The following is a 267,115-nucleotide window of genomic DNA, read 5'->3' as shown; positions in this document are numbered from 1 at the left end:
GCTCTGATCCAGAATCTTTGCAAGCAGTGTGGGAGCCTTGCCATTGACGTCAATGGGATTGGGGTCAGGCCCTGCCAGTCAACTTGGGTAGCTGCAAAAACCCACCCTACACTTCTACTTCTTATGGGGCACCCAGCGCCCACGTAGAAGCAGAGGATATACAGACAGACCCACCGTTCTGCATGTACCACACATGCATATGATCATATGTGAGCAGAGCTTTGTAAATAGTGCAGGGCAATGAATTTACTCAGCCAGCTTCACCTCCTTTTCTCTCTGCAAGTTCTCTAAGAACTGATGGCAGTTTTCTCAAATTTAGTCTTTATTTTGCTGTTTCTTCCAGTAAACTTGTTAACTAGAATATTTGTGATAGAAAAAAAGGGGGTAACAGTCACAGCAAAAATCATTTTAAAATGTACATACATATTAATTGATTTATTTTAGTATTTTTAGTATTTTAGATTTGGGCATAAATCACATATGATTCATTAATAAATAGAAGTTTGAAGTAGAAATGACTTAATGGGTCATATCTTAACTTGCACCAAGTTCTGCAATCAAAGCACATGCTTTGCTACATTTTGAGATATTCTAGATCTCTATAAACTTATCCAAATATCTTTACACATCACATATAATAATACCTAGCTCTTATATAGTGCTTTTCATCCATAGATCTCAAAATACTTTACAAAAGAGGTTGGTATCCTTATCCCTATTTTACAGATGGGAAAATGGAGGCATAGAGCGGTGACATGACTTGCCCAAGGTCATCCAGCAGGCCAATGGCCAAGCTACGAGTAGAACCAAGGTCTCCTGAGTTCCAGAATAGTGTACTGTCTGCTAGGCCAGACAGCAAGTGGCAGAGCAAATCCCCAGAGACAGGTGCAACAGTTTATATTGGATATTGTACAACCCCACATAAAAGCCAACTGCAAGCACAGTCTCTGTAGAAGGGCCTCCAGAGAAGAGGGAGCCATTGCTCCATCCTCCACTCCACCATAGCCCAAGGGGTGAGCAAGATACACCCTGTGTTAATCTATGGCATGCTTCATGCTGCAAAGCACCTACACAACAGGATAATAATATCACACAAATAAGAGATGGGAAAGACCCATTTGATCATAATGTGGTACCTCCACAGGTTCTGTTAAGCTAAATAGCAAAGTTTAGTGTACCACCCTGGACCTGCTCCTTCTCCCTCTGAAGTCAATAGGAGCTTTGCCATTGCCTTCGCTGGGAGCAGAATGTGACTTTGGCACCATGACTGATCAGTTGCATTTTTCCTTTAAATAAATGCAAAAGAGTACTTGTTGCAGTAGTGTCAGAATATGGTGATAGCTGGGGCATCACGATGCTGAAGAAACAAATGGCCCATTAAAGCATTCCTTGATTATACTGAAGAAAAGTAGGATTATGCCCAAAGTGGTGAGAAAACCTCATATTAACTTAACTATTGTTATTCAAATCAGCAGCCATGAAAGAAAGAAAAAACAAACAAACAAAGAAAAAAGTCCCTATAACACTTAAAACAAGAAGTTAGACCTCTAAATGGACATAAATCCCATTGGTTTCAATAGTGAATTTTCTGACATGTTCACTGAACATAATCTGACATGCACCAATTAATGCAGTCTAACACAATGAAACACATTTTATTCCAGCGGAAACGAATATGCCCACAGAAAACACCAAATTACCTCGCCTGGAAAGCTCTGGATTTAAGGAGCTTTTGCTGTATTTATATTTGCAGGAAATGTTTGAAGGTTTGTTTTATTTTTTATGGATGCAGCGGGAACATTCTTTAGAACATGAATAAAGAAGTCTCACGCTGCACTTTTGGGTCAGGCACCCTGGCATCAGAATGTAAAAACGCTACTTCAAAAACAACAGGAACAGGTTGGTATTATGCTGGTTTGAGTTAAATTCTCTGCTATCAGCTGGGAACAGTGTGGAAAAGGTTGGACTGCAGCTGTGTCTGCAAGAACCTCGCCTCTGTGTAATTTATTTCAGTTTCCTACTTTCTTTGTGTCAGCTCCTGTTTTTGAAAACTCCATGGGCGCAAATATTTTCAAACAAAATGATAACACAAAGGACCCATCCTGGAGAAATAGCAAAACATAGCGGGACTGAAATAATAAATAGCTTGCCACAGAAAGGATTCTTCTCCTACAGTTTTATCTTAATAAACTGAGACAGGACAGAAAGGCAACTGAGCATCAATCAGGCCTTTTTGTGCATCAGAAAACCATACTGAATCTCCAGAGGCTATTAAGAAGGGTAAAAAGACAACACGAGGGTGAGTATTCCTTGAGGGGAGATAGTTACACTTCCAGACCCTAATCCTGCAAACCCTTCCTGACTCAGGTAGTCCTCACTCTCACATGATTAGTCCAATTACCTACTACCTGAGACTTCAGTTTAGGAAGACACATAACGTTAAGCATGGGAGTATCTCATTGATGTTTCTGGGACTATTCACATGCTGAAAGTCAGACACATGCTTGTGTCTTGCTGAATTGGGTTCTGAGTGAATAAGGGTATGTAGGATTGGGCCCGTGTGACTTATTTATTCTAAGGACCAGCTCCTGCTCCCACTGTAGTCAACAGCAAAGCCCTCGTTGAGTTCAAAGGGGCCAGATCAGGTCTTTAGAAAGGCCCTTTAAAACCACCCAAGAATGAAGAATGTTTGAACTTCTCCGTGTCCAGGGTTTTCAGCTCCCAAAGATGACCCTCCTCCTGAACTCCTGCCTGGCAAAAAGTTCAGTGGGATTTCAGGAGGGGTGTCAATAGGATTTTTTTTCCTGATTGAGGAGTTAAGGATGTGACTTGAAGGATTCTTAATAGGAATATTGATTTCCTAAGGTCATGTGTCTTTTGAATTGTGAACTGGGTCATCCCTTTCCATAGTACAGCCTCTTCAGGAGCCTAAGGCAGAAGAAAATCAGATAGGGAGCCCCGCGTGGAGTTCCTCCCCGATTATTTGATCAGGAAATATGACTCTGAGCCCCTGGCTGTTGTCCTCCTCAGGCTTGCTTCTCTGGCCACAGCTGTCTCAGGGACTTCTCCGTTCCCTGCACCCCTTAAAGGGGGGTCCCTGTGCAAAGAGAGTGGCACAGACCAAGTGAGAAAGCCCAGGCTGTACTTCCATCCAGGGGAGCTCCATGGGTCTGGAAAGGGGATGTATGTGACCCCAACCCAGCACAGAGATGCCCCTTTCTCCCACATCCCTGCACAGATCATGACCTTAGGGAGAGCCCTCTGCAGGGTCCTAGGAAAGGAGGGATGATCCTATAAAGGCAATTGAACTCTCTCCCCTTCCAAACAGTAGGGTTGAGATCCTCCTTTGGAGGGTCTGTCTATAAACCTAGGTTCTCCTATGCCCTCTCCCCCTTCACCATAGTAATTGAGCTCCTAGGATTCCCTCCACATACAGATCTTGGGGGCACAATTGGCCCCATGATAGCATCTTTCTTGCCAAATAAATGTACACATGTTTTTTGATAGAAAGTTGCTATCATTCCCCGGCTGACAGGACCTAACCTACACAAGGCCTAACCCTGCTAGAATCATCATACAGAACCCATCCTAGATCAGGCCTTGTTACATCAGCACAGCTTGCTAGAAATATGTCATCATGGTTTCCCAGGCAGGGCCCAACTCGCTCCACGACAGGCTGAAAAGACCTCCTTTGCAACAAATAATAGAGAGAAGAAGGAGCTGCCTCTCCTGTAGTGTATTTACTCCTTCTGTTATCCTTACCCTTTGTTTTCTCCCCGATCAAGAAAGTTTTTAGTCATTATCATCCAGGATATCTCCAATCCACACCTATTTTTTGTTTTGATGTAATCTTCCCTTTTGATGTATTGTTATCCCCGAGTGCTGTGTCTATTGTTTTCTTGTACCTCCATTTTTCATGGCCTGATGTGTGCATGACTCTAGAAAGTGTGCTTGTTTGAGTTGATTTGCAGCAGTATTGCTAATCTCTTTTTTTCCCCTTTATTGCTTATCTCAGGAAGCTATATTTAGTGTGTCTGGAAATGATGCTATGCCCAGACTTTCCTGAAACTCTATAAATCTGATGCAGATGAGCTCAATTCAACAATCATGCCATGCCCAGATCTCTTATTGAAGCCAGTAGGAGGAATATTACCTGCTCAAGGACTTCAGGACCAGATAGAAAGGTAAGAGATATCATGGGAATGTGTGTCCTGGAATCCATATTTGTTGCAAAGGTCAGGAGTTCTTTTACTTCTTCATTATTTAATTGTTTATGTTAATCTATGATTACCATTGGAGTGGCAATTAAGGAGCAATTGTACAGGGTTGTTTCTGGATTGAATGCCATCAGAAGCCAAAAGAGACCCTGAGGCAAAGCCATCCATGGTGGGAACTCTGTTGGGAAAGTTTGCAGTGGCTCACATCTTACCACCTCCTCTCTGCCAGAGGGACCACAGGCAGCCCAAGTAGCCACAAAAATGGGCAGCACTGGACAGCCAGCGGTATGGCACATCCCCACTGTAGCCTCAGCAGATGGGGCTCTTCTGGCAGACCTTCCATTGGAACCAAAATCTGCTCTCCTCTCCTCTGCAGCCTAATGAATACATCTCAGAAAAGCGACGCCACAGTCAGGGCAGGGCTCAATGTTTCATGCTGTTTCTTTTCATATCTAATGACTAGACCCATTTAAAACAACACAAATTACAGTTGTGCTTTGACATCATCCCCTAACAACCCTGCGCAATCTGTGAAATTTGCCATAGCCAGTGCATGAAATCTGTCATTTTCCCTCCGATTCCCGGGAAGCCTTGGACATTATGGGGATGCTGCCGACAGTGCTACTTTGCATTTCCATTGCCCCTTCCATCCACAAACTGCTGAATGCTTCTGTAATATTCATCTCCTGAGCCTCACAGCATCCCTCTGAGGAAGGAAAGTGTGAGTACCCTCATTTCACAAAGGAGGAAACTAGCCCAGAGAGATTTAGGGCCCACATTTTCCAACATGGACTCAGATTTTGGATACCTGAATGTTTGGATGCCCAACTATATATACCAGAGGTTTGATGATCAGAGCTGCCGAACATCCACAGCTTTTGTTGACTTCAGCTGGAGCCATGGATGCACAGCGCCTCTGAAAATCATGCCCAAGGTCTGAAATCCCAGTTCCATTGACACTGATGGGCATTTTGCCATCAACGTCAGTGGGACTAAGATTTCACCCTCAGTATCTAAAGTTGGGCAGCCAATAGTGACCACGTTTGAAAACCCAGGCCCAAAGTCACACAGTGAATCTGGACAGATCTGGGAATATAAATTCCAGGAAAGCAGATCTTAGTTCTGTGCTGTAGCCACAAAATTATCCTTTGCCATCCCTTTGATGAGCCTTCCTTCATACCGTGAAACTGGAGTTTGCTAAGATTCCCTTTATCAGAATGATACCCACTAGCACAGCTACCACTGAGGTTCCCATTCCAAAGCTTTCCTCCCAGGGGTCTATATCTCAGTCAAACCGTTCCAATCCAGGCTATCACTTGGCATGCAAGGTCTCATCTTGGAAGCGGCCTTCTGGGGTTTTTGGAGATGTGGATTTTTGGCTGTGTCCTGGACTGACTGCCCAGGGTTCAGCCCAGCTGGAGCAACCACTGTTAGTCTCCATAACCCATTTAGGACCTGATTTTGCAAGATTGAATTACACTTTCTCTACTAGAGATGGTGCCACCAGATTGGTGTTAAGTGTGTCACAATTGGGATTAAGATAGCACAGCCACTCCCCATGCCCTCCCTCTTCTGTGAGCAAAGGACATTTTTTCTAGTGATGTTATAGGCCCCCTTCCTGCAAAGAGCTTCATGTGGGTGCACAGGTCCATCCATGCAGAACTCCTGGCAGGATCACCAGTTTTCTCTTTTATAAATGTAATTTCAATATCTTTTGGAAATAGATTCAGCTATTTATAAGTTACAGAAGGACTAAAGATACTAAAAACTGAAGCAGTGAAAATTTCCTGGTTGCATACACTTTATTCTTTTTATTCTCGTAAGCTAACATGGCCCTTGTTTTGTTTTCTTCCCCCCATTTTTCATGCTCTTTGTCCCTGGTGCTGCAAAGTGCTTAGCGCCCTCAACTCTTGCTGAAGTCAGTGGGAGTTGAAGATGCCCAGCACTAGGCAGGAAGCATTGAGTACTTTGCAAGATCATAACCTAACACTGGAAATCAATGAAAGGTGGTAGCCCAGCAGACTGGCATGGTGGGGCATGTGATCTTGCTAACTATGGAAAAACAGCATTTCAGGTAATTGAGTGGAGAGAGAAGTTCAGCAGCATGTGGTCTGACTTTTTTATATAATGGATTTTCTCACACTTTTTGCATCAAACATATTGCTGTGGCTACAGTGAAACCTAGGTAGGGAAATCATGGTTTTCACAGAGTTCCCCCTCACCTATGAGACAACAGAATCCTGCATTCTGCTTTAATTTCTCCCTATCCCCCTTCTCGCTCCCTATGCCCTTCCCAATCATCTTGCCGTACTCCCATATCTGAGCTCACTATAAGTGGGATATGCTGCCTAGCCCAGATCCTTGGTTATGGCTAGGGAGTGCACAATGCAACCCAAGAAGGGTGGTGAGGGATGGAGCACAAATGTGGCTTTAATCACCTTTGCACTCTCTCCTCCTTGAGCTGCTGTACACAGGTCCTATTTCCTTAAATAAGTTAGAGCAACCTGAAGGCTGCTCTAACTTGCTTCAAATGCAAATGGCCACAGGGGCTGATACAGGCGCCAGGGATTGCCAGATGCAAGGAAGTCCCGGCCACACTCACTTTCCATTGGCCATGCCCCCTACAATATCAGCCATGTGGGCTCTTTGCCATTGTAGGATCCTCTTACATGTCAGCCAGGCATGCCTGTATTAGGTCCAGTGTTCATGGGCAGTGCAGTGCAAATCAATTGTACCACAGGGGATCTGGGCCTATATGTGTAAAGAAATATCTAATGAATGACAAGGCTTATGTCTCTATGATTCTCCTCCCCTCTTTTTCTGCGAAGAATTAAAAATAACCTGTGTGTGTGTGTGTGTGTGTGTGTGTGTGTGAGAGAGAGAGAGAGAGAGACAGAGAGAGACAGAGAGTATAAAATGACTAATTTCTGTCTCTTAGAAAAGCAGCCAATGCATAGCACTTTTGATAAGGTCACACTGCAATTCCATGAACGATTTGAGCATTCAGGGTGACGGCACAGGTATGGATCTGCAGATTAAAGGCTCCATAAATCCACATTGACACTATCAATGTCAATGGCTCTCAAAGAGCTCTTGCAGCCTGTTGTGTAAAAGATTGGCATGGGGTGTAAAAGTGATAATCATGCTGGTCCAGTAGACTAAGGATTAAAAACAAAACATGCAGAATACATCACAGAGCCATGACCTATAGAGTTTTATGGGATTAATTTAAAAATAAAAGTACTGAGCTTTCAAGAATCACCAGACATGGGACAGCAGAGCCAGGCAGAGAAGATGTGGAGTGACAAAGTGTAGGTTCAGCCCTAAAAACTAAACTCAGGAATAGAGAGATTCCTGAAGGGAAAGATGTCAAAAAAATTCAGGAAGAGGTAAGGACTGGATTGGACTGGACTACGGTCCATGAAGTTGTGCCATTGGCTTCCGGGGGATGAAGATTGCACTCTAATACGTAGCATTTCTCCAGCACATTTTATCTGAGGACCTAAAACTAATTAGTGAAGATTCACAATCCATCTCTGGTACTCCATATGACTCCATCACCACAGTATCTGAGCACCTCCCAATCGTTAGTGTATTTCTCCTCACAAAACCCTGGAAGGTAGGAAGCAGTAGTTCCCCTATTTTACAGATGAGGGACTGGGGTATGGAGAGACTAAGGCCCAGATCCTCAAAGGTTTTTAGGCTCCTAACTTCCATTGATTTTAATCAAAGTTAGGAGCCTAAATACCTTTGAGAATCGGGGCCTCCATGATTTACCAAGGTTGCCAAGGAAGACTGCAGTGGAACAGGGAATGGACCCCAGTTCTCCTGAGCCCTAGACTAGCATTCTAACCACTGGACTATCCTTCCTCTCCACTCCTCGCAAAGCCCACAAGTGGCAGGTGAGTTAAGTATTAATTTACTGATGAGTAAGTGGAGGAATGGATGAGTTAGGTGATTTGCCAAGCTCCAGAGTAGATCAGGGCTATCTACTGCCCTCTATCTGCACCTCCAGCACCCAGAACTATCCAGGCATGAGATGAGGGTAGAATGGCAGCCTGAATTCAGAATTTCCTGGATTTTGTCAGTTTAAGTGACCGCATTCATGTTAGTTTAATATTTATACCACAGATCATAATTCTATTTGAACAGTGGTATTAAAGACCTCCATTATCCAATTATTTACTTTCCTAATACATATAATTTATATCCTGGAGGCTGAGAACTTTAAGTGACCCACTGGAACGCTTTTGGATGTGCATCTTAAAACAGGGTTCTATCGACTCACAGATTTGCATTCCAACATTCCACTAAAAACACTACAGGTGCCTTCAAAGGCATGGCCTTGGGCGGGTATGAGGGAGTGCCAAGGGAGGGATTAATTCAGGCAGGAAAGCAAGCTGTCCCAGCTGACATCTGAACATCTCAGCTCATGCAATATGAGAAGCTGGCATGACTGCAGACACATTTCCAGCTGCAATTTCACTAGACAGTGTGACCAAGTGGTAATTCAGTGCAGCTGCCAAGTTCCATGGAGTATTGATACTAAATGACTGTTCCAGGGTTTCATGGAACAGTTGCATTTCTCAAATGATGTGAAAACATCTCGGGCCAAAAGTATGAGAGAGTTCTCTAATTCTGAGCAGTCCTCTAGGGCCACCCTTTTTTGGTGGGAGATTCCCCTTTTTGTTTTATTTTTTTCTACCTGCAAAATGTTATGGATTTTTCTGTTCCATTTCAACAAAACGTGTGTGATATGGTGGAGAAAAGATCAAGGAAAATTTCCTTCTACAATGTATATTGTAGTGTAAAGAAGTGAATAAAACAGTGTATGCAATTATGTGTAGAATGAGGAGTATGTATCTCATGGCTCATGCGCATAGCTGTCCAGGAAATGTACAATTATGAACTGTACTGTGCAAACACACACAAAAATACACACAATTTTCTGGAGTGTCTTGTACTAATATTTTCCTTTTGAATACTCTCTAAAGTTAAGCAACAAGCCTTGACAGCCACTGCATATTATGGTAAATTAAGAAGCATGAGGTGGTGTCCTAGGCGCCAGACTGAAGGAGCAGTGTATTTTTTGACAGGCATTTATTTTTGAGTGATTGACGGCTCCTGAAATGTGCCAAATTGACAAGCACTGGACACTGAACTCTAAATATCCAGAAAGCAGGTTCACTATAGGCAGCAGCAGTACAAGCTTCCCTCTCCATTCCCCACCAGCAGGGTTCAACCCAGCTGGAGCAACCACTGCTAGTCTCCATAACCCATTTAGGACTTGGTTTTGCAATGTGTTCAGTATCTTTAAGGCGCAGGTGCTGAGCGGGATCAGCCCTTGGCCATTCTGATCACTTTGACTGGCATTGACATAAATGGTGATGTGTCTTGGTTGAGTGACCTTAAACCTTCAAGAAGTGCAAAAGTCTCACGACTTTCCCAGAGTGCTTTATTGCTATGAAATGGATAATAAAAGCTCTTATCAGCTCTGGTTGATGATATCATCACTTATGCACTTACTGGCTATTATAGACAAAATTATCAGAAGACTCCAACTGTGTGTAATAATAGCTACCTGTTACATAAAAGCTCATACTTGATTTATGTGAACATGTGATTTCTAATTTTGTAATATTAGAAGTGTGAATCTATCTTGCCTGAAGCTGAGAACTTTCACACCTAACTCATGTCTGAAATGGGAAAATATGCATGGCCTAACTTTCAGACCAATGGGACTATCCAAGTGCTAATCCCTCCTAAAATTTCTGCTGATCCTGTCAGAAGGTGTCACTGGAGAAAGATAATGGTCTGGATGTCCTAATAACTTGAAACAGTAGGATAAACACAAGCATTAAAAGATAACAGTCCTGGCTTGTGTTGTGAATGGAGACAGGAATATGACTAGTCAGGATAGTGAGCCTGAGTCATCAATGAATTTCCTGAAACTATTCAAACAGGTGTTCAAGAAGAGATTGATTACTCTCCTAGCCCCTGTATACAGTAGGTAAAACAGGACATGTAATTCCCCACTGGTGGTAGCAATGTGGAATTTGGAATGTAGATAGGGTTCATGTGTTTTAAATGCCAGAGCCTTGTCTACACTACAGCTTCTGCTGTTGTTATCACTGGTAGGCTGTACTAGTCGATAATTATGGGTCCATATTGTGCAAGTGTGGATACTAACACGGTTGCTACTCTGAAACCTTAGGTAGTGATTTTCAACAACCTGGCAGCATCTCTAAGCAAGTATTTGAGACTAGAGGGAGTGGCAAGGCAAGCTATATAGTACAATCAGAGAGAAGCAGTTATTCTGTTAAAGGCAAGTGAGATTTCTACTGTAACTTCAGTAACAACATGCTTTGTAATTTAATTATCTTACTATACAAAGTCTGTGCAAACATTAAATAATGTAATAATAATTAATAGATCTACTGAGGCTTCTTCATATGGAAGATAACATTTAACATATTTTACCTCTGTTATTTTCTCTCATGTAATGTAATTAACATTAAAAGCCTAAGGTCCCATTCCTGCAAAGACTTACACACATGAGTAATCCCTGTGAAATAATTGGGATCGCTGAAGTATATAAAGTTAACGATGTTATTAAGTCTTTGCAGGATCAGGGTCAAAAGTGCTTACTATCATTAGCTAGAGCATTAAGTGCCAATAACAAACTCAGCGCTGTTCAAAACACAGACAAAAACACTGTAATTATTGTATTTATTTTGGGACAAGTCACTGTGTAATGGTTTCTAAGGGAAAATGGTGCCTTCTTCCCAGAAGCAGGCCAGCCTGGTGTAAATGACCAGTTAGTTACCACTCATGGTGTAGGAAAGGAACTAAAGTTTTATTTCTAAGAAATCCTATTAGGAAATCATAGGGTGCAGAGAAGAGCAAAGAGCTCCAGGTCTCATCACATTTCCTACCAGTAGCACTTGGAGGCTATTGAAGACTACAGGGAGCTAAAAAAGTGCCAAGTTTTGTTATTATGATTTTATTATTATTGCTACATAAGTTATAATTAATGACAATGCAGAACTTGAATGCCAAGGGAAATTAAAGAGAGAAAAGACCTATCAAAACTAGTATGAAAAATCTTCCAGAGCAGTACATTTTCCTTCTATCTCCTTCTATCTTACAGTTTGTTCCTTGTCCTCACATTTTACTGTATTTGAAATTAGGCATGATGATAAAATTCTATGGCTAACAGTGTTTCATATTGGTAGTCCAACTAGTAGCCAGTCAACTAAGGAAAGGGGGAAGATATAATTTAGGACATGTTTTCTGAATCCTACGAGTTAATATTTTAAATGTTTTTGTACTACCACACTGCAGATATCTGTCTCCATTTCAGAGATGGCAATGGGGTTATGTACCTGTCCCAGATTCCAGGAACAGTGCAATTAAGACTTGCTAGGGAACTGCATTGATTCATTTGTATGCTGTGTAAGAGAGACTTTGCTGGCTTTGTCTCATTCCCACTGAATGTATGGGCCTGATCCTGTAACTCTCACTTCCACAAGTACTTATTCCTACTTCTGATTTATCTTGGTAGTGAAGACTTCTCTCATACTAGGAAGGGTTGCAATATTGCTACCATAGTGTGAATGTACGCATCCAGAGCTATTTATTGTTTCATGCAATTCATAAATCGTATCTTTGTGAAACAGCAGGGAATGCATTAACATGATCCAGGTTATTAGTGGCAATTTTGATCCATCCAGCCAGGGCTGCCACTGGAAGATTCTGCAGCCCAGACAGTGCGTGAATGTTCATGTTTGGTAAATTAACCAAGAATAGAGACAGTGTTAATATTGCAGTTCTGCATCATTCATGACATATGAAAAATGTTGCACAACAGTGCTCCCTCGAGGCTGCAAGCATAAAGTATTGAATATGCAACACAAGCCCTGTCAGACACACTGGAGAATCAATGCTGATACCAATCACTGGGCCCTATACCAATTTCAGAAATAGTATGATGAATACTCTAATTAGATTCTCATTTAGTGTGTATATAATGGGAACCTCATTTCACATTAGTTCACGTTACCAGAAAATAATGGCACTTATTAGAAGAGGCCACTTTGTCCTTCACTGGAAGAGCAAATTGTACAGGTGGAATTTACTTTATGTTTCATTGCACGCCTCCAATGTACACATATTCAGGGTCCATTATCTTCTCATTGATGTAAGGGAGGGGTTATGCATGTAGCCACCATTAATAGTCATGAGAGTTATTCTTGTTAATCTCCCATATAACCATGGCAGGACAATAGACCGCTTATTAAGTAAGTACCAAGGCTGGAACAGGCATTGCACTGAAAATGATCAGCATATTGTCTCTGTGGGTTTCAAATGTAAATGTTAAAGGACTGCTCTGAAGGGTCTAAAGTCACCGATTAAAAAGAAATTAGTGATTGTGTAAATGTGCTCTCAACATTTGGCTTTGACCCTTACAAATCAATGCCAGCTGCTTTTATCATATCATCAGCTATGTCATCACCTTTAGAGAGGATTTTGGGGTAGCCATTTATGGAAATCACCTTCACAGCTCAAGTCAAATAAATGGTGTAGCTTCAGACTATTCGCTACTGGACCAAACTCCCCCCCCAGGGGCCTGATCCTGCAATCCTGTCTCTTGTGAGTACTCCTATTCAGGCGGGGAGGAGTCCCACTGACTTCAGACACATGAGTGCCAGAACTGGGCCCATTAGCTTGGATAATACTCCAGTGGGGTCTGTCCCTGTGTCTCCCTGTCCCTCTCGGGGTGTCTCTTTGGGCATCTGTCTGTGTTTGTGTGTGTCCCTCTCGGATCCTGGGTCTGTCTGTCTGGGTCTTTCTCCCTCCTTTGTCTGCGTCCCCGTCTGCCTGTCTGTGCACGCCCCGCTCTGCCCGTCTCCCTCTGGGGTCCGCCCCCTCCCCATCTCTCGCCGGCCGGGCCCGAGGGGGTTAACCTTACCCCTTACCCAGAATGCTTTGCAAACCTGCAACGTAGCCGGGGCCGGCGGCGGCTGCGCGGTGAGGAGCCGGGGGAGAGCGAAAGCCGGGGCTGCCCGCTGCCGCAGGAGGTACAGAGCCGGCCCCGGGTGCAGGGACCCCCGGCCCCGGGAGGGGCGGCCGAGCTCCAGCCCCAGCCGGGGGACCCCGGCCCGCCCGCCTTGGGAGGTGCCCGGCCGCCCTCAGCCGCCCCCGGCCGCGGCCTCCCCTCAGACTCCCCTTCGCCCCGGCCGCCCTCGGGCCACCGGCCGCCCGTCCCTACCTCTCCCCGCCCTCGGGGCTCCTTGGCCCGGGCCCGCTTTCAACCCGATCCCGGCCCCCCTCGGCCCTGGCCGGCCTACCTCCCTCCTCCCACCCCCGGCCCCCCTCGGCCCTGGCCTCAACCCCGACCCCCGTAGCCGGCCCCCCTCGGCCCTGGCCTCAGCCCCCCCCGACCCCCCTCGGCCCTGGCCTCAGCCCCCCCCGACCCCCGTAGCCGGCCCCCCTCGGCCCTGGCCTCAACCCCGACCCCCGTAGCCGGCCCCCCTCGGCCCTGGCCTCAACCCCGACCCCCGTAGCCGGCCCCCCTCGGCCCTGGCCTCAGCCCCCCCCCCCGACCCCCGTAGCCGGCCCCCCTCGGCCCTGGCCTCAACCCCGACCCCCGTAGCCGGCCCCCCTCGGCCCTGGCCTCAGCCCCCCCCCCGACCCCCGTAGCCGGCCCCCCTCGGCCCTGGCCTCAACCCCCTGCCCCCCATCGTTTTCAGCCCTTCCCCCCCCCCCCCGTCCGGGAGGGTTCTGCGGGAAGCTCGCTGCAGCCCCCCCCCCCCCCCCCCTCGGACCCCTGGTCCGGGGACGCGGGGAGCCAGAGGCAAGCCCCGGGCTTGAGGTCCTGCCCCTGGGTGTCTCTAGCTGCGGCTGTGACAGCGCCTTGCCAGCCACTGTTACCGCTGCTGGGTCGTGTCCCTTCGCCGGGACAAGCCTTGCAGATGGTAGCCCCCTTCCATCCATCAGTGCAGAGCGGGCCCCAGATCAGCCACGTTCTGGGTAGAGTGCAGCCTTTCCCCAGTGGTATTGATGGCTTGTTCTTGTGCTTTAAAGGCAGAAAGGAAAAATCGTGTTGCTAAACAAAATACTGTTTCAAATGAGACTGTCCACTGTATCTGTTTTTAAGAGCACCGCTCTTCTGTCTCTCTCTCCCCCTTTCCCCCCCATAAATCTTCGAGAGGAGAAGCCTCCATCCTTATTAGGAATCTGGCCATGTTCTGAAACAGTCTTCAAGAAATGAGCCTGGATCCAGGGCCGGCTCCAGGCACCAGCCTACCAAGCATGTGCTTGGGGCAGCACCTGGAGGGGGGCGGCACTCAGGCCCAAGAGCGGGGCCACGACTGGGCTCACTGCCCTCCCGGCGGCGCTCCGGCTGGGAAGAGCGGGGCCGCCCTCCTCGCGGCGCTCTGGCCGGTCGGGGAGAGTGGGGCCGCGGCCGGGCTCTCCACCCTCCTCGCGGCGCTCTGGCCGGTTGGGGAGAGTGGGGCCGCGGCCGGGCTCTCCGCCCTCCTCGCGGCGCTCTGGCCGGTCGGGGAGAGTGGGGCCCCGGCCGGGCTCGCTGCCCTCCTCCCGGCGCTCTGGCCGGTCGGGGAGAGTGGGGCCCCGGCCGGGCTCGCCACCCTCCTCGCAGCGCTCCGGCTGGTCGGGGAGAGTGGGGCCCCGGCCGGGCTCGCCGCCCTCCCCCCGGCGCTCCGGCCGGTCGGGGAGAGCGGGGCCCCGGCCGGGCTCGCCGCCCTCCCCCCGGCGCTCCCTGCCAGGGGGCGGCGGGAGGCTTTTTTGCCTGGGGCGGCAAAAAAGCCAGAGCCGGCCCTGCCTGGATCTGAGAATCTCCGTTTACAGGCTTCACTGGGATGTGGATTAAGAATCTCTTCCACCTTCTCATCTTGAGCTTAGTTTCAGGTAAAATGGTTGTGCTGGTCAGTGTGGAAAAGCATCTAACTTGAAAAAATGGCTTGAGAATGTTTGTCCAACAATTAAACCATTTAAAAAAGTTATGCCCCGCAGACTGATACCACCATCTTACCTAAGAGATCTTTAATCCCAATTAAGTCTGTAAACTAAGATATCTGGAACCTATCCCATCACATGGTTTGCTTTTTATATAGTATCTGAGTTTCAACCCTGTGACTAGTCCACCCTGTCAGAGTTTTAAAGTCCTACTGTAGCTGTTTTAAACATTGAACATCATAATTGTACTTCTAAATAAGGTACTGCTACTACCACTTCATTTATTTGCTTGTAGGAAAACAAAAGAATGATTAATAGATGGTTTGGGTAAATAAGACAATAAGCATGATTCTTCAGTGCTGAGGCAGTCAGCATGGGTGACATCCTGGTTTGTGGAATCAATCATTGCTGTAGGAAATGCACAGAGTACATTTTTACTCTCCAGTGTGGAAGCAGATGACTTGAATATTCAAGACCAGGAAACAAAACATTCCAGGGTACTTAATATACTGATCCATTGAAAACTTGCTTGCTGTAGAATGTTAGCTGGCACATTTAGTCTAAAATTTCATAGTTTATTTGTATGTGTGTTTGTCTGAATTATGTATTTATGGTAAACTCTCTTTTCCATTCAGTATTTAATCTTTTCCTCCATAATATTGGAGGGAATACTTTAGAGTTACATTCCTCAAAGAAAACTTATTATCACAAGATAAATGTTACTTTTCTTTATAATTTGTTTTTTGCCTTTTCTGTGTTTATAATTCATAGAAAATCAGGAAAACAGTGTTTAGTGTACTGAAGAATAGAGGCAGTAGTGATTAGGTGACTGCACAGAGGTTCAGTAATTCAGTTATACTGTAATTTAAAGTGTTCTGTGTCCACAATGCACGTTCAAGGAGCACAACTTCCAAACAAAATTACAAATTCCAATTGTTCTTGCCAGTTCCTCAACTGAATTCCGGAAGATGACTAATATCTGTAAATGTGTGTGTAAAACTGTGAATTCTTAGTGTATTACTGTGGTTGTGGCTTAACTCATAGACTACAGCAGAACCCCGTTTATCTAATCTAATAGGGACCCGGGGCCAGATAAAATCATCAAAAATCCGGATAAACCGGAGAATGGGAAAGTGCAATGATGCAACGCCATCTAGCAGCCACAGGAGATATTGCCCCCTTCTGGACCTCTGTGCTCTGGTTGTCCGTACAAAGAGTTGGATAATGGAGGGTTGGATAAACAGGGTTCTACTGTATTTCTAGGTTGACTTTAATGACTATGTGATGCTTGGAACAGATGAACCCATAATTGAATCACATTCACATAGAAAATAAACATTGGGGGACTAGATGACTAGGGATTTAGAGGACTTCTAGTAAAGAATACTGGAGAGAGACATAGTCTGAGCACAAAACTGGGAGCCAGGGACTTCTGAATTCTAATCCTGGTTCAATACGTCTCTCGTTAGCCCTGGGTAATTCACTTAACCTCTCTCTGCCTCCCTTTCCCTGTCTGTTCAATGGGTATTCTTGTCTACTTCACAGAGGTGCTGTGAAGATTCATGACTTCCATAGCACTGTAAAGTTGCTGTGATCATGGGAGTCACAACTTTACAACTACCCCTGCAATGCTTTCTCTTGAGTAATGGAATCCCACTCTATAGCTAAGTCATCTGAATCAGGAACTTAAGTTTCTTCTGCACTTGGGTCCTCTGCATTTTGCCAGCTAGGTGGAGCATTGTCGGGAGGGGGAGAGCAGCTTTGCAGACTGACTTCGGTTTTTCAACCTCCCACATCAAGCAGTGCTGATGAGCACCATTGGTGGGGGTGGTAGGGATAGGAGAGCAGAAGCAAAGTGTGTTGAGCAGGGCAGTCAGATCTCTCCCTCCTTAACCAGTGCAAGTCTAGGCCAAAAGACTTGCTTCAGACTCTTCCTCCTCCACCAGAACCACAGAGCATCTTGGCCAGAGGAGGAGCCTAACTTCCGGAGTGGGGCATCTGTTTAGATCTCTGGCCAATAAGGCTAGAAGGTTTTCTGATTGGAGCAGACAGCCCCCATCTCTTTCCCCCACTATTCTGAATGAAAACCTGCTCTAGCATTTCTAGATGAGGGAGAAGTAATGATATGGGACATTCAAAGGAAGGCAGGCAAATAACACCAGAGAGAGACTACATCACATACCTATGCACCATTCTGCAAATTTGAAAAAACAACCCTTTAAAAGTGGAGGGAGAGTTGAAAGAGAATAGAAGAAAATTATGTAACTAAATATATTCCTCACCCTCATGATCTACCAACAAATTACCACTGTTAATTAGATTAATATCTTAAATTCAGAAATAAAACACCTAAAACATTTTAATCTCTTCTTCAAACTAGACCGGGAGTGTGTGTGTAATGGAAGGAGGGAGATTCCCCCCCTTCCCACCAATGACAAAAGAAAAAATGAAGCCCTGTACATCAGATCCATGGAAGCTTATTTGCTGCAGTTTCTGACTAGATTATGATCAAAGTATATATCAGTATATTTCCTTCTTCAATGGATGTGAGCAAGGTACATAAGGGAAGCTTTAGTTTCAGAATCCCATTGAAGAAATAGTGCAGTTAATCAGAAAAAAGATTAGTTATCATTCTTTTTTCATTATACAAGACACAAAAGCTGTTTGTCCTGATAAATGAACCAAAAACAACAACAAAAATCCAATAAATTTAAGTTTGAGACAGGGCAGCTGAAATATTGTGCTTCATCAAGCATTAATTACAATGTAACCTTATAACACTCTTATATTTTTAAACAGAAAAGCCTGTAGAGTTGGTAATCTTTCTTGGCTCAGTAAAGAATAACTAATGATGATCTGATTAATGATTAAAAAAGAACAAATGCTAGATGATGAGTATAAATTTAAAAACAGAAGATTGTCCTCCAAATGGCATGAAAATAAACACCGCTATACAAACGTTACATCCTTTACTGTATTATTTTCAATGGCCATGAATTAAAAGGAATGCCTAATATAGATTGAAATCCTGCCAAGATATAAATAACCTCTTCTTTCAATAGCGATAACGTGTAGCTGCAATCTTGTATTTATTTTTTCATGAATTACACTGAAATAGCTGGTATTTGGATACCAGCCCTTGGCCTTGCACAGCTTCGCTGTACCACTGCATATTAGTGCTATAATTCACAGGAAAGGTGGTCCAGGTTAGTGTCTACTGTAAACCTGAATGGCAGTGAGGACACAAATTAAAGATTTAAGGGATTTTTTTTACAGGGGGAAAACACAATGTAAAGGTTGGAAATTGGTGTGACTTTCTCCAGTTGTGGACATGTCTGTGTTTTGGAATGGCACTTAGCACTTACATAGTCGTTGACACTTTAAAGTGTTGTGAATATTAACTTCCTCAGTAAGTTGGTGAATTGAGTAAATTGTATTCTTCTCATTTTACAGAAGAAGAGAAAAGGATTTAGCTATTTGCTTAAAGGCACACACTGAGTGAGAGTAAAACATTTAATTAGAGCTGCCTCAGGCTTGTGCGTAGTCCACTAAACCACACTTCTCAAAAACAGTAATATGGAAGTGTCAGAGATGGCTGAGGCAATCCCCTTTCCTTTTCAAAGACCTTCAAATTTGAAAACAAGTCTTTGATTTTTTTTTTAATAGGTTCAGACATTGCTTTTTTCCTAGTCCCTCTTGTATTCTGAATGTAGTGCTCCGCATTGCTCCTAGGTCAGCCTGATATTTCTATGTCTATTTCTTAGTGAATTTTGAATGTTCAAATGATGTTTTTGGTAGGGAAAAGGTTGGGGTGTGAAGGACAAGGAAAAAAGAGGTGGTAGTGTTTAAAGTACAGCAAAATAAATACCCTACAGCCCTATTTATTATAAGCTTTGAATAATTTTCTCTTATCTAAATTGTAATGTTCTATTTCACCCTACATCCTAAGCAACTAAATTTTATGTATGTTGCAGTCTCACTTATGAGAATGTGTTTAATGTCTGTCAGTGCTTCAGATAAATGTACAACATATAAATCCAAGTTCCTTGCTGAATGTATATCCTAAAATCTGTAGTGTAACTTTGCTTCGTGCACTTTAGCAGCTGTTCCTTTTCATGCCACTTGCAAATTGTCAAGTCTATAGTACAGTATTGCAGACCTGATCAGAGCTTAAAGTATATTTCACATAAAATATACAATAGTCAAGATGTATTTCTTAAAAATCTAATTTTTAAAGGGAAACTGTCAACCTTTTTCAAAATTATTTTTTCATAAAAAGCAAGTTTCTTATAGAGCACCCTTTAAATAGCATGTACAGAATTTTTAAATTTACATTTTTTTAACGTTTCTGCTCCTTTGCTGGGACGCTGGTTAGGGTTTATAAGAGTCTTTAAGCAGGGGGAGTGGGTGGGTTTGAGAGCAACATAATCAAAAGTGTTTTGAGTTGCCTCTACTGCCGCCCACTACATTTTTATGTGTGTGCCTGCCTGCCTACCTATTACTGTGTACCTCTTCAGGTTTTGGATCTGCTGCTGTTAGCCATGTTCTTGTAGAGCTATGGAAGAGCAGGCACCTGAGCCCCCTGCAGTGATATCCCATTGATGCATTAAACCGCAACTGTAACTGACTATGCAAAGTGCCAAATGCACACAGTAAACTGAAAAATACATAGTTTTCCTTTAATCTGTTACATTAATCATAAGTGTTTCTTGTAACAAGGAACAAATAGACAATTGACTGTGCCTCTTCAAAAATTTTAGATTGTAAACTCTTTGCTGCAGGGATAGTCTTTGCATCTTGTACAAGTGTTGAGTATTTGATCAGCACTTAATATGTAATTTGTTTTAAAGTCTTTAAAATTGTTTTCCCCTCATTATAGAAACATGGCAAGTCCAAGAACAAGGAAAGTTCTTAAAGAAATCAGAGTGCAAGATGAGAACAATGTAAGAAAGTCTATATATATTTATGTATATTGTTTGAAGCATTTAATTAAGCAGCAACAAATACTTTTCAGCCTGTTTCAGACAATTGAATTTGTTCTCTGGAGATATTTTATTAATGGTATTAGCATAGCCAATAAATTTTATGGTACAGATGTGGATATGTATATGCTTTCATTAAATTGTATTACAATAATATTGATAAACTGTCAAGTATTGGGCATAATTCCTTTGGGTGGTTCTAGTGATTCAGTAAACCACTGGTGGTTTGTCAGCCAAACCCTCAGAGAATTTTGTTTTGGGACATTGTTGTATATTTTAAGAATAGGAACTTCCTATTTAAAGCATTTTATGTTTATACTCTAATTATCCAAACAAAATAATCTTGTCAGTGTGCTCCATATTTATGGTAATCCGCCTTTGAAGTCCTCCTATACACCCTAGGGATTTGTAATGATATTTGAAACTCTCAATCAGTTGCCCCCACATGACATGATGACAGACTATATTTAGAATCCCTGCTATAGAATAACAGAAGCTGCCCAGTACACAAGTATGTTTATTTTTTTTAAAAATGCCTGCCTGGATTGGTGCTAGAACCATGCTAGTTGCAATTATGTTTGTGACTGGCTGTCAGATGGTCAGATCACAGGACTGAATTGATGTTCCTAACCCTTTCTCCATGACATAGAACTAATTCCACCTAAGTTATTCTTTACCTGTTGGACTGTTTTCTCCCGCTCAAAACAATCTTAAAAAAGCATAAATTTTGATTGTGTACGTTTTGTTCTTTATGGACATGTGAAACAAAGTTATTTCATAATATATTTATATGGTGCCCTGAGGGTAGAGTGTTTAATTCTGTCTTTCTAGAGATAGAAACATCAGTTTAGCTTGTATTTCTATAGTCTGAGTCAGTTAACATGAATGGTTCTGCCTCTAAAACATTAAACCCTCAAGGCTGTTTCTAAATGACTACGTAATGGAACTTATGTACATGAGGAAGAAGTCTTTAAACACTAACGACTCCTAATTCTGAATTTATTTGCTGCAAGTAGCTTTTTTATGATTTTCTGTCTGTACTTTGAAAGTTTTACCCAGAGCAAATGATGACTGAGAGTTATGCACAATATTTTTTCTCTTATAGGTCTGTTTTGAGTGTGGTGCATTTAACCCCCAATGGGTGAGCGTGACTTATGGAATCTGGATCTGTCTGGAATGCTCAGGAAAACACAGAGGCTTGGGAGTTCACCTCAGGTCAGTCTTGGGAACAAACACAGACCAGATGATTTACAATTTTCTCTTCAGGGGAAAAAAATGGAAGTCATTGCAAGGAGTATTTTTTTGGATATAGCTATGGAGATGCAAGTTTGCCATGCTTCAGCAGAACAGAAAATCTAGAATTTTGCAAATCAGAATATGACGTATTGCTAATCCACTGTGGAATCTAGAAACCAAAAATGAGTTAGTAGTATAAGTACACACATGATTAAGTTAGGTTACCTCAGTATGTTACCTTGCCATGAACCAAATGTAATGTTATAGAGAGATATAGGAGATCTTTAGTCCTATCAGTTGTTCATGTTGTATCCTATTTTAAATCTATTCTTGTAGGCTAAAGAACTCTAGTGGTACCAGGTATTTTTAAAATTGAACTAAGACAATCGTAATACTAGTATAAAGCATGTATGTAGTGCTATAAATGTACCCAGTGCATTACAGAACATAGAATGTATGTTGTTTATAGAGGTTCCTGTTGAGTACACAAAGTGCTGTATATTCTTCTAAAATGAGCCAATGAACAAACAACCTCTCCCCCTTCCAACACACACGCATGTGTATGGTCCTGGGTCTAAATCTAACACAGAGAGGCAGAATACAGAACAATTATTCAGATAAGGGAGGGAAAGGAGAATTCAGGAATGCGAACACTAATACCAGGGGGACACTTAGAAGTGGTTTTTAAAGGATGATTTGAAGGTGAGTAGGGAGTCGAGAGTGTTCAGTGAATAAGAAGTGGAAATTATTCCAACTGCTACATGAAAGAAGGAATGAAGCACAGAGACTGAAGGAGATGTGAGGAGGGTAAGGACCAAGAGAGGATAGGAGGAAATGAGCATAGAGATGTAGATGGAACAAAGTTTTGTAGGGCCTTGATGAAGAAGAGATCTCCTTTACCTTTTCTTTGATGGAATATTTAAGCATTAACTGTAGGGGCCTATTTGTTTTTCATGTGGAATAATGAGCAGCAGCACTAATTTATGGCCCAAAGCAAAGCTGAGGGACACTAATCCCAGTCATAAATGCCCTTGGATGTGGTTATTTTAGATATAAGACAGGCAACTTGTTGAGTACCTGAAGTTCATTCTAAGTGCACTCCTGAGGGATGAGTGGTACTAAAGAGTAGCAAACAGTTTGGAAAATGTCTGGAAAATATTTTCTGTTAAGTGATTTTGATAGGCAATTCAGAATTTGGGTTGGGATACCTACATTTTGTTTCATTTGCACAGACTGTTTGTCTCTTTTTTAAGTGGAACTCACTGTTCAATTTTTTTTTTTTTTCAACAGGGAAAACTCATAAGGCTTTTTTGCTATAGTGCTTTTCCTCCCTGCAGGGTAGGAAGCAATCTCAGTAAAAGTGCAACTGCTAGCAGTGGCATTTCTAAAGGCTTAATTTTTGGTATAGCTGCCAATGAGATGTTTTAATTTTGTTTTATGGTATATTATAATAACGGGATTATAGCAATAAATAAAAAGTGAGGTGTTTCCTCTCTAATTCTGATTTCCAGCTTTGTGCGCTCTGTCACTATGGACAAGTGGAAGGACATTGAGTTGGAGAAGATGAAGGCTGGTGGCAATGGCAAATTTCGAGAATTTCTGGAGTCTCAGGAGGATTATGATCCCTGCTGGTCAATGCAGGAGAAATACAACAGCAAAGCTGCAGCTCTCTTTAGAGATAAGGTAAACACAGATGAATAATAACTTGTGCATCCTTAATGCTTCCCATTTGAAAATCTCAAAGCACTTGACAAGCACTTATTAAATCTTGCAACATCTTTGTAAAAACTTGTTGCAGTTCCTGAGAGAGGATAAGACTTGCAGTTCTGTAATCTGCAAAAAGCTTGTTCTCTAGAAATTTTCATTAATGTCCTTGTTTTTTGTTTGGCCATGGTTGCCAGATTATCAATGGTGTAATTTGTTGTAGCTCAGTTGAAGGTAATGGATCTATGCCAGTTTACACCAGCTGAGAGTCAGCTTGTTATTGCATCAGCCTATTTTACACAAAAGGGCCCAATTAATTGCCAGCACTTCTTTTTTGGTGGATGCAAAATGGCAGATTACTCTGCCAAGAGCAAGTGGGACCATAAAGAGCAGCAAAATCCATGCCTGCACTGGAAATGTCATTCCAAAAGGAGGCTTTGTGCAATTTCTCAAAATAAAACCCCTCAGAATTCAAATACGCACCTGGAAATTGCAGAGACTTGAACACACAGGGGTTGTGCATTTATGCTGGCCTGCACCACTAAGTTGAGAAACTGCGTTCTACATGGCTGGAGCTCTTACACAGTTTTGAAATTGGTTTGCCAACAGAGGTGCAGTTGTGCCACTTATGAATTGCTGGTCTGGGACACTGCAGCTAGAAGAGCAAACATCTCAATAGCTTAACATTGCCTAGTTTCTCATACTGTAGTTCTTAGATCTTTACTATTTGGGGGAGTTGGGATGGACAGGTCTCTAGCAGGACAGGGAAGAAGAGGGTAAATTGGGCCAGTTTGGAAACTAAGGTGAAGAGAACATGAGGGAGAACTTTGGAGGAAACAGCTGAGGGAAAGTCCAGGAAAAATTGTAGGAAAATCTCTGAATGGACAAAGCCCTGCTTTGGCTGCCTCTGCAGCTGCTCTCATTGGCTGGTTGGTTCCTCCCAGCAGTTTTTTCCCAAGACCATCTGAGAAGGAGTCACCACCTGAATGCTACTCTCCCCACAATGAAGGAGGTCTTCCTTGCACAGGTCTGGGGCTGGGAGGAGGAGCAGCATCAGCTAAACACCATTTTACTATCTGTCCCATGCAGTAGTCCCTACTTTGCCTGCTTCTGCAGCTGCTCCAACTGTCTGTTGACACACTATTGAAGGTTATTTCTACATTTTCATTTTACTTGAAAATTAGGACCTTACCATGTTCTTAACACTTTCTCCCCCTCTTTAGGTGGCTACTTTAGCTGAGGGCAAGGAATGGTCTCTTGAAACTTCTCCTGCCAGAAACTGGACTCCACCTCAGCCCAAGATGGCCCTGTCTTCAGCTCATCGGTATGTATTCTAGTTATCCAATTCTCATACAGTTTGATCTCGCTATCAAGCATGACAGTTGAATGTCAGCTGTTCTTATTCTGCTGACAGACTATTTGTCTCCACTGGCAGCACTCTTTGCTAGAGATGAGATGCCTAAGGTAGAAGTACTTTCATTTCCATAATCGGGTTAATGTTTTTTACCCTCCTATTTCTTTGGAAGCTGTGTCTGAGAAAACAGATGACAAAGAGATTTTGTAACTGGGGAACTATTATCTGCCTCAGATTTGTTTTCCTAGATATTTACTATTTTACTACTATTACCATGTTTCAGCTTCAGTCTTCCGGGTTGACATTTTAATGTCCAGCCATAACTCAGCAGCTAGTTTAGTGAAGTTGCTCTTCTCTGACTTTGGATAGGAAGTGATGGCATGTTTGTTTGATCACCCTGTCCTCCCCACTGAATCTTTTTCTTGTATATCTTTTAGCTAAGAATTTGGGCAAGCTTCAGGTACCTTGCCCTGTAGCAGTGGTATCTAAACTTTCTTCAGTGTGGACCACATCTTAATACAGATTGTATTTGTACTAGCTACAGTCCCTCCACTTGTGCTTGCATAATTTCCCAATTGGCTACTACAGTATTTCCTTACATTCAAAATAGGAAAGCCTTTAGTGTATTGTAGCTGTCCAGAATACAGCAAATATCTTGCCTATTTTTGCTTTTTCCTTCTGTCCTGTCCTTTCTCTTCCCTTTCTTCCCTGAATATACTTCACTGTGGCTGCATGAACCATCTCCCCTCTCAATCATGGGCAAACACCTGGTCCCCTCTTCCACCTTCACCCCTAATAGCCCTCTCCCTTTCATGGCTGTCAGCTCTATTCTAGCTGGTGGCTCCAGTCCCTGAAGGTATCTGTGTTTCTCTTTCTCTGATGTTTTTGGATCCCTGGTAGAAGCATAGCTTGCTTTCAGGTGCTTCTGGTTCTTCTTGGCAATAAAGAGCCAGGATTACCTGTACAAGGAACTAGAAACAAGGAGAACCAGCAACTTGTGATTAGCAAGATCTATAATAACCACCAAGTGCTAGCAAACTAAAAGTGGTCTAAAGACCATTGTTTGTGGACTTGTTTACAGCTTTCTTTCTCCATGAGTTAAGATACTCAGATGCTCTCACCTGATGGATGTAAAATTCTGATCTGTCTTTGGCACAGGCTTCTGTGATGAGCAAAGTCATTTGTTTCCTTATGCTTCATGTACTTTAACTTTCTAAAAATCTTTCATTTGATTAGATCTGCTGGACCATCCCAGAATGCAGCTGGTTCTTCCGACAAAGCTTTTGAAGACTGGTTAAACGATGATTTCAGCTCCTATCAAGGGTAAAGTTATTTGACTTGCAAGTAATGTTTATTAAATTAGACACTTCTATATCAACCATTGTGTGTCATAGCCCTTCAGAATACCCTAGACTAAGGCCTTATTATTTGTCAGTTTACATATGGCTCTGTTAATCCATTGGGCCATACCAGACTATGGTCACATCCTCACTGGGTGTAAAATAAGTGATAATACATGACAAAGGATTGGGTATAAAAGCATTAAAAGGGGCCTTTTCTTTCCTATGTATCAAGAGAAGATTTGATGTGCAGTGAAGCTGAGGCTTGTGAGTCAAATATAGACAGTAGCTTTATCACCATGGTGGCCTCCTGGTCTATGAAGCTTTCAGGTTCAATTGCCTAGAGCAAAGTGTGTGAAACTCAGGTATTTAATAACGCTACCACTAGGTTCTTCAGTTAATGCAGTGAGTTGTATGCAAAAAGAAACCACAGCTCTGAAGTAACTAACTGATCTATTATATCACAGAAGAAGATTTACTGAGATGATAAAATCTGCGAGGCTTTCTTGTCTGCAGTGCACATTCACTAGCTTTACATAATTGTGTAGTGGTGTTCTTACATGTTAGAAACAAGGTGCAAAAGTAGAGCTGTATGAGGGAGTCAAGCATGCAGTTTACCTGCACTGCTGATGCAAATTCTACCAATCCTTTACTTCCAGGTATATGGAAATCTTTAAAACAAAGAAACAAAAATTCAGTTGTATCTTATATTTGTATTTATACTTGTACTTATATTACAATATACTTGTATTTATATTTTCGGTCTGATAGTTTTAATGAAATCCATAATAATTACAATTGTTTTCTGATGGTGTGTGATTTAGTGGCCAAGAGAATCGCTATGTGGGATTTGGGAACACAGTCAACCCTCCGAAAAAGGATGACGACTTCCTCAATAATGCCATGTCTTCGCTATACTCGGTAAGGAGATTCTCTCTCTGAGCTTTCTGTCACTGTTAGCAGTATGTTCCTGTATTTGTAGCCCAGATTATGGAAATATGAATAGAGAGAAAATTAATAGCTGTAACTGGGAAATATGCAATGCATGTGTATCTGAGGAACATTGTTTATTTCTGTTGTTGACACTTGTGTGTCTTCTCAAAGCAATCGGATCAAAAGTCCTGACTCCGCCAACACATTAAGCCTAAAATGCTGGTCAAAAAACAGGTGGAGGCAGTCCTAACAGGATTCCAAACATGAACTTCTTAACGCTAAAAGAATTGACCTCTCTACTATTGGCAAGGAATGTGCAACTACAAGTAGCAAACTGTTTACCAGGTCCAAGAGATGTCCTAGTGATGGGCAATGGGAGTATAAATAGACAGTTTGGTGATACCTGATGTAAGGAAAAATGTGGGGAGATTTGGATTTTCCTTTAGGGATTGCTCATATTTGTAAGAGTATATAGTATCCTTATTTCCTTTCCCTCCAACACTCTCTTGTTGTCAGTCTCCACTCAGCCACAGAAGTATAGAAGTCAAATACCATTGCAAATGGTTACTTTCAGCATTAGGAACATGCAAAAGTCAGTTTGCTCAGACCTTATTTGGAACTCCTAGATGGGTTACGTCTTTAAGTGAAACCAACAAACCACCTTGCCCCATCCCCTGTGGCTGCTTTTTTGTGCTCCTAGTTTCTTCTCTGTGACCTGACGATCCCATCAGAGATAATTCTAGCAGGTCTGGAAGGTTTCCTTGGGTCTGCAGCTCTCATATTTGACACATGCCTAGGTGCTTTGCTTCTTAGAGTTTATTGCATGGTGTATGCAAGATTTAATTACAGCACCATGACCTAGTGTAGAGGCATTCAGACTTACTTTTCCATTCATCTGTACACCATCCTTCAAATACAGTTTTGTACCTTTCAAATATGGGGAAGGAATGGAGTAGAAGTTCCATATGGCACAAAACCCTAAAGAAGGGTGGGGGTCATGGGAAAAGGTGTTCACAGATGGGTGGAAAAATGTTTAGTATTCACGTTATATATCAAATTCTATAAATGGCACAATTCACAAGCACCTGTATTATGTATCTCTCGGGTTTTTTTATAGTAAAATACTGCCGTATCATCTAAATCAGTGGTTCTCAACCAGGGGTACACATACCCCTGGGCGTACGTAGAGGTCTTCCAGGGGGTACATCAACACATCTAGATATTTGCCTAGTTTTACAACAAGCTACATAAAAAGCACTAGGGAAGTCAGTACAAACTAAAATTTCATACAGACACTGACTTGTTTATACTGCTCTGTATACTATATACTGAAAAGTCAGTACAATATTTATATTCCAATTGATTTATAATTATATGGTAAAAATGAGAAAGTCAGCAATTTTTCAATAATAGTGTGCTGTGACACTTCTGTATTTTTATGTCTGATTTTTGTAAGCAAGGAGTTAAGTGAGGTGAAACTTGGGGGTACGCAAGACAAATCAGACTCCTGAAAGGGGTACAGTAGTCTGGAAAGGTTGAGAGCCACTGATCTAAATCTTTGTCAGACATTATTCAAATGTGATCTGATTGAAACTAGTGATTAAAATGCCCTCTTGTGACTAAACACACAAACTGCAGCTTAAACATAAACACCTTTTGCAAAGCGATTGAAGTTTTTAATTTGCATGAATTCTCATCCGATTGAGGAAAACAATTTTCCTTATAATATATGAGAGGAATGAACCTAAAAAAATCAAATACACATGTAAGGCTTCTCCCTCCCCCCACCCCCCTTATTATTCATTAGATGGATAATTTGCTGTATAGTTGATGCTGATTAGGCTGAGATCAGTTTAGGTTGTCTGTTTCCTGTGAGCCTACAAAGCAAGATGAGACTCCTAATGAAGGGATTTCACTGGAGTCTTTAAAGGGACTGTCGAGTATAGACCCTCCACCTTCTTTTATGGACTAGCTAAATTCACTGGAAAGCATGATGAGCAAAGCACCCTGACCTTTTCTGGTATTATTTTCAGCTTTTCTGCAGAGATGCTCACAAGTGTCCATGTACCACTGGAATATCCGTGCTTCAAAAGTGACATACCAACCATATGGGGCAGTTTCAGGGCGTATCTGATCCATGCAGCTGCTGTTAAGCAGTACTGAAGTAGTGCAGCTCCATAGCTTAACAAATTTACTTGCAGGTGACCTGCAAAGGAAAAAAAATCTGTCAGTGTCCCTTTATAATGTGTATAAAGAAGGCCTGAAAAGTATGCCAAAGCTTTTTTTCTGGTTGGTTGGTTGTTTTACATTAGAAATTCAAATCTTGTCGTCTTGTTTTTATTGAAAGATTCTGCATGACTGGGTAACTAATAGTATTATATCACAAATATCAAGGAACTGGAAACTGAACAATTGAGAGAGGAAGAAAGTTTAATGAGAATGTTTAAAACTGTTCCCTTTTTCTTGGTAGCTCCTTATTAAATGCCTGACAAAAAACTGGGAGGAAAAAATCTTTATTATAGATTCCACACTCTATTACTAAGGGCTGAGAAAACTTCTGATTGAGTTTCCTGAACTTGATGGAGATCTCCAGGAAAAAAACAGGCAAAACAAGGCTTGATATTCCTGATATTTATAAGGCCAAAAAAACAACCAGAAGTTGTTTTAGGCTTTCTTATAAACAAGAAAAAAATCAATAATGGATCTGCATCTGCTGCTTATGAGCCCCTTTAATCCTTTTTTTGTTTGTTTTGTTTGAATGCACTGGCTCTTGGCTCCCTTTTCAGCTTCTTCCAGGCTTATACCTAAGTTTCACTCTGCCCCTTGCCCTTTCCCCCAGATCTTAACTCTCACAAAACACAAACTAGTTTTGATGTGTCCTGTACTCATTCGGGCTCTACCAACGTTTTGTCTTCTCTTACTATCATTGTGAAAATGTTTGTATTTAGAGAGAAACGAAAGCTTTGTGAAGTTGTTTCTCCATTAGACTAACCCATGTTCAGGATTGTTCATGTTACAGTCATTATAATTAGGATTTGTAGTATAGGAATGCACAAGAGAACAAGGGAAATTCACCACAATGTTTTTTACAGTTCAGTGGAACTTCGCCACAAGCAAATCTGTCTCAATTAGTGGGCATCTCTTATGGCTACAGGACAGGATGTGCCACAGAATATATTGACTTTGTTTCACTATTACATGTTAAATTAAGCTTCCTCCTCCTCCTCTTTTTTTTTTTTTTTTTTTTTTTTTTTTTAAAGGGATGGAGCAGTTTTACAACTGGAGCGAGCAAGTTTGCCTCAGCAGCTAAAGAGGGTGTAAGTAAACAAGAAGCTATTTCAGTCTTATTGTTGCAGTGGTATAAGGATTCTGTTAGTTTGATTTGGCCTCTTGACAGGGATTTATCTTGAAATAAATAATAAATGCTCCATATTGTAAGCTGAACCCCTGACGTCTATGTGCTCCTCCTTCCTACCTCTACGTCTAGACCCCTGACGTCTATGTGCTCCTCCTACCTACACCTCTACTTCGATATAATGCGACCCGATATAACATGAATTCAGATATAGCGCGGTAAAGCAGCGCTCCGGGGGGGGGGGGGGGGGGGGCTGCGCACTCCAGCGGATCAAAGCAAGTTCGATATAACGCGGTTTCACCTATAATGCAGTAAAATTTTTGGGCTCCCGAGGACAGCGTTCTATCGGGGTAGAGGTGTATATATAATTTAAAAAAATGGAAATGTTTATGTACTAAGTATAAGCAAAGCTGTGCATGGTCTGTGGTACAGGTTTTTGTATGCAGATTTATATGCACAGTGCATAAGAAGCTATGCAGTTTTTTTAGTTCAGTTTCTAAAAACTACACTTGGTACTGCATCTACATTTACAATGATAGGGAACATTACGGAGGCATAATCATGTTCGCAAGTGTGCTTATGTTCCATTCCTTTCCCTTTTGAGCTCTAGCATACCTTTTTCCAGATGTTTGCATGCTGTTCTTTTGAACAGAATCTAAAAAGCTATATTCTACGGTGATTTTTGTTTTGCAGTGACCGGCTTTTGTTTTGTTCGTCTTTCAGAATTATGGTGATGAGCAGTATACCATATATATATATATAAATAAAATAGTATTGCAGTATTACATTCTGAAATTAAAGCAGATAGAATGAAGTAGAACAAGGAAGAATTATTAGAGTTTGAGGACTTGACAGACCAGTGGTTAAGACATTTTTAGCTCTCAAGGCATTTGATCCGTCCTTGGGAGTCTCTGCCTTCTTTGGTGTGCATAATTTTCACTAATGGTAATGATTAAATCATGAGCTGTGATCCCTTTGACCTTGCACTCAACAGCCTGAATCAAAGGGTAGGAGTCCTGGTTGTCCCACACCATATCAAGTACCAGCCATGTGACCACCACCTTATAAACATGTTCCAGCCTTGTCTCCCCTTTCCCACCACTACAAGATCAAAGGGCCTAAACCCTGTCCTCACCCTCTCCCCATCGTCTCATGGGATCTCCATCTTCCAGCAGAGTTTCTCAGCTTTCAGCCACATTAAGTTGGCCACTTAAGGGGAAATAGCTGCTGGAGGTAGGTGCCTGACTAAGAGCCTCTAGAATCAAGCTACATCCAAACTTTCAGACATCCCACCACAGAATTAAATGTAATTTTACTATCTAGTGCCAACAACTCTTGACAAACCACCCCACCCCACAATTTGTGCCATTCTCATCTGCTTTAGGACTCTCATTCCTATGGATTCATGAGAATTTCCAATTTTGGATATTGGTCCTACTTCCTATATTTTCCACGTATTTATTTTTGGATATGCATACACAGCTTTGGTGAGGCATTTCTGTAAATAATTGGAGCACTGCACATAGATATCAAGAGAAGAATAATTAACATTTATTTACCATTCTTTCATAGAATCATAGAATATCAGGGTTGGAAGGGACCTCAGGAGGTCATCTAGTCCAACCCCCTGCTCAAAGCAGGACCAATCCGCAGACAGATTTTTGCCCCAGATCCCTAAATGACCCCCTCAAGGATTGAACTCACAACCCTGGATTTAGCAGGCCAATGCTCAAACCACTGAGCTATCCCTCTCCTTGTTTAAAGGGGTTTTGTTTTCTGGGGCAATGGTGTGGATTAGCACTGAGTCAAGCCAAGTTAGTGTTTTCTGCGGTAATTTTGCACTGAGCTGTACATTGTTGATTTGGTCAGTTGCTTTGTGTTTCAGTTTTTTAGTTCAGTAGATTTACTCTGAGCTATAAAGTCAGACTGATTTACTTAGAAAGCACATCAGGGAAAGATGGCGGTGAGATGTCTAGAATTCTGAGTTCTGAGAGTGGAGTTTCTGGCAATACTAGGCTACTTTGTTTCCCCTGTCTTTATGCCCCCTTTTGGCAAATGGTTTTATATCTATGTCTTGGGGATTATATCAGTAGCTATTGACTTACAATTAGAGCTAGTCAATATTTCAATATTTTAAAATAAAAAATGAGGGGAGAAACTTTTTTGTGAAAATGTTTTTTGAAAAAAATCCCAGTTTTTGTTCGCTTCTATAGACAGTTGATACCTTCATAGAAGGATGGAAGGAGTGTACTTTCTTTAAAGCTAAACGTGTTCTAAGAAATAGAGCGTGAAATCCTGGACACCATTGAAGTCAATATCAAAACTCCCATTGGTTTCAGCTGGGACCAGGATTTCACTCACAATGTCTATTTATTAGGGAGAAAAAATCAAGTTGATCTAAACAAACTATTTTTTTTTTCTTCCCATTTTACAGGCTACCAAATTTGGATCTCAAGCAACTCAAAAGGTGATTAAAACAAGTAGCTCTGTCATTTACAGTAATTGGGCTTATTAGGAATATGTACCAATTCTCTTTATATCAGTAAAGATCTTATGAAAGGTCCTTATGAAACCATGGTGTGTATCCTCAGTGCTGCATATTTGCATCTGTATAATTATATGCTAGGATATTGTCTCTTAAAAACTACATATTAGGTTTTACTCCCACAGGGATTGTGACATTTTTACAGTACACATAAATAATGGGTGTAGTTTTATTTGCTATTGAAATTAAACAGTTTGTTGAATGAATGGTTTGATGCCATACAATATTGTTATGATTGTGTTTTTGAGAAACTTAAGGATGGTTTCTCCTTAAAATATATGCTTCTAATTTTTGTGTGTGATCTGTAAGTAGGTGTTTTAATAGAATGCATGTGCTCATTCCATTGCATGAATTGAAAACAACAGCACATTGAATAATATTGTTGAATTAAGATGCTTGTGTTTAAACAGGCAACAATTTCAAATATACACGTATTTTGTTTTTATACTAGGATTAAAGCGAGGACAGTCAGACCTGAATTGCCCACAGCTCTGACATAAACATGGTCTGGTTTTGTAGAACATTTTTGAAAATCCCAAGCTGGAAAGCAAAAATCTGGCTTTACTCCTTGAATTCCCCAAGGAATATGATTGATTAAGTGCCAAAATCTAAATGTTATGTTTTGGGTTGGAAGGGGATTATCTATAGTACATGAAAGAGTCTTGCTCTTGAACTGTGATTCACGTGTGTACAGCATTAGCCTGAGCTACATGGGACATTGTTCAAAACAGGGTTGGAAAATGCATGGGAAGGCTTGACGGTCAGCAGGGAGTTACAGCTGCTAGTATGTCACTGTCTCACATTATAAGCTAACATTATATGTTTTTGAAGGATTAACAAAGAAAACGTCACTCAGAAGTACTTCAACTTGAACCCTAGCTAAAAGCCATAAGATATTTATTGCTTGGCTTGAATGAGAAAAGTTTAGTGTTATGCAGGTCTTCCTCTACATATAATTTTCCATTTTGAAACCTATTCTTTATATACTGTTACATTTAGTGTGGGTGTACATCTTTATAATATAGAGAACTAAATGTAGAAGCTTATCAGATCTACTGACAAGCACTTTAGCAGATTTTTCTTCTTCAGCCATATTAATGATAGCTCAAATTTGCTAATTAACAACCTGATCTGTTGCTTTATAGCAAACATTTAGAATCTGGCTGACTCTGAACTGTGGCGGCCATGTATTTTGTAATTAAGTTTAGCCACTGGACATTAAACAGACTTCTGCTCATTATTACTCTTGTCAGTAGAGCCTGGAATTGGAAAAGGATCATGCGACTTAACTTGCCTGAAAAATGCTTCAATTTTTTTGCTAAAAGCTGCTTCTTCTACCTTCCTTGCTCTCTTTCTCTTGTGCTGTCTGGGTAAAGTTTTGGGGCTACAAGCAGCAGCCAGAGCCGGTAAAGCACTCACATATAATCACGTGCATGGGCGCTTTTTGTCACTGTTCGTGCTGAATATGTGTGTTTGCTCTTGAGCTGTCTTTTTTTATTTCCTCTTTTTAAGTCAGTCTTTTTTTTTTAATAGTGTCGTCTGCATCATTCTGTAATGTCTCTTCAAGCCTATTTAAAATAGGTTAAATTAGTAAAAAAGAGCCAGTTCTGCCCTCTGGTATGTTAGAGAACATTCTGTACTGCAAGCCATGCTACTTGCACAGTTTTCCCTTCTGCATGTGGAATTCAGGAATGATGTATATACAGAATAGCTTTGGAGTGCCATTTGAAGCCAGAATTTAGTAAGAAAGCCCCCACAGAAGGAATATAGTGTTTGTTGTACTGGATCACACCATAGGATTATCAGGTTTGATATCCTGTCTTTCACAGTGGCCAATACCCAATGTTTCAAAAGAAGACAAAACCGTGTCACCCACTGCCCCTTTCTATATCCATCTGCAAAATTGTGCAGCCCTGTTACTGTACAAAAGTGTCCTCCCTGATATCTGCAGTGATCCATTACTCCCTTAAGCATCATATTTGATATTCTTTGATCACTAACCGTAGTTAATTATACCTTTTAATGACAATAAATTGGACAATGTCTGAGTTAATAGGCATAAAATAGGCTGCTTCTAATTCTGTGGGGATTTTTGTGTTTTGGGTTTTTGCAAATACTTGTTTATAAAGAGAATAAATGGCAGCAGCTTAGCACATAAGCAGCTCTTCAAGAACTAATCAGTGTAGTGTACTTGTCACCCAATGGTTGGTTAAAGATTGTTTTATTATGGACAGTGAGAAAAGGAGTAATTTTAACCGTTATGAAAAATTCCAAGTGACTCTGTCCTTTTAATATTGTCCTGCCAAACTCATTTGTGACTTCCTCACTCTTACAGTATGGATTCGCATGCTGTAAACCTCCTCTCTACAGTACAGCAGCCTTATGCATCTATCCTAGATATAATTATAGTTTTCCTCCTAGAATGTCTGCACATCTCAGCAGAGAGAGAAGCTTAAGCCATAAAATAGTTTAATCATCCTTTCACGTGGGTATGACTGTGGTGTATTGCCTAGAAACAGGGAATTGGTTATTAATAGATGACATTGCCTGCATCACAGGAAGAGAGTATTTCATTGTGAAAGAATTAATATTCTTTCCTGATGAAAAGGCCTGTGTCTGCTGATAATCCCATTAACAAGAACATGTAAGGAAGGGTACATTTCTCAGTTTTTCAAAATATTTGCTAAAGCTCATGGCTTAGGAAGAGGCCTGCCTTCTGGGCTGTTGCTGGTTGAAAGGTTGTGCCAGTTCAAGGACAGACCTTTCTTGGGCTGTGGGAACTTTCAGCAGCTTTTATTGCCTTTTATCTGTGTTTTCTTTTTCTTGTAGCACTTTCTGTAGTGTTGCATTGTGTGTGCTTTTAGCTCACTATGTTGCTTGTATGAGGCAAAGCTTAAGGCTTTTCTGTCCTATGTTCTTTGAGTCTCCTGCAGGCTAGTTTCTTGGCAGTGAATGTTGGCTGTATTTTATGAAGGAAAATATAACTGACTTTACTTTTGTTTTGCTTTTAAATAGGCATCAGAGTTAGGTCAGACTTTAAATGAAAATGTTCTCAAACCTGCACAGGAAAAGGTAACTTTGGAAATGAGTAAATTACTTACAGAATATTTTCGTATTACCGAGGAAGTCATTTTGTTTTTTCCTGCCACAAGGAGTTAGGTTGTTGACAGCATGTTCAGTTATTTTACATATCCTCGCCCAATAGCAGAGGGAAAATGCCAAATAATTCAATATTAATATTACAAAATAAATGTTCAAGTGGCAAAATTGTTCTCATTTTGACGGGCTTCATGTCAAAATCAATCCTGAGAGATCCCCATTTTCTCTTGCTTGGTTCTCCTTCTCATGAGATGCCCTGTTACAGCCATCTTCCTTCATGTGATGGAAGAGTGGCTGGGACTCCATTCAGAGTCCCTCATGGCACCTCTTAATTGGCTAGAGAGGTCAGTGATAAGCAAATATTTTGATTAGTAATATTACCTTAGTGAGTGTTTAATTTCATAGAAGTCACACTTCTGACTGATAGTACTGTTTCCTTTCAAATAGCATCTTGAAGGCATATACATAAGGGTTAACATAATCTGATCAGTAATGTGGTTTCTAACTGGTTGCAGACAGTTCTTAAAAGAAATATGTTCTTTATTTTTTTTTTTTTTTTTTTTTTTTTTAGATCCTTGTCTTAATCAGCTAATCTCAAGGATTATCTGTATTCATAAAACAGAATATACTCAATCTTTATCCTATTTAGTCATTTTACTAGGAAAAGATTAACTGTTAGTGTCACTTCTGAAATTATTGTTATATTGTTTACCAGAATTTAGAATATTTTTAAAGCATCAAAAGCAGGAGTAAAAGCCTGTCTCCTCACATGTATAGTTATTTACACTTTAGCTGTAGATACATGAATGAATGCTATGTGTGCTTTCCAGGTAATCCAGCTGGCAAAAAAAGAAAGCTAAGCAGCCATTCTGAGTGAGTGGTGCTGGCTAATTTTACCTATTTTAATCATAGAGTCTCCATAATTTGCCAAATATTGCCTTCCCTGTTAATGTGTAACACAGTTTTTATATCTTTTTCCCAGGTGACGTGCATTTAATTTATCCTGTACGCCTACAGATTTTAGATCAGTCCCAAAATTTGTATAATTAGGCCTTCATGTATGAGAATGTGATGATCTACTTACCTAAACATACTTATTTTTACTGTTGTGGTAAATACATTAATTTTTGTTTCATGGGGGAACATAGTACCAGCACTGTAGAATATGGATTCATGTCTGATTTGAAAAAATTAGCCTATCACCCAAGTAAATCAGTCCTCTTGTATCACACACTCATTACATTGTCCTTTTTTATATGGAGTTTTCCACTCTCTAATGTGATCCTGAATCATTTCCAGAATAGAATCTTTTTACAGAAATGAATCTTCTTATCAAGATTTTTGTTTTGGTAGAGATAGTAAATTCTGTATAGATGCAAATAGGGTAATTTATAATACAAAGTATACTGCAGCCAGTACGTTTTCTTAGGGTGCTTTTCCTGTAGCTGACTTCCATGTGTTGGAAGACTGCTGTAGTGAAGGATGTTGCACACTAGCTAAGGTAAATAATGGCAAACTGCCCTTGGGCAATGCTTTGTTAGTTTATTCTAAATAAAATTATCTTCTACATAATTGACAGCAGCCAGTGACAGTCTGGCCCATGTGTAACTATATCGGGTCACTTGTACACTTTTGTATTGAGATGATTGTTTTACACCAGCTGAGAAACTAAATTCCAGTGGGCTCCAAATGACCAGGAGGCAAGGATATCAAGACTTTTGTAAGGTTTCCAGTAGATTTGTGTAAATGATAAAAACCTATTTTCTTGGAACCCATTCTTATAGGTGCCTTGTTTTCAGTCTCTCCAGAATACCATTTTATGCAGTAAAACATATTCTTTATAAATGGCCATGCAGTAAGTTTTTTTTTTTTTTTTTTTTTTTTTAAATCTGTGTGGGGTGTTTTTCCCACCCCCACTCTTCCCCCAGTTCTCAAGTTTCGTGTAATAGTGCCAATCCAAAGCCCAAATAAGTCAATGGAAAGAGTCCCACTAACTGTAAAGAGCTGAGGATCAGCCCATTAGTAGCAGCAGACTTCATATTTTATTTTCTTAACCTTATTGTCTATTGAGTCAAATATACTTTAGCTTGTTTTTAACTTTTGTCTCTAGCTGTTATCACAAGCTGTCCTGTTTTAAGCTGTAGACACCATTTTGTTTCATGACTAACTACTGACATTTTGATTCATTTAGGTGAAAGAGGGGAAAATGCTTGATGAGTTCTCCATGGGGGTATCTCATCTGGCCACCAAGGTACGAAGGGGCCTGCCTACCCATTAGGAGGCCAAATACTAAGCCAGTCTCCATATTCTTTCATGTGCACAGGTCACACAAACACAAGTGATAAGTGTCTTATAAAACAAAATCCCTAAGATGTGTTAGTTTCTGCTTTTTGCTATTTATATGTACTCAATACAAGTAATCTGAGAAAGGGATATTTTAAACACAAGATTGCTTATGCCATTGACATAATAAAATAGCTTGATACACAGACAGATTGTGAGTGTAAATAGCTACAGGTACATTAACCAGATCTTAGTAGCATCTGAATGATGCTTACACTGACATCAAAATGTAGACTTGTAATAGAATCAGTGACCCAAATGTTTGACAGTAAATGTGTGCTAAAGAATATGGAGACAGCTTAAATAAAATATGTACACTTATTAACCTTGTTAATGTGTGTACCTTTTTCCCATTATGCTGACATTGCTTGGTAACGTGGTAAGTGCTCCCTACTACTGCTAGTTTCAGGACACTTGCAACATTTTATAACATGCTATTTCAGTCATTTGCACAGCATTGCCTAGTGCTGTTGATGTCCTAACTGTTGTGGGCAGTTAAAGTCAGTACTGGAAGTCACAGTGCCAGGAGTTTTTCCTGTTTAAAAGGATGGGAATGATGGAATGCTTCAACAAAAAAGTGAATTAATGTCTTGTCCATTTTGCTCAAAGCCTGGCAATTTGCCCCATCATACATAGAGCCCCAACTGGTGTATTTGGATCTCAGAATGGTGCTCATTATTGATGCCATTTCATGGGTTGTGCTTATGATCTCAGCATAACAGAAGGAAAATGTGTTTTGGAATTCCTCCAACAGTAACATTCAAGAAATTAACTTTTGGCCTGTCCACGTGAGCACTGAAATGAAATTGCTTTTGGAAACCGTTGGTGAAACCACTTAAGTATATTTACACTATTGCTGTGTGAATAAAGTCAGACCCTGCAGCAGATCCGGAACTTAGTTAAACATTGTTGTTTTTGGATTAACTCTGGATTTACATCAGGGTAATTGAGATCAGAATGTGGCTCATAGTTTATGGTAATTTGATGAATCACATTCAAAATTACTTAGCATCCAAGCACTATTCTATAGCTATATTTGGTTTAAAACTTGCTTAGCATGGACACAAGCCTTGTTAAACAGTATTCTATTTCATAATGGTTTAAAAGTTCTAGACAGGGCTTCATAATCTAAAGATATCAAGTTAGGTCTGTTCCAGTATTTTCTCGCTTGTGAAGATCTTTATGTAGCTCTAGCCATGTACCTAGTTTCTTATACCTGTTTATTAATGTATGTTACTAAATTTCCATCAAGTCCCTGACTTTTATTCTTGCCGACTTACAAAATCTACAGTGAAACTGATTGGCGAGTGTATGGCTAGCTCCCCAACTAATGACCAGAACGGCTATAGATGCATGCTTAACTGGTGCTTCGCCACTTTTCTGGGGGCACTCCCTTTATGCACAAAAGTGGGCATACCAAGTTGGAGTCTGGGGCTAAAAACACAGGGTCTGAGTCCGTTGCCCAGTACTTTATGCTGCCATTCACACTAGTGCAAAGTGGATGGAAAATATTACCATTCTGAACTGGTAATGTTTTGCATTTTCACAATGACATCACAAAATCCAGCACAATGGAGAATCAGGTGACCCTTCCTGCTCCGAGCAATCCCAACATTTTCATCAGAAAATTCAAAGGTAAAAGTCAAAAGCTGTCACTACCAACAATCAGGTGAAAAAAATAAGCCCTGGTTGCCTGTCCAATTTTTTTGTTAATTGCTCACTTGTTAAGCACTGTCCAGTCAATGTTTTTCTTTCATGGACCTTGCAAAATCATAATGAAAGCTTAATAGCCTAGACATAACAATGACTTGCTATGATGATGACAAAAGAGAGCCTATTTTAATTGCCATATTGGCCTCCTGAGTGGGTGAGTCGAACTTTGTGAGGCTGCTTTAAATATGTCTTCATATGCACAGGGGTGTGTTCTGGGGTGGTGCATTATGGATTTTGGTTAGCAGTCTTTATTAGAACAAATGTGTGAGTTCAGTCCAAATATGTGGTAATTCATTAAGTGTGAAATAACCTTGTTCTTTTTTTCCAGGTTCAGGGGGTTGGCAGTAAGGGATGGCGGGACGTCACCACTTTCTTTTCCAGCAAATCAGATGATCTTTCTGAAAGGTACTCTCTTTTTTGTTTGTTTTTTTCTTCTCTCTAAAATACATGGATTCATAAAGTATGTCAAGATATACCCTGTGTTTTCCCTATAATATAAAAGTAGCAGGGAAAACTTTTCCTCAGCAATACTAGTGTCTTTAATTTTAGTAGGAAGAAACATTTTTCTTTCATCAAATCTTCACTAGTTTTCAAAAGTAATAAATACCATTTAATATAATAAACAGGTAATACGGGGCACACAAATACGATTTAATTTAATTTAGCTGGTCATCAGCCCTGAGTATTGCATTGAGACCAAAATAGCTCTGAATGTAACTTTTATTAATTCATACCAATTCAGATGGAATACATCATCTTTTATATTTTCAAGGTGATTACCCAAACCAGCAAAATCTGGAAATTAAAACCCAAGGCAGACTCCGTTCTAAATATATTCATTCAAGTTCTTCTGCCTTGCTCATTTTTGTCATCTCCAAATTGCTTTGGGCAAAGGATCCTGGCACTATTGTTTCATCTGTTCTTGTTGGTTAATGTCTCAGCTGTAAAATTAAATGCAGAAATATCATTTTTTCCCTGCAGAAATACCTAATTTATAAGGTGATGACAGACAAGCTTAGTAGGAGCTGGGGGTGAAGGTTTCCGCTTAAGCAGATTTATTAATTCAGTAATGTGAGATGAGTGGTACAAAAGTTGATATTTTCCCCCACCTCTGATCTTTTTGCTTTAAAGACCACCTGAGGGAGACAGCTATCAGAACAGCGGAGGAGAGGGCTACCAGAACAATGCTGTAGATCAAAGTTTCTGGGAAACCTTTGGCAACTCAGACCCACCCAAGGCTCATAAATCCCCAAGCAGTGACAGTTGGACCTACGTGGACAATTCCACAGAGAAGAAGAGCTCTGATAGCTGGGACGTCTGGGGTTCGGGGACGGTCTCCAACAACAAGAACAGTAACAGCGACAGCTGGGAAAACTGGGAGACCAACTGGGAAAATGCTGGAGGGGAGAGCAAGACCAAAAAATCCCCCAAGAAAATGACAAAAGTGTCTTCAGCAGCTGATGATGGGTGGGATAACCAGAACTGGTAGGCCTCTGTAACCCTGCTTCGCATGGCGAAGGAAGGAGTCCATGCTCTCTGATGAAAGAAGTTTCACACACAGCTGGATTAACATGGTTGTCCTTATTGACCTGTTACCTTGTGCTTCCCCTTCATTCTCCTTTCTTCTGTTCCAGTTTAGAAAAACAAATAGTGTCTCAGTCTCATCATGACCATATGAAGATATGGCTCTCCCATCGTAAAGGATAGTAATAGATATATTCTCCTCACCATAGCGCTATTGGAGCTGGGTATACTAACTTCTTAAAATGAGAATTCAGAGGAACAAATCAGTGCAAGCATGTTTTCATGGCACAATATTGCATGTGTAGTTTCTTAGAATTGCCCCTCCAGTATTCCTAACTTCTAATGAAGTTCTAGAGAACATCTGGGGTGGGGTGATGCAGGGAAAGGAGGGGATATATCTTCAACAGATAGCCAGCAATTGAACGTGTGAACTGCAGTTGAATAAGTACCAGTTTAAATGCCTCTCTCTACTGCTGGGACTGCATTAAATCTGGCAGTTAAAAATGGCCGTTAAAACACTTTTTATTGAAGCTGTATTTTTAAACTTTGCAAGGTTTGAGAACTTTTTTTTAAACCTTTTTTTTCTTATAGAGAGAAATCCTAGATGAGAAAAAAAACTAGAGCTAGATAATTATTAGTATGTAACTCACCATTTTGTCAGCCTGACCATATAGGAGTGTTCATAAGGGCACCACTTCTTGCCCTTTGATTTAGGGATATACACAGTGCAGATTTTCTGCAGGTGTATCATGCAGAGTTACGGTATTTTTTCCTTTAACTATTAAGAAGTGTCTTCCTCTCTTTAGCTTTCTTCCTTCCAGATTCCTAAGTTCACCTGCTATGTTTTTGTTAAAATGAAACCTTTCTCCTCTTCTGCTTGAGCTTTTATCAGCATGTGTTGACCACAACAGCAATGAAACTTTGGAAAAATCCAGCGACAGTAAGCAAAATGGGAGAAGAGAGGGAAAATAAAACATTGTTAAAGATAGAGACAAGCTAATTTTGATGAATAGATGAATAGAACTCTGGATTTAACAGTGAAACTTAAATTCAGCAGATTGATTAATCTTCTCTTCAATTGTCAAATAGAAACAATTTTATAATTGTTTAAACCACCTTTTCCTCCACAATTTCCCTAATACCTTTAGAGTCTCTTTGAATTTTTTTTTTTTTTTTTTTTTAGTCAGGTCTGAGCTTTGATTTTTATTTTTTTTAACCTTCTTTTCATGATTTATAAACCCATAATCTTTGAATATGGAAAACTAAAATAGAGGAATTCAGATATTTCCTTTAACGAAGGTGTCTTATGTTAAGTATCTGTCTGCTGTGGATGGGGTGTAACTCTATTTTTTTATTGTTACTGTGGTGTAATGTCGTAAATATACAATATAACTGAATATTGTAGTTAGAAGTCACTTGAAAACTTCAAATCATGGTGCCATTGGATAATACTTCAGATACCAGTGTGGAATTCTGTACCGTGGACATTATTTGTGAACCTTTTGAGAGTAAGAATATCTTTGTATTGACAAGCTGACCAAATGATAGCTGATGCTGATCGTTTGATAAGTTTTCTGTCTCAGCTATTGCTCAGTTTCTGTCATTCACCATGGAGAAGGTTCAAATTTAACCAGTGGATATTGTCCATAAATTAACTGTCTTCAGCAGCCAAAAATAATGATGATAATCATGAATTACCCAAAAGTATTAATGGTTTCTTGATTTATAGTCTAAGTAGTAATATCTGTATTTATATTGTGGAGAAATTTTGACCTTGCAGGATTGTTTATTGTATTTCTATCACTATAGTCTTTCTAATTATCCGCTGAATATTTTTCTGATCTGTTTTATCCCCTCTTCCATGCTGCTCCCCTATCCTTTATCTCAATGGTTTTCTCTTGATTTAGTACCTTTCAGTAACCTTTTGGTGATCTGTTGAGACCCACACCTAACCAGAGTACTTTACGCAATGCTAATAATTATCCAGAGTTTGCTTGTGCCAGACTAATGCAAGGCTTTGTGTGTCACACTAAGGAATCCTAGTTGCTGAATGACCCTTTTTAAAATGGCAGCAGCACAGCAAGATATAAGACTCCGATGCTTCTTGTGGTAGTGGCACCATTTTCAAGAACATTTACAGCCAGAATCCATACGAGTGTTTTTACTGGAATTTCTGCTCTTCGGTTTCAGAGATATTGTTGTCATGGCTTGACTGCATGTTAAACATGTAACAATTCTTGTATTTTATGCATACACTTCTGTTACTTGTTCTTCCTTTCACTTGTCTACTGCCCAGTTTGAAACTAATGCATGTACTTTGAAGGCCATGCTGTGTAATTTGTACGTGAAGTGGTATTGCCCAGTCCTTGACTCGCAATTATCTTTTGTGAAGTGTTGCAGTAGTAGTGACAGCAAAATGCACCTGATTAGCTGGGTTGCCTGACTTCTGAAGTTGTGTGTCTAAAGTGATGTGAAGCTGATTCAGCTTCCTGTGTTCTATTTTATTACTGTCTTTTTTCACCAGCCTCCTGAAATAGCTTTCTGTAATAGGTTGAGCGATCTATTTAAAAATAATTTGATGTGCATATACTATTGTCCCTATTCTCCCCACTTTTGTGGTTTGCCTAATAGGGAATTGTTTACATCACACTTGCAGCTAAGATTGGCTCAACATAGTTTTTAGGCCTATACTTGAACATAGTGAAAATCAGAGCCCTGACTGAGCAGAACTTTGTAACAGTGGTGTTCTTCCAGTCCAGGAGACAGTGAAGGAATAGCTTCCTCCTTTGCACTGTTGTGGGGAGTCCTGACGTACCCTTACGCTTCCAGAGAGATCTTGTAGGGTGGTTAAAAAGTAGGATTGTGGTGGAAGATACAGATGGAACAGTAAAACTGGGCCTGTTGCTCAATCCAAGTGCATGCATTTCCCATTCATTTTAGGACCGCTGAATCAAAAATGAATTTTTTGTTCATTGAAATCCAGATGGTGTAGCATGTCTTTGAGTAGAGGTGAGAGGAGGGTGAAACTAGGGCATTTCCTCTGGCCAGTTTTTGTTCTCTTTGTTTTTAGTTTATTAGCAGCCATTTGAAAGCTCTTCAGTCAGGGGAGGGCGGTATCAAAGCCCAGTTCTTAGTGGAAATGTTTTCTTCTCCTAAAAAACACCCTCACAGCTGGCACCGTTGTATGCTTGAGACATACCAATAACCGAATGGTGGAGCCTCAGCTGCATAGATGTGGCCCAGCCCTGAGTTTGAGACACATTCTCAGGGTATGCAAGCCTGTAGTGCCACAGTATGCTGTGCCTGTTTTGTGGATAAGCAGGACTTCTGTTTCCAGAACTCTGTCTTGCACCTTTCACTAGCATGAAAAAAATTTTTTTTTTTTTTTTTTTTTTTTTAAATGTAGGGGAGATGGACACTAGAGAAATGGTGATTGGGGAAGTTTTCTATTTGATAGTGCATCACCCAGGCTAGCCTTTCCAGTGTTTCAGTCTCCATTTCATTTAAACTGACGGATCTCATCAATGGCATATTTACAGCACAGAACTTCTAGGGCGTTCAAACTCAGTGCTGTTTGCAAAGGAACAAAACATCTTAGTTCTTGAGTGTTCCCAAACCAGATCTTCTGCTTCTAGCATTTAGGATTTTGAAATGTTTGAAATGTTGCTTTCATTTTGTCTGAAAGCCTGTCACTGGTTACTAAATTTCAAGAAATCTTTGGCCAACTCTCCTTAATTCTTGATCTGTACGATAATGCTGCTGCTTTTCCCCCACTCCAAACATTGTAACATTCCACAGGTAAATAATGTATTTCAGTGTAATAATCTGTGCAATAATTTAACAAGTGTGAGTGAAACCTCCTTTGTATTTTGATCCAGGAAATAAGATTTAAAGATGCAGTGCCCCTTCTTGAGGTCAAAATAGCAATCAACGAAAGTATGTCAGTATCCCTGTTGCCTTTGTAAGTGATCTAATTTTAAAATCCCTGCCCAAGGAGGGTTTGTGCAATCTAGAGCTGAAATAAAAGTAAAGAAATGGAATCTAATGCCCATTACTAGAGTGTTGGATTGTAATGGCCTAGAATGACCTCTTCTAGAGCCATTTTTGTGCCAGTAGAAGTTTGGTAAATGCGGGGGGTACTGTATCTTTAATTTTCCTTATGTGTTATGTGAAGTTCACAGGAATGGCAATTTCAGTGAACAATATTCCTTGTTCTATGGAGTGGTACTGGACTTGAGCTGCAGTGTCCTCTTTTAAAAGAGCATTACAATAAAGCAAAGAGAAATGGAATAGAGCGGTGTCAATCTCCTGAAGGGACTACACTTAATTTAAAAGCCTAGGAAATACCATCCCCTCTGTGTGGGCCTCTCTTTTTGTCTTCAATACAGTGAAACCTGATTTCAATGATCACTTAAGGGATATACAAAATAGGTTGTTTAATAGAGGTGGCCTTGCTAACAAAAGTGAAGCGGATTGTTACTCAAATAAATGGATAGTGTGGGGTAATCTAAAGATAGGATAGCATCCTAAGAAGGATAGTGTCTTTTACTGAAAATGGGCTGGTGCGAAGGAACAGCATAGTGGCATACCGCATCCCTGACATGGAATCCTAGGGCAGCTAAGTGGTGTCATTCATGTCCTTGTGTAGTTGGGATCACACACGTTCTTGACTGGAGGTTAGTGACTGTGACATGAGCTCACCTGGGCAGTGGCTGGGTTTAAAGGTGATTGTGAAGGAGGGAGGAAATTGGGGAGGGGGGCGGGTTGTCAAGGGGGAGGGGAGCAGCTATCCTATAAAGATTCATGTTTAACCGTAAATTTGATGAAAGACCTCCAACCCTAAATCCTCCTTTTTAAAGTTTATTTGTTTTAGAAACAGTTTTGGACAACATTTTACATGTGGTCTCAGGCCTTTATTTAAAGGTGAACTATTAAGTAGAAATGAACAGTGAGTTAAGCACAGATTTATGTGCTCCGCGATCTCAGTAACCAGGCCACAGGAGCATCTGCCATAGAAATAAGAACATTTTTTAAAAATAGAACGTTCGCTTCTATGAAATCCACTATTTGGTTAATGCAAGATTTCAGAGCCTCATGGATGTGGCGAATACCTGAACTGGGTTTGACTTACATTATGTGAATCTAGCTCTTCGAGAGAGTTCATAAACGGTCTGAGACTGACCCCTAAAAATTTACAGATCTTGAACTGTTACCTCTTTGATCGATCAGGACTGAATCCTTCTTGCCTTGTTCACACAAGTAGTTGTATTGACCCAGGGGGCTGTGTCTACACGAGAGAAGCGAACTTGGTAATTGAACTTGTGCTAGACTGCCAGACTAAGTATCACCTGTGCACTGGGTCCATTCGAATCAGTCTATTTGATTTAAGGTTTGTCCCCTGGCACCACTTGAGTACAGCTACACAGTTGCCTACCAAATTACATTTGTGTAGACAAGGCCTTAGCTAGGATTACTCTGAGTAAAGTGAGCAGGGAATCTGTTTGACCGTCAGCCTTGAAGGCCAACCACTCAGCAGCATACAAAAGCACCATGGAAAGGCTTAACAGGTTGCACCGTGTATTTGGAATGTCAAAGCAGCTTACATACAGAGCAAGAGCTGAGCAGGGAGCACAGGAGTTTGCAGCCTACAGAAGCCTGTGGAAGATGGCTTTGGGGGAGGCCGATGCTGTCAACCCTACAGTGAAGGAAATGATGGTTGCTGACAATCAGCTATATTTTGGGCTTTGTCCCTTTTCTGAAGTGTCGTTCAAATACTATGATACCTGTTGAATGAGCAAGTTCACTGTCCAGTGGTATTACTGTTGAACAGCCAGCGGCCATTCACAACAGAGGTGGATGGAATAGCACCACCTAGTGGTTCACCACCCATTTGATTTTAAGGATTTCAAAAGAATCTGTTTGTGCATTCTGAGGCGTTCGACAGTAGGCAGCTGGGCATGCTGAATAAATGGCAGATTGCCTGGGATAGTGTGACTGCAATCTGAGAGAATGCCACAAGCCATTGACTGTACATTTGGGGTTCTTTGCTCACATGCTATAACTGCATTAATGATACTGGATTAAAATGAGCGTTGGCCTCTGAGAGGTGCTTGCCAGTGATCCATGAACTGACTGGCCTCCATTGCTTTTCCCAAACTGCACAGGTTAAGTAGTACACAGATACCAGAGTGCTTAGGGCAGTGTAAGAAGCTAGACAGGATTAAGTGGGCTTGTCTTTGAAGCAAGTCTGCTGGGATGTAGCCATAATGGAAGGACTTGTTAAAACTCCAGAGGAGCAAATAAATGGGGTCTGATCAGTTTCTGTTTGGAGGGAGTAAAATTCAAAGCTTAGCTATGATTATCATTGATGCTTTCAAACCTTTAAAAGAGGTAACTTGCAAGGAGCTCCGGAGACGCTTGCTAATCTGCTGTGGTGCCACCTGTCGGGTGTCTAATGGGCCATCGCAGCGTAGCAGTACCGGAACCTCATCAAGACATTGGAGCCGTGGGAAAGGAAACATTCTCTTCTAAGCAGTTTGCTGATACGGAGTCTAGGAGGGATAGCTCAGTGGTTTGGCCTGCTCAATGTGAGTTCAATCCTTGAGGGGGCTACTTAGGGATCTGGGGCAAAATCAGTACTTGGTCCTGCTAGTGAAGGCAGGGGGCTGGACTCGATGACCTTTCAAGGTCCCTTCCAGTTCTAGGAGATGGGATATCTCCATAAAAAAAAAAAAATGCTCCTTGTATGTTTTTGGGATCCTCCCCTCTGGGCTCTGAATTTCACTAAGACCATGCCAGAGTGGGCTGGCATATAAACTAGCTGAAAAACAGTGCGCGTGAAGTGAAGATCAAAGAGCGCCTGTGCTAGACTCCACTTGGAGACTTGAAGTGTGGTGAGCTATTGGGAAGTGATGGACTGATTCTCCCAGACTGGTGATTACGGACTGAGCTCCTGCTGTATCTCACTGAGCTTCCTATTCCCTGCTCAGATGAGCAAACACAATGCTATCAGCCTTCCACAGTTTGTAAATCTGCCTTTGTCTTTCCCTTCAAGCTCTGCCGAGCAGCGTTCTGAGAGGTTCTGAGGCTGTTGTATCACACAATAGATAAGTCACCTTCTGCCAGGAAATGCAGAAAGGCTTAGGCTTGTCTTTGTGAAATGTATTCTGTCCACATCTGATTTCAAGTGTTAATGGCTAATGTTTATAATTCTCCATCATATTGCTCAGGTTTTCACTTTACTGCCCTATATACTGAAGGCTAGATGTTTTAAAGAAATGTTCTAACCTGCAATGTATGTCCCACTGTCTGTCTGTCCGAGTTGTACCTGGGACAAGGAAGTCCTGGTTAAGGTCAGGCTCAGAATCAGGTCTTCATTCTCCTAGAAATCTTCCAGCATTTGTGACTGCATATAAAAACTGACAGTTCTAAAGTGAGTGGCTGCTACTTAAAACTGTGTATCTTTACAATACACATTTTAATTGACATTAGCAATTAGTCATCACACCAATACTACAAACGTGTAATAAACTGTATCGAACTCACAGTTCTAGTCCTGGGTGGGATTTTCATAAGCACTCATCATTAACCTAATTCTGCTCCTATTGAAGTCAATATGAGTTTGACCAGTGGTTTCAGCGGGAGCAGAGTTATGCTAGCGCACACATGAATAATATGGTGTCTGTGATATCTCATACATGCATCATTATCCAACTCTGCTTACGGCAGGTCTAGATAATGTGGTGGTTAAAATACTGTTAGTTACATGGGGCCTTGTCTACCCTAGCACTGTAACTAACCAGTGTTACCACTGGTGGGCCAGAACTACTGACTGCAAAGGGAGGAACGTTTTGGCAAAAAACCAGCATAAATAAGGCCACATATACCAGATTGCCATCCATGATACCAGTGACAGCGCAAACTGGAACATCCTCCGTGAACAAGGGGGTATGAAAATGACTTGAAAGAGGATGAAGAATCTTGAAAGTAAAAACTCCCCATTGTTGCGCATTCATCTAATCTGTAGTCTCTGTCTAACTTTGCTTTCATCACACTGCAGACCCTGTTGTTTGTATTGTAGTAGCACCTAGAGGTTGAAATCAAGAGGCCCTGTTGTGTTGAGCGCTCTATAAACCTGTAAATAAAACTTGGGAGCTCCTACTCTAGGATAATGACACGGTCAGGTCCTTGTGCCTGATCAACAGCAGGCCCAGTTTTCTTTATGGCCTCCAGAGGGGGTTATTTTACTACCTGTTTCAATTAAACAAACCCAGTTTAAAGGCTGTAGAGACTAGAAATTAGACACAGTGCTAGCAGCCTTGTTCATCTCCTTACTCCCCATCTTCTCACCACACCCTCTGTTCCCTGCACCTCTTCTCTGCGTCCGACTTTTACCCTAACGTTACGCTTGGACATTGCGAGGTTCTTCCTTTGTTGTTGCTTCTGTAGCAGACACAGCGAGGGGCTGTGCCTGTGATTTTTGGGACTTCCTTTCCTCTGGTTGAGCTGCTGCATCTTACTGGATGAAGCCAGGTTAAAGTGCTGGGTTTAGTCTGATTCCATCCAGGAGAGTTAACCCTCATCTCGTCAACCTGGTCCTCAGCCTTTAGACTAACACAAACGCTTTTCTTTGTGATGGGAAGGTAGTGGGGGTCAGAAAGAGAGGAGGGTGGTGTTCCTAGGGCTTGTTGTATTGTTTCTTCGCAACACCCAATGCCTGATCCAGTGCTGTTAATCAGAGGCTCTGTTCATGTCTGCTCCAGCAATTGCTCACAAAGCAAATGTTTTAAAGTAGGTCTGGCTAGGATCACACGGAACACAGCAGAAGGAGCTGTTCCTGGCAAGTTAAGTGCAATGTTAATTATAACATAATTAGTGTGTTCTCACTGCACTGTGGAAGAGTGGGGGTTGAGTACAGAAGCTGAGGGATTATTCCTTACGCGACTAAAGTGTGTGAGGCCTTCCATCCCCTGGGGAAGACTTTGGTTCCAGAATCAGCTACTGCCAGTTTATGAAATATTCCAATGATTGAGAGGCACAGTAAGCTATTAGATAGGGCACAGGACTGGGAATCAGGAGCCTTGAATTGTTTTCCTGACTCTGCGATTCACCAGCTGAGACACCTTGGGCAAATCACTTGACCTCTCTGGGTCTCTTTCCCATGCAACCCTTTGGCCTGCCTATTTAGTTTGTCAGCTTTTCTGAGCAGCGACCGTCTGGGCGCTTGTACAGGGCCTCGCATAACAGAGCCCTGATCTTGGGCTGCCAGGCACAACTGTAATACACATAATATATAATACTCAAGGAGGAGCTTGTGGTTTTCTCCCCATCCTTCCATTTATGCCACGGTTGTCTATCTTTGCATATGCAGCACGTTTCATAATAATCATAGATGGGGCAATCTTCCTCTTTTGCAGTTAGCCCCTTTCCTGTAGAAGCAGTATAACTAATCTGTGCCATACGCACCGCAGGGAGACTGTATATTTCCAAAGAGGGATGGGAGAAACGGCCCAGAGGTTATATGGTGCTCTGTGGGAGCAGTGGGTTTTTTATCTTTCTCATTAGGGAAGCAGGAGTGGAGTGTGCTGCAGAGATAGCATGCTAAGGCCTGTGGGTGAGGGGCCTTTCATCCTTCTTTGCTCAGTGATCTCTCTAACATCTGTCCCCCTTATGCCTGGGTCAAGCCAAGTCATTTTCATAAACACCAAATTCACTCTCTAGTGTTACACGCTTAAGGATGAGACTGTGCTTTCTAAGAGAACTTTATTATCTCTGGAGTTCTGACCTTTCTTAGGCAGTGTTCTGCAGGCTCCGTCTTCCCTGCTCTGGACCTACAGGCAGGATTCATAAAACAAATATGTGCATTTGCTTATCAAGTGCCCCGCCTTTTTTTTTAAAGGGGAAGTTCCCATTTCCTCCTAAACAAATATTTAAAAATTGCTAGAAAATACATAAGTCTGCAATGTAAAACCGTTGCTACAACAACCTTTATTCCAGGGTCCTCAGACAGGCAAATATGGACATTTTAAAATAAATGTTATGCTAGATTCCACACTGCTTTTCTCATCCGCACCCTTTTCTGTTTTTGCTGGAATAGCAGTAGCTGAATGCAATGTGTTTCCTGGGCATAGCTCACTAAGCATGACTTAAAAGGAGGAGATAAGAGCACAGAGCAAAGTGGTATTGAAATCCAGTTAGAGGTGTGACAGGTAATTCTGATATTGACATGATAGGGGTAGGAGCACTTCCTGTCCCTCTGGAGTGTCTCCATAGGGAACCAGATCCATTTAGACTAACATGACACTACAGCCTTGGTTTGGGGTTTTTTTTAAACCTGGGGACTATTGGAGGGAGAAGGCTTGGAATAACCTCCCTCCCCAACACACACACCAAGAATGGTGAGGAAAAGGGGAACGGAGAAGGCATCGCTCTTAGATGGTTTGTCTTACACAAGTTTGTTGATTTCCAGTGTTGCGCACTCTCATGATTCTTATCACAAGTCTCGTGATATTTGCTTTGTTTCAAACTCTAGCTTCTGGAGTCATGTGATGAGAGAATCTCAGCTTTCATTTGAAAAAATAAGCAAATTTCTAGCCCTAATGTTTCTGGAGGCAAAACTTAAAAACATGTCCCCTAAAGACTCAAAACCCAGAAAGCAAAGAAAAGCCCCCTCTCTCTACAAATCTATCTTTTGTAAATTGTTCTTATGATTTCAAGGGGCTTGATTCATGATACTTATATGCTCAGGGTTGGCAGTACTCAATTTCTATTGGAAAAAGCAGTATATAGTGAGCTAGTTTCCTCTGGTTATACCAGTGTTGCACCATTGACCTCACTAGGGTCCCATATCTATGCTATTTTCTGGAATGAAAGGGAGAACGATCAAGGATGTGAAAGTTCCAGTCTTAGATTTGTAACTGGTTAATGAGAAGTTGTTGAATAGCATGCTCATTTTCTGCCAGCACTATGTAATCACACTCCCTAGCCTTGGATACATCTGATGTTCTCTCTCTATAGGCTCCCAAGATAGAAACAAAGGGTGGACCAAATTCTCTAGAGCATATGGGCACTTTTAGAACACTTCCCCAGTGCAAAGCTGTCCTAAATCTGGCTTAGCTGGCCCCAGGAGCGTTCCCTCTGGCAAGGGGTGTTCTTAAGTGGAGTGGCCCCAGTGTTGGAGCACCTTTGAACCACTCAGCTGCAGGGAGCAGTCCTCCAACCTTGCTGAGGATTTTGGCCTCCGATGTGTACTACCCTCCATCTTTTGTTTGTTGTTCTGCAGTTGCAATGCAGAAAGCAGTGAACTAACCTGCAACCGGCCCCAGCGCTGGCTCGTAGCTACGTAGCAGAGTATCAACCTGAACAGAGGCACACTCACTCTCTCACGCACTTGATGGAAACAGTCCCTAAAATCAGTTTACAGCCAATATTAGCATGTAGAATCCCTACGTTTTTGCTGATTTGAATAAATATCAGTGGAAAAATGAGACACACATGGAGGTTAAGTCCATTAATGGCTATTAGCCAGGATGGGTAAGGAATATGGAGATATACCTATCTCATAGAGCTGGAAGGGACCTTGAAAGGTCATTGAGTCCAGCCCCCTGCCTTCACTAGCAGGACCAAGTACAGATTTTTGCCCCAGATCCCTAAGTGGCCCCCTCAAGGATTGAACTCACAACCCTGGGTTTAACAGGCTAATGCTCAAACCACTGAGCTATCCCTCCCCCCATGGTATCCCTAGCCTCTGTTTGTCAGAGGGTGGTGATGGACGGCAGGAGAGAGGTCACTTGATCATTACCTATTAGGTTCATTCCCTCTGGGGCACCTGGCATTGGCCACTGTCGGTAGACAGGATACTGGGTTGGATGGACCTTTGGTCTGACCCAGTACGGTCATTCTTATGTTCTTATGAGAATGAGGTATCTTTTATTGGACCAACTTCTGTCTCTTTCACCAACAGAAGTAATCTTTTATTGGTCTTATCTCACCTATCTTGTCTCTAGTAGCCTGGGACCCACCCGGCTGCAACAACAGTAATGAACAATCATTTCTGGCATCAGGCAAGTGCCATTGCATGTACTAGTTGGGAGCATGGAAATAATTGAATACCCAGATGCAGCCAGCCTCTTTTATACTTCTGCCTGCAGGCCCTGAGCTGCAATGTGGAGAACAAAGTTTGGACAAATAATAATGCAAACTTTGCCATCATTGACAAGGATGACTTTGCCGGTCCGCAGCATCCTCTGCATTGTGTCTGAAGTGCCGTCACATAAATAAAATGCGTAGCAAACCTTTTTTTCCCATTTTGATGACTCACACATTTATCATTTATAAACAAGCTCATCCAATTCCTTTGTGTGTCCCTCATCCCCACTCAAAAATAGAACCGGGGGTGCTGGAAGCTTCTGCGTGATGTAACAATGTTCAGAATAATGAGCTGCAAAATAAGACATCCAGTTTTACCCATGGGCTCCTCTGTCTCTTCTGTATTTCTAATGAGTTGATTTGGTTACTAATCCTCTGAAATGGAAAAATTCAGATATGCTAAATCCTCTGGAGAGGAAACCTAGATGAAATGACTCTGCGGTGGTGTATGCATATTCATCGTATCCAAGGACTGCACAATGATAAGTTGTATAGTATGTTTCATCTGATAGCTAATTAAAAATCTGTGTGTGTGTATGGGGGGGAGGTGTATATCTAAGGTTCATGTTACTCACCCCTAAAATGCAGCTAGCTCTGGAGTGGAGCTTAACAGATGCTTAGCAGTGCCTTCCACAGTATGCAACACTTCAGAGTGTGGACTAAAGATGATGAAACTGCAGTGGGCTTCCTTGAGGTAAAAAGAATGTCGTTCTGTGTCTTTAGGGCACATTTGGTTATGGTGTTAACACCCTTATTTTTATGAAAAAGGTGATGGGCTCCAATGGGCTATATTTTGCAGAAGGCCAGGTGGACATGTAACAATGTGTGTACCTCACTGGGTAGACAGTTACTGTGATTGAACATGCAGATTGGGGATTTGTTTGTGCAGATCAGGCAGGCAACTGCACCTGGGACTAAACTTCTGACTTTGTTGATCGCTTGGTCCTTAATGACCAAAAGTGTGAGGAACTCCGCTTTACTCCTCATCAGGAAGATAGCACTTCCCAAAAGATAGTGGCTCTTACCAGGGTCATCTTGAGGGCAGGAGTGGGTAGGATACCTGTATTGGGTGTAGCAGCACCTCCAACAGGCAGCTTAGGGTGAGCTTCCTAGGCATCAGGGCACCCTTGTGTAGAGCTGCTGTGTAATGGTGCCCCCTGTGGTCCCAGCAGGAACTGCATGGTTAGGGACTGATTGGTGAAGAGAGAGTATCAGTAATTCCTTGTTTTTTGTGGGTTAAGTGACTATGTTAATGTTTAGTTTAGATGCATGTGGCACTTTACACAAGGCTATTTGGAGACGCAATAAACCTTTCCTCTTGTATAATCTTTTTAAAATCTGTTGGCAAGTGTTGCAGTACCTTAAATGGTTACCATAGCAGCAAAACATTCTCTCTCTGCCTTAAAGCTTTGCTCTAAATATTTTCCATCTTTAATTTTGTTTGTTCTGGAAGAAGTTCAAAATCTGATGGGTAAAATATCAGCAATACCCCAATGGCATAAACTCTGGAGGGAAGAATAATGCACCTAAGAGGAAAAGCAAGTGGGATCGTAGGGCTGCTCTACACTACCCAAGTAGGAGGGCATGGTTACAATATGGATCATAGCTGTATTGTAAATGAGAGCTAACTGTGTCCGGGTGTAACCTGGTTACAGGGTGATGGGGACTGTAACTTCTAACCGGGGGGCGAGCCGGTCCCCTGGCTTGGCTAGCATTGTGATGGTGTGCACAGAGCTTAGGCCATGCTTGGGAGTGCCTGAGGTCAGAACCATAAAGCAAGCTGCCCTGTGGTTTCCACTGGCAGCAGCAGTGCAAGGTGCACTTTGCTCGCGGGGAGGGTGGGGAGTCAATTAGCGATCAGTAATTGTTTAGTGAAATAAAAACCAAAGCCACTGGGTAGGGCCAATGATTTGGCACAGGATGATGGAGCTGGATCAGATGCCCGTAAAATAGAAGTCACTGGACCATGAGAGCTGACCCTCCTGATGAGCTTTGTCTTTAGGCTGAGCACAAGGAAAGGTGAGTTTAATGTAATGAGGCACTGGCTTAAAGTGGGGGCTAGATCTGAGCTGTCCCAAGTTGTCAGCACCCAATGTTCTGTTAACCAGAGCTGCAGCTCCATTCGTTGTAACAGTAAACCCAGTCCTTCCCTGAGCACACTAAATCAGAGTCCCTCACCAGCCCTAAATACACACAGGTGACTTGAAACGTCATGCTAGTGCCAGCAACAATAGAAGTGCAAAGATGCCCCTACTAAAGGTATCCTAAGGCACTGGTGAAGAACCTGCCCAAGTGCACAAGGTTTTAGCCATCCGGGTTTAGGATGCAGCATGGTCATTGGGACACAGGTTAGGCCAGGTGTGTGTGTGTGTAAAAATATAAATATATAAAGGGCCTTTCTGATGCAAACAGTCCATTTGCCTGGCCAGACTGCACCCACTGTTTGACTTGGATGGGAGCAGTGTAACCACTCTAGATTTATTCAGCCAACTGGATACACTTCTACTGCTCCTTCATTAGCATAAAGGAAATCCTCATGTCCTATTGGTCAGACAAAGAGCAGCATAGGACCCGGTTGTGTAGTAAAAAGTTTCATTTACCTTGAGGCTACTGTCCCTTCTTCCATGGCTCCCTGATTGCAAGGTAGGAGAATCCCCACCACCTCCTTGGTTGCTCCCTCTGCTCAGTGTAGCTAAGGGAAAGTGGCTTTAGGTGAACCAGCCAGGAGCAGATGAACTAAATTTAAATTCTGCCCAGCCCCTGTGTGCTGCTGGGCCAGGCTCCTGAGCAGGGCCGGCTCTAGGATTTTTGCCGCCCAAAGCAAAAACAATTTTGGCCGCCCCCCCCCCCCCTTTTTAAATTACCCCACCCCCGGCCCTGCCTCCTCCCCACAGGCTCTCAAGCCTAGGAGGGAGGGAGGGAGGGGGAGCAGCGGCACGCGAAACACCTGTTTCGCGCGCCGCGGCCGCTCGGGATCTCCCCCTCCCTCCCAGGTTTGAGAGCCTGGGAGGGAGGGTGAGTAGCGGCGCGCGAGCGGCAGCAGCAGCGGAGGTGAGCTAGGGCGGCCGGGGCACATTTTTAGGGGCGGCATTCTGGCGCCGGCCATGCCGCCCCTAAAAATGTGCCGCCCCAAGCACCAGCTTGTTTTGCTGGTGCCTAGAGCCGGCCCTGCTCCTGAGGCTCCAAATGCCGTTGTCAACCAAGGAAGAACTTCTCTGGTGCAAGTGTGATGGACACCAGCCTGGCTGATGCGCCAAGGGCTGAGCTAGGCACTTCTAGAGCTGGCAGCATGATTCTCTTCAGCTTGAGCTAAATCCCAAGCCTCTATAATGGGTGGGTGGGGGGAGGGGGCTGTAGCAGACCCATATCCGCTGTGGCTTGGGTAGAGAAGGGGATCAATAGCACGCAATGAGCAGAGAATTACAGCGATATGGTGTAGGAAGGCCATAGGCTGCCTTGGTTCAGGTGTTGTGCTGGGGGAAGGAGAGGGATCCCATATTGTATATAGTCCTGGGGATTCTCAGCGGCTGTGGGCACAGAGCAGCCCAGGGCTGGTTGGCGGGTGGGGGTAGAAAACCATGTCAATGAGAGCAGTTCTGTTTTATGGCAGGAGCCCCAGGGGGATTAGCCCAGAATAAGGAGGGCCAAAAGGTGGGGAAAAGTCACCTTGTAGGGTCTGCGTGGGCTGTGGCTGCGTGTACAGCACCAGCTGACAGTGGATGAAAATTGCAGTTACACTGCCACTGCAAGGCCAGCCCAGCCTAAAGAGGGGATCAGAGAAGCTCTGTGTGCTGGCCCCGCCACTCTCATTGGCTGGGAATCATGGCCAATAGGAGCTGTGGGGGCGGTGCCTGCGGGCTCAGGCAGGGGGCAGAGCTCCCTGACCCCTCTGCCTAGAGGCCGCTGGGACATGCCGGCTGCTTCCAGGAGCAGCACAGAGCCAGGGCAAGCAGGGAGCCTGCCTTAGCCTCACTGCGCCGCCGACTGGGAGCCACCTAAGATAAGTACTGCCCGGCAGGCGCCTGTACTCCGAACCCCCTCCTGCACCCAACCCCCTGCCCCAGGTCAGAACCCCCTCTTGCACCCAAACTCTATCCCAGAGCTTGCATCCTGCACCCCAACCCCCTGTTCCAGCCCTGAGACCGCTCCCGGAGCCCACACCCCCTCCTGCACCTCAACCCTTTACCCCAGCCCTGAGCCCCCTCCTGCACCCAAACTCCCTTCCAGAGCCCACACCCTTCCTGCACTCCAACCCCCTCATCCCCAGCCCCACCCCAGAGCCCTCACCCCCTCCCAAACCCAACCCCCTGCCCCAGCCCAGTGAAAGTGAGTGAGGGTGGGGGAGAGCGAGCTATGGAGGGAGGGGGCCAGGGCCTCATAAGGGGCGGGGCAGGGGTATGGCCTTGAGGAAGGGTGTTCGGTTTTGTGAAATTAGAAAGTTGGCAACCCAACTCTGCAGATCAGGGCTCAAGTGCTCATCTCTCTCTCAAAGGTCTGAATCCATCCCTGGTGTAGTTCCATTAGCGTCAATGATACAAAATCCCCAGTGGGTTTGCACTGTCTTCAGTCTCTCAGCTGCCTCTATGGACTGGATGAAGCCATTGGTTGTTAAGCAATTGGGTATACAAGGGAATAAAGGAGCTCGGTGTTGTTATCCTCCTCACGTTCTGCTAATGTTTTAGGCCACTGGGAAAAGAAAACAACCTGTTTATTGCAACGTTAATTTTAAATAAATGAGTGGAGACTCTGGGAGATAAAGGAAGAAAGTTCTGATGGCTCTGGTGGACTCTCGTTCTCTTTGAACCTCTCAGCAGGCATACAATGCATTGTGGTCATCAAATTGGATTATTAAGATACACAATTGGCTGTGCGATACGACAGCAAAACTGCGGTAGTCAGTTGTAACAAAGGGATGCGGGTTGTCAGTTGATGCGGGTAGTCAGTTGTAACAAAGGGAGAGGAGATAGAATTGTGTTGAAGCCACACTTGGAATGCTGCATTCCTGGGCACCTCAGTGTCGGAAGGGAGATGTTCGGTGAAGAACCACTACCACAACTGACGGTCTAGGGGGATTAATATGGGGGGAAAGGTTAACATAAATAGGGATAATAGCATGACTATTGCTAGAGCTAGTGGGGGAATGTGACAACTATCTACAGATGTCTGAAGAGTGTGAATGCCAAGCAAGAAGCAGCATTAACGGGTGGCATGAGGAGGAGCTGAGCAGAAGTTATGCAAACTAAATGAAGAATCTAGGCTAAAATATATCCCTGGGGTAACTCTACTCAAATCAGTATAGTTATACCAAGGATTAATTTGGCCTGATATCACCCAGGAATCTCCTGAGCAGGAGATCTGTGAACTGCGGAACAGTCTCCAAAGGGAAGTGGTGGAAACTGCATGGCTGAGGACATCTTAGATTAGACTACACAGAACACCAGAGAAGAGTTTGACGGGAACAAGCCCAAGAGGATGAACTAGGGCCCAGATCTTCAAAGGTATTTAGGCACTCAGCTCCCATTGAAATCAATGGCAGTTAGGCTCCTAAGCACCTTGAGCATCTAGGCCTAGAGGATCCAATAGGACTTTTCTCTTTCTAACTTCTTGGGTCTTATGACCTCGTCATGTATGATCAACCATCCCTGCTGGCTATCCCACTCCTGAAGCCTCCTATACTTTGCTTGCTTGGTCTGTCATCAAGAAATCAATTAAATATATGTGTTTATTATTTATTAATAAATCAATAGCTTGTGTTTATGAATGACTGGGAAGTTCTTTCTTGGCTCATCTCAATAATTTAAGAACCCCCACAGAAAGCTATCAAAGACAGCATAAACCAACTGGCCGTGCCCAAGGGTGAATGGACTACCGCTGCTTAGCCGAGCTTTCACCAAGCTCAATTCTTGCAGTGAAGAAGAATTGAAGTTAGCATTAAGGTCACCGTCTATCTTGATAAATAGTGGGACCTAGTCTAAGTAAGAGTGGCTCCTTTGGTCAGATTTTCTCCCTTCCTCCTGGTCAAATTCTTCTAGAAATCAAATGTAATCATGATTTTGAGATCTGGCACATGAGGGGGATGGACCTGGTGGTCATCTGGTCCAGAATTATCATACAAATGTGATGGGCCTGAGCTGCAAACTTCAGTCTGTAGCAGAACAGCGCAAGGGGTGAGGTTGAGTTTAATGACCTAGTTCAGACAGATGGCTGTATTCTCCGTCAAAGAAGAACACTCAATCATCAATGTCACAGAGCTAGTGCTCTGGTGGGGATATTAGCTACCCAGTTCCTGTATGGTGAACTGCTGCCTAAGCTGATCTAATTAAATCTGGCATCTGGTTTATTACTACTTCAGCTTTATTAGGCTTCTAATTGAAGCAAAAAGTCTCCCTAGTTGACGTGGCTCACTCCCTGTCCTATCCTCCCCACATTTTCTTTTGCAAGATTTTTTCCTCTGTATCAGTCTCTTGGTTTTTGCTTGTTTCTGCCAGCGAATATTTTTCACTCCTGATTGAGATGAAGGGAATATAATTGCATGTACATCCAATGTCAACAACAACTTTAATTAACTACTTCCTGGTTCTTCTTCTGCTGACCTTTGCAGACTGAATAGCATTGCTTCTGTGTCTGCGCAAACTTTGGGAAAAGATGTTGGTAATGATGGGAAAGGCCAGCAGCAGCTGAGGTGGTATCCCTCCCTGTGAGTAGATGTTAAAGGGCAAAAACAGGTGGCACAGCATAGGCAAATATCATGGCATGGGCAGTGACCGAGCCATGTGGGCTTACTTTTCTTGCCAATTAGACCCCAATCTAACACATGCTTAACTTTAGTAGGACTTCTCATGTGCACAAAATTAAGCATACAATTAGGGTCTAAACATAGACCCTGGATACAGGGTCTATGTTTAGATCTTCTATGATCATCTCTATGTAACCATGATGCTATTGACACATGGTTCTGTCATTTCTGGCTATATTCCTGTACACCTTCCAATAAAAATACAAACTGCTGAATCAACAATGAAACCACATGGTTACCATAAAATCCTGTGCTCAGTGGTCCGTGAGGTGTCTATTGCTCTGTCATTTCAGTGGTTCAGAGTTCAGGTCCTTCACTCTCAGGCTGGCTGGCGCTGGAATCACTAGGGGAGACCAGATGCCCAGCGACCAGGTCAAAGGAGCACCTCAGGTTCCCTTCTAACTTGCCGGAGGAATGGCAGTGACAAGTTCCAGGGGGGCTGTTGTGATCTAAGAACTGGAGTAAGTTGGGGTAGACATTGCTGGCTGGAGGCTTTGTGTCTCTACTGGAGTCACGCGGCAGATCAGCTTCCAGGCTACAGACAAAACCCCTGTTATGGGAGGTGCCAGATGTACATAGAGCCAGGTGCACACAGTTACAAAGGCAGAGATGCCTTGTCAGGCTGCCTCTGACCAGAGCGTCAGTGACACAGCATGCTGACTTCTAAGCCTATACCCAAATTACCACAGTGCCTCAGAAATCACTGTGACAATCTAAACAGACCCAGCCCTCCTGGATGGGGGGGCTAGAGGTTAGTGAAATATAAGGCCTTTAATGGTATATTTACATAGAAATGTTCATGCCCAAGGATCCCCAAAGTGCTTCATAAATTGTAAATACAGCACAGAAATACAGCAACCTCTGGTGTGCAGCATGCCAGTGAGGGAGGCTCAGGTGTGGGAGAGGAAATACTGGCCAAAGCCACAAGGATTAATTACGAGATCTTTCATATCCCCAGAGAACAAACTGGGCCTCCTGCAGAGCAGACAGATCTCATCCTCTTTACTTCAGGAGAAAAAAATTCAAAGACAAAAAGCAAAATTTTTTGAGCAGTTCCGAACGCTGTGTCAACGGTCCTTCACTTTCTGCAGTGCGCCTCGGGCTTGGAGCGCATGCGGCTTGGCATAGTCTAAAATTGCTGGAGACCTTTGCAATACCTACAGCAGGTCTAACAGAGAATGGGCCAAGCATGTGGTCTCTGAGGGTTGTCTGGACTGAAATCATGGAGAAATTCCAGCTCAGGTAGACTTACGTGAAGTAGTTTGAATCTAGCAGTGTTTCAGCAGGGCTAGCTCATGCTGAAGTGCACGCTGCCACGGTTTCATTGTTCCAGGGCCGGAGCTAGATTAAAGCTAGCTTGGGAACATCTACTCGAGCTGTAGTTGCACCCCGTGACTGCAGTACAGATGTGCCCAGAGCATCTTCGGCCTCGTCTTCAGTAGGAAAAAAGGGGGTGTTCTTGCCTCATGTTAGCTCATGTGAGGTAACAAATGTGAGGTAAAATCACAGGCTGTTTAACATGAGTGAGCAGGTCGTGGTAAACCCTAGACTGCCACCGGAGTCTTTGCCTCCACCTCAGGCATATGAAAACTACACCCTGCCTTGACTTCACTGGGAATGTACCTCACGTTCGTTACCAAGTGCAAGCTACCATCAAACAAGAACACACCTTGTTTCGTAGTCAAGGGGCACCCTTTCAGGCGGATCTTTCCCTGTGCTGTTTGCGTGGCTTGCCTGTGTGTGTTAATACACAGCTCCAGGTTCTGCCCCACTAAGCCTTTGGAAAGCAGCTTCAGTATTTCATGTGAGAGTCAACTGACTTCATCCCCCGCTGGCGGCAGAGTGCAAAGGCCCTGCTGGCATCTGGAGTTATTAGAGTTCACATTCCTTTTTAATTCTCAGGCTGGGGCCTCTAATTGTCATGGTGTGTATGCTGGGCACAAAGTACCCACTGCATGGTGCCAAGTCCCTGGGACCTGAGGGCTTGTTCTGGCAGGGGAAGCCTGTGTGTGTATGTAAGGGCCTTCCACCACTCCTGTGTAGCCCCTAGGGAATGCAGGTCCCTGTGGCTTTCAGGAGCTGCTTCTCTGGAAGCCTACAGGTGGATGACTCCACCCCGAGTCTCTGCTCTAGCAGTGGTGAGGATCCTCCTGGGCACCAACCCTGATGGAAGAGGGAAGACCAGGTCGAAGGTGACCCCTAGCTATCACAAGGTGTTTGTTGTCGCTAACTCCAAACTGCTTAACCCTGTGAATTACCCTTGTGCAGGACCCACCTCTGATTTTGCTCAGCTTGTTCCAGCTCCTTAATGAGCAGTTTCCCCCTGATTTCAGGGGAGAGACACACTCCACAGCCTATTGAAAACCACACCTTCTTCCTCAACCTTAGAGTTGTTTATTAAAGCAGCTTCAGGCCAAGGGCAGCAGCAGTGCTAGGGCTCTGAGCCTCTTGGAGCAGCCAGCTGGCTTTCCCCAGGTACAACACACGGGTTCTTTCATCCCAAGGCAGTTTGCAGGGAGAAAGGGAGGAACCCAAAGTAAGGATCAGATTGCAGCAGGCTCCACCTCCAAATGACATGCTCCAGGAGAAAAACCTTAGGTACCTGCACCTACCTGTTACACAGCCAGGATTGAGCATAGTCAAGGGGGAGAGGGGAGGAAATCATCCTTTGGAAACAGCCCCCTGAGTGCTCCTGAATTTCCTGCCTCCCATCTTCTCCTGGAGACGCTGCAAACAGCCTATACCAGGTGCCTTAGCTCTGCTAAGGAGGAGTGGAGCTGGGCAGTGCTAATCAGTTGACTCTGGCAGTCACACATACTGTAAACAGAAAGGCAGGAAAGTAAATGGGACGTCAGCTGTAGCTGTCAAAGAGCTCCCTGAATGGTCCTCTGGAGCTGGGAGGCAGCTGTTTGCACACACATGCTCGCACGCCAAGCACCGCTAAGCTCTTCCGACCTCTGATGTGTGCCTGAGCCAGGATGGAGAGTATTAGCAACAGCCTGAAGAATAAAGCAACCGAGAGACATCACAGGGCAGAGGTGATGATTGCAGGAGAGCAGCTGAGGTAAGGGGAACTCAGATTTTTTTTTTGGGGGGGGGAGCTTTTGCTGTCACTCAACTCTGGCCTGATGTGCCTATGTAAATGAGCGGTTGTAATTATTAATCAGACGGCGAATGCAGTTTGCAGGGGGGTTGGGAGGGAGAAGAGAGAAACAAGGATGAAAAGAAGCTGAAATAAGAGGCTAAAAGAGCTATTAGTGGGCTTGTGGCTACAAACTGTCTAGCGTGCCCCCGTCCCCCAGCTCTTGTGTGTTCAAAGCACTGTTTCTGTGCAGAGCTTTTCTTCCCTCTGGGGTTTCCAAGTGACCAAAATCTCTCTCTTCTAAGGTATTTCCTGATTTGTCTTTTATAAAAATCAGTTTCTTTTTAGTAATCACCCCTGGATTTTTAGCATGGGCTTTGCTCTCCTCTCTTCCCAAACTTCCTAAGTGAAGGGAAAAACTTCCCTCATTAAATAAAACAACCAGTTCCTAGGACATGGGCACCTGGGAAGGAAACAGACTTCAGCTTCCTCTTCATTGTTTAGTCGTTGTTTGTTTTTCAAACATTAGCCCTTGTTTTGCTCAATACTCCTTGGAGAGAAGGACACCTTGTCAGCCTTGGAGTCTGAGTTGTGGCATTGAGCTGCTGACACAAGGTCTCTGGTCTTCCATACATGTTTCTAGCTGATCATTTTAGTTGCTGCATCTCTGATCTGGGCTGGGAAAGTTTTAGTGAGTTTTGAGAATGGCACTGTTGAAAATGTTACCCGAAGTTCCAGTTTCAAAAATGATTTAGGTGGCAAAGTGCCCAAGTCTCTTTTGAAAACAGGGTGTAGGTGTCACCCTGCAAAGAGTAACTGGGCTGGTGACAGCCAGGGTAAGACCTTCTGCTTGTGGGCTGGTTACTGGTGTTAGGGATCTGAGCCATAGCTGCAGAGCACAAAGTCCTTCCTGGTTACAAGGCAGAACCCCTTACTGGTCTGTGTGGTCTCCAAAACATCACCATAGGCTCCTCAGTCGCTTTACCCACTGTGTTGAACTGCCCCAATTCTGACACCACATTCAGGGTGATTTATTGTTATCTCTTCTTCAATGTATCTGATCAAACTCTTTAGGAATGAGCCAATGCTTTCCTTCCCTGCCTGCAAATGAAGGGGATAATCACTTCACAGGCACCTGTTTTGTTTTTAAATGGAAAAATCCCTGTTCATCTCTCTCCCTCCAGGAGCACAGGCTGTTTATTAAGCTCCAAGATTTTTATTTGGGAGGAGAATAGAGAACTTGCTTCCTTAAGCAATGTGAAACCTCCAGAACTCCTGTCACTAGCTAATTTTAGGATCTGTTAGTTGGGTCAGGAAGGGAGGCACCCTACTCCAGTGGGTCCTTGGAGTGTCGGCCTTATCCTTGTTATTTATTTGTATTATGCTAAGAGCCTACAATGCCCAGCATGGCATCAGGGCCCGTTGTGCCAGGCACTAGATCCTCAATAACAAACAAACAAAAAAGACAACACGTGCCCCAAAGAGCTTGCAATCAAAGTACACCTCTACCTCGATATAACGCGACCCAATATAACACAAATTTGGATATAACGCGGTAAAGCAGCACTCTGGGGGGGGGCGGGGGGCTGCACGCTCCGGTGGATCAAAGCAAGTTCAATATAACGCAGCTTCACCTATAACGCGGTAAGATTTTTTGGCTCCCGAGGACAGCGTTATATCGAGGTAGAGGTGTATATGAAGAAAGACAATGAGGGTCAACCACTTCTCCTGGTTATTGTACGTCCCACATAGCTCACCTTGCCTTGTCGCTAGATACCACCTTCTTAGCCCTGGGAGTTGCCAAGGCCTCTCTGTAGCTGGAAGAATTGCTGTTTGATGGCCCCTTCCCTCCCTAAGCCAAAGCTTGCTGCCTTTGCAATACTTTGAGTCCAAGCGGTGAGGGACCAAGTCTTGGAAACTGAACCCAGGTCTGCTGTAGTGGGAAGCGAAACAGCAGCTGGACTTTTTACTGAATTGCATAATTTAAATTGCTCCCCACAGAAATGTGACCTTTAAGGAATGGCCCATCCCCTGGGCAGTACAGGATTGTTCTCGACAGGATATTTTTCTAGCGCTTTGCCCAGCCTTGTTGTAAACATCCCAAGTAATGGGATGTTTTAAACAAGCACCATGTCCTGTGCCACTTGAGGGTCAAAAACATTGGGCTCAAATATTCAGGGAGGGACTAAAACCATCATTATGGGTGTCAAACTTGCAATCATATCTGTGCAGGTAGAAGGGGGCATCTGCCGGGATCTACTTGCAGGATCAGTATCTAATTTACCCTGGGAATTCAGTCTGGTGACATCTGGGTCCTCTACAGGGATGTTCATGATATGGGCCATGAATTTACTGCACCTTGTGACTAACCTCCCATGAGCAGAGCTCCTACTCTATTATGCTAAATGGCCCATCAGATCTTTCTGGCTCTTAGCAGCAAGGAAGAGAACTTGGGTCAAATGTGTGACAACCCGTACTATCAAGCCACCCATCTTGTACCACTCTTTGCTCAGGAAGCTCCCTCACTGTTGCCAGCCTGAACTCGCTCATTGAACAAGCCTATAGAATAGAAAGGATGCCAAGAAATCTAGAGCTTTGCTGTTGTGAGTGGGTCCCAAGGAGCTCTTTAGGGTGTGCTCATTACAGCATCAGCTCATCCTGAACAAGATGTGTCTGGGTTGGCTTGGTGTGTGTGAGGTGAGCGTGATTGATGGCGGCTGTTTCTGTGAGGGGAATAATGCGTATGGGGAATTGGGCTGGAGAGCAGGTGGGATGGAACATGTATAAAACAAAGCCACCAGGTGCTGGTGTAAGAGTGAAAGGGAATGAGCTAGGTAGGGGAGCTGAGAGAGATTAGTTTACCCTAGGCGACGTTTTCACCTGCTGTTTGGGATGCAAACATTACATCAGGTCAGAGAAGGTGAGCCCTGCTCCCAGCGGGGGAGCAATGAAGACCAGGCTTCGTTGCACCTTTGACCTGCTCTTTGCAACAGGCTTGAGTTTCTTGTTGCCTGGATAACAGCAAATGGATTTAATACAGTTCAGCAGCTGTGACCTGTCAAATTTACTCTACCCCAGGGGTGGCCAACCTGTGGCTCCGGAGCTACATGCGGCTCTTCAGAAGTTAATATGCGGCTCCTTGTATAGGCACCGACTCCGGGGCTGGAGCTACAGGCGCCAACTTTCCAATGTGCAGGGGAGTGCTCACTGCTCAACCCCTGGCTCTACCACAGGCCCTGACCCCATTCCATCCCTTCCTGCCCCCTCCCCTGAGCCTGCTATGCCCTCGCTCCTCCCCCCCAGAGCCTCCTGCACGCCATGAAACAGCTGATCGGGAAGTGCAGAGAGGGAGGGGGAGGCGCTGATCAGCAGGGTTGCCGGTGGGTGGGAGGTGCTGGGAGCAGGGGTGGGTGGGAGCTGATGGGGGAGCTGCTGATGTATTACTGTGGCTCTTTGGCAATGTACATTGGTAAATTCTGGCTCCTTCTCAGGCTCAGGTTGGCCACCCCTGCTCTGCCCTATTGCGTCTATGGACAAATGGAACTGACTGCGGATAACAAGATTCCAAAGCGTGCTCAGTGCTCGTCTCGGTGGAAGGGAAGGTGCTGCAGGTGTGGTACACAGTCAGGAGCTAATACTCTTGCTGCTGCAGTCTTGTTTTTGGGATGCTCTTGAAGAATCCAGAAGCTACTTCTCTTTTTTTCTACTTTCCTCTCATTGAGAACCCCAACTGAGACGCCTGGGGGGGTGCAAGTGGGGCAATTTGCCCCGGGCCCCGCAGGGGCCCCCACGAGAGTTTTTCGGGGCCCCTGGAGCGGGGTCCTTCACTCGCTCCGGGGGCCCCGAAAAACTCTCGCGGGGCCCGGGCCCCCAGAGCTTCTTCCGCTCCGGGTCTTCGGCGGCAGTTCGGCGGCGGGGGGTCCTTCCGCTCCAGGACCCGCCGCTGAAGTGCCCTGAAGACCCGCGGCGGGGGGTCCTTCCACCCCGGGACCCGCCGCTGAAGTGCCGGGTCTTCAGCGGCAATTCGGCGGCGGGGGCCCCCTGCCGCCAAAGACCCCAGGCCCCCTGAATCCTCTGGGTGGCCCTGCTGCTTTGTGCAGCATGGCAGAAAAGAAGGGGGCAGGATGGGGGAGAGTGAGAGAGAGTGTGTATGACTGGTGAGTGAAGAGTCCTCCTTTTGGGGTGAGGAGGGAGAAGGACTCCACTGTGGATCAGCTGACTTCTCCCCCTTTTTTTCTTACTCCCCCCACCCTGCCAGCAGCTGGTCTGTAATAGTCCAGTTGAGACCAGAAGTGAGCAAAATCAAAGCGGCCAATGCTGAGGTATGTGACTCTGGCTTAGCATTTTGCACCCAGGGGCCAATCGTGAGTTCCAAACTTGGCATGTGTGTCGCACTCTTTATTACAAGCAACTTCTCCTTCCAACCCTCTGTCAGGCAGGTGGCTATAGATGGGGAAACTGAGGCAGAAAGACTGAGTGACTTGCCTGAGGCCATAGCAGAGGGAACTGGAGCAGAGCTCTGTAGTCTGCTCGCCCACTGAACCCCAGTTATTCCTCCATAAGTGGTGGAAGAGACTACTGTACTTTTAAGAATGAGCTGGGTTCTGACTGGCTGATGTTTTTCTTCTGTGAACTTTGATAACTAAATAAGATTAATCAGTCCTATTCTATTTTTATATACACTCCCCCTCCTCCCTTGACTCCACATGCCCCTGGGCCCTAGTTCTGGGTTTGGCTGTGCAAATCTTTGCTCTACCTTCAGGATTGTTTGGCTTCTGACAAGCTCACAGTTGCTCTCAGTTTGGATTGGCTGTTGAGATGAGCCGGTTTGGTGTCAAAACAGCTTTCCCAGCCAGAAATAGCTGCTTGAGAGATAGATAAACAAACTCCACCAGGACTCCTGCTTTTTTCTAGTCCTCTGGAATCCTATGCTCCCCTGTGGTGTGCAGCAAGGCATAAAGAGTGGAGTGACCCTCAGACCAGCAGAAGGAGGCAGTCAGAGTGGTGTGGTCCCCTTGTAATGTGTTCTTGGTACTTAGTTGGCAGTTCTTAGCGATCTCCTTCTTCTTGACTAAGTGAAGTCCTGTCTCTGATTAAAGCGACCAAGAGTCTCTGACGAAGTGGGTAGTCATCCACGAAAAGCTTACGCTCCAATACGTCTGTTAGTCTATAAGGTGCCACAGGACTCTTTGTCGCTTTTTACAGATCCAGACTAACACGGCTACCCCTCGGATACTTGTCTCTGATTAGTAACTCAGCAGCACGTTTTACAAGGCTGGGTTTATTTTACATCCCTTGTGTCTCTTCTCATTCTTCCTTTTTATATGTGCATGCAAATTCCATTGACTTATTGGGCATTGTGTGTATATATCGGAGAGCAAAAATCAGCCTATGGGGTGCTCTATAGAAGAGGCCAGTTAACCATGTCTACACTGCCACTTATGTCAGCAAAACTTATGTCGCTCAGGGTGTGAAAAAACACACCCCTGAGCGACCTAAGTTTCGGCAGCATAAGGGGTAGTGTGCACCGCGCTATGTCGGTGGGAGAAGCTTCTCCTGCCGCATAGCTCCTGCCGATGTTGTTATTTTGGCGGTTTTATTCTGTTGAAGGGAGAGCTCTCTCCCATCGGTGTAGAGCAGCTACAGGAGCGATCTTACAGTGGCACAGCCGCATCAGTACAGCTGTGCACTATAAGCTCGCTGGTGTAGACATGGCTTTAGTCATTACCGACTGTATGCAACAAATAGCTTGTCTACGCACGGAGTTATCCTGGAATCGCTATTGTGCTTTCAATTCACACCCTACCTTAACCCAAATTAACTTTCCTGTGTAGACAAGCCCTTCTCTATTATATACTTGGGCTGGACTGAGCACTCGTGGACTAAAAAGCTGTTCATGGATTTACTTCTTGGTAAACCAAGAGGGTACGAAGTGAAGATTCACTCCCACGAAGAACAAAGCCACAATGCAAATGGGTGCACAGATTGGCCAAGATTTTCAAAAGGGAATAAGGATTTATTTGGGTGCTGAACTTGACACCTTAAACAAAGTGCTGGGCACTTCCAAAAATAAGGCCCATTTAAGGTGTTTATTTGGGCATGCCAAAATGGAGGTACCAAAAATCGCTAGTCCCTGTTGAAAATCGCAGCCCTTCAAGAGGCATGGTGGATTCTCCATCACTTGAAAGCTTTAAATCAAGCTTGGATGTCTTTTTCTAGAAGACACACTGTACTTCAATCACAAACTTATTGGTGTTTTTTTTTGCAGGAATCACTGGGTGAAATTCTCTGGTCTGTGTTATGCAGGAGGTTGGATTAGATGATCATGATGGTCCCATCTGGCCTTGAAAATCAGAGTATTGGGGTTTCCTTACTACAGAAAGTTTATGACTGGAAATCAGGCCTGATCTTGCCTGGATTTCTTCTTGAAACTCAGCCCTCAGTCTCCCGTGCCTAAATTAAAAGTAGGAGGGGGGGGAAAAAACTTGGTGTCACTTAAGCAGAGCTAACCTGGCTGGTCCAATTATGTAACCCTCTCCCCTCCCCTCAAGAATGTACTCATGCTCATACAAACTGGGAGTACAGCACAATTTGTTTTTGTTGCTTTATGGCTCAAAGCTGTATCTCTAGAAACCAGTTTATATATGCACTGCTGTGGCTGCCCTCCCCTTCTACTGAGCATGTGAGGGTATTTGACTAGAAGGACTGCAGTAGAAAGGAAATCACCTTGCACAAGAATCTTGTCCCTTTTTTTCATGGCCACTCTTCTGCATTTAATTGCTGTGGGAGTGTGAACTAGAGCTAACTACCACATGAGTGACCCACTCTGGAGTTTTACTAAACATTTCAAATGCCAATTTTTTGCTCCAAAGTAGAGACTTTGCTTCTATGCTGGAGTCTGACTTGGGGAGGTTCACTGGTTTGTGGATCCACACTTTGTTCTCCTCTGAAAGTAATGATCAACAGGGGAGTTGCCCAGATTGATCCTCTTAGGGTACGTCTACACTCCCCGCCGGATCGGCAGATAGCGATCGATCTATCGGGGATCGATTTATCGCATGTAGTGTAGACGCGATAAATTGATCCCCGATCGCTCTCCCTTCGACTGGTGAACTCCAGCTCGGCAAGAGGCGGAAGCAAAGTCGACGGGGGCGCCGCGGCCGTCGATCCCGCGCCGCGAGAACGCAAAGTAAGTGATTCTAAGTTGATCTAAGATACGTCGACTTCAGCGACGCTATTCTCGTAGCTGAAGTTGTGTATCTTAGATCGATCCCCCGCCCCCCCCCCCCAGTGTAGACCAGGCCTTAGAAGAGGATTTCTCTCCAGTTCAATATAAGACATCATTGTAAGCTGAGAATGAGAACAACAGAGCATTTATACCAGTCCTCAGTGCAGGGCCGGCTCCAGGGCTTTGGCCGCCCCAAGCAGCCAAAAAAAAAAAAAAAAAAAAAAAGCCGCAATCGGGATCTGCGGCGGCAATTTGGTGGAAGGTCCTTCGCTCCGAGCGGGAGTGAGGGACCATCCGCCGAATTGCCGCCGAATAGCTGGACCTGCCGCCCCTCTCCGGAGTGGCCGCCCCAAGCACCTGCTTGACAAGCTGGTGCCTGGAGCGGGCCCTGCCTCAGTGACTGGGAACTCTGCTTTGAAAGATTGACTGTGTCATGGGAGCCTCACTCCAACAGTCAAGGGCAGAACGTGGCCTATGGTCTGTAAAGCCTTTTTGGATGGAAGACGCTATGTAAACGTAAGATATTCTAGTGGTTCCGTTTATATTAAGGCTATGTCTTACAGCAAAAACAAAGGGTATTTTTATTGAGAGAACTGACACAAGATAGTTATCTCAATATAAAACCCTAGTGGAGGCAAGACAAGTAGTCTTTATCTCCATGTAGCTAGTCAAGGTAAACAATGGGTGAGTGGTACAGCGTTAACCTTGACTAGCTACATCAAGGTAAGATTTACCAGTGCCTTGTCGCCATATAGAGTTCATACATTTCAAGGTCAGAAGGGACATGTGGATGTATAATATGCCCCCTTTTTATTTTAATAATGAAGACAAAGCCTATGATTCAGCTGCAAGACCAGGTGAATACCATTCCCCCTGCAAACAAGCAGGTGCTCAACTCAGCATAGTCTGGCATTATTAATCTCTCACTGGGACTGGAAGTGACCCAATGCAAGAACTGCAAAAACCTTTTGGTGTAGCATGTAAAATATAGGGTTAAAGAGTAAATTTGGAAGGAGAGAAACTATCATGTTTGTAACATTTTTGGAGTTATTTAGGGACTCAATACAGATTTCAGTTTCATTAGAGATGTACAGTAGGTTATTTTAAATGAGTTGAGAAATAGTAGTCCAATTCCTAGTGGACAGTCTCCCCAGAAACCACAGGGATAAAGGTTATAGTTGTTTAGTAGTTATCAACAGGTTCAGATGATGGCCAACATCTTCAAAAGCAACTGGTGATATTTAGACGCCTCAATTTTTGAGGAGCCCATCTGGAAACAGTGTTAGGGGCCCAACTTTCTGAAAATCAGGTCCTTTCAAGTTGGGCACCCAAATATTGAGGTTTTTCCAAATTACTAGTCAATCTTGAAAACTTTGAGCTATATGGACATGAAGATGAAATACAACATTATACGTGTTTTCTCCAGACATTCTTTGAATAGAGCTAGTTACAATTGATGGTTCAACAACTTTATTTTCCTATCAATAAATGGCCTTTCTTTAAGTTGAAAACTTTTATGGAAAATGTCCTTGTTCAAACTTTTTCCAGGTTTTCTATGAAAAAACTAAAAACCTTCAAATCTTTTTTTTTTTTAAACTTGCAAGTTTCTATGCAAATCTCGAGCAAAAAAACGGAGACGTTCATTTCTTTCAAAAATGTTCACAGATTATATATAGTGTTTTCTGAGCCACTCTAGCTGTGAGGGGCACTAGAAGAATAGTGTGGAGAAGCTGGAACGGCCATTGCCCGTACTGAATCTGTGGATGGAGGACTTCTCTCTAGGGCTCTGATCCTGCAATCAGATTTGTAGGCATGGACTCTTGTGCGTGCATGGAGTCCCAGTTACTCACCCTATTGCATTACTGGGGTATTGTTCTGTCAATCTGAAACCTTTGAGCACTAAATTCATTAAAAGGGGTGAAAAATTAAGAGTACAGAAAGAAAACCAGCATCAAAGGAAAGCTGGATTCAAGTATCGGAGCCTCTCTCATCAGGAGAGGATAATTGAGAACTGTCTGAGCCCCCAAACCTATGACAGTGGATTATCTGTTCTGTGTTTAAAGAATTACCATCGTTTAGTGAGCTCTTGTATGTTAAACAAAACAAAAATCCCCATGAATAAACGTACAGAACACTTGATGTCCACCCCCGCTCTCCCTCCTTGAGGTGCTGTGGATTTGCTTTGAACAAGGTCACAGGGCATGAATAATGGTGTCCCTCTAGTGACCTTGACAAAGAAACATCATGATTGCCCAACCAACCCATCTAAAACAAATGCACAGGCAGCAACAGCCAAAAAGGAAAGTGTTTCATAACTGTTGACTTTTGTGTTCTAGCAGCCAGTTTCTCCTTGTATTATTCTGGGGGCTTTTGTTTGTGTTTTTGGCAGAACACGAATGGTTTTTGGCATGTAGAAGAAAAAGTCTAAATGTCATATAACACACCCTTATTTAGCAATCTTTATCTGGAAGCAAGATAACTATAAGTCAATCTGAGTTTCAGCTAGATTTGCTTTTCTCAAGATAATATGCTTACTCTTCATGTACGTGTCAAATGATTTCTTCAAAGGGCCTGTTGGTATATACTCGGTGTTACCTCTTTCCATACAAAAAGAGCAAAATGTGTATAATCTCCTTTTTAGACTAAGGAAAACAACAAAAAGAACACAAGTAATGTGTACATGAGAGCGTGTTGTGTGTCTTCTGTTACATGCTGCAGTCATTCTGAGAGCAGTATGGTGGACTTGATAGCAATTAATAGGTACAGCACACTGAAAACATAGATCATCACAGTTTCAGAGCTACGTGCAGTACAGCATAGTTAGAACCTTAGTCATTATACATGAGAGATGGGTCTGAGGCTCAGTGTTCAAACTCAATGCTGAATTCCCCCAAAGTTTGGAAGCATTCACTTCTGGGGTAACAGTTAGAGCTGGTCAAAAATTTTGAACCAAATTACTTAGTCAAAAATGCTTTAAAAATTGTGACACTGTTAACTCTTCAATTTGTTTTATCTAAATTTAATATCTCTTATATAAACCATTGTTCAAATGTTTTATTTACCAGAAACCGGGGGGATTGTTTTAAACAATATTTGTATAACAGTTTTTGCAGAATTCTAAAAAGTGAAAAATGAATACTGCAAAACCAGAAACAATTTTTCCAACTAATTTCAGTTTGACGTCATCCTTGTGTGGCTTTGGGTTCTACATGTTTTCACATCCAAGACAATATATAAGGGTTATACAGACTTCTTCAGAGTCATGATAACAATAGAGTATTCTTGGTTTCATTCTTATCAATAAGAAACATTCCTATAAAGTAGTAGTTCTCTTGTTGTGTACTAAGGAGATAACATTTTGGTTACCTCTTTATGGAGCGGGTGGGCTGGGCAGGGGGGGACTTTAAAATTGGCATACAATGCTGATAGCATTTTGACAGGATGCTTCCCCCCGGCCCCTCCAAACCCCTAAAATAAAAGGCAATTCTCAATGTTGCATGGCAGATTATTCTCTTGAGAGAAAATTTGGGACTTAAAATGTTTGCTCTCTTCTTGCTTGGACAAAACTTCCAAGTGAAAACAGAATAAAAAGCTGAACAAGAACATACGGGTTTAATCCTTGTTGGCTGGTCATCGGAAAGCAGGATATCTCAGTCCATACAATACAGGCCTGAACTCTACCTGAACTTCTTGAGTGGGAAATCCCTTGGGTTACTGGGCTGCTTTCCTTGCCTCTCTGTGGTGCACTAGGGGGCCCTGTGCATGCTCACAGAATTAAAAAAAAAAATGCAGGATTCATGGGCTGAAACTGTGCCTATGCCCTCATGTAGTGGTACTAACTCTGGGGATGCTTCTAATGTAAGGCTGAGCAAACCAGTTTGGAAAAAAACCCATCTCAAAGCTTTCCTTGGTCCTCAAGTGGAACACACATTCTCTCAGCATGGCACGGCTCCCTCCTCGCACTGTCTCCTTTTCTCTGGTGCCTTTGCTGATCCAGCGGTGGGTCTTAGACAGCTGTGGGCCCCAGATGCTGCTGATGTCCAGGTTTGCCTTACACAAAGACTCCAGTTTTCATGTTGAATTTGGTGGCATCGGGTCAGAGCTTTTGGGATTCAGACTGAGGCTTTGTTTTGTGGGGAGGATGCAGTTGGGCCAGTTATTGGTTGTGGAACTGGAAAGTACCTAACACTCAGGGCTTGTCTACACTTACCGGGGGATCCACGAGTGGCGATCATTGCATCGGCGGTCGATTTACCGGGTCTAGTGAAGACCCGCTAAATCGACTGGCGATCACTCTCCCGTTGACTCCTGTACTCCACCGGATCAAGAAGAGTAGGGGGAGTCGACGGGAGAGAATCTCCCATTGACATCGCGTAGTGTGGACTCCGCGGTAAGTAGATCTAAGCTACGTCGATTTGAGTTACGCTATTCATGTAACTCTTACGTAGCTTAGATCGAATTTCCCCTGTAGTATAGACAAGGCCTCAAACCAGCATCCATTGCATTCACTGTGGATGGGGCCCTTTCATGAGGTGGAGAAAACTGGAGAGGCCTACAGGAAAGTCCAAAGGCAGGGAGGAGTAGCTAATGGGAGGAGCAACCCTGGAAAGCTTTCGAGCCTCAGAGTTTCACTAAGTTTCAATTTTCTGACCTTGTTGATCTTAACACCTGCTACTGCTGAGCTACGATGAGCAGCTGACAGACGTGGCACAGACACAGGACTAGAGTTTTTACCAGACCTTCCCGCCGATAACTATGGACCACATTATTGAATGCAGCCACCTAAAGAGCATCACAACTTCTGCACGTTCACATTGGTTACATTCACAAATCCCACTCTGGGGCCGGCATGTGCTGCACTGGCGCTGGCAAGTCAGATGATTTTGCATGCACAGGAGCATTTACAGGTGCAATTTTTGCTGGCTAGACACAAGTCCCTTAATATGCAAAATGCCAAGAGGGCAGACAGGTCTCCATTCTCATTCTGAATTGGCAGTCTTAACTGCAGTCATCAATTATTAAACCCTCCTTTGTCCAATAATTCACGATCTGCAGACTTTTGAGGTTCTATTGTTCCCTTAATCCTTTAACATAAATACTGTATGGAACTGGGAGGTTCCAGGGCATAGTATGTGGTGATGTGGGAATTGTTTGTGTGCTTCTTACAATTTGTTAGACAAAGCATTTTCTTGTATAGAAAATGATCTATGGGACACCTAATAGAATTTATGTAAAGCTCTGTTGTGGGCAGGGGAAAAACTCACCTGAAGGCATTAAACAAAGAAATGCTCCATGATTTATGTCCTTGCAGAATATATTGGCCCTGGGCAAGAGTGTCTTATAATGAATGTTTTGAAACTATAAACATCTTGGTGTTAAACAAATGATGATATCAGACAGCTCCTGTTCAGGTAGGATTCATGCCCTGTGCATTTTCCAGCGTTAAGATTTTGGAAACAGTAATGACTGAGGCAGAATGCTTGCCAAGTTTGATACCTTTGGTTTTGTCCTTGCCACTTGGTTTTGGCTTGAATACAAGATCTGTTTGATTGGTGACCCTGTTCAGCTGTGAAGGTCATTACAAAATTCAAAGCCTTAATCATATGAATAACCCTTACTCACGCAAATATTTCCACTGAAGTAACAAACTCATTGTGACGTTGAGGTTTTGCAGGGATGGGCCCCAGGAGCTGCATGTGTCCCAGTTGTATTCCCCCTCTCCCCGACTATCTAAACCAGACTAGATTGGACATTGTCAGTTCTAAAAGATATTCATTATTTTCTTTTAATTTTTTTAGACCAGACTCTTTGTTGATGGAAGTATCTCATACAGAATCTAACTTTCTAATATTGGTATCCCATGCATATAAGACATTCATTCCAGACTGGACACACTGGTAAATGTGTGCTGTTTAAGTTTTTTGTGTAGGAATTCATAACTGCCTGAAGTGATTTGCCTTGTATTAGTCCTTGTCAAATACATACAGCAAAAGCAAGTGTTGCTTTTTGACATTCCCATCCCAACCCAACGTGACCTGCTACTGTTTGATGCTTAGTGCTGAATACTATAGCTGACCTTTAGGACTTGCTTTCCTGGTGATGATGAGCAGAGCTGGGGCAAGCATGAGTGATCGTTTTCTTCTTGCTTTTCTTCACAAACCTCACTCAGCCGCCGTATATTTTCTAAATAATGTTAAAATAACCCCCAGAATGCTGTTCAGGACTAAGACTAGTGTGGATGATGGTAAAATTTAACAATGCAGTATGTGTGATGGCGGTGGGGAATAATCAACCTCTAAGTTTTGGAGCAGTTATGGTCTGTCATCAATGAAATCATTCCCCCGTGTTTTAAGACAGAAAAAAATAGCATCTGGTAATGTCTTCTCTTACATTGCATACCTACGAGCATATTTGTTTACTGTGAAGTATTCGGGAAAGATCAGCTGATTTTAGGCAAAATAAGAACTAGTTCAAACCAAATCCAGGGTGAATGGATTTTTGAGGGTCACAACTTTCACTTTACTTTTCCCTCTGTGTTCTGGTCAGGACTATCAGTGGAAGGTACCAGCAAACTCACCAGACAGCAACCTTATGAGAACTAAGACAACCTTGCAATTCAAAGAGGTGCAGTTAAGCATCCAGACTCTTGCCTAAACTATCATCATCTCCAAGCCTATGGTGGCACAGCCACCACTGGCATGTAATCTAAAATGTCTCTGAAATTACACACATACACTTCATAGTGTTCTCTCATCCTAGGCTTCGACTTCATGATGGAAAGCTCATTAAGGACAGGCGCCACCACCTTCGAACGTATCCCAACTGCTTTGTTGCAAAGGAGCTTACAGACTGGTTGATTGACCACAAGGAAGCACCAGACCGAGAGACGGGTATCCGCCTAATGCAGAAGCTAATGGACCATTACATCATCCATCATGGTTTGTAAACTCTAGTTACCCTTTAACTTGCCCAAGAGAGAAAATTCACAGTGTCTGGACTAGTCATTCCCCTGTCTGTTCCCACTTATCAGACCAACTTACTTATTTAGGATCCACTTCTGCAACCCTTTCTCATGCAAGTACTTCCGCTGAAGCCAATGGGATGACCCCCCGGAGTTTGAGATGTGCAGAACTGGGATCCTGTTTAATAGCACTACTTCTCAGGTTGCACGATGCTCCCAGTCTCTTGCACTGCATCCACTCCAGAAGAGAGACTGTGGCTGCACAAGAATGAAATAACTCTTGGAGGTGTGTCTCATGGGAAAAGGTGGAACAATAATGCAACTGGTTCTAGCTCAGTCACCCTGTCCTGGACGCTACTCTGCTGTTCAGCAGCTGCCGAAATACTGTGGTGTAGATTTTTACGGAATTGAATCCCTGCAATATGGTTGTATTATGCAAATACTCAAATGGCTGAAACTTCATGATAGAAGAAATAAAAAATGTAGTAAAATTCATTTTTACTGCCCCAGCCTAGTGTCCCTTGACTTTCCAGCTCCTGTATCTTCATCTGAAAAATGGGCATAATAATAATACTTTAATTCTTGGGGGCAGAGATTTGTATTAAAGCCCCAGTTTCACATGTGTATAAGTCAGGGGTTGGCAACGTTCGGCACGCGGCTTGCCAGGGTAAGGACCCTGGCGGGCCGAGCCAGTTTTATTTACCTGCTGACGCGGCAGGTTCGGCCGATTGCGGCCCCCACTGGCCGCGGTTCGCCGTCCCGGGCCAATGGGGGCGGCGAGAAGCCGCAGCCAGCACATCGCTCACCCGCGCCGCTTCTCGCCACCCCCATTGGCCCGGGACGGCGAACCGCGGCCAGTGGAGGCCGCGATCGGCCGAACCTGCCACGTCAGCAGGTAAATAAAACTGGCCCGGCCCGCCAGGGTGCTTACCCTGGCGAGCCGCGTGCCGAACGTTGCCGACCCCTGGTATAAGTGCTTGCAGGATTAGGGTCTGATTTCTTAGGGTCCATTTCTGGGAGTTATAGAATCTTTTTTGTATATTCTCTCCTCATGACTGGTAGCTATTATGAGCCATGTTTAAACATGGCTGTTGCTATCTATGTTCTAGCGCAGTTAACCTGGTTGGCGTTAACAGATTTATTTCCTTTTCTTTTCGAGAGAACTGGACTGCCCTGCCATGCTGTAGACCACTGGGGCTGGAGACTGGTTTTCAGATGGTTCTTAGACAAATCCTTGTCTTCCCTGGTGAAGGAAATAGTTCTAGAACTTGTCTGGCAACCGCTAGGTTGTAACTGTAGTAATAACAGCTAGCTTTTATGTCGTGCTTTACATCAGTCAGTCCTGACATACTTTACAAAGGAGGTCAGAATCACTATCCTTATTTTACAGATGGGGAAACTGAGGCACAGAGGGACGAGATGTACCCAAGGTCACCCAGCATCAGAGTTGGGAATAGAACGCAGGTATCCTGAGTCCCAGGCCAGTGCACTGTTCACTCAGCCACACTACTTCATATGCTGCAGCTAGGGTGAGGCTGTTTGTTGCTTGTGTTGACTGAAGTGCAGGAGAGAGATTCATTTAGGGTGAAACTCAACCCTGCATAGAGAATTAGTACAAGACAGATGCACTTCATAAGACCTGTCTGAGGGCTTGTGGTGAGACTTTCATGGTGCATAAGCAAGCCCTGGGCTGGCTCTTCACATGGGGTTGGATTTCACCCTTGGTGTGCGGGCATGAAAGATGTTTGTGGGCGCTTGCTGGTAGTGCGAAGAGTGGCTGTCTCGCATTTAACTTTCAATTTACTAGAGATGAGCCTGGGCCAAAATCCCACATCAGATCCACCCCACTCCCTGAAACTTGGGGATGTTTGGAACCAGATATCCATGCGCTGATGTTCCTGCTTTGGTGATCTGGTGGGAGACAATCCTCTGGATTAAAAACATCTAGCTCTTTAACACGCAATCGAAAACTCCCATGATGTTATCAAGAAACTAAAAATCCTCTTCCCGGAGATAAAATCTCATGAGGGTTAATAACAAACTGCACCCTGCTTCCCAAAACTAAAGCCTCAGCACCTCTGGCAAAGCGGCATCTGCACATGCTCCCATTGCAGGGTTATCTACTAGCCCTGTCCCCAACGCCATCCTGCCAGTGCTAGATGAAAATACTAGCTCCATTTAGACTAGAGAGGGGAATGCAATCAACTTGGTTTGTGAGGGGAGGAGGAGGGGACGGGGAGGTGGGCAAGACAGCTCAGTTTATTTTTAAGCGGCAAAAAAAAATTAGCTTGCTCTCTCCCTCCCTGGAACAACAAAAGGCCAGAAGGGCCCATGCAGTCCTCTTGCATAATGCAGAATTTCACCCATTGATTCATGCATCAAGCCCAATAACTGGTGGTTGAACTGGAGCGTGTCATCCAGACCCTCGGTCATGACTGGTAGAATCCAAGTGTGGAGAATCTACCACGTCCATTGGTCTTAAAGCCAAACCCTAGTTATACACACCCTTGTGACTGAGTGTGGAATATACATCCACATTTTGCAGCTATTTGCTGGTTTTTATAATGGGCCAAGCCAAAACCCCATCGTTGAATCAGACCCAAGCTTTGGGGCATCTGAGGTCCTCATGCTTGATGCTAGAACCATCTTTACGGAGAGACTCACACTACTTTCTCTGTGCTTATTTCAATGAGTAGTCCTCTCTCTTTAATAGCACACAGAATGTAGGTTTTGCTGCCAGATCTTTTGCCTTCTTTTGCCTTTCTGCACTGCTGCTTAACTTGGCAGGATGTAATGTCTGTCCTTAGTGTCCAATGCATGGACCCAGGCCATATAACCGCAGGGCACTTGAGGGAATGGAAAACGTTTCTGTGATTGACCAGCCGAGTGAACTTGTTGAGTGATGCGCCCGCTCTGCGATACACTTAACAAAGGTGAAATCTGCAACGGAGAGCAAATGGTCAGGGGAGGAGCAAGGGCGACTTGTGCTGAATGAGCCTGAATGTTCAGCTTTTAGCCGACGGTTTGGCAGAATATACTTCAGGCCTGTTTCCCCTGCAGGAGCTACACAAGGCCGGCTTGTGTATGTCACACAGAGCCTGACGCTGGCTGAAACCAAAATAAACACAGACTCCGAGGGTGCCTTCTTCCGGCAGTCTGGGACAGCGTGTACAAGCAAAACCTTGGGCTGTGGTGAGGGGAGCTCCAGGGTCTGTGGGGCAGAGAGTCCATGAGGCAAAGGATTGCCTGGTTCTTTCTCCAAGCATCCTGCCTCTCTAGTCTGGTTGTCGGCCACAAGGAGGGAAAGGAGTCTAAAAAGATGATTTTTAAGAGCTGTGTCCAGTGTGTCCTCCAAAGAATTCAGTGTTTTCTCGTCTTGTGGGGGAGGTGTTGGCTAGTTTGGCCTGAACACTCTCCCAACCCCTCTTCCTCTAGTCTTCACTTCACACTCAGCCTTTTCTGAGGCTTGTAGAAGTTGTGGTGACTCACTCCAGCTTGTGTTTGCTCACCTTTCTTGGTTCTTGTCAGAAGCAAAAGGCCCCAAATTTCTCTCTCTCTCTGTATGAGGTTGCTTGTGGCATATTTCTGGGCTGACTAGCAGCAGGAAATGCTAGATGTTATGCGAGACCTTATTCACGGGTCACTATTTGTTCCTTCCCCACACCCCACCCAGAGGTGTGCATCCACCCTCTGAACAAGGGACACCGCTCTCTCTTTCAGGCGTGCAGGATTTTAACCTCTGGTTTTGGAAGGAGGGTTGTAAAATGACCATGCAGATTTCCTCTTGGCTGAAAAATTACAAAAAAGTGTCTGTAAATTGAGGGTTAGTCTGGAACATTTTTCCCCACAGAAAGTTTTAGGTGAAATGCCAAAAAAACAAAAATGTGCCCCATTTGTTTTCATCAACATTTTACGTTTTCTGCTAAAAATTTTCAGTGAAAAAACAAAATCTTCTGTGGAAAGGAAAAGCATTTCTTTTTGTGGAAAAACCTGTTGCCCAAACCCCCAATTTCCCTCCAAACGATCAAGAGAGAACATGTTTGACTTAATTGAGGGTGCAGTATACCGTGTGTATGCACAGGTAGAGTGGGTGTAGTTAATGTCTGTGGAAAAATGTACCTGTCCTGTGTTCTTCTCCAGCTCTGCCCCAGAAGTAGCTGCATGTTAGTGATGTTGTGACTATAGCTAACACCTTTGGGGCCCTTCAGGATGGAAGGCCCTGTGGAAATGTAGATTCTTTACTGAAATATCAATCAAAGGTGAATTTAAATAGCTGTTGCTTGTAACACCCGGGCACTTAGTGCAAAGTGGCAAATCCGTTGTGCTAAATGACTGGGGCAGGCCCCATGTTAAGTTAGTCTTTCAGACTTAAGAAGAATTTCTCACCCTATGACATCTGGAGTGACTGGGCAGATCCAAATGGGGGAGGGTATAAAATGAAGGCTGAAAATCCAGATTTTAGGGGCCAGATTTTCAAGAAGAGCCTTCATCCATCGCTCTTGATATTAGCAGGGGAAGGGAGAGAGGATAATATGTCATTGTTTTCCGTGGGCGCTACTGCTCTCTGATGAAGAATCTGCCCACTTCATTTAGGTGCCTAAACAGGAGCTGAGCTCTCAGCCCCTAAATCCTTAACAACCCGAGCTGTGGTAACACTGGAGTTTGCATTTACGCTCTCCTTATCGGAGCTGAGGAGGTGGAAGGCAGGTGCAGCTTTCGTTGACTTCAACCCCTCTTTGGCAGTGGAGTTTAGAAACAACCCCCTTGACCACCGCAACGCAAACTCTCTATCTGTTGTCATTGGCTGCCTGATGCGAGATTAATGCCTTGTACATTAAGATGCCATGAATAAAAATGCCCTCTGTTGCTGCGCTTTATCACAGCAGCATAAAGTAGCAGCAATTAGTTCAGGGTTAACCATTAACACTTAAATCTGATTATTTTCCATCTTTCCAGCTATTTTTTTTTTTCCACCACCAGGTTGACAGTTTCAAAGAAACCCATTATTTGATTAAAGCCTTTGGAACGCTGGGCAGGAGTGAAGCTTTTGGTCACCAAAGACGTCATCCTTCCATGTTTCTGTTAATCACCTGGTTAATGCATGAGGCTGACTATTTTATTTCCTGATTTGGGATCATTTCTTGTTCTTAGTCCTCTAGTAAGAGGGCTCTCTGCTCACCTCCATGTGGAGAGAACTGCCAGGAATCTGGCTAGTTAAAATTCATTCCCCCTCCCCTCGCCGAGTCCCAACATCCTTGAGAGGGGCAAGAATAATACCACGAAATGCATTGCCTGGGCTATTGCTTACTTGTGAGATAGGAGCTAACTAGGGACTATAGCATACACTGGACCCAGGATTGGAAATTGGGTATTATCCGCCAGGCCTTCAAGCTGCAAAAGTGCGTCTTCTTTCCATGGGCTCCAGCCTGTAAGGCGCTGAGCATATTAACTTCCATTAATCCTTCTCCTTCCCATGAAACTGATTGTAACACCATGGGACCCATTAACACCGCTAGTCAAAAAATGGGCAAAACCCCCTTAGTCCTCCTCCTGCCTGACACATCTTGTGTTTGTGGCAGTGCAGTTTGTCATCATGAAGGCAATTCAGGGAGCATGTTTTTTAACTTAAGTCCAACCATAACACTTAGCACTAGAGCCAGTCAACCAAAGGCGGGGCATAGTTCTACCAAACATTCCTAAGGAAATGAACATTTTGTTTTTTACTCCAAACTTTCTGTGAAATTTTTTGTCTGAAACTTCGAAAGGCAACTTTTTAAAATCTCTGATTAGTTCTTCCTCCCCTGCCACCCCCCCAAATTCATTAGGGAAAAAAATCTTCCTCCTCCTTGCGGGGAGGCGGGATGTTTTTGTGTTTCTTGTTTTTTTTTATTAATAGGTTATTTCTTCACACTAAAACAAAACTTTTTTTTACAACAGGGAAAAACCTTTTTGACACAAACAACCCCTCCCAAACTTTTGACCTGCTCTACTTACCACTTAGTGCAAGCTCACCATGGATCTCAAAGCACTTTCCCTAAATGGGTATTATCCCTATTTTACAGGTAGGGGAAACTGACGAAGAGAGGTGCTGTGACTTATTCACGTTCAAACAGTAAGTCAGTGGGAGAGCTGAACTCAGATCTCCCAGGTCCTTAGAACAGTGGTCTGTCTCTGTGACCATATTGTCTTTCAGTGGCATCTCACATATTTGCACATTACCGTCTGCACACACCTACCATCCGGGCATGTACAAATGAGGAATGCACAAATACCCAAGGTGTGCCTGCAAATGAGGTGTGGTCCCTTAAATTAGGTAGCTGTATCTGCATACACGTAACTTTAAAGATCTGATGTCAGACCTGATAGATTGCCACGTGAATGAATCGGGAAGAGTGGATGCAGATTGATTGTGTGGAAAAATCTCTTTTACAGCTGCATTTAGATATCAAAGCATCTGCAATAGGGGAAGAGGAATGTAAATATTCTGAGGCAATTTAATGGGTTTTTGGCTGTTACATCTCCCCCAACCCCCACCCTCTCCAAGCTTCTCTAAATGTGGCAGTGGCTTTTTAACGCACCAGACTAGGAGAGGGTTGCATTTCTTTTTTTAAGCTTATAGGTGAACTGCAACATGGAGACTTAAAAAAAAAATTCTGTCCTTTTCCATTCAGTCATCTAATGAGAGCTCTAAGTGTAGCTATTCAGGATCAGAACTTACTCCAGTTCCTTCAAGCAAAGTTCGGTGCATGTGACTGGCTGCCTGGTTTCTATACAGCTCATTGTAGTAATCATAAAGTTGGAGGTCTGGAAACTGGGCCACGGTGTCCTAAATGACTGAAAACTGGCTTTTTGCTCAGTTCTGAGCTCAGCTCTAGTGTATGCATTATGGGGTAGTATTTAAACCTGCAGTCCTGACGCTGTCTGCTTTGATTTTCTTTCCAGTTTGTGATGAACACTCGGACTACAAGGACGCCAAGTTGCTCTACCGTTTCCGCAAGGACGACGGGACCTTCCCTCTCAACAAGGATGTAAAGGTGTTCCTGAGGGGGCAGAGCCTTTATGAGACGTACGTGAGTCCTTCCCTGAAAGGTCTATCACCGCGCAGTCTGCTGGCTGCCTTCGCAGCTGCAGCTCCAGAGCCAGGGAGCTGAACCGTTGCCAATGTTTCTCTTGCTCCATAGCATCAACTGGTAGCTCCAGCTCTGACTCCTTGCTGCCTTTCTCACTGCAGCAAAGCAGCAGGACCATCTGGACTGGAGTTCAGAGATGGCTGTGAACTGGAATGCAGGATCAGAACTCTTTGCCGCTCTGGGGGAAGTTCACATTCAGATCCAGATCTGGACTTCTCGACTTGGAGCCATTGATAGTGAATACAGGATTCTGGCCTATGGTTAAAGTGCTAGCCTAGGATCTGGGAGGTCTGGGTTTGAGGTCCTGCTTTGCCACAGACTTCCTGTGTGACCTTGGGCAAATCAGTTAGACTCTCTCTGCATCACTTCCCCCGTACAAGGGGATAACAGCACTGTCCTGCCTCACAGGGGTGTTGTGAGAATAACTGCATTAAAGATTGTGAGATCCTAAGATACTGTGATAATGTGGGTGACCAGACAGCAAGTGTGAACAATGGGGGTGGGGGGTAATAGGAGCCTATATAAGAAAAAGACCCCAAAATCAGGACTGTCCCTATAAAATCGGGACAGCTGGTCACCCTAATGGTAATGTGGGTGCTCCGATATGTAGCTTAGATTCCATGGACGGCTTCCTTTCATTGAGTGGCGGGGCGGGGGGGGGGGGAGAGGGAGACACAGAAACACACACACAAAGATGGGTTCTCTCTGTGTGTGGAGATTTCGCTAATTACTCCTCCAGGTCAAAAACCAGCTTCTTCTCTGGGTCTGACTGGGGAAATTGGTTGGAGAATCTGGATCTCCGCATTCCAGTAAGCCTCTTAATAGGACTGGAAGGCAGAACACAAGTAGCTGGTCAGCGTTGTTGCCCTCTTTTGTGGGTGTGGGGAAGCAGAGCTCTGGTAAGGTGGGAATGATTAAAAGGGGATGGGTGTTTCTGGGCTGTTAGATCCGGATGGCCCAGCCAATGCACCAACAGGGGACCACACTGGGAGTCTGGGGCAAACCTAGGAACTGATTCCAAATCTCCTGAGTCCCCATCACATGTCTTAACCACAGCGCTCCCCCTTCTTTCCATTATCATCAATTATCCAGTATGTTCTAGTAGTCCCAGCATAGGGCCGGGAACCTGGCGTTCCAGACGTTGAGCCTACTACTCGTTCATGCTGACCTTAAGCCAATCACTTAATCTCTGTGTTTTTATTTTTCTCCCATCTGTTAAATGGGAATGGAAAATACCGACCTTGCAGGGGCTGTCTTATATGATCAATGCTTTTACAGTGCTTCAAAAAGTAAAGAAAAGCTATATGCAGGCTAACTATTCTGCCTGAAATGAAACCCTGGACAGGCTTGGTTTGGAATTGAGGAGCTAAATTCCAGAAGTTGTGTATAATCTCATCACTCTAATTATTCTCTTCTGAGCGAAACACTGGCCTTACACCAGCAGGGATCCTCACCATCCTTCCTGCATTGGACTTGGATGCTGTTGCTGGCATCTCCCGTCATGTGAAGCATTCCTTGGCTTCTTGGTAGAGCAGATTGAAAAATGTTAGTAGTTTGTCTGGGAAAACTTTGAAAAATTTTAACTTTTTTCCAACTTTCCATTTTTTTTTTGTTTTATGCATTTTGCAAAACAACTATAATGTTTTTGGATTTTGAAAACCTATCACCCCTCAACCTTTTTGGCTTCTTGGTCCCCACTCCACCCCTTTTCTAGTGGCAAAATTTGGAGGCAGGGGAGAGGGGAGAAATAAATAGATTTTATTTTTGTCATTTAAAAAAAAAATCACAACTGACACCAATTCTCATTTAGGGAGGGAAGCAATTTTCTATCTCAATGACTGTTTTTTTGTTTTTGTTTTGTTTTTGCAACCCCCTCTAGTTCTAAATCTCGGAAATGGTCTCTTTCTAGAATCAGATCCAGTCCTGTGTTTAAACTCGTTTCACCACAAGGGGTAGGTCAGTGTTCCAGCGGTGCAGTATGGCACCGCAACTCTGCTGCTGTAGCACTGTCACGTAGCTGCTTCCTGCATCGACGGAAGCGGTTTTTCCATGGAGGTAGTGAATCCATCTCGCCGAGGGGCTGCAGCTAGGTTGATGGAAGAATTCTCCCGTCAAACTTGCCACGTTCACACCAGGGATTACACAGGCACTTGAACTGTGCCCCCGCCTCCCCCAAACCCACCTTCACGCTGTCCCTTCCTGCAAGGCGCCACTCCTGCACTGCCTCTTCCTCCCCAAGATCCCGCCCCTGCTTGCTCCTCTCCGCCCCCTCCTCCCCTTGTCGCTCAGACTTACGGCCGGAAAAAGTGGAAGGGCCATGGGCCCTCTGGGCCCTCCTGTTCCGGTGCCCCCCTGGCCAGGCCTAAATCACTTCTGTACCTGGTTGTTTCAAGCACTCGCTCATCTTAATGCTCTATTGCGGCTAAGCACCTAGCAGTCAGAATCTCAAACTGCAGCTAAAGTGAGAACCCACCATTGGGGAAACTTGTGCAGAACTCCGCATGTGCTGTCTGTCCTCTGTTGGGCCCATGTTCTGATTTCAATCTGTCAGAAATTAGCAGATTAAGGCTATACTTCTGTTGTTGTGCATTTTGCTAAACAAAATAGCATAAGGCCTGGTCTATGCTAGAAAAATCCACACCCCTGAGTGGTGTAGTTAAGCCAATCTAACCCACTGTAGACAGCATGAGGTGGACGGAGAATTCTTCCATCAACCTAGCTACCGCCAGTCTGGGAGGTGATTTGTCTATGCTGACAGGAGAAATCCCCCCCCCCCCTTTTCGGCGTGTCTACACTGAAGTGCTATAGTGGCACAGCTGTAGCATTTCAATTGTAGACAAGCCCTAAGAAATGCCTTCTGAAGGTATCCAGCTGTTTGCATATGTGGGGTTAGGGCACCCTCTTGTGGACACATCAGTTTTAAACTTCCGGAATTCAGGAAGCCGCGGCTTTAACTGCATTTAAGCTATGTCCTTTCTAGCAGTTTAGCTTTTCAGGGGGTTACAGGAACCTTTTGTTACTTTTTGGCTCTCATGCTCTGTCTTGCTTTGAGTTGATCTTGAATTGGCTGAGCTGAAACCACACTCTTTTGCCTGGATTTGATTCAAATTCACGTGAAAGGAGCATGTTTTGCATGGGTTCACCTGAAACAAGCAAAACTCCCACGCTGCCTTTCTAACTTGGCTTTGGGTTCTGTTACAATTACCTGCACAGCTCATTACAGCTAATCTTTTTGGAATTAGCTGGTGTTTTCCATTGTGCGTTAAACCTGTCTCCTCAGCTGTGTTTTGAATGAGACCTAGAATTTAGGTTCTGATCATGTGGGTTAAACATCTCATTTAAAAGTGCTTTTTCTCACCATACTTTATGGGGCTTTTGCCATTTCCCTTGGGAGCCCAATGGCTATCTCTATCTGAGAAAGCTGCACTAGTTTTAAATAAAGGAGCGGTTTTAAACTGATGTGGTTAAGCCACCACAATAGGCTGTGTAGATATTTATTTTGCCTTAGCTTAAACTGATTCCTGGAGTGTCTATATAAGGGTTTGAACTGGCTTAATTCAGTTTAAAATTGCCCCTTTAGTTAAACCAGTGCAGATTTCTTGGGCAAACAAAGTACACTCATTGGAGGCTTACCTTACTGTTCAGCCTACAATGTTCCTTTTCTTAATTTTGTCTCGCCACACTTAGCTGTTCCCCCTAAGCAGTTCTCCTTTCATGGTGTCCACACCTTCGAAATCCTTAGGTAATTATTACTGCTCCATCACTGTGTAGCCAAGGTATGCTTTGTTCTTTGGTCCTTCCTCATACGGCAGCACTTTCAGCCCCTGTAGCCTTATAAACCAGAGCTCAGTGAGGAGTGAGTATTTATTTATGGTGGAATTGTAAGTAGAAGCTTGGACAGACTCCTCTGTTTACCTCTCATGTCTCCATACTGGGCGAGAGTCTTTCTTTCCTTGAGGACTTCTTTTTCTCACCCATTCCAGCATGCCCACCTCCTTTAAACCCCAATCAAATCCATGAAACATCCTAGACAGTCTTTGTGGTTCTTACTGGCTTTGATGTTACCATGGGATTCATCTTCTGGGTCCTCCACATACAGCATTCTGACATGGGAACAACGTCATTCCAAAAACTGCCCTGAGCTAATGGCCCGAGAGGGGGAAAGTCTGACACTTGGAGTTACATAATCAAGCATATTATGGTGTAGCAACATGTATTGGGTCCCCCCACTGTTTATTTTCTCTCTGCTCATGACAGGTGGGACAACCAATGCTTCAGCTGGTTTTAGTTCCTGCCAAGCTGCTTGTGTAGTTATAGGGCTAAAGAAAAGATCACTCTTCTCGGTCCATCCCGCTCCTTACCCCTTGGCACGTCTCTTCTCTGTGCCAGGCTGATCAATGTAGAAGACTCCATACTGAAGGCGAGAGAGGAGAATTCTGTGAAGTACCAGAGGACATTCCTGGGCTGTGAAATGATTGACTGGCTCATCCAGGAAGGGGAGACAGCAAACAGAAAGGAAGCTGTGGAGCTGGGCCGAGCCCTGCTGGAACATGGGATCATTCAGCATGGTAAGCCGAAGTGCCTGGAGATGGGGAAGGAAGGTGAAGGACGGGGCTAGCTATCATTGCTTTGCTTGGAACAAACCCTCATTTATAACAAGTAACAAATGCTGGTCATGTGCCGAGTGCTAGTTTCTATTCGGAGATAGCAATGGGTCCATTTAGTTCTAATTTTGGAATAGGGGCCCGGGCAGTCTGGGGTCACCCTTGAATGTTTGAGACGGAATCTGAGTCACTTTTTCTGGCATCTCTTCAAAGTGTCATTCCCAAGCCACAGAATTGGGATTCACATCTGGATTTCAAGACACTTGAAGCCTGCTTGTGCACACGCTCTGTGAGATCAGAGCTGAGATTCCTCGCCAACATTATAAATGAAGAAATAAGGCAGTTGAAGTGGAGGGGCTCGTTCAATATCTGGCCCATTTCTAAGGCCATATATTTCGGAGGGCTCGTCTACCTGGCGAGTTACTGCGGAGCAGGTGAAAATGCAGCACCCCAGCTTGCAGAGACAAGCTCTGAATTTGCTTGTACAGAGAGACAATGGCTCTGTGACAGTGCTGCCCCATTCCTCTGGGAAAGGGTGTTAACTCTTTCACTGCTCTGAGGCTGTAAACAGCATTGATAGAGCAGCACCACTTCTCTCCCACCTCCTCCTCCTCCTCCTCCTCAAACCAACGGGGAAAAAAATCTCATTCTTGCCAATGAGGAAATGCCTCATTGGTTATCAACTTAACGTCCTGTCAGTTATTTCTGTACCACCAATAAACCCAACGCTAGCTGGTAATAACCCCAGCCTTACTGGACTGTGGGATTTTCACTGGAATGTTTTTTACTTGACACGATCAACATTACTTTGGTGTGCTCCTGCAGTGCAAAGCATTGTGGGAGGTGTAGTCCCACACTCTGCCATGCCTGGCTGTTGGAGAGGCGGGGGGTTGGGAGGGGAAGGGATGAGACTGCATCCCATGGCTGGGTTTGATAATGGAATAGCTTCCTCCCCCACCAGACCCTTGTGATACTGAAAAGGGGAATAAGAACACACCCTGTCTTGAAAATCCTGAGCATTAAAAAAAATCCTGAATCAGGCTCCCCAAAAGACCGAGGCTTTAAAAATAATGATTGTTGGGCTCCTCCTATTTGCCTTCTGGTTTCTGAGCTTTAGGTTTGGTTTTAGCTTTTATGGGGTCGTGTTTTCAAGCTTTTCTCTGCAACCCTGAGGGTTAGAAATTCACATTTTGTTTTTTAATGAAGGCTGAGAGTCTCCCCTCCTCACATGACTCCAGGAGCTGGGGATTTAAGAAAAGAAAAACACCAAATATTGTGACACTCACTAGAACTGGTAACACTGCAAATGGTGCATTGGTAACACTGCAGCAGGTCTCCTCCTCCAGCCCTGCTGCTGAATGGCGAAGAGGTAGCTCCCCTTTGCTATGAGACCCCTGACGGCCGCCCTACCCGTTCCTGTTCTCTTCCCAGTCTCCAGCAAGCACCACTTCTTTGACAGTAACCTGCTCTACCAGTTCTGGATCAACTTCCGCCGGAGGCGACGGCTCACGGAGCTGCTCAACGAGAACTCGCCCCGGGCTTTGTCAGAGAGTCCTGACAGCCCCTTCTGCCTCCGCAAGCTCAACCCGGAGCAAGGCAACTCCAGCTTCCTCTCAGGTAATCAGGGATGCTGGGGCAGGGGTGAGATTGGAGGGGGTGCTGCTTATACTGAGATTGTGTATGGGGCAGGTTGCATTGCTGCTGGTTTTGAATGCCCCTCCTAAGGAACTGGTGTCGGGCAATGTCCTGGGACTGGCAGCTGGCAGCTCCTTGCTCTGTTCCCCATGTTCTCCCCTCACACCCTCAGGAAAACAACTCAAGTCTCTCTGCTCCTTGGTTTTCCCCTTCCCAATAGAACAGCTAAAGTCTCCTCTGTGAGTGACCACTTGTTTCCCGGATCATCAGTGCACCCTCCTGAGTAGTGCAGGCCCCAAACATCACCTGAGGGGGGCTGCTGTTAAAGCACCTCTGATCCAGCAATCTCTTGTGCACATCCTTTTGATTTAAAGGACCCGACAGGCCTCCTACCCATAGCAGAAGGGAATCTTGCACTGCTTCCAGTTCAGCTTTTAGATTTAAAAAAAAAGAGAGAGAGAAAAATCTGGGGTCCTATGGCTTGGGGTTGATGTCAGCTATGCTGAGTTGCAGGAGTCAAGTGAGAAGCAGGAAACAAGGAGAGCAACATGAGAAGCAGGAAAATGGATCTAACACCTGGGCATGAGACCTGGCTGGTATCCAAGCTCCTGCTGTCACTTCTGCCAGCAACCTGCAGGGATTGGTTCTTGGCCCCATGCTATTTAACATTTTTACAAGTGGCCTGAAAGGACACAGAAAATCAGCGCTGATGAAGTTTGCAGAGGAGACACGAAGTGAGGGAGTTCTAAATTATGAAGAGGACCAGGGACGGATTCAGAGAGATCTGGATTGCTTGGAAAACTGGGTTCAAGCAAACAATATGCACTTGAATATGGCTAAATGTATATATCTAGGACCAAAAACTGTAGGCCGTACTTACAGGATGCGGGACTCTATCCTGGGAAGCAGTGACTCTGAAAAAGATTTGGGGTTCATGGTAGTGGACAACCAGCTGAACACGAGCTCCCAGTGTGACACTATGGCCAAAACAGCTAATGCGATCCTGGGATGTGTATATAGGGGAATCTCAAGTAAACGCAGAGATACTCCTACTCTTTACCTCTGTATCTGGCATTGGTGCGACCACTGCTGGAATACTGTTTCCAGTTCTGGTGCCCTCAACTCAAGAAGGATGTTGATAAGTTGTAGAGTGTTCTGAAAAGAGCCACAAGAATGAGTAAAGGATTAGAAAACATGCTTGTAGTGATAGACTCAAGGAGCTCAACCTATTTAGCTTAAAGAGAAGGTTAAGGGGTGATGATCACAGTCCATAAGTGTCAACGTGGGGAACAAATATTTAATAATGGGCTCTCCAATCTAGCAGAGAAAGGTATAACACGATCCAATGGCTGGAAGTTGCATGTAGACAAACTCAGACCGGATATAAGATGGACATTTGTAATGGTGGGTGTAATTAACCACTGGAATAAATGACCAAGGGTTGTGGTGGATTCTCCATCACTGACAATTTTTAAATGAAGATTGGATGGTTTTCTGAAATATATGTACAAGGGATTATCTTGGGGCAGTTCTCTGGCCTGTGTTATCCAGGAGGCCAGTCTAGATGATCACAGTGGTCCCTTCTGGGACCCTTGGAATCTATGAGCCCTCACACCCACAGGCCTTGCTAGGTAAAGACTAGTGAAGGGAGATCCTCTGAAGGTTTAGAGTTTCCTAAATCACTCAGACCTCCTGAGTCTGCAAAAGTGGGCTGGGTAATTTGTAAGGACTGAATTCCTTGGCTGAGGGCATGTGGACCTGAGTGCATTGAGGGGGAGGAGAACTGCTTCTCTGACTGTCAAACCTGGGCTGAAAAAGCAGGCCAAACTCTAGCCAAACCAGTCTGCTCACCCCTAGCCAAGATCTCGGAGGAGTTGTATCTGTGTCTTTCAGTCCAGCCCAACAAGGAGATCAAAATAGTCTCAGCAGTTCGGAGGAGCAGCGTCACCTCTCTTGCCGGAAGTTCCAACCCCTATTTCACTCCTACGCCCAGCCTGGGATTCCTGCCAGCAGCTGAATGCAACCCCAAATCAGGTGAGGTCTCACATTTCAGTGTCACTTACCTAATGATCAGAAGGGCTGAAGAGATGACATTAGACTTGAGACTAGTGATAAGGCTAATTTCAACAGGCCTAAAAGGAAAGGGCAGAATTGCATGAACAATGCTAAGGAAGTTCATCTTGCATGCAGTACCTCAATTCCTGTTCTAGTGCAGGGGGCAGATGGCAGTGTGATCTTGGCTTGGCACCAGAAAGGCCTTAACTTTGCCTTTCCATAATTAAGGTTGAAGCTAGCTTCTTGCTGTATGCCACATTTTTATACACCGCCTCTTATTGCAGTGAAACCATTTTTTTCTGGAAATGTTGTATGCCTCCTCTCCTCTCAGGGCAGATGCTTTCTGTTTAAAAACAAACACTATTATATCAGAAAGGTTTTAAAGTTTTGATCCCTTGAGCATGTTTACTTGTACACCACTTTTGAGAACAGTTTTCTGAGGCGGGCTGTCTTTTTGAAGGGGTTCATTACATCTCCAAAACAGCATGCTTAGAAGCTGCAAATTTGTGGTGGTGTTTTGGTCTTTCTAAGGAGAAGGGCCCTTTAATGCTGGGCTCTGTAAATACGTGTGTATATTAGAGCACATTGCAACATGATTAATTTCTACACACTTTTTTTTAAGAAAACAAATTGTTTTGTGTTGATCAAAGTATTTCAGGTTCTCCTTGGAAAACAGAATCTTAATTTCCATTTTCAAAAACTTAAAACTTTTTTTTCTTGTTTTAAACTGCCCTCCCCCACTCTTTTGTTGTGGGAAGTAGAGGGACGTTTCAGTGGAAACTTTCCCTGCCAGTTCTAATACTTGTATAGAAGCGATACAGATAAGGAAGATGTCTTTGAATTTGTCCCAGACCTGCTCTGTTCTCGTAGAATGCTTTTTGCACAGAAAAGCTTTGAATGGTTTGTGCGTCCATTCTCCAGGCTGGTACTTCCCAGTCTTCCTTGTTATGCATTATATTGTATTTAACCTTTACACACGTGATTATAATCGGATCTGTCACCTTTGGCTCTAGTGCTAAAGAAGCCTGTCACCAATGAGGAGCTCCTGTCCCCCGGGGCTCCATACATCAAGAAGACACTAACCGTAAGTGACCAGTCAGAACGCTGTAACATTCGCAGTAATGCTAAACCCTCCCTGGCTGCTCTGTTAGCTTTCTAGGTGCTCTCGTTTTTCACTCTTGTGTGTTTCAACCGTGACTGACTCTCACATCATCAGGACCCTATTTCTTTGCTCGACTCACATGAGATTTGTGAGCTGGTGCCTTGGGATATTCTTGTGTTTTGAACGGGCAGTGCCTGTCTCCAGGTTGCTGCCACTTGCTGACGTTTTGTATATGTATCAGGGTGGAGAAAGGAGAAAAGTCCTTTTAAGGAGAAAACTCCATTGTACAACAGCAGCCTCGCTTGTCAAAGACATTAAGACATTAATTTTCCTTTCCTGTCACAGGTTGATTGCCTTTCCATGCCACTCTGTGTGCACCTGGTTCCTATGATCTACTTACAGATAGCTGAAGGCATCTCTAAGTCTGTTAAGATACTCTGTGGGTTCAAAAGGGAATAGGAAACCATTCTGAACACTAGGAATGTTCAGGCGTCAAGCTCCTGGTTCGGACTCCAGGATGACTTAGGAAACTGTAGTTGTTGTAATATTATTTGTATTACTTTTGAACCTAGTGGCTTCAACAGATCAAGGCCCCATTGTGCAAGGCACTGTATGCGCACATAGTGAGAGACAATCCCTGCCCTGAAGATCTATCTATCTATCTATCTTTTTTCCCCTCTAAATGATAATTTGCATACATCTCCCACTCTTCCTTCTTCGCTGCCTTGCACAGGAATGGAATAGAATGCATCTCCAATCCATGAGCCAGATCCTTCAGTCCAGCTCCACTGGACACTGAGAGATTCACTTTATACCAGGGGAATCTCCAAGTAGCCAGTTAAAAATGTTTTATGGCCCACTTGCCCCACCAGAATGGCACAAGGGGGCTGTAGGGGAGCAGTGGATCTGGCCTAAAGTGAGTGCCAAAAAATGGACTTCCTGTTTGGCCTCTTTCTGAGTGCTGTGTTTAAGGACATGCCATTCGTTTTCAATACCAGCCTCGCCCTGACTTTCAACTCTGTCAAGCTGGGCCTTTCAGCTGCTGCTTTGGTCCTTTTGCACGGCTCACTTCCTCTCCTTAGCTGTGCTGCTGCTGTTGCTGTTTTGTAACATGTGATGCCCTTTGTGGGTTCCTTTGTATGTGCTGACCATTACAGCATGCTTCTCAGACAAGCTGGGATTGGGGTGGCGAAAGTGGGGGAAAAGGATGTTTTTGTTCAGCATGTGACTTCCCTTGCCAGCAAAAGTGCAAGCGTTGTGCATGGTGCAGCAGTGTCTCTTGGTATGTTCTTTGCATGTGACTTGCTTTAAATCTTGCATTGTCTATGCGTGATCCTTGTACTCTTGACAGCATGGAATACTAGTTAGAAAGTAACTTTGGAGACAATCTCAGGTAAACCTTGTGGGTTTGAGTCTCATTTGGTGTATGGCCCAGAAATATATTGTTGCTCCTCTGATGAGTGGCAGAAGATGTCAGGGGTCCTAGCAGGTTGGTTTCCTGTTAGAGGGGGAATCAGCAACACAGAGCCTGGATATATTCTTACTGTAACTTGTTTTATTTACACTATATACACTTGTCCTTGAACAGAAGTGGTCACAAATGCCTTCATCACCAGGTTCAAGAGTTATTCTTTCTCTTTGGCTCAATGAATATTTAAGTATTTATACTCAGTGGAACAGCTTCAAGAGGAGAGACTGGAGCAACCCACCACAGAACAACCTGTGGTTAGGAAGTTCACTTGGGAGGGAGAATACTGAGTTCAAGATCTGCTGCAGAATGGGGAGTCAAACCTGGGTCTTCTACATCCCAATCAAGTGCCCTAACCAGAGATGTATGCACACGTTTTCTGAAGCTGGCTGGCCCACTCAAGAGTTTATCTCACTGTAGAATATATGGGGCATTCACTAGTTGCAGTGATAATGGGGCAAGGCTAAACACTGACCACTTCAGTTCAGCAGAACTCCTTTGCGTGGTCATCTACATGCAGGCAAGAAAATCTCTGTGAGGCCCTTACAGTCCTTCTGTTCTGCTTGCAGATTGTGGGGGATGCTGTGGGCTGGGGGTTTGTGGTCCGTGGAGGGAGACCCTGCCATATCCAGGCTGTGGACCCAGGAGGACCGGCTGCTGCAGCAGGCATGAAGGTACTGTATAATCTGGATCTTCCTTGTGTAGCATGTGATACCACTTGTACGCCGATCAAACGTGTTGGGCCAAATTCATCCCCGGCATTAATCCACTGGCTGCAGTGGGGGTGAATTCAGTCATCGCTCAGTACTATGGTTCAAAGCTGTAGCAGTCCCTGCGACGCTTGGAGTGAGGATTGCAAAGCATGCGCCTCCTTGCCAGCAATGGGACCTCTGCCTGTTCAGGTGGCTGGGGCCTGGCTCTTTTCAAGGGCTTATGAAGACCCGGCTGTGGCTGCTCTGATCTAAACCTCGGCATGGGGGGAGAGCCAGTGTAAAGGGAAACATTGCATGGCCCATTACATTGCATTACCTCTACAGACCGGTGTCAACAAAGACCTGTGTCACATACTACGCTGTGAGAGCTTGACACTGACTCTGGGCTTGTAGGTCGCCTGATGAGTTTATTTCGGAGAAGAATTTTGAATGCTATGGCTATTGTGCTCTGTTCAGGAGAGACCTAGAACAACACAGCAGAGATGCTGCAGGACACAATTGTGCTTTGTCACTGCCGTGTGAGGGAGGTTTGCACAGGGCCTGCCCTTGGCTGGATCTGCCTCTAGTCAATGTCGTCATCTTCAATTTCATCAGCATCCTATTTGTAATGATTCTCCCCATATGTGGCTTGTCAACAGGGCTCAAACCCAGGACCTGCAACACAGACCTCTACTACTTCAACTAAAGGAGTAATTCATTAGCTGATAGCATTAATAGGCTGTTATCCTCTAGCACACCAGCTGCCGAGGGAGATGTGACACACACACTGCCAGCGTGTTAGGTATTCACTAGAAAACTACCTGTTCTTTCCCTTCTGTAACTGGGATTTCAACATTTATCTTTGTCCTCAGTCAGGATGAAAAGTCAAAATATTGACACCATCCATGGGATGGGAAGTTCAGAAAAACTTCTATTTGGAAATGTTTTTGTTGTTGTGGTTTGGTTTTACACAGAACTGCACCCACCTGAGCTGCTGCAATGCTTCATGAGATTTGTAGTTCAGATGCCTCATGCCCTCGTTCTCTGCTATGGGCCAGACTCCCCAGATGGACTACAACTCCCATGATGCATTGTGACAGTTCAACTGGGGAGGGGGGGAATTGTGGTACATCATGGAGGATTTAGTCCAGCCTGGAATCCAGCCCTCAGACAAGGATGGGGGCATGTGATGCCTGAACTAAAACTCCCATGAGGCATTGCAGCAACTCAGACAGACACAAGCTAATGTTGAATTGACCCAAACCAAAACATTTTGATTCAGGTCAAGAAATCAGAATGTTTAGATTTGGGTCAACCTGAAAATTGTTTCAATTTTCTTGATGAAAAATTTTCAATTTTGTCAAAAAATATTCAACTTTTTCCTGTGGGACTTTGATTTTGTGGAGACGTTTTCTGTCAATAAAACAAAACAAAAAACAAATATCCAAAAAAACTTTTCAGTGGAAAATTCCCAATCAGCTCTAATTGATAATATACTGCATATAAATTATTTAATGCAGGGAAAGAGCAGCACACTGCTGTGAAACACTCCTGGGGTAATAAGTGTGTTCTGTCTTACAACTTTCTTTTTTGGTAGGTGGAATTCTTTTTCTTTGCATGTGAAAGCTGCAGAATGACTCTGCAGTGATAAATCATTCCCTTTGGGGACAGGGAGAAGAGTTTGCCGCCATTCATCTTGTAATCGCTCTGCTGAATCCAGCTCATATGCAATGGGCTGAGCTTCTGAAAACCATTTTAGACCAACAAACCAAGAATAAATGGGCTGTGTGCTCTGGTTGAAGATCAATTTCTAAGAGTAAAGGAAAGAGGAAATTCATAAACCCCCCAGCAGTCGAGGAGCAATTTTTGTACAGGTCTTGTTTATCCTTCAAGTCACTTGCTGGGATATTTGAAGTAATAAGATTCTTCAGAGACAGAAACAGTTAGACTTGCTCATATGCTTCAGGCAGGATTGGAAGGGAACAGGTGCAGGTGAATTTGTTCCATTTGCTCAAGAGCTCATTTCATCTGACCCTTTCCTCTATTCTCATTATTTTAAAAAATTAGCAAATATTAATATTAAGTCTCACTGTCAGCTTTTTACATGTACATCACCTGCTCATAAAGGGGGCTTTGCATTCACCATTTGCTCCCAATATAAATCCCTTGGGTTACCATTAAGAATCTAGTCACTATTAGTGCAATTTATAAAGTGTATACAATGCTTTCCGGTTGAAGGATTTGGTAAGAGATCTCTTCATCACAAAGTCTCACTCTTCTGAGCAGGTGCAGTTGCCGTTCAGTCACATCACTATAAAACATTCCTCTCTCTCCACTGCAGGTGTGTCAGTTTGTTTTCTCTGTGAACGGAATGTACGTTCTGCATTTGGACTATCCGACCATCAGCAGCCTCATCATGACGGGACCGCGAACGCTTGTTCTGGAGGTCATGGAAGCCATTGAATAAGTGAAGAATCCTCTCCTCATCACTGATCCAAGAGGCGGGATGCTTCAGCTACTAAAGGGTGGAGTGATCAGTTACATGAGTCTGCTAAAATTAGGGGACGGACCAAACCTGGTCTCTCCTCCTAAGAGACTAGGCCTGAAATGTAGCCTGACATTTTGACTTGTCTTAAGTAATTGGAATCTGATGGGGAAGGTCTCTTTGGCTCAGACAGGACTGAGGTATTCGTGGCTCAGTGCCTAATCCTGAGAGATGATGAGCACCCACAACTCCTTTTAGGTTATGTCTACCCTACCCACCGGATCGGCGGGTAGTGATCGATCTACCGGGGATCAATGTATCGCGTCTCGTCTAGACGCGATACATCGATCCCCGAACGCTCTGCCGTTGACTCCGGAACTCCACCAGGGTGAGAGGCGGAAGCGGAGTCGACGGGGGAACAGCGGCCGTCGATCCCGCGCCGTGAGGACGTGAAGTAAGTCAATCTAAGTCAATCGAAGATACGTTGACTTCAGCTACGCTATTCTCGTAGCGGAAGTTGCATATTTTAGATCGATTTCCCCCCCCCTAGTGTAGACCAGGCCTTAGAGTCAATGGAGGTGCTCGGTCACACTCAGGATTGGGTCCTTAGCACACATGGTCCTTTCACCTACAAGGACCTGAGGTCAAGTCGCAAGTTAAGTAAGAATTGAACTGAGTTTGTTTGATCTCCAGGAACCGGTAAGTGAGGAGAAGCTTGTTGTTTTTGTTTAAAAAACCTACCATTCTGTGTGATGACCCTGAGCAGAATATCTGAGCTCAGGAGACTGCCCGGCACCAAGAGTCAACTAAAAACGCCTTATCTGAAAGCTGTACACATTCCAGTTGATGCAGTACATGGCGCTGGTGACCACATCAAGAAATAAAGGAAAGAATGCCCCAGTGAGTTACGTTTCCTTATAAACAGGAAAGAGACCCCTTTTCCAGATGGAAGTTGACATACTCAAGGGAAATAACTTTTATTTTTGAAGCATCTAAGAGGTTTCCAACATTTAAATGTTTGAAAATGTCTTTTTAAACTATATTTTTAAAACTACTGTAGCTGAAAGTGTCTTTTTTTAAATAAAATCTGTTTAGATGCTGATTTGTCAGTGTTTTCATATTTGATTAGAGAGTTCCTCTTCCATCACTTTCTTCAATGCACAACACGCCTCCCTCTAACGGTGTAATGTCTCATAAAACTGATATTCTATAGACTTGTAATACAAATAATTAAAAAAATAAATAAACCAAAGAAATATTGGTCTGTAACTGTTGTGCCAGTTGGACACAGGCTTGTTTTCCAACAGGTGTCAGAGTCTTAAAATCCTATAGGAGGCAGAGATCTAAACCAACTTCTGGAGATCATTTTTTACAGTGAAATTGGTGCAGTATGGAGGATGGGTAGAGTCCAACTAATTTTTTTTACCTTGGCTCAGTTGTTAAGCCCAAAATCTAAGAAGACTCCACATTAGGACTGATAGAAAAATGGAATTTCCATCTGATGGGTAATTCTAATATTGCTACATTTTGTTTTCATCCTGACTTCAGATGTGATATCAATATGTGCAGGGTTTTTTTCAGAATGAGAAGTTCCAGAAAATGTCAATTTGGAAATAGAAAAATGCTTTGATCTTAATATCTACATCCATCAGAGATGCTGCAATGCCCCATTCTCCCATAGGGTCCTTGCTCTCCATACTACATCTCCCATCATACATCATGGTCTCTCCCCATGACTGAGTTTCCATGGGGCCTGAAGGGCCTCCTTCCTGTGGAATATTTCTGTTTTGATAAATCGATTTTGCAATGGGAAAACTTCTAATTTTGAATTTTGTCTTCATGTGGAGTAGGGCTGATACAGTTAACAATATGGGATTGTATTTGTATTTAGGGAGAGGAAGGAAGAGCCCTATGGATGTTCTAACAGAACTGTCAACTTAAAAATCACACTTCTCTGAATGTTTTACAGAACATTACTAGAACTGAAGTCTATTTAAGAGAGTATAATTGCAGGAGATCAGATTAGGTGTTCATAACGATTAGGATTGCCAACCCTCCAAGATTGTCCTAGAATCTCCGGAATTAAAGATTAATCTTTAATTAAAGATTATGTCATGTAATTTAAACCTCCAGGAATACATCCAACCAAAATTGGCAACCCTAATAATGATCCCGTCTGGCCTATCTATGCAATTTTCTCGATTTCAGTTTGCTTTGGGCATTTGAAACCACTTGGTGTGTAACTAGTTGGGGCCTGGTCCAGAGTCTCTTGAAGCCATTGGGAGTCTTTGTTTATTTTGGTGGGCTTTGACTCAGACTCTTAGTTGTATGGGTTGGCCTGCCACACAGCACCAGAAAAGAGAAGATTGGAGCGGCACAATTTCTTCTTCACAGAAGCCATGTTGGTTTATCTTTTTCAGATCTGGTTGTGTTACAACATGGAATCATAGAATCGTAGGACTGGAAGGGACCTCGAGAGATCGCCTAGTCCCCTGCACTCATGGCAGGACTAAATATTATCTAGACCGTTCCTGACAGGTGTTCGTCTAACCTGCTCTTAAATATCTCCAATGATGGAGGTTCCACAACTTCCCTCGGCAATGTATGTCGATTTCTGTTCATGTGCTAGCCATTGAAAGGGACACAACCACACTATTAGCAATGGTGATGCAAATCCTAGTGGAGATTATACATGCGCAGCCCACTATGGAGTGAATTAGATACAGCATGTTATTAATCATAACAAGAATCTGGTCTTCAGTTGACCGTGCATCATGCTGACAATTTGTCCCTAGGATTGCTTGAAGTGAAGAGAAATTAGTGATGTGTTAAAACTCCGTTCCAGGGTCCATCAGTGGCAGGGCATTTGTGCCAGAGAAATCTGATTCTAAGCATTAGGGATAGAAACCTGGCTTTATAGAAGTCAATGGAATTTTTGCAATTTTATTTCATTGAGGACAAGATTTCACCCTGTTGGATTGAGAGTCACTTACTCAGCAGCTGGGTCTAACGAATATTTATTAAGGCAAAACACTCAGAGTAGTGATCAGTTACTCACAAGCGGGAAGCTTATCAGGACGATCTAATCACAGTCAATGAGACAATAAAGCTTCAACCTCCCTTTGTTACACAAACTTATTTATAACTTTTTGTTATCTTATACATATGTATTAGTCTCTCATTTCCACATTAAATCTCCTCCTCTGTCAGTACAGGTTTAGTGTGAGTTCAAACCGGTCTTTTCTAGCTTATTAGTTACTTTATCTTTTCTTGTCCTCTCAAACATGATTGCTTAGCAATTTCTTACATGTGCACAACACTCAGCAGGATTACTCTGCAGTTTCTTACACATACACTCTTCTACTTATGCTTACGCTGTTAAATGTTATCAGAACCGACTCTTCAAATCTACAACAGGCTTCTGTCAGTCCTAAATATGCCTTCGCTCCCAACACTTGTGAGTTAATTCATTACTGGAGCTGGCTGGGAAATGGAATTTCTGTCCTGGGAGGGTTGGGGGAGGGAACATTTCTTGGACTCTTTTCATCCCGGAATGGGACAAAAAAGCCAAAAACTCAGTTTTTTTTCCAGACCTGAAATTCTGCAATATTTTATTTTGGGAACACTGAAAGATTCCTGCTGCATCTCTGACATGAAATATGCCCAGTCAGCTAGCCAGGCAACTAGAGAGTCCAGAAAGCTTGTCTATCAGTCAGGTGAGCAGCCCAGTAACTCACTTCATTTGGGGCCTAAATTGGAGCTCACCTTCTGAAAATCTGAGCCTGATTGTAGATGCTGAGGACGTGTAAAAATCTGTTCCCAAGTGTGCATCATAAATGGACATGGCTGTAGAAATGGCTGCTCTATTGATTTACTGCGGCCCCTTGCATTGCCTCTGCTGTTGATGAAACACAGCTATTCATTCCCCTATCATTGGTGCAGCTAGCATAGGGATTTGTTGTGATACCGTTCAGCAAATCACTATAATATCGGACAGCAAGATATTGTAGTGGAGGATACACAGAGGTCCTTGCAGGCACTAGAGGGAAACTGGGCAATCTTTCAATCCATTTATCAAGATGCTGGCAGTTCCCATTTCCAGCCAGGTGAAATAAACCGCGTGCAAAGAAAGCTGATTGGTACCCAGAGCATCTTAATAGATACACGCGTTTAAACTCCAGTTTGACTTGGATGCATAAGTAGTGTGTCAACTCTGGGATCTACTCCAAACTGTAGGGTTCTCGCTAAGTGTAGGAAAGGCCAGTAAAGGTCCAAGTTGTCAGGTTCCCATGCAGTGATCTTAAGGCAAGTAGAGAGGGATACCATACTAACCTTTCTTTGGATCCAGAACTGAGCGCAGAGGCCCAAAACCAGTAATGAAGTTTTGATGTGGATCAAGATTTTTTCCCAAAGTTCAGATGAGGGTGGGACACAGTGTTCCATTTCACACATACTTTTAGTTTTAGGATAAACAGTAGCAACTATAGGCAGCTATTAAAATCCATGGGAGTTCCAAGAAAAGTAAATTGCTTTAGTTAAAGGGAGAAGTGGGTGGATTACAGTGAAGGAATTATGAAACACACTTTGTTTTCTTTCGATAAGTTTGAAGCTGTTTGTTTCAGTTTTTGCATGAACTATATTATATTATAACAATTTGTGTAATATTAAAAGTATAAAATAAAGCACTTTTATGTATTTTAAATATTTCTGAAATGAAACTTTTCAGAAATTTCATTGTGTGGAAAACTTTTGCCTTTTCATTCTGATTCAGGATGAAAGAAAATTCCAAAATGTTGGAATTTCCCATGCAATGGAAATTCCAAGTTTTTCACCAGCTCTAATTGTGACACAATAGGATAGTGCCGCTGTTAATCACTGGAGATCTCTTTTAAAATCTAATCTAAAATTATAACACAGTAAGGATGTCACTGTCATCTGATGTATTCTGGGCAGTGGGTCCAAACTCCAGACCTTTCATTGAACCTCGATAGTGCTGCTGGTGGGAGAAGAGGATTCTTTCAGAATAATCTCTGGTTGCAAACCTGACTCTATAACTTTGGCAATGGGTCAGATACAAAAGCTGACAGTATTTCACTAACACTACTGTTTTCACAGGATTTTGGCCGAGAACAGTGTAAATCTTGCGAGCGCTGCTAATGTTGTGAAACTTCCACAATTTGGGGCCAAAATTACACCCAGCAGTTAATAAGACTTCAGCAGCCTCAAACTCTGTTCCCACAATTCAGGTCCCAGGCTTGCAAAACTTACAGGTGTGCTTAACTTCGCTCAAGGACATGCAGGATCAGGGCCTCTGAAACGTTCAGGCAACTTAATCAGATGTGGAAATGTCCAGCTTGAAGCAAACTCTAATTCTGAGTTAGTAAAATGCAAGGGAATTCCACCTTGCCTTCCTTGCTGCACTCCCAAGAAATTCATAGATCTCCTCCTTGCTGGATGGTTAGTATTTGAGCCCTCCCAAAATGCTTAACAAAATCAAGCTTGGTTTGCAGAAAAATAAAATAATCTCTTTTACAAACCAGGTTTGATTAGCCATATGTAGCAGTCCAAATCTGAAGTGTTGTTCTGTGCTTGGTGCGTAAAAAGGGTGGGGAGAAATCAATAGTGCATTCTCTCTCTCTCTCTCTCTCTCTCTCTCTCTCTTTCCCTCTGTCAGCAGTCGAGAAATCTTTCAACTATTCTGAGAGGCGGGCGAAGTGCTGGCTTCCTTTGTCAGAGATCAAGAATGTAGTCGGATTCTTCGCACCTCCCCAGCCAACTTCAGGGAAAATAAATTGAAAAGCAAAGGTTTGTGACAGATCCTTGTTGGTTTCGAAGCTGTTTTGATTTTTCTGTGCTAGGCTACAGGGGGCTGTATTGTTTTGTAGAGTGTGCTTTTTTGCCTGTACTCTTTCCTTTCTCTTGACAGAATAAAGAACTTTTATAGACCTGCAAACTTTGTGAAACTCCCACCTAGTGCATTGACCTAGCCAAAGTTTGACGGTTTTGTACAGTTCTCAATTCCATAGCGACTGTAGGTCCTGAAAGCTTAGAACTTTGATCTCTTTAAGGTGAAGTAACTTTTAGACTCGCGTTATCCTGTGATGAAGTGTAAATTCCCCCAGAACTGACAGGAATGTCTTTCTTATAATCATTTGATGCTCTGTAAATAGCGAATGATTCCATTAGAGAGTGGTGGACATTAGAAAAGGAACCCAGTTTTGATCTTTAGTGAATTTTTTGTGGCACACAACCTGAGGGAATTTCTTATGAGGAGTGAAGTAGTTAGAAGGGTTTGTTAGCTCACAACTAATCCTGGTTGTCTGGATTGTTTTTCCCCAGCTGTTTCTGTGTTTATATGCCTGTACCAAACTGATACTAAGCTTATCTATGGTTTGGGGAATTTTCACGCTGTAAGGGAACCTAGTACCTTAGCATTCCTTTGAGGTTTTTCTCTCCTAATCTTTCTGCAGCTTCCAAGTCCCTTTAGAATCCTATTAACAGCATCTTTAAATTCTCTTCAATTTACCTGTTGAACATGGTGAAGGTAAATATAGGAGCAAAATCAAAGGTGCTAAGTGCCTTGCAGGGGGTGTGAGAAAATATTGGTTTAGAGGAGTCCTGTCCCTTTGCTCGTTTTATACAGCACAACATGCAGCCCCAACTACATAATCAAAAGTGTGGCAGGTGCTGGAAAAGCATCCCACAAAATGTTTTTGATTCAGTGACTAGGCATTTTTCACCAAAAAACCCACACTTTTTGTTTTTTTCAAGTCTGATTTTGCAAATGTTCCAGTCCTGAGATAGCAAGTCACCCCATGATGCTAAGCAGGTATCTCTTCCTGGGATCTGGAGCAGGTGACTGACTCTGGAAGGTGTTTGGGAAGCTTAGAACTAACTGAGTTTACCAGCTCCAGGTGTGTCAATCTCTGAAGGGAAATTCCACTCGGCCAATGATGCTGGCTTTACCTGTCATCTTCTCCTATGAGTATCTTTGTGGTTTTTCTCATGCAGCCTCTTGTGAATGGAAAATCCTCTCTGAACTAGGTCATAACACTGCACCTTCAGCAGAGCCACTTGAAAAGCATGCCAATTTTGTAGAAAACCTAATTTTCTTTGGTTGAAAATAAAATTTTTGAAAAACTTCTATTGCAAACTTGGAAAATGTCATCCGGCGCTAACCTTCAAATCCCACCCCAAAATGCACTTGATACTGATGGGAAATTGCAAATTGACAACGGCTGGGGGAGAAGGTTGCTAATATAAATGAATTCAATATTTTTAACGATCAGGAACCAGCTAAGCTAGACAATGTAAATTCATGCTCTTCTTGCTGGCTCTTCTTGCTCCTGGCTTCATCCCTTCCTATTGTTGATGTTAGCTTGTTGCATCTTTTTAAACTAGACCATCTATGATTTTGTGGCAGGGACACTTTCCTGATGCATTTGTGCAGCAGCTAGCACTCTGAGCCTGATTGGAGCTTTTGAGTGCTACTCCTATATTATAATAATGACAATAGTATTATTATTAGACCCACTTTGAAAGGTGGCATGTTCCCACACACAGGAAATCCTAGTGATGGGAAATAGGTATCATGTGCTCTATGTACGGTCCATGAATTCCTTCCCGGAGTAAATAATGGGAGAAAGGAATCCACATGCCGGAGGCTCTGTGCTGTCAGAAGGGATGATGTCATATTGGTCCTGTCAGTATCTTGCACTCACCTCTGCATGGCTGAATGCTTACCCCATTAATGGCAGAAATAAACAGGTGGAATAACATGGGAGGAGGTTTGCTGTTCAGCAGTTAACCCTTAGGGTCTGAAATCTCACTCACCTGCTGTTGGGGGAGGGATAACTGCCTAACTTTCATCCACACTTTCCAGCTGTGGCTCTCCAAGCACTTTACCCAGAAGCTCAGTATTGTTGTTTTCACTTTACAGGTGGGGAAACTGAGGCACAGAGGTGACGTGACCCACCCAAGGTAACCCAGCAGGCCTGTAGCAGAACCCAGGTCTCCTGAGTCCTAATCTAGTGCTCTATGCACTAAGCCATAAGGACGCAGGTGTACTTCTTACCCTTGGGTTATTTTCTGAGTCAACACTTGATAAACACGATAAATATATTACTCCCCCCACTGAAGCTTAAAGGTACAATCCTCTGTCTGAATCAGAATATTGCAATGGGCTTGATCCAACACCCATTAATGTAAACGGGATTCTTTATATTGAAAAGCATTATATACGAGCCAGGTGTTATTAATTACTTTGCTTTCTTTACCTAATGGACTTTGGATCCAGCTTAATCTTTGCTGAAGTGGAGAAACCCATGTACAATTCAATAGTATTCCTCGAGATGGCATTCTCTTTGCCGCTGATCTTCCTAGCAGAGCTATGGGAAAGATTGCTGGCATAATAAATAAAGAGCAATTAAAAAAAATAGTATTCCTAATTTTAATTCAGGGCCTTTTTTGCAAGTCCCGAATTGTTGGCTTTGCATCAGGCATTCATAAAAAGGTGGGCTTTGCATTTTTTGATATGAAGGTTGATCTTTACCTCAACACAGTTTCAAAATGTGGATATTTTTCCACGAAAATATCTATATAAAATGGAAATGAGAAGCAAGATGCTGAAGCTTTCAGATTTTGAAGGCAAATTGCAATTGTTTCACACAGCCGAGTGCCTTGCAATGAACACAGTCACTGCAGGGGTGTAAGTTAACTACCATATGTTGCAACTTGCATGTCTTTCCATTGCAGCATTTTACAGTTCCTGGATTAAAAGTGTAGGAAATTCTGGCTCACCTACCATTTTTTCCTTTTAACTAATGAGGAGCTGACACAATTGGTGGGAAATAGAAATTTGTCAGAGGCCACTTTGTAACTGTCCATCATCTTGTACTAAATTGAAATTTTGCTGTAGAGTGAATGGTAGAACTAGTGTATACAACCTGTCTATGCCAAAAGTAATAAGACTGAACAGCGTGGCTGTAGAAGTGGCAGATGCTGATTATATGTTGGACTATGTGAAATGAGGCCAATAGAATAAACTTTAAACATAGGGACCATGAGACATTGGGCCTGGTGTTCCATCACTTGAATTGTTTTTTCCCAGTTGGACCTAATTCACAGCCTGTTGAAGTTGATGGGAGTGCTTCCATTGACCTCAATGAGCTTTGGAGGGGGTCCTTTGTCCTGATTCACACCAGTGTCAGAGAGGAGAATCAGACTCTTGGTTCATAAACAGTGCTCTCACTTACACTGCTGTAGATTCAAAGCCGCTCTTTAGAACGCCAAATAGAATTTCCCCCTTGGTCTATAGTTGGAACAGTTTGTCCAGGGATACCTCAGGTTCTTGCAAATCTCTTTATGTTGTGTGAAGGAGCAATGAGTCAAGGCCATTATGTCTCATGACTGTGGCAATGGAAGCGGGACTTGTCACTATCTGATGAGAGCAGTTGAAATGGACTGGGTAAATAACCCACCAAATGTTTCCATAAGAGAAAAATCCCTCCGTTCTGCATGAAGATGCATTCCTCTTATGTTAGAGAAGGGCCTGAAGTAGGAAACCCAGATCCATATTTTGAACCCCTGTCCCAAATTCCAGGGCTGTCTGGCTTCAGGGTATTGGCATTATAAGGAAGGAACCAGTCAGAAAATTCAGGTCTGGATTCATATTAAACAACAGGTTTGGATCTGGGGGTTTGGCTTAGACCTTTCACTTCAGATGGTCCAGTTTAGAGTTCAGATTGACAACTGTTTGCCCAACATGTGAGACCATTATCAAAGTGAATTAAGGACTCGCTCTCAAGATTGGCAGGCACAAAGTTGGCATCTCCCCAGCTCTTTTAAATAAAACAAACAAACCACACACCCCTTCCCCTGTATTTTAGCCAGATGCATGTAATACCTTCAGAGGGAAATTGACTGGTGGTATGAAGGGCCAGTGTTCGGATCTCCCTTGCTGTTACAGCTGGTGGTAAAAAAAAAGTTTTGTTTTTCATGAAAAGCTGAGAGGGAAACTGGAAAAAAAAATCATTTTCACTTAAATATCTTGTGGATTTTTTCAGGTTTTCATTGAAAAACTGAAAAAAATAATTGTTCATTGCCTGAAGCCCTGCAAAATATTGAGGAAAATTGGAAATGTTGTCAAAAAGCCTTTGTGTGTTGGTGGTTTTAATTTTCTTTTACAAAACAAGTTTCGGTGCAAAGTTTAACAGGTTCTACTGGCTGAACAGGGGCTGTGTGGGGTACTGCAAGGGACCCTGCACCAGCCCTACAGGATATGGGTGCACTGCGGCTGGGACCTGGCTCAGAAGCCAGCACCAAGGGCTTAGTGCAGGACACTGCGGGACCATGGATCTGGGTTTATGCAGGTCTAGTGGCCTCTGCTCCTGTGCAGCTGGCCTAGAGGAGATGCAGTGGCTATTCCAGCCTATCCAGTAGCAGTGTTATTGGGGCAGCCCAAGAAGCAAAAAGTTTGTTTTTCTATAGGACCTACATAAATGACAATTGGTTTTACTTTAATATTTCTCAGGAATAAAACTGTGGGTTTAAAATGTTTAAAAATGGTTAACTGGGGATGAGATCTGGATTTTATCCCCCAGAGGCCTGTAACATTTTGAAGGCCCTATCCTGCAAGGTGCTGAGTGCCCTTAACTCCCATTGAACAAGGAAAACAAAGGATCAGGGTCTTAGACAGTGCAAATATATGGCCTAAAGCACTGTTGTTATAATGGTCCTTTGATTGCACTTCTCCCTTCCTTTGTGCTGCCCAGAGAACCTGACAAGCTCATGATCTCCTGCTGCCTTCCCTGTGCAGCCATGCATCACGCTGTTGCCCTTCTACCTAATGAGAGCTTTGGCGAGAGAGAGAGTCAACAAATTGCTTTGAAAACCCACAAAACACCTTCGGGGAGGGGGGGGGGGAAGAAGAAGAGAGGAATCAAAAGAAAGTCCTCGCTGGCACCGGGGCAGAAAGCGATACATAAAGAGACGCTTGCTGTCAGGCACTGATTGTTCGGAAAGCTGAAGGAGCCGGGATGAGATTGCCTGGCAGTGCAGGAAGGCAAATGGAGGCATGCAAACCGCTCACCGAGCAAGTCCTGCAGTGACATGACTGGAACTGATAGCCTCCCCCGGGAGGAGGTGCTTTGCTCTACCTTTGTCATCCATCTTGTGAAGCAGAAGGCATTGCTGAGAAAGGGCTGATTGCACTGTATAGGAATTGGGTACCAAGCGCTATATACTAGCGGGATTGCTCATATCGCTCTGCAGCCAGCCTCTTCCATACTGCTGGTGTTGTTTTGATGTGGGAGCGAATAGTCTGTGTGTATAGGTGTGCAGGTTCCCCACGATGTTCTGAGGCACGAGCAGCAGGGGGATTCAGCATCTGTGAAATTGTAGGCTGCTTGTATAGCGACGTCTGGCTTTTTGAATTGCTGGTTCCCTAAGCCCCCAAAGCACGATAATTGCTCATTCAGCAATGGCAGAGTCAGGCAGCACCCAGAGCCCATCCCAGGTCTTGAGTTTGTGGAGCAGGCATCTCTGAACTACGAACCATAAAGCACTCAGACCAAGGATCTGCCGACATTAGGGAAAGACTCCCACTGACTGGGTTTTGGCTCATAAGCCATAGCACGGGCGCAGGAGCTTGCACTGCAGGTCTGTCCGTCTGTCTGCATCACGAATGGTGTAGGATTGAAGCCCTGGGTCCATGCAGACCTGGATGTGGATCTGAATTTTGTCGCTGTCACTGTTTTAGTTGTACAAGATTCTCAATCCCGTTCCCGGAGTTTTGCTTTGAGTTTAGGGTTTGAACACGCATTGAAACCAGGCAACACCTTCAACTTTGAATCCAAATATTCCTCTTCTTTTCAACCCTGCTCAGGAGACAAGTCAAAACAAAAAACTATCCAAATGTGTCCCTGGTGTAACATCAGTGAAGTTCTGCCAAGAATTAACTTAGCCTTCATCTCTGGCCTGCCGGCGCTACAAGCACAATCAGGTGTGTGATTATAAAGCTGCGTCCCTTCTGCTCCATCCTCACAACAATCGCAATGTCAAACAATCTGTGCTTTGAAGAGTGTTCATTGAATAATGCTTCTCTTGTGGGCATAAAGTGTGGACTTCCCCACCCCTTATATTGTAGTCCAGAAACCCGAGAGAGGTGCTGGGTTATTCTGATGTAGCCGTGTTTTGACTTTTGCTGTGATGATTGGGAAAAAATATATATATTTTTTTTATTTTCAAAAACCCAGGCAATTCTGAATTCAAAATTGGCAATTTTGCTGATGATACATACACTGCAGCAGACTAGAACTGCTTTTCCATACCTGTATGGGCTTCACAGTGCTGAGAGAGGATAAAAAAAATGTTTAAATCAAGCAGATATAAAGAAACACGGGGCCAAAGTCTGCTCTGTAAGCTGTGTTGAAACTAGTGGTGGTCCTGGAGGCTGAATGGCTCATCGTAGACGGCATCAGTGCAAACTTCATTACACTGCCCGTCAGTGAGCCCCTCAGTCCAGTCTTAGGGCGACCACTGCTCGGCGTGAGAGGGGAGCATTCACTCTTCTGCCTATTTATCAACCAGGGAGCCAAATTAGTCCATGCAGTAAGTGCGGTTTTGTTTGTTATGTGGTTAGACATAAAGTGCCTTTTCCTCTCCATATAGGACCAGGACGTCATGCTGAGTCACAGGTCCTTCTTGTTTGCCTGCATAACCTTGGCGAGTCATGTCATAGGACACGTGCATGGTCAAGGTAAGCAGGGGCTCTCTGATCACTTTTAAAATAGGCATTTTTTAAATGTTACGGGAGTGGCTGTCACCTGAGCTAAGTTAACAGATCTAGTTGGTCCAAGGCCCTGTACTCAACTTCATCACGTTTCTTGGTTTGTTTGTAACCCGATAACTTTTGAACACTGTACCTGATCAAAGTGTGTTTGTGTGTGTGTGTGTGTGTGTGTGTTTGTGTGTGTGTTGGGAAGGGTTTCAATCTGGGGTTCAGTTTTGATCCTTTATACAGAGAGACCCAAATGATGGAATTTGGAACCGGAGTCAAATCCAATTCAAGCCATTTCTGTTTTAGATACCTGGAAGTACTGACCCAGAATCCCAAAATGTAGCCCCAGAAAGACATTGTTTGATAGGAGAGGCCCCAAATCTGAAAGGCAGACACAGTGATGGGGAGGGTTGAAAGGGAATGTTCTTCGTCTATCCACACTGGAGAAGGGAACCCTGTCCTAACCCCCTGGTTTTGTTTTAAGAATGGGACTAAAACTGGTATAAACCGTCAGCAGCCAAAACGCTGACCATGTCCAAATTACATTGGCAGTTTGCAAGGTTTCCTCATCAGTGCAGAATCCATCCTGTTATTTCAATGCCAGCTAAATTGCTCTTTACAGTGACATCCATAACCGAGTGTCTTATTACCAGAGCTCTCCCCGGTTTCCTGCAAACAAAGGTCAGCATTAAAAAAAAATGTCAAGGAGGTGTCTTGCTTTGTGGCATCTCCCGTCTCTCTGTGCTGGGGAGAGAGGGAGGGATACTTCAGTTCCTAAATATAGTCCAGTAAGTCCCTTATATAAGCATTTAACAAAGGCTCCCACACAGAGACTTATTATGATTTTGCCTCTTTGACCTTGCACCGCCTCTGGCTATGCAATCCCAGCATCTCCTGCCTTCTGGTAACAGGCACTAAATGGCTAAGGGTCTGCATTGTCTGAAGGCACTTGAGTGCCAGATGGATTCAGGTGATGTACCCAGGTGTCCCACTTTAGAGCCAGGCTGGTTCCCAAGATGCAGCCATTAATAAAGGACCCTTCATATTTTCAATGCTATTGAGTTGTTTAGGCCTGAGCTGTCGCAGTACCACAAGAAAGGTTAGCGGAACTAGTCTGAACACAACTCGGATAACTACGCAGCGGCACAGAGCACATGTGCTCCTAACGTGGATCTCTATGCCACCTGGCTGGCTGGCGGTAGTGCTGGATAGATGATCAGGCGGGTAACTGGAGGAAGGTAATTCATGTGGTGAGGGGGAGTTTTAACGTGCTGTTATGGCCAGAAAAGTGGTTTTAAAAAGTTATGGATCCACTTCCTTTGCTGATGAAAATAATCACTTCTGCTGGTAGCACTGGAGAGCCAGTCCAGCTACTGGAGGGAGAGCTGGAGTCTATTCTGGTCTGTAGAATTGCTCATGAAGTTCCCGTAGCATAATTATTACTTGGGATTGAGGAATGAGCAGGGAAAAGCTTACGTTGACTTTTAACAGCTGAAGCTGGGTTTGCAGGCCTGGTGGTTACGCAAACCCTCTTCTTTATTTTTACTTGTAAAGCGAACAGTTTTGAAGAAGAAAACACAGAGAGACAACGATGAAACCAATTTCCCACCAAACAGGAGTCCAGGGCAAACTAAGAGTAAATATACCTCAGAGAAAACAGGCAACGTTATCAAACATAACAGAAGATTTAAGTTGAGGACTGGGATAATAGCTATATAGCAGATCAAATGGAAGCATGCTAGACAGACCTATCTAAAGAGTCATAAGAGAGGTCATGAGTTAGCTTCATTGTCTTCATCTTTATTTTGGTCAAATGTCCCTGTCGTCTCTGACAGACTCTGTTAATATTTATGCTCCTGGACATAAGCAATAAAAGTTTAGGGATGCTGATGTTCAAGGCAATGAGTGTGTTATCCTAGTAGCTCTTATCAGTGACTGTGAGACATAAACCCAACTATTAGAAAGACCTGCTAAGCCTATGAATCCTGCATCGATAGTTACTGCCCCAGCTCAGTTCTGGTTTTCCTTCTTTCTTTGTGTCAGATCAACAGCAGGGCAGCCTTAGACAGATCACGCCTAACCTAGCATTGCTCAGGTCGCCTCTGCCCCCATTTATAGTGAAACTTCCATAACAGCTGGTGGATTACATTGGTGTTATCTACAGTCCAAGTTCTGGTCCCTGCATAATTGCCAGAGTAAAGAAGTTGCATGTAGGAAAACGACACAGGCTAGGTCTACACTGCAGCTGGGCGCAGCCTCCCAGCCCAGATGGAGAGATCTGTGTTATAGGGCTCAAGCTAGCATGCTAAAAATAGCTGCGTTGGACCAGTGGTGTCATGATAAAAAAGCAGTGGGTAAATTAACTCTCTTGGTGTTCCACACAGGGCAGCGGCAGGGTGGACACTCGGGTGGAGAGGTGCCCTTAGTTTGAATTGGGTTTAAGCTAGAATGACATCGGGGGTGAAAAGCAGAAGTGGTGTGAAAATGCATTTGTGGCGTTCATTTTCACACGCAGAGCGATCACACCCCGCCAGCACTTGCTTCTCATGGGAGAGCAGGGGTGAGTAAAGGCGGTATTCCCCAAGTGAGACGTGAAGGGCGTTTACCCGTAACTACACTATTGGTGGGGATGTTGTGGCTTGGGCCACAGCTCTGGCTTTCAAGCCCAGGGGGTCGGGTGGGCTTGAGATCCCGAGCTTCAGCTCACATCGTGATGTCCCCTGTGCTGTTTTTAGCAAGCTAGGTCAAGCCCTGTGAGCAAGGCCGGCTCCAGGCACCAGCATTCCAAGCAGGTGCTTGGGGCGGCAATCTGCAAGGGGCGGCAGTCCATGTATTTTTGCCGCCCCAAGCAGCGCGCCGAATTGCTGCTGCGGACGGCGGGGGCAGTCCATGTGCCGTTAGGGCGGCACGCAAGTTTCCGCGGCGGCAGCCATTCGGCGGCAGCTTCTATGTTCAGCTGCCCGTGGCGGCAATTTGGCGGCTTCTGTCTTCCGTCTGAAGACAGAAGCTGCCGCCGAACTGCCGCCGCCGCGGAAACGCGCGTGTCGCCCTAATGGCACACGGACTGCCCCCGCGCTGCTTGGTGCGGCAAAAACAGTAGAGCCGGCCCTGCCTGCGAGCATGAGTCTGGTTACCCGGGCAGGGAGGCTCACTTCCAGCTGTAGAATAGACATACCCACAAGAGCCAGTGCTAGTCCATTGCTGGGTCTAAGCAGGAATATTTTGGGGGCCCCCCCACACAACACATACTCATAATTAATAGGTTGCCCCCTTGAGCTGCTCGGGGCCCTAAGCAATTGCTTAGTCTGCTTGTGCCTAGCACCGGCTCTGATACTCACAATGGTCTGTTATGAAGTCACCTTCTAGGGATTTAGGTGGCAGTGGGATTAGACCAGTGGATCTAAGTAGCTGCAGCCCACCCTTGAACCTGTCCTCCTGTCCCCTCTCCACAAGGCTGTGGGAGACTGCCGTGAACTGTGCTCTGTGACATGCAGGGAGCATGAAGGTCTCCTGTGTAGCCTCTTTGCACCTTGCCCCTTTCAGCAGCAGGTCCATGCTGGTTCTGCTGTGTTCAGAACCTTCTGGGTAAGTGGTTAGTTCTTGGGTTTCTTGGAAGGTGGCGGTCTGTCTGGATTTGAAAGAACATATATCCATGCTGTGTACCTAACAATCCTCCAAGGCTTCCATTTAGAGCCTGGCCATAACTCCAGGTCAATTGGAGAGCAAGGTTACAATATCAAAGAGTGCATGAAGAACCCAGGGCAGACAGACAGTGGGGCTTTCAGGGAGCTGGAACTCATTTGCATCCAGAATATAACAGCTCTTTAGAGAGTCTTGTCCTCATATTCATCTGCGGGCATTCTGGCCTTTTAAACTTTTGGGATCCTAGAGCTAGGGCTCAAAAGTTGGATGGCACGTGTCCATCAGAAGACAGCTCCCTGTTTCATCACTCTATGAATCTGTCATTGTTCCATTCTCTTTCCCCATTTCTGCTTAGACTTGACTCTAGGTCTGGTCCTTCCAACACTCTCTGCCCCTGCTCTTTAAAAGACAGGGCGCGGGGGAAGGAAAAAAGACTTTTCATTTGCTCCGTTTTGTTTTTGCCTGGGCGGTATGTGAATCTGAGCCTTGTTTTCCAAAAATAGTTGTCTGCTAGTTGAGACGTTTTCAGTAAATGTCTGGATCAAAAGGTTAAGGTGCAGATGTTGGGCTGAAACAAGTAGGCCCTCATTGCCTAAACCATTGCTAGCTGCTGCTTTGTGTCTTGGGTTGTGACTACCCAGTAAAAGATGACAAGGCATTTGAGTGGAAGACATGTTGGATCCGAGTGGGCACTCATGATAGTGCCATTCAATGGGAGGGCTTTTCCCTACAAGCACAGTTGGTCAGTTCTGAACATTGAACCTCTGGGTGTTTATAAGTTCGCTATCATTAAACACAAAGTAGGGGAGAGGAAAATGGTTCCTAAACGGTTTCTAAGGAATAGTCAAACTCCTCAACTTTGATGGTTTGTCCAGGCTGTGTTTTGCTCCTCAAAAATGTTGTTCATTGTTGATTTTATCTTTTAGGGCCTATATTTTTTAGGGGGTCTCTCTGTCTTTGCACATTTCACAAACGCAGTTATGTATATGTATTTGCAAAACAGTGAATGGTCACTGCAGCTGCTAATTCTATGCACAATTCAGTATTTGTGCATTCACTTACCAGTTTTCCATGTGCAAATGCTGCTTTTTAAACTGTGCAACTGCATTCCTAATTTTTGCATTACGTTACGACAATTGCATGTGCAACTCTGGTAACCATGCATGCAAATAACTATAATTGGCCATTTGCAGTCTTAGTTACCAGTTTGCCTTTGCAATCATGGTGATTACAAATGAAATGAGCAATTGTTTCCACGTTTTTGTGCACATTTTTGAAAATGCAGTCGGAGGACACGCTCCCATGTTGAATTTCATGGGTGCAATTAGGGAAACCTACTGGAAAAGTGGCTTTTAATTTGTATGTGATATTCAGGTGGAGGGCCTATAAATCTGCCTGGTTTACAGCCTGCATCCAATCAAGTAGAGGTATTTTGTAGCTATAGTTCAGCTAAGCGTCATCATCATTTAAAAGAGTAACATGAGTTTAGGGATCTAGTTGGAAGATAGGGAATCTCTCTGAAATGGAGATTTAAAGGGAATGGGTGTCAGGAATCGGGGCCTGCATCAGAGTCAGGCTGTGGCAACTTAACGAGCACAGCCTAGCAGCAGCAGTTTAGTGGCTGCTCAAAGCATTTGTCTGTGGCTGAAATAGCACCTCCTTGTTCCTGTCTGGAACCCAGCCCCACCCCTGCCTGGCCTCACTCCGGGTAACCTGGTTCTAACCCTCGGCTCTGATTCTTGGCCTCTGACTTTCTCTGTGACCAGTGGCTCTGGCTCTGGGCTCCACTCCTGGCTACCGACTCCTGTTCTAACCACTAGGCCTGACTCCTGCTCCAACCACTAGGCATGACTGCCCACGGCCCAGTCATGAGACTGTGGGCATGTGCCCAACATATTATAAGTCTTGCTTCTTTCTCCCTGCCTGCAGTTAATTTTCTTCGGCATTTGCTGATTGTTTGCTGCCTCCCTGCAGCAGCAGGAGGTTTTGGGGCTTTTACAAGCTGGAGCCTGCTGCCTTCAGAATTATAGTCCTGTCAGGGGTTGTTACTTACCCTTGATCAGGTTGTGTATTTTTTTAACATCTGGCCTCGGAACTGCCTGGGAAACTCTCTCTGCAGAATTGTGAAACACAGAATCTCTGGGATTGTCGTACTCCTTGGCAGCTCACGTCTTACGGGCGCGTCATTTGATACCTTTCGCCTTGTTGATATCATCCTGCTTGATGCAGTCCTAATTCCGAGATGTTTGGTGGTACGCTATGGGGAAGCCTGCACCTTGAGCCAGGGGCGTAATTCGCAGCTCGAGGAGATGCACCCACGCTAGCTCTGATCAAGCGATGAGTAGAATCTCATCCGAGACGCTAGGTGCACGCTCAGGGCCGTTAACCAGGGTGGTGGGCGGGGCTACGCTCCTTGCTCAAAGTGCAGATGTTACACTATGGTGTTGCAGGCCAGCTAGTGCAAAAGCCCTGGATCCACTTTGGTCTCCATTGCCTATGATCTAGCAGGTGCTGAGATGCCCACGCGACTATCTTGCCCTCCTTGACTCTTGCGTTGCTCTGCTTATGGGTAACAACGAATGGAGGGTGTCTTGCTCAGTAAATTGCTGGTTATGGTAAACTCCTTAAAGTCACGGCTGGTCTGAGCCATGACAACAGACGGATCCTCTGTTAGATGAGAGGAAGGAAAACTAGCTACGTGGAACTTGCTCCTCCAAAATCATGGGGACTCACGGATCCATCTGAAAAGCAGACAGGTGGCGAGTATGTGTGGACTGTGGACTGCTTGCCACAGGGGCCTCTGGACCTAACACAAGTGATGTTTCTGCTTTTCCTCCAGGGCCAAACCGGTTGAAACTAACCGTCCTCTCAGAAGACAGGCTACAGATGAAATGGAAAGAAACAGAAGGGAACACCAACGGGTATAAGGTTCAAGTGAAGCCCATGGCAGGTACGTCCTGCTGGGATCTGGATTTGACTCTGCCAGGGATACAGGTTGCAGGAGCCGGCTGAGCCCAACTTTCAGCTAGCACACATCTAGGGGCAGAGGGACGTGGGTTTGACTGTCAATAAGCTCATTGTTAGCACTGCTGTCCTGCGCTGCCGAGTGGGGTGAGTGCTGCTTTCTGTGATGGTCTGAATACTCTTCATCCATCAGTGATACTAGAACCTCCTTGTGCCCTTCACAACCTCCTCCCAGGGCTGCTGAAGCAGCAGCATCTCTGGCTGGGATTTTCAAAGCAACCTAAAGGAGCCCGGCACCAACGTCCACTCAAAGCTCAGGAAAGTTAAGCTCCTAACTCCCTTAGGCACCACTGGGAATCTCGTACTTTAAGGGTACTGCTTTTTCAGCAGGATCTTCAAAGCTCTATGGGGTATCTGTGTTTTATCTTGTGCTTCCAGGTGGGGGAACTTCTGACCTACTTTCTGTCCACATTTACAGTCTGTGCATTTCATCAGGGGATGGTTTAGAGCATCATTTGCACACAGTCCCTTGGCTTGTCCACGCAGTCTGATTTCCTGGAATGCTTTGTGTTTCTAGATAGTCATGTCAAAGCAATGGGGGAGCAGCTCTTTACCAGTGTCCTGCATACTAATTCCAGTTCCTGAGGTCTTGAATCAGCTTCTGCATATAAATACAGTCCCTGAGTGACTGGCAAGATTTAGTGTCCCGTGCCAGAAGATCCCCAGAACCCCTTGAAATGACAGCACAAACATACATTACGTACTGATTTTGTCCTCCCTGGAAAGGGGAGGTGCCCACTTTGACACCACCTTGTCTGCCATGCATGGTGCCTTACATTTTTGTAGTATTCTGATTTGCAGGGCACCTCTCTCTGCAGCCCTGAAGGTTTTACAGGAATTAAATCCACTAAAATAATAGTAAAATCTCACACAAGGGCACACACAGCTCAAATTCAGACTATAAACTCCCTCCTCCAACAGAAAAAAATCCATCAAATTCTGATGCCCCTTTTGGTAGGGGTTTTGCCGGCGGGGGGGGGGGGGGGGGGGGGGCGTTTGTAGAATTCCCAGGCTCCAGAAGACCAAGCTGGGGAGCAGATTCCAGAGCTGAGGACGCTTCCTGGGCAATATCCATCCATCTACTGCTCTCTTACGCCGAGGGATTTTAGTCAAGCACTTCTGCTGATCGCAGTGCTGCGGTGCTGTCCCTGGCTGTGTCACTGAAGGGCCGTGCAGCGAGGCAGAGGAGGGTAGCTATCAGCAAGGAATGCCTGCATGCACACCGGTTGTTGGATGGGCTTTCACCAACCTTGCTTCTAGCTCTGCGGGCACCTGTTTGCTCAGCTGGAGTTGAATGTTTCTCACTTTCCCATCCCCAGTTACAACCAGGGCTGCAGCGTGCACGGGGGATTGTCAGAATTCCAGTGATCCAGGCAATTCCCTTCTCACAGACATTCACCGCTACATGCCTAAGGCTTTCCCTAATGCTCAGATTTAAAGAGTAATTTCTGGACCTTAAAGAAGGCATCCGTTCAGAAGCTTAGGGGTCAGAAACCTGTCAGTCACAGTAGTTTCAGACACGTGGACCTGTCAACTCAGTCACAGACTAGCAGTCCAGGGAGCAGTTGTCTCTTTCTCTCAGTGTCTCCCTTCCTCTTGGTTTTGTGACCACAAACTCCACTCAGTCAGCCTCACCAGAGATGTCTCATTATAGCTGAAGCGAGCATGGGTTTGTGTCAGAGCGAGGATACTCCTTCCTTTCCCCTAGGCTTATTTGAATTGCCATTGTAACTCTAGCGCCCTCGTAGCCAAGATGGAGTCTGCTCTGCAGGCAGCACTGGCCAAGAGATGGCGCGCGCAGGAATGCGGCAGGAAAAAATCCCTTCCACCCCAGGGGCACCTGTTCCAAACCCCCCAGAGTGAACACACCCACCCACAGGAAAAGTACAATGGATATAAGAAAGGGAAATATTTATTTACAGAGGGATGAGAGGAGAAAAGCAACAAGGGGAAATGTAGGGGGAGCAGTAGAACAGGGTTGCATCCAAACCAAGGCCCCACAGGCCCAGTGGTAGCACAGTCTGGAAGGGCAGACACTGAGCAATGTGTCTGCACACAGAGTTCAGGAGTCCTGAGCAAAGTTCCAGTCCAGTGGTGAGTCTTGGGTGCTCCTGGTCGTCTTCGGCGCCTGTGAACTTTCCCCAACAAACCCCTCTGGTGCCCGCTTCTGCCGCCCTCTGCAAAGCCACACGGAGCGACCACCTCCCCACTTAACTAGCTAACAGCCTCGCTCCTTCTTCCCAATACAGAGTCACTAGCCCCATACTCACAGCCCCATGCAGTTCTGGGCAGCAGTGATACTGGGTCCAGCTCCGGCCTGTCCTTCTCAGGCGATTCCTCCCTGGCACAGTGCTCCTCCTGGCTCCTGTCCTGGGGTGTCCCCAATCGGCCCTGTCCTTCCCAGGCTTCAGGCAGGTTCTCTGCTGCTTCACTTTGTGAGGGCCTGGGGGCTGCAGCCCTTCTTTCTCTCTGCAACTCCAGAGCCACCCTCTGGACTTTCCCTCCTTACTCTCACTTCTCCCCCTCCCCCCTTGGGAAAAAGCTTTAAAGGGGCCATGCTCTCTAAACCCCAAGGGGTTACACCATATGAGATCTTTCCAGGAGCTTCAGACCTTTCATTCCCCATCGGGCAGGGGTGAGGTACTGCCGTGATCATGGATGGTAGATGAAACCTTACTCCAGGGCCACAATGGGAGAATGATGGGCACAGGCAGCACTGTCACCCTATCAGATAGTCAGTGGCGCCAATCAGACTTTCTGCCCACAGAAAACATGTTACCACTCCCCTCCCATCCCTCATCTCCTCTCGCCCCCTTACATGCATTTGGCTGCGGCTTTGGAGAGTTAATCCATAGATGCTGTCCCCTCTGTTCTGCGGCTTCTTGCCACGTTGGTTCAGTAGGGGCATGTCCACAGAAAGGTGGCAGCTGCCCAGAGGCAAAGGTCCAGCTGAAATGTCCTGCATCACTAGCTGGCAGAGGCAATATTCCTCCAGCGGTTCTAACCGAGCGATATTACAGTGATGGGATGCAGTTCTACAGCGTAGCAAGTTGTATTGCTTTAAGTCACAAATTCCTGCAGCAAGAGGAAGAATGACTGGGTCTGCAAACTAACCCCAGGGGAAATGCCGCCTCAGAGACGAAGCCCTTAGCAATGTCACTGCTCAGCTCCTGTCTTAAACTGACGGGTGGTGGCGACCTCGGCCTTCGGTCACCTGTGACGCTGCTCTGTGCAACCAGCGTTTCTACGTGCCGCCACCAAACAACTGACAGCTCCAGTAGCAATAGCGCTGCTGGCAGCTGCTGCCAGACATATGACAGTAATAGACCTGCCGTGGACTGTTGGATCTGTCAGTGCCCTGTGGCCTCCCCTTTCTATTCAACTTCTCTGTTTCTCCATCCATCCATCCATCCATCGCTGGACAGCAGCGTCACAAGCTAGCACAGCAGAGAGCCAGAGAGATTTTCCCACTGGCTCTTTTCCAGCATGTTTGATGGTTTGAAATTAAGCAAAACATTTTCCCCCATCCCTACCAATGGCATCTGTGCTTGTGTAGCCACTAAGCATGTGTCAGGGGGTTTGTGAGATCTGGTCACAGGATCTATGAAACCTAGGCTAGCCCTGCTGATAGAAGGCGTCCCTTCCAGAAATGGCCTCTGTGGATAGAGCAACTGAATCAGCCAGAGAGAAATGGGGTTTGCTCAGATAGCTGGGGTGAAAGTGACAGAGAGAGAGGAGGGATGACCCACTGGTTAGGGTACCACCAATTGGTCAGAAGTTCAAGGTTCAGTTCCCTGCTTTGCCACCGACTCCTTGTGCGACCGTGGCCAAGTCACTTAGGCATAAACTTTCAAAAGTGGCACCTAGTTTTGAGTGTCCAAATTTTAGGCTTAATGGTTCTGACTTCCAGAGGTGCCAGACACCAACGGCTCCCAAGGAAACCAAGGACAGGGGTGGGTGCTCAAGAGAGATGGGCAGAAAATGGTTTTCTTGTACCAGGAAAATGTTTGGTTTTTTTCTTTTCCCAAAATATTTTCCCATCGTGAATCAGGAAGAACAATCGAAATCTCAAATTTTCATGAACCAAAATAAAATAAATCAGTTTGGATCAATTGAAACATTTTGCTTAGATAATTCTGAAACATTTTGTTTCAATGTGAACTATTTTTTTATTTTATGATTTTTACTATAATTAACTCCGATTTCAAAATGAAAAGTCACTTCCAACAAGGACACCGGAATATTTTGTTTAGAAAATATCAGACCAGGACATTCTAACAATTTTTGAAACTTTTTGGGCAGAGACAGTTTTAGTTTCAACAAACTAATATTTTTTTTTGGATGGGAAATCAGCTAACTGAAAAATTCCTGACCGGCTGTGGTGCTCAGCACCTCTGGAGAGGCCGTCCCCCAAAGTGTACAAAACTGGACACTCAAAATTAGAAGTCAATTGTGCACATTTGGGCCTAATTTCTCTGGGCCTCATTCCCCGAGCTATAAAATGGAGATAATAGCACTGCGCGACCTGCCGGGGGCATTGCAAGGACGTATGTATACACTAAAATTGAGAGGTGCTCATACACTGCAGTAAAGGGGGCTGTGTAAGTACCTTGGATTGGTAGATGGGTGCTGCCTGGCCTACATTCCATTAGACGGAAGGAATTTGCAAGAGCTCCGCTGGCCGGTGTCCTGCAGTTGAGACCCCTGTCAAGGCTCATAAGACTCCCATATTCTGCATCGAGCCTGTTTTCAAAGGTGTCTGTTTTGTGTCTCTCCCCTCGCAAACCCCATTCCAGGTGACCCGGAACAGGAAGTCATGCTGAAAACCAAAACGCCTAAGGCAACAGTGGGGGGGCTGAGCCCCACGAAGGAATACACCCTGCAAATCTACGTGCTCAATGGCTCCCAAGAAGCCCTGTTTGCTAAAAGGAAATTTGTGAGTAAGTATGATGCACGGTATGTGCTGTCCCCATTGGCATGGCTTACAGTGCCCGGACAAGCGGGTTTCCTCCGAGTTAGTCCTCTAAAGATATGTCTGTGCTGCAGTCACAGGATGTGACTGCAGCTTGTGGATGCACCCAAGCTAGCTTTAATGGAGCAAGGAAGTTGCAGCCGCCCGTATTTCAGCGGCGGTTGTACAAGCCCTCCCAGAGCACTGGGTAATTACACGCGGGACTAGCCCATATTGAAGCATGTGGTGCTGCAACTTCCCTGTCCCTGATCAGAGCTAGCTCGGGTATGTCTCCTCCAGCTGCAGTCACACCCTGTGGGGGCAGTGTCCACATCCCGTGAGTGGCGTTGGACATCGACATGGCCTTGCGAACTGTCTTTTTGTGAAAAGCAACAGAGGGTCCTGTGGCACCTTTAAGACTAACAGAAGTATTGGGAGCATAAGCTTTCGTGGGTAAGAACCTCACTTCTTCAGATGCAAGTCAGTGAGGTTCTTACCCACGAAAGCTTATGCTCCCAATACTTCTGTTAGTCTTAAAGGTGCCACAGGACCCTCTGTTGCTTTTTACAGATTCAGACTAACACGGCTACCCCTCTGATACTGTCTTGTTGTGGTGATTGTGGTCGGAGTGGTGGTAGAGGGCACAGGGAGAGCCTGAGAGCTGCAGTTCGTGGGGCCGATCTCAGTGGCACCAGGTTTACGCCGACTCCCTTTACTTCTCCACCTTCTCCTTTGCTGCTGCTGCTCCTCTTGCAGTTCAGGAGCTGAAAAACGTCTCGCAGGCTAGAAATACCCGAAGGAACACAGCGACCTCCCCAGGAAACAGCATCACCCCTTTGAGAAATACAGCAACCGAGCACATTCCAGCGGCTAAGACAACGTCACCGGCTCCGAGTGAAGCCTCAACACAGACAGGTATGTGCAGGGTCGGTTCACAGGCCAACAGCCACAGAGAGCCAGGAGAAGGCAGGGTAGCAGATAGGGGAAGGAAGGGGAATGGGGCAGGGACTATCTTACTGTTCTGTGTTTGTACAGCTCCTAGCACAATGGAGCCCTGGTCTGTGGCTGGAGGTCCTAGATGCTGCCACAATCCAAATAATAAATGATAATCTGGCCATCAGAAGGGAATATTTCCCAGCAACCTTCCTAGAGGATGCCTTTCAGTTCTGGGTCAAGGACAGGACTCCTCGTCCGAGAATCCAGGAGGATTCCTCAGGGTCCTGTGGAAGTGTAAGGATGAGACCTCCCTTTGCTTCACCTCTGGGTTCTCCCTCTGAGAATGCAGAGCCCTATTTTTCCTGAGCCTTTGATCATTTAAAAAACACCCTGACAATGGGCCAAATTCAGCCCTGGAGTAAATCTTACTTCTGGTACACAGTAGTCGGCATATTGCATATGCTTCCCCTCCAGCTAGACAAAGCTTGTCCGTGCACACCTGGGGCTCGCAGGAATTCAACTCCAAGGGATGCATTCACATCTGGTAACTGAGCACCAGCCCCTTTAAAAAAAAATCCATGGCTGGTTATATGTAGACATCACAGCCCTAGTTCATAACACTTGGCACGGCCATATAGGAGTCCATGATCTACTGCGGTGACAGAATTTAAGATTTTGGTTCCAAAAACCTAGGTCCCTACCTCTTCACCGATAAGAGAAACTCCATTAGAAGCAGCAGGGTTAGGGCTTATAGCCCCTGTGAGCCAGCCACTGGGGGTCTGACACGCTTGTGCCAGTCTGCCACTCCATCCAGTAGAACTCAGTGGTGAGATACACACACACTTAGCCAGTGTGTTCCAGTACGTTCAGCTTGTTCCTCTGAATGGGAGGTGCATGATGTGCTAAGGAGAATGGTCTGTTTCTCTTTTGTGATGCTGTGGAGTGCAGCAAAAGACAGACCTGAAAAGAGAAGACAGAAGGCAACAGTATCCAAGGGCTCCAGTGAAACCCTCGGAAGGAAACCAAACACCAAGTTCAGTGTGACAGAAACACTGACCATGCTGAAAACAACTCTGCGCAGCCCCACAAAATCTGAGCGAGGAGATCTAGGCCAAGGAAAACACACAAAGGAAACTTTAAAGAGAGGTGAGTCTTGTTTCTAACACAACTTCTACCCCTCCAGAATGCGCCCAGGAAAGTTATTCAGCTTAAAAATATTCACCATCCTACCCAAAGAGGAGCAATTGCCTCTGAACAATCCAAGCAAAGGGAGAAGGGTATTCCCAGTAGACTTAAAAAGCAACAGAGGGTCCTGTGGCACCTTTAAGACTAACAGAAGTATTGGGAGCATAAGCTTTCGTGGGTAAGAACCTCACTTCTTCAGATGCAAGTGAGGTTCTTACCCACGAAAGCTTATGCTCCCAATACTTCTGTTAGTCTTAAAGGTGCCACAGGACCCTCTGTTGCTTTTTACAGATTCTGACTAACACGGCTACCCCTCTGATACTTGACACCAGTAGACTTAGGTATTTTTATGGCATCTCCACATTCATGAATCTTGTCAAGAATACGGGTGTTTGTTCAGTTTGCTGTTATGTGTGGGGTCACGATTTGGAGAACTGCCAAGTATTGATGGAAATGCTCGCAGCTCTGCAAAGTGTCACAGACCTTAGTGCAAAAATTCCTACTGGGAAGTGCACTGACTCATTAACTGCTCTTCTCCATTCATTATTCTCTAGTGTGGAAGTTTCAGGCATCCACTCAAGAAGTAAAAACAACACCGTGTGACCTGTTCATGCACTGCAAATAATGAATAGTTAATAGTCAAACTGAAAAGCCTTGCAGACTGAAAGATTTTCATCCAAATTATTCAGCAGATCTGTCTTTCCTTCTTATAATGGAGAGGAAGGATGCTCCAGTGGTTAGGGCACTAGACAAGAACTTGGAGGACCTGGCTTGAAGTCTCTGCTCTTCCACAAACTTCCTGTATGGTCTTGGACAAGTTTAGTTTCTCTATAAAATGGGGATAATACCCCTGTGAGGTGGGACAGTGCTGTTGTGAGGATTAATGCACTAAAGGTTGTGAGGCACTCAGATACCATAGCAATAGGGGTCATATAAGTACCTTAGAGATAGATGACATTTCCTATGATTGCAGCCTGGTAGCAGAGACTCGGGAATAACTAATACATTCACAGATATCTGGATCATATGCAAAGGATTTTCAAATGGGGGGTGGGAGGGAATGGCTAGTTTTACAAGAAATAGCACCAATAGTGCACAGTGTGTCCATCAGCAAACTCTAGTTTTCTCCAGTCCTTTTGTCCTGTCTCCTGGGGCCTTCTCTTCCTTAGGACAAAAGGTGTATTCTTAACTTGAGGTAAAATTCTAGTGAATGCAGGCCGCTTGTTTTCACAGGAGTTACCAGGTTGAGTTAAAGGCTCCTTTTAGTCTGTGATTTGACCTGCTAACTCGTGTGAAAAGTACAAAGCCTTGTCTTCACGAGGGTTTCACCTTGTGTTGGTTAGCTCGGATTAAGAACACACCTTTTGTCCTAACGGAGAGACCGCCTAAGTGACACTGGATTTGCTCCCTCAGTCTCATCAATGGGGAATGGCAATTGAGTGGCCAGGAGGAATCAATCCAGGGGATCACAAATGGAAACCAGATTGTCCTGCGTGCCTGAGTCTGGTCCGTCCGCAGAGACCAGTGGAATCCCTGGCCATCACTTGGTAATTCTGTGAGATGCGGCAGGAATGCATTCTGCTGCTGTCCAGCCTGTTCTCTCTTGCCTGGTACCCTCTGGTGTTCACCCAAAAAAAAGTAAAACGTCCATCTGAAAAAAAAAATCAGGGGAAAAGTGCAACTTATCAGTGACGTGCCTTATCTTATTCCCTGCTAGCTGCAGGCATGGGCTAGGGAGGGAGGTGTACAGATACACGGTGCCAACAGTTTAGGAAGAGATTAGATTGAATATAGAGAAAGCATCTGAATAATTATAGCCTGTAGGGGATTTCCTGCTGGAATGGAACTAAATAATCACCTGAGATTCCATAAAATTTAGTGTGATATAAAGGAAAGAGCTGGATTAGAGCTGAATGTAATGGATCTGACAGTTTACATAGAGCGGTGCTTAGGCGAGGCATATTTCCTAAAAGGTTTAACTTCTTTACCCCAAGAACATACCCCTTCACTCCTGTACACCTGTGTGCTGATGCTATAAGCAAGCTTGTACTCAGCCAAGTGACCAGGCAAAGGTGATGCCTTGTTGTTGATCTCTCTCTCCTTGGAAGCAAGAAAATTGGTTGTGATTCTGGCCTTGGCACATCGTTTTATCTCTTTGTGCCTCAGTTTGCCAATCTGTGAAATGGAAATAATACTTGTAAAGCTCTTTGAGATCAAAGCGTTCCAGAGGCACAAATGATTGTGTCTTAGAGTTGTACCTGCTTGGTTGATTATTTAATGGCAAAACTCAGTTAAGGAGGAGAGAGTGGGATTCTATTCTGCCTTGCTGATCAATCATCTACATTATAATGGCAGATTACTGTACATTATCTGCAGTCTTGTACAGAAAGCATAAGCTTGATTGTCCAGACATAGGCTGAGTTTGCAGCACTGATAGGTAGTACTATCACGGACTAATGCTCTAAGCTAATCACTGCAATTTATGGGGATCACAGACTATTGGTCCATCCAACCACAAAATGGGGTCTATTGGCTCCTGGTTCTAATGAAGTTATGAAAGTTTCAGCTTTGACGTTTCACAAACCTGATTCTTGCCCTTAAAGCCAAGGGGATGTGTTTTGATTCGTGGTGCTGGGGCTCTCTTGTCACAGCTCCTGCAGCCTCCGACTGATCTCAATCACTGTCTCTCCTAGGTCCTCCGTTTCGATGCGACACATCTGCCACAACTGATATCGTCCTGCTGGTGGATGGGTCTTGGAGTATTGGACGCAGCAACTTCAAGCTTATCAGGGAGTTTCTGAGCACCTTGGTTTCACCATTCAGTATTGCCCGGGATAAGATAAGGATAGGTAAGAGAGCTTCTTGTCTCCAGGCCTCCAGCTACAGAATCAGGATAAAACCCAGCACATCTCCTCTCCTGGGAATAAGAACGAGGAGTACTTGTGGCCCCTTAGAGACTAACACATTTATTTGGGCATAAGCTTTCGTGGGCTAAAACCCACTTCATCAGATGCATGGAATGGAAAATACAGTAGGAAGATATATCTAAACAGAGAACATGAAAAGATGGGGGTTGCCAAACCAACGCTAATGAGATAAATCAATTAAGGTGGGATATTATCAGCAGGAGGGAAAAAAAACTTTTGTAGTGGTAATCAGGATGGCCCATTTCAAACAGTTGACAAGAAGGTGTGAGTAACAGTAGGGGGGGAAATTAGCATGGGGAAATAATTTAAAACTATAATAGCCTGCCTTCATTGATTTGTCTCGTTAGCGTTGGTATGGCAACCCCCATCTTTTCATGTTCTCTGTATATACACCTCTACCTCGATATAACGCTGTCCTTGGGCGCCAAAAAATCTTACCGTGTTATCGGTGAAACCGCGCTATATCGAACTTGCTTTGATCCACCGGAGTACGCAGCCCCGCCCCCCCGGAGCACTGCTTTACTGCATTATATCCAAATTCGTGTTATATCGGGTTGCATTATATCAGGGTAGAGGTGTATATATATTCCTACTGTATTTTTCACTCCATGCATCTGATGAAGTGGGTTTTAGCCCACAAAAGCTTATGCCCAAATAAATGTGTTAGTCTCTAAGGTGCCACAAGGACTCCTCATTGTTTTTGCTGATACAGACTAACGCGGCTACCACTCTGAAACCTGTCTCCTGGGAATGTCTCCTACACTTGGAGAGGATGTGCTTGTTGACCATTCTACGAGCCTAAATGATCTGCTAATGGCTCTGTTTTTCGCAAAGCTGAACAAATGCACTTTTAAGCAGCGAAGCTAGACGGATAATGAACATAGCCCTTTGAGTGCCATGTCATACGTGCAGTCCTTGGAAGGATAAGGAGGGCATTAGGTCCCATCCAACTCTATCTTGTTTAAGTGCCCCTCCGGGCAGCTGTAGGATTTGCATTTTTGCACTTTGTTCTCGGCCAACCTCTTTCACGTGGCTGCACGTTGGATTGTATGCTTGTGTATTGACAGCAATTCTTGTCTGACCTCTAGTGGTTGTAACAGACAACTACAGTGTGTGCTGTGGCCCACATTTTGAGGAGCACTTCAGACATTCAGTGCCTCGTGCAGTGGCAATACAATGAATAAATAGTAACAAGAGGCTGGGGAAGAGAAGCTGAAAGGCCGCTTTAGAAAAGTTGGGCCAGTGTAACTAAAGGGAGAAAGGTGACGCAGGTACGGAGTGGGAGGTGAAAGGGAAGAGCAGAAGGGAACTGTGGGACGGAATAGGAACCTGGCAACTGCCTTAATTACAATAATACCTAGCTTTTACATAGCACTTCAGATCTCAAAGCGCATTGCAGGGGAGTTAAGAACCATTATCCCCCTTTCAGAGGTAGAGAAATTGTCGTAGAGAGGTGACTTTGCCCACAGAAGGCCAGCGGTGGAACTGGAAGTAGATCCCAGATCTGTTTGGCGCACTATCCGGTAGCCAACGCTGCCTGTCTATGGCAATCCTGGGAAAAAGCAGCTTTCATCTTGCTGCTTAACCCCTTGGTTGCACTCTGTTGACTGCTCTTGCCTTCCCCAGGTTTGTCCCAGTACAGCAGTGATCCACGGACAGAGTGGAACCTGAACACCTATGTCACAAGGGACGAGGTGTTAGAGGCGGTGAGGAACCTGCGATATAAAGGCGGCAACACTTTCACAGGTAACACAAGCTTTATCTTCAGCTTCCCCACTCTCTGTCTCTGGCTGGGCTGCATGTAGAACCTCTCTATGATCATTAGCCAAGAGCTTAGCATCCTCCACATTAAGGGAGGAATATTCTGGCCGGATGTGTCTGAATTGGATACAGGACCAAAGCAGCGTTAGTTACGAGAATACAGTGCAGTTGCTGTACATGGTGCAGATATCTCTGACCTAAGCTATTGGTAATGAAGGAGAAGGTGCCTTTGCGTCTCTCGCATGTGCAAGTGCACCCCCCCCACACACACGCTATGATAGCACCAATGCCCCAGCAAAAAGGAAAGGCATGACTGTTACTTCTTTGACTGCATCTGAGCATCTGAAGTTGGGGAGGAGGGAGCAGCTCCCCCCTTCAGTCTCCCCAAATCCAACATGCGGCCTCAGCAGTACTCCCTTGGGAGACTGGTGCAGTCATCTGTATAGCACTCTCCGCCTCCATGGGTCCAGGGAGATGAAGTCCAGAGATAATCTGGGAAACTTGGACTCCTGTACAGGATCTGGTAGGGCTTAAGAGCAGGATGAAGAATGAACTTCGCAAAGGGAAAATCATCTTCTTACTGTAAAGATTACAAGAAATGGTCTGGTTGATTATGGTTAAATTTGGGGGAAATCTATATATTCTACCCACATTCATTGTGTGATTGAAACATTATGTCACCATCTTGACCACTTGGCTTATATTTTATCCCTTTTCCCCTACGCTTTGTCTGTCTGTCTGTCTGTCCTTTTAGGCCCCGATTCAGCAGAGCACTGCCGCACTTGAAACAGTGGGAGCTAAGTGCATGCTTATGTGCTTTTGCTAAATTGGGGCTGTATCTTGTATGATCTTCAAGGCAGGAAATTTGCCTTCATTTATGTTTGGAAAACACCTAGTGCATTGTTGGCTTTGCTTAGGATATTAGTGTTTCGTTATATTCATGATCAGGTAAGAGGTCCATAAGTGACTTGGTAAAGTTCAGTGTGGTTTGGTTTTGGATTGTTTACGCTGCTGATACATCTGCGGCCTGATTTTATCAAATGTCTGTGTGGAACGTCAAGCCTAGTTTCCATGCACAACTACTTTGATTGTGAGCAAAAATGGGATAAACATGCATGTAAATCAGGTACACAGTTTTGCACATGCATTTTTTTAAAGGGACACTATCAAGGTTTATCTGCCCACAGTTTGCCTCACCTTTGTTCTCTTATTTGTTTGCAAAATCTCCACCATTCTTTACATGTGTGTGGAGTTCTACTTGAAACTGAAACTTCAGCAATCCCTTGAAACAAAGCAACTAACATCGCCCGCCTGTGAGCAACCCCACAGTCGCAGAGCAGCATTTAGGTCTGCAACGAAGTGAGGAAAAACTTTGGCATGCCAGAAATGTCAGTTCTAACCCATTACCCGCCGAAGGTTTATTTATAAAGCAAGTCATTGTAACCTTGTTTAAAAGACCTTTTTACAACAGTCTCTTTCAGATTGCAATGCAGGAGATCATCACCCACAGCACAGGAGCTGTGTTTGTATCCCTCATGTGGAATTGGTATACCCAGTTTTGACTAAGGAGCTGAGAAAGGTGTTTGTACTTCCCCAAGGCATGTGCATCTCTGCAATCTTGTTTTCAGGGATCTAATTCCATTCTTCTTTCTTCCCAAGGCCTCGCTTTGTCCCATGTCCTAGAACAAAATCTGAAACCTGAAGCTGGCGCCAGGTCGGACGCAGTCAAGCTGGTGATTCTCTTGACTGACGGAAAATCACAGGATGATGCCAACCGATCTGCCCAGACCTTGAAAAATATGGGCATAGAGATATTTGCCATTGGTAAGATTACAGCTTTTAATAACACCAGGTGGGGTTGGCCTAACTCTGTTCCCTTTGAAATCAATGGTAAATGCTATTGGACTTTAATCGGAGCAGTTTTAGGCCAACACTGAGGACTTTGGAAAATCTTACCCATAAAGTTTGGCCTGTTGGTTGTTTATCATTTTACCATGATCAGATGGGCCATTTTTAATGCATCATTCAGACATGACAGATAGATAGAATCTTCAAGGAGTAGCCAATGGTGGGATGTTGTGTTTTTGTTTTTAAAAACTAGTTTAGTTTTAATTAAAAGTTTTCTCACCACCTACACATCAAAATCTCTAACAGCCTCAGATTTGTATAATGGGAGACCAATGATTACTAAACTGTTTACCTCAAAATGGAATTAAACAAACCTATTAGAGCTGGACATGAAATGGTTTTCCTGTCCCGCAAAACATTTTGAGATGTCAAAAAATGTTCCCACTCGGAATTGGGACAAAAAAGTCAATCTCAAATTTTCATGAATGTTGGTTTCAGGTTGATAGAAACATTTTAAATTATTAAAATTAGCTTACATTTTAAAACAAAATTGCTTCAAAGTGGAAAATTAGAATTTTTCTTTTTGAGGATATCCAAGCAAAATGTTTCGACAATTTCAAAACTTTTTTTTTTTTCCAAAAAAAAAAAAAAAAAGTTGAGTTGAAAATTTGCTGAACTGATCCTGTCCTGCGAACAGTTTTGGTTTAGATGAATTGGCCATTTCCAAAGAGAACCATTTGGTTAAATTCCCAACCTATTGTATCTGGCAATCTGCCTCCAATTACATTCATTTGATTAACATTCTGTATTTCTAATAGTCTTATCTGCTCTTTGCCATCTGGCAGCAATAAGGAGGCATAAAATGACTGGGAGAGGAGCTGTCAATTATAATTGAATTTATCTAGTAAAGGTTAATGCAAGAGGAATAAAATTAAACAATAAAATATTACCCCCCACCCCCCCCCCGCACTAGAAGTGGTTTATGGTGAGTACAACATAGAGAATTCATTGAATACCACTGTATGGCTATATCTTTTGCAATGTACTTTACTTAATATACTGAATGAAGACATTGACTGTAATAGAGTCTACAGCATAATACTTTAAAACCTGTGCATTTGAATGTATTGCCTGCTTTGACACTCCCCCTTGTTGTTTTGCTTAGAAATGTTTTCAGTGTTTGTGTATTTTGACTCTAGACGGTCAGAACTTGAGTTACAGTCTCTAAAGAGGAAAGCGATTTACATCGCCTGCCCAGATAATTATTGCTGCAGTGCCTAGGAGCTGTAGTCATGGAGCAGGATCCCGCTATGCTAGGAGCTTTACAAATGCAGAACAAAACCACAGTCCTGGGTTAGACAAGGAAACACTACCCGGCCCAAGAATAATATGGCAAGAAATTATGGAGGTGGATCCCAACTCGAGACGGGCCCAAGCCACGACAGCCAAAGCTGGATCTTTCCCAAAGTATGGGGATGCTTTAATCCAAGGTTTTGGTTTGGATCCATTTCTAATCCCACCTCAAGCTGGGAAAGATGAGCATATTTGTTAAATACAAGATACCTTTTGGTGCTGGTTACTTTTTGCCTGTTACACAAAGAAAATCTCAAGAGAAACATCTTCCCAGAGGATTGCATGCTAATGGCCAGATCCCCATCTGATGTAGATGGCGTAGCTTCATTGATTTAACTGGAATTTCACTGATTTACACCAGGATCTCCCTCTACATCTCTAATGTGCAAGGGTAAGGCATGGCATTCTACAGGCATAAGGCATTGGGCCTGATTCTGCACCTTGTATAGGCATTTATATCTGTGAAAAGCAAGTGAGAAGAAGTAAGACACTATCCAAATTGGGACCTGCTTTACCTATTGGTGAGTGACTACACCAGATGCAGAGCAATGGAAATTCAGACCCTTTGTGCACAGATGATATGCAGGGCTGGATTTGTGGAAAGAATAACAAGGATTTGTGATGGAGCTTTATGTTCTAGTGAACAGCAGTTTCTCTGGGGGGGAAGCTGGCACCTCGTAAATATCAAAGTGTTATTCATTCATTCATTGATTTCTACATATGTTCTGATTTGTCTTTTAGTGGAATATTTTCAGCCTCTGTGGTAGCCAGGCCTGCAGTAACAGGGTAGAGGGGAACTATTAGGAGGATTCGCAAGTGTCGCTCTGGACCACAAAAGACCCCCTGACTCCACTGTGTTTAAACACAATCCAGATGTGCTCCTTAAAGGCCAGATTGTGCTTATAGCTACAGGCAAGACTCCAGGGCACTGCAGAGTAGCACCACCCCATGGGGCAGACTAGGAGGCATTTTTAGCCAAGAGACTGAAGTTGTGCTTGGCTCTTGCACAGGGGCATTAAATAGGGGAAAGACCTTTTTCTGGCCCTGAGTCTTGTTCATCTCCTGGGAGTTTTCTTAGCTGACTGGCTCTTTGCTCTCTCTCTTTTTAGGGGTGAAAAATGCAGATGAGGCAGAGCTGAGACAGGTGGCGTCAGAGCCCCTGGAGCTCACCGTGTATAACGTGCTGGATTTCCCCTTGCTCGGCTCGCTGGTCAGCAGGCTCACCCGGGGCTTGTGCACCAGGATCAAAGAGAAGCGCAAGAGTGAAAACTCAGGTGAGTTAAAGCCTGCAGTCTCTGTTCAGTCCTCCCAGCTAGCATGGCTTCCCCATCTCCCCCGGCAGTCCATGCCAAACGCACCCGCTACACTCCCCTTCCTCACCCGCCCATTTTATCCCCTCTTCAAATCCTTCCACTTGCTCCCCACCTGCTGTCAGCTTATTGTCACCACCTCCAGAGCTCTGTCTACCTCTACCCTTCCCGCGTATCCTCTCTTTCAGCTGTCTCCACTGCTCTGCCAGTGCTCCTCGCCTTGCCCACCTGTTTGCCAACCTCTCACACGGTCACCATCTTCCACACGATCCCCTATGCATGGTACAGCCTCCCTTGGTTCGTCTGCAAGGCCCCTACCCTCTCCATGCTGAAGTCCCTCTCGAAGACCCGCTTCTGCCAGGCTGCCTACAATGAGCTGATGTATGTATAAATGTGTGTGGTTTCCCTTCCCCTACCCTCCATCCTTAGATTGTGAGCAGCTTGGGCAGAGACTTTTGGGGGCAGGGAAAGCAGTTGGAAAGTATGTAGTGGGTGGTACTGTGCATAAATAACAATAGGTGAATACACCGGTGTAGGGAAGAGGGGGACTTACCTGTCCAATTTATCCACTTCAATGCACGTAAACAACAAATGCATTCTCAACCTGGGTCTCTCCCAAACGTACCCTGTGCAGCTGCATCTCGGCCTGTTGGGTTCATCATTGAGATGTCCAAAGCAAAGGATTAATTTGTGAGCACTGTGGGCTTTTTGTTGGGTGGGGAGAGATTGCAAAATTATTGAGTATAAACCTTTTTCCACCTGTAGTTCAAGCCATATGCCCCCAAGGGCCAGCTAAATACAAATAAGTGTGGTTTTTCTAGCTAAAGAGATGCTAGAACTAGACTGAAGGACTCCCCCCTCCGCACCCCCAACCCAATGTTAGGCTGAGTGCCCAGTACCAATACTATATCCGTGTGTAGGTTTCCCCCCCCCCCTTCAATTTTTAATCTCTGCTTATTTTTTCACACATTTTCCTAAAATAGAATGGGAGAGTTCAACTTTCAAATGCACCTTTATTCAAGTGGGTTTGGAATTTGGCAAAATAAATGGACTCTTCCCTTTTAGTCTGTATCTGGTCCGATGTAATTGGACCATTTTTTCTCAGGCATGCGATAGCCCAGAGAAAATGGGCTGTTTTTTAAAAAACAAACAGACCTTTTCTGGTTCAATTTGACTGTCTTTGGAACTGGCAAATGCTGGGCCGTCTGTTGAATTGATAGCAGTGACTCAAATTCAAATGTAAAATATATTCTCAGCCTTCAACAAAATACACAGTTTGTTCTCAATGGGATTTTTATATTTCCCCTTGGACCAACTTTTAAATGTTCATGGTAGGCTGGAATGCTTCCTTAGTGTTTAGGGAAGAAGGCTGTCACTGGATTAGGACATGTCACTTGATAAAAAGAAGTAAAAAGTGCATTCGGCATGTTAAGATAATATAAGAAGGTATCACAGTTTTTTGAACTCATAGGCAGTCCTGTGAAAGCTGTCTCAGCCAGCACTGGTCCCCATCTGAGTCCCACCAACCTTATGATATCAGAGGTGACTTCCAGAAGCATGAACCTTTCCTGGACTCCTCCGCTGAGACCACCAAAGAAATATAGGATTGTATATTACCCATCCAGGGGAGGAACCCCCAAAGAGGTAGGAGATCCTGTATTTGGATGTGTGTGGTGGCAGGAAACTAGAGCAGTCTTGGACTAGACTTGAGTAGACTTTTCAGGGACACAAAGAGCAGTCAGGCACCCGACTCTCATTGGACGTCAATGGGAGTTGGATGCCTAATGTGTGTTGGTTTTTAATCTGATGTGTGTGTCAACCTTTGCAGCACGCTACATGGAAATGGCAAGAACTTGACTTTTGGGTCATGCTTATGCTGATTTTGTCTCCTCTTGTCTCTTTTCTCTTCTCTCCCTTGCCTCATCCTCATCACCTCATTTATAGGCTGTCTAAGCTCTTCAGGGCAGGGACCTTCCCTTCATTCTTATTTGTAAAGTATCTTGCATACTGTCGGAAACATAGAAGTAATAATAAGGTGCCCTGGCTGAAACTTTCAGGGCCTTGCTATTGGTAGTTCTTCCTCAGTTGCAATTGTATAACCCCATTGACTTGAGTGGGGTTGGGCAGCCTTTGGCTCAGTAAATATATACCTCCACCCAGAGGCTTTCATCTGAGCAGACAGCCCTGGTTTGTGATTCCCTGCATGGCTGCCACGCTCTTTGGCATGTTCCTACTGTTACTATGATTTGCTGTGGTTGCAAAGTACTCTAGGGAAATAGATTCTGAGTCTCTCAGCTGCCATCCCCACTCTTCAGTCTATATTTGCTTAAATTCTCCTTTCCTGGCATGCTGCCATTGCTATCTCGGTAGAGTTTATTTCCCCCCTCCCCCCAGCTACAAGAGGGTTGGTGCAACTAACCTAAATAACAGAGCTGGTTCCTATCTGCAGCATGGGGCAGTGATGTCACCAGCAGAGATGCTCCCACGTCACACTGAGCATGAACCAGTGACTCATGGTGGATGCTGTGGATCAGAAAAATAAACTAAAAAGCTTTATTTATTGAAGGCCTCTTATTCCTTTATTGGGGGCAGGCAGGAAGGCGTCTAGAGTGACGCTAGCTAGTATGAAGTTACAAGGGCTTTCAGCCTTCGTGTTCAAGGCACAGCACGGTCACTAGGTATAGTTGTGGCTGGTGCTGGTTTGTTTGATTGCTTCCTCTGCTACACAACTCCTGATGCCACAACTTCTTACAGCCTTTCTCTGTGTTTTTCAGGTAGTTTTAGATGGATCTGCCTCCTCCACCCAGCTTGTCAATTTGACCTCGCACACAGAATACCTGGTTTCAGTGTTTCCTATTTATGAAAATGCCGTTGGAGATGGGCTGAGGGGCATCACTTGGACATGTAGGTCATGAGTAGAGAGCACTAGTCTAGCCTTCACTGCATCCCTCTCTGCTTTGTACAGCTTCTCTCTTCCCATGTCCCAAGCATCTTTCACTCCCTTCCTTCGGCCCAGTTCTCTCTGTGCTGATTTCCTCATCGCCTCAGCACTTCCCCACCTCCCAAGTGGTTGCCCCATGTATAGGGTATGTCTGAATAAGCTCTTTAAGCAGGCTATGGATATAGGTGATACCCTATTTTTTAAAAAAAGTGTGTGTGGGAATCTTGATGCTTCAGGCAAAATCCCCTTTGACTTCAGTAAGTGTTTTTGCATGACTGAGGTAAATCAGGACTTCTGGAGATAATGTTTGACCGTAAACAAAATGAACGTTCTTCAGGGGAGAAAATTAGCTATTTAGTATTCTGGCAGGAAGAAACAATGTTACCCAGATAGACTGGACTCAGCCTCAAGCTTTTTGTTGTGGTTGTGTTGTTTTTATAATTAAGCTCTGTACATTTACTCAGCCATTCCTGGATCACATTCTCAGGATTGAATTAGAAGATGCTAATAGAATGACATCCCATCCCAGGAGTTTTGTGCCTGGAAGCATGGTACACATGCTCATATACCCTCCTACACATGCTTCCCTTAAGGATTTTTTTTTTTGGCTTGTTCACCCACTGCTGCTCTTCTTTTAAAATGTTGGAGATCCTTGCTGTTCCCTTGTGATGCAATAATTGAAAAAGGGAGATTTTTGTGCTAGGATTTTCCCCAGAACGTCCCCCGAAGGGTCAAGAAAGAGCCAATTTAAAAATAGATATTGCAAATGCATTCATGCCGTTAAACACTGAGACTGACTGGGGCTGATTGGTGTGAGCCAGGGGGAAGAACTCTGGGTCGGCTGCTGAAACTTGCAAAGGCAGAGACAAGCCTCATGAGGTAGATGTTTTACAGGTACTGCTATTAGGGAGCAAGCTGTGCCTTTAGATTGCCCTGCTGTGACTATATCAATTTCTAGAAAGGCTTTTGATCCCGTTGCTTCTGATTTTTCCCCTCTGTTCCAAATGGTAATTAATTTGTATTGTGGAAGTGTCTAGGAGACCAGGACCCCATTGTGCTAGGTAGTGTGTTCACACTCTTACTTGGCCCAAAGATCTTACAAGCTAAGTGTAAGGCAAGAGCCAAGAGGTAGATACAGATAGGGGAGCACAATGAGACAAGATTGGTTGGTATGATAGGCAGTCGTCTCAGCTGCCTAACTGCTGTCAAATTTGTTCAAAGGTTTCCAAGTCTTCATACCTTCTCTGCATGTTGTTTCTTTTTTATTGCTAATATTTGCCAAACAATATCTATCTTGAAGGAAAGTTTGGAGTTAAATGACCACGTGACAAGGAAAGATTGTGATGGGAGTGATACATTTCTGATTTTTTTTTTGCCCCAGATCCCTAAGTGGCCCCCTCAAGGATTGAACTCACAACACTGGGTTTAGCAGGCCAATGCTCAAACCACTGAGCTATCCCTCCCCCCATGTGGATGTCTTTGTTCCACATGTCAAAGATATGCCCCGCCAACAGGAACAGCCAATAAGGCCTTCTGACTGGATTCTGATGATTCTCTGTTATAGAAGCATCATATACACATCTCCTAAAATAGCTTTAACCTAACTGTTTTGCTCTGATGTACAGTTTCTATAACCTTGAATCTTTGTGTGTGTGTGTGTGTGCGGGTGACGGGAGGGGTTAAGGATAGAAATGATCAACTGCCTTGTGAATCTTTTTGTTACGTTTTCCTTCATCTGAGTAGCTTTGTCACCACCCCTTTCCCTGAGAGTGTCTGAAGTGAGCCATAACCATCTAAGACTGAGCTGGCAGCCGGCAAGTGGAGCTACTCAGTACCTGGTGCTCTGTTCAGCGGCCCCCAATGGAGCGGAGGATGATACCAAAGAGGTATAGCTGAAGATAGTTATAATTATTCCTTTTGCCGCACTGGATATAGTCAGACATACGGGGCCCAAACTTAAATCCCAGGTCTGCATGAGAATTACTCAACTGACTTTCATTTAAATCTCTTGTAAGTCAAAGTGGATCTGAATCAATGCAGGCTTTGGGAAGGTTCAGATCTGCAAACTTCCTGGCTACCCGCTATTACTATAAAGGTCTGAGTGGAAGCCCTGGGTCTAAACATGGAATTCAAGAAAGTTTGGATCTGGATCCAAACTTTTGTGGAGTGAGCCCATATTTAGACATAACAATCCGTGTCTTTTATACAGCACTTTTCATCAGTAGATCTCAAAGTGGCTTACAAAGGAGGTCAGGATTATTATCTCCATTTTACAGATGGGGAAAACTGAGGGAAAAAGACTTGCTCAAGGTCACCCAGCAGGCCAGTGGCAGACTGAGGAGTTGAGCCCAGGTCACTTAAGTCCCAGTCCAGTGCCCTATTGACTTGCTATACAAAAATGAAACAAATGTTTTGGGTTTCAAAATGTAGATTTGGCAGGTTAGTTTTTATTTACTTAAATATGACTCACTCTTATGGCTTTGTATAAACCTTAAATAATACCATACAGTAGAAATGAGGAGAAAAGGAGCTCTCAGCTCATCTAATCCAACATGCATTTTTAATGAACGATCTCAAACATGTACAAAATGATGTGCTTGGAGCCTGATATCTTGTCAAAAAAAATCTATGGCTTCCTTGCTCGGTGTTGAGAAGAAGCGTGGTCTAGTAGGTGGAGCTTGAGGCTGGAAGCCAGGCCTTCCAAGGCTCTGCCACTTATTCTCTGGGTGGACTTGGGCAAGTTGTGTAACTGTTGTGTAACTGCTCTGCCTTGGTTTCCCTACCTAATAAAATGGGGATAGTAACGCTTGCAACTCAGGGTTGCTCTGAAGATTCAGTAGTTCGGGCTTCTACTGCACTTTTGCTCTCAGTATTTCAGTATAGAAATGGTATCTTTAAGATTTGATATTGGGATGGTTGAACAGGGGTAACTTTTTTTTATATATGTTCCTGGGCAGTCCCACAATTATCCCACCTGCCTCGCACAGAAATTAAAGCACTAAAGCTATGGGCCACCCACGAAGGAGTTAATTAACTTGGTGTGTCCAGCAAATGCTTCCCACTCCATCAAATTTTAGTCTTTCCATTAAAACCTCCTAGAATGTTTCTCAGATTACGAGGCAGGTATTGATTTTTTGCAATAAGCGGCATTGTAAAACAAGCTGTCCTGCGCATGTTAAGTGGGTGCAGTTCTGCTCTGGAAGCAGTAGATGGTGCCAATCCTGCTGTAATGAACAAGTATAAAAATGGGAAAGCCAAGGAAAAGGTTTGTTTTGTGGGTTTTTTTGTTTGTTTTGTGGGGTTTTTTTGGGGGGGGGGGGTTCTTCTTCTGAAAGCGTAGCTCTTCAAGTCTCTCTCAGGAAATGGGATATCATGTTCTTTGCATAGACGCAAATTCATAACCACTCTGCACATCCCTGCCATCTCTAGTGTAAAGCATTTTACATCACAAATGTAGAATGGTGAAACTGTGAGAACTCTCTTCTTTGCAGTCATTTGTTGAGTCCTGTCTTCAGTCATTCTTCCCCAATGGGTATCCTGCTTGGGCCTTGGCAGGCTGAGAACTTTGCGTTCTCCCATGGAATCTTAGAGACAGTTCATTTGAACAACTGGATCCTGTGAGAATCCATCTCTTCCCCTAATCTTTGTGCTGTGATGTTTTTCTGTGCTGAATATCTGTGAATGAAAGAGATGGTGATCTGTCTGTTATGATACCTTCTCCATGCTCACAAAGGATCAGATTTTTATTTTTAATTTGTATTTTTTTACTGCAGTGTGTATTGTCCCTGCATGCAATCTGGGCTACTAGAGCTGACCGAAAAATGTCCATCTATTTATTTTTTTCAATATCCTTTTTGTTTTTGTTTTTTAAAAAATCATTAAAAAAAATGAAATTTTTGCCTAAAATATTTTAGGTTTTTGTCAAAAAAAACCCCAAACCCATTTTCAGTAAACTGATTTTTTTTTGGCCTTTGGAGGAAAACCTGAATAGCTTTAATGAAAATGAAAACTAATTTTTATTTTCAATTAAGTATTTCTCAGGAAAAATAATCATTGCTTTCCCCACTGTAGTTCTACCACCCCTAACCTAAGCAAGCTGGATTAGCATTCATTTCTATTTAGCAGAATTGTACACCCAGAAGCAAGGGCAGAGTGTGGTGAACGGGGGGGAGGCGTGATGTATAGTAGGGCTGGGCAGAAAATGGTTTTACCATTCCACAAGTACTTTTGAGATTTCAAAAATGTTTCCCATCCCAAATTGGGACAAAAAGTCAAAATCTCAAAATTTTTGCAACCCGACAGACTGGGAAAAAAAAATCCAGTTTGTCTCAACCATAGGGGTTAGAAGGGACCAAAAGGGTCATCTAGTCTACCCCCCTGCCAGGATGCAGGATTTGTTGCGCCTCAACCATCCGAGACCGGCTAGCCAGCCTCTTTTTGAGAACATTCTTTGGAAACCAGTCAAAACATTTTGATTTGATTTTGACCCTTTTCTCTGTTAACCATTTTTTAAGTATAAATTAAGTTAAATTTGAAATGAGTCACTTTGAACCAAGAAACTGAAGGGTTTTTTTGTTTAGAAAATATCAGAATAGGATATTTCAACTTTTTTTTTTAAGTTGGAAAACTAGTCGAAACCAACCTTTTTTTGTGAACTGTTTTGGTTTTAACAAATTGGTATTTTTTGGGTGGAAAAAATATTCCGGTGAAAAATTCCCAGCCAGCTGTAGAGTTTGCATACACTGTGCATGATGTCTGTTGGGTTGGGTGGTGGAGAAGCATTGACCACGACACAGCTACGTGGCTGGTGAAGAGTGTTACAAGTACTATTTAATGATATGTCTTACAGCTGGAGCTGGGTGTATCACTCTGAGCTGGAGAAGACCTACTCACTCCAGCTTTCATTGAGCTAGCATGCTAGAAATAGTGTGGCCATGGTAACACGGGCAGAGGAAAGCCGTGGCATGTTAGCCATCCTGAGTACAAATCTGCCCTACCCCTGTGGATATGTACTTAAAGCAGCTAGCCAGGCTGCATTCTATTCATAGTAGCTAGCTCAAGGACAGCCAGTGCAAATTTGTCTTCTTGAGCTGGGAATCACACCCCCAGCTTGAAGTGCAGACGTACCCAAAGAGACAGCCAAGCTGTGGCCTTAGACTCCTGTCTCTGCAACCCTGCTTTGCTCTTGGTTTGTTAGAGGATGCTACGGGGAGCCAACCATGGCAGAGCCTCACCCCAGAATACCTCTCTGAGCGTCACTCTTTATCCTGTGGTAGGTGAAAGTGGAACAGCCTGAGGTTCTGCTGGATGGGCTGTCTCCCAGCACTGAGTACTCTGTAGCGGTGTATGCCATGGACGGGGAAGAGGCGAGTGATCCAGCCGGCATCCAGGAAACCACCTGTAAGTTTTACTTCCTTCTCTGCCTCAGCTGACCCTTAGGCAGGAGCATAAGTGGTTTAATGAATGGTGCACAATTGGCAAGAGAGACTTATTAACTGAGATGCTTCGCGTATTTTTCACATAGCTTGTAAACAGGCTCCCTCTTCCCTGGCTAATGCTAAATGTAGGTGGTTCTCTGAGGCTACCTCTAGTTGTATGATAAGCTTTCTCATGAACAACTCCAGTCTGGGGTACAGGGCTGTGAAAGTGAGTGGTTCTGTCCAGGCAAACTGTGACTGAATCTCCTTGAAATTCAGAATGGGGAAGTCAGATCTGGATCCAAACTGCTCCCAATTTTGGGGTGTTCAGAACTGAAGTTACCTATCTGCGTCTATCTTTATCCACCTGGGTTCTCGTACCGCACCCACCGCCATGGCATCTGAGCACCTATCCCAGCAGGTTTGACCCACTGTAGGAATAGGACCAGGGACAAAATTAGGATCAGGATCTAGACTGGAAGCTCCTGAGAGTTTTGAGCTCTTTGGGGAGTAGGTGGCTTGATTTGACCCTTTCTCTACCCATAAACCAGTCATTCTCCCAGGGCATCATATAGACCTGTGTAACAATGAAATCAGAAACTCTTTCATCTCGCAGTGGGAAAAGTCCAGTAGTTAAGAGGCAGGTAGCAGCAGGAGGCAACCAGTGACTTTACAAGTATAGCCTTAAAAATCTTCACCACATCCTTTTGCTAATTATTGTTGCAGTGGCACTGAGCCCTCCTAGACACCTGAGTTTCTCTGAGGTCAGCCATGGGTCTGTCAAGGTCAGCTGGGCTGCGGCTTCGCGTGCTGTGAGAGCTCACCGTGTGACCTACAACTCAAGCAGAGGGAACAATGCCGGGGAGGCAAGTCCTTGCTTAGGGGACACGGGAATGTGCTAAAACCGGGAGAACGGCGGCAGAGTGCGAATGCGGTGTTAACTCCAATGACTCGGCTGTGGAGTTACTCCGGGTGTACATTTGTGTAACCGAGAACAGAATGTAGCCCTGTCGGACTTGATTAGTCAGTTGGTTTATACCTGTGCAAGGGTATAAAGACAGGGTAATAGGGAAACAGCCCTGCCCTAGCCGTAGTGCTATCCTATCTATCCTTTTAGCACAGCGGGAACATACAGGCAGGCGCTTCCATAGGCCCTTCTGAATTTCCTCACATGGTCCAAACCCTTCATATGGAGTCACGCATCCTAGGTGTGGCTCTAATAAAACCCTCCCCATCTTTCCTTTTGCATAAGAGGCACCATCACCGTGTGCTGTCAAGAACTCTGCTGTCTCCTGACAGAGGCTGCTCACATACCTGCAGCGTTTTAACAATGATGGTGCCTCGAAACGGGAGGGTTTGGGGGCAACTATCCCGAATTCCAAGTCCCTCTTTGCCCTTGCTCCGTGCTACAATCCTGACCCTGGTGTTTCTGTTTCACTGCAGGTTGAAGTTCCCAGCAGTGCATCATCCACTGTGCTGAGACCTCTGTCCTCTCTCACCCAGTACTTCATTAATGTCAGCTCCGTTTATAATGAAGGCGAATCCTTTCCGCTTACAGGCAATGTTACCACATGTAAGTAGGGCAGAGGCAGAGTATGAGGGTCAATAGGTGTTTGGTTCAAGGTCCATTATAAAGTTTGGTGCCTAGCTGCCAGCCAGCCAAAAGTTTAGATGTGGACCCAGATGCCAAAGTTCCGGGATGTTCACCGCTGCTGTTTTCTGGTTCCAACAAATCTTAGACCTCAGAGCAAATTGAGGCTGAAATTTGTTGAGTTCTGCCAGGTTTCTACCTGAAGACTTAAATCCCTCCTCAGAGTCTCTCTCTGCCCATGTCAGGGCAGGTTTTTTCCTCCCAAACTTGGCCAAAATTCAGCCCAATGTGGCCAAAAGTCTCATTGGCACTGAACCTGGTTCTTACTGGGATTCAAAACCCTCATTAAATAGATTGCTTTAATAGGGTCCTTCTAAACAGTCACTCATTTTGCTGGGAAATCTTTACCAGGCTACCGGAATTTCCAAATGCGTGGTAGCCTTGAAATTAACTTTTGTAGCCATTGGAAGTTGGACAGTAACCATCTGAATGATACATAGATTTGAGAAAACGACACCTAACTGTGATCCTCCATTGGGAGCATTTGCCCTCAGTAAAGTCTGTTGCTCAAATCCTGCTTTTATTTATAGATGCAATGACTTGGAGACAGAAGGGACCATTCTGACCAGCTCTTCTGGCCTTCTGCATAGCAGAGGACACAGAATTTCACCCCGTAATTCCTGCTCCGAGCCCACTGGTTTGGATTTGACCTAGACCAGCTCATTTAGAAAGATAGTCTTTAAGTTAGCTCTGCTTGAATAAGAGAAAAGTTAGGGGAGAAAAAATCATTTGGGGTCAAGCAAAAATGTTCTGTTCAACCCAAAACAAAACATTTCATTTTGGGCAGGAGGGATAGCTCAGTGGTTTGAGCATTGGCCTGCTAAACTCAGGCTTGTGAGCTCAATCCTTGAGGGGGCCATTTAGGGAACTGGGGTAAAAAACTGTCTGGGGATTGGTCCTGCTTTGAGCAGCGGGTTGGACTAGATGACCTTCTGAGGTCCCTTCCAACCCTGATATTCTATGATTTACATTTCAAACTTTTAACATTTTTGATTTTTTTTTCAAATAAAAATGAAGGAAATTTCTAAACAAAAAGCTGTTTTGAACTGAAAAATTGAAACATTTAGAAAATATTGAAACATGTTTCAGCTTTTTCAGAATATTTTGTGAGGGGTGGGGTTGACATGAACAAACTGGTGACAGTGACAGGGATTTGTTAAATGTTTTTGGTGTCCCCCAATTTGCATCTTTTGTTGAAAAAAGGTTCAGACACACAATTTCATCCAGCTGTATTTTGAAGCCCGTTGAATTCAGTGGAGTTACTCTAGGGTTTATGTGGGTGCAGTTGGGAACAGAATATGTCCCTGTGTCTGAGGGTACGTTTACTGTGGAGCTGGAGGTGTAATTTCTGACTGGGGTAGATGTACAGGTGCTAGTTTTGATTGAGCCAGCATGTTAAAAATAGATGTGTAGCCACGGGTGGTGGGAATAGCTAGCCACCTGTGTGAATACGTAGGGTCCTGGGCAGGATTGTACTCAGGGCAGCTAGCCCGTCCCTCTCCTTGTGCTGCCGTGGGTACGTGTCTATTTTTAGCACTGGTAGGTGAGAGCAAGCACTCGTATGTCTACCCAAGCTGGAAATGACACCTCCAGTGTCGACGTACCTCTCTGTCATCCAGGACGGGATTGTAAAGGATGAACTCCTCTGGGATGGCCCCTCAAGGAGAACTGGTTAGAGGCGCTGGCTGACAGCTCTTGAAGAAGCCTGGAGAATGATGGTGTTTGTGTCTGTCAATCTCTCCTGAGGATTATGTAATCAGCAGAAACTATTAATTTTCCATTTGCAAAGGCGAGCCAGTACTTGATGCTGGTTTGTTACGATGGGCAAGCCCTTGGAAGTCTCCTGTTTGCAGTAGCAGAGTCCTCATCCATTTACGTACGCCTCCAACTCCCGGCCGCTCGTTACCCTGCTGGGCCTCACCAGCACTGCAGGAACGGTGTGCAGCTCTGCGCGGTGGGCAGGCCATACTCTGCTGTCTCCCGAGCTCTGTTAAGTGTAGTCAGGGCAGTCAGGGGACTGCTAATGGGATGGAGCCTTTGACCTCCAGGTCACTGCAGAGCTTTGTAACAGCTCTAGAAAGATTTGGCACAGGCTCCCAGCAGCACTTTTTCCTCCTCCCTCTTCCCTGATGGTGGGAGGGGGACCAGGGGGCACCCCCAGTTTGTACCATTGAGAGCTGCATTAAGTTCCATAGAGGGCGGCGCCTTATTTGTATAGGAAAACTCTGCAAGTGAAGCAGATAAATACAGTCGTCCCTTTTCTGCTGGGGAAATAATAACACCGGAATTAATAAATAACTCTGTCATTCAAAGGGTGTGTGTCTTCTCCCTCCTTTGGTCCCCACCTCTTCCATCCCAAACAGTTCTTTCTCATGTTATCCCTCTGCCTTGCAATCATTTTCTATCTCCTTTAGTTGATTACTCTTGTCTTTCCCTTTCTCTGACCCTTTTTTCCTTTGTATGCTTTGTTCCCTTTCCCTCCATCCCATTCCCCTCCCCTCCACCTGGGGGTCTCTCCCTCAGTCACTTTCCTGGTTCCTCCCATATACATTTCATTTTGTCCCTCCCTAAATCATTGACCTGCCTCCTCCAGCACTTTCCACCTGTTTCTGATTCCAGTTCTCACACCATCACTAGCTGCTTTATCCTGTTTTTTTGCTGCGTATGTGAGAGCCTGGAAGCTTTTAGCTGGTCTACTACTCCTTCCCTCAAGTGGATGCGACTCCCTGTTTCCCAATCACCAGAGTGGGACAGCAAATTGAAAAAGGCCATTGAAAATATTTGTAAAGGAAAGTTGAAATGCAGAATAAGTCTCACCATTTTAGGGGAAAAACAGACACATAGAAGCCTGCCTTAATTCTTATTATACAGTACCCAATGGATCACAGCTAGGTCTGGGTAAATCATTTGCAAGAATTAAGTTATTCAGATAATTCCTCCTGCTTTCCCATTTGTGAATCATCCGCAAACAGATGGTGACATTCTGACATTCCAGCAGTCAGCCCCTCTGCCCCTTTCCTGGGTTCTTGCAGGCTTTGGTAGCCACAGCTTTGGTACTGGGAAGGAATATTTTCCCATATCACAGGTGTGGCTGAGGCTGGTGGGTTTTTTCGCCTTCCTTGCTGTGAAACCTAGGGGTTGGGTTTTGGGCAACTGGAGGGCTGAAATTCTCCCCTTCCCAGAGGGCACAGCTGGGAGCTATGGGAGAGTCGTTTAGTTATTGCAACTTCTGGCAGGGGCCCAGTGCTGGAACTTGCTGATTTAGGCTCCAGATCTAAAGAGGTAACACAGTGGGCATCCCAAGAGCATCATCTTATGAGATGGGGGCATCATGTCTAACCCCCTAGGGACACAGGACACTAGACCAGGGGGACCATTCCACCAATGCACTTTACGGCAGTGCTGGCTGGGAGGTCAAAGTCCTCTCTTGCTTCAACCCCGAAAGGGGGAGGGATGTGGGTGGAGGCTCGCAGGGAATCACCTAGTGTGATGACTGGCTACCCCCACGGTGGGAGCACCCCAAGAATTGGCAAAGGATCGAGGGGTTGTCAAGTGACTGCACTGAGCTGTCCCTCGACAGGAACCTTGGATGTAATTTGACTAATAAACTTGCAGCCTGGTTAAAACCCTTCACACGTGTCCTTGCTACCTCTCCTGCAGTGAGCACACCAAACTGGGTGGGTACCTGTGCATTCAGGCTTAAAATGTGCATGTGTTAGAATATTCGCAGAGAGCGAACCCAATGGAGGGGGTGTAAAAGCCATCAGGGCAAAACTCAAACAAATCTTTGCAGGATTTGTGTGTGCGTCCATCTGTATTATTTATAAGCCGAGATGGGTCTGCTGCATTGTATGCTTGTCTATACCGTGCCTCGCCCAAGCTGCCGCTGGGAGTCCTGTGAACTCTTAGAAGCGCTAAAGTTTAAACAAATTCATCCAAAATTATAAAAGTAAGGAAGACCCCCGAAAAGACACTCTTGCCTCTCCGGGAGTTTAGCACATGGCATAATACTAACCTCTTTGTCCTTGAAAGCCACTCCCGGCATCTTCCCGCTCCCAGCGCCAGCACTGCACATGTCCTCTCGCAAATACAATAATCATCTGTAATTAGTGTTTACAAATATTTTATCCATGTCCCTCATGATGAGCTGTTGTCATTTGGGGTCTGAAGAAGCGAATGGCAGGCTAGTGAGAGACAGCTGCCGGTGGATACTTTTCTTCCTGACCATCTGCTCTGTACCTTGGCTCTGTACAACCAGCTCCTGACGCTTGTTTTCTTGGTGTCTTTCAGTAAAGGTTCCACCACCAAGTGACCTGAAGGTGGCTGAGCTCTCAGGAAACAATGTCCAGTTGCAATGGGAAGCAGCCGCTGCCTCTGATGTCCTGATTTATCAGATTAAATGGAATGCAAGTGGAGAAGAGAGCTCCCAGGAGGTAGGGTACAATATAGGCCTGGGGAGAATGAGGTGGTGTCCTGGATTTACAGGATCTATGCTATGCCCTGGCCTTTAAGCAGTCCTGTGGGAAGATTCCTTCAGTGTGCCAGTCCTCCAAGGGGTCACACTCTGCTACAAGGGTAGACCATGGGGCCTCAATGCCTCCTAGGCTGCGCCTTGGGCTCCAGCACTCCTGTTTCTCATTGTGAGCTCTGCCCATTGTGGCAGACTCCTGCTCAGACTTTTACTCTCTTCGGGGGTCAGTGCAGTTCAACAAGTATCTGCAGTGACTCCATGCACCTTTTCAAAACAGAGAAGTGTTTATTAGTCAGCTGGAATATAGCATCAGGGAAGGGCTTAGGTTAGCATAAATAAGGCAAGGTTAAGACATAGTCCATACTGGGGAAAGCCAGGGCTCCCATGAGTCATGCTGCTGTGAGGACCATCCTCATTTCCTTCCCCTGTCACCTCCGCCCATTGTCCACCTGCTGCAAAGTCATGCTGCGGTCACATGTTCAGCCTGCCGGGAGCTCCCATTGATAAGTGCTAGTAGTTAGCTCTTTGGGGTTCCCATTGTCTCTTTAGGAGCTTCCATTGATATAGGTTGGTTCCAGCCAGTCCTTAATGACCCATTCATAGCCTCCCAGAAGCCACGTGATGAAACACCTCATGTCTCCTGCTTTGTCCCGGTGCAGCATTTTAACCTTTCTACGCCCACTGGGTGGTAGGTACAGAGTCATACAGGTAATTCATAAAAATATTACAGACAATTCCCACTTCCATCACAGACGGTGTGTTGCCTGTTTAAGGGCTGCTGGGCATGTATATATTACATGCCCTGCCAACGGCTACATGGATACTAACATGTGGTCTACAAAGTGTAGTCCTGAGTGAGGAAGTGACTGCAGACATGTGCAAGGTAACTGGAGCTTCTTGAATGAGCATCCTAAGACTTGGTATTAAAGTAACTATTAACTGTCATCAGCATATCCAGACTGCCTGGGCATCTACAGAACACTAACTAGGGCCAAATTTTGCCCTAGTTCATCTACACTTATGAAAGCTATGAGGGTAGGATTTGGCCCCAAAGTCCTGTGCCAGCATGTAGGTACCCCCTATCTTCTCCACACGCAAAATGATGGGTCAGATCCTCAGCTGGTGTGAATTACCATTGCTCCATTGACTTCAATGAAATTACATCAGTGCGCAGTACCTCAGGACGGGTGTGTGTTTGTGTGTGTGTGTGAGAGAGAATGAGAGATATCCGTAAACAAAACTACTTCCTTTTCTCTCCTCACCACCGGCTTAAACCTCAGGAGATTTTGAGCTCCTATTGTGCAATGTTCATTTAAAGTAAAAATAGGGGCTGGAGGGGGGATGGTGTAGAGTTTTGAAGACCTCTAATTCCTCAGGCGTGGCCACACAACTTTTCACAAAGCATCGTGCAGGTTCCAGAAGCAGCATCACAAAGCTGGTAACTGGAGTCAGGAGACAGTTGGGAGAGCTTCTACTTAACCCCCCCTTCTGTTTACTGGTCAACAACTTAACTGTGGCTGGGCTTTTGCAAGGATATCAGAAACATAGGTCCTGATGATAGTCACCCTGGTTGGACCATCATTTCTTTATAACTCTGCAAATACTGGGTGTCCTTATGCGAAGAGCATTCAGATCATTCTATCTGAGGTGATCAGTCCTTTTATAGGAAGAGACATGTTAGAGAACAGTGCCTCTTGTTATGAAAGGATTTGATACCATATGATGCCATACTCAACCAGGTAGTTGCAGCTGCCTGGGAACTCTACTTACATTCATTTCTCTTCTATGCTACAGCTGTCTGTTGCTGGGAACCTGGCTGTTGCCAGCTTACCAGGATTGAAAAAGAACACAGAATACCAGATATCGATTTGGGCATATTACAAGGATGGAGCTCGAAGCGACACTGTCTCTATTCTGCACAGAACCAGTAAGTGACCACCGTGAAATCTCTAGGTCTTCAGGGAAGGGAAGTCTCCGAACGAGTCACAGACCAATAACTCAGCTTTGAACAACAGGACGGCCCAGGCCTAAATGTTTAAAAGTGACTTGGGAGGCAAGGTGTGTGAGGTATTATCTTTTATTGGACCAACTAAGTGATTGGTGATTTTGGGTGACCAACCCGAGAGACCTTATAGGGTCTTGAGCACCTCCCCTCTGAAAGCCAGTCCTCTATGAAGATGTTTCAGGTGGATTAGCCAGAAATGGAGGCAGCCAATATCACTAATTGCCCTGGGGAATTTAGGTCCTAGTGAATGTATCTTTGTATAGATATTTTTAGAGGGGACAGGCAGGGTGCATGTGAAGACTTATAATATCAGTTACAGGCATGTGCTCCCGTTTCCCCCCATAAAAGCTGTGAGATGGCACCTTGGTCCTGCCCTGGAGTGATTTTTGCTTTGGTACTCTAGGGGTGAAACCCTGGCTCCATTAAAGTCAATAACAAAACTCCCTTTGCTGTCAATGGAGGCAGGATTGTCCCCTAGAACTTCTTTTGGTGACTGCTGGCCTCTGCATCTCTGATGCCTCTTGGTGAATTGATGGAAGGCTAAAATGATCCGCTTTTAGGAAGTATTTTGATCAGTGAAGAAATGTATTATAACAACATGTAAAATGGCCTTCTTATTAGACACAGCTGTAGATGAACCCACTGAGTGACTGTTCCTTGGTGATCAGGGCTCTGTCTTTTAAAAGCCTCATGGAAAAATCATCATAACCTGGGACATCTGTCTCAACATAGTCTTCCCTGTACATCCGTAGGAGTGCCCTTTAGCTGGGTGTGCATTGTATGTTCCAGGAAAGTACCACTCCATATGAAGTCGACATGTGTTTCTTAACTTCAAGTAACATGTATTGGGTGAGTCCCTAGTGCCGCAGACAGTGTGCTGGATGGCTGATGCGTTATAGATTTGCAGTCTGCTCAAGAAAGCAGGCTGGTGTTATAAGCCAATAGTTTTTGGTACCCTTGAAATGTAGTTTCCTTTTTCCCCATAAGAGGTATGATAGACCCAGGCCAGTTGGGTACAGCAGAAGGCAGATATACTGGCCACTGGATTAACAGTTTTCTGTTCCCTGACTGACCAGAGCAGGGGCTGCTCCAGGCTAATGAGAACACCTGACTCCAATTAACCTGCAAAGCGTCAGGTGAGGGCATTAAGCTAATGTGACCACCTGACTCTAATTAAGGCCCCGCTGATACTATAAAAAGGGCTCACTCCAGTCAGGCAGAGGGGAGCCAGAGGAGAGGAAGTGCGGCTGAAGGGCTGGTTAACGAAGATACCCTCAAGTTATTGATAAGGGAGCCCTAAGGTAAGGGTGAAGAAGGGAGAAGCAGGAGAGCTGTGGGGAAGTGGCCCAGGGAAATGTAGCAACTCTGGCAGTGAAAGGTTGGCTGCCAACAGCTGCTACCATTAGGGTCCCTGGGCCGGAACCTGGAGTAGAGGGTGGGCCCGGGTTCCCCCCAACCCACCACTACAGGAACACCTCCTGGGAGGGGAAGTCAGGCCCCTGTCACGACAGGAGGCTAAACTGTTCTAAAACAAGCCCTAGGGACAACAGAGACTGTGGGAGTTCTCTCACCATCCTCCTTGCTGGCTTATGATGAAAAGGGCTCAGTAGACTGTAACCCTGGCCCTAGAGAGAGAGAAGGGCTACGTGGAGGGTCACAGAGAGCCACTGAGGCTAGCATATACCACCTAGAAGTGCAGGACCCGCGGGGACAAGGTCAGAGCTCTGCCACAGAGGATATAGGATATATTGGAGTGGCTTGCACGGACTTTCTGTAGGCTGTTTAATTCGCTGTCTAGATGTTGCCTGATGAACGTTACTTGTTTATAACATACTGTCTATTAAGGAAGGCGAGGAATCATTTGGGGTCCTAATTGCTGAGTCATTCTTCATTGGGGGCACTTCCAAAAATGAGAGTGAGCCTTGCAGTCGGACTCTGCTCTAAGGGAAAGTCTGAATCTTGCTTGGTGCCGACAGAATGAAGTTTAAAAAGTGGCCTTCCCAAAGGTCCTCTTAATGAATACCCCCGTCTAATGGCTTTGTGGCCAGTGAATGGAACACGAGTCATTTAATATCTGTGATCTGCTCCTTCTCCTCTTTGTTCCCATCAGTCTTTGCAGAATAAACTCGTTCGGTCTGGTTTTGTGTTTTCTGAGTTGGGGAAGCTCCGAGTAAATGGCTGTCTTGGAATCCAAAGCCCTGCTTTTATTAATAATGAATAATAATAACGTATCCTTGCGTAAAGCTACCTCAGGCGAGCCTCCAAGCACTGTGCAGCACCAAGGTGAATTGATGCAACAGACTCACTGTGCATCATAGTGTTGTACAGGACAGAGGGATAACTGCAGCTATTTAGAGGCTTCAGTAAACAAACAGGTAGGTTTCAAGATGTGAATTCCACAATGTCAAACCTGAGCGGTGAGCTCAGACCAGATCCACAACACACAACCCACTGCAAATCTTGTTTGTGTCGTGCTTGGCATACTCAGAAGACAGGCCAAGGACAGAACTAACCCTAAGGTGTATATTTCCCATTCTTGGCTAGTGCTGGAATAAGTCTGAGAGACATTGGTGGGACAATGAAGGGGGTGCGGCTTGCACTCCTGCTGCCCATTACATATCTTTCCAATGAGTGAATAGGGGATTTTGTGTGTCATGGATATCAATCTTTCACCCGCCACTTAATTCGTGCAAAGGGCCAGATGCTCAACAAATTAGGCCAGCAGTTACACAGCCAGAGCGCATGCTTAATTTACATGTGCAATTACCCAGTTTGCACATGCAATCAAAATAAGTGCGTATGTAAACTGGGACTGGATTTTGCGTGCACAACTGGATGCCTAACGTGTTTGAAAATCTGTCTCTCAATTTAAAGGAGAAAATGCCAGTGAGGAAAAGTGAAGTAAGAGGAGGAGGTGGTTTCAAAGAGAGAGTGCAGCTCCCGGGGAGTCCCGAGAAGGCTTGTGGTCCCAATAGCTTGAAAAAGGCTAAGATGGCCGGTGTCCTGGTAGAGAGGGGAGGGACTGGCAAGGTTATGGGAAAGACTCACTCTCTCTTTTGTGGCCAAGTTCAAATGAGCATCCTTGAAAAAATCATTCAGCTTAATTGTATGATTCCTCCTCAGACCCCACTCTGACGTGCTTCTTCAAACCAAGGTTTGCGGGATGAAATACCAATGATGTGTCAAAAATCTTCCAAGCCCTCCTCCAAGTGGAAGGCTTATGTTGCATCGTAGCCAGCAGGTGCACGCATGCTGTGAGAAGAGAGAGCCTGGGTGCAGAGCGGGGTGTATATGTGGGATGAAAAGTGACTCATGCTCTTTTTGTTGTTTTTTCTCATCCCTCCATATAGGAAGAGGCTAAACCAGTAAGTTCTTTTAAAAAAAAAAAAATGGTGTGCAGCATCTTGCAAGAAATACAGCAACCTCAGGGCAGCCACTGAAGTGAGTCTCTTGCCCTAGAAGCTTGAGGCTATGTAGGAAGCGTGAGGAACACAAGCGCCTCTCTTTCTCTGTTCTCCCCAGGAGAATATGGCCTCCTTGAAGGTTAAGAGAAAAATGACTGCCTTTGTGTACTGGCTTTGCAATGTGGAACTAAATACCCCCCTTGGTGCTGAGGTGAGCACAGCGAGTTCATTTTAATCAGGACTATTTCCCTGCTCAATCCACATACAAAACTCTGTGCAGGTAGATTGTACTCAATGGACGTTGCAGGACATCTCTCTCTTGCAGACAACAGGCCCTGTCACAAAAATCCATCGCTCGGCAGGGCAGTGTGTGCTGCCTTACAAAGGGACGGTTTAGAAACAACATAGGTGTTGTAACCACCTGTTCTCTCTCGTGTTACACTTAGATTTTAGGGTCTTTGCAGCAGGGACTGTCTTTTCATTATCATTATCTAGCTCAATGGGCCCTGATCCTGGATTGGGACCTCTAGGTGCTACCACAATGCAAGTAATTGTTATTAATAGCAACACAAAAGCGCATACGCACAACCCTTTGTGCACAGTAATGGGATATCATGTAACATTGCATATCTTTTTGGGACCTATCGGAGTCTTTAATATCTGTGCCATAGACCTAATGATCTTCCTGTTTGCTCCCTTTCAAGGATTTGTAAGTCAGCTGCCATCCTTCTGCCTGAGAAGGATGGGATGGGACTCCCTTTAAAACCCACCAAGACTGTTCTTTCAAAAGCTTGGATGAGTGAAGTGAGGCATCCAGCCCCCTTTCCCTGGAGCGAAGTACTACTCCTCCACCTGAGGTTGCCACCAATCTGCTTGTCCTGAAGGACAAAATGATCAGAGTCGGACCCCCCACATTTCAATGCTTGTGTTCGAAACCACAGCAACGTGCGGTAATGCTGGGTGAGCATGAGATGATACTTCATCAGCACATTGGGACCTGGCATTATTGTCCAGCCTGGTGATTCCAAGCCCCAACCTCTTAGGAATAGGGTGTGATGTGACATTTAAAGGAATGCCTGGGAACAAACGTAGCACTCCAACTGTACAGCGAGCCTGGTTTTCCCAGTCCTAGGATTTTCCTACTCCTGACCTGGGAGTAGAACACGGGTTGGTCTGTCACCCTCTGGAGCTAACATCCACAGTGGCAAAGTCCTTAAACTTGGGCAAGCTGATGCTTAGTTTAGTAAATAAGTTTAATGAAATTAATGGCGAGGAGCGGAAATGCTGGGAAGAATCCAGAATACTGAGCAATGAGGGCAAGAGAAACTCAGCTGCATCGTGTGTGCAATAATGATGGATAAGGCTCCGAAGGGACATGTGAAATGGGCAGCAGTGCAGCTTAGCAGAGAGCTCTGGAGCTTCACTCTGATTTGAGGACATGTACATTATACCAATTAGACTGAGGAGTCCGAAGGCTGAAAACCCTCCTGTGAAGGAAGCGTGGAAAAGGTTTAAGGGGCAGCACGTGAGGCTGGCACAGATGGCACTCTCCATGTCAGAGAAACTCACTTCCTCCTGGGCAGCCTAGAAATTTGACCTTTCCCCTGTCTGTCAGATCCGTGCTGTCAGATTCTGCAGGGCCCCGGGAGCTTTCCAAGTAATTCCGACTTTGAAGTTTTCCGCTAACTTACTCTATCTTGTTAGCCTGGGTTATCTTAAAATAACGACAGGGAAACAGTGAATTGGAGGCACATCTTAGCTGAATGAAATGGTCGGTACAGGCAGCAAACCTGTGAGAGGCGCTGGGTGCTATGAAGCAGGCTGGGGGCGGTCTTGCCTAATGGTCAGGGTGGGAGGCTGGCCTTGTGGTCGGTGTGGAGGTGACGGGGCCTACTGGCCAGAGGCCAAATCAGGAGCCAAGTTACCAAGAGAGCGAGCTGGAGCCAAGCGCTGGGAATCAGGAGCAAAGGGTCAGACCCAGAGAATCAGCCAGAGCAGGGGCTGGCACCAGGAACAGGAACCAGGAACGGTGAGTCAACGGGAAGAAGCCAGGAACAAGGAGTTAGGAGCAGAGCCAGAAACCCAGCAGGCGGCGTGGAATGCTATTGAGCAGCCAGGGACCCGGTGCTGTTACAGGGCTTCAGGATGTGCCTGCTGAAGTCTTCCGCCAGTCAGGAGGTCTGGTTCATCAATTAAACTCACCTGAAGGCAGTGAACTGGGTCTGGGTTTGGCGGTGGGTCGCAGACACGGGGAGCACCCACAGAGCATGGAGTAGTACAGTTTTGTTAAGTGATAGTGCTACTGAAGGGATATTCCCTCCCTCACTGGCCTTGCATATAGGGAGTATTTTCAGAAAGTCTCCTACCATCGATTAAGCACCAGCACCGTTGGTGGAAGTGCTAGTGTAGACAAGGCACTGGCATTTTTTTACTACTGTGTCATCTAATCCCGCTCTGAGCAGGCCTAGATGATTTTGTGATGGGGAGTCTGGTGGGAACAGGTGTAATCTGGGCTCCGCTGAAACTCGCTTTCAACCTTAACTCTTTTTCTGAACGCAGCTTTTTTTGTTTGTGACTCAAGAACCTGACCTGAGCCGAGGCAGACTGCTCCCCTCCTTCACCCCAGAACAAACACACTTCGGCCTATCCTGGTTTACCTCACCTTGGGCTGCCATGCAGCAGTACCCTCAAGGCTCAGTCAATAGCTTTTGATTTGGTTTCACTAAAACAAAGCTTATTTGACCCAGGAAAGGGGAGAGAGAATCAATGAAAATGCAAAGCGAGCCACAAAGCGAGCCACAAAGCTTCCTTCAAAGCACATTCTGAGGTGACTTCAGTCCTCGCTGGGTGGGCGGAAGGGCATATTTGTGTTATAGGTAAAGCTTGAGAAGAGAGAGCTCGTATCCTGGATTCAGCCATGTCCTTGCTTGTCCTTTGGGTTCATCTGCTACATTTTTGTGTCTCTCAGTTTACCTTGCTTCCCTCTTTCCTCCTCAGACTTTCCCTTCTTAGTGCCGGCCTTGTCCCCTCTTGGTTTTCAAGACCAGACTCTAACCGTTGGGCAAGAGACCATTTAGCAACAAACTCCTTTTTTGGGTGACTCCATAGTTCTCTCTCAAGCCCTGTGATATGTTTGAACCATACGTCAAGCAGAGGTTGCCCATCCCTTTCGTGCAGTTGGCTTCCTCAGCCATTGTCTTAGGGTGTGTCTACATTGCGCTAAAAAACCCGCAGCACCAAGTCTCAGAGCCTAGGTCTATTGAGTTGGGCTCGCAGGCCTTGGGCTTTGGGGCTAAAAATTGCAGCATAGACAATTGGGCTTGGTCTGGACTCTAAGACCCTTACCACTGTAGGAGTCACATTCAGCTCAGGATATGCAATGGGAATCGCACCCAGACTTCCTATGAAACATCTTCAGAAGTCTGTGGGTGGTCCGATGAGAGTGAGCCAAGCAGTGTCACGCTCTGCAAGGCTGCTAATATTTTAGTAAGAAATTGAATTTAAAAACAAGAAGGGACAAATGGATGTTGCATTTACTGGACAATATCAACTTAGCAATGACATCAGAGTAAATTGGAGTGTCCGATCCGCTCCTGACACACACACACACACTTCCTCTATGCTTCTAGGTCTCCCTTCTCCTCTCCAAAGCTTTTCTTCCAGCTCCCAGGCCTCTCTTGTCTCAGTGTTGAGTCCTTTCTATATACCTTTAGGCAATCCACTCTCCTCCAAGATCTCGGTCTCTCTCGTTCCCTGGCCCTGAGGTGACGCCCCTCTGTCTCCATTCTGAGCTCTCACTATGATGGTAGCAGAGCAGTGAAGCACTTACTAATGTGCCAGATGGAGTGTTTTTGGCCTAGTTTGTATCCATCGCTATCTGCCCGTCATCTAGTTCATATTTGTTCCCTGCTGCAGCTTCCCAGAGCCCACCCACCAACCTCGTTATAGACTCGGAGACCCCCAATAGCCTGCAGGTCCACTGGAGACCCCCTGGCGGCCACATACAGTACTACAGAGTAACCTACGCTCCTGAATCTGATGACAGCGCTCAGCAAACAGTAAGTCCTCGGTTGCTTTTGGACATGCCAGGCACTTGACTAAAGAGACAAAGGCCAATGTCATCCCTGATGTGTCTCTATTGAAGTCAGTGGGGTTACCCCAAGGATAAATTTGGTCAAGAGTACAAGAGCAACTCACTTCCTCCGTCTGATTAATGGCAGTGCATTGGAGACAGGAAGGGGGTGTTCAGTTGTGAATTCAAACCAAGGCCTTCTAGGCTCTTGCATGGATTTCTGTATAAAACATCAGGAGAATTCATTGCAGTCAAAGCCCCACAGACTACAGCCGCCTCTTTTATCCCCTCCCTCGCCATAAACCGGAGTGCTGCATTTCCAATAGGTGAAGGATTAAGGACAAATCCCCTGCTCTGACCTCAAGTGATTAAGCGTTAACCTTTATCACTCAAATTCTCCGTTTAGACCCAGTTAGACTGCAGTACCATAAGGAAGTTTGAAATTCATCGGGATGGAGAATGTCCCCATGTTCATACAGAGCTGCCCAGCACCTAGATAAGCCTGGTCTGATGACTTTCTTCTTCCAGTCTATAGCTTCAATAGGAAAACAAAGCAAGAAACCATGGCTGATGAAACTCCCTCGGTGTTTCCATTTAGTTGAGGCAACATTGGCCTGAGACCGGTAGGCTTGTCCAATTTAGATATCCATTAGGAAAATGCTAACAGGGGACATTTTCCACAATAAATAAGAAACTTTCAATGGCAGCTGGATGCCTAACTCCCCACTATACCTTTGAAAATCTTCCCTGATGAGCTGAGGGGCAGTCTCGGCACCTAGTGGGAATCTAAGGGCTGGCGGGGGAGGGGGGAGGGAGCTGGGTGTCTGCAGGAAAAGAGTTGGGAGAAGAGAGGATTTATCGTTTCGCTCGCAATTCAAAAACAAATTTTTAAGTATTTTCAGGTTGAATTAAAAATGATTTTTTTTCAAAATTTTCACGGCAACCAAAAAATCATTTTGGGTCAAATGAAACATTTTGTCGAGACAAAATTGTTTCATTTTGTTTCATTCATTTTTAAATGTTTGTAAAAATAAAATGAAAGGAAATGTTGAAATTGAAAGCGATTTCAAATCGAAAAATTGAAATGTTTCATTTAGAAAATGTGGAAAGGAAACATTTTGATTTTTTGGGATTTCCTCCTCCCCTTCTCCCCTCCCCACCAATTGAAACAGTGTGGAGAAACCAACATGAACTTGAGAAATGTTTCAATGTCGCTGAATCTGCTGTGTCGGCAGAAACAAGTTTTGGGTGAAAAACCTTTCCCAGCTCTAGCCGGGAAGCGGAGTGTGGTCATCAGCTCTTAGTCTAAACTGCTTTGCTGTTGCCCTGTATTGCCCACTTGTATCCGCAAATGAATAAAAGCTGTAAGAGTCTTTCTCATCTTTGCCGTAGATAATGGTTTCTGGTAAAAGCAGCGGAGTGACCTTGCAGTCACTGCTTCCCAATACAGAATACAAGGTGATGGTTTCTGCTGTCCATGACACAGGAGAGAGTGACGTTGTATCCACTACTGGCCAAACTGGTAGGCAAATCAGTAGGCATTTACCTTTTATGCATTACCTTTTATCCAGAGATCTCCAATAATTTACAAAAGTGTGATGCTGTCATTATCCCTATTAAGCTGGGGCTTGGAAAGAGTAACAGGGAAAAGCAATGTTAGAAATTAAAGGGCCAGAGACCGATTTGGCCAAATTAATCTCAGTGCAACTCTGTGGAAGTCAACAGAGATACTCCTCAGATTAGTTTCACCCTGGAAGTATATGAAGATGTACTTGCTTGTGTAGGATAAGCAGTTTACGTATAGGGCCAGCCTTTCAGAAGGGTTGGTCACCCTTTTGCAGATGTAATTTGCACAGAAAGTTGAACTGTGGGTATAACTCTGAGTAATACAAATGAAAATATAGATGTAGCTACCAGTCTGTGTTTGCAAATCAGATAGAGATGCATGTACTTGGATAGGCAACCACGGTCCATTCTGCAAGCACAAAAATGAGGGTGCAACATTTTCAGGGTACAACTTGTGCCCTGGAAAGGGAGCCAAGTCCTCAGCCCTTTTGCAAATTCCAGTAGGAAAATGAACGTCTAACCTCTTTAAAAAGGGAAATGAGGTTGGAAACAATAGGTCCCCACTTGGAACAATGGGACCAAGACATGGCTCAAACAATGTGCCCATTTCCTATCACATTCCCAAGCTATTGTTTCCAGTCAGAAAGGAGCACAGGGAAGGTCTAATAACCATGAACAATAGTGAACCAAACATCACAATCCCAGAATCAGGACTCACAAATGCATTTATTCTTACAGCTTCTGCCTTGGCTAAACTGCCCTCAGCACAAGGCTCCGGTCCCTTCCAAACAGAGGGTAAGTCGTGTGTGAGAGAGCTGAAATTCACAAGCGTCCTCTTGCAGTAGCAACTCAAGCTGTTGGGGCTTAGCACTTCAAGTAGGACTGGGTGTAAGTCATTTCTCACACCATGGAAGATGATGCTGGGGACATGTATCTTTCCAGCATGAGTCTAATGTAAACGCAGCAGGAGTAGGTGTAACCCATGCCTCCTTGGTGTGGTGCTCTATCCCCCTCTGGAGATTGATGAGCCTGCTACAGCCTCGGCTAAGAGGCATGTGGCTTTTAGCTCATGCAGTAGAGACTCATACAGTAAGCTTCAGAGGACCCAGGTTCCATCTCGCCAGGGTCTGTCGGCATTACAAGTGAGGGCTCATCTGGAATATTAACTGGGAAGACTCTGAAGCTTAAGATGCACTTCCTCAGCTAGGGGAAGTATGTGTGCAGGCTGTCTTGCTGTTTTTGAGATCTGGGTTCTCTGAAATGCTTTTGTTCTAAACAAATGACACTTTGCTTTAAGGAGGCTGTTTGATCGCTGATTGGCACTGTCATTGCCCAGGGAGAACAGAACTGCAGGGTCTGGAGGTCAATCTGACCTGCTGAGGTGGTCACACTTGATACACAGGGGACTGCAACCCAGGGCCTGGTCTGAGAGTGGGAGAATTGTGTGATTCCACCCCAAGACAGAGATGATGGCCCAAGACCTAGAAGGAGCGCTCTCAGAGAGAGCAGGAGGGGTCAGAGGTGGAACTCACCCAGGAACTGGCCATTTCAATAGAACCCTATTCCATTTCTTTATCGCACAGTGCTGGTTCTAATCCCAGTTCTACAGAACTCTTCCAGAAAGAAAAACTTGCTTTATGTGCATGCAAACCAATGCATCTCAAAATAATAGAGGCCAATGGAAAATGTCACCCTTTTGGTTTAGTACCTGATGTCCATAGTCCCAGAGCCATCAGACTCACAGCCTTCAGGTCTCAGAGTAGCAGTCGTGTTAGTCTGTATCCGCAAAAAGAACAGGAGTACTTGTGGCACCTTAGAGACTAACAAGTTTATTTGAGCATAAGCTTTCGTGGGCTACAGCCCACTTCTTCGGATGCATAGAATGTAACATATATTGAGGAGATATATATACACATACAGAGAGCATAAAAAGGTGGGAGTTGTCTTACCAACTCTGAGAGGCCAATTAAGTAAGAGAAAAAACCTTTTGAAGTGATAATCAAGATAGCCCAGTACAGACAGTTTGATAAGAGGTGTGAGAATACTTACAAGGGGAGATAGATTCAATGTTTGTAATGGCTCAGCCATTCCTAGTCTCTATTCAAGCCTAAGTTGATTGTATCTAGTTTGCATATCAATTCCAGCTCAGCAGTTTCTCATTGGAGTCTGTTTTTGAAGCTTTTCTGCTGCAAAATTGCCACCCGCAGGTCTGTCATTGAATGACCAGACAGGTTAAAGTGTTCTCCTACTGGTTTTTGAATGTTATGATTCCTGATGTCAGATTTGTGTCCATTAATTCTTTTGCGTAGAGACTGTCCGGTTTGGCCAATGTATGTGGCAGAGGGGCATTGCTGGCACATGATGGCATATATTACATTGGTAGATGTGCAGGTGAACGAGCCTCTGATGGCATGGCTGATGTGATTAGGTCCTATGATGATGTCACTTGAATAGATATGTGGACAGAGTTGGCATCGGGCTTTGTTTCACACCCCGGAGTGCTATGGTACCAACCGCCTGTGGCTCATGCTTGGTGGGTGAGAGGGGTCACAAATTAACACAGTGAACTGGGCTTTTCAAGTGCACGTTTATTTGCCAAGGGGAATGGGGAGGGAATGACCAGCTCCTCCTACCTTTTACAGTAGTCAAGTACTGAAAATTGGAACCCTGCTTGTCTGGTGAGCTATGAAATGCCATATGATGTAGTAATAGCAACAGAACATTTATAATGCAACCTTAATGTAATGAGCTGCTAAGCTGCATTAAACTAGTGACCTAAAAAGCCATTTAGGAAATAGCCAACCTCTCAAGTGTGCTTGATTTTCAGGGACATCTCTGACTTTCAGATATTTTCCTTGTCCCAGTTCCATCTGGCATCCATGGCCCTTGGATTTAAACAGCAACAACTAATTGAAAGTAACATTCATGCTCTGTTTTCTAAAACACTGCCATACTCAAACCACTTAAATGGGGAGAGCACTTTATAACTTGTCACCAAAGAGCTTTTGATTCTAGTCCTTTGTCCCTAATTTATATGAGTAGCATCCATATATTTCGCTCTCACTGCCTCAGGGATGTGATAAGATTGAGCAGAGGATTTCCTGAAAAGGTGAACGGCAAAGGATTGCCATTTTTTTTTTAAAGATTAAGTTCTAAAATGTAATAACAAATGAATACAAATGAAAGAATGCACTTAAGTCCAGATTTTCAGAATTACATGGACATGCATAGTCTTTGTGTGCAATTACCACAATTGTATATGCAGCCATGGCAATTGCATATGCACATTTTGTGTGTAAATGCATGCACAGATTTTGTGCATGTGGTTGCTTATACTAGCTTCTGAGAAGCTTGGCTATGCCACTTAAACATGATGCGGAGAGGTAAATTTTGCAAAGATGAAATCTCAGCTCCATGCTCAAAAATGGTTGCACAGTTGTGTTCCTTTGTTTTGCAATGCAGTTAGAGCAATCGTTTATGCAAACTGGGCAATTACATATGCATTACATGTTTAGGTATCCAGACTACAACTAACCAGAAATATCAAAGAAAAAGCCCATTATAACTGCGTTTAAGACCATAATGGGCGAGCAGTAGTAGAAGATTAAGTCAAAACAAAGTTATGATGAAGAGGCCTGCCGATAAAGGACAATCATTTCAAAGGCTTGAGTGATGAGTGAGCCATGCAAAACCTTGCCAACTTCCATATTTGCATGTGCAGATTGGCTAAGTGCATATGCAGCTTCTTGGCATAGACCCAAGTTTGCATGGAGTACAAGTTTTCAACCAGTGTGTCTTCAAGCCATTGAAAATATGGCCCAAATGTATGCTGTTGGATTGCCCAGAAGTGTAATGATTATTGCTACCATCAGGCTGGGCCCTGGCCTCAAGGAATTGACCATATTGTAGGATATTATGGTATATATGCCAAGATGTCTACCCAGACTCACTCACTAGGTCTCTATATGCTTTCCATTCTGCTGCAGACCACAGCCATGGCTGCTCTATTCCTGTAATAAGTTGCCAGTTTGGTTTCCATTGGGTCTCATGATTTTTCCCATTTTTTTTTCTCCTGCAGCTTGCCCCACTATCAGTTCCAGTGAAGGCTCTCTGCAAGGTACCTTACTAGTTCTCAGTCCCAGGTGGGCTCTGTCATGAATGTGGAAACCCTGTCTGATCCTGACTAATCTTTAATCTGCATTGCTGTTACGAAAGCTTGCCTGGCACACATTAATGTCATCTTCTCCACACCCCGAGTGCTGTTGCCGAGTCGGAAAGTCTGATGCAGGAAACCTGGGAGAGCTCAACAAATGTCTCCACCCAACACCTTCATTTCCTTTCCCTTTCCCCACCACATTGGGCAACAGAAATACATTTCCCTGTTGTACTGAGTATCTTATTTCATCCATCCAAGCTAGGTAGGTAGATTTATGCACCTCAGCTCTCCCATCACCCACCTGTGTCAACCTTTTTGGGGGAACAGCTAGTGGTTAAGGTTGGGAATTGCAAAGCCCCATAGGAAGTTAGACATCCAACTTCCATTGCACTGCAAGGCAATTTGTGTGTCTAAGGCACTTAGGCTCCTTCAGTAACCCCAGCCTAAAGGTTTTCCCCTTTCCCTCCCGCAAGGTAACCTCTGCAGGTTGTAAAGGATGTAGACATGCCCAGGGCTTCTGTCAGGACTCAAATGGTATATATTTAACTAGGGGAACTCTACTCCCCATTTATCCTCTTTATACACTGTAGGACCCATTATATATAGTTTGCAACCTAGAAAGTGACTTGTACTGCCTATATGGCAGCCCCAGCCCCACATCTTCCTAGAGAGATCTAGTGGTCAGGGCTCCAGCCTGAGATTCAGAAGACCTGGGTTCAACCCCTAGCCCTGCCAGGGTCTTAGAATCATAGAATATCAGGGTTGGAAGGCACCTCAGGAGGTCATCTAGTCCAACCCCCTGCTCAAAGTAGGACCAATCCCCAGAGATATTTTTGCCCCAGATCCCTAAATGGCCCCCTCAAGGATTGAACTCACAACCCTGGGTTTAGCAGGCCAATGCTCAAACCACGACTTCTTTGAGTCGCTTAAGGTACGACATTGGAGCTGGGAGATGTGATTCCCAGCTCGTGTAGACATACCCACGCTAGCTCTGGTTGAGCTAACACCTAAAAATAGCAGTGTATCTGTGGTTGCATGGGCCACAGTTCAGGCTAGCTGTCTGAGTACATACCCAGGGGTCAGGCAGTGCTCGGGGGAACCATCCATGGTGCTGCTGACACACTGCTATTTTTAAGTGATCGCTTGGGCGGAGCTAGCGTGGTGAGCTGGAAATCACCCCTCCCAGCTCAAATGTAGAAATACCCTTAGTCTGTCTCTGCCAGAGTTCCCCATCCATAAAATGGGGATAATGATAATTGGACTTTTCTGCCTCACAGGGGTGTTGTGAGGATATAGACGTCAGAGACTGGGAGGTGCTCAGATCCTCTGGTAAAGGGGGCCAGATAAGTATCTAAGATCCATAGACTGCCCTGTTTGACCTCTCTCCCCACATTCCTGCAAGACTACTCAGTCTGTGTACGTCCAGGCCAAACTAATCAAACCATAATACCCAAGCAAACATCTCTTTGCCTGTATTTCTCTGTAACTGCTTTGCATGATACAGGTGATTCATCAAGAGAAATAGCCCAGTGCCTTAGCTGTTTCACTGGTGGATTAATAATACGGTTATAACTGTAATTTAAATTTTGCTTTTAAACATTGTTGTTATATTTGATATACATTTTAATGGAGGTGATAATATGCCAATCTCAGGGTTCTTAAATCAGAGAGAAATGGGTCTGAAACCGGTCAGAATAATCTGATGAACACTCTAAACGCTGCAGCGTGACAATGTGCATTAGAGCAGCCCAAATGCAAAATACCCACCAGAAGCAAGATCCAATCAATAGCAAGTGGTGCTGAGGTGGCAGAGTACAGCTTGAAAGGGAAATGATGGGATGAACTTGTCCCCCTTTCTCTTTAAAACGAACTGGCTATCTCCCCTCACCCTCCCCAGCCTGCTGTAAAAAAAAAAAAAACCGACTGCAAGGTCTGCTTGTATTAAAATCTGAAATAAGAAAGTGACTCATAGAGCTTTAATGATGAGCTGGGAAAGAGAGATGAAGCTACATGAAGCTGGAGATGAGATGTCAAAGATGTCAGGGGAAAAATCTTTGTAGACCGCATAAGGCAGGGTCACCTCTGGGCAGTTCTTGAAAAATGATGAGAGAAATGGAAATACTTTACTGTATCAACTTTCATGGCTCTCGCACATGAGGATACATTTTGCAGCAGAGAATAATTCTCTCTTTTTTTCCCTTCCCTAAACAATTACTGGAGAGAATCCACTTCTTTTATGATAATATTTGGCATCAAGTTGAAAAAGCAAAACTCATTATAGCTTGTGTTTTTTTTCAGAGCAAATTTTTTTAGTTTTTTTTTTTTTTCATTTTGTCGATTTTTTTAAAAAGTGCCACTCTTATTTATTAGGCCTTGCTACAGTGGCTGAGGCCCTCGTGAACAGTAATTAATTCATTCCAGGAACAAATAACGCAAATATATTTTTAAGGTTCCTAGGTGACAGACTGTATTTACCTATCATTTAGAAAACTCAAGGATGCTAAAGCAAGGAAACAAATAGTTAATGACCTCCTGGATCTTACACTGCTCACATAGTGAACAAACATGTCATTTTTCTCAAATGTAAAAAAAAATAAATCATATTTTATCATAAAACAGCCTTAACTCTGCTCCATAATAAATATTATTCAGTCATCATTTATCTCAAAATAAATCTTTTGGTTGCATGGCCAGGGCCTAATCAACTAGGCCAGTGGTTCTCAAAGCCGGTCCGCTGCTTGTTCAGGGAAAGCCCCTGGCGGGCCAGGCCAGTTTGTTTACTTGCCGCGTCCGCAGGTTCAGCCAATCGCAGCTCCCACTGGCCGCGGTTCGCCGCTCTAGGCCAATGGGAGCTGCAGGAAGGGCGACCAGCACATCCCTTGGCCCGCGCCGCTTCCCGCAGCCCCCATTGGCCTGGAGCAGCGATCCACAGCCAGTGGGAGCCGCGATTGGCCGAACCTGCAGACGCGGCAGGTAAACAAACAGGCCCGGCCCGCCAGGGGCTTTCCCTGAACAAGCGGCAGACCAGCTTTGAGAACCACTGAACTAGGCAACACTACCTTCCAACTAGCTCACTCAACCTCTCTGGGCTTTTAATTATCTCTGCTGAAAAATGTGTCTAATGATAATTCTTTGCACCTGCCTAGTTAGTTTTCATCTGTGGAAGTCAAAGAATATCACAGGGGTGAGCATTGCTACCTCCATTCGGCAGGTGGCCTAACCAACACAGATCTGAAGCATTTTGTATGGTCTGATGAGTAGACAAAGGTCAACCACTTCAGGGATTAGGTTCTGTTCCCACCAACTCTGCCACCAACTTTCCCTGTAACTTTTAGCAAGTCGCTTAGGGCCAGAGTTTCAAAAGTGCTCAGCCCATTGTTCCAGATGGGTAGAATTTGCAGTTGTTCCCAGAGGCGGGAGCTGGGTTCTGGGCACTTTGGAAAATCTAGCTTGAAATTTTTCTGTTCCTCTGTTCCCTGCATCTGGAAAATGGATCTGTGAATATTTCTCCTAAGCCAAAGTGGCACTTTGGTGAGAAACACGGAGGATTCAAGTCAGAACACTGACACAGTATGGAGAGTGTTTTGATCAGGCTGATGATTAGTTATACCTACTAGCCTTCCTCCTTACTGGAATGCACTTGCCCTTGGAGAAAACAAAGCGCAACCATTGCTCAGGCAGATTCCTTACAAATCATTGTTTTCCCTACTATCTCTAAGTGTTTCTTTCTCTGCCCTTCTCTGGCTGCTCCAGGATTTGACATGATGGAAGCTTTTGGACTGGTGGAAAAAGAATATGCCTCCATTAAAGGAGTGGCCATGGAACCGTATGTGTTCAGCGGGACCCGTACTTACACTCTCTTCAGAGATATTCAGCTAACCCAGAGAACAAGGTAGTTTGGGAAGGTAGCTGAGAACCGCATTGATTCCAACAAGAGTTTATTCTCTGTCTATTGCATAAACATTGGCTCTGGTCCACACAATGAAAGGTATTGACTGGTGAGGGTGGGTGTAGACACTGGCCTAATGAACACTCAACTGGCAATTTCCTAGTGAAAATACCATGAATGCTAACCCCACTCTAGTGAAACTGAAAAGAATGCAAAGATTTCCCCCCCCCCTTAGAAGACATGTATTGTGTGCTGATCCATAAATCAACCCCTGAATTGCCTCAAGATGGATCACATGACGGGACATGTCACATAGGAACTTCATTGAATACAGTGGGGTGATTGGAGCGTTGAGTTTTTGCAAGGCCAAGCTCAGATTTTAGGTGCCTACTGGGACCTTCCCTGTTTTAGCTGTGTGCCTTCAATATCACTGCTGTCCAGAATTAAGTGCTCAAAGACAGCATGTGCTGACCATAGAGTTCTGTTTAATTGTCCTCTGTTGGGGATACATTTAATTCTTTCCATGACCACTCCTCTCCTCATCCACATGCACTTAAAAGATCAAACTTCGAGGCAAAGCCTCAGCTAGAAACATGTTTGGGGCAGGACCTTTTTAACCTCTTTCACCCTTTCTCCTAATGTTCCTGGTTTGCAGTCCGACAATTACTGTTGTAAAATACAAGCTCTCATAGCTGCACTGGGCAGCTTGATTTTGATTGACAAGAAGGATTAACCAGTGACTTTGGAATGTGACTTCACTGTGCACCTCGTTAGTTGGGCTCCTTCTCAAAGTCCTATGCATCGTCATGGGTCAACTTTCATTCCAGGCAGCGCCAATGACCCCAGTAGCATTATGGAGTATAAATCAGGGGAGATTTGTCTCTTAATAGTCAGTTTTATTTTATTTTGAAGCCTAATTACTACAGCACTGGGATCATTTTAATCTTATTTAAAGAAGCAAAGCTTCTTACAGTAAACAGAGTAGGGGAATTCAGAAGGCTCTAAGTATTTAACAAAGCATAGATAAATCCATTTGCTCAACCAGTAGTAGTATCAGATACACAAATATGCCCTTCCAAGGACATTATATCATTTAAAACAAAACAAAACTTGCTGTTATGTTTGAAGCAGTCATGAAAAAAGAGGTTGAAGAGTTGTGTATCTACTCATGCAAATGTGGCCCATGCAGATTACGAATGTATCTGCAACATAGCTAATTTTGCTTTCTTCATTCAGTTTTGACCTATGCCTTTTGAGTGACATTTGCATGCAGTAAGTGCTTTGTAACAAGTTTGGAACAGAAGTCTAGAAGAGAAAGCCAGACTTTCTCAGGAATCCATGGCTGGACTTGTTACATGTCCTCTCACAGGTTTCATTTTTGAGTCCCAAATTTCACAAGTGATCTTAGTATGGCTCATGTGTCTTTTTGCAAGGGACTTCTAAGTACCTCTGTCAAGGCCTGAAGATCTTCCCCTAGTTTTCTACCCCATCCATCACAGCCATCATTCATTCTTCTTGACAAGGAGTTTTGGATAGGACTCTTTCAGAGCCCATCAAAGTAGCTCGATAAGCTACCAGAAATGTCTCTCTTGAATGATGCAAGGCTGCATTCACTGTCTCTTCAGCATTCCCTGCCCCAACCCAGGGAGTGACAGATTGACCATGATGACTGGACCTGTACCTCCCTTGTGACGCTACGATAAGGCCACAGGGATGCCCTGCACATGCAAAATTCTACATGTGTTTTTAAAACCCAAGAGGAATGTACAAAATACGGAGCACATTCTCTACTGTGGTAACTCCTTCAACTTCAGCCGAGTTACAGCAGCAGAGGATCTGGCCCACAAATGAGCCTCACTCAGGCCATCATGCCCCGGTAACACCACTCTGTCTGTAGCTCTGTCTGTAGCTCTGTTCTGGTTGTCAGGAAGGTAGAATATAAGCCCCCTGGCATTCATAATCATTAGTCACTGAGCTGACTTCTGCTTGTCTCATTCCAGTGAAGTGCTTCTCTCTGGGATTCCGTCTGTGCACACCATCAGCATCCTCCTCCGGCTCCTTCCAGAGGCTCCCAAAGAGCCCTTTGCCGTGTGGCAGCTAACAGATGAGGACTTCCAGCCACTCCTCGGGGTTATACTTGACTGTAAGGTTTCATGTAGTATAGATCAGATTCAGGTATTTGAAAGAGTAACAGAACCAACTTCTATACTCAGTTGGACAATTTTATTATTGAAACTTGCCAATGTCCAGCATGAACGTTACAGAAGCTATTGAAATAACACATGCAAATATTTTTCTGTATAGTTAAAAACCCACTAAAAACTCAAATTTTATTTATTCCATTTTGCAATGTATTCTTTACTTTGACCATTGTTTTCCGTTTTTGTGCTTTTATAGCTTGACAAGTATTAAATGTTTTAGTATGTTTAAGCTTATATCTTTTTTCAACATGCTGTAGGTGAAATCAAATTCTATTTTAATTCTAAGTTCTTATTTGTCCTATTTTCCCCCTGTAGCCAGTAAGAAATCCTTGACCTATTTCAATCATGACTACAAGGCTGATTTACAGGAAGTCACCTTTGACCAACAGGAAGTGAAGAAGATATTCTATGGGAGCTTTCATAAGGTCCTTATCAAGGGATGGAGTAACTTAGATCATTATCTCACAAGGGCAGGCTGAGAAAAAATGCACTCAATATATATTATTTGTACTGAAGAGTGGTTATAAGAATGTTCTTTAAAAAGTCATTAGCAAATTGGCCAACCTGTTTGTGTTGATTTGCAATTGTAAGGAATTTTGAGTCATCCCATATGAAAAATACATATTTTCCAAGTATTGAATATTTCTTAAAATGCATTACATAGTTAGATATACTTAAAATATATGAGAGTATATGAAATATATCCACACATTACAAACTTGGCTAATTGTCATATTTAAAATGTAATGTTTGGTGGAAACATGAAATGCTACAGTAGTGAAATATATATAATGTATGTTGAATCATGCACTTCCTTTTTAAATATTAAATTTTTGCCAGTTTTGTACAGTATAAATATTTTATATATTTTCATAAAAATGCTTTAGCAAAGATATAACCACCCTGTGAAAAATATGTATTTTTCTCCATAAGTGATGCATTAGAAGAGCTAACATAGTAGCTCATTCAGTTCACTCACTTTGATTTTAATATTGCCCCGATATGTGTCTTTCAACTGATCTGTTTATTGGAGTGTATGCCTGTCCATTTATGATGCAGTGTGGTAGTCCCAGTGGTGCATAGCATCGTACTTATGTAACTGCACTATCCTTTTTTCTCTGGATATATAGTTGAAATGTCACCTCTGGTCCCAGCCATGAGAAGATTTAAGCTTTTAAATAGTTCCTTTGAAGTCAGTGAGACTACTTCTGGCCTATTGGCCTAAAGTTAAATGTATGTTTGTGTCTATGCAGAATCGCGGTCTAAGTGCAAAAGAATTTGCGAGTCTTTGTCTAGTCCTGATGCACACCATAAAATCACCACTCAGTTTAGCAGAGGGAATCGTCTACTCACGAGAGGCAAAGGACTGGGAATGGCTGATTGTAGTATGAACTGGGGTTGAGGTGGATATGCCTAATAGTAGGTGTTTGTGGGGGACATGGGATAAGCTGTGAAAGGGCTGGACAAGCTAGGCTAGCATGGGGTTACAGGTCAGGGTGTAGGTGCCCTGGCATACCAGTGCAAGGGGATCTTGCCCAGTGGCTGTCTGCTCTATTCCTGGCTCTAACTGCAGTCACTGGTTTCTCTTCCATACCCGTCACTTTCTTCCTCATATAAGAGTAAGAATTAAAAAGGGAAATGTAGGAAACAGGAAGGAACTGAAGTAAGGCAATTGGGTATGTGATAGACCCACAGTTTGTCAGATGGGCACAGCTATTCACTCTACTAACCCATAAAAAGGTGAGTTACCATGGAGCACATTCTAAGGCAATATAGCCAGTGGATATGCACAGGTCTAGGACTCAGGAGACCTTGGTCCAATTCCCAGCTCTGCCACTGACTTGCTGGGTGACCTTGGGCATGTCTCGTCCCTTCCTGTGCCTCAATTTCCCCATCTGTAAAAATGGGGATCATGATATTGACCTCCATTCTAAAGTGCTTTGATCTCTAAAGATGAACAGCGCTAGATAAGAACGAGGCAGTGGTATTATTCCCAGCTGAAGTGCCAGAAGCAATAATTTTTTAAGTGCAAAGTTGAGGGCACCTGGCAGATTTGTCAGAGATTGTTAGAAATGAGGCTGTTTTTTGCCTTTTGATTTGGGACAACAACGTTACAAAGCAGTGGAAAACAATGGGTTTTTGTGGCACATCCTTCATACATGATCCATAAAACACTTTTGCCGAGATCAGTCCTAACCTGAATAGAAGGGGGTGGTTGTAACAAGATTTCACGAAGAGAAGTAACTCTGTGTTCTGGAGGCTGGAGAGGAGGATGGTTAAAGATAGATGGGTCAACACAAGATAGATGGGGGGGGATTTGGAGACAGGGAGAAATGAGGGGAAAATGATGGAGAGCTGGGGCACTATAATTTCTCACCTTGTAAAGACAGAATGTTCTTTTTTTCTATTGCACTCCCCACAGCCTGTATCTAGGCAGCAGGCAGTCCTTAGGGGTTTGCCTCATCCAGAGTAGGTAGTGTTTTATTCCTGAATGCTTCTTGCAAGAGGTCGGAAGAGTGTCTTCCCTCCCAGGACCTTCCACGGCGACTTTACCTTGACACAATGCAAGCCTTGAACACTCTCATTAAAAGCCCAATGTATTCAAGAGGGAGTAAAAGGAAGAGTCTGCGTAGCACAGCTTGGGCTCTGCCTGGCAAGATCTCAGCTAGGTAGGTGCAGTTCAGATCATTATGGAAAAGAAGCCGTGTCACATTCACAAAGAACTCATCATCTTTCTCCTTGGCCCCTTACCTTGGGCAGTTTGTCAGCGAGATCGCCTCTGTCCTGCAGGTGACTGCCATCCAACCTGGCTCCTTGCACGGCTATGCTTTTCAAGTTTCTTTCATGTGCCTGGCTTATTACCATCCTCGAGGCCCCTCACACAGTGGTCTCCCGTGTAATGATCACAAATGATATTGGGTGAAAGCCCTAGAGGGTGAACTCCTCTATGGACAATAATACCTTGTCCTAAGGGACATCAAAACCATTGGAGAATCAAAGTTTCAGATGACTTGGGGGGTGGAGGGGGCAAATATTTAGAAAAGAGTAGATCGATTGATTGTTTTCCTCAGGATATATTTATTGTAAATTCTGACTTGAATCAGATCTACTAAGATCTACTAAGCCAGCGCTAAGCCAGCGCTGTCACACAGCTCTGCTATTGGCCTTCAGTTCTGAGTTATAACTACAGCAAAAAAAGATGCCTTTGCTTGCCGAAGTGGATATGAACTCTGCCAGATACATGATTAAAAAGAATCCTCCGTCCAACAGGTGAGGTCTGACACATCTATTTTTAATTGTTATCCAGGTGCACATAGCTGTGAGCCATTTCAGGATCAAACTCTACTTGGACTGTAAGAAAATAGCAGAGAAACTGATCAATGCTATGGGAAGCGTCTCCACAGCTGGCTTCATCATGCTAGGAAAACTGACAGGAACCAGAGGACCCAGGAGTGGGTCAGCAGCGGTAAGTCCAGTGTTTATCAATTTTAATGAGGAGTCTTGTGGCTAAATTCAGGGTTGGATGGGATACAAATCAGAATAGAATTACTGTCCCGTCTCCCCATTGCTCTTGTGTTGAGTTCCCCCTGTGAAGTAGGGAAGTGTTCTACACCTATGCAGCTTTGGAAATTTGATGAGCATTTTTAATGCAATGTTTTGCATTCTCTCCTCCTACCTTTGGGAGTTTGTGATGAGATGTAGCACAGCATGTGTGTGCCACGTAGCCACATCAGCTCACACCCTGATCTGTGGGTGAGGAGCTTACACGGGGCTTTAATACTATATAGTCTTGGAACCTGAGGACATACCGATCCTGTTGCATTTGGCTGAAAAAGGCAGGAGGGTTACTAGATTGCTTCTAAAAGAGAAGGCTTTATACATTAGCTCCCATGGAGTGGCAGCAGCCACATACTAGTAATCACGGGGGCAACACGTTCAGATGGGTTTCATTTGGTTTAAAATTCTCAAAAGTGCACTGTCCCTGAATGACTGTAAAACAATACTCAGAGCAGTCACCAAAAACCCCCACTCAACACCAGACTCAGCCGCAAACAAAAGTCCACTTTTGCCCCATAGGTAAAGGAAAAAAATAAAACCTTGGCTTTGTGCCGTGCCCTGAAGATCAATGGTCTTGGGCTGATTGACCCATGAGAAAAGCAAGCACCAGAGACAAAAAACACCCTGAATCTGATTCTTCATTGCCTTATACCTCATGTTGCCATTTACACCGCTGCAAAATAAGTGTAGAAACACTCCAGTGGCTGATCTGGTAGTGTTTTATGTCCCTTGGTCCAGCTCCTCAAAGGTATTTTGGCACCTGACTCCCATTGATTTCATGGGCATGATTTGCACTGGTTTGAATGATTACACAGGGTGCAGGGCAAGGATAAATTAGGCGCCTGCTCCACAGCACTCTGACCGTAGATCTAGGGGGTGCAAATAAGAACAGATCAGCTGACTGCAGTGTTCCACACCTGAAGGCAGCATTGCACAAGCAGTCTGGCCCGTCTGTATTGCATGCAGCCTCAGCTAACACCAGGAGGAAGTGGAGTCATGCAACGTACCGGGAGAAATGCCATCAAAGGAATGAGCTGTACGATATGGGAACAGATTCATAACAAAGCAGGATTCAAGCAGCTCTAATTTTATTTGCCAAAGAAATACTGTGGTGGTTTAGACTGACAGCAGCCCTGTCAGATCTCTGCCTTGGAGGAAAATATCCTCTATCCCTCCCCAGTTTTTCCTTTTAGCAGCTTAGCTAGCTGGATCCAGTCATTGAAGAGCTACTAATGAACAGCCCAGACCTTCTCTACTCCCATCATGCTTCAAGCCTAACAAAGTTTCATGTCTTCTGCAGCTCTGCTGCCCTTGAGGAGACAGAGTGCCTCATTACTGGTTATCATCAAACCTTATTTAAGACATCTCTAAGTGCCATTTGATGTATGGGGCTCATTTTATAGCCATATGCTGCACATCCCACTCCTCCAGTCGCACTGCTCACTCATCATTAAATGCCTGGGGGGAAAGATTTGATTTGGTAAAAATGGCATTTTTAAAAATTGTGGGTTTTAAATATATCTCCCCTCCCCTTTTTTTTCTTTTTTTGGTCTCATGCTGCATTTGCCCTTTTGCTAATCAAAATGGAAAGATCTGGCAGTCTAGGGAGAGGCTGAGAAGGAGGGCAGATTTATTTGGAGGGGGAGGATGCATCTCCCAGGAATATCTGCTGTTTTTGTTCTTCTACCACTTTCTTGAGTGGCAGCAGAGCAAAGTTGTCTTTTAACATTTTGGTTTGTGTTGAAGCCAATTACCTGGGGCTTTGGGAGCGGCTGCTGCTGAAATGTGAGTAAATCAGAAACTGAGGTTTTGTTAGCATGGATGAGCTTATAGAGTTCACTTCGCAAGGCTCTGGCCTCAGAGGCCTGAGACTTGCAATGCAGTCCAATGACCAGCCGCCCCTTCTAAATTCTGTATCCATTGCCTTGTGTCTGCAGTTTGTACAATTGCCTCTGAAAGAATGTGTCTGTATGGGCAGTGGGTAGGGGGAAGGGGAGAAAGCTCATGATAGTCTCTTACATAAGGTTATTTTTACATTCTACTGCAGCCAGAAGTGGCCAAGAACTTACACAACTTCCTGACAGACCACCCTGCGGCTTGCAGTAGGATGAGCTATTATTCTCATTGGCATCTTAACAAGACTTGGCGTGAGCTATTGTTGGGAACATACAATAACTGGGGCATTAGCCTGCATAATTGCTGTTCATCAGGACACCTGGAGGCACTATATTTAAAAAAAACAAAAAACTGTGCAGTTCTATCCTTTTTTCTACACCTAAATTCTTGTTAGGGGGCCTCTCTTCTCCAACGGCGGGTAGAATAATTATGTATGGCCATGGAAATGGCAGGTTGCACAGCCAACCCACCTGTCACATTTGTTACGCTTCTCACGACTTGTCTAATTCTCTTTGCTCCACAGTTCCAGCTGCAGTCTTTACAGATTGTTTGCAGTGGCTCATGGGCAGAGGAAGATAGATGTTGTGATCTCCCGGCACTGGTAAGATGTGAATGACCGATGTGGTCATTGGGATGAGACTGGGGAGATTGTCAAAGGAAATGACACTTTAAATAAAATTTTGGTAGGGCCAGAAGATGAACTTTTATTTTTTCCCTGAGAAACTGATAAAACTACCTAGAGCTAAGGCCAAGTGAGTCTGCATCTGGTCCCAGTGATATTAATAATAAAATGCCAGTTGGCTTCAGCAGGTAAGAGAGCTTCTCAAACACATTTCCGCCAGGGCACGTAATTCCTGACTTGAATCAGATCTACTAAGCCAGCGCTGTCACACAGCTCTGCTATTGGCCTTCAGTTCTGAGTTATAACTACAGCCGGTTGGAAATTTTTCTGATGAAACAAAGCTTCATCGGAAAATGCCAATTCATCAAACCTAAAATGATTGGTGAAAATAGCTTTGGGGACCAGCTGGCTCATGAGTCTGAAAGCCCCAAGGTCCCTGGCCTGGGATAGCCTGCATGGGACCGCCAGGAGCTACTGCCTGAAATTGACATTCAGCGGACAAGAATGTCAGTTTTACGAAGCAGGTGCCAGGGTTCTGGCAAGTATATTTGGTTTTGGAAGTGCCGTGTGTCAGGTTTCTGAAACATTTTTTTCTTGGGATTTCCAGTTTGTGGGAACTTTTGATATTTTAAATTCTCCCGTGAACCGGAAATCCCGAATTTGTCAGTTGAAGTTATAACATTCCTCTGCTATTCTTTTCCACTCCTGGGCTTCTACTGCACACAAAAAACTTATTGCTCTTGAACTGAGAGGTGGTTTGTTTTGTGGGCAAATATTTAGAAAAGAGTAGATCGATTGATTGTTTTCCTCAGGATATATTTATTGTAAATTTCAGTGACTATAAAATGTTGGGCTGGTTGGAAATTTTTCCTTTTTAAATTGTTTTTTGATGGAAAATTGGGTCTTTGATTAAACAATGTTTCACACAAACCATCTGCTATCTGCAGAAAATTTTGATTTTCACTGAAAAAATGAATGCTCAAAATCCAAAAATGTTTTGGTTTTGAGCTTAAAACTGAAATACTTCAGATGAAAACCAAAATATTTCAATTTGAATATTGAGTCTCAGCTGGACTTTATCTCCCATAATGCACCACTGCCCTTGGACTCCCATGAAGCACTGCCTCATATCACCAAGAGGGGAGACCATGGTGCATCATGGGAAATGTAATCCAGCTAAGTACTAGAATGATAAAGTAAAATTTTCAGCAGTGCCTAAGTCCCATGTTCAAAAGGGACTTAGGAGGCTAAGTACCATTAAAATTCAATTAGGGCTATCAAGTGATTAAAAAAATTAATCGCGCAATTTATCGTGCTATTAAACAATAATAGAATACCATTTATTTAAATATTTTTGGCTGTCTTCTATATTTTCAAATATAGTGTACAGTGCTCACTTTATATTTATTTTTATTACAAATATTTACACGGTAAAAACCAAAAGAAGTAGTATTTTTCAATTCACTTAATACAAGTACTGTAGTGGAATCTCTTTATCATGAAAGTTGAAATTACAAATATGGAATTATGTACAAAAAATAACTGCATTTAAAAATAAAACAATGGAAAACTTTAGAGCCTACGAGTCCACTCAGTCCTACTTCTTGTTCAGCCAATTGCGTAGACAAACAAGTTTGTTTACGTTTGCGGGAGATAATGCTGCCTGCTTTTTGTTTACAATGTCACCTGAAAGTGAGAACTGGCATTCATGTGGCACTGTTGCAGTTGGCGTCACAAGATATTTATGTGCCAGATGTACTAGAGATTCATATGTCCCTTCATGCTTCAACCACCATTCCAGGGGACATGTGTCCATGCTGATTATGGGTTTTGCTCGATAATAATCCAAAGCAATGTGGACTGACACATATTTATTTTCATCATCGGAGTCAGATGCCATCACCAGAAGGTTGGTTTTCTTTTTTGGTGGTTCGGGTTCTGTAGTTTCCACATCGGAGTGTTGCTCTTTTAAGACTTCTGAAAGCATGCTCCACACCTAATCCCTCTCAGATTTTGGAAGGCACTTCAGATTCTTAAACCTTGGGTCGAGTGCTGTAGCTATCTTTAGAAAGCTCACATTGGTACTTTCTTTGCGTTTTGTCAAATCTGTGGTAAAGATGTTCTTAAAATGAACAACGTGTTGGGTCATCATCCGAGACTGCTATAACATGAAATATATGGCAGAATGCGGGTAAAACAGAGCAGGAGACATACGATTCTCCCCCAAGGAGTTCAGTCACAATGTAGTGGGGCGGCTGCCCCACTCCTGGAGAACGGGTTAAAAAAAGCCAGGCTAGGCTGTTTGGGGAGGCAGCCATAGCTGTGACCAGCCCAATCAGGGCCCAGCTGGCCCTGATAAGAGGGCTGTGGGCCAGAAGCTGGAAGAGTCTCACTCTAGCCCTGGAGGGAGCAGGGCTAGCTGCCTGAGAGCGAGGTACCTGAAATAGAGCAGGGCTGGGGAATAGGGCAAGGGAGCTGGGGAGCTCCAGCCTGGTAAACCCCCAGGCTGCAGGCCTTGTTTAAGGCCTACAAAAGGTATTGGGGCTGCAGAGGGGCAGCCCGAGGATAGGTAAAGGCAGCAGGTCCTAACCCCTTGTCAATGATGAGTGGCCATTAAAGACTGCAGTCTGCCCCAGTGAGCGGGGGCTAGATGATGACTGGCAGTAGCCACTGAGGCAAGGCGCGTTTAGAGGGTTGGGGGTTCCTCAGGGAGGGGAGACCAAGAGTATAGGAGTACTGTTGGGGCAGAACCCCGAGGTAAAGGGCACCGGAGTCCGGGAGGGACACGGGGCCAGCGGCAGGTGAGACACTGGCCTGCAGAGGGCGCTACAAATGCTGGAAAAGAGCTAATTCCCAGATTACCAGCAGGAGGCGCTGCACCGGTGAGTTGTCGCTTCGCTACACACAAATTTAATTAACGCATTATTTTTTTAACAAGCGTCATCAGCATGGAAGCATGTCCTGGAATGGTGGCTGAAGCATGAAGGGGCATATGAATGTTTAGCATATCTGGCACGTAAATGCCAGCTACAAAAGTGCCATGCAAAAGAAAGCCTGTTCTCACTTTCAGGTGACATTGTAAATAAGAAGCGGACAGCATTATCTCCTGTAACTGTGAACAAACTTGTTTGCCTTAGCAATTGGCTGAATAAGAAGAAGGACTGTGTGGACTTGCAGGCTCTGAAGTTTTACATTGTTTTGTTATGGAGTGCAGTTATGTAACAAAAAAAAATCTGTATTTGTAAATTGCACCTTCACAATAAAGAGATTGCCCTACAGTGCTTGTATGAGGTGAACTGAAAAATACAATTTCTTTTGTTTATCATTTTTACAGTGCAAATATTTATATTATTATTTTTATTACAAAGTGAGCACTGTACACTTTGTATTCTGTGTTATAATTGAAATCAATATATTTGAAAATGTAGAAAAACATCCAAACATATTTAATACATTTCAATTGGTATTCTATTGTTTAACTGTGCAATTAAAACGGCGATTAATCACGATTAATTGTTTTGAGTTAATCGTGTGAGTTAACTGCGATTAATCGACAGCCCTACTTTCAATGAGACTTAGGTGCCTGAGTCATGTAAATGGTACTGAATTTTTGAAAGAGTTACCCATAATCTTTCTTTCTTTCTTTCTTTCTTTCTTTCTTTCTTTCTTTCTTTCTTTCTTTCTTTCTTTCTTTCTTTCTTTCTTTCTTTCTTTCTTTCTTTCTTTCAGAGAAATGAAGAGACCTGCCCTGCCTTGACTCCTTCCTGCACCTGCACTTCAAGTATCCCAGGCCTGCCAGGTCCTCCAGGGCCCCCTGTAAGTTTGCCTTCTCACGTTTGTTCCTAGAAATGTTCGTATTGTCTGGCACCCACCTGGCATTTCACAGCCATGTGCAAAGACAAGGTCCCTGCCATGAACTCACAATCTCGGCAGACACTGGACAGAGGGAGAGAAGGGAAACATCATAAAGAAACAGGAAGTTAAGCAATGAACTATGCTGCATGGCATGTGACTCCATGTTTATCATCTCTTATGAGATCATATAACTGATTAAAGGAGGTGGAGACCTTCTCTGCTCTACTTGGACCCAATGACTTTGACTTGCAGAGCTGGGTTTCTCTTCCCTTGGTTCTGAACACCAAGTAAATGCTGGCAGATTTCCATATCCTGAACTCCGAACTTCCCAACTTTTGGGGGAGGTTTGAGACCCCTTAATATCAGAGGTGCAATGAAGCCAAAACGTATCGATCCAGATATCAAATGCCAACAAAGCAAAGGGTGGACGGAGCAGGCATTGTGGTCCAAGCCCATCTCTGCATAGGTATTTGTATTTTTATAATGCTGAATAATATAACAACTGCCGATGTTTATGTATCTCAAGGCAGCCATCTCAACCTGGGCAGGCCTTTCCTTTCCTTTCCCTCTCCTACTGCCAAAGCGAAATAAGTTATCTTGCAAGGCGACAGTGACAGCTGGGGGCAGAGAGAGCATTACTGTACTAATCCTCTTACAGGAGAAGGGCCGGCTTCCCTTTTTGTCTGTCTGTAAAGATCTGTTGGATAGGGAGCTCTGAAACCCTGTATGAACGCTTGAAATGCAAAAGGCATGGCATGGCCACCTTGAATCCAGCTGTATTCAGGGCTGGATTCAATAAAGATTTAACATAGGAGGAATGTGTATTGACTCTAGCTCTCAGAAGTTCTGGTTGTTCCTATCTGTTTTTCAGTCACTGCAGAAAAATTGTTTAATTACCACAAATTCTGTGTTTCATAATGCACATTACACAGAGAGAGGGGAACGTTTACAACCAAGGCTGTACCTACTCTCCCCCTGTGTACATGTAATGCATGCACCAGCTTGCCGCAATGGGTTTTTTTGGGTGCAAATATTAACGTTTCCACACAGGACTGTTTAAACAATGAGAGCAGCTATGGGAATACCTAGCAGATATTTGCATCTGCAGAGTGCAATTGGAATTTTTGCATGAAGAAGCTGAGGGCTGAAAATCTAGCCCAGAGCATCTTTCACAATGTAGAAAAAATCTTTCTCTATGTCAAATAAATATGTTTTAATAATAAATATCCTGTCACGGGGTGGCCGGCTCTTTAAGGGGAGTTGGGCCCAGACTCATCTGTGAAGGATCAGCTCCCTCCCAGCTGAGAGAGAGCAGCTAGCGATCAAATACTTACAAAAGCCAGCAGGTGGCCCAGTGGAGGAGAAAGCTGCCAGGAGCAGGGAGACCCTGATAGGAAACCACTGGGGTTGGGGAACAGGACAACAGGAAGCTGGCTGGCTCCTGTGGGCAGCTCCGGAGCAGGGTTGGACTCTCAGACAGGTGGCCTGTAGTATGGAACCCAGTAGGGAGTAAATAGGCCCCTGAGGAAGACCCTGAGTAGGGGGAAGGGACAATTGCGAAGGCTGAGAAAAGGGCCTGCCCCGACTGGGTGTGGAGTCACTTCTTCCTGGAGCAAGGGGACAGGGCAGAAGCCTATGTGCCCTTTTGACGCCAATAAACAGGACTGGCACTTTTTAACTTTTTTAATATTAGGATTCATCTGTGAGGTCAATTTCATAATTAACAAGGAACAACAGTTTGTTAATTAATAACTAGTGGTTAATTCCAATGGAAATTTTAATTACACAGCACATTACTTCATCACAGTATGTCATTTGTAAGGGGTTTTCTTTCAGCGTGATTGGGAATATAGTTATGACACATATGCTTCATGCATCATGAAACCCTGATCGATTTGCACTTAACATGTCTAAAGTTCCATAATGAGCAAGGATGTCTCATGCATATCCACTCTTCCTTAATGAGCTCCTTCTGCACAGGGATAGGCCCCTTTGGGGCACCCCATAAACAACCTCTCGCAAAGCTCCTAGTCAGACTTGCTTAATCCAAATCCACTGCTATTTAGATTCACGAACAAAAGCCATCCGATTAAAACGTCAATAGTTCATACAGCACCTGTACATGCTAGATTAGATTCCTCTTAGATCCAGTGGTTATGCAGATGTGCAGATAAACCAGGTCTCCCTGGATACACTACCCTTCCCTGCTGTGAGTGTGCTCATTTGGAGCTTATGTAAAGTAGAATGTGTGCTCTAGAGTCTGTACAAGTATGAGCTGCTGTTCCATCCCCAGCTTGCTGCAAGTAGCTGGAATAGAGATTAATCAGCATCACTCCGTGAGAAGCACTTTGAAAAACAAGTGTGTAATCTCAGGGCCATCACAAAATGCTTCTGTTGCATTTCCCTGGTCCCACTGAATACCTTTCCTTTTTATGGAATGTGCTAAACTACGGAGGATCTGATTCTGATCTCTCTTACACCATTGACCTGAAAGGAGCTTGCCACAGGGGATGCAACTATTACCTGCTTGTTACTGTTCAGCCCTCTCAAAATGCATTTGTGGCAGACTTACCTAGGGCCATATAGCAGTTCCCGTGTGGGCTGAGCTGAGTGTGAGCAAGAGATGGGGCTCCACTAGAACGCCGCATCTGAGTCCTTGCAAAATTGGGTGAAGCCCTAATTCGGATCTGCCTTCAGAGCCTCTTGGGGGCCACCTCTCACCTGAACTCTTTGCTTTGTGTCAATGTCGGCATTCGCAGAGCCACCCACGCTGCTCTGGAATGAAGCAGACAGAGCAGAAAAGTTGCTTCCGTCCTAGATTTTCCATAGAAGTGCAAAACCACAACAAGTCAACCCCCACTGCTACCGACGTCGCCTTCGGCAGCCATTTGTTACAGTTACAAACCCAAGCAACTTCAGGCTTTCTCCTGTGCTGCTCCTCATGCCTGGAAGAAATAAGCATCCACAAAGCCACCTCATTGTCCTCCCTTCAAATCTCTCCTTAGAAGTCTGCTGTGACGGATGGTCCGGCAGCAGTGACCGCTGCTTTTCACACTCACTAGTATCTCGCTGTTACCTTCTGCTTCCTGCCCTGTTTGTCACATCCCCCTCTAGCAAGCCCTTCGGGGGCAGGGAGCATCTTCTGATGTGTGGGTACAGTATCTAGCACCGGGGCGCTGCACTGCGGTTCCTAAGCGCTACCGCAGTACAGACATTACTTAATATTAATAACGAGAGGCTTGTGCTTTGTCCCACTTTGGCAGGGCAGTCCTGGGAGAAGAGGACCGCAAGGGGAACAAGGGGAGCCAGGGCCGAAGGTGAGCACTGACAACACTCCGACTTTGATTTTCTTTCAGGCAGCTATATGCCTATTGGTCATACGCAGACCTGGGGTGAGAAAGTGCAACTCCCTTAACTTCAATGGACTTACATTTACTCACCCCAGGTCTGAATTCATCCCTACATTAATGATTGAGCCTTCTTACTACTTAGCGCAGCGATCCAGAGATTTTGAGAAAAAGAACAATGAAAATGTCTGTAATCGAATAGAAAATGACATGGTTATTTAAGCATCATGTGGGTGCTCAGAGCTGTGTGATATAGACATGATCCCTGCTCCAAAATTCTCCAGACACCTAGTTGGGTTGATTAACTACGTGGATCCAATAAGCTTCTTTCTAAGAAAACAACCCGACTCCACCAGAAAACGTTCATCCCAGTTTTGTGGTGCTCTTATTCTCCCTGCCGTGTGTGGCTGATTTGACCCCGTGCCTCGGCGTGCTTGGGAAAGGTGTGAAGTACAGGGAGAGCCACAGAAACTGGGTATATCTCTGCGGAAAAGGAGCAGAGACAAGTACGAAACAAAAGGCTGGATCTGAACGTCCTGGAATTTGGGGGGTGGGGAAGGCACTGAAATCCACATCCAGAGCATTTGCTATGTGTTACCCAACAAAGCATGACTGAGAGAATCCAGTAAAGAAGCAAGGGAACCCCCCCCCCCCCCCGCCACTGCTGTCCTTTTTCAAATGAACTGCACAGAAGCCAGCATCATTGATAGAGCTGGCCAGAAAAAGACATTGAAAAATGGACACCGTTTTCAGCGAAGTCTTTGCGGAACTTTCTCCCCCCCCCATTTTTTGACCAGCTCCAATCACTAGAATAATTTGCTATAGGGCAGGGCTGCTCCTGCTTCCCTGGAAACCAGTGGGAGTTTTGCCATTGACTTCCCTGGACTCAAAACCTTGGACTGCAAAGGCAAAGGGCTGTACAGCTGAGGGTACTGGACACTTCCAGGCCTTGCCTCTTCCTTTTGCATCCAGTAGCTGCTTTGTGCTGACACTGGTCGTATGGTGCAGTCAATGCATGGCGAAGTCGCTGGTGTTCCTCCCCACATTTGGTTTCATTTCTTTGACTGGCTTTAGGGTGAGCCAGGTCCTCCTGGACAAGCCGGACCGGAGGGTCCTGGTGGACAACAAGGGTCACCAGGCTCCCAAGGAATCACCACGCAGGGTCCAGTGGTACGTGATCTCTCCCATTGCTTTTATTGCTCTGTGTGAAAGACACGTCTGTATGGGGGGGTCTGGTTCTGTTACAGGGATGTGGTGATAAAAACACCTGAGCCTTATCTACACTACTGCTTACAATGCTGTTACTACCAGCTGCGCTGTTGCTATTATAGGGATATCTAGTTTTTCTAATGTTGACAAGACCCTAAATTCTGATTTAAAAACTGGCCACGGGGGATAGCTAATCCCTAGTCTAGCCCTTGAAGTGTCCAACAGAGTATTAAAATTTCAGTAGCACAGTCATCATGGTTAGAGAAGCAATGGGCAAGTGTTAGAGAAGCAATATACACTTGCACGTATGTGTATATACACACAAACCTGCATGCAAATGCCAGGCAAAAGGGTCAGATATGGAGGTGTGCAAGGATCCCTATGGGCACAAATCACCTCAAAGGGCATGTGGAGGTAGTTGGGTTCCTGGCCATGCTGAACTGACCATTAGTGATGAGTAGCCATGGACAGATAGACTTCTGCCCAACTTAAGGGGTGGTGCAGAATACATGCAACTCTATTGTGACATTTTGATTCCAGGGGCCACCAGGAATTAAAGGGGAGAAAGGAGACAGTGGAATCCCAGGCATGCAGGTAATATAATCGACATCACTCCTTTGACTCAAAGAACTACCTATTTTCCCGCTGAACATCTGAAATCCAAGGAATTATCTGTCATTATTGCCATCTCCACTTTGAAAGCGTATCTCCACCACGCAGGAAATCTGCAGAAACACCTTGCACGGCTATCGTGCGCTCGCATCCGAGCCCACACAGGAGCGTGGCAAACATGAATCAGTTCAGCCTCCCACCAACCTTGCAAGTATTATTGGGCCTGTTTCCCCGAAGAATAAACTGGGCGATGGACAAACAGTAAAGCAATGGCAGAGCCAGCAGGCTGGCTTCCACCCCTCTTCTCTACCACTTCCTAAGTATCCCCAGTGCAGAAGAGGCAGGAAATCCAGTTGGGCCTGTAAAATTCTTTCGGGACTCCCTGTTATGGTAGGTGCTGTTAAAATGTAAGGCATAGGGGAAGAGAGAGAAGAGGAGTCTGACCTTATGATGGTGAATGATGCGGGGTTCAGTTTCATATACCGGAAAATAGAGCCGGTTGAAAATGGAATTTCGTTGACATTTTAGTGCTCTGTTTCTTTTTTGTTAATCTGTGCTTGATTGTCCTCTTTGGTGGTTGCCTCTATTTCCACCATTTAAAAATATGAAGTGGGATGTAATTGCTGGATGCCAGACTTAACCAGCAATTCTGTTTTCTAGGGTATTCCTGGTGCCCAGGGAGCTCCAGGCAGAGATGGCATTCAGGGTGCAAAGGTAAAACACACAGACCCAGATTTTCAAACCTGGGCACCTAACACTCCATATGTGGCCTGATTTGCAGAGATGCTGGGCACCCACAGGTCCTAATGTGTGTGGGGGAAACTGAGGTTGCGCCTCACCTCTGAAAATTGGCCTGCTTTTAGGTGCGCAAATATGGACTTGGGTGCCTAACTTTACTCACTCAGGTTTGAAAACTTTGGCCAGACCGTATCTGCACCACTTCCTGTAAAAAGTGCATGGCAAAGTGTACGGGGGGAGGGGAGGAATTGGCTTGAGATGGTGGATTAGAGATTTACTCTCTGGGTACTTCCCCCATGGCACCTTACCTAGCAAAGAGCTCTGGGGTCCTATTCTTCTCACAGCATCTTGGAGTAAGCATGGACGTTCTGCTGTCGAAAGGCAGCATTCGCAGTTTTCTCTACTCTCCGCCCAACGGTTGATATTGCTAGCACAGGGCAAGCCTGTGGCAGCAGGGATGGGTGAATTGATGATCCAGACATCTCAAATTTGGCCCAAAAATTCTTCAGCTAGATTTATGTGGCTGAGAAGTTGCCAACGTTCTTGTGTGTTTGGCAGTTATGTTCCATTGATAAGCCCTGGCTAAACAGCCTTTGGAGTAAGGCATCACATCACTGCACCCTCAGCTCTCACGAATGCTGTGAGGACCCTCTCGTTAACACACTGTTGGGTTTGCAGGGGGTGAGAGGACTGGAAGGCACAGCAGGGCCTCCGGGGCCACCAGGACCCAGGGTAAGAGCTTGCACAAACTGTCAGTACAAAGCTTGTCATCAGCGATAACTTTCACTTCCTGCTGACTTGCTGCATTTTCCACTGGTGCCAATGTAACCACCCCCTGGCGTGGGTCATCACAGGGTTAGAACCTGGGACTTTCAGCACTGCAGCAGAGACCTCTACCGCTTCAGCTTCAGGAGTAACTCTGTTCGCTGGTAGCAGTAGTAGAACTAGCTAGTGGGCAGCCTCTAGAGGGACATGTGCTTTGCCAGAGGGTTAGGTAGTCCAGCTGGCTACTGTTCCCCTTTCTTAGATGGTGGATGAGTTTAAGACATACAGGATGCTAGACTGAAGTCACTAGCTGGAGCTGGGCATGATGCCAGGCAAGATCTCCTCACTCAGCTCTGCCCAGGCCAGTGGGACCTGAGCTGCTCCCAAGCACAAATTCCTAGCTTCGGTTTCGCCAAGGACAGCCTTAGAGTTCATCTACGTATTTATAAGGCTCCAATCACATTAGTGTCGAGTGTCTCTCAACACCGTGGGTGGTGGTGAAGTATTATGTCCCCACCTTACAGATGAGGAGCTGAGGGATTGAGAGGCTCAGTGACCTACTACTGAACTTCAGGCAGTACATGGCAGTCCCGGGAAGTGAACCCAGATTCACTGAGTCCCAGCATGAACCACCAGACCAGCCTTTCAATAGCGAAGATGCCACCTGTGCTCTAGGAATTGCATTGAAACCTCCACCTCATTTCCCCATGGCCACTAAATAGCTGTCAATCACTATTGACTGGAATCCAGTGGGTGAAAAATTACAAATATATAGAAAATAACTGGCCCTTTTCCTATACAATTTTGGCAACTGCAGAAATATAATTGGGAAGCAGACAGAGATGGCTAGAGCATGCAGTTTTTTTTTTTTTTCCTTTAAACAATTCTTCATTATTGATGCAATTACACACTGGAGGGAAGCTCAGCTGTAAAAGAGAGGCGTTAACTGTCCAAAAATAGATGTGCTCTGGGCTAAGACTAAAATAATCTCAATACAGAATGAAAGAACTAAAAACTGAACGGTAAAAACCACCTTGCAGGTCGTGGGCACAACTCACATCTGCTCTCCTGACCATAATTGAGACAGTAATAGTAAATGATGTGAACATGACTCATACACGATATACTTTTAACATTGTCTTCATGGTTGGATGATGCACTGACATAAACCTTAAGGGCACAATGCCTTTAACTGAGCCCTCTAAACTGATTCTGCTGGTGCCCTTGGAGCCATAGGGAGATGTCAGCCTCAAGTAGCAGCAGAAGAAAGCGCGCAGCTGACTGGGCCGTCTCTGTAGCTGCATCTCACAATTTAATCTCTGCAGGGTTTCCAAGGAATAACAGGTTCCCGAGGCAGTAGTGGAGAGCGAGGACCTCCAGGTGATGTTGGACCCACCGTAAGTGGTTGGTTGGTTGTTTTTTTGTTTTTGGGTTGTGGTACTCCAGGAGTGCCTGATGAGAGCATGAAACCTGACAGAGTCCTAAATGGAAATGAGCTGCAGCTGCAAAGTTCAGCTCTGCATCTGAACTTCCTCAAAGTTTGAATGTGCGTAGCTCTGAGGGTGTTAGTGCAGATCCATCTCTTCTGGTGGAAGGGACTTGAGCTATTCATCAAAGACCTGGCGGACAAATGTCTTGGAGTAGACTCAGGGCTAGTTGTTCATGGCAGGCATTGCCCTCTGCAGGATTCTGAGCTAAATAAAATCCAGTGGTCAAAAATTTCCTACATAAGATCCTGGACTGGAGAAAGAAATCACTAGAGATGGGCCTGAACCAAACCCACGGAACCAAACTTTTGGGGCAAGCCTTAGACCACATCTGAACTTTGCAGTTGTCCCTTTAGCTCAGATGAAGAACTCTTTGCATGTGAGGAGAACTTACCTTGGATCAAAGGCAGATCTGTAGTGTTTTGACAGCTCTGATGTTGTCTTTTTGTTGGCATCAGTCTTTTCCTGTTGCTCCTTATTTGTTGTTATCCTTAATAAAAATCCTCCATTATTCGTATGAATTTGGTCTTCTCTTGTGGGGGGGAGTGTATATATCCTTAACTACAGCCACAGTATTTACTGGTTCACATGTTTGTAGCTAAACAAAATGACGTTTGTACATGCATTTTGCATAATTCTGTGATATACAACCATAAGATATCAAAGAATGGGGCTGTCAGATCAGCTTTCCCTGTGCAACTGCATTCACATTTGTGGGGTTTTATGCATGCAAATGGCTGAGACTACAGTTTTGGAAGGAGCACCTGAAAAGATCCACTGCAAATGTGGTCCTTATTTTGGAGTTAGCCTGTAAACATACCGCTGGCTGTTCTCTTGAGAATCACAACAGCAAAGTACTGTACTAATACCGGCTTTTATTAAATTGGCCTTTTATTTTCCATTTTTCACCACCTCCCAGTTTAAAAAGTGTTTCTTTTTGCTCTATTTTCTCAACAGGGTCTGCCTGGTCCAAAGGGGGAAAGGGGAGAGAAAGTGAGTTTTTTCTCCTTGGAGTTCTTTATTTAGTCAACTTGTGGGTGCAGGGAAAAACAAATTATTGATATTTACCAGTTAAGATTTTACTGTTTCAAAGCCTATTGATGAATCAATAGAGATATCCTCAGGGTGATGAATATCTCGATAGCTCAAGCTGATGGTAAGAATGTGCCATCAGAAAACTTACATTCTATCCACTTCATTTCAAAAGTATTTACTTATTTTTAATTTTACTTCAGGGTGAACCACAATCCCTGGCCACAATTTACCAGCTGGTTAGTCAGGCTTGTGAGCAGATGATTCAGAGTGAGTATCACATGTCTCCTTGGGCAGTAGTGCTTCAACAGTACTTGACGTTTTACCACATAATGAAGAACCTGATCCAAAATCCATTGGCAGAAGGCCCTCCATTGACTTCAGTGGGCTTTGGATCAGACCCTAAGAGTCGGATCCTGTTAAGTGATGAGCATTAAAAGTGAGTAGGAATCTCTCAGGCCGGCCCTCAAAACTGAACATTTCTCCTCCCCCCACCACCAAGTTGTATTAGAACAAAGACCTGTGAAATATTACTTAGCAGTCCAGCCTGGCATCTTGTACTGGATTTTTCTTTCAAGGGTAGGAAAAGGCTTGGATTGAAACTTGACTCTTTTAGGAAAAATCACTCTGGTGTTCCATTAATTGATCCCTCAGTTTCTACAGCAGAGAAAAACAGGAGGCTTGTTTTTGGGTGGGTGGGTGGAACTTGGAAAGCTTAGCTCAGATGATGCCTGGACCAAGTGCAACACCCCTTGAATGCACCAGGGATTTGTGTGTTTGCTTTTCCTGGGATGAAGAGTTGTCAGCAAGATTTGCTTGGGGTCGACCGATGCACAGGGAGATCAAGTTAGTGCTTTGCCCAAGGTCAGATAGCAAGACCATGACTCAGCAGAGTCTTCCTCTTCAGTTCATGACCTCTGCAGTTTGGACTGACAACTTCATAGTACCTGGTGATTATTTATATATCAAGTTTTTTAGAGATGGGGCAACATCAGAATACACAGAATAAAATCAGACCACATCATTCATCCTGATATGAGTTTTGCAAACAAAACCAGAACCAGGGAACGGTTCTGTAATATCAAAAGTTTCCATAGTTTGACTCCCATCTATGTAAAATAGGTATGAGCCAAAACTGGAACCACTTTCACTTATCTACCACCCTACTTCCCCTCTCCCTCCCTGAACTTTGGGGTGCAGACAAAACAGAAGTGGATCTGAACCACCCCTAATTGTGGTTTTGCAAACTCAATGAAGTTTCCAGCCAGTACGTTTTTCAAACCCAAATCGCCCTTTGCCTGGTCTGATGATAGGTACATTGCACTTTTAAGACTGGCTGCAGTATTGCCTTCTCTCTGCTATGTAAGTGATGTAACCAATGTATAACCTTATGGCATCAGAACTGTATATGGGAAACTAAAAATGGGCCAAAACGAGGACCTGACTTCTAAACGGATTCAGATTTCAAGGGCTTGGTGATGGGTTTTGATCTGAGTCCTTGGAACCAAATGTAGTGACAGTTTTGGATTCAGAACCAGAAGGGGCTTTTTGGGGGGAGGGGGGATGATGTCTTGTATAGATGCAGCCAATATTTTGAGATTTGTTAGCACTATTGGATCTCAACCCACATGCTGGCCCTGACTTGGCTCCAAACCTAAGCCAAGTCCTCTATAGCTCCACATTTGATGGACTCCAACTATTTCTTTGGTTGGAAGAACTTACAGAACCTTTCCTGAGTCTGGTAAAAGTTTAGGGCTTGGCCTAAAGGTGGGCGAAAGGCTCTTGGACCCTTTATTTTATCCACACAGGTTACATTTGTGCCAGCAGAGGTTCTGACCTGAGGCCTTTTGCTCATCTCAGCTTCTCCTCTGGAGTGGAGATGAGGCAGTTTATTTTCTGATTTGCCTTCTCAGCTCATGTGTTGAAATTCGACTCATTCATCCACGAACATACAAGGAAGCCAGTTCCTGTGTGGGATGACACATTGAAGCCAGGAGGACCTGGACCACCAGGTCTTCCAGGTATCGCTGGTACTAGAGGAGAAAGAGGAGAAGACGGTATCCCAGGACAGCCAGGCAAAGATGGGTATCCTGGGGAAAGAGGTACTGACTGAAATGTTCTTAAGTAGGGCTTTGCCATGGCCTTCATACTTTCAGACATAGTGGCTAATGAAGGGTAGCTTCTTCACCTAAAATGAACTCTTGTTCCAGATAGATCTGAGCACTGAGCTCAGGTCCATTTCACGTTGATGCAGCGTGGTATAGGGATAGGCACCAACCACAACGATTCCCTCACAATCCATATGTCCACAAAGTTTGGAGGTTACTGGATCAGAGGGGTTTGTTCAGCTCTAGCTCTCACAATGAGCAGGATATGCAGCCTAGTATCTTCTCACCCAGTTTTCAGGCATGACGTCAAAATTATGGTTCCAAGACATTTTGAGTCACACTCACCCCATTAATATTACAAACAAGTGGAGTGTCTGCCCAGGATTACCAGCACGAGTGTCTATCTGGTCTGCCTGAATATCTGTACTTCGTTCCCCTCCACTTCTGAGCCAGTAATTTCATACTGGCATTATGTCTGTTTAGCAAAGTGGATCCCGCAGCACCCATTCTCTAACTGGATCTCCCAAGTAGCTGTGAGCTGCTCATCACTTGTCACACTCCCCTCCTCAGCTTTGCCAAGGACTCTTCTCCACATCCCCTCACGCTGCCCCTTGCTTGTGGAATACCCTTCCTGAGCTGATCTCACCTCATTCAGCTCCCACCTCTGTCCGGTCTAAGAAATCAGCTGTTTAATGATGGCTACAGGAAAAAAAGATGGAAGTATCTGGACATGTGTTAAGACCAAAGCCAGAGCATCTGCCGTGGCAGGTGTGCCATTGCGTAGCTGGAGAAATACATAAAAGGGGCCAACTAAAATAATCCTTCCCACCATCAAACAGTACTTAGGGAAAAATTTATGGGACTTGGGACATGCAGTGTCCTGTACTCCTGTACCAGATATAGACTAGCTATGGAGCTCGCTTACACACACCAGGCGTGTTTATTGTCAGATCCTTTAATGCTCTGCCAGGTATGGCTGAGGTTTATATTACAATTACCTTTCCATTATATGCAAAATGTAGCCCAGGACTGATGGGGGTGGTGAAACCTTGTTTGTGTCATGAAGCAAAGTTTGATGGGGCAGGAAGGATTCCAGTATTGGATTGTACTTCTTTCTCCCATCCATTGTATTATTACCCATCTCAAATTGCAAGTTCTTTGGGGTAGGGACCTTGTGTATTGGTGTGCGTGCGTGCGTGTATTCACATCACCCAGCCCAATGGAGTGCAGTCCTGATGGATGCCTCCAGACACTCATGTGCCCATAAGTATTAACAAAAAACAGGAGGACCTTCTACCCAGCAGCATCACCCACCATCCAAGGTGGGCTCTCATTCTCTCCGGGCACAATGCTGGACCCCATAAAACTGCCTCTTGGGCCAGCACAAAAGGAATTCACAGGGCCAAATCTGAAAGTCTTACTTGATCAAAACTCCCCTTGAAGTCAATGTAAGGACTAAGTAAAGGTGCCAGCATATGGTCAACAGTTTTTTCCAGTGTAGGAATGAGAGCAGCGTGCAAAGCTTCTTATCTCCCCCCCCCTCAGTGGGCAAAGCACTCGCAGGCACCTTTTTGGAGTAGAACTCATGAGCTTTTGAGAGAATATTCTCTTATCTCTGGCCTCTTGGCCTCAAACTTAAAGCTCGTGCACTTGCAAGGAGAAAGTGTTGCTGGAATTTTTGTTTAATTACAGGGCAAATCTTGACTGCACCGTCATCCTGGCAGCCACCAGTGGTTTAATAAAACAGTGTATTAAGGATAGGCTGTTAGAAGAACCTTTTGGCTACAGCTCCAAAGTGGCACATACAGCATTATTAAAGATGAAAACGTTGGGAGAGAAAGAAAAGGAAATCACTGTGTGCACGTGCAAGGAGAGCCTCTCCCTCCTTTTTCATGTAGAATTTCCTTCCATTTTTAGTCTGTTTGTGGTTTAATTGGCACATTTCACACGGCCGCTCACCCAGCAACCTGAATCTGTCAAGAGCGTTCAAGGAAGATTCTGCACTGTTGTTTCCTGTACCCCCAACCTTCTTTTTAGTAGCTTCTTCCTTTTCTCTAGAAAAGCCATCTTGAAACGTGTGTTGGGGAAGCATCTCCTTACTAGAGCTTTTGGGCATAGCAAGTTTCCTTCTGAAGCAGCCCTGCTCCCCCTCCCCAGTCTTTATGCATAGCATCCCAGTGAGACCAGGATGGGCGCCAGCACTAGGGGTATATACCAACCATACTGACAGATTGTTTTCACATGAGGGATGGTTTAAAAAAAATTTTTTTCTTCTTCCCATTACAAGAAAATCTCCCCCATTCACAAGCTCAATAACTGAAGCTCTGTTTCTGTCCAGCTGAAAAGACATGTAGGGCAAGCAGCTATTTTTGCTACTAACGCAAAGGACCGCTCCATGCACTGAAAGTTCTTCTGCAGTTTGAGTCCTAGGCCTTTAGGGCGATTCCTGCTGCTCTCTCTCACAGGCATGTATTCCCACGAAAGGGCCCCACTTCAGAAGCAGGTCTCACACATTGATGCAAATTTTTGATGGTAGGAGAGGCAAAGCCAGGTGTTAATGGGAGGAAATAATGTCTGAGCGGATATTTTTATAAAAAATATTTGTTGGAGAGTCTCATGCAACATTAATTGAAACTGCTCTGGCTTCAGTGGCTGCTTAATCCTTCTGAAAAGCCAACCCCTAGCTCGAGCTGGTTAGTCATTCAGTTCTGGCCTGAAAACATAAAGCTTATCAAAATGACAATTAAGTGGAGCAGGGACAAAGCAACCTGCAACTATTTCCAGCCGGTCAAGTGGGGAGACGGATCCCCTAGATGAAGAACAGGTAGAACTTACATGTAGAACTGGTCGAAATCTCTTTGCCAAAACTTCTGTCAAAAAAAGCCATTTCCTCAAGAGAAATGTCTTGAGACATGAGATGGGGCAGGTAATAGCTTTCATTGGACCAACTTCTGTTTGGCGAGAGAGACACGCTTTTGAGCTACACCGAGCTCTTCTTCAGGTCCCAGTATGGGGGCATATCAGTGTTGACCATTTCATCAGGAAGGTGAGACTAACTCATTAGCTTACGGGTCAGGATATTGACCTGGAACAGGGGAGACCAGATTAGAGTCAGAGCAGGGACTTGAACCTGAGGCTAGCATATCCCAGGCCAGTGTCATAACCACCAGGCTGGTGACACTGGGGGAACTTTTGTAAGGTCTCCGTTTCCTTCCTCATCAGAATGGAAACAGATTCCCAAACCTCCAAAACATTTCACCCAATGGAATTGCTGTTTTCCAGCCAGCCCTCCCTGAGCAGCGAGAGCCGGGCATATGCAGTTGCACGGGTTGCCCTGAGAAAGCTGCAGTTGGGTGCTGGCCCCTAGAGGTGGTAAGGGGAGGAAGAGCTCAGGAAGACTGGCTCTGATGCACAGAGGGCTGCAGGCACAGCAGAGCAATGCAGATTGATGAGGAAGTCGTTTCTACAGCACCACTAAAATGGTATTCAACAGTGAAGGGTTAACAGGCTCCCTAACACTGTATGATGCACTGCACCGTACTTAAAGACCAGGTATAAATAATGACTTGATTTATATTTGCAGTTTCATAAATAGCAACAAACTTAAATTCAGTGTGTAGGGGGATGATCCTATTTGAGGGACAATGCCAAGGGCTGCCCAAGGATACATATGCAGGGCCACACGGGAGGGGTTAAAGGAGGGGATCCTGTTTTGCTGTGTGTGGTACTAACGACCACAACCTCCTCAAAGACCATACCACTTAAGAGCCACCTTATGGGGAGGCTGGAGTAGAGGGTGTTAATTCAGGGAAAGCTGTTAAGCTGTGGTAAGTGACATCTCTCTCTCTCTCTCTCTCTCTCTCTCATCCTCAAACAGGAGGACCAGGACCCAAGGGTGAGAAAGGGATGGCTGGAGCCAGGGACGAAGGAGTCCAGGGACCAAGAGGACGAGCAGGTACAGTGAATACAGTCTTTTGGTTTCAATCGTAATGTTGACTCTTCATCTGTGCTCCCAAGGGGTTTGAGCAAACAGCTTGGGCATAGCTTGCAACAGCCACATCCCAAATTCAGAGCAACACTCAGACTCATGATGGGCAGATGAGCCTAAATCTGCCTCTAGTGGGGTTTCTGGCACCTTCATCTGAAGCATCTGGTGCTGGCCACTATCAGAGACAGGAAACTAGACTATATGGCCCATGGGTCTGCTCCAGTATGGCAGTTCCTCTGTTTCTAAGACCCCATGGGACATATTTTCCAAAGAGCCTCCCTTTGGTAAACATCTGCCAGTGCAGAGGCAGAAATCCCCAATGTCTGAACATACCAACTGGTAATTGCATGTTTTAATTACACAATTTACATACAGACTTTTCAATTTCCTACATTATTGCAGAACTTTGTGCACACAGGGCCAGATGTTCAGATGGCATAAGCCAGTTGAGGATGTGGCTCACAAAGTGGAAGGCCCTTTGAAAATTGGCCCCAATATGACTTTTCACGTCGCCTATGTAACACCAACAGACCCTGGTTGTCGGCGGGCAGGATCGAACCTGGGACCTCTGGAGCTAAATGCATGAGCCTCTATTGCATGAGCTAAAAGTCATATGGCTCTTGGCTACGGCTATAGAGCAGACTCAATCTCTCTCTAAGTGGTCTCGGTGCCACTAGATAGGACAGAACACCACTCCCAGGAGGTGTGCGGGTTACACTTACACTATGCAGAGTTTTGTGCACACAAGGCCAGATCTTCAGGTGGTATAAACCAGTTGAGGATGTGGCTCACAAAGTGGAAAGCCCTTTGAAAATTAGCCCCCCACTTTGTGGGAACCTAAAATCTCTCAAAATTCTCCCCTCAAGAGCCTGATCTGCTTTAGCTGAAGTCAGTGGGACTATTGCTGACTTCAGTGACAGCAGGCTCCAGCAGGGGAGCATTGCAGAAAGTATTTTTTCATATATACATGATTGGTTTTATGTCTTTATATGTCAATAGTAACAATGAACCCCACCAGGATCTTGGGATTAGTGGTTGATAATTCTCCACATGGGAGACAGTGGTGAGATTCCCTAATCCTGATCCCTGCTCACCACGGGCTGGAATCGCTCCTTGAGGGTGAGGATATGTCTGAGCAATTCCTCTTCCTGATGTTTAGAAGACAGCACTCATGAATGCAGACAAGTGTTCTTTCTAGCCTTCTTCATCCAGTGATGCTGGCCACATCACAAACCTTCTAGGGCACTGGTGAACAGCAGGAAAGGGTTAAATTGTGGGAAATGGGAAAGAGGTCCATAGATCTTCATCAGGATGCAGTGGGGACTCTAACCTCATCTTCTTTCAAAAGGGAGCAGGGAAAGTCCCCAGATAACTGTCAGTAGTTGTGTGCCGTCAGACAATAGATATTGCATTGGACTAGCAGAGTTATACTGTACTGTTTGAGATGCCATCCATTTTTCAGGCCCTCCAGGAGAACAAGTCATAGGGGACCCGGGTCTGAAGGGTTCCCCCGGGAGCACCGGTCCTCCAGGTTTTCCTGGTGCCAGAGGCCATTCTGGGGCACCTGGCTACCCAGGTGGTTGTGATATCTCTGGATGCTACAGGGCAAGCACAAGAGGTAAGTCCTGATTCTTTATATGAAGGTGAGGATTCTAGAAGCTGCCCCATTGATGCATCTTTGGCTACCTGGCTAACCTGTATTAGCCGATTATTATTATAACTTCATTTATTTTTCCCATGCTTCAAGGACAGTCTATCCTGGAGAACATTCTTTACTAAGTACTTAACACAAACCATGTGGAAAAAGTTCTTCTGACTGGCTGCTGAACATTTAACAATGGTTGGATTAACCTGTAATAATTGCATACCTCTGCTCTTTACTCATCTGTCCATCTCTCTCACATAAATTTTTCCCCTTCTCACAACAAAAGACATTATGTGGCAGACTAAAGCCAGTTCGGGAGGCTTTGGGTTGCATGAGATAATGCTACTCCTGGTGTGTTAGAGCCACTTGGATATGACCTCTGCTCCGTACCTCATGAAAGGACTAGGGATTCTTCTTGAGAAGCACTTATGCATGGTTTCTACAAGCCACCAGGCTTTCTACTGCATCGTCCCTCTAGATTCATAACCCTGTCATAGGTGAAGAGCTCATGGTCATTTGACAGAGCAATAATACACTTCAAGTGGTATCATTACGAGGCACTTGTGTCCTCCTTGAACTGGATACATTTGACCTTGGCCTATGTAAAATATTAAATAGTTAAGCCACAGTTTAATTTCTAGTTCTTATATTCAATCTGGAGTCATTAAAGAAACTTCTACTGCAATAAGGCATTCTCATGCGACTAACCATTTATAGTCTGTAATATTGACCTCCTCCTCAAACTAGCCATTTTTTCAGAGCAGTCATGTCTGTAAACTGGCTTACTATGCAACCATGTACTGGAAGGGGAACTGGTTCAAGACTTCTCCTGAATGATATTTTCACCCTCCCTGTCAGATGAAGCTGTGCTTCTTTATTTAACTGTATCTGTATTTCCTTTTTTCTCCATTTATGTCAGTGGTTGTCAAACTTTTGTCCTGGTGACCCCTTTCACACAGCAAGCCTCTGAGTGCGACCCCCCTTATAAATTAAAAACACTTTTCTATTTAACACCATTATAAATGCTGGATGCAAAGTGGGGTTTGGGGTGGAGGCTGTCAGCTCACGGCCCCCCAGGTAATAACCTCGTGAACCCCTGAGAGGTCCTGACCCCCAGCTTGAGAACCCCTGATTTATGTGCACCACATCTGAGGAAGGCAAAGTAGATTTTTAAAGATGCTCCTGCTCCATATGGATGGCCCTATTTTCTCTTATGTGAAAGGCTTTTTCTCCTAATACTGAGCTACCCAATTTAGTTATTGGTGTATCTTGTCAATTAACTTGGGGTATTTTCATGGTACCAATGACAAGACATATTAATGCCTCGCTGTGGGGTGGGGTGGAGAGGGATAGCTCAGTGGTTTGAGCATTGGCCTGCTAAACCCAGGGTTGTGAGTTCAATCCTTGAGGGAGCCACTTAGAGATCTGGGGCAAAATCAGTACTTGGTCCTGCTAGTGAAGGCAGGGGGCTGGACTCAATGACATTTCGGGGTCCCTTCCAGCTCTATGAGATAAGTATATCTCCATATATTATTATTATACCTCCCCATCTCATAGAATAAGAGATTCCCAACTACATTAAGTCCTATAAAGTACAGACGCTAGTTGGTGCCTGAGAGAAGATTGTTAAGGAGGGAGGACTAATTATGCACCCTCCATCCTCAGTACTTGGTGTTGTATATATTCTTTTGTTCAGTAGTATCTCCTGTTTTTGTCTCCAAATGCAGATTTCATCCCATGATGACTGAGGCATGGGCTACTGTGGACAGGTCTCTGTCCTTTGGAAACTTCTGCACTAAGGTTCTATCTAGCCAGAGCGTAACTGCAACTTGAACACCCAATACAAACTTTCCCCCCCATTGCACTGGATTTTTGTACGGAAGCATAGAACTCTAAACTAAGCATAAAACACTACCCACAAAACCAGACTGTGTGCAGCTAGTACCTAGTCATCCCCTCTCACCTGTATTTCTGTGTTATTATCTGAACCATTTTGCATTGGACAGTTGGTGTGTCTGAACTGATGTCAGGTGTCCCACAACAGGGTAAAGAAATACAGTTTGAGGTTCAAGCTGTTAAAATTACACGAGAGCTGAGCCAAAAGTAACATTAATGGTATATGAAATGTTCAGAAAGAGTCTGGAGCAATGGCTCATGTTTGTCCACTTATGCTTTATTTTTTCAGCCATTATTGTGGGTCACCAGTAGCTGAGCAAAACAGTACAAGGTACCGAAAGATGCAAATCCATACAATGGGGACACTGCCATGTTATCTGTGGGGTGACAATGGAATGAAGTCTAATGCTATTGCTACTGCTTCTGCCTTTGGCACAATATTGAAGTCTTCCTCCCAGTTTCTTTATATACATGACTATCATTGGACTATGGAATCACCTTTGCAGAGGAATGGTGGAAGCCCAGGTGCCTAGTCTAGTTTTATACATATCAAGCAAAGTACTAGAAAATAGAGCATTTGTGCATAAGAAGGGATGGCCTAGATAACCTCCTTGGCCTTCTCCGTATCGGCCTTCTAGGCACATAGTAACAGTTTTCCATTGTATCACATCAAATACTGCATAGCCATAGGCCCCAATTTTATCAATAGGATACTAGAGGTATTTGTTATTGTCTGACATTCTAATTGTACAGGCCATAATTGTTCATATTCATACCAAATTTATATTGATACTAGTAATGCAACGCCTTAATGGTAATGGTTTGTTATTTTATATTGTACCAGCTTGTATTGGTCCCAGACCCGAGCTACATTGTAACTGCTTTCAAATCATTGCTCCTGAACCTGGGTGATCGACACAAAGACGAGCAAGTTCGGTGAATAAAATGCCACTGGCGTTACAAAATCTGGACCGACTCTTCTTGCATCGCTTCTACAAAAAAGCTTAGATACAAAAAAAAAGGAGCAAAACACACACATTACCGTGCACCTAATGTGTGTGCACATTTCCTCTTATCCAGTGTGCTAATAATTACTGTACACAAAGGGCTAGTGATGGTAATGCGCATACACAATCACGCATTTTCATGTGCAATACTGGTAGCTGTGCACAGCTAACCCACTTGAAATTCTAGTCCCGTAATTATCCAACATTTAGGAACCATGTTGTTAGGCCCCTTAGAAATACCCAAGATAGATACAGAAGTCCTCCCTGCAAAAATATGGCTCAGATGCAGTAACTACCATATATACTCATTCACTAGCCCGTTCGTTTATAAGCTGACCCCCCCTCCCCCAAGATGGATAGGTAAAAATGGCAAAAACTGTATGACCCTTTCATAAACCGACCCTATATTTCAGGGGTTGGCAAACTTTGGCTCCTGGCCCGTCAGGGTAAGCCACTGGTGGGTCAGGATGTTTTGTTTACCTGGAGCATCCGCAGGCATGGAGCCCCTCAGCTCCCAATGGCCGCGGTTTGCCATTCCCAGCCAATGGGAGCTGCGGGAAGCGGCACGGGCTGCCTCTTCCCGCAGCTCCCATTGGCTGGGAACGGCAAACTGCGGCCACTGGGAGCTGAGGGGCTCCATGCCTGTGGACGCTCCAAGTAAACAAAACGACACTGTATTAGATATTCAATTCAATAATTCAATAGAGCTTAAAATTGTCAAATTTTGATGTAGACCCATTGATAAGCCAACCCCCACTCTTTGATGCTTCACTTTTTTACCAACAAAATTCAGCTTATGAATGAGTATATACGGTAAATAATATTCCTCACCCTTATGGAAAATTTTAGCCTCTCTGTAGATCTTTTTGAACAATTACATAGAGTCGTCTAAAGAGTCATAACCCAGCTAGGACAGTCCACAAAACTTAGAAAGAAGATCATTAAATTCTATAAATATTGAATAATTTGCATCAAACTCTATTGGATTAATTCATTAGTAATTTTTTAGAACTTTTCCATAAGGTGAGTATTTGCAGAATGATGAATGTTCCTATTGTAAAGTCTAGAGGAATACTGTAACTATGGAGGTAGCTTTCTATTTACTTAAGGCAAAATTGACAAGCTTTTAAATGTGACTTCTAAATTAGTGAGACTTACAGGTTAGACAAAGGGTATGTCTTCACTACCTGCCGGATCGGTGGGCAGCAATCGACCCCTGAGCCCTCTCCCGTCGACTCCTGTACTCCAGCGCAGGCAGAGTTGACGGGGGAGCGACAGCAGTTGACTCACCACAGTGAAGACACCGTGGTAAGTCGATCTAAATACGTCAACTTCAGCTACATTATTCATGTAGCTGAAGTTGCGTAACTTAGATCGATCTCCCCCCCCCCCACCTCCACCCAGTGTAGACCAGGCCAAAGTGTCATTAGGGCATGATCCCCAGGCAGCAGAAAAGGGAGAGAGCAGAGGGACAAATATAAAACGTGAATTTGATGTTTAAAGTAAATGTACTTAAGGAGATGGACATACTGGACAGAAGTTGTTGAACTCTGAATGTTTTGATTTGTAAAGGCCAAAGAGCTGTTCTGTATTTTCCCCATTCCTTAAAGTGGAAACATTTCCAAAATCTACAGAACCTACATGAATTCAAATATGGAATGCTGCTGTATGTATGTATTGTATGTTAAACCTCTTGCTATCAGGGACAATAAAGGCACAATGGAGTGGGGGGTGGGAGTATGTGATGGGCAGGTGAAGAGGTAAAAGGTGTTTTCTTTGCACATTTAAAAAATTCTGAATTATGCCCATTAGAACGTTCGTATGCTGGGGCAAGCAACAAAATGTGCATTTGTGCAGATAAAGGCCCTGATTTTTTTTTAAACAAATGACAACCTAGACCCCCCTTTTTGCACTTGTAGTTTTGGAAGTGCAAATAATTTAAGGCACAATCTTTTTAAAAAAAAAAAAATCCACCATTTGAGGTTGTAATTAATGTCACTTAGATGGCTAGCAACCTGATTTTGGATACAATCAGTTAGCTAGATCTGACATTTTTGTCCACGGATAATTGCAGTACAAGGGTCAGCTTTTAAAAATCTAGCCCCACATTGCTTATTGCCTATGCAAAGAAAAACCTGCACCCAGAAGTTATGCATTTGAGAGTGCAAATGGGTAACTTCTGGGTGAGATGATCTGTTTACCCAATCGTGCATATGTGGCAGACGTAACTCAGGTTCCTTTGGTAAAAATAACATTTGGAATTTGCTTATGTTTATCCTGGGTGAAAAACATAACAGGACCCAATTCAGCAAACTTTCAACCCACTCAGACATTGTGGATTCAAAATTTAGCCGTGGAATGGAACCTTGAAGGGTTTGTGTTCTGCTTTCAGAGAGACAAGTCATCACTGGCATTGAACATGGGAAGAAACTCCTCACTCACTTGGAATTGCTTGTTAGGCAGTTAAAAGTAACTCACACAGGAGTTTTTGTGACCCGTATGACAGTATGTGTGAGACTACTCAGATTGGCTAGGTCCAGGCTGCATCAGTCACTGCCATTACCTGCATAAAAGCCTAATACTACAGGTATTGTGGTAGTAAAAAATGCCCATCAGTGTGGTGCCTGCAGTCCTCACCCTCAGTAGCATTTCTCCTGCCTAAACTGAAAAACCCACCACCACTGGCAGGTGCAGTTGGTTGAATTTTCTAAGTTTTCTGGGTTCAGGGTCAGTCCAAAAGCGTCAGTCCCACTAGGGCTTCCCCTCACCAGCGGGATGTGTTAGCTAAGGAAGCATATGCTGGTCACATCAGTAAAGCAATTGTGCCCAGATTCACAAAGGTGCTTAGGCAGGATCAGTGGAAGTTAGGCACCTAAATACCTTTGTGGAGTTGACAGCATTCACCAGGGACAGTCGCACTTGAGTCCTGGCTTTTTCTGGAGTCCATTGGTCAGGGTGAGCGGCTCAGAACTACTGGCCAAGCCATGATCTATTTGTAAGCAGCTTGAGAGAGGTAGGGGTGGGGGGGAAATTCCTTCCACAGGAGGAAACACTGGGACTTTCTAAAGCAAGAGATAGGAATGAGGAAGGAACAAGGTCCTACAGCTTTCAGCCCCTCAGGCTGAGTGGTTTCCTATTGGGCATGCCATGTTCGCAGTTACAATGGAGGAGAGTGACAGACTGGGAAGCTATAGGTGATGCCAGCGCCAGCTGGTTAAGACCATGGCACTACTCAAACAGCTGTTAGTAGCAGTAACTAACTACAGAAAGAGGACTCATACATAGATGTAATTACTGCTCCTGGGGATGTCCATCAGCAACAGAATTTCAGCCATCCGTAGATGATGGCTGCTGAACAAATCACAAACTTAACCTTCCACATGACAGCGGTGGCAGGGGAGTGGGGAAGGGAAGGGAGCTCAATTAGTGGTTATTTCCCCAGTATGCTGTATTCATATAAACCATTCTTCAAAAATACTTATCCTGCTTTTAGCATAAACTCATTGCACCGCAACTGAAAGCCTCACAGAAGGAAATACTTTTCTATACTGTGTGCCAGTAGCACAAGTCAGATTCCCCCCCAGGGAGAACAGGGAGATTTTTTTTTGGCTCTGTTTGTACAGTGTCTAGCACAGCAGGAAGCTGGTCCAGGACTGGGGCTCCAGACTGCTACAATAATACAAATAAATAATAATGGCAACACATAGATTTCTGTTAATTAGGAGCCAGATTATAATGCACTTACAAGTGAACAGTCCCTTATACCACAAGCAGTCACAGTGAAGTCAGTGGGGCTATTGGAGGAGTAAGGCATTACACGCCGAGTATAGGAGGGTGGGAAATTGTTTTTCCGTCCCATGACAACTTTTGAGATTTTGGAATTTTTTTGCTCTGAAGTGGGACAAAATTGGGACCTTCAACGTTTTTCAAGAAATCCTCCCCTAGAATAACCAGTAGCCTGGTGATGACAGCACTCACCCCGGGATGTGGGAAACCCAGCTTCAAGTCCCTACTCTGCTTGAACTGCAGCAGTAAGGTGGTATACTTTGTAAGAAGAGCAGGGTAGGAAATAGTTCTTGTATTGTATTGGCTATTCTGTGGTCAGGGGGGTGTCTCTCTGGTTTGGACTAGAGAAACCTTCCTAATGCAGATTTCATCAAAACAGATTCTTTTCTCAAAATGTTTATTTTCCAATGGGAAAAAAAAAACACATTTACTCAAAAAATTCCTGACCAGCTCTAAGTGTGAGTATCCCAAGTCAGTTCTAATTTGTAAAAGTTATTAACTGGCCAATTACTATGTTTCTCTAGCTGTGGACACACAGCATTTCTTTAGGACTGACCTGTGTTATTACGCACTGAATCTCTACGTGTCCTGATTTCCTACACAATAAAACAACTTTATTTGGTATATTTTCCATGGAAGGGAGCTCACACAGTTATACAACTAATAACTGCAGGTCAAGAGAGAGAATAAGAGGGATGGGCAAGGGAGACAAAGGTATTCCAGTGAGATTAGAAAATTTGATGAGATAGCTAAAACTGTTCCAGATGGTAGGAGCTGCAGAGGAGAAGGTTCTCAAACCAACAGTGGCAAAATGATGGAGAGAGAGGCATTCAGAGGAGCAGAGGGGGGCAGTGATGTAGACAAGGGAAAGCGTTAAAAACAGAAACCCATCCATGATTTTGCTTAGTTACTTTTAGATGTTAATGAAAATAGATGCCACTCATTCATGAATATTAACTATTCCTTCTCTCTTTGGTGAGCACAACCAATCATTTCCCCTGCTGGACTTTCCTTTAGTACGCCTTGTACTTTTCTGGCCTAGTTTGTCATTTTTAAAGTAAACAGCAGTTAAAAATAATCCCATGTTTTACAAGTGCAATGCTGAAAACGTCCTTAGCGAGCTTTTCCAGTAGGGACCTCACCCTGAAAAGCTTTAATCAGAACTAATCCTTTCTCAGGCAAGCAGCTCCACTGAACGAGATCAAACAGTGAATTTGACAGGCGATTTTATTGTATAGCTCACTCAAAGCCTAGGTTTCACAGCAGAGTGTGACTATAGCCTGATCTCATTTGGAGAATGCTGAAAGGTGTCCTGTGGGGACAATCTCTTGTCCTTGTGTATGGGAAAGTTTTAATTACCACTTCATTCAAATGGAAGAAGAAGGGGAAAAAAAAAAAAAAAAAGACTTGCCAGCTTGCTGGGTCCTCCTGGTCTTCCCATGCACAGAGCCATTTTTTTGCTAAACCCCATCTTTCTAGCTGCATGATAGATGCTAAACAAATGCGGTTTCCCTGTGGTCAGCATTTTGAGATCACATCTTTACATTCACTCTCCCCCAAGCTAACGGGGCATTTGGGTTGTGATGTTTCATTTGTGTTTTTAGGCATAGTTTGATTCTGCATGGGCAGTTAGGCACTGGCTAGAACCGAGATGCTTTTTAAAAAATATTTAGTCGGCTTAATTTTTTTTCATTGCTTCTCCCCCCAGTTGTTGGAAAGACTAACTCTGCTGTTCTCACTAATTCCACCTCCGAACCAGCCGTGTGAAACACAGCCCCCCGCTACTCCATGCTGTTGTTAGTGCCACATGTTACCTTTAATAAATGCTTTTTCCCCATGGCATCTCAGTGAGAGTAAATGAGACTGCATAAAAAAGGGATTTCAAGGAACTAGAGGCAAACAGCACTTTGGCAATTGCCACAACCCCACTTAACTGGGCAAAAATAGCCCACTTTTACTCCACACCCATAGGTCACAACAAAAAAATCCTGGCATGTGTGAGGATTTGCCATCTGTTTAGGAAAGAAAAGAGGAAAATTTAAATTGGAGCAGAGGAAATGAAATGAAAGGACCACAAAGCACTCACCAGCTGGAAGGAAGATATTGCAAGTAGCCATTAGTTATAAAATGGCTATCTTAAGGTCTGTGTTGGCTAGCTCTGCCCAATTTAAAGGATCAGAAGCAGAAAGGCATGCTGGGGAAAGGGAGGGAAGAGAAGGGGAGGGGGAGTTCCTATAAGAGGGCAGCACTGAAATGGGGGTGGAGTCAAAAGGAGCTAGGTAATTAGAGAGGAAGGTCTGTTAACTGGGTCTCTGCTCAGAGTGGTCCCTTATCATTATATTACATTGTCTATGTACTTCCTACCAGAGGCATGTCTGTCTATGTAGTACTCTCTTAGGGTAGTTCCAAGGTGTTTTATCTAATACCCTTTAGAGAAAGTGTATGGAAAAGGAATTGATGAAAGCTACATTGATTGGGACACTGGACAATGTGTGCGTGTGGCCCGGGGAGGGGGTGATGTGGCAAATAATTGCCAGATGGTATGCAAATTAAAGTAGTAATTCAGGAGGTCACAAGCAGACTAGATTTCCAGGACCTGATTCAGTCTTACCTTTTTTGTAAATTAGGAGTAAGTCCACTGGAGTTGATTCAGCTGCACTAGTTTAAAAGTGAGTGAGAGGCAAACCCCTAGATATCTGTTTGACTGATCACAAACTCCTTAACAGTGGTCGTGACCTGCTCTCTCTTATGAGGCTATAGCACAAAACACTGAGACCTATTTTGGAGACAGAGGAGGTACTGTGTGTGACATATCAGTGTTTCTTTTGAGTACAATAGGTTTAGCCACACCCTACACACTGGCCATTTTGCCTTGAGAGAGATTCAAAGTAGTGTGTAGTGCTACCACTAAGTTACCATCCTGGATTCCTATATTTTTTTTTTCTTAAATTAATTTGCCCAGCCAACATGAATCAGTTCCAAGCAGGGCCATTAAAAATATTAATAGGATGGCTGGATTCATCTCCTGAGTTTTTCATATGCTAAAAATCTCTCTTTATATTTCATCTCATCCATTACTAGGCAGAGGGGGTAGAATAACTCATTATTCTATAGTTATATTCTGGCTGATGTCCCAGTTTTATTCCGATCAAACTCTTTAGGAAAGTTCTGAATGTCTCGCATTACTGCTCTGGATAAAGCAAGCAAACCGTAGCAACCTATGCAGTGTGATGAGGTACACAGGAAATCCAGTGGTTGGAGTTAAATCCTACTAGCTACGTCTTTGGTTTTACCAGGACACATGTCAGCACAAGTCAATGATTTTTTGAATTTAAGGATTTCTGGGGAAGGATGTACAGACTCAGGATTTCCCCCTTTCCCTGCACTAAAAACTTTGATACAACGTATCCTACATTTTCAATAAATTGCCTGAAGCAGATAGTGCCAATTACAAAGCTGAGAGGTGGGATGGAGAAAGGCATCTGTGTGAAATGCATTCCTCATGGGCACTCTGCAGGGCTTGATAGAATCATGTTATTCTGAGTCCCAGCAAAGATGTGACCACAATCCTAAGGAATTTACGCCCTATGTAAAGAAATGGAGTTACCACTACTTGAAGAGTCTTATGATACCAGCAAAATGGGGGAGAGACAGTGACCTGCATTACAAAACCCCTGGGGTGTCTTCAAAGGCACCTGAATTTCTTCCAAAATATAAGCAATATGTTTGTAACAAGTTAAAGCTGTTTCATTTTCCACTTTTTTTTTTTTTTTGGCCACCTTCTTGAGCCCGAAGTGCTGATTCCTAAGGGGTACTCAGATGTCCTAGTGGCACTGGCTGACGTGTTGATGTGAGTCAAACTGTTTGTTTTATTCTGCACTGCAGGACATTTCTGTGTCTGAGGTTAATTGCAGTTTTGTGTTCCTGCCAGTCACTCCCAATTCAATTTGCTGTAATAGCGGCATGATCCCCGTGAGACACCAGGATTTCAGCCGTGTGCACTAGGCAAAGTCACACTTTGTCACACACAAAGTCAGCCGCTTTCGAAGTGCACTTAACCAAATGATAGTCTAGGAGAGCTAAGAGAGTTTGGGAATTCCCACCTGGTGAGCAAAGGGACCCCAAAGCTCAGAGGCGTTAGTTCCTCATAGACTCATAGACTTTAAGGTCAGAAGGGACCATTATGATCATCTAGTCTGACCTCCCGCATGATGCAGGCCACAAAAGCTGACCCACCCACTCTTGGAATAGTTCTCTCCCTTGTGGAATAATTCTCTCCCTTGACTCAGCTGTTGAAGTCCCCAAATCATGATTTAAAGACTTCAAGTCGCAGAGAATCCTTCAGCAAGCGACCCCTGCCCCATGCTGCAGAGGAAGGCGAAAAACCTCCAGGGCCTCTGCCAATCTACCCTGGAGGAAAATTCCTTCCTGACCCCAAATATGGCGATCAGCTGAACCCCGAGCATGCGAGCAAGATTTTCCTGAATCTTTGCAGTGATCCTCTTGTCTGTAACTGGACTATTGTTCCCTTAGGGAGGCTTCATGGTCTGGTATGGTACCCTGGCCTCCTAGGCTGAATGGACAGGATTGAAGCTCATCCATGCCAGCAAAGCCCCTGTTGAAATTCAAAAGGTGCCCCCTTTATCCTTTTTTAAATCCCTCCTTTAAAGCTACCTCCAATGTGATCCCTACAACTCACTCCAGCCTGGCTTCAGTTGAGAAAGTGCCTTCTATTTTTCTGCTGCGTTCCTTTTGTTACCTGCCAACACCATTTGTCTGGTTTGTCCACCTGTTGTATCCCCGTCTGACACCTAGTCTGTATGCTGTCTGGGGCGGGGGCCGTCATCTTTGTTGTCAAGGAGAATGGGGCCTTGATCGGAATCCCCAGTCACTACTGCAACACAAATACCACATCATTCCTACCAGTAGGCCTGCAGGCCACTACTCCTAGGAGAAATGTGAAAGCCCCTTGGAACGGCTGTGAATTCTGGAGTGAGTTAATATTCCTTGGAGGAAATACTCATATAGGAATGACGATGGAAGCTGATAAAACTGCTCCCAGACCATGCTACCTCTGCTGCCTAGAATAAGCCTGAAGTCTGGCGCTCCATGGGCAAAGCCAGACTTGTGATTGACTGTCAGGCGTTTCCTTCCTATGCCCTCTGGGAAGCTAGAGGAATATAGATTTCTGGGGAGAGAGGGAAATGTACACAGATGTACTAAGAACAACCAGTGCTGTTCTTAAACATTTTCATTATGCTACGTTGCCTTGAATGGAGGTGCACCCATTTGAATGGTCTCGTGGGTAGCTTTTTCTATGCAGAGTCTGCCTGAAGCAAACTTTCTGATGGCTAATTAGATATGGGGAAATTATTAGCAGAGATAGCGACTTCTTGCATCTGTTTTTCTGCAAGGGTTTATGGAAGCAGAGTGGGTGGGTGCAGTGGTCTATTACAAGTTCATGATGTGAAACATATGACTTTAAAATCACCACAGATCGTAGGATTAAAATTCATTGAACTCAGAGAGGAAAGAGATCTAAGGATTTAAATTTTCAACCACCTTCAGTGTGACCTCTGATTTTGTGCATCCAGTTTTGAACATGCAACTGATAGTGCCCCTAAAAAAAGTGTGTCTGGCCCCAGGTTTTATAGATTCATAGATTCTAGGACTGGAAGGGACCTTGAGAGGTCATCGAGTCCAGTCCCCTGCCCGCATTTCTATGCAGAGTCTGTAAAATGCTCAGTAAAATTTGTGTGCAACAATCAGGGAGCTGCATTACACTGAAGCTGTAGCCTGTGAATTGTGCAAAACTGGGTGTGCAAAACAGATGATGGAGGGGATGAAAAATATGGCTTCTTGGCCAATCTAACCCTTTGTGTGGGAAGCCCTAAGATAAAATGTTAATGAACCAGCCTAAATTATAGAGAATTATATCCCCTCTCTAGGACAATCCAAAAAACTGATAGAAAGGATCCCATTCTCCTTCAAATGCTGCATGTTTTTAGAGTAATTACTGTGGAACACTATGAAAATTCTGCATGGTCCTCCTGGTTTAATCTCTATTGAATTCCATAAGCATTTTCTTGATAGAATCCATCCACCCACCAGTGGTCCCCTACCGTGTGTTTTCTGAAGCTTTGCCAGTGGTAACGCTTGCCGATGGGCTTGATAGTGGAAGTCTGCAGACAGAAACGGTCTGTGCTGATACTGGCTCTCTGGAAGCTCTCTGGCTGCCAGGCTGATATGTTACTCGTAATCTCGCCAGGTCCCTGAAGACTCCTGTATTTTTAGATTGGCTCCTTCGCTCGCACGCTACGGTAACTGTTTACATGCCTGTGTGCAGTGAAGTTCCGTGGTGAAGGCAGAGGGCGTAATCTGACCTGGGTCATGCTATGCTGTAACCACCTGGCTCCATGCGATCTAGGACAGAGTGGTGACTAAGGGCACTGGGTAGAGATGTGGTGATGCACCCACTCCCGAGGGGGAAATTAATTCCTGGGCCATGTCCTCTACCCTCTGCCGGTGATGCAAAGCAGCAGTAACACCAGCTTAACTGGCCAGTGGAGGATGCTGTCAAGGTGACTCGGATGCAGCTGGGGAGAGGGATTCTGCAGAAAAGTGGGGTGGCCAGAGCTTCCTCAACTCCAGCAATGCCCAGCTGCTGAAGCGGTCCCTGGATGGGGGGTGTGTGTAATGTTGGGTTACAGCCATTTTGTGGTCACCCCATGGCCTATCCTCACCCTCTCTCCAAAACAGCCCAGGATTGGGCACACATTCCTGAGTGCTCTGCCATTAGTCTGGAGCTGGACCGTGTTCAAGGCCTCCTCTCCCCGATGTACCATCCAGATTCACTAAGGACCATCAGCAGAAACCTCCCACCAACAAGGTCTCTAGCTGAATGTCAGCACTGCAACCATCATTTCATAGACTGCCCTACCTTTTAATATAAGGAGCAACCGTGAGGGAAAACACATTCCAAATGATAGTTCTTTGGGCTCATTGAATTACTATTTTGTAATTGTATTAGTTAAGCATGGTGCAGCTTCATACAAAGGATCTATTGAATTGAAAGTATTTAAGGGCTTAGGTTCTAATACTGCCAATGAGGCTTAGCCATGGGGCACCTTTTTCCCACCGCCTTACATAGTGTGAGAAACCCAAGGGAAAGGAGAGTGAGACCTTCTCCCTTTTGACATGGACAGCACTACTTAAGACCCACTCAAACCCTATTGAGTCTGTGGGATTTGGGTTTGTGGACTTGGTGTTTCCAAGCCCACGCTTGAGTATCCACACTGCATTGTAAACCTGGGTTTACAATTGCTGGGCCTGGGTCTCCCAGCCGTGCTAATGCGTCCACACTGCACTGCGCAGACCTTCTGTGGCTTGACCTGTGTCCACACTGCAAAATGCTAGAACTTGGACCCGAGTCACAGCAGCACTCTGGCTCTGAACCACACCCCTCGCAGCATCTTAGAACCCGGGTCCTGAGTTCTTGCTGACCCAAGTCAGACTGATTTATGTGCGATGGAAGCGGAGCTTGGGCTCAGACCTGAGTCAGAGCCTGAGCTTAGTATGCAGTGTAAACATACCCTACACTAAGTATCGGACATGCATTGTGGCTCTTCCCGTTAGTGAATTTCACCCTCTTGGTAGCATGAACTAGGGAATTGCAGAAGCAAGGTCTGATTCTCGGTCAGTTAATTTGTACCGTCCAATTCTGGATAATTTTTCAGCTCACAGGTCTGAGAACACACTGAATGACTTGCATCTGAGTTGTGAGTGTGATTTGTTGGTGGAAAAAACATGAAAGGTTCTCTCTGCATTCAGCCTCTGTAGCTTTCTTTGAGTACAGTTTTCTCTGAGGTACAAACTGCAAAAAAATAAAGTCCAACCTTTAATTGAATTGAAAGTATTTAAGGGCTTAGGTTCTAATGCTGTCAATGAGGCTTATCCATGGGGCACCTTTTTCCCCACCACCTTATATCGTGTGAGAAACCCAAGGGAAAGGAGAGTGAGACCTTCTCACAGCAAAATGTGCTCCTCATCCCATTACTCAATCCCTCATAGAGTAATGGTCTCAAGTTGCAGTGGGGGAGGTTTAGGTTGGATATTGTGGAAAAGTTTTTCACTAGGAGGGTGGTGAAGCACTGGAATGGGTTACCTAGGGAGGTGGTGGAATCGCCTTCCTTAGAGGTTTTTAAGGTCAGGCTTGACAAAGCCCTGGCTGGGATGATTTAGTTGGGGATTGGTCCTGCTTTGAGCAGGGGGTTGGACTAGATGACCTCCTGAGGTCCCTTCCAACCCTGATATTCTATGATTCTATGATCCCCTGTAGTAATGAATATTCTGAAAACTTCCTAGCAATGAACTGGAAAACATAGAGGTGACCAGTTTTATCTGGGATGTGAATATGTTTGCACCTTTCCAATTCCATCTCTCTCTGGCCGGTCACAGATTTTACTAAGGGATAGAAAGAAAGCAAAGAGAACTTGGAAATATCTTATTTCAGGCCTTTTAGGAAGCTTCATCATTTGCTTTTTATGAAGGAATATTGGCTAAGAGTCCTAGGGAATATTGGGAACCCTGTGGAGAAGTCACTATTGGAATGTAGCCTCTAGATGCACCCTCCACTTCATCCTTCCATCCCCCTCTTTCATACAGAAAGTATTGGGGTACATTGAAAGCAAGGGGATTAGAGATCTGTCTTGGACCAGGTGAGGTTCAGGCAGATACTGTGCAGCACCAATCTCTGCCAATGGATACCCAGCCTGAATTATAACATCCCCATCTCGCCACTGATGAAGTGGGGCTCCCAACAGTGGTGATCTGATCATGTGGACAAATGGGGACTTGTGTTAGACCACAACATTCATTTCAAATGTGACATAAGCCCCAGGTCTCCAGTGGTGAAAAGGTAACCACTGTGGCAACTCATCCACTTCATTAACTGGCTTCACTGTCAAATTACTGATCCATCCAGCCTTCACTGATCCTCCTACACACTCAAAATGTAGAAACGATCAGGTCAAAATGAGGCCATTGGCTCTGTTTACACCAATGAAAGTCAACATGACTCCTCCATAATGTTGCCTTTGAAGACTGACCTGGGCCTTCTGACAGTTTGATCATAGCACTGACCAGTCTCTGTGCCTGATACTTCTGTAAATAGATCCAGCTTCAGAAGATGCTGTTGCTGAAATTGACATTCAAAAATGGTGGGTTTTGAGCCTTGTCAAATGTTGATGTTTGTGCCAGATGCAATAAAATGCATGCTCCCTCCCTACCTCTATTGCGGCTATTCAAATAAATGCTGTATTTAAGTGCTGATAACCCACTAGGACTTGAAACTGCTGATATTGCCAGCATGCACTATAAAAGTATATTTTTTAAACTACCTTCAACTTGAAACTTTGCAGGCATCCTGGTGACACCCATAACCATCCAAGACACCATTATGTCAGATTTTCTCAAGTCTTGAAGGTTGTTAAAGTGAAGTGCATGTAGAAAGATAACCTTAATACACAGAGGAAACAGTCACCCTCCTGTATAACACAGGCCTTCAATAACATTGACTCTGTTCAGATGGACATTTACTTCTGCACCTAGGCCAAACTTGTCAGAGGTGACTAATGTTTATGGGTATCCAACGTCTCAATTGGGGCATCCAGAATGGCTTTTGAGAATTTAGTCCATAATGCCTTCTTTAGCTGGCTAAATGCCAATCCAAATGTGGGATCTAGGTATCCTATTCAAGTGTCTGCATTTAACAACTGGCCACTATGTATGACTGCATCCCCTTCTCTCATTTAATACTAAAAGCATTACTGTACACGTGCCAAGCATTTCACGCTTTGCTGACAGACACAGAGACAGAGTCCAGCTTATAGGCCTTATGCAGCAGCCGAAGTCTGTGATCAAGCAGATTTCCATTAAGAAAAGCAAACCAAGCCAAAGGCTAATGTGGATGGATCAAAACACGCTTTGAGCCAAATCGTGAGGTCCTTGCTTAGGTTTTATGCAGTCCTTGCTCAAGCCAAAATCTTACTCCTGCTGTTTTGCATGAGTAAAGACTTCAACGCTTGGCCCGTACACTTTGATAAGGATGCTGCTGGGACTTTGGTCGGGGTAAACCGTCTCCAGAGACTCAGAAGGGGCTGGGCTGATGCAGAACCTTTGTGGTCTGGCCATCTGTGACTCCAGCTGGACCCCCCCAGACGCACAGACAGTCTCTTGCCCAGGAATCCAAATTTGAAACTTTATTTATTAAACGGCTCTTACAGGGACACACAGTCCTGGACAGTTCCATCCTGACGGCGCGACCCTACTACATGGGATACACTGAAACCCCTCAAGACTAATGGGCCTAACTTGCCAGGGGCAGGTCAGTAAATAATGCTTCGGTTAGTACTGCTTTAGGGACCACGCCTGCATTCTTACATTGTAGCGTATGTCAACGAATGCCACCATGCTATGTATAAATTTTAATAATAATTTCCCCCTTAAAATAGATATAGAAGATGAGGATGGCTTGGCAAATAATGTAAACTTGGAAAGTGTCCCCAGCGCGCTCTGAACAATTCATGCGCAGATACATAGTAAATTATTCATAGAGACTGTCTCCAGCTCTTTCCTCTTGTCTCCTTCCAGGTGAACTAAAATCCATAGAATGGGATGCACTTTGTTCTTTCCACAGCTATTCTTAGATCATTCCTGCCAGCCAAGGGGGAAGGAAGAGACCAACGGTGCCCAGTAAGCAGACTATGATGAACATCCAAAGGAAGATTCTGTCGATCACCATTGCAACGTACTTCCAGTCTTCCTTCACCTGGGAACACAGAGAGGCAAGGGATGTTACTACGGCTCTTATGGTGAAAGGACAATGTCTCTCTTTTACCTAGCCTGAGAGAGCATCTGTTTTCCATTCAAGCACCTTGTACAATGGCAGGAATTAATTCTATTAAATATGACCAAGGAATGCATTTTCAGACAGTTCTGATATGCCTAATTTGCACATGTAATTACAACAATTGTGCACACACTGCATATGCAAATAGCTCATTAGGCTTATTTGCACATGCAATAACCCATTTTCCATGGGCCACAACTGTAGGCTCAAATTAGGCAGAGGTTCAAATTGGGGGGGAAAGGTTTATTTCTCCCCCCGCTTAAACATCTTCACTGAGGAGTTAACACACCCTAACCCACTCTAGGAAGCCTTTGCTGAGTCATAAGTGAAAATGAGCCAGCAGGTAAGAGAAATGATCATGCCTGTTCCCTTTTGCCCCACTCTCATGTTACTGTGGAAGGATTTACCCAACATCTTCTCTCTGGGGAGGCTAAATAGATTTCTGTACGGCAGAGGAGGAGTTAATGTTCCTAGCTGAACATTTCTTGGAATAAAGACCCACATGCACATCACAACCCTTGTCTACTATACTGCAGCCATGATTTTTTCCCCCCAAAAAAGAGGTCTGAACAGACTGTAAAGCCTTGATTTATATGGATGTGCCCATTAACATTTCCTATAATGTTCTGCTTGCTGTTTGATAGTCTCACCACATCGCAGGACTCAGGGCTGAAATTTGGCCTTTTGGCTTGTTGTTTGCTGTCAATCGTAGTGCTGGTGACAGGCTCAACCGTGAATAAGACATTAACACTGCGCTGCTTCTCATCCATCGATGTCAATGCACTTTGCAAAGTGCATTAAGTGTAGATATGCCCCTTTCATGGATACAGAAACTGAGGCCTATTGAGGTTAAGTGATCTGCTGAAGGGAATGCAGCAGTGTCCTAAGTCCCAGCCCTCGCCCCCTCCACTGTTCCAAATCTTTGAAGAGTTAAAATGATACTGCAGCATTATTTAAAAAGGGGAACAGAGTATATTTTTGATATTAAAATACTCTCTGGGAGCCCTTTCCATAAGCCCCCATCAGAATTAATATATTTTCAAAAATGAAAACATTTAACATTGGTTTTTGAGTTGAAATGCTGAGTTGAGTTGAGTGCTTTGGAAAATTCCTCCCTTGGATTACCAGTGCTTTATCCAGCTAGGCAGGGCCTCATGTCAGGCAAGAGGTGTAACACAGTGGTTCTCAAACGAGGGCTGCCGCTTGTTCAGGGAAAGCCCCTGCCGGGCCGGGCCGGTTTGTTTACCTGCTGTGTCCGCAGATTCGGCCGATCGGAGCTCCCAGTGGCCGCGGTTCGCTGCTCCAGGCCAATGGGGGCTGCGGGAAGCAGCAGCCAGTACATTCCTCGGCCCGCGCCGTTTCTTGCAGCTCCCATTGGCCTGGAGCGGCGAACCGTGGCCACTGGGAGCTGCGATCGGCCGAACCTGCGGACGCGGCAGGTAAACAAACCGGCCCGGCTCGCCAGGGGCTTTCCCTGAACAAACGGCGGCCCCAGTTTGAGAACCACTGGTGTAACAGATACCTTCATGATCCTGTAAAGGGGACAGGAGATCTTGCTTTGATTAACTTCTGTATTTACTACTTCATGGAACTAAACTATGGGGAAAATAGCTGTGGTTTTAACCCAAGGTAAATCAGTAACAATCCTATGTACATGACACCGTTTTAAAATAAATGCTTTTGCAAGTTGCTGTGAGCAATTATTAGTACAATTGAAACAAAAAGTGATTGGTAGGAGACCTTAAACGAGGTTGCTCAAAGTTAAGGGATTCCTAAATTTGCTGGAAATGCTCTTAAGCAAGTTTAAGGTAAAGGAAGCTATTCGAGTGTCAACGAATCTGTCATTTCAGCTGAGCAAGGATCATGGTTTCACAGTTTTAGTGGCATCATGAATATCATTCTAGTTACCATCCAACACAATGTTATGATCTGGCATACAGTCAAGCAAAACAGCTCCCATGAATGCAATGGAGTCACTATGTTAAAACATCTCTCTCACCTTTTCTTTCTACATTAGCCATGGTTTCACAACAGAGTTTTAGCTTGTCATAAGCCACGAAGTTTGCAGAGAAATCATGACATGTCATAGACTGAATGAAAGTTTAAGTTCGGTGTGGAATACATTGCGATGTTTGTAGAGCTGGTAGCATTCTTCATTTTAAATAAGTTACCTGCATTTAGCTCTTGTTTTGGCTCACAAATCCTTTGCAAACTAATCGCGAATCTTCAGGTGTGTTTGTAATTAATAAATGTTCACTGAATGGCTTCTGCAAACAAATTTCAGCCTATGGCACACTCGTAAACTGTTCACATCTTTGATTATTTGCTATTCCTATTACTTGCTTTTGTTGCCCAAATCATCCAGTATTACTTCTGCTATCTGAATGGACAACCAGCTTTTTACATAGGAGAATAACAAATGATGAGAAGCGAATAAGAAATAACACACGTTTCTTACATTGTTCTTTGTACTAAGATTCATGAAACTTCAGGGATTCATAAACGTTCTCACAAATGGTCACTGGAATATTTGCAAACAATGGTTAATTTCATCCCATTGTTAACACCAGATAGAACTCATCACATTTATTCACAAACATGTTCATAAATCACTTTGTGTCCTCTTTGCCCAGTTCCAATATTTTGTGACATCAGATGGTACAACTCTGCAATGAGATCATGGCATGTAATTCTCCAACTTGAGTCATTTGAGAGGAGCTCTTTTGTTTCCTTGTGATGGATGATCTCCCTCAAACAACTTTGAGTGGCCCCCTTTAAAATTAGCCAAAATACAGGTCAAAATCTGAGTGCTAGAGGTGCACAGTTGAGTGCATGTTACTGATGATCCAGCCACTACAACAAAACACACAAAAATAACTTGTATCACCACTGCCTACACTTTCATAGATCTCAGATCCCTTAAAAGGAGTAAAATACTATGCATGGAATCTAACATATATTTCAGTGACTATATATATATTCATTCCCCAGGAGTCCAATTAAATTGATATCAAGTAGTCTGCGAATAAATTCCATTGGGCAATTAAAATCTTTGCTCGTACTCACTACTGAAATCAGTTCAAAGGGGAGAAAACAGAATATTTACATTTCATGAGGCGGCGCGATCTGAACCCAATCCAGACATTATATAGGCCGGTTTTAACCCCAGCCCAGACTAATGAGCGTCTGACTCAGTGGCATAGCTAGGAGTGGAAATTTGGGTGGGCTCCAACTTTTGGGTGGACGGGCAATGACAGACTGTGTGTGTTCAGCTACCCCTGCGACACCACACCGTCTTCCTCGCCCTGGTGTCCCCAGCCACAGGGCTTCACCTGCCGAGCTGGGCATGGGCATGAGCGGCTCAGAAAATGGCAAGACAGAGCTGCTGGAGCGTAGCTTTCTGAAGGATTGGCGCATAGCTCCGTCCTGGATTTCAGGTGCCCAAGTGACGCTCCAGGCTGCTGGAGCAGCACTAAACCCCTCTCAGATTTGGGTGGGCCTGGAGGCTAGGTGGATGGGTCATGGCCCACCCGTTGCTACGCTCCTAACCTGACTAGAGGCAGATTACAGACTGTAACCTCAAGAAGCAATGATTACTGAGAGGAGACGGGGCCTCTAAAGCTATATAACTCTCCTACTGTGCATGTGCCCAGTACATCCACCAGACAAGTACCTCATACACTATGCTGACAAATGAACATGATTGACTAGTGTGCTCTACCCACTGCTGTGGGAGGGCTGTTTAAAATGACATGCCAGTGATATGTAAGGGAGAAGGATGCAGAAGTAAAGGGGCGAAGCACCACAACTGAATTTGGTACAAATTATTGATCAGAGGAATGGTTGCAACTAATTATACCCTTCCTACTCGTCAATGGGTGAGTGGGTGTCAACATAGCAGTAACTAGCCCCCCACCCCACCCCCGGCCTCGTCCCTGCCATTAAACCGGCCCATTTGGAGCTCAGTCCTGCCAGATATTGAACGCTCTGGCTCTGATTCAGCAAAACCTCTTAAGTATGGGAGCTGTCCCATTCACTTCAATGGCAGTAGTCATATGATTTAAGCTAAACATGTGCTTAAATGCTTTGTTGGACTGGGGCCAAACTGCTCAGCACCTTGCACAATTGAGCTCTTACTGGCAGTATGATGGCTGTTTAATGCTCAGAATCACTTTCAAATACAAAATTGAGTGAATAAGTCTTGATCCTGCAACTATTGGAAGCCAGGGCAAAATTCCCACTGAGTTTGGGATCAGGATGACAATTCAGAGAGGATAATTTAGACTATGAATTTCATTTCCTTCCCACCATTCATCAGTTGTCCACGAGCAACTCATGAGATTCTCTGATTTATTCATCATTTGATGAGAGCCAATGTTGGACTGTGACTTGGATTGTGACTCTCATAGTTTGATAGTCAACATTTGTTCGATGTGGGAGAGCTAGATACGTTCTGGGGGATTGTTTCAGTTTCACAATTTGGTGTCTTAGGTATGTAACCAACAAAGCACAGATTTTGAACTTCACCATTGGTCCTGCTATGCGGGCAGGGGACTGGACTCGATGACCTCTCGAGGTCCCTTCCAGTCCTAGAATCTGTGAATCTATGAATCTATGAATCCAATGCACAATTGGAAAATCACTTTTAGCAAATATTCCAGCATCCAAGGTAAAAATGAGCTTGATGTATTTGTGCTAGTAAAATGTTAGGTGCTTGAATTGTTCTAGGAAAGGAAACATGAGGGGATTGTAAGAAGTCTAATTGAGATTTGCTTCTAAATTTGATTGTATTTTCACTGAATACTCAGCTCTTCTCGAAAATGGATTTGCATCAAATGTTGGTCAATTGGCATTCAGCACCACAGACAGCACACAAGAGAGAAAGGAGAAAGGCTGAGAGGACATGAAAAAAGAATAGGAAGAAAGGGAAATTAGATGTTTTTAACCGTGCTATAGTCTTTCCCTCTGACTGAAATTCCCCTTCAGATTGCCCTCTCTACAGCAATTCCCATACAGTGCAATTTATAGAGACATCACCAGCAACTTGCATACAGATGTCAATACCTGGCACAGAACCACTGATCTGGATTTTACCTAGATTTAAGAGGCTCACTCGAGGTTGTTTGAGGGAAAGGATAAGGGGATATAAAGTAGCCAGATCTCCCCATCTAAGACTCCCTCCAGGTAAGAGGGAGTTCGCAGGTGAACCTATCTAGCCAGTTCCTATGCCAGCTCCATTCAGCCCCTGGCATATGGGATTGGTGTGGGGAGGAGGGATGGCTGGAATGTTGATGTGCTACAGGGATCTCTAGCTGGCAGATGGGCCATTGACTGTGGCATAAGTTAGAGCAGTCCCAAGAGTGTCTGCTATACACTGTTAGAAATAAAGCTGGGGGAAATTCTGCAACCCTCTTCCGCACCAAATAATCATTCCAATTTTATTTTTAAATCACTTCATATCACACCTCCCTTGAATTTGCTTTCCACCATTAACCTAGAAATGAGTTGCCTGGCAATGGTGCCAAAATAGTGACTTTTAAGCAAATATTGCAGAACATACGCAGGAAGCAAATATCCAATTCAGAAGTGGGAGTATTTGTGCAGGAACGCTGATTCTAAGAGTCAGGATCACCCAGTTAGGATGGGAGAACACAAACAATGCCACGGGACGTACAAGTCACCCAGAACAGCTCAAATTTAGTGTATTGAATCCTTATCATGAAGAGCTGTGAAAAACCTGTAGGGCAAGAACTACTGGAGACTTTAATGGGCAAAGGATTCTACATGTGAATACATTTTGAGAAAAAGAAGGGTTTCTGCAGACAATGTAGCCCTGATTCAGCTAGGTACCCGATTATAAGCATGTGAGTGTTCCTATTGACTTCAGTGGGAATACTCGTGTGTAAAGTTAGTCATGATGAGTTTAATTACCTTGGTGGATCATGGCCTTCATGAACAGAAGATGGTGCAAAATGTGTTGAATACAGTTTTGGTTACAAATTATTCACTCATTTCCAACTGAAAATTCACCTCCCTAGCCTTTATGTTCTTTAAAGCAATCGTATACATGTATTTGGGTTGGGGGGTTCTGAATATTTAAATGGACTGGACCGTTAACTATTCCATGTTGCACAAACCAACCTATCATTTCCAAAGAAGAGGAACAGTATTAGAATCTTCAGCCAATGGAAAGATATGGTGGTTTGAACATGAAGGTTCTTTGTCGGACCGTTTTTATTTTACTATAATGCAGAGGATGATTTTCCTGTCACAATATAATGCTACCTTCCAAGACACTTCAAACATTTGTTCCTGAAACAAGTATCCTAAATAGTAGGCAAAGATCAAGTAAATGCAGGCTACCAGCAGCGCACCATTTGGGGATACTAATTACTGGTAAAACCTTCATTTGTTCAGAGGAAATAGTGTATTTCTCAAGCATAAATGGATATCACTGTGATAACATGAGTGTCTGTGTTTCCAGACCATGCTGTTAATGCATAGGTGGTAATGAAAAGGCAACCTGGTTATTCTAGCTCAGGTTTGACATACAGCTTGTCTTGCTCATCACAGTCTGTAAGAAATCTGATGGCATTTCTATTATATACTGGAGGTATTCAATTTTCAGTCATTTCCCCAAGTGTGACTATGTGCCTGGATTTGCATGCAGACACGTTTTGTAACAGACTGCTGCTTCCTGCTTTCCCATTCTTCTTTGGATTCCAACACTTAAATGAACTATTTACTTTTAATTTAGAAATATGTCCCTTGTGGTGATGATACTAAACAAATAACAGTCAGGAGCTTCAAGAGAAACTCTTTCTCCATTGCAATGCTTGTGTAGGTCTCTAAAAATACTCAAGCATAGGTGCAGTGTCTCTGAAGTTGTAGATAGGCTTGGGGCAGCTGGTGCAATGTTTTGGAAATGTTCATTTCATGACAAATGTCAATGCTTTTGATTTTTCATCCCACGTCAGGATGAAAGTAAACGTTGAAATATTGGAAGCTCCTATAGAATCCTCATTTTTCCGTCAGCTCTATTCCTAAGAATTAATCTTCAGTTCACATTTGTAATATCTCTGTCTGCTATTTCCTGTCTGGATTCAGAACAAGAGCAAACCACAACATCTATTGGGGAAGTGCAGAAAGTCAGTGGTGATAGCACAGCTGCTCTACCCTGCAAAAAACACTGGGGTCCAGGTCTTCTCCACTAGGCCTTTCTCTTCTATTTTCTGAGGGAATTGCAAATTGCAATTGGGAATTGCAATTCTGAGGGAATTGGTGCTAAACTCCGGTGAAACACGCTTATTTATGTAGCAGGGAATAGAGAAAAAAAATAAAGCAACTTAACATAGTAGATTTGGCACCTATTCCCTGGGAAAGCTAAAGAATCAGTGATCCCTAGGGTCGTAGTTTTCCAATTTGTTTGAGTTCTCACGCTGGATATTTTCTAACCACTAACCCATTAGACTGGTGTGGTGGAATGTTCAGTTACAAAAGACAAAGCTGTTCTTTTCTCTTGTACATTGACAGGCACGATGAGGGCAGCTCTCCCCTGAAGCTATCGGACCATTTCACAAGGGGAAAGTGTCACATGGCATCAGAGGAGAAGGCACGCACTAGTGCTTTTCATCACACACTGTCTATAATGCAAATGAAAAGGATGGATTACAAAGAATCCAATATAATCATTTATTCAATACTATATTTATATGGACAAGCTTATAAAGAGATTAACATGAAATGGAAGGTACCATTGTTTTGGTAAAGAGTGGGGAAATGATGTCTCTTTTATTAAATCATGGGAAATATATGGGGTAAATTCTATTGATGTCAGTGGAAATACTTCTGATTCACATTGGAATACATAAAAGCAGGATTTGACTCATATCGTTTTAACTCATTGTGACACAGCTGTGGTCCAGAAGAGAAGAGGGATGGTCCAAAGGCTTATCTGTAAAGTAAAATGTGGTCAAGTTCCCAACAAATGAGCAGCAGAAACTGGCTTTGGGTTCTCCTTTTTGCTTTTTATCTGATGCTTGCTGTGGGACAAGCTTTCCCTTCCCAGATCATAGCTTTAGGGATGGGTTATTATGTTCTGCAACAGTTGGGGCCTGTTCCTGTGAGGTGCTGAGCACCTTCAGCTCCCACTGAAGTCAATGGGATTTACATCTGAACACACGGCCATAGCAGTTCAGAACAATGGTCCATCTAACCCAGGAGTTTGCCTTCTGACAGTGGCCGGTGCCAGATGTTTCAGAGGGCATGAACAGAACAGCTCAATTTCAAGTGATCCATCCCCTGTTGTCCCGTCCCAGTTTCTGGCAGTCTGAGGTTTAGGGACACCAGAGCATGGGGTTGTGTCCCTGACCATCTTGGCTATAGTCATTGATGGACCTATCCTCCGTGAACTTATCTAATTCTCTTCTCAATCCAGTTATACTTTTGACCCTTACAACATCCTCTGACAATGAATTCCATAAGTGACTGTGTTTTGTATGAAGAAGTACTATCTTATGTATGTTCTTAAACTGCCACCTATTTATTTAATCAGATGACCCCCTAGATCAGGGTTTCTCAAACAGGGGTCGCCGCTTGGGTAGGGAAAGCCCCTGGCGGGCCAGGCCGGTGTGTTTACCTGCCCTGTCCGCAGGTCCAGCCGATCGCGGCTCCAACTGGCCGCGTATCGCTGCTCCGGGCCAATGGGAGCTGCTGGAGGCTGTGCGGGCCGAGGGACTTACTGGCCGCCGCTTCCAGCAGCTCCCATTGGCCCAGAGCAGCGATCCGCGGTCAGTGGGAGCCGCAATTGGCCGGACCTGTGGACGGGGCAGGTAAACAAACCGGCCCGGCCCGCCAGGGGCTTTCCCTACACAAGCGACGACCCCTGTTTAAGAAACCCTGTCCTAGATCTTGTGTTATGTGAAGGGGTAAATAACACTTTCACTTTCACCACTAGTCATGATTTTATAACTCTCCTATCAAACCTCCACTTACAGTGCTCATCCTCTCATGGGAGGTGTTTAACAACTTGCAGGACCATAGGTCAGGTGTGTAGAGCTCAGCTGAGTTCCGTCCGGTATGATTTGCTTTCACCAAGTGTTCTGGTTCTTTGCTGTATCGTTATAAAATGGTGTCCAGATCTCTTATTTATAGGCAAGTGAAGCTACAATTCTGAGCTGCAGTATGCTAAGCTTAGAAACAATGGTTATTTTAACAAGACCCAGTGCCAGAGGAATAGCACAGTGCATTCCTAAACAAAGCCAATCTGTTGAAAGCTACGTAGTGGCTGCCAAGGTTAAAAGAGGAATGACAGATGTGGTTCTCAACAATAAGCTACAAGCATCTCCTGTACGGGTAGATCATGAAATAGGCAGCAGCAACAGGGAAGCACTGCTAACCTGAGCCCCAACCCTGCAAGACACTGCAGGCCCTCAATGCTCATTGACTGGATCCTAGCCAAGGGTATAACTCAAGCTGGTTGAGATGTTTCAAAATTTGAAAAGTTTTCCATAAAAATGTGGACATTACAAAGGAGTGGAAAGGATTGTTTGACCTGCTTTTCAGCCAGTTCTAGTTACATGACTTGTTTTGTTTGACAATCACAAGGAGTGGCAGGCAGCCAATTGTACTTACTGAGAAATCCGCATCCTCGGCTCTCAAGTGGTCTGCAATGTAATGGACCCCCTCCACTGCCAGCTTCAAGGCAGGGGACATCAGCAAAACGTGTTGCTCTTTGGTGCTGAGAGTTTTGGTTCCTTGCTCCGAAGAACTGGTTGCCACATTCTTTTTACACTTGCATTTACACTGGGAGGCTTTGCTTTGGGGCTGCTTTTCGTTTAGACGGTACCGCTGAGCTGCCGGAGAGCCACTGGTCTGGCCGTTGGTCTGGGAGGACTCCTCTTGCAGGTAGCAGTACTGGATGCTCCTGGATCTGCAGCGGATGCTCCCATCCTCTACTTTATTTGGGCTGTACATCTGCTGGACACTTAATGATCTGCTCTTGGAGATGGACGTGGACTGGGTGTCACTCAGCGGATGGCAGGGGGGCTGCAGGGAGGAGCAGCTAGCCTGTGCTGGCTCTTGGTGTAGCACAGAGTACTGGAGAGACGGTGACTTGCCGACAGTCTGGGGTTTGACTTGCTCCTCAAGATGGGCACAGAAGGAAGAGGTGGGTGATGGTTCTTTGCTCTGAGGGCTGTTTGAAGAGGAGGTAGTAAACTTAGGCTCCACTTCGGTCTCGGACCAAAGCTGTGGAGAGGAGGCTATTTTGTGCATGGACTCAATCAGCTTCTTGCAATTGTCCTTCACCACTGAGGGCCGTTGCATGAAGAGGAGGCGTGGGACAACATCGAGAAAGATCCGCTTCACCCAGTCGGGCATGGTGTGGGTCCGGGGGGAGCGGTGGTGCACGTTGAGCACAAAGACAGTGATGATGATGGACAAGGTGACAAATATCATGGTGAAAAGCAGATACTCTCCAATCAAGGGGATGACCAAGGAGGTGGAAGGGATGATCTCCGTAATGAGCAGCAGGAACACGGTCAGTGACAGCAGCACTGAGATACAAAGGGTGATCTTCTCACCACACTCCGAAGGCAGGTAGAAGACTAAGACAGTCAGGAAGGAGATAAGGAGGCAAGGGATGATCAGATTAATTGTGTAGAACAAGGGCAGCCTCCTGATAATAAAGAAGTAGGTGATATCAGGGTAGATCTCTGCACAGCACTCATATTTCTTGATATTGTAATTGCCCACAGCATCGATGATGACCCATTCTCCACTCTCCCAGTAGTCCAATTGGTCCACATGGCTGTGCATGCTCACTAAGTCTATCTTGGCTTTGTCATAGGTCCAGGAGCCAAACTTCATGGTGCAGTTTTGCTGGTCAAAGGGGAAGAAGGTGACATCAATGCTACAGGAGCTTTTGTAGATAGCAGGGGGCATCCACTTGATTCTTCCATCATAAAAAAGGTGGGCTTTGGTCAGGTGGGTGACTGCAAAGTCCCCATCTGCACTAAGGGGAAAATAAGATAAAAAGGAAATTAGAATCCATTGCTTTAAAATTAGTTCATACCTTGCAAAATATGGCTCATGCTTTCAAAATTTCTGGGATGCTGTTAACTCCCCAACACTTGCCAAATGTGCAAAGGGATATTAGTAAGTTCCAAGGCACTTTTTTTGCATTGGCACATACGAGAGCTATAATGGTGCATGAAAATTGGGGCTGTGTAGTATAGCAAGTGGATTATGAAACCTATTTGCATACACAAACGTTTGATTTGCAGGTGCTAGCTTAGGTAGGCAAACATCAGGCTTCACCTTATACAAATCAAGCACTTAAATTCAGAACTTATCAGGGCTTATGCTTTTCAGCTCCTCCAAGAAAGAATCCTTCCAGCAGCCAAGTGCCCGCTTGCACAGCTGTGGCATTGCTTCAAACCAGACACAGGGAACTGTACCCACTTTTTAGTCAGTAACAACACCTCCTGCTGTACCTAGATTTTCCTTGATGCTCTTCCATCTAACTCCTGACCAGGCTTGAGCTTGTAGGTTGCTTGTACATCCTACAGTGCTGGTAGCATCATGCCATCAGGTGGCATGGCTGCACACTATGCAGAATGGGATTAGTTGTGACGGTTGCTATATGGAAACCTAGGGAGAATATCCTATTAATAATAATAGAAAACAAGCTCTTGATTCCCCAGTCACTGAGTTCTACACACAGGCTGCAGCTTCCTTCGCTCAGCTAACACTGACACCTGTAGGCTTCAACTTCAGGCAGCTGCAATAAAGAACCGTTGTTCAGTACGCTATTGTTATGTGGCAATAGTTGGGGTTTTGCAGGACTCCAATTCCCTTATACAGCAAGCTTAAAAGCAACCAGTGAGTGTCTCCAGGTGACAATGGGAAATCCATAATTACTATGGAATGAAGTTAACATATGTAAGTTGCTATAACATATAAATGCTTATCACGTCAAGGTAACTGGGGAAATGTCCCCACTTAGACTTTGCATAATTTGCAATATTGTTGTATTTCTGGTTTAGTGTGTTTTGGTCAGCCTTGAATTTTCTTTCGAGCATAGTTGACCCTACAAAATAACTACTGGAAACAGGCCAGAGCTGAGCAATTCAGAACAGGCTCCAGATCCAAAATTCCACCATGTCTGTGATTGTGTGGACCTGAGAAGTTGGTCTGGGACCATCTCTACTAACAACACAACAAAGTTTGTGATGAACTAATCCAGTGCTTCCCAAATTTGTTCCGCCGCTTGTGCAGGGAAAGCCCCTGGCGGGCCGGGCCAGTTTGTCTACCTGCCGCGTCCGCAGGTTCGACCGATCGCGGCTCCCAGTGGCCGCGGTTCTCTGCTCCAGGCCAATGGGAGCTGCTGGAAGAAGCGGCCAGTACGTCCCTCGGCCCGTGCCGCTTCCAGCAGCTCCCATTGGCCTGGAGCAGCGAACCGCGGCCACTGGGAGCCGCGATCGGCCGAACCTGCGGACGCGGCAGGTACACAAACCGGCCCGGCCCGCCAGGGGCTTTCCCTGCACAAGCGGCGGAACAAGTTTGGGAACCACTGAACTAATCAATGATATTTTAATCATAGAATCATAGGCCTGGTCTACACTACCCACCTGAATCGGCGGGTAGAAATCGACCTCTCGGGGATCGATTTATCTCGTCCCGTCAGGACGCGACAATCGATCCCCGAATCGACGCTCTTACTCCACCAGCGAAGGTGGGAGTAAGAGCCGTCGACGGGAAGCCGCGGAGGTCGATTTTGCCGCCGTCCTCACAGCGGGGTAAGTCGGCTGCGATACGTCGAATTCAGCTACGCTATTCGCGTAGCTGAATTTGCGTATCTTAAATCGACCCCCCCCTGTAGTGTAGATGTAGCCATAGACACATAGGGCTGGACATGACCATAAGAGGTCATCTAGTCCAGCCCCCTGAACTGAGGCAGGATTAAGTATATCTAAACCATCCCTGTCTAACCTGTTCTTAAAAATCTCCAATGAGGGTGGATTCCAAAGCCTCCGGTGGAGCCTATTCTAGTACTTCACTATTCTTGGTGTTAACAAGTTTTTCCTAATATCCAACAAAAATCTCCCTTGTTGCAAAGTAAGCCAATTACTTCTTATCCTACTCTCAGTGGATATGGAGAACAATTGAACACTGTCCTCTTCACATGTTTGAAGACTTAACAGGTCCCCTCTGAGCCTTCTCTTCTCTTGATGAAACAGACACAATTCTTTTTAACCTTCTTCATAGATCATGTTTTCTAAACCTCTTATCATTTTTGTTGCTCTCCTTTGGACACGCTGTCTAATGTAACTATTTCTATCACATCTTAAGCCCAGCGTATATGTTCTATGCCCATCTCAGACACAGATTTATTGTGGGGGAAGACACTTAACATCTGGGTGTGTCTACACTTCACTAAACCACCTATGACCGGCCCATGTCAGTGGACTCGGCCTTGGGCTGCAGGGCTATAAAATTGCAGTGTAGTTGTTCAGACTGGAGCCCAGGTTCTGGGACCCTCTTCCCTTACAGGGTCCCACAGCCTGAGCCCTGTGAGCCCGAGTGAACTGCCATGGCCCAGCCGCAGGTGTTCTATTGCAGTGTAGACATACCCAAAGGGACTCTGTTCTCCCTCTGTAAAAATAGGGCAAATCTTTCTTTTCCTCCCACCTTTGTTCTGTCTTGCCTATTTACGCTGTCAGATCTTTAGGCAGTGACTGTCTCTTACTATAAGTTTGTACAGGGCCTAGCACAATGGGGCCTGTAGACGTTAGCACCACACATAATAAGGATAATATTTTATTTGGAAAGGTCATTTTCCAAAGAAGCGAGAAAACTACTCAATAAATAGAGTCAAATGCTAATGCTGCTAACTTCTGTAATCAAGCCCTTGGAACGATGCACACACCTCATCCCGCACAACGTCCCCAGGTTCAGCATGGTGCATGTGACAATGGTTTTTTAAAAAGTTACCTTTTCACCAACATTTTCTTTCCTGCTGCGGCAGAATGTAGTGTGCTGCAGACGGGCACTGCAGCATGGGTTGTCGCTGCTCATCTCAATGCTGTGACTCCTGCTGAGTTTAGTTTGAGAGCCCTGTTTCCCTGGCTGGGGGGGATGGGCTTACAAAGATGTGGGTCAAACCATTTCTTAAATTGTCCAAGCATTTCAGATTCACCATCTCTGTCTCACTAATAATTCCAGCTGCACCCCCAGCAGTCAGAAATGAGCCCCAAAGAGTAGTCCCTGGGCCACTTCTCTCTCTTTCTACTAAAGATAAACAAAAGAGATCTAATCCCTGCACACTAGCCTATTGTCCCACTGCTGTCACATCTCATCTGAGCACTGAAGCAATAGAGCAGGACTGAGGGATCCCTATCCTAGATCAGCTCCAGCTGTGGACATGTTGGCTGGAGAAAAACTGGTTTCTCTCTATACCAGGTGTAATCATGTATTTCCAGTTTTTAGCAGAAGATTTCTCCTCTCGGTTTTTTGTTTGTTTTATTAGCTCTGTTGCTTGCCACTGGTTTGCATCACATGAAGTTTCTTCCTTGGTATCCAGCCACAAGAAGATATACCAATGCCTAAGCCTGATCGCTGTCAGAGTGTCACTGTTTCCCTCATTGGTTTCACTGCCGCCTTTTTTTACTACTATCTAATCCAGAACAGTAAATAGCAAGGTCACATTTTCAAAGAGTTGGGCTTCTGAATTTCCACCTGCTATTTTTAGGGGGCATTAAAAAAAAATCGGCCAGTCTTGTTTAAAAGTGATCCAAAATACTATTTACAATGTTTTCTGTGTGCATTAAACATTTGTTTTCCTAAGGGTATGTCTACACTACAAAATTATATCGACCTAAGTTATGTCGGCGTACAGCCACCGCAGTCATTAAATCGCTTTTGCGGGTCTGCTGTGCACTCCTTCTGTGTGTCCTCACCAGGAGCGCTTGCACTGATTTCACTAGCAGTGTGGGGCGGCTTCTGAAAGTCAGCAACAGTCAATGGAAGCAACACCATTTCTAGACTGACAGTGCGTCGACCTAAGCACTACGCCTGTATCGGAGGTGGAGTTTTTAAGCCGGCGTAGTGAGCAAGTTACATCGGTGGGAGCGACGTTTAGTGTAGACGCTTACAGAGTTAGTGAGACGTAAGCTGCCTCGCGTCGACCTCACTCTGCAGTGTAGACCAGGCCTAAGAAAGTGTAGAGTACTAGCTTTGAAGTTGTCCGGGATCTATTAACACCTACATATCAGGGTACAAATACAAGAGACCTGAGGTTTAACTGTCATGCTGTCTGAAAAGACAGAACTCTGGACTGTGCTGAAACAGAGTTAAGCTGAGGTGCAGAAAGAAGGGGAATGTTAGGCTTATACATAATATTGCCTCAGCATCCCTCTGTTACACACACACACACACACACACACACTGAGGAACTAGGGGAAATATTCCTTTAAAGTGTTTGGTGTATAATTGCAATTTTCAAGTGCAAGCATAATTCTGGGATTCGAGTGCACAATCACGCTCTTAGGATGCACACTCATCGTAACTGTACATACAAGTTAGTTGCACAAATCTGTACACGTTTTTCCTCTGTGAAATTCTGGCCCCCTTAGAAGCCTCTATTTGTTCAAGCTTATGCAGGGTTTTTGAGCCTGTAAATAAGGACACCTGCAAAATAACAAGGTCAATTTTAGAGAGTGATTTTGCCAATTTGGCCCTGCACATTTAATTGAATGCTGCTAAACGTAATCCTACGCAGTCTCCCTCTCCTCCCGCTCCAGTCAAATAGAATGAGTAAGGAGAGCTTTTGGATGTCAGAGTAATGCATGGCATTAAGTGCCTGCTATGCTAATTGGTGCTATTAATGAGCACGTTCCTTTCTGATGTGTCCACAAACCGGAGAGAGTGGCAACCTAAATGTTTAATTCATGTTTGTCGAGTCATGGATTTAATAAAGAAATCGATAGTCGTTGGTTCTGCTAATGTTGCCCGCAGACAAACAGCAACAAGGGTCTGACAGTATTCAGGTGGGTCACCAAACACAAGTTCTTGAATGCTCCACTGTGCACCCCTTTCCCTTCCACCTCTCACCCATGTCTAGTATAACCCAGGCCATCCTCTCCTCAACCCAGTCCCTAGTGGCCCTACCTCTAACGCAAATTGCCCCTCTCCTCCTCATCTTTCATCTCCTGCACTCATGTCAGAGCCCCCCATTAACTCAAAAAAAAAGCCATGGCTGCTTCACTGAAGATGCCTCTTGCCTCATGAAGGAGTTACATTCAGCAGACTCAAAGCAGTTAATTAGCAGCAGCAGCAGAGTCACCAAAGGGACTTATTTACCTTATTTTTATCTACCCAGAGGCTCAGTCTGAGGATGGCTGGCCTGAAAGGATCTCCTTGCACTTTAACTTATCAAGCAGCACAACATGACTGTGAGGAGGGGAAGCATTGTTCCTATATTACCAACAGAATGAGAGGCCCAGAAAGGTTTCTGATACTCTGACACCGAGTAACATCTTAGTCCACAGGTGACCCTCCTGACATTAGCGGGACTGCTCATGAAGTAGAGCCAACTCATGGTGGCAGAATCTTGCCTTGGTCACCGAGGAAGTCTATGGCACAGCTGGGATAGAACTCTGACCTCCTAATTCCCAGCCCTGGGCCATGTCATCGCTTTCCCCCAAATAGGGTTAGTCAAAAATGTTCTGTCAAAACTGGCTTTTGATGGAAAAACGGGGGGTTGACTAAACAAAGTTTTTCGCAACAGGTGTCTGAGTTCCACAAAATATTTTGACTTTCATTGAAAATTAGGGCTGTCGATTAATCGCAGTTAACTCAAGCGATTAACCCCCCAAAATTAATCACGATTTAAAAAATTAATCCAGATTAATCACAGTTTTAATCGCACTGTTAAACAATAGAATACCAATTGACATTTATTAAATATTTTGGATGTTTTTCTACATTTCATATACATTCTATTCTGTGTTGTAACTGAAATCAAACTGTACTTTTCAATTCACCTCATACAAGCACTGTAGTGCAATCTCTTTGTTGTGAAAGTGCAATTTACAAATGTAGATTTTTTTGTTGTTACATAACTGCACTCAAAAACAAAACAATGTAAAACTTCATAGCCTACAAGTCCACTCAGTCCTGTTTCTTGTTCAGCCAATTGCTAAGACAAACAAGGTTGTTTATATTTATGGGACATAATGCTGCCCGCTTCTTACTTACAATGTCACCAGAAAGTGAGAACAGGCATTTGCATGGCACTTTTGTAGCTGGCCTAACAAGGTATTTATGTGCCAGATATGCTAAACATTCATATGCCCCTTCATGCTTCGGCCACCATTCCCGAGGACATGCTTCCATGCTGACGATGCTCGTTAAAAAAAATAATGCGTTAATTAAATTTGTGACTGAACTCCTTGGGGGAGAATTGTATGTCTCCTGCTCTGTTTTACCTGCCTTCTGCCGTATATTTCATGTTATAGTAGTCTCTGGTGATGACCCAGCACATGTTGTTCATTTTAAGAACACTTTCACTGCAGATTTGACAAAACGCAAAGAAGGTACAAATGTGAGATTTAAGAATATGAATCGAGGTGTGGAGCATGCTTTTAGAAGTCTTAAAAGAGCAACACTCCGATGCGGAAACTACAGAACCCGAACCACCAAAAAAGAAAACCAACCTTCTGCCGGTGGCAGCTGACTCAGATAATGAAAATGAACATGTGTCTGTCCGCACTGCTTTGGATTGTTATCAAGCAGAACCTGTCATCAACATGGAATGGTCATTGAAGCATGAAGGGACGTATGAATCTTTAGCGCATCTGGCACGTAAATAATTTGGGACGCCCGCTACAACAGTACCATAAGAACGCCTGTTCTCACTTTCAGGTGACATTGCAAACAAGAAGTGGGCAGCATTATCTCCTGTAAATGTAAACAAACTTGTTTGTCTGAACAATTGCCTGAACAAGAAGCAGGACTGAGTGGACTTGCAGGGTCTAAAATTTCACATTTTTATTTTTGAATGCAGTTTTTTGTACCTAATTCTACATTTGTAAGTTCAACTTTCATGATAAAGAGATTGCACTACAGTACTTGTATTAAGTGAATTGAAAAATACTATTTCTTTTATTTTTTACAGTGCAAATACTTGTAATTAAAAATAAATATAAAGTGAGCACTCTACACTTTGGATTCTGTGTTGTAATTGAAATCAATATATTTGAAAAAGTAGAAAACATCCAAAAATATTTAAATAAATGGTATTCTATTATTATTTAACAGTGCGATTAATCGTGTGGTTAATTTTTTTCATTGCTTGATAGCCCTGTTGAAAATATAAATACCTGACCACTGAATTTTTTGGCCATAACCCTAAAATGTTCAGTATTTGGCCCAAAACTAAGTTTTTTGGGCTTTGTTTGAAAATTTTCAGGGTTTGTTGTTTTTTTGTTTGGTTATTTTGTTTGTTTGTTTGTTTTTGACAAAAAAAAATTTTTCCATGTCATTGTACCTTCAGTTCAATACCTCCCAAAAGATTAATGAAATCAGGCAAAGCCACTATTGCATTTTAGTCTATTCTGATTGAAAAATACAATGCTGATATTCAATGACATGAACGCTGCTCTTTGCCTGGGCATTTTCCTTCCAGTTTCCTGACTAGAACAAATCTTTCTGCCTGATTTTACCTTCCTGTAAAACCAGGCTGAGCAATGAAACATTCACCGTGTGTGACACTTCAATACACACTACTGTTGTTGTTGTCCTTTAAACTTTGATAAAAAACTGGAATCTCATTCAGCATTTAATGAGATCTCTGAGGCATGAGCAAATCATTCATTAATAGAACAGTACGTTTATAATTGGACTCACATCACAGGCGACTGATTATGCTAATAATGGTCCCTTCCATGTACAGCATCGTTCAATTGGCTAGGTGCACTATTGAAGTATCAGGTATTAGATAATACCAGATCCAGGTTACCAGGCTAGATGGCCTGACCTGGAAAGGCAAACCTTATGCTCCATTAGGATCCAAAGCCTCGGGCAGCTCACAGTTGAGTTTGTGCAATGAAGACTGTTACGCCTCACTGCATTTTAGGGAGGATTGGGTGTAAATTTAGACCCTGAAACATTGGAGAGAAGAGCATGCAAATCCTTTCACCCTAATGAAGATTATGGGTCCCAGGGGAAGGAGGGAGGCATCCTGAATATCTCTGCCGCTTGCACACTGGGGTGCCGTTCAAGAGGAAGCCCAAGAGCAGCGCCACATTTAAGAGCCCGTAGCGATGGAGCGGAGTAGGCAGCTAGAGCCCTAACACCAAGACGGCTGCCTCTACCAGGAGGTTCTTCAGCCTACCTCTCTTGCCTCTGAGGGGGAGGAGCAGCATAGCCCACAGATATGCCTGTGATGGAGAAGACATGCTCCTCTGGAGTCCTTGCTGCTGGCAAAGGGGAGGAGAGAGCAGCTTGACTCCTCTGGACACCTCACTGCTACCAAAGAAGATATAGCAGGTCCCAAGACTCTAACATGCTTCTCCTAACTGACACTAGGGTGACCAGATGTCCCAATTTTAAAGGGAAAGTCCCGATTTTTGGGTATTTTTCTTATATAGGCTCCTATTACCCCTCACCCCCGTCCTGATTTTTCACATTTGCTGTCTGGTCACCCTAACTGACCCAAGCCTCCAAACCTTCCGGGATTCACCCATCACTAGGTTTATATGAATTCACAAGCCAGAAGCTGGGGAGGAAAGACAGAGAGGGGAAGAGACAAGAGGACATTGCTTTATCTCTCTGTTCCTCTGATCCCTGCCTTAATTTCTTCATAACAGAGTAAAAGCACCAAATTCTCTCACTGGATATTAGGCTGAGCATTATGTTGGTGAATGCAGAGGGGAGGACACTGAACAGAAAAAAATTGGCCAGATGCTCTGCCACGGGAAATCAACTTCAATGGAGCAACGCTGATTTACCCCAGGTGAAGTTCCAGCCCACAGTCTTTATTAAACATACATCTGAGAATAATAATATTTGCTCATCTACACTCCCCTCCTAGGGGTTACGTAAAGCCAGGGAGTTTCATTCAGACAGTTTAGGGGCAGTTTACCAGTCTACATATTATAGACTAATTATTTTCAGACCTTTTTGTTACTAGAGTTCGATTCCATCTTGAGAAGTGACTTCGGAGAAGTAGTTTGCAATGTTGTGGCCGCCATGTTGGTCCCAGGATATTGGAGAAACAAGGTGGGTGAGAGATCTTTTATTGGACCAATTTCTGTTGATAAGAGACAAGTTTTTGAACTTGGACAGGGCTCTGGAAGTTTGATAGTCCCCCACCTTGTCTCTGTAAGAGTAGCACTGTTTGGTTCTATAGATATCGTCTCTCAATGATTTCTACACTGTTTCTGTTTTTTTCGACACAGAGAAAGAAAGATCTTTTTTAACGGCCTACCTTTCAAACTGAGCCTTGGAGCCAAAAGTCAGGCAGGGTCTGTTCTGGCTCACTCATTATCACCAGGAACAAAAGGGCTGCAAGGCCTAATTCTGCTCTCAGTGGGATTTCATGTGTGCAAGGAAGAGCGGACTTTGTTCCTGCAGTTGGAATTTAGTTAACAATTCGGCTGAAGAGTCGCTAACTGGAACTGAATCCAGCTCCTTTTCCCTACAGCTGTCTTGGCTGTGGGAGGCTAATTAGGGTCTGAAGCTATTGCATTGGCTTCAGTGGATTTTAGATTAGACTCATAGTCAGTCAAGTTAGCAGGTCTGACTCTGACTACACGTTCGGGGACAAACGTGTTCAGTAAGAAGGTGCCATTTTTATATAGTCATTTCTCAGATTAGAACCATATTATTGTCTCGTTCAATGAAGACAATTAAGCTGCAATATAGTTTTATAGCCGGACAGGTGACAATCATCCAGAAATACTGGCTAGTATCAAAACAAGAGCATTTTCAAGACAAATAATGTAGTCAAGATCTTTTAATTGTTCAGGCCAGAAAGGCCTAAATATCTGCCAGTAATAACTCCCCAAAGTCTTATTTTCTTCTATCAAATACTATATCAATATTGGCAGAAGAGAATTGTGGCTTGTTACAGCAGTTGTCCTCTGTAAACACCTTCTCATTGTTCTATACGCCTTCAAGATTTAATTTCTAGATTTAACTTCACTTCAGTCTCATCTAAACTTTTCACTTCATCTTTATCATACGGAGAGTTGAATTGAAATTCAAGAACTGTGTTGTTCTGCTGACACATATCAACCGTGCTTCATTTAAAAGCTCGGCCGATGAAGATCCTTTTGCCAGCTTCTGTTTTCCTTGTAGTTCAGATATACATCAGCTCATCAGATTAAATGTTTTCAGAATGCATATAAATGAGGCACACATTTATTTTAATTTGACTATACTATTTTAATTTAAACAGCGCTATAGAAGCCTGAAAATTACTTCCTTACATATATAGATATACTTAGATATTCCCGGACTTAAAGCATTTTTCTTCCACAAGCACAAACCTAAACCAAACTGGGGTTTTCAAGTTCTCTTCCCCACCCCCTAGCTAAACATTAAAGAGATTCAACAGTAACATTCCAATTAAAATACTCTCCAATGGCAAATTAGAGAAAGCTTTGTTCAGCAAATATTTTGTACAAAGGAAATAATAGCTACAAACAAATGATAGGTGGAAGAAGAGGTTTCCACTTAATTCTGAGTAGTTACAGACTATCTATATGTGTACTAGCTTATAAATGCAATAGCTTGGCTCCCTAGATGGGAAATCTTAGGTTTTACCTGATAGGTTTGGAGCTTAAAAAAATCTTATGACAGTTTCTTTGTAAGAGCCATGGTTTGCCAAATTGACCTGGAGCAAAATTGGCCCTTTCCCCGCTGTTGTGTGGTTTATTGTGCAGTGGTTGACTGCCATCATCCACCCCAGAAGTGGCTGGGCTTTAATAATGTAGTAAGCATGTGGGGCTAGATCCTGTAAGGCTCTTTGCAATGCTGAACCTGCTCATTTCCCTTTGGCTTTAGTGGGTGTTGAAGGTGCTCTTCCCCTTGCAGGATCGTCTCAGCACCTTGCAGGTTGAGGCATTTAGGTTGCAAAGCATTCAGACAAGCACTACAAAAATGTGTATGTTTTGAGCACATGGGATTGATAGGTGCCTTGGGTGTAAATTTAGCAAAAATTCATTAAAGGTGCTTCCTTTATAGACCCCTCCTAACATTTTCTACACTTCCAGAAAGAGTTTTTGGAATACAAACCGAAGAATAACAAGTTCTGTTCTATTCGGAAGAGTTATTAAACACACACACACCTCAAAACCAGGAAGTCCAACCAAGCAGCAGCGATAGCTGTATATTATATAGCAGTACAGATAAAAAACCATTCAGCTATATGTATAATATATTATAATTTATTATACATAGAATCACAAAATCATAGGACTGGAAGGGACCTCGAGAGGTCATCTAGTCCAGTCCGCTGCACTCATGGCAGGACTAAGTATTATCTAGACCAGTGGTTCTCAAAGCCGGTTCGCTGCTTGTGTAGGGAAAGCCCCTGGCGGGCCGGGCCAGTTTGTTTACCTGCCGCGTCCGCAGGTTTGACTGATCACAGCTCCCACTGGCCCGGTTCGCCGCTCCAGGCCAACGGGAGCTGTGGGAAGCAGCGCGGGCCGAGGGATGTGCTGGCCGCCCTTCCCGCAGCCCCCATTGGCCTGGAGCAGCGAACCGCGGCCAGTGGGAGCTGCGATCGGCCGAACCTGCGGACGCGGCAGGTAAACAAACCGGCCCGGTCCACCAGGGGTTTTCCCTGAACAAGTGGCAGACCGGCTTTGAGAATCATTGATCTAGACTGTCCCTGACAGGTGTTTGTCAAATCTGCTCTTAAAAATCTCCAGTAAGGGAGATTCCACAACTTCCTTAAGTAATTTATTCCAGTGCTTAACCACCCTGACAGTTAGGAAGTTTTTCCTAATGTCCAACCTAAACCTCCCTTGCTGCAATTTAAGCCCATTGCTTCTTGTCCTATCCTCAGAGGTTAAGGAGAATAGTTTTTCTCCCTCCTCCTTGTAACAACCTTTTATGTACTTGAAAACTGTTATCTTGTCCCCTCTCAGTCTTCTCTTTTCCAGACTAAACAAACCCAAAATTTTCAATCTTGCCTCATAGGTCATGTTTTCTAGACCTTTAATCATTTTTGTTGTTCTTCTCTGGACTTCCTTCAATTTCTCCTCATCTTTCCTGAAATGTGGCACCCAGAACTGGACACAATACTCCAGTTGAGGCCTAATCAGCATGGAGTAGAGCGGAAGAATTACTTCTTGTGTCTTGCTTACAACACTCCTGCGAATACATCCCAGAATGATGTTTGCTTTTTTGGCAAATGTGTTAAACTGTTGACTCATATTCAGCTTGTGATCCACTCTGACCCCCAGATCCCTTTCCGCAATACTCCTTCCTAGGCAGTCATTTCCCATTTTATATGTATGCTACTGATTGTTCCTTCCTAAATGGAGTACTTTGCATTTGTCCTTATTGAATTTCATCCTGTTTACTTCAGACCATTTCTCCAGTTTGTCCAGATCATTCTGAATTTTAATCCTATCCTCCAAAGCACTTGCGACCCCTCCCAGCTTGATATCACCCACAAACTTTATAAGTGTATTCTCTATGCCAGGGGTAGGCAACCTATGGCACACGTGCCAAAAGCGGCACGCGAGCTGATTTTCAGTGGCACTCACACTGCCCGGATCCTGGCCACCGGTCCGGGGGGCTCTGCATTTTAATTTAATTTTAAATGAAGCTTCTTAAACATTTTAAAAACCTTATTTACTATACATACAACAATAGTTTATATATTATAGACTTATAGAAAGAGACCTTCTAAAAACGTTAAAATGTATGACTGGCACGGGAAACCTTAAATTAGAGTGAATAAATGAAGACTAGGCACACCTCTTCTGAAAGGTTGCCAACCCCTGCTCTATGCCATTATCTAAATCACTGATGATACATACATATGTATGTATTTGCATGTCTAATTTGTGTGAAGATTTAGTCTTTTTTATTCTTTGTTCTACCTGTTATCTCAATTTCAGCAATTTGAGGACCAATAAATAATGAACTGGTTGCATCTTCTACCTGCTTCTTTAACAGACTGGTAGACACAGACTATGTCATTCAGAGATATTCTTCAACTGCCAACGATATGGGGAAAAATACCATATTGCCCCAGTAGTCAGAGTGTTTCCAATAATTTTAGGGAAGATCATTTCTGTTCCAAATGTCCTTCAGGTCAGTCAGGACCTCTGTCTTATTGAATGAGCCTCATCAGTTAAATAAAAACACAAACACCAAAGTTTTCAAAAGAAACTATCAACTTTCTCTTGATTTATATTAAGCCATCTACCAGATCATCTTATACCTATGTACAGAAGTCCTTTTTGCCTATATTACAACTGGGTGAATTCTTCAAAACATTTCCTGATAATATTCATTGTAATAAATACACCTCTACCCCGATATAACGCTGTCCTCAGGAGCCAAAAAAATCTGATCATGTTATAGGTGAAACTGTGTTATATCGAACTTGCTTTGATCCGCTGGAGTGCGCAGCCCCGTCCCCCCGGAGCGCTGGGCTTTACCGCATTATGTCCGAATTCAGGTTCTATCGGGTCGCGTTATATCGGGGTAGAGGTGTATTTGAACTCATTTCACATGCGATCATGTCCCTTGTGTTCATTTTCTCTGACTATTTTACCAAGTGCTTTTAACTGACAGTGAATTTTTATAGGAACAACTAACTTTAGGTGAATATTAGTATTCAGAGAGTGAATTTTGAACTCCTAAGTGCAAACATTCATACCAGAAACTTCCTTTCCAAGTGTTAAGCTCATCTAATTAGAGAATAGAAATGCTATCACATGTGTCCAATTAAAACTATCTAGAAAAGTTTGAATTTCAAATATTCTCAATGAACTGCTCAATCTGCAGATCCAAGGGCACAGTCCTCCATTGATCTGACAGATCTATGTAAGGCTAGTGTTCAGAATTCTCCACTCACAGTCGCTGGTGATAGCATGTTGCATGCCTCAGACAGGTCAAATAGCTACACATGGTGGCAAAGCAGTGGAAAATCAGAACCCATGAATTATTCTCTGAAACTGTTTGAGAAATATTTTGAATAGCAAATAAATTTAGGGAAACTGCAAAATGTTCATGGACAATAAACATGTCAAATAAATGTATTCACTACAAATGATTTCCTCATCTTTATTGAGCCTTGGGTAAGCTACCTTCACAACCATTAAAACCTCAATTATGGAACATCTAGCCTTCTTGTGAAGGAAAATAAAGGAAAAGGAGGTTTTGTCTTTTCACTATGAAATCATATTCCTCTGTTTTACATATGCTTTGTCAGATCCCATAGAGACAATTTACAGAGTCTTAGAGCTTATCTTATCAAGCCTGCAAAATCCAACAGCATATTAATTCCCCCCTAGGATATTAGTTTGGTTTTAGATTCCTTATGAATGTTGACAACCACATATACTCTGTAGGCCAAACTGGCCAAATTTACTGATTTAATTTGGGGCCCCAGAGTGCATTAATGGAAGCTTTTGACAATAATGAGCTCAGATAAGAGAATCACTGACAACAAGGGGAATGGCTTCCTTGAAGATGAAAATCTCAAATCAATTGCAATCACATCGTTTTTATCTATTCCCATAAGTTAAAAACAAGGCAGGCTTCTGTGTGGACTCATAGCCAGAAGCTTTCCCCCCCAAGCATCTCATCCCAAAGAAGAATATCAGAACTCTTTTTGTAAGCACAGTGGGGCCTTCCAAAATGATTCGCATTAAAATGGTGAAACACTGAAATAAGACCATTGGGCCTTTTCTGCTAAAAGTTCCACTAAGCCCCCTTTATACCACTCTGGCAGTATAAAGGGACCTTATAGTAGCCATGAAGTATTGACACCTACTTTAAGGTCCCTTTACACTGTCAGAAAGATATAAAGCATGGGAAGAAATCCCTATAATTATCCTCCAGGCCAGCTCATGGTCTTGCAAATCCCTTCTTGAAACTTCTCAGCCAAGGTGCCTTAAAAAACCTACATGGTCAGGCAGCTGATGTGCAGTGATCGCTGCCGTTACAACGCACTGGCATCTCTTTGTATCCCGCCTGTTCGTTTGTTGTATCCTCCTGTAGTCTCTTGCCTTACACGTCGATTGTGAACGCTTTGGGGCAGAGTCTGTCTATTTGCTCTGTGTCTGTACAGTGCCTACCACAATGGGGTCCATGACTGGTGTGACTGCAAATCCAATGATTAATTTGTATTAATCATAAATTGGTCTTTAGTGTAAAGGAGAAGCAGGTTCATTATTTCTTATACCATTGCTAACATTTTCAGGCTCTAATCCCATTACATTGGTAGGTGGGTTTGCTGCTTTTTCAGGGGCTACCTGAAAAAGATTTGAATGTGGATATTGTATTTTTTTGTCTGGTTGGTGTAGAAACAGGGACTCCCATGTGCATGTGAAGGTTGCAGGAAATGATGTGCACCTTTCCTTGGCTGCAGTCTAAGCCACTGATCATATATTAGTGTTTAGCTTGTGCCTGCTTTTAGGATAAGAAGGGCTGAGTGCCCATGAATTAATAATTACATAGGGCTAATATTCAGAGGTCCTGAGCACCCCCCCGCCCCCCGATGATTTCAGCCAGAGCTGCGAGCTCAGCACTGGTCAGGATCAGGCCCCTGGAGAATGGAAAAGATCGTTTCAATAGTCTGTAAAGTGGCACACCCTCTAGATATATATTTACCTCAACCATTTCTTAGAGAACGTACCAAACTGGAACCATGCAACTGTTAATTAAAAATGAAGACAGTTCCATTGTCAAAACTCAGTCGCAAAGTGTTGCCTGTTTAAAAAGCCATTTCTGTTTGCCATTCCAAGGGCACTCAACGCACATTCTGCCAGGGTGGCCAAGCAAGGCTACGTGTCCTCCAACAACCAGAGCTTGGATATTGCAAGTACAATAAGTGAAGACGCTCAGAGACCTTGCTAAGCCTTTAAGACCTCAGCCAATGACAAGTGACTTCATTACAATGAAAGCAGCCAAGACACAAATGGAAGAACCCAGGGAGAAGCAGTCCTGTTTAAACCAGCTTGGGAAGAACAGAAGTTTCTGTGCTTCACATAAAGCATTTTTTTGCAGCTTGTAACACAGCGGCTTCTTCTGCGCTTTCGTTAGCACTAACATGTACGGGTTGTCTAAGAAGTTAGATGTGTGATTACATGCCTAATCTGTGTATCCACTCAATGCTATTATCCCATAGGGACTGCTCCACCAGCAAAGAAACTGGACAGAGCATTGCATAGGTCACCCTGTCTCATTCCACCCCTGATGTGCCCCTGCCTCAAATATATAGGGAGCATGCTGAGGATGTGAGGCGCTAGGGCCAGGTGCTCCAGCTGCTATAATTTACCACAGCCTTTATGCCCTATGTTATGCCAAGTCACATGGCATTGTTTCTAATCCCTGATTGGGCAACTGAAACTTTTAGAAGAGGAGAATGATTAATAGTGAATATCCAGCCCTAGATGACACACCTTCCTGTGGGAATATTTTGGAGAAATAAAAATTCATGTTAAAACTTGTGATGCTTTTAGGAATCATGAGGATTGTCATCAGTACCAGGCAGCCATCTGAATCGGCACCAACAATGCATAACAGGATCTCACAATTCACGGCCAAACAAACTCAATGTTTTTATTCACAAAAATATTTGTAAATTATTTTGGTAGAGTTGACCAACATTCCCTTGCAATCGGGAATGTGCGAAAGTCAAACTCTGATGTTCCCATCACTCATGTAACATACTTTTGAACTGTGCTGATATCTCTTCTCTCAACTAAAATGCCCTCTCTACTCCTCCTTTGGATTCTAGCCCTGGAAAGCCTGACACTGAGCTTGCATAGGGCTCACTGAGAACTGAATTTGGCTACTACTGTCCAAAGGTATCAAGTAAAGAAAGCAACCACCTTCTTCTGCCGTATGTGTCCATATGACACCCAGATTTCACACACGCAGATCCAGCTGCAACAGTTTATTTACAAACAACACTAGAGGTTCCTTGGAACAATCCCAGAACCTGCATAATGATACCTAAACAGTACCCAGCCCAAGAAGCTGTAGGTAAGTTTGCAAATAATTTCTCAGAAACACTCCTCCCTTCCTCCTATTACTTTCTACAGAGAACCGATCGGGTATAAGTTAGAGGACATCGCACTGTTGCCCAGGAAGGAGAGGTTCTCAAGTGAAACCAAGACCATGACCCGTTAGCAGTTGGAACCGACAGTGTTAGGGTCCTTTTTCAGCCAATTTTGGACTGAAGGTACGTATGACATTCTCCCCGAATATTATCCGAGTATATTTAAAGGATGTGCCTTTAAAACAAAAACAAAACCCTTCCCAAACAAAACATTCCACTGCATGCACAGTTCTTCCCCTAGGGAGAGGAAGGGAGAGAAAGAGAGGGAGAACAAACCAAATGTGACAGATGTCAATGATGTTGCTTAGCGCATGACTTGAAGGTGCTCAGATACTACAGCAATTATGGTAGCATAAGAACCTGGATAGACTAGAATAGTATCAAATAGAATAGGGAGAGAAAATTACAACAATCTCCCCAGTGCAGAGAGCGGAGCAGCTTTTTAAAGGAACACAGTCGCCTTCCTGCAGCTCAGACTCACTTGTTGTAGAGAACAATATCCGGCCTCCAAATGAGTTCTGAAGGGATGCGGATGGATGTAACGTTCTCGTATTCCAGAGGATCCCAGCGCAACTTGTAGTCAGACCACTCCTGGGAAAAACAGATCCATTACCAGGGACTGAGAGGAGTTAGAATTGAAATATACATGGAAAACAAATACAAGAAAACACCTTTTGGGCTCACTCACCTGCTTCACCCACATGTTCGTGGTCATCATTTGATTCTTCTCATCCTGAAACAGAAAAACCACAAGCTCAGAAAGCAGAGGCATGTTTACTGGAGTCCGTTTTTGTAATCAGAAATAATCTCAGCAATAAACATATTTTTCAGCTAAAAAAGGCAGGTGTTCCTGGAGTTTAGCATGGGACAGAACGCACCTGTCTGATACCACCAAACAGCTGAGGCTAAGACGAGGCAGTCTTGGCAGATGACCAACTTGGATTTGTTTAACAGATTTTCCTAGAAATGTGTGTACTAAGGAGACTTTTGTTTTGAAGGACATTATAAGGCCCAGCCAAGATGAGCTCAGCACAGCACCATTGGGGGGGGGGGAGGGAGGAGAAGAATCCACAGCCCCCACCACAATGGGGGTAGGATTGTTACATTAGTCCATCACTTCTCCCCCAGTTGCCTGCTGAGCACAGCTTCACGGGGACTTCCAGGGAAGCTGTCCTATTGAGAACCAACCACATACCCCTTGCAACTTCTCCCTTGGCAGGGCAGTACCAATCTGGCTGCAGACGTGGGCTGTGTGGGGGGGTGTGGATATGTCCCCTGCACGATTTACCTTCGAACATGTCCACAGACAGTTCCCCAGCACTTCCTTTCCTGCATTGTTCTGACTGCTTGGAAGTGATGCTTTGCGCCAGACGTGCACTTGCCCTTCTTGAGTTTAAGGCCATTATCGATGGCTCTCTGCCTTTAGCTCTAACATGCATCTCTCCTCTCCAGAGTGTGTTCTACAGAGAACACACTATAGTACTGTGCTAGGAAGGAAGCTCCGGTGGTTAAGATTAGAACCAAGACCCCCCCTGGCCCCTAGCCCTTGCCTCATTCCTCCAGAGCACAGAGTTTTTCACACATACCTATCACAGAACATAAGGAAATTCCTATAGCAAATTGGTAGTTTTCAGATAGACTTGTAGTGAGAACTGGTGGGTTGGTTTACCTGTATTCAGACCTTGACACTTTGCCCTGAAAGTGTAGAGTCTAAAGCTCTTCTACTAGCGATTTGTTCACTTCTAAACTATATGCTTTTCCTGAGTTAGGAGATCTCTCTCAGCTGCAATGATTGCTCACACAAGCATTGCCATTTAATTTAAAATGTTCTTCTTTGGAAAACAATTCATATTTTCCTAACCCCTGCTTGTCTCTTTCTCTCATTTATAAAAAATGAATTTAGCACTGATAAAAAGTGACAGCTAAATTGGCAGCTGTTGGAGACTGAAACCCTCTTTTTATCCACAAGAGATGCAATGCCAGTGAAATCTTCCCCTCAGTGTCCTGCCAGATCTAACCTGCAGGGACCGTCTAAAGAGATGGTGGCTCCGTCTCCATTCTTGTTCAATCCTTGGCTTTTCTTATGGAACTGCCAATAAAGGTGCCAGCTGGTGCTACTGGTGAGAATAGCATTTGCAAATGGGACATCTGTCCATGGGGATCTTTCATATAGGTCACTGAAAAGCCATCAGGAGGTGACAACTTTTGCTTGTTACCAGCTTGGGCTGGATTTGAACTGGTCAAGAAAAAATTAAAGGCTTTATATCCTCTAATCTCTTGAGTAATTCACTCCTCCCAAGACCTGTTTCTGAGTGCAACACAGCTTCATTCTTTTTTTAAAAAATCTGTCTTGCATTTTTTATACCTAGAGTGAATTAAGGCTCAAATTCTCCGAAAAAAAAATGTGCATTTTGTGCATCTACTTTGGACATGTAAGTACTAGGTTGGTCGTTGCTTAGATTCCAGTATAATAAGGACCATCGGTAAAAATTTCAAAAGTGCCTGAGGGACTCAGGAGCAGAGCTGGCCAAAACTTTTCAACCAAAACATTTTTTTGGCAGAAAAAGTAGATTCAGTGATGCCAAAATGTTTCACAAATTCATGTCCATTTCGCTGAATTGTTCATGCCGAAAAAATCAACCCCAATTTCAGAAAAAATATCTACATTTCATTTTGACATTTTTTAATGAAATGTTTTGATTTTTCAATTTAAAACAGATTTTCATTTAGATATTTTCTTTAGTTTTATTTTTTTTAAAGGTAAAATATGTTTTAAAATCCTCTAAACTACAATGAAACATTTCATTTGACCCAAAACAATTTTTTTCAAATTTTCAATTTGCCAAAAATTTATAAACGTTTCATTTTTGGTTTGACCTGAAATTATTATTTTAATTTTTCAGAACTGCCAGTGAACTGAAAAATCCATTATTCACCCAGCTCTACTTAAGAGCCTAACTCCCACTGAAAGGGACTTACACTTCTAAGTCACTGGGGTTGAGATTTTCAAAAATGCCTCAGAAATGTCAACGGGAGTTAGGCACTTAACTGTCATTTCTGCCTTTGAGAATCGCCACCTTAGGCACTTTGGGAAATATTTCCTCGTATAAACATGACAGATACTCGGTTGCAGTAAACGCATATGCACATAGCTGGTTAGATGTATATTTGATCATTTCTGTGTGCATTTACCACATTTGCACACACAAATGCAGTAAGCATGTGTACATGGCCAGTTGCATGTGCAATTAGTCCTTTGTCTGCACATTGACCATGTCTTAGTGTGCAATCAAGCAGCGTTCATGTGCATTTTGTATGTACAGTTCTGAAAACTTGGGCACCTGCAGTATTTACATTTCTACAAAATATGTTAACTTTAAAACACTACAAATTCGCTTTAGTGACCAAAACTATGTGAGTCACTCTGCAAACATACAACCTGATGATAGCTCCGATGATCTATACAGCTCTTTGCATGTTTTGGGGTGATAGGCTCTTTCCTGTGCTAAACGTGAATGGAGTGTTAAGTTACAAAATATAACTATGTATAAATAAATGAAATCCAAGGCAAGGCATGCAAATCGCTCAGCTGTCACGAATACAATTTAATTGAACTGTTTAACGTTTGCTAGTTTGCTTGCATGCTAATTACAGCTTCTGTGTAAATAACCAAAGAAAAGTGCTTTGGACTCTGTTCAGTTCTCACAGTTTAAGGTGCTGCAGCAAAACGAATGGATTTTTGTTTGTTTGTTTGGTCTCCTCATTGGCCTGGCTTCAAAAGAGCTCAGATGTCAGTGTTTTTTTGAGCGAAAGCAGCTCACTATTAACAGAGGAACGGAGGGGTTGTGGTAGCGACACAGTTGAGGGTGGAATTTAACTGCAGAGTCTCTTTTCCCAAGGTGAATATGCTGCACTCCATGCTACCCAGCAGAGAGGGGCGTAGGAGGTAACTGGGTTCTATCTAGTCTGTTCTGAAACCTATGTCTCAGTCTCATAGTCACTTAGTCCAGTACCAAACTTTCCTCAGCTCAACAGGGTGAAGTAAGGATACAGCAGGCCAGTGGATTTGATATTGAGTTTTCTGGCTTTTGTCAGTCCGAGTCAGGATTTGAATATTGATCCTGATTTGCTTTTTTTTTTGACTTTCTGCCATTGAGATGTGTCTAGAGGAGAAACAAACTCCATTGAGAAGGGAAGGCTGCGCTTTTAACACCATGTCTGACAATCATGCTAAGTTTTCTTAAGGAATGCTGCTGTGGTAAGAAGGGGGATCGTTAGACAGACACTCAGCTGGAGTGGGAACATGATACAGGAATTGTATCAGGGAAAGGGTTATACAGGAACAGAGAGAACCTTATGGAAGGAGACGGGGAATAATTAACTAAACCTCAGCTGCTTTACAGCCCTGCCTGTCGACTGCAGTTTTAAACACAAGAATATGACTTTTACAGGGTATATTCTTCCTAGGTAAGACAAGAAAAGCACTTCAAAGCACAAGTATTGATCTCACTGTTCATGACTGGGTAGTTGCATAATAGAAAGCATCTCTTATGCCACCACAATCGTTGATGTACCATCTTTAATCTCATCAATTATTCAGACGAAATGCATACAACCTAAATACCATCAATGACAGATTTGGGCTCCTCAGCCTTTTTGTTCTGCGTGTGTACAGCACCTTGCACAATGGGGTCCCGGTCCATGACTAGGGCTCCTAGCTGCTATCACAATAATAAAATAATAATCAATGCTAAGCTCTGTTTTTTGAAGTTGTTTGAGCAAAGGCTTATATATAAAAAGATACACAACCCCTCATGCACATATGCCATTCATTTCTCAAATACCTGTATTAAATTGTATACTGCACAGATATCTTTGCCACATATAACATGGTTATAAATGTGATAAATTGTGGAACCATGTGCATCACTAATCTACAATCCTCTGTCCTGTACTCTGACCACTAATCTAATCTACCTGCGACTCTGACCACTAAACTACTCTAACATCCCGAACATGAATACACTCTTCTTTGAAACCACCCACCACAGAACCATTTTCTAATTTCCACCCAAAAGTAGAATTTACCCCTCTAAATTACAATGGCATGAGGCCCAATATGGACAATATTCAACCAGGGAGAAGTTTAAGGCCTGAGATCTCATGACTTATGAAGGCTAGAAATTGGACCTTCTTACTACTGGAAAAGGGACCTTCTTTTCTTCCCAATAGAACTCAGCAATCTAAGTGGAAGAACCACAGGGGTCATGATAACATTATGGGTGGATAAACTATTACAGGTGTTTTAAGAGGTCTGTAAACTGTATTAGCTGGAATATTTATCTGAGTCACATATGGCTGAACCCAGGATGCAGCAGCCTAGCTTCTCAGAGGGAGGAATATGAAAGTTAGCACCAATATTTCTTTCTCTCTAATCCATTTCAAAAATAGTGATTCTGTTACATAGGTGGCATATAGAGCGTACATGATGGTGTAGTATGGTATAAAGAGTTAATAAGCACTCATCTGGAATGACCTGTAAAATTCATTTATAGCTTTACTGTTTGCGTATAAGCACAAACTCATGCCAATCATTCTTGTGTACTATACTACACCATACTGTATGATCTTTCTTCTCTCTCTGTTACATACATAAGAACATAGTGTACGTATAGGTTTCTATTTAAGAAATAATTCAGACAGCTTCCAAAAATTTAATATTCAAAACAGAGATGCATGTGCACAGACACACACACTGGCATGCAAAATTAGTTTTGTGAGTTCCATGTGCAAATTGGTACTTGTGCATACAATCATGCTAGAACAGTAAAATGCAGATTTGTGTGGGTGTGGAATCATACACCTGTTTTCTTCTTTGAAAATTGAGCTCCAAGTGCCATAAAATCATGTCCTTTAAATACCATGCCAATGCATACGCCTGACTCATAATAAAAATCAATCCATTTTGTATGTCATCTATATTTTGTATACATGTAGATTCCCTTTGAGCAAACATGCAGGAACATTTTCTCTCAGCCACTATGCCTCAAAGCAGCCAAAGGACGTTCCATGTGAAGAAAGAACTTTGGGATCCTTGGATAAGATAAGTAATAAATGTGTAAACTATGTATTATGAATACTAATTACAGATCAAATTCTAAACACCTTACTTGTTTCTTACTCAGCCAAAATTAATTCCCTCAAAACTCCCCTTGAGCTTAATAGATCTATCTATGGATTTGATACCATGGACTTTCCCTTGGTTTCAGAAAGGGCATCACATTTTTTACTATAATTAATAAATAAATAATACAAGACCACCAGACTGCACACCTTGATGAGCAGTCATTGGCATGAGTTCTCCCATTAGTTTCAATAGAACTTGTTCTTATGGATAACTGTTCTTCGGTGTCAGTAAGATATTCATATTCTGATCGTGAAATAAGTCAGCAAAAACCGCACACGCTGGCTTGCATCTGGAATCACTCCTCACCCATGACCCCTAAAATCTCCACTGCTTATAGGTACAGTCAGTTTCACTTACCACGTCAATGAGCTGCGCGATGGACAATCCGAAATGGACGAGGACCACATCTGAAATGTTGGCTACAGGTCGGGACCACTTGTTATAGCCAGAGAAGAGTTTCTTCAGGAGTCTCTCCTCTGCATGGGCTCGGGTTTCCACATGGCTGCACACTGCAGGGAAAGTGCGAGACATGAAAGTGTGAAACGTTTGTAAGTTAGGAAGACCCGAGCAGAGACATTTGGTGTGGGGAAGAGGAGGGGAGTGCTTCATCTTCCTCTCTCCCTGAATAGGCCCCAGCCCTTCTGTCCTTTGGCAGACAGACTATGATGCAAGTCTTACTTATATATGTACAGCACCTAGATACCGTGGTGATGGGCACATTAGAAATGCAGACAGGTAGAGGAGGAAAGAGTATAGGTGGGCATGACATGACAGTGACATCCCAGTGACCGGACACCCCAGTGGGAGTGACCTGCACCTTTCAGCATCTACAATGCCATAGTTAGTTCACAATATGGCATGGAACAGCATCTAGGAACTGTCTTGGGGGAGGTGGAGATTGTTAAAAAGCATTTGAAATACACTGCGTGGACTGTTCTCCTGTTAAATTGGTTCGGCCTCTTTGTGGATGCCAAGCAGCCCCGGTCTTGAACAGCTGGGAGAATATTAGCAAGGTCAGGCTTTGAAGCATGGAGTGGGGTATATGAAAGGGCCACTTGCTCTGGACAGGGCAAGAAGAGGTTTTCGAGGGGAGGGGGGGAAATGGGATCAGGACATCAGTTCAGGGGCGGGGGGGGGTGTGCATGTGTGTGTGCCAGAGAGAGAGAGAGAGTCTGTGATTATGGAGATTAAACACATCAAAAAACGACCACTATCAGACCAAATTTCAACCCCCTGAGCAAAGCAAGAATGTCCTGGTCCAGTAACTCAGGGGTCACTCTTGGCTACAGCATCTGTGCGTCTGTAGCAGAGACAAAGGCGAACGGGGTCTGGTGCGGGAATTAGCTGAAGTGAAGAGCGCACAGTCCCCCTCACTGATGACTTTCAAAGTTGGAGGCTGCAGAGAATGGCTCCCCGTTCACTCGGGAGTCACTGTTGGTGATTAAAAATTAAAGCCAAGCATCGCGGAGGCAGCTGCCAGGAAAGGTCTCTGGTCTGTGCTGAAGGTGCACAAAGGCGAGGGAGGATCTGGGGAGAATGGGGGACTCAGCCCCGGGGCTCTGCCGCCCCTCTCCAGCTCTCCTGCACCGTGGTCCTTAGTTATTGTTTTGTCTGCCCTGGGTTACATAAAAACCAGGCATTAGCTGAGCGCCTCCCGCACATCCCCGTCCGCCTGAGCTGCAGCTGGGAGACACATTAACACACCGACTTTAACCGGGGGGGACCAGCCAACAGCGAGGGAGAGCAGGACTCGAGCGTTTAAATCCCCAGTGGGGTTTAACCCTTTCCCACCCAAGGAGCAGAACATCAACACAAAGCAAGACAGTATCATGCGGCGGGGGGGAATCCTCGAGGGATCTAATGGAAAGGAGCAGGTGGTTCTTTTAAGCGGGGGGGGAGGGATTCCTTGCTGCAATGGGACAATCTCCAGCTGGGGCGGGGGGAGGAAATTGACCAAGGTCGCAGGGAAACCTGCTCTGACACTTACCAGGGAAGACGTTAGCGCAAAGGAAGAGGAGAAGGTTTTCTTTAGAAACTAGAAATCCCATCGCGGAGCAGAGCTCAGTTTCTAGACTGCAAAGTCCCTCTTCGCAGCAACTTTTCTTCTCTGAGTCTCTGGATCTTCCAGCTTCATTCCCTCAAACTCCCCCCCCCCCCCCTCTCTCTCACACACACACACACACCAGTTTCTTGGAGGGGGTGGTAGGTTTATTTGCCTCCTTCTGCTCACAGCAATTTCCAGCTCTTCCTCCTGGGAGTCTTTCTCTTTCCTAGGACACAAATCCACGCAGATACTTTAAGGGGTTCACAGGTGCAGCTGCGAGCTCTTTTTTTAACTACACAGCCGCCTTTGGTTTTCTCCTCCCCGCTTTCTCTAGAGGACAGGGGTTGGTTTGCTTGCTTAGTTTGTTTGCTGTCTGTTTTTCATAGCAGAGCTATTGCAGTTTTCCCCCCTTTGGTTTTTCTTTGCTCGGATTGGTCGCTGCTGATGGTCCATGGAAGCCACTGAAAGCCCTTGGCAGAACAGAGGGAGCTAGTACAGTATGTTTGCATATTTAATCCACTTGGACCTGCCCACCTCCTGTCTAAAGAAGGGGGAGGAGAGAATCCGTGTACTTCAGCAAACAGACTGCAGGAAAGGAAGATTTTTAGAATGGGGGTAATTCTCAAAGGCCAGGGCTCCAGACTGGAAGGGAATTTGGTTCAGCTGCAGTCTTTATGGTGCCTGAACCCCAATACATATCTGAATGGAGCAGGCCCAGATCTCCAGTTAATTATTATTTATTACCCCATAAAATTAACTTTTCATCTGCGGTTCTTTACACTATATTTATTTTGAAAGCAATAGGGAAAGGCCAGGACTTTTATTCCTTGCATATTATTTATATTATTATTATTATTGTGCAAGAGACCCATAGTGCTAGATGCTGTACAAACATTTAGTTAAAAAAGACAGTCCCTATCCCAGACAACATCCTAATCAAGACTGTGATTAAGGGGCTTGAATACAACTTTATGCTGCAAACTGTCCTGCTGAAGTTAATGGTGCTACTTATGGAGTAATGGATTATTTGCTGTGAGTAAAGGAATTGCAATCTGACCCTAAACCAACTCACTACTTCTAATGATTTCAGTGGCGAACACCAGAATACAGAACTGAGCCCTTTCTGTTTCACTTTAAAGCTTGCCCCTGCTATGATGTTATGATTACTTCCACAAGGATAGGAAATGGATTGTGTTTGCAGATGTAGCTAATTACTTCCACACTGTAAAGTTAATCAAAGTCTGTTCTAATAATAAATCCATAGTTTATATATATATATATATATATATATATATATATATATATATATATATATATATATATATAGTTTCCTTTCTCCCAAAGCATATCAGGTGCCTTTTAATGAAATACATAACAAAAATAATACCTAGGTCTTTTATAGCATTGGATTATGTCACTGACAACAGGTAGGTTTAAAGCAACCCAAGACATTAAATCTATTCTAAAAGCATGAGTAAAATCAATGTGCAGTGCCAAACTTCTCTTCTCTTCTCTTTTATACTACACCCATCAGCAGGGCTGCCCAGAGGATTCAGGAGGCCTGGGGCAAAGCAATTTCGGGGGCCCCTTCCATAAAAAAAAAGTTGCAGTACTATAGAATACTATATTCTTGTGGGGGCCCCTGTGGGGCCCGGGGCCTGGGGAAAATTGCCCCACTTGCCCCCCCTCTGGGCGGCCCTGCCCATCAGTGTGGCATCCGAACATTATGTGCTTCTTCAGAAGGGGGCTAATTCCATGGGCCTCCTCTGGCAATAATATATGCAAAGAAAGAAGTGAGAGAAAATTACAGAACAAAATGTTCCAGCATTGCATCGTCCATTATTACTGCTCCAGGATCAGGTTAATATTCAAAGAACCTGGCCAAAGATTCTGGCTTGCTACTCATGATACCTCCTGAATGTCCAGTGCTTCGAAGCACTAAGCACCAGGCTTCCCCATTGGCAGCAATGGATCAGGATCAGGCCCTGATAGGGCCAAGAACTCTCTGTGACATGCGCCCTTAGCCAGCTGGTGCCCTTCTTAGTAGAAATACAGTCATTAGTCTATGAAGCAGCAGTAATTTCCCACTGTCTCCTTCTGGACTAAGTTGCCTGCATAAGAAAAAGTCAACAAGTGTCTATAATAGTGACACCTACAGGTACTCATGATTCTGATTACTCCAATGTTTCCTTGTAAATTCATCCAGACAATCAGACACAGTCATTTATCCCTTTGGAGAAATTCAAAACTCCTTTATTTTACCTGGAAATCACATCATATTTTCCTCTAGTGTCTATGGGAAAGGGTTGGTAGATCTCAACCCCATACCTAGGTAAAAGTTTATTTTCTATCTATCACCTAGATACCTCTCTGGCCCCTATCCCCATATTATCTGAGCAGCTTAGAAACATTACTGAATTTATCCCCACAACACATTTGTGAGACAAGGAAATATTATTTCCATTTTATAGATGGGGAGTAGAGGCACAAAGAAATGTCAAAAGAACAGGAGTACTTGTGGCACCTTAGAAACTAACAAATGTGTTAGTCTCTAAGGTGCCACAAGTACTCCTGTTCTTTTTGCGGATACAGACTAACACGGCTGCTACTCTGAAAGAAATGTCAGTGATTTGTCCAGGGTCATGTAGAAGTCTGTGGCAGAGGCAGTCACTGACCTCAGGTCTCCTGAGTCCCAGCTCTGTGCACTAACCAGGACACCAGCCTTCCTTGTATTACGTGAGTCTTTTGATTCTGAAGAGATCTGTGAAGGTTTCTGCAATTTCCTTGCACATGTGGCTTTCAATTGAAATTCTTGTGGTGTCTGGCTGTGCGAGGTGCATACACGCAGGTAAACAGGGAAGCCATTGATTTCAATAGGTTTAGAGTTTCAACCAACAGATACCAAATACGACAGGTCTCTTCAAATTCCCATTTGAGGAAAAAATGGGACATGAGGCCAGATTTTTAGAAGTTGGGTACTTACCACTATCAGAAAATCACGCTGTTTAAGTTGTTGGCATTATTAATATGAATATTTATTATGTATTTATTTGTATTACTGCAGTGCAGGGGAGCCCTAGTCATTGACCAGGTCCCCATTGCGCTAGCTGCTATACAAGAGCAGAACAAAAAGACTGTCCCTGCCCCAAGGAGCTTACAATCTAAGTATAAGATGAGACAACAGATGAAGACAGGCAGGGGGTACAAGGAAGCAATGAGACTATATTGGTGAGAGGCAGTAGTTGGACACTCAGAACTCGAGGCATCCAAAATCACCAGTCACTTTTGAAAATCTTGTCCATAAGTGATACAGTCTCCTTGGCTACAGGAGTTTGAAGCTGATTCAAACTACAGTAGAAATACTCCATCCATCTCCAATACATGTCACAGTCCACGCTGCTTAGCTATGAAGCAGGCTAGCAAGTACGGCCTTTGGGTTAACCCTATAAATAATTTTGATTAAAAATGGATTTCCTTCTTGCAGAGATCAATCACACTTCATCGTTCCCTATAAGTGAAGGGTTTATTCCCCTTCCCTCCCGTCCTGTTTTTATATGATGCTGGGGAGGGAGTACATTTTACAAATATTTCTGCACCTTGAAGTGACCTTGTTCAATCTCACCGCCACTTCCTTTCTGCATCGTTGGGCCATAACAAAATTTCTATACGCTCCTGTATGTATTTGGAAGACAAAGTTTTCTGCTGGAACATGTATAAAAACTCAGCATGCTTGGGACAAACTATGCACCTTTAAAATAATGGTTTTAAATGAATTTCAATTGAAAAATGGTAAAGATCCCACCTAAAGCCTGATTCTAGTCTAATCCAAGGATGAGAGACTGTGACTGACGTTATTAATATCTTTATATGTTTGAAAAGAATTTAGACCATCATACAGATCATCTGGGCATTTCAAATGTATGGCCAGCTGGACTGACACCGAAGCTATTTGGGGTTAAGAGCCTTGCCAAATGTAATTGAAACAGCATTTCCCCCCTAGATTTTAATAGTCTCAGACTTGAGCTGTGAGCTGGATGGCACAAGTGATATACAAGTAGCCAAACCATAATATCTTCTGTTGATTTACTGGAATGTATTGAATAACAAGGATGTATTTAATCTTTAGGACTCAATACTTTCAAAAACGGAATGCATCTACTCTGAACATGCCTGTTCTTTGCCTGGGCAGATCCTATTATAAGAACATGGGATTTGCCATACTTCATTAGACCACTGATCTGGTTGAAATTAGTCTGGTACCCTGCCCCACTCAATAGTGGCCAAACATTAGCACTTAGCAAATTGTACAATGCTACGTGGGGAGAAAAACATATTTCCTGCTCCTTGCAGCTGATCATTTCACACTCTGAAGCATGAGATTGGATTTACTCTCATCGCTTGGCCTTCAAAAAAGTATCTATGATGGGCGGGGGGGGAGAGGGGGGAGAAATCTTAGCAAGTACAAGCATCCTGGCTACCCGAATTTCTCAGGGAGATTGAAGAACATTGACATTTGGCCTTGTGACATTGACATCGAAGCTAAGGCATGTGGGTAATTACCTACTGCTGCTGGATTCCTGGCTGTGAGTGATTGCTCATTCATCTTCAACTTCTCCCTCCCTCTCTCTCCTTCTCTTTCCATGTCCAGGGTCTCATCTTGCCTTGTTTCCCCTATACAATGTTTCTGAAATGTGCCCCTTCTTCAGTAGCCAGCTGTCACAATACTAACTATTACCTTAGTTATCTCCTACCTCTTCTACTGAAAACTCACCCTTCCTGCCCTCCTGTTCTTCACTCCACCCAAAATACAACTGCCAATGTAATTTTCTTCTCCCATCAGTACGACCAGGATCCCCTTTCCTGAACTATTTGTCTTCTAAATCAATATTACACATTTGAACAGAGCTGGTTGGAAAAGGTCAATTACTTTTCAAGGGAAATTTTGAAGGAAAAAAAAGGTATTTTTCTTGAAATTCCCCATAAAAATATAATATCAGGTTGTCATCAAATAACAGAAACAAAAAGTAAAAAATGTCCAGTTTCTCTAAAATGCTTTCTGATTTTAAAAACTGTTGTCTGTAAAATATGTTCCATTTTCAGAAACTAAAAACCCTCAGAAATTTACTGAAACTGAAACTGGAAAATGAAAATTTCATCTGAATTTTTTTTTTCTACAGAAAATGAAAAAAATTCCCCCTAAATTTCTGGGTTTTGTTTTCTGGCTTTTCATTGAAACATAGAAAACATCAATCAAAATAGAAAATGTTTATGGAAATTTTCATTTGGGTCAAAAATGCCATTATTAGTTTTTTTTTTAAAGTTTTGATGTCAATTTTTGACCTGGTCTACATTCACGTCTTCAGCCCGCACTGACATCTATACAGTCTGTATGTATCTATATGGAGAACAAATATTCACTCTTCAACGAAGCAGAGAAAGGAATAACATGATCCAATGGCTGGCAGTTGAAATTCTAGCTGGAAATAAGGTATCAATTTTAATGGTGAGAGTAATTAACCATTGGAACAACTTACCAAGGGTCATGGTGGATTCTCCATCACTGACAATTTTTAAATTAAGATTGGATATTTTTTCTAAAAGCTCTGCTCTTGGAATTATTTTGGGGCAGTTCTATGGCCTGTGTTATATGGGAGGTCAGACTAGAGGATCATAATTGACCTGGCCTTGGGATCTATGGATCTCTGCCCTTCATCTCCACTAAACACCCTCTCACTGAGAGAGTCCCTGTGTCTCCCTTGCTCTCTCCTGCCTTTGTGCCACGCTCCATGCCCTTCATACCTGGAGCAATGTTAGCATAGGCAAGGCTCCGCCACGCATCTCCTTCAGAAAGCCCCTTTCAGCCCACCCTGTTCTATGACAAAGATGAAGTCTAGTTATGAAGACCACTTGTCACTCCATTTCTGCATTGTGTTGCCCTGCAATCATTGTTGTTCTCCTTTAGCACAGCTTTCCTCTTGGGAAGCACCATGTGAGCCCTCTACAAAGAACACCTATGAGAACAATGAGCACCGTAGCTGCGGTTACTTAGGGAGAGATCCTACAGGCCTGGAGGGGCAGAAGACACCAAATGAAAAGGAAGAGCTGCAGTTCTGTTTCATAGAGTTGGCAGGGGGAATTCACTCAGGCCACGCTGCTAGCTGCTCCCCATTTCTCTCAGAGGCATGTCCCCATGCCCCAGAGCCACCAGCGCTTAGAACCCAGAATACTCCTGTTCAGGTACCTTCTTCTAAGCCCTTCTCAAAACCGCCTTCTTGAAGGTAGTTTCTTAACTGGGGGGAGGGATAGCTCAGTGGTTTGCGCATTGGCCCACTAAACCCAGAGTTGTGAGCTCAATCTTTGAGGGGGCCATTTAGGGATCGGGGGCAAAAAAATTGGTCCTGCTAGTGAGGGCAGGGGACTGGCCTTGATGACCTTTCAAGGTCCCTTCCAGTTCTATGAGATAGGTATAACTATGGGGTGGATTTTCAAAGTCACCAAGGACAGAGGCTTCCTACTGAAAGTCTAGGAGAGTCAGGTGCTTACTCCCACCCCCATAATCTCATGTAGTAACAAAACACATGCACACAGGCTCCTGATGTAACCCTCAAGACACATGCATGCTCCCCTCAAGGGACTGCACAATCTGATTGTCTTTGCTTTTGCGCTCCCTGCTTTGCTGTCATTTCCCACTCTCATCTCAGCCTGCATTGTGAGCTCTCCAGGGCAAGGCCTCCATCTGTATCTGTTTAGTAAAGCATTGTGCATATCTTTCATGTTACATAAGTAATAATATTCCCTCCATGCAAAGTCTGTTTACTTGGGCTTCACACAAGGGAAGTTTGGAAAACATTCTCCTGGAGTTCAAAGCCTTGTTCCGTAAAGAGCCGGTTTTCTTTCTTTTCCTCCCTTCATTCTTTCCTGACAAAGAAGATTTATCTTCCGCAGCAGTCGATTGCTTTGTCACCAGCAAAGGATTCTGACTTCAGGTGAGGACTAAGCAGCAGGAAACAAAGCCAACACTTAAGGGAAGGAGATCCTTGTTCAATGCAAATGTGCTGAGACATAAGCGATGAGGGGAGCGGACTGCAGCGGGCTGTGGGTACAGAAAGGTTTCTAAGCAGAATGGGTGCCGCTCCTCATCTGGTGTCAATCAGAGGAGTATTGTTGCCCTCACTACAGCGCTGTTGATTTACACCAGCTGAGCATCTGGCCCAGTATTTCTCTCAGTGTGGCCACAAGGCATGAGTGGAGCTTGAAGGATATTCCCAAGAGAATCAAACATCGTCCCAGGCAGAAGAGGCTTTTGTATAGAAATAAAAATAGCTGTGCTGAAATGACTCGGCGTTATCTCTATTACTCCAGAACAACTGGGTATTTGTCCCCAGTGGAAGGTGGAGCCCAGAGCCTATTTGTCTTACTCAATTTTCACTCATCCCTTACCCAGAAGAACTGCCATTGACTTCAGAGAGGGCTCCCTGACGCAGAACTGAGAACAATCAAAGAGCCAGGTCACCTTAGCCTGTGGAAATACCCAGGGGAGGGGATCTGGGAGGAGCAGAAGACCTCTGGGAGGATTCCCTTGTGGAACAACCCCCCACATCATTCTGTAAGGGGTGGGGGAGTAGGGCTGCCCCCGCTCCCACCCAATGAGCTGGGGGTCAGCCCCGAACCCTGTGAATCCCAGGAGGTAGGAACCCTAGGGCTCCCTGAGAGTACAGTGCCAATGGAGTCACACTATCAGTGCCTCCCCTGACTGTGCCTGTCCGTAGATGGGGGTGTTTTCCTGCAGCAAAGGTCATGGAGCACGTTCATGTGCAGGGGTGGGTGGGGAAGAAAGGGAATATGTGGGTCCTTCCAGCTCCACCCCCAGCCTACCCTGACCTGACTCAGCCTGAGACCCATGACTACCCATGTAGCACAACCCTGAAAAGAGTTGGTCCACGGGTTCCCAGGAAAGGGGCAGATGTATCTAACCCCCAATGGGAACTGACCTCATGTGGGAGGGGCAAGGAGATTATGGCTGTGTCCTAAGCAAATAGTAATAATTGGGGGAGGAGGATGTGGGCTTGAGCAAGGATCTCCTTATCCTGTAGCCTTACATCAGTAATCTGTTGTAGTATAACTGGCATAGAACATTGGTTTTCAACCTTTGGTCCACAGACCCCTGGGGGTTCACAGACTGCGTCTAAGATTTCCAAGGGGTCTGCACCTCCATTCAAACTTGTTAGGGGTCTGCAAATGAAAAAAGTTTGAAAACCACTGGCTTAGAAAACTCACATGACATGTGATTAAGCCAATCAGAATCCATAATATTCATGAGTGTTGTCTTTTTTAAGGAATGGTGATTTTTTTTTTCTGGGTGGCTGGAATTTCATCCATTTCATTTTTATACCTTATTATATACTGAAACATTTTCATCACAATGATCAGTGTCTAAGGACAAAGACAGCAACACAGCTGTAAAACAACAGATTTCAGTGTCCACTTTGAGAAACCAAGTTTTCATTGGTGAATAATAGCCAGTTATCCAGCAATATGACTGCCTGGCACCAATTCCATCTGATATCATTTATAGGATACCACTGTACATGCACTAAAGCTTTTTATATATGTCATCATCATATTCTCATCATGCCCATAGAGCTCCAGCGTATTATTTCCCTTTAATAATTGCTGTAATTATGCCCATCTCATTCTTGGCTTCCAGAAGAAGCTGCCAGTACCCTTCGAGATCACAAAGAGTGTGAACTGAATTTCTTCCAAAGCTGCGTTCGTTCCAGCATCATGCCAGCTCTGAGAGATGCCGAGAGAATTTCCAGCTGATGCAGCAGCAGCAGAGTCAAGATAAAGATCATTTACACTCCAGATAAAGGTCTGGTTTTCACTGCCCTTTCCTGCTTGTTAAAGTACAATTGAAATATTTTGTAGCTTGCTCTCTTTTTAGGGACAAACATCAGCTAAGTGACTGGGGTAGTGGGACAGCACTCAGCCGTCAAGCAAGAGATTGACACCTGTTGCAGAAAAAAAAGGAATGGCTAATAGTTAAAGATTGACACGGGCTTTAAAATGTAGAGGGGTTAATCTCTGTGCTCGTGTTTGTGTGAGTGCTTGTGACAAGCCTGTAACCAGACGAAATTATTTGCCCCTCTCTTTATTTCGTATCAGTACAGTTTGCATCACAGTGAACGTGTTATTAACAGTGTTTGTGAAACTGACAGCCTCTTAGTGAAGGTTCTCAGCCATGCAAGAGGGTGTCCTCGCCGGCTTCTTCCAGGCAGGTCTGCCAATGCGCCACAATCCTGACCTACAGCAGCCCCCGCAGTTCCAGTCCTGGGACCATGTGAACGATTATGAAATATGTGACAGATGTGTGTAGAGAATAAATATACAGGCCACTCTAGGGCAAGATCACTGACTCTCCCGTCTGTCCACGAGCTGATTAGGATTCGAATCTAAGTGCGGGGGCCCTAGTGCATTCGCCTATTGTGCTGCCTTACAGCACCTTGCAGGATTAGGCCCTGTAATAAAGTTCTGAGATCGGCACATTGTATTTACAGCTCTCCAGGGGTCAAGTGCCACCGGGAAGGGGGAGGAGACGGAATGCCTCCCTGCACTGCAGCGACTTTACGCAACATGGCACAATCCATCTTTAAGGCTATGAGAAGCTTAATATAACAAATGAGACAAACCTCAAAGTCTTATTTGTAAATGCCAGATATTATTATAAAAGGGGGGGAGGGGAAGAACAAGGGAGGCAGCTTTAGCTTCCCTTGGGATCTAAGCCGACGGATTTTAAATTAGAGAACAGAAGCATGGCTCTCTAGACAAGTTTGTTCTCCAAGGATATCTTTGGTTTCATTGCTTGGCTTTGTAGATCTAAATTGGGCTCGTGTCCTTCGCAACCGAAGGGCAAATGCTGCCCAATTTATTCACTGATGAAATCTGGAGTTGATTGATTGACACAGTCCATCTTCTTCACTCCCTGGTAATCACTTAGCCACAGGCCCCGCCTACCCTACAAATACAACCTTGTCAGGGAGCCTGACCGCAAATTGTAGTGTAGGCAGTTCTTTAACGATATTGCGTAACTAAGTTCAGGCCCAAGTCTTAAGCACATTTATGAAACATTCTTTGTATTCCAATAGCCCAAAGGTCCCAACCGCCATTGTGCTGGGTGCTATTAGGGTGACAAGATAGCAAGGGTGAAAAATCAGGATGGGGGTAAGGGATAATAGGGTCCCATAGAAGATAAAACCCCTAATATTGGACATCTGGTCACGCTCGGTTCTATATTTTCTAGAGCTGGTCTGAACATTTTGTTCTTGTTGAAATCTGCCAATTAGTTGAAATTGCAAGGTTCCACAGAGACACGTCAATTTCAATGACATTCCACGGGAAACAAAGCAGGGAGGGAGTCCCGGCCTGCAGCACCTCAGCAGCTGGAGCTCCCAGGGTTCCCAGCTCCCACGTCCATTTTGCTGAGACTATCACAACGATCATTTTCATTCCAAATCAGAACAAAACCAAATTTCCAAATCTTCCATGGAACGCATTGAGAGTTCGCTGCCCAGCTCTACTATTTACACATAGTGAGAGAGAGTCCCTGCTCTGATGATCTCACCGTCCGAACAGACCAGAGCTGGGAGAGGGACCAGAAGCACAAGGAGGAAGAGTGGCCTGCCCATGGGCACATAGCAGATCAATGGCTGAGCCAGGAGTAGAACCTAGGACCCCCGACTCCCATTTCAAATGCCCTAACCACTAGACTTCACTGTCTCCCATAAACGTGGTTATGATTTGTGCTACAATGTGGTCCTTTATAACCAGGATAGGGGACAATTATGATGCAAACCAGTTCTCTGATGTGGTTTTACTGCCTTATCAAACCCGGTCTAAAAGTGCCAAGAGCAGTTACAAGTGCTCCAGGTAATTTAGTGAGGGCTGCGCAAAGGTTTCTGGGGGCAAAAGGCAAAATTTGAACCCTTCCAAAAAATTACCACTGAGGGGAGGGCCAGGACATGGGGGTTTGGAGAGCGAGCTCCTCACCCCACTCACACATAGCAGTAACTCCTGTCCCAGGGGGCTGGGCCCAGCTCTCCACGCCACGTGTTGTGACCTGGCACAGAGGGTTGCAGCATCACTCCAGTTTAGCCCAGCCACCTCCTCACCATGATGGAGGGGTGGCCGGGCCAAACCTGAGTGGCCCTGTGCACCAGGTGACAATACCGCTCAGTTTGGGAGCCCTCTCAAATGGGGGCCAGGGGCAAACTACCCCTTTTGCTCCTTCACAGGCAGCCCTGAATTTAGTAGCATTACACTATAACAATAGAGGGGCAAACTGAGATGAAACCTCCCCACTTGGGCCTTTTTCCTCTCTGGGCAGGCCTACACTACAAATGTATATTGGTACAGCTGCACGACTGTAGCACATCTGGTGAAGATGTTCTAAGTTGACAGGAGAGAGCTCTTCCATTGGCCTAATAACTCCACCTCCACAAGAAGCAGTAGCTATGTCCATGGGAGAAGCTCTCCTGCCAGCATAGTGCTTTCCACATGGGGGCTTAAGGTGGGGATATTTCACACCCCGGAGTGACACACTTATACCGAAGTAAGTATATAGTGTAGACCCCGTGTTCCATACAAACCTGAGCTGGGTGTGGCTGTATTGGCCAGGTAACACCAGCACTCCCACTTTCTCAGATGCTATGGCTCAAGGTTCCCTATTTCCTTTGCATCCCCTTTAAACGGGTTTGTTTAATGGGGAGGGAGAATTGTTTCGTGCATGGAGGATGGAGGTAGGAATTAGTAAAAATAGGTTTCATTTCCTACTCTCACAGAATGGGCTGGGGGCCTGTCTTAGGGTACGTCTACACTGTCCGTGGTAGCAAGCCTCCCAGCCCAGCTTGACTCTCCTCCCTAAGCTTCAGAGCCCGAGCTGCAACGTCAAAGCAGTGTCTACACAGCTATTTTGAGAGCAATAATGTGAGCCCTGCAGCCTGAGTCTGTTGACCAGAGCTGGGAGGCTTGCTGCTGCGGGCTGTGTAGACGTACCCTAAACACCTCCATTTCACATCGACTTTAGAGGGATGCAATCAGTGCACTCTGTGCAAACATCAACTAAAAAAGAATTAGAGGCCATGGCTCAAAATGTGACCGGAAGTATTTTGCTTGGCTAAACAGCCAGGAACTTCCGATTGTCAAACCTTTCCTGCAGTAGGGTGGCAAGCGGCTTGCAGTCTTTGACACTGGGCTCCTATATTACTTGTGCAACAAACAATGATACTTTTTAGCAGCCCATTTGCCCCTGGGAGTAAATTCCAAAATGTGGGATTCTATCTCAGCAGATTCAGAGGCTTGGTCCAAACAAACACCTGAAAGTCTGATTTTCCCAAAGCTTTTCTGCAGCTCTCAAGACACAAATGTGGGTCAGAAATGGCAGGAGAACAAGTTCTACAACCTGGTGATGGCTGACAAGTCTTGCTTCCAGTGAGCAGGAAATACCGGAAGAGACTTTCTCACAGGATTTTAGAATGTTGGTCCCTGCTCCAGGCAGCAGTTTACAAGGGCTCAGATGCATGAAAAAGATGTGATCAACTTATCTGAACTGTCTCAAGCCAGAAACAAACTTAGACGTTGAAGGAACACAAAATGGACACCGTCTAGAATCAAGCACGTGGGTTTATTACGCACAGTGCTGGCGGAGTGTCACCTTGCTTATTAGGCTCAGAGACACTGCCAATCAATTGATTACAGTAGATCAGTGTTTCTCAAACTGGGGTCGCCGCTTGTGTAGGGAAAGCCCCTGGTGGGCCAGGCCGGTTTGTTTATCTGCCCCATCCGCAGGTCTGGCCGATCGCGGCTCCCACTGGCCGTGGTTTGCCGCTGCCGGCCAATGGGAGCTGCTGGAAGTGGCGGCCAGTATGTCCCTCGGCCCGCGCCGCTTCCAGCAGCTCCCATTGGCCCAGAGCAGCGAACCACGGCCAGTGGGAGCTGTGATTGGCCGGACCTGCGGACGGGGCAGGTAAACAAACTGGCGCGGCCCACCAGGGGCTCTCCCTACACAAGCGGCAACCCCAGTGGCTTTCCCTACACAAGCGGGAACCCCAGTTTGAGAAACACTGCAGTAGATTATATGGATTTTCCATGGGCAGAGGAAAGTGACTGGATAGGTAGTCCCAAACCCCTGGATAGGTCTAGCAGCAAGACAAGATAAGCACAGTAGCCAATAGTCAAGATTACATAAATCTACAGAGATTACATGGTTTTAGGTTAACAAGTAACATACAATACATTCAAACAATGTATAAAATGTATATTAATATAAAATATCTATGTTGAATTCTGTTTTGGGGTCCATAGGAATGAAGTAGCCCTTCTGATTGTCCAACAGGTACATACCTAGGGGTTGAAACAAAAAGACAAATGAAAAGTACATGGCAATAAAGGTTGTTTTTCAGTTGCTCATTTGTGTTTCTAAGGCAGGCACTGATATCTGTGGGAAGCAGGAGGGAGAATATCATATCTCATACTGACATGCTTGAACCCTTTCCATAAACTCAAGGTTGATGTGTGGGGAGAACATCTCTTTCTACAGAAAGAATGGATACAGGCATAATAGGCCTCTTTCATTCCTTTGGTTCATTTGCAGCTTTAGATAAAGACACCAATTATGGCTCTCCACCTGGCTTTTTGCTGACCAAGCTTATCTTAGCAAAAAGCAAAGTTGTCTTTTGGTTGCTCTGCTTCTCTTAGCTAATATTGTTCACTGTTTACTGGGCCTCTGGCCTCTTGACCAGACTCTGGACTTTGGGCCTGTAAAAGGAGCTGACATAGTCTATCAGGTTGTTACATAAACAGCACATGGATTTTGGCCCTTCAGGCGTGGGTTAAAGTTTTGAGTGAGGGTTTGGCTCAGTTCGTATTGTGAATTGATGTGCCCATTGCTAATAATGGAACTAAAAATAAATAGAAAGCTTCATTTTTCTATAGACTTGACAAGTTTATATATGGAAGGTAGAAATTCTTCTTACCGTCTGAATCCTCAGAAATCATGCCCACAATGGGGCAAAAGTTTTTCTGCAGACAACTGTGGCTTTCATTTGGGGGGAGGGATAGCTTAGTGGTTTGACCATTGGCCTGCTAAACCCAGGGTTGTGAGTTCAATCCTTGAGGGGGCCATTTGAGGATTTAGTTGGGGATTGGTCCTGCTTTGAGTAGGGGGTTGGACTAGATGACCTCCTGAGGTCCCTTCCAACCCTGATATTCTATGATTTGCCAGTACCAAACAGCTTACTGCCTTGGTTTTGTAGCTAGTAGATGCTATGATCTTTGCTTCGCAAGACCCAATGCAGAAATCTCAAGATCACCTTCTTATTTGATTCCAATGCACTATTGATAATTTCCCCTCACTCTCAATTTTCAAGCAGTGGAGAAGAAAATTTATTGACAGAAAAGAAGGCTGGCAGCTGGTTCCCCTTTGTGTATTTGTCTGTATCCATAACTTGTGTTATTGACACCTTTGGTCTTAAATCAGCTTCCTGTTGATTCATACATATGCTTCTGTTATTTCAGTGCCCCGTGGGAGGAACCATCTCCCATCTGTTCCTCCCACAGCATTCTGAATCTCAAGGTCTTTGATTGATTAAGGAGGAGAATTTCAAAAATACAAATGATTAAGTACCTAATTCCCATTGGCTTCTGAAACTGCCCTCTCTGCTTTGAAAATCTCCCCTTAAAAATCCCAACCTTCCTCATGCCTTCAGAGGAAAATTTCTCCACATTCTGAATACATAGGTCCAGACCCAGGACCAGATTCGGGTACGTATACTTGCATTGTTTTCAGGGAGGTTTCTCACAGATTAAGGTACTATTCAATGTGAGTCGGCATCATGAGAACCTGGCTTCTAAATTGTACCACTCAGTTATCATTAGTTCAGAACCAAAGGCAAGTGTGTGTGTGTGTGTGTGTGTGCGCGCGCATGCACAAGCCACTATAAAGAGAGGGGAAATGGCTCAGGTAGTTCTGTGCCCCTGTAATTCTGCACTGTTGAAATGGTCCATAGGGGGTGGACATTGCAACAGAGGTGCAAGTTAGAACAGCTCTATTTGGGCCCTGAAACAGGCCAGGCCACCCAGTGCTCCTAGAGCTGGTGAAGAAATGAAGGTGGCACCTTACCAAACACTTCAGGCAAACTCACTGGTAAAGATAAACAGTTACACAAATGTATTGACTACAAAAGATAGATTTTAAGTAATTATAAGTGATAGGCAAAATGTCAGAGTTAGTTGCCAAAAGAAAAGAAAATATAAGCACGCAGTCTAAACTCTCAACCCTATTAGGCTGGGCAACGTCTAGATTAAGCAGTTTTTTCTCACCCCACTGGATATTTCAGTTCATAGTACACAGATTTCACCCTTGAAACCTGGGCCAGTCTCCTCTGTTGGAGTCTTAAGTCTTCTCAGTGTCCTTGTTGCTTGCTGTGTCCTGTTTTATACCCTTAGTCCATTTATACACAAGTCCAGGCATGTCTGGGGGGCATTGCTGAGTCCCCAGGCAAGGTTGAACAATTCCCCTGGTGTGGCCTTATGCAAGTGAGTCATTGAATTGTAACTCCCTTGCTGGACAATAGCTGTTGATGGGTTGTTTGACACCCCACCTGGGCATTGGTTACTTTCCTTGCTGTTGTCTCTGGGGAGCTAATAGCTGGCTGATTCCCCAACTTTCAGCATGTTTGAGTAACAACCATGAACCCCTCCCATTGGCATAGGTAGTGTCTACATTGAAGCACTACAGCTGTAGAGTTTCAAGTGTAGACAAGCCCCTAGAACATAATGCCATTTGGATACTCTATTTTGTATACTGTCCCCAAAGGCTGGAGGCCAACAAATGCACTATACAGTACCCTATA

At 44.3% G+C, this 267,115-nt stretch overlaps 4 protein-coding genes across 4 annotated transcripts; 3 read left to right on the top strand and 1 right to left on the bottom strand.

The window, feature by feature from the left end:
- Positions 1-13,252: 13,252 nt before the first annotated feature.
- On the top strand, positions 13,253-41,290 carry ARFGAP1 (ADP ribosylation factor GTPase activating protein 1). Its single transcript, XM_065414776.1, has 13 exons — positions 13,253-13,297; positions 20,077-20,140; positions 21,285-21,394; positions 22,927-23,098; positions 24,343-24,443; positions 25,710-25,796; positions 26,638-26,734; positions 30,007-30,063; positions 32,536-32,568; positions 35,662-35,718; positions 37,937-37,996; positions 40,130-40,206; positions 40,933-41,290. The coding sequence occupies exons 2-13, from the start codon at positions 20,081-20,083 to the stop codon at positions 41,288-41,290; spliced, it is 1,269 nt and encodes a 422-aa protein (XP_065270848.1). The 5' UTR covers positions 13,253-13,297; positions 20,077-20,080.
- Positions 41,291-63,246: 21,956 nt separating this feature from the next.
- LOC135887024 (DEP domain-containing mTOR-interacting protein-like) lies at positions 63,247-98,692 on the top strand. The gene is made up of 9 exons (XM_065414804.1): positions 63,247-63,332; positions 77,338-77,516; positions 84,482-84,605; positions 89,059-89,237; positions 90,705-90,890; positions 92,802-92,942; positions 93,977-94,047; positions 96,103-96,207; positions 98,567-98,692. The coding sequence occupies exons 1-9, from the start codon at positions 63,247-63,249 to the stop codon at positions 98,690-98,692; spliced, it is 1,197 nt and encodes a 398-aa protein (XP_065270876.1).
- A 12,699-nt stretch (positions 98,693-111,391) lies between these two features.
- On the top strand, positions 111,392-205,516 carry COL20A1 (collagen type XX alpha 1 chain). The gene is made up of 39 exons (XM_065414696.1): positions 111,392-111,467; positions 117,970-118,080; positions 122,951-123,094; positions 123,862-124,020; positions 124,990-125,187; positions 127,920-128,075; positions 129,780-129,899; positions 131,574-131,738; positions 134,225-134,389; positions 135,897-136,069; positions 137,200-137,329; positions 139,110-139,252; positions 142,643-142,766; positions 143,510-143,649; positions 144,227-144,356; positions 148,725-148,867; positions 150,700-150,832; positions 158,230-158,372; positions 159,779-159,908; positions 160,691-160,747; positions 164,031-164,069; positions 167,862-168,000; positions 169,998-170,140; positions 170,514-170,623; positions 173,506-173,664; positions 176,176-176,253; positions 180,004-180,090; positions 183,393-183,446; positions 184,551-184,646; positions 185,226-185,279; positions 185,958-186,011; positions 186,714-186,767; positions 188,126-188,197; positions 189,245-189,280; positions 189,523-189,589; positions 191,233-191,421; positions 195,305-195,382; positions 196,878-197,033; positions 205,458-205,516. The coding sequence occupies exons 1-39, from the start codon at positions 111,392-111,394 to the stop codon at positions 205,514-205,516; spliced, it is 4,464 nt and encodes a 1,487-aa protein (XP_065270768.1).
- Positions 205,517-214,451: 8,935 nt separating this feature from the next.
- CHRNA4 (cholinergic receptor nicotinic alpha 4 subunit) lies at positions 214,452-251,211 on the bottom strand. The gene is made up of 6 exons (XM_065414186.1): positions 251,151-251,211; positions 249,521-249,672; positions 243,665-243,709; positions 243,458-243,567; positions 224,292-225,672; positions 214,452-214,577 (listed from the first exon to the last, which is right to left on the bottom strand). The coding sequence occupies exons 1-6, from the start codon at positions 251,209-251,211 to the stop codon at positions 214,452-214,454; spliced, it is 1,875 nt and encodes a 624-aa protein (XP_065270258.1).
- Positions 251,212-267,115: the final 15,904 nt, after the last annotated feature.

This window comes from Emys orbicularis, chromosome 12 (assembly GCF_028017835.1).
Source record: "Emys orbicularis isolate rEmyOrb1 chromosome 12, rEmyOrb1.hap1, whole genome shotgun sequence".
In the NCBI taxonomy this organism is placed as follows: domain Eukaryota; kingdom Metazoa; phylum Chordata; order Testudines; family Emydidae; genus Emys; species Emys orbicularis.
The sequence above is the reverse complement of the archived record's forward strand: the minus strand, read 5'-3'. Positions and strand labels throughout refer to the sequence as shown.

Excerpts from the sequence above, each read along its gene's own strand:
- ARFGAP1 (XM_065414776.1), top strand. The coding sequence starts at position 20,081 with ATGGCAAGTCCAAGAACAAGGAAAGTTCTTAAAGAAATCAGAGTGCAA. Across the intron at positions 21,395-22,926 it reads GGCTTGGGAGTTCACCTCAG|CTTTGTGCGCTCTGTCACTA; the intron begins GTCAGTCTTGGG and ends TCTGATTTCCAG. Across the intron at positions 26,735-30,006 it reads CCATGTCTTCGCTATACTCG|GGATGGAGCAGTTTTACAAC; the intron begins GTAAGGAGATTC and ends TTTTTTTTAAAG.
- LOC135887024 (XM_065414804.1), top strand. The coding sequence starts at position 63,247 with ATGGAGAGTATTAGCAACAGCCTGAAGAATAAAGCAACCGAGAGACAT. Across the intron at positions 77,517-84,481 it reads CCATTACATCATCCATCATG|TTTGTGATGAACACTCGGAC; the intron begins GTTTGTAAACTC and ends TTTTCTTTCCAG. Across the intron at positions 92,943-93,976 it reads TGAATGCAACCCCAAATCAG|TGCTAAAGAAGCCTGTCACC; the intron begins GTGAGGTCTCAC and ends CTTTGGCTCTAG.
- COL20A1 (XM_065414696.1), top strand. The coding sequence starts at position 111,392 with ATGCTGAGTCACAGGTCCTTCTTGTTTGCCTGCATAACCTTGGCGAGT. Across the intron at positions 158,373-159,778 it reads ATGACAGCGCTCAGCAAACA|ATAATGGTTTCTGGTAAAAG; the intron begins GTAAGTCCTCGG and ends TCTTTGCCGTAG. Across the intron at positions 173,665-176,175 it reads CCAGGAGTGGGTCAGCAGCG|TTCCAGCTGCAGTCTTTACA; the intron begins GTAAGTCCAGTG and ends TTTGCTCCACAG.
- CHRNA4 (XM_065414186.1), bottom strand. The coding sequence starts at position 251,211 with ATGGGATTTCTAGTTTCTAAAGAAAACCTTCTCCTCTTCCTTTGCGCT. Across the intron at positions 243,710-249,520 it reads TCGCGCAGCTCATTGACGTG|GATGAGAAGAATCAAATGAT; the intron begins GTAAGTGAAACT and ends TTTCTGTTTCAG. Across the intron at positions 243,568-243,664 it reads CGAACATGTGGGTGAAGCAG|GAGTGGTCTGACTACAAGTT; the intron begins GTGAGTGAGCCC and ends TGTTTTTCCCAG.